General features: G+C 36.9%; 1 protein-coding gene and 1 non-coding gene across 15 annotated transcripts; one reads left to right on the forward strand and one right to left on the reverse strand.

Annotated features, from left to right (window-relative positions):
• The first annotated feature begins 16,693 nt into the window (after nucleotides 1–16,693).
• IKZF2 (IKAROS family zinc finger 2) lies at nucleotides 16,694–209,391 on the forward strand. 14 transcript variants are annotated; one of them, XM_060193963.1, is made up of 9 exons: nucleotides 16,694–16,876; nucleotides 18,802–18,905; nucleotides 20,451–20,499; nucleotides 21,327–21,434; nucleotides 143,175–143,441; nucleotides 150,770–150,937; nucleotides 190,828–190,965; nucleotides 198,776–198,919; nucleotides 208,479–209,391. In XM_060193963.1, exons 3-9 carry the CDS (start codon nucleotides 20,466–20,468, stop codon nucleotides 209,201–209,203), a joined length of 1,584 nt encoding a protein of 527 aa, XP_060049946.1. In that variant the 5' UTR covers nucleotides 16,694–16,876; nucleotides 18,802–18,905; nucleotides 20,451–20,465; the 3' UTR covers nucleotides 209,204–209,391. The 14 variants fall into 14 exon arrangements, with proteins under 14 accessions (XP_060049946.1, XP_060049941.1, XP_060049948.1 ...); XM_060193958.1 differs by having other exon boundaries at nucleotides 18,802–18,868; XM_060193959.1 differs by lacking the exon at nucleotides 16,694–16,876 and adding an exon at nucleotides 17,373–17,621 and having other exon boundaries at nucleotides 18,802–18,868.
• Nucleotides 83,805–83,912, reverse strand: LOC132539624 (U6 spliceosomal RNA). The gene has a single exon (XR_009550962.1). It is a non-coding gene; the product is annotated as a U6 spliceosomal RNA (small nuclear RNA).
• Nucleotides 209,392–288,358: the final 78,967 nt, after the last annotated feature.

Consider the following 288,358-nt stretch of genomic DNA (forward strand, 5'->3'; position numbering starts at 1 on the left):
TTTAGAAAAGCATTTATATTGAAAATATAAAAAGAGGACTGGGGAGCTAGCATAATGATTATATAAAAGATTTTCATGCCTGAGGCTCTAAAGTCCCAGGTTCAATCCCCAGCACTACCACAAACCAAAGCTGAGCAGTGCTCTGGTCCTTCTCTTTCCCTATCTGTCTCTCATTAAATTAAATAAGCAGGTGTTGGGTGGTAGGGCAGCAGGTTAAGTGCACATGGCAGGAAGGGCAAGGACCAGCATAAGGATCCTGGTTCAAGCTAAGGGCTCCCTACCTGCGGGGGGTCGCTTCACAGGCAGTGAAGCAGGTCTGCAGGTGTCTATCTTTCCCCCTTCAGTCTCTCCTCCTCTTTTGATTTCCTTCTGTCTTATCCAACAACAACAAAAGCAAAGACAACAATGATAATAACGACAACAACAAGGGTAACAACAAGGGCACTAAAATGGGAAAAATGGCCTCAAGGAGCGGTGCAGGCACCGAGCCCCAGTGATAATCCTGGAGGCAATAAATAAATAAATAAATAAATAAATAAATAAATAAATAAATAAATATGTTTTTTAAAAGAAGAAACACACTAGATGTGTTTTAATTGATGACTAGGTACAGAAAAATATTTAATAATTTATTGGCAGAGGATTACAGCTTCATCACAATTTTTATTACAATGATAGGACTAAATCTGTGTAAATCATTGGATTAAGCAACAAGTAAAATTGATAAAAGTGATGACCCACTCTTTCCTTTTTAAAATAATATTTTAAAAGAAATTACAAATTAAAAAAAGAAATTAAAAATTTACTTATTAATGACAGAAAGAGAAGGTGAAGAAGGGAAAGAAAGGGAGGGAGAGAGAAAGAGAGAAGACACGTATGCAAAACTGGAGATTAAATTCAGGGCTTTATCCACTCACTGTATAACCTCCCTGGCTGCTGGCTGCTAACTGATCTTATTATTTGTTTTAATTGCTACAACTTACTGAGGGAGATGTGATATATATAAATGAGAAATACATATTATTGGGAGTTAAATTATAACTAACATTGTTGATGTAGATTGTAGATGCTTAATAGAGCAATATAAATGACATTACAGTGTATCTATTCATATTTTTATAATATATAGTTGCAACATAGGTTAAGGGGAGAAAGGCAAAATGTGATTCATTGACTCTACAGAATGAAAGCTGCTTTTAAATGAAATGTAAAGGACATTTTTTTTTTTTTTGCTCCTTAGTTTCTTTTATGCTATATACAAGTCTTCACTTCACATTTCTCTGAATTTATTGCACATTTATGTTGTTTTAGGTAGAAAAGAGTTATTAATCAATAACCAACCTCTAATAGTATAGACACAAATCAGTCTTGATCAGAACCCTTGTTTTCCAATTTACAAGGCCAAGAAACAAGAGTATAGAAATAGCTATTAACAATAAGTTAAGGCAACCTTAAACTAAATTGAAAATTACCTGAAACCAAAGATACTACTTGTTTTAATAAAGACAAATTGTTGTATAGCAGCCTTTTCAAAACAATCAATCTTTCCTTTGATAACAGTAGAAAAACTATTGGTTAGTATAGTGGCCCACCTCATATGGTGAAGTTGAGGATAATGGTAATTTTTTTTTTTTTTTGCTGGGGGGGTTGTAATGGTTTTCAGTTGACAGTAAAATACAATAGTTTGTACATGCATAAACTTTTCCAGCTTTCAACATAACAATTCAACCCCCACTAGGTCCTCTGCCATCATGATCTAGGACCCGACCCTCCCTCCAACCCATTCCAAAGTCTTTTTTTTTACATTTTTATTTATAAAAAGGAAACACGGATAAAAACCATAGGATATGAGGGGTACAACTCCACATAATTCCCCCACACACACCAGAACTCCGTATCCCATCCCCTCTCCCATAGCTTTCCTATTCTTTATCCCTCTAGGAGTATGGTTCCAGGGTCATTATGGGGTGCAGAAGGTGGAAGGTCTGGCTTCTGTAATTGCTTCCCAGCTAAACGTGGGTCTTGATAGGAGGATCCATACTCCCAGCCTGTTTCTCTCTTTCCCTAGTGGGGTGGGGCTCTGTGTAAGCGGGGCTTGAATAGTTCAGTTGAAGAGTTGGGGGGGGTCTCCATTTTGTAGATAGTTTACTTTTGTACAATACCCAACTCCTGTCCAACTTCTGCTTAGTGTTTTCCCTTCTGATCTGTCTGTGAGTGAGATCATCCCATATTCATCCTTTTGTTTCTGACGGCACCTGGTTGAGCGCACATGTTACAAATGCTTAAGGACCCAGGTTCGATCCCCTGCTTCTCACCTGCAGGTAGAAAGCTTCACAAGTGGTGAAACAGGGCTGCAGGTTTGTCTCTGTCTCCCTCCCTCTCTATTACCCCCTTCCCTCTCGATTTCTATCTGTTTCTATCCAATAAATAAATAGATAATTTTTTAAAATACAACATGTGCACTCTATCAAATGCTAGATGCCTGTCCCAAATAAAATATATCCTGCCTATACAATTATGCCTTTCCTTCCAGCTGAACATTTTGATCACTTCTGGTACCATATATATATATATATATATGAAAACAACAAAGATCAGACTCAATTATAGCAAAACAATTTCAAGGTCTTATTACTTTTAGGATTTTTATTATTAAATATTTCCACTATATCCTGTCTGTCTCTCTCTCAACTCAGAAGTTACTGCTCTGTTGAATGCAGTATCTTTCTTTGTAATTTTACTATAAACTTAAGACATATGTATTCAGTATGTTAGTTAAGTAATACATAATACTGTCTTCAATGGCTTTTTGAATGATTATAAAAAATTTTATTATAATTAACTTATTTCATCTAAAATTTTTGGGTTTTATTCATGCTGATACATAGACATATATAACAGCCACATAGTATTTCAATATACAACTCAACGATCTGCAGGAGTTGGACCTTAATGTTTTATTTGATTTCTTGAACAGTTGCCTCAACTATTTTTGAACATGCAATTCATAGTTTATATCTTATAATACAATCACTGCTGTAATATCTTGATATAAATATTTGCATAATGATATGAATATTTAACTTCTGGAGGCAGGTATCCATCTGATTTCATATTTAAGGAATATGAGAGTTGATAGGGAGATTGAAACAGATGATGGGAATTGTAGATAAGGATAAATATTCTCTTTCATACTCTTAGATCAAACCCTACTTACTATCTCTTGTCCTATGATTTAATACTCCACTATTTCAGTCTTTTTCAAACCCTACTTTCTGATTCCTAGATCTCTTTTTTATTTTAATAGGGGGTTATTTACAGTAAGTCTTTAATACATAGGTACAATGTCTCATCTCCCCTAGACAGGTGTCTAGGAGACACAGCAGGATCCTAATGTCTCTTCATTCCTAGAGTATCCCAAGCAAATCTATATAGTCTCCTCATATTTAATATTAATAAATAAATAAGTAAGTAAGTAAATTGAGATCTCTTCCTGGAAGACACAAATCCTTGTAAATCTAGGATGAACTGAAATTTTTACATAGAGACTAAGAAAATCTTAAAAGGGAACACTATTAATAACTGTGTCAGGACAACAGGTATGGACTGGGATTGTTATAGGCAAACCAGATGATAAATTCACACTACTCAGAGTCCTTTAAAATGAAGGTTACTTATTTTTCTGATTCATCCAGCTCAAAGTTAGGAAGTAGAGTGTGCAAACTCTGTACAGTCCAGTCACCACCACACCCACCACCGAATATTTGCATTTCTTTGTGAAACTCCAGTTCCTCCAACACACTTCTTTACAACTTCTTCATTACTCTTCTTCATTTACCAGCTTCTCCTGTATGTATTCCTCAAGGAATCCAGCACTGAAGTTTTTAAAATTTATTTTATTAGCGATTTCATAATGGTATAAGAGGGGTACAAGTCCATAAAATTCCCATCACCAGTGTTCTGTATCCCACCCCCTCTATTAGAAACTTCCCTATTCTTTATCCCTCTGGGAGTATGGATCAAGGATCTTTATGGGGAGCAGAAAGTGGAAGGTCTGGTTTCTATGATTGCTTCTCTGCTGAATATGGGCATTGACTGATGGATCCATACCCCCAGCCTGTTTTATCTTTCCCTAGTGGTGCAGGGCTTTGGAGAGGTGGGGTTCCAGGACACATTGGTGAGGTTGTTTGCCTAGGGAAGTCAGGTTGGCGTCATGGTAACTTTTAAAAATGTTCTCTTCATTATCTTTATTTATTAGAGACTGTCAGAAATTGAGAGGAAAGGGGAGATAGAGAGGGATAGAGACAAAGAGACACCTGCTTCACCATTTGAGAAACTTTCCTCCTGCAGGTGGGGACTGGGGGCTTGAACCTGGGTCTTTGCACATTGTAACATGTGCTCTCAATCAGGTGTGTCACCACCTGGCCCTAAAGTCAGGTTGGCATCATGGTAGCATCTGCAACTTGCTGACTCAAAAACATTAAGATATAGAGCAGAACAAATTGTTTAATAATCAGGAACCTAAAGTTTAGAGTTTAACAGGTGAGACTTGGGGTCTTCGTGTTGGAAGAAGTTAGGAAGTCTATTTTAGATATATTCTGATACTAATTTTTGCCTGGGCTGGATATCTAACGTGCAGGTGGTATAAAAGTATTGTCTGGGAATATTGTGTCAGAATTGGGAATAGGACCAGAAAGCTGGATCAGGGCAGAGAGTAGCTCCTAAATATGGGGAAAGTATATACATACCATTAACTATAAACCCCATCGATCTGACCCAGGGCCCATATCTTCGTATTTAGCACAGAAACCTGTGTAACCACTGCATCCATTTTGGTCTAAGCTCACATTCCATGGTCATAGGTAGGAACATTCTAAGCTGAACTCATTTCCTGACCAGTCTTCCTCGAGTGGCAGAATATGTTGACCTACCCTCCCTTCAGAGAGAGGGGTATTACTTAGTTCTTTATCTTCCTTTATCCTCTAAGACTAAAGAAACTTTTTCCCCCCTGATTATCATCACTTTTTTCTTTACCTCAGAGGCATGACTTCTGATCCTCCAGTCTGGATCTTAGTATCTTGGTGCATATGAGAAAAATCAAACTCCAACTCCTATCTATTTTTTAGTATTCCCTCTTGTACAAATTCTTTGATCTCACTAGAAGCCAAAGTCTTGTATACCTGTGCTTTTTTTTTTTCTTTCTGTCAGTGACCTGTTGGTATCTTCTATTTAACTTATTAAATCATCATTATGTCATTTTTAGTTATTTCAATTAAATTCATATTCTTTGATCTGGCATCTTCCAGCTCTCCACTTGGTGAACTTTATACACAGGATTACTTGTGGAGATCTTTTTTTTTTTTTTTTTTTTTTTACTTGAGCAATGAGCTTAGCTTAGTTACATCATTTAGCATGTGGTTTATTTGTGGTCAGTAGCCTCAACTAGTATTTTGTGCCCATAATATTTCTCCCTTATTTCTCTCTCATTCTTTTATTTTTTCACTTTTATGCAATAGGACAGAGAAAAATTGAGAAGGGAGTGGGAGACAGAGAAGGAGAAAGACAGACACCTGCAGATCTGCTTTACCACTTGTGAAGCATCCCCTGCAGGTGGGGAGCCAGGGGCTTGAACCAGGTCTTTGTGTATAGTATTATGTACACTTCACCAGGGGTGCCACCACCCGGCCCCCTCTCATAATCTTTCTGATAACTATTTCAAAATGACTTCTTAGGCTTTCAGTCTGGTTTCTTTGTTACTTTGCTGCCACTCAGTATCACTGAAACTATAACCAAACTATCTTGTCAACTAACACATTTACCTGCTTCTGTATCCTTTCTATTTATTTATTTATTTATTTATTTATTATTATTTTTTACCAAAGCACTGCTCTGCTCTGGCTTATGGTGGGTGGGGGATTGAACTTGGGACCTGGGACCTAGAACCTGGGAGCCTCAGGCATGAGAGTCTATTTGCACAAACATTATGCTATCAGCCCCCACCGTGCCCTTCCATTCTCTTTATTCTTAAAGATGAAGTCAGAGAGGTAGAAAGAGATTGAAAGAGACCATAGCCCCAAAGTTTGCTACAGTGTACTTGAGACAAGGCATGAACCTGGGTTGATCACATGGCCTTGTTTTCTTTTCAGGTTAGAAGCTAATAATACACTAAGACTGCAGTTAAATTTTGCTTTTCCCATTCATGGATTTTATTTAACTGTTTTTCTCCCATCTTCAACCTCTTAACTATGACTGACACCTCATCAGCATTGAGGCATGCTGAAGCCTTTTCAACTATCATCATTATCAGCAACATTTGCTGCTGGTAATCTTTTTCTTGCCTATATCTCATTTTCCACTGGGGTCTCAGAATTGTTCCATTTAAACTGCCTTTCTCAAAACAACTGTAGTCCTACACAAATCTCTTCAAGGAGGCTAATCTACTTGAGGTTGACGATTCATTGATATTCTAAAGCAAACAAAAAGATGAATTCATGATATTCTTGAAGGTTAGGTGAGAAGCCTGATTAGATGATGATTTAATGAACTTCACCATCTAAGTTCTGGCCTTTAGCCACCTCTCTTATCAAACAATACTTGGATTGTTTTTAGAAAAAAAAATCTGCGACAAGAGAACAAAGGACTAATTAAAATAGTATGATTTAAAAAAGTATAATATTCACTCTATTTGCAAATTAAAAATGAGAGAAAAATCCTACTCTATTTTCAGTTAATGAATCCTAACAAGCTGTTCAAATTGCTCTTGAGTATAAACTGGGAGTTCCTCTTTACAATAAAAATATTTCTTGAAATCCAAAAATATCATTTAAGAATAATAAACCATTAAAAATGACAAAGTTCATGGCACAAAGTCATTTATTATTTCGGTATGTAGTGAAGTAACTACAAAAGGAAGGAACATGGTGAATATGTTTCTGGGAGCAATGAGTCAGAACTGATACCCATTAAAACAAAATGTGCAAATACGCTTGGTAATTCAGAAATCAAAGTTAGTTCTGGTTTATATCTCCTTGCTATCATTGTTAAATTCTCTAATGAGTGGCTCTTTTCTGATTCATTCTTTGTGGTTCTTTTATTCCATCTGTTAGTTCAGAAGAACTCAAGGTAGAAACTGATGGATATCTGATGCTAATATCTGTTGTATTAGATGTCAAATAAGTCACCTAGTTCATACACAGATAGGCACCGGATATGATACATGTTGATACCAAAATTCAATTACAGTTTGAGAACACAATGGGCATCCATTTTACTTTATTTATTAATTAATTTATTAATTTTTTTTGCCATCACTGGGTATTCATTACTTCAGGTCAACTTTTCAAGGTGTGGGGAAGGAGAGAGATATGGAAAGACACCATAGCAATGAAGTTTCTCCCAGTGCTGTGGGGGCAGGGTTCAAACCCAGGTTACATGTAAGGTGCAGTAGGTACACTGAGGGAGAGCTATTTTGCCAGCTCCATTTCATCTTTCAAGTAGTTCAATATAAGACAGCGTGCATGGTAGTTATTACTAAGTGTGTTCTAAAACTTTAAACATTACCTACAAGCTTCAATCTCCTTCATGGAAACATGGGGCTAATATTACTTCTTTTTAAAAATCTCTTTTATATTATTTTATTTTACTTATTTATAGGATAGAGGCATAGAGACATTAAGGGAGAGGGGGAAAGAGAGGGAGAGATATATTCAATATTCAATATTCAAATATTCAAATATTTTTATTTATTTATTTATTTTTTTCATGAAAAAGATACACAGAGTGATCTGGGAGGTGGCGCCGCAGTGGTAAAGCTTTGGATTCTCAAGTGTGAGGTCCTGCATTTGATCCCCAGCAGCACATGTGCCAGAGTGATGTCTGGTTCTTTCTCTCTCCTCCTATATTTATCATAAATAAATAAAATCTTTAAAAAAATATGTACACAGAGAGCACTGTTGAGCTCTGGTTTATGGTGGTGTTGGGGTTTGAATCTGGGACCTCAGAGTCTCAGGCATGAAAGTTTTGCATAACCATTATGCTGTTTCTGTCCTTATAAATCTCAATTCCTGAGCTTGTACTACTTAGCTAATAAAAGACAGAAAGTTGAACCCCTGTATCTGTTCGAAATGCATTCTTCTATTTCTTTCAGTCTACATAGCATTGTTCACATATGGTAAAACTGTTGTGCTGTGAAAGAGTTCTGGTTTACAGAGACTTGAACTTCTCACAGACATTGAACATGTAATCTCATGCAATTTTCATAGGATTCAAAAATTAGGTTATGAGGTCATAAGATAGTTTACCTAGTAGAGTACACATTACCATGAGTGAGGCCCTGAATTTGAGCTCCATCACATCATAGGAACACCATGGATGGTACGAGGCAGGCTCCACGGGTGATGGAACAGCACAGAGCTCTCTCTCTTTACTCGGCTCTCTTTCCTTTCGAAATAATATAAAACCAGAAAAATTGCACTCAGGAGGATGCTCAGAGGTATCATACATGCATTAAACCATGAGTCTCTGATAATGTAAAAGTAATTGAAAACAAGTGGCACTTTGGGCATTGGTTTAACTGCAACATGTCACCCTCCTTTAGACTATGAATAGCTCCAGCTGAATCTAGCCTTTGGTACCACAGCCCTTTAGACTAGTCTACTTTCACCTTCTAATTCCAAAGTCGTATGTTCATTTCTCAGCTTTCATTCTTTTTTAAAAATATTTATTTATTCCCTTTTGTTGCCCTTGTTGTAGTTATTGTTGTTGTTACTGATGTTGTTAGATAGGACAGAGAGAAATGCAGAGAGAAGGGGAAGACAGAGAGGGGGAGAGAAAGATAGACACCTGCAGATCTCCTTTAACGCTTGTGAAGCGACTCCCCTGCAGGCGGGGAGCCAGGGGCTTGAAACGGAATCCTTACTCTGGTCCTTGTGCTTTGCCACCTGCGCTTAACCTGCTTCACTACTGCCCAACTCCCTTCAGTTTTCATTCTTAATCCCAGAGATGTTTACTAACATATATTCAAACATCCCCACTAGACAGTGTGTTTCCTTTTTGCTGTTATCCTCTATTTGTTGAATTTTGTGTTAATTTTCTTCTTCTTTGTGCTTTTTATGAGAGTTTCCAATAACCTACCTTGCACTAGCTAGTTTTAAAGTTTCTTAGAAGAATATTCTTCTTAGTTCTTTTTAGAGCTACCTTGAACATTATCTATATCTACCTGACCCACCTCAAAGTTCCTTCAGTTTTGTTTTGATGGGACTCAATTCTTCAAATGCTTCATCTTAAAGCAACTGTTTGATATTTAATGACATTCATAAAAAAGTGTGATTTCATTTCTATTCAGAAACCTCTCCAATTCTTATCTCTCTTTGTCTAATTCCTACAATTATTTATTCACATTTGAGATTGAGATAAAGTATTATTTGCTCTCTATCAAAATGTGCTTTCTAGAAGCAGTCTGATATCATACCATCAAAGTGTGAAGTTAAGTCATAATGTTACCTTTTTTTTTTTTTTTTTTAGGGTCATGGGTATTGGCACAAGAACCTTATCTCTAATTGCAAAGTGACAACCATGAACTGTTAAAAGGAACTATTGTTCCAGGTGGTTGGAATAAGACCCTTAGGACATGGGATCCACATGCCAGTCAAATAAACAGACCCCAGACTATCATTGTAGTTATAGAGGATAAGTTGGGAGGAAGTAAACATAGATTACTTATAAACTACATTTGGAATTTTATAATATTTTCTTTAAAAAACGACTCCCATTCTCTGGCTTCCCTTTTTTTCTGAATGCCAATCTAGGTCAACACAAGAGAGAAAGAGATCGTTGTTCTATATGCAGCTTTAAAAAGAGAACACCACTTCAAAGCGGAGACTGACAACACCTGACAAAAATAAAACAAGTAATCAGTTTTAAAACACTGTGCTTATACATGCTTCTTAATCTTCCTTTTTCTAGGGATCTGAGATGTTTTAGAGCATCTGCTCTGGGTGATATTCCCTAGCACAGCACATCATTCACAAAAATTTCATCATATACCTAGGAGTAACAGCAATGTTTCATGTTGCCCCTCTTATTCTCTGCTGATCAACAAAACCCAAAGCTGAAAAATACGAGTTAATTTCATGAACAAACAAAAGGGGACTTTTATCCATCCAAATTCCTTAAAAAAATTTTTTTTTATTTATAAAAAGGAAACATTGACAAAAACCATAGGATAAGAGGGGTAAAACTTCACACAATTCCCACCACCTGAACTCTGTATCCCACCCCCTCCCCTGATAGCTTTCTTATTCTTTAACCCTCTGGGACCCAAGGTCATTATGGAATGCAGAAGGTGGAAGGTCTGGCTTCTGTAATTGCTTCCTGGCTGAACATGGGCTTGACTGGTTGATCCATACTCCCAGCCTGTTTCTCTCTTTCCCTACTGGGGAAGCACTCTGGGGAAGCAGAGCTCCAGGACACATTGGTGGGGTTGTCTGTCCAGGGAAGTCTGGTTGGCATCCTGCTAGCATCTGGAACCTGGTGGATGAAAAGACAGTTAACATACAAAACCCAATAAATTGTTGACCAGTCATGGACCTAAAGGCTGGAACAGTGCAGATAAAGAGTTGGGGGGGGGGTCCTCCATTTTGTAGATAGCTAGTAAGCATATTTTAGTTAAATTCCAAAGGGCCTGCGGCTATCCTATTTTTTTTTTTCTTTTTTCCCCTGAGCCTGAAATCTGATATGCAGGTGGATCCAACTTATTGTCTGGAGAGATCATGTCATGATTGACCAAATTCTTTTAAAGGGGACCTAAGGATTTAAAATCTAAAATAAACCAGTCATAGAAAATAAATTCAAGAAGGATAACCACCAGAGTTCTCACAAGTCTTAGAAACAGTTTGCTTGCCTCTGTTTTTTTTAAAATTTTTTTTCATTGTCTATTTATTTGATAGAGACAGCTAGAAATAGAGAGGGAAGGGGGAAATACAAAGAGAGAGAGAGAGAGAGAGAGACAGAAAGACAGACAGACAAGAGAGACACCTGCAACACTGCTTCACCACTCCCAAAGCTTTATCCATGCAGGTGGGGCCCAGGGGCTTGAACCTGGGTCCTTGCACATTGTAATATGTGTGCTCAACCAGGTGAGCCACCACCTGGCCCTGTTTTTTTTTTTAAGTTCATGTGTATCTTAAATCTAGATTTCACCTGATACATTTTTAAAAGTTTTTTTTAAGTATTTATTTATTTCCTTTTGTTGCCCTTGTTGTATTGTTATATTTATTATTGATGTCGTCATTGTTGGATAGGATAGAGAGAAATGGAGAGAGAAGGGGGAGAAAGATAGACACCTGAAGACCTGCTTCATTGCTTGTGAGGCAACTCCTCTGCAGGCGGGGAGCCAATGGCTCCAACCGGAATCCTTACTCTGGTCCTTGTGCTTTGTGCCACGTGCACTTAACACACTGCACTACCGCCTGACTCCCACATGATACGTTTTTTAAAAGATGATTTTTTTAATTTGATAGAACATAAAGAAATTGACAGGGAAAGGTGATAGAGAGGGAGAAAGACAGCTGGAAATCTGCTTCACCATTTGTGAAGCTTTCCCCTGGGGTTGGGGAGCAGGGTCTCCCAGGTCTGTAGGCAAGGTGATATGTGCACTTCAGGTGTGTCATCACCTGGTCCCTCACATGACATATCTTTAAAAATTGGCAAAGTTTAGAAAAGAGAGCATTTCCAGAATTGTCAGTTAGGGACACTTTATATTTGTCTTTCTATGCGAGAAAAATAAGAGTGGGGAAGGGAGAGAGCATAACGGTTATGCAAAAAGACTTTTATGCCTGAGGCTCCAGAGTCCCAGGTTCAGTTCTCTGTATAATCATAAACCAGAGCTGAGCAGTGCTCTGGGGGAATTAAAAAAAAAAAAAAAGGGAGGGAGGGAGGGAGGGAGGGGTGGTGGTGGCAAGAATAAAGAGTATATTGAAAATGTCTTAATTTTTCCTTTAAAAATGTATGTTTACTGGGGTCTCTGCATGTTAAGCCAGAAAATCCTCTGGTCAACCTCTAAACTATCCTCTTGGTTCAATAAAGTTTTTGTTTTACAAAATAAAGCCATCAAGCAAAATTCAAATAACACAGTCACCAGCTGCAAGCATATTATTTTAAAAGTAAAAAAAGGACTACAAGTAAACTCAATCACATGAACAATTTTTTATAAAGTATGTTTTAAAAATAGTCCAGGGTGGGGGTAGATAGCATAATGGTTATGCAAAGAGACATTTGTGCCTGAGGCTCTGAATTCCCAGGTTCAATCTCCGCATCACCATAGGCCAGAGTAGAGCAGTGCTCTGGTAAAAATAATAATAATAAAATAAATTCAGTATTTGAAATTATAGCATCAGAACTCTTTCCTTCCTTTTTTTTAAAGAGTTTTTTGTTGTTGCTGTTTTTGTTTTTGTCTCGGGTTATTATTGGAGCTTGGTGCCTGCACTATGAATCTACTGCTCCTAGAGGCCATTTTCTCCCATTTTGTTGTCCTTGTTGCTGTTATTGTTGCTATTGATGCTGTTGTTGGATAGGACAGAGAGAACTGAGAGAGGAGGGAAGACAGAGAGAGAGATAAGACACCTGCAGACCTACTTCACTGCCTGTGAATCAACCCCCCTTCAGGTGGGGAGCTGGGGGCTCGAACTGGGATCCTTACTCAGGTCCTTGCGCTTCATGCTATGTGTGCTTAACCCGCTGTGCTACTGCTTGACCCCCTCTTTTTTTCTTTCTTCTTTTTCTTTTTTGCTAGTTTCACTTAGTGTTCACAGAACTGTATTTGTTGCATTCCTTGACAGTCATCCTTATCCATGAATTATCAGGTAGTCAAATAACTGCATTTTACCCAAAGCTGTATTTTGATACAGAACTTAACTCATTTTTTTGTTTTATGGTTATAAAATACATTATATCTATCAAAGCATTTACATCCTTCACAAGGATTGCAAGCCAAAGCTGACCTATTAAGGATATTTATAACAGTTTATGAAGCAAGATTAGACCAAATTCTTTATGGAAATAGGATGCACCTTTTATATCCTACCCCTTTACTCCTTAGAAAACAGAATTTTAAACTTTGAAAATAGGTGAATGCATGACAAGCTCCACACAGATTAATTCAACAAATGCTCATTGAAAACTAATTGGTGCCAAACACTGCTAATTTTGAGAAAACAGTGGTTAGCAGTACAGCCATAACCCTTACCCTTAAAAAGATGATGTTCTAGTGAAGAGATTTTGTTTTTTAACTCAACAGACAAAATTCAAATTGTGTAGTGAAGGTAATGTAAGGTGCTAAGATGGGATCGTCCTGGGAGGTAGGAATTTTGGTATGGTGAGATAGAATGAGTATAAACAAGCTATGTGAGAATGTATCTCCTAAAAAATGACAATTTAAGTAGGCAACTGAATAGCCATTTTCATGTAATAGTATAAGTATGTATGTACAGTTAAACTGTATATATTGGAGTTGCAGAAAATGATGGAAATGCATCCTCTAACCATTTGAAAACTCTAGCTGAGAAAATTTTGTGAATGAATTAAATAACTAGTTTACACAAGTGGAATTCCTTCAGTCATTTTGTTGTGTCACCAAGGGCTTCACAGTTCTGAGATAACTTTTTCAGATAGAGATAGAAACAGACAGAAGAGAGAAGAGGATACAACACTGGAATTTGCTCTAATGCAACAGGGGAAGGGTTTATACCTGGTTTTTTTTTTTTTTTTTACACAGCAAAGCAAACACATTTTTTTAAAAAAACTTTTTATATTTATTTAGTTCCCCTTTTGTTGCCCTTGTTTTTTTATTGTTGTTATAGTTATTATTGTTGTTGTTATTGTTAGGACAGAGAGAAATGCAGAGAGGAGGGGGAGACATAGGGGGGGAGAGAAAGATAGACACCTGCAGACCTGCTTCACCGCTTGTGAAGCTTGTGAAGCGACTCCCCTGCAGGGGGGAAGCCAGGGGCTCCAACTGGGAACCTTATGCTGGTCCTTGAGCTTTGCGTGCGCTTAACCCGCTGCGCTACCACCTGACTCCCAGCAAACGCACTTTTAAGGTGAGCTACCTTGCAAGCCCTTGAACATTTTTTTTTTTTTTTTGCCTCCAGGGTTATCACTGGGGCTCAGTGCCTGTGCTATCAATCTATTGCTCATGGCGGCCATTTTATGACTTTTTTTTTTTTTTTTGATAGGACAGAGAGAAATTGAGAGTAGGAGAAGGCGGAGAAGGGGAGAGAAAGACACCTGCAGACCTGCTTCAGAGCTAGTGAAGCGACCCCTGCAGGTGAGTTGTGGGCTCTAACCAGGATCATTGTGCGGGTCCTTGTGCTTTGTGCTGTGTCCTATCTGCTGTGCATTCATTCTTAACCTGAGCTAAGTTTGTTCTATTCTGAAGCATGAGATAGTGTCCCTAGTCTCAGTATGTAAACATAACCCTTTCTTGGATGTGAATATACAATGATCTACAAATAATAAACATAGGTACCAGGGCCAGGCAGTGGCACACTGGGTTAAACGCACATAGTAGGAAGCGCAGGCACCTGTGCAAGGATCATGGTTCAAGCCCTGGCATCCCACCTGCGGGGTTTTACTTCACAAGCAGTGGAGCAGGTCTGCAGGTGTCAATTTTCTCTCTCCCTCCCTATCTCTCCCTCCTTTCTCTATTTCTCTTTGTCCTATCCAGCAACAACAACAAAATGGTAAAAATGGCCTCCAGGAGCAGTGGATTCATAGTGCAGACACCCAGCCCCAGTGATAACTCTAGAGGTAAAAATAAATAAAATAAACATAGGTACATAGAATGTTAAAAAAAAAAAAGATAAAAAGTGAGTTGGAAGACTGCTCACTGATAGGTATGGTGAGTGCCTTGCAGTGTACACAGTCCAGTTTCTAGATCTGGGCAAGTTCCAGTGCTGTGATGTAGCTTTATCTGGATACACAACCAAAAAGTTGGTCCTAGGAGCCTTTAAGTCCTGGCTGGATTTGTGCCCAAAAGGGTATGTGCTTGTTTTGGGGGGGGGGGGGTGGGAAGGTGGAGGTGGGGGGCTGTGGGTTAGCAGAGTTCCCCAAAGTGTTTTAACTCTCATAACTCACAAGTCTTACTAAGACGTTTTGCCATTCGAGAATTTAGGGTGGTATCCTGTCCATATTTTCCATATTGGGAGAGACTGGGCCATAGAAATATAAAGTGTCTGAACACTAGAGGGAGAGAGTGTGCCTCTGGTGATTAAGGAGCCAATGAAAGTAACTCCAGAAAAGTATAAGCTTTCAGAGGGGCTAAACTAAGGGCTAATCATCCACAGGCAAGGGCTGTATCCACTGAGGTATAGCATTAGGGAACTTGAAGATGAAGCTTAAAATCTCACATTTAATATTGCGGTATTAAATTAACTATCCATCTCAATTTTGAATAGTTTTAATATATCTTTTTCTCGGGAAGGACCATCATAAATCTGCAGAAAAGTAAACACTTAGGCTTAGTTTTCAGGTGGGATCGGTAGAAAATGAGAGAAGCAAATTTAACTGTTATTTAATATAATTTACATCTGACGATCAAAATCTCTATTTCTGAGAATTTAAAATATTTTCTTGTTATATTTTTGGGTAATTTGAACGATTTTAGAGTTCTGTGCTTTAGTATCTCTCAAATAAGACTTCTGGAAGGTGACTGACTCTAACTCACAGGTACTGCAAGTACTTTTAAAATCACCATAATATAGCTGTTACTCTGAGTCCAAATGATTTATTCTGTAATTAAATTTGGTTAATCTTGTTTGGACGATGTCACCAATGATCATTTCCCATGACTCAAAAGCAGCTTAGTATAACGCATACAATAAACTGTAAAAATTCATTATGAAATTTTAGAGTTATATAGATTCAGTGTAAAGTATCAATGTGAATGAATCACTCCTCATCAATCTATATAAAAGATATTATCCAAAATTTCTGACACAGAGTAGTGCTTAAGATAAAGTTACTTAAAAAAAAAAACTTTCCTGGAGGTGGGGATGGGGGACACACAATTTCAGGGATTCTTGAAGGAAGCAGGAGTATGAGCCTGCTTCTACTCTTAGGACATTGATTTGTTTTCCACAAACTCTGATACAGTTCCTCAGAAATGCTATCTGGCAGTTCTGATATTTATGTACTTTCAAATTTAAGCCACCCAGACTACACAGTTCAGTTATCTCCAGCTCCTTTCATTTTCCTTTTCCCTTTAATTAGAGAAATCTTTATTCAGTCTTGTTGCAAATGCTATCTGTAGGTAGAACGTGCATTTTATTCTTTTCAGGTAGTAGCTCCCATGTAAGTGCTTCCCCAATGGAAGACAACTTGACTGTCAGGATGGACAATACTGTCCTTGCAACAACTTTTCTGGACCCTCACACATTGCTTTTGACTTGGCTGAATGGATGTGCCACACGGACCCGGGAGGAAAAAAAAAAAAAAAGCAAGCAAACACTCAGATTTTAAACTTGCATTGGAAAGCAGTTTCAAAATAGCAGTTAACAGCTGAGCTTCCCCCCCAGAGCTGGATTTTCTTCGCGAGCCCTTCCCGAGGACCCTCGTGTCTCCGGCTGGCAGTGCTGGTCCCCGGTGCCGCTTTGGGCTCTCGCTCCGCCAGGTCGATTGCGAAGCCCAAGTGGGTGGGTCCACGCGCTCGGCCCCACTCCAGCCGGGACGTCAAGCCCGGAGCTCCGCGTCGGCAGCCCGGATCGCCGGCTCCCCCGACCCGGTCTCCCTCCCCCGAATCCCAATCGGAAAGAAAACTTCCAGCGGCCGAAATGAACGTCCCCTCACCGTTCCAATCCTTTCTTCCCAGCCTGCCGCAAACGTGAGCTTTATTATGAGTCGGTGTAGAGAGTGCATGGAGGTCTCGGAAGCAATCGAGGAGGCGGGTTACCTGCGCCCCCCTCTGGAAGGGTGGGGGGGGCGAGGGAGGGGGGCGGCGCCTGCAGTTCGGGGGCTGCCAGGCTGGGGGCGGCGCTGCCTGGCGCGCGGGTGGGCGCGAGGGAATGCGCGCGGCTGCCCGCCGGGGCAGCACTTGTCCTGTAATCGATTGCCGAGCGCGCCGAGCGGCCCTGAGCGCTGACACGCGCAGAAGCGTGCCCGCGCGCGCGCGCACACACACACATGCACACATACATATGCACGCACGCCCACTCACACACTCACGGGCGTCTAAGTCCCGCACACACGCGCGCGCGCGCGCGCACGCACGCACGGCCTCCCGCCAGCGCCCGGGGCCCTGCCGCCCGCCGCCGCTGCAGCCAGCCCGCCCTCCGCCCGCGGGCGTCTGCGCGAGCCCGGCCGGCGGGGGAGATGTGCTCGGGCTCCGGCGGATCGGTTTCTCGGGGTTTGACCAGCTGTCCCGGGCTAACCCTGCTCCTCGTTGAAGATGGAGGAAGTAAAAACAGGATTACCCTTAGCTACAGATCCACTGCCTTAGTTTCCACCACCAACTGCAGTGCACAAACACACGTTAGGCACAGGAAAGAAAGAAAGAAAGAGAGAGGACACACTAACAGTAAACACAAACAAAAGGGTGATGGGATTATTTTACTGCATGCACTGCTGAGGTAAATCTCCGCTTGGCTTTTGCGTGGTGAAGAACAGCTCTTGTTTTGTCTTCTGATTCATAGATGATATATATATATATATATATATATAGAAATATAAATACGTGTATCTTATTTGCAACGGGGGGAGTGTTTTCAAAGTTAAGTAATTATAGCATCTCGTTTTGCACTGTGATGTGATCAAATGACTTGTTGCTGTTAACCCGTAATAATAATGATGTAGATATTCTTCTCTGGGAGGACTGGATTGTGGTTATAATTAGGGTAATGCTTTCTGTAAAGGACGCCCAGGGAATCGGGGTTGAAGATGCTGTCTTCTGTCTTAATTTATCGTCCCTTCCTTGTAATCTGTTTCTGGGATGTTAATCGATTAATCAGTTCTCATCTCTATAGCTGTCATGAATTTGGACTTATTTTGCTTTGTTTTAACTTGAATTCCAAGAAAGATTGGACAGTCTGGAATAAATTGCAGCTGTCCATATAGAAGAGATCCTGTTGGAATTTAAAAAAGAAAAAAACCTGGTATGACACATGTGAAAAGGAAGCAGTTAAATCACTTTGACAGCTTCTAGTAAGGGCGTACAAGATGGAATTAAGATGTATTTTTCCTTTAATTTAATTAATTAATTTATTTATTTTGCCAAGGGGCAGAAACTGTTCTGTGAAGTTGGCCTAGGTTCCTTGCAGGGTTCTGCTTGACTGTCCCTCCCCCTCAAACCCCCCCCCCCCCCTTCTTTCAGTTTTCTTGTCTTAGCTTTTGGTCGATTCTTAAGAAACCGGTGGATCAAGTTTTTTCTCTTCTTGTTAATCACATTGCTGCAGCACTGACTGACCTCTCTCTCTCTCTTTCCCCCCCTCTTTCCTGAAAGTACGTGGTGCCATTCCTGAGTGACTTTTCCTACTAGACCATCCCAAAGGGACGAGGGGGAGGGGTGGAAGGAGGAGGAGAGAGGAGGAGGAGGTGGAGAAGGGGGGTGTTCCTTCTTTCTCATTTCTTGGTTTTGTTTATCTGCCGATTTGTTTGCTGGATTTGGGCTCGGAATGACCCACCTGTAAAGTGCTTTTCCTTCCTCCTCGCCTTGAACTCTGCAGGGGGCTTGGCTTGGAGGGGATAAGGGAGGGAAAGAGAGAAGGGGGAAACACAAAAAACTTCTTTCTTTCTCTCTGCGTTTATCTTCAGCCCGACATTGTCACCTCCTCTTTGAGGGGTTAGAAGAAGCTGAGATCTCCCGGCAGAGCTGGAAATGGTGATGAATCTTTTTTAATCAAAGGACAATTTCTTTTGTATGTACATTTCGTTTCTCATTTTCCTTTTTCTTTCTCTCCTTCTTAGAGGGTTAATAATCATTTCACTGATGGGGCATACTTCTTTCGCTTCTCCCTGACGTTTCTTTCTTTTTAATGTGTGTGTGTTAAATGTGTACATTTTAAAAGAGATAAAACTCATTTGCAAAATATCCGAAGAAACTGTTCCCCTTTGAAACTTTGCAGATGCCTTTCTTTAAAGCCTTATGTAATCAAAATTCGAAAGAATTTGATAACAGTTCAGCAGGTTGAAATTTAAGTGCTATGTAGTGACTGGGAATTTGATCTGATTATTCCATAAAGAAAGAAAGTTTTTTTTTTTTTTTTTTTGGGGAGGGGGGTGTTGAGAGGGTGGTGGTGAAGAAGGGGAGGGGAGAGAGAAGGGAAGTGGTTTTGGAGACAAGAAGTGAAGCTGCCTGTTTTCCAGTAAGTAATGGAGAAATTCCAGGAGCTAGGGCTAAATATACTTGGCGATCAATACAGAAATGGCTCATTGTGAATAATTTAGCTGCTGGTGCAGTGAGAGTTTTGAAACTAAAGGCAAAAAGGACCAGGGCCAGAGGAAAAAAAAAAAAAGTAAAAAAAAAAAAAAAAAACTCCTCGGGATATGTCAGTTCTCTAAACTTTTCCCTTCAAAGAACACAGTTAGCTTATTGATCTTTTCATTATGTGAAATCAAAGCTAGGGGGTGTCATCTCATAGTTTACTTTTGTTTCTGAGAATTAAGTTTCTTATTTTGTTTCGTTGGTGCAAGAAAATAATTTCCCAAAACTTTAATTAAGTTATTCTTCTCCTAGTAGCAAAAAAAGTTTATGGGTATTTCAAAATCAAAATGTTTTAGTAGGCTTGGCATTTGTATTCAATTATGATCGGGCAGGAAATTAAGGCTACATTGAACAGGTGCTTACAAAGTACTTGGGGTAGGATAAAATGTCAATACCAGTTCAGGAGTTGGGAAACTGCTGCACCAACCTTTGTGACACACTTGGGCACCAAGTTTTTTTGTTTTGTTTTGTCATCTTTATGTTTGTTTGTCCTCCCCCCTCCCTGTTAGAACATGATGAACCAACTTGCAACAATTGTGAATAGAGCTATCTGTACACTAGGGAAGTCCTCAAACTGCAGTGTGATTGTGGGAAGTAGTGAATGGTAAAATACTTAAATCCCAGTTAAAGCTGGCACATTGGAGACACAGCCCCCCACCCCCCACACACACACTCTATTTTGCTTTAAACCAAGTAAATTCTGATTAAAGGAGTCCTTCCTTTCTTGCTACAGTCCATCTCACAGCACACTTATCTTCCCTATCCTATCTCCAGCTGGAATCAGATCATTTGCAGAAAGAGTTCAGTGACTTGTAAATGAGCACATACAGTACACAGTACACAGTAGTATGTTTCTTGGGCACAGGTTGTAGCAGCAGCAACATGGACTAACTCCTTGGAGCTTCAAATAAGTTAAGCATTTAATGGTAGATGTTGAAAGGAATCATTGTGTTAAGGATATAATCTTTTGTATTTGCAGCATTGCACTTTGACTATGGAAACAGAGGCTATTGATGGCTATATGACGTGTAAGTATTCTTTTTCATTAATTTGTATTTGGCAGTAAGGTTACTTTTATGTTATGTATTTTAGTGCCTGAAGTATTAATTTTTATTTAAGAATCAGATACTTTTATTTTCTACTTTTTGACCATTTATCATTAAATGAGTTTAGAAACGTAATGACACAGAAGTGAAATAAGGACACAGGGAAATATATTTACCATGTTGAAATAAAATTAAAATCAGTAGTAAGTTGGCAGATCAACACTTTCCTATTTTTTATGTTTAAGTTTAAACATAAAAACATAGGTTAAGTATAGATGTCTACAAACATGGCACTAAATACTAATTTGTAACCCTTTTTTTTTCTGAGTACATATCAAAAAAGAATTACTTTCTTACTTGAGTTGACATTTTTAACCAACTTTTGTTTCAAATATCTGATAGTACATATTTTAACAAATACTTATTATAAATACTGAGTTAGATTAGATGTTAAAAGAACTTTTTCTTCATCTGAATGATTCTTTAGAAATCAACTACTCCAATTCCTCTTGTCAGTTAAGATGACTGCAATAATGAAATTTCTGTTTTTTTTTTAATTGTGGGTTTGTTTGTTGCTTTTTGTCATTTCATTCATTTACTACATATTTCTAAAATATATTTGCATATTGCTTTTCTTAAGGGAGTATAGGTATGTCTATGGTACATATACATTACATTGTGTATAGTATACACATACATATTACATTGAAATTTCAACTCCATGCATGCTGCTATGTGCAAGAAACAAAGTTGGTAATTAGATTTTATGTGACAAAGAACAGAGACCAAAAGTTTTTATTTTGTGGAAGCAGGTGACAATGAGCTTTCACCTGAAAGGGAGCACTCCAATATGGCAATTGACCTCACCTCAAGCACACCCAATGGACAGCATGCCTCACCAAGTCACATGACAAGCAGTAAGTCTTCATTTTATGGGTTTTTTTTTTTTTAATTCTATTTCTCTAGTGATAGACTTGAATTTGTTACGTCTATAGGATCCTCTCACATTGTGGTCTAGCTACTGCTATAAATTTTGCTAAAGAAAGAGCAATACAGATTTATTTTTGTTTGTTCTAGTACTGTAAAAATGAGCCTGCTTACTAGTCTGAACTATCCCAAGGTGGCATTTGAGAGCTGGTGCTTACCTGTATCAGGTAAGAAATGTTAGGCTTTGCTAGCTACTGTTATGACTTGCCAGGTTTATGACTAGCTTTGTTGTTGCTGGATAATATATATATATATATATATATATATATATGTCACTTCCAGAGGAGTCTTTGTAGTTAAAAAAAAAAGAAAGAAATGAATTTATATCATGTTGGTACAAAGTAAATTAAGTAAATTCAAAATTCGTCAGTGGTAGAATTGCATTCTTGTTGTTAGCTTTTTTTTTTTTCCCCTCCTTCAAATCATTGGAAGTGAAGTGTGGCTTTTTTTTTTTTTTTAAATATGTGGAACTCATTTACATACATCCATTTCTCTCACAAAATGAAAATGTTTTGTTTTTAATGGCCCAAAAAAGAAGTGGGAAAATTTGGAAGGATGTTTTGAACTTGTAGGAATAGGCAGTTTTGGATCTTGTATTTGATAGTCATTCATTAAATAGTAGACACTGCGTTTTATTAAATAAGAGTAATTTACATGCAGTCAGTAACAGAAAATAAAATACTTTATTAAGGATATAGTGTGTTTTTTCTTAGTCATAATGCCTTACCAGTTTTAGATTGATGTCGAAATTTAATTCTCTTTATAATTTGAAGGCTTGTGCTTCTGGTATAGTTTTTGTGTGTGATATATTTTTATTTAGAAAGATCATCTGACCTTTGTGTAAATATAATTTTAAAACTTGCCATTTGAGTGACATGTGAAGAAAAAGTATTTTTTTTAAGCAAAAATTTAGTATCTAGACAAAACTGAATCATCTACTGAATTATATAGGCTGTTCTTTAGTCAGTGGTGATTATCCAGAAAGAACAAATTTCTCTTCCAGTTCCACCCTGTAGTTCTCAAAATTTCAGATTGTTGAAAAGTTATTTTACAACTTCTGAATTATCATTAAAAATATATAGAATACTATTGAGGGTACATTTTCCATTTTATTAACTTTTAGTGATTCTGTCGACTTGAAAATTTTATTGAACTGTGTGCTTTTACTCACTTAAAATTTTCTATGGAAGATTTCATACTAGAAGAAGTCATTGAAATTTCTTTATTATGTAGAAAGGAAAATTAATAGTGAGTGAGTGTATATTAAATTGCTGTACTAACCTCCTATAATGGATCTTGTAGCTTTAATTTATATTTTGCTACTTGACTATTGATTTGGTAAGTGTTATACTGCTATTGTAATGTAGGCAGTAGATTTTTACATTTGAACATTTAATGTTGATAGCTCCTTGGTAAAAGAGATTGTTATTTCTTGAATAATTTCCTAAGAGCTACTTCTTGATAGCAATTTCTGCTAGCTAAATATTTAGGTTTTGGCTTTGGAAACATTGAAAATATGCAGTAAATAATAGCAGTTAATAATAGACTTTTGAGTGTTGTTTCCTAGCCACCCCTAAATAGCAGGCAAATACATGTTAATTGAATCCTTTATTTGTATGTTTGATTCTGGTTTTGCAAGTATTTGCTTTTTCAAAAAACAGCTTACCTACTTATTTTAAATATATAATGTAGGTAGAATACAGACATGATGAATTTGAACAAATAAAAATTGTAGTTTTGACATTTGAGCATTTCATACCCAATAACAGTGAAATTATGTATATGAAGTTACTAGCCAGTGGCAATGCCATGTTAGTAAAGTTTTTGGCTAATCTATATGTGTTTTTGTGCTCTTTTCCAAGGAGCTGCAGGATAAATATTTTGGCTCTCACTTCAGAGCTGTTGCATCCTTTATGTAGCCTCTATTTACGGTACGTAGGTTACCCAATTATGTGTTAGGTGGAGAAGATACCCATTTTCCCTCTCTGTTAGATCTAGTATAATATCAGCATTTTAGATCGCCAAAGTAAATAGTGGTAGAGAGGAACTCTTGTCTGTTAGTTAGAAGAGGAGACCTAGAATTGGTTACTCAGATGTTTGGGTTTTTTTGTAACATGGAATGATTTTTTGTGTGTGTATGTTTGAACTGTTAAATAATTTCTATCAATGATCCAAGATTTTCCTAAATTCATTTATTGGATGAAAATAACTTGTTATCTACATTATTTCATATCTTCAAATATAGTTCCTGAAACAGAGTTTCTAATGATTAAACACCTTAGAGACAAAAGTTAATGTGAATATCTTTGTGCTTCCAGTACCAAGAAGGATAGGACAGAAGTAGTATGAGTAAGAGGGGAAAACTTATTTTAAAGTAGTTTAGAAAGAAAAAATGAAAACTTCTGATTACTACAAAATAAGTAACATTCTAGCAGTAAAGTACCAATAAAATATAACACATTTATTTTGCCTATTAGAAAGTGGTCAGCTTTCCTATAATGCCCTTGTCATTTGCTTAAACTGCTTGATACTATTCTAAAATGAGGGTGTCTGTACAACTTGTTGCCAGCTACTGTATAAAATAGTGACAGCAGCTATCATTACTTGACAGTGCTAGAAGAGAGCATTGATGATTTGGGAGAGAACTAAAAATGTTGTAATACCTGACAGTTTTTGGTTTTAAGATTCAGCATGTGAGATAATCTTAAAAAGAAGTAAGCAATATTATTGATCTTAACATTTTATAATGACTACTTCCTACGTCTTAGAGTGAATTTTCCTAGAGAATTTTAGATATTTTCTTCTGGAATAAGAACTTCTTTGATAAATATATGGGCATTTGTTGTCTGAGATCATTAGTGTACATAACTGACAGTCTTCAGTGTCAGAGATGACAGTATATTCCTTGATGGCTCCTGGAAATACACAGTGTTAAGTGATTTTAAAAATAGAATTTGGAAGTTAAGAATCTGAGACAGACAACTCAGACAGAACAATATAAAAATAATCCATATTGTATTTTGGCTCATCAGATGAGACTTACTTTGTGATTCCTTCTGTTTCTGGGTTAGCTCATATTTAATTCTTGTGTAGTTGCTTCAGTATCTGTTTCAAACTATTCTTTACCTGCTGCTATGTTGAAAATTTCTTAAGGTTCAGAGAATTGTGATATTTCTTATATCATCTACTTTATGTCACTGAGTAAATATTCTTTGATGATAATTAGATGTTAGGACTATTCATGGTGAAGCAAAAAAAAATTTTTTTTTGTTTAAAATCTTTATATGGATAAAATTCACAATCAATACTATTTATCAGTCATTTTGATAGCCAGGTGACTTGTATGGAATTGGACAAAGTCGTAATTCTAGTTTTACTAGACTCTGACCAGTAATCAGGTCAGGAAACCTACTTTATTCTTTTCAGTGTGCTACACATTCCTTTTTTTTTTTTCCTTTCTTAGCTAATCTCCATTTTTAGAACCCAGGGAGGCCCAAATATATAATGATTTCTATTTTTTATATGTAGAAATGGAAACTTGAGGAAGTCATTTGACCTCTTGCTTAGGTCCCTAAGCAGAAAGAAGTTGTCACTTTGGGTAATGAATTATGATATTACATTGTGGGTCAGTTAGATTACTTAACTGATATCTTTGTATAATATCATTATTTATGGATCTTTACTGTGCCCAACACTGGCCCATATTATAGTCAAAACAAAAATACAAACAGTATTTCAGAGGTTGAGAGGATTATTATAGGTTTGGAGTGATAACAGATTATCTTGTTAAACAAATGCCATAAAACATTTTTCAAAATAAGCTTTTATTGTAGGTCTCACTGAGTTGTCTTCAGTAACTTTGTTTGGCAGCCACCCTTGGTTGGATTTTCATAGGACACACCCTAATATAACACCAGATGGACCTGATATAAAAATCTCACTCTGTTTTGATTTATAGTACTTAGGTTTGTATGTATATCTGACTTCCCTTACATTTAGTTTTAACTTATTAGGAAAAATTTAAGAATATTGATCTGAAATCTTTATATCTATCAGTTTTAAGTACCATGACTGTGTACAGAAAATTATTAGCAAAAATGCTGTTGTTTTTTTTCCTGTGCAGCTCTTTTATTCTTTCATTTTAAGGAAGAAATAAATTCTGTCTTAAAGAAACAAAATCATGTACTGTATAAATGTTTCCTTATAGTTTCTATGTTTGTCCAAACCTTTCCCCCTACTGGAAGTGCATTTTAAAGAATGTAACTTTTATTTTCTATTCAAAGTCTTCCATCTTTCCATTTTGAATTGATATCTGAGTCTAATCTCTTTCCTATCTTTGAATGTGGACACACAAGGACATTCTGATGTTCTAAATGATCAGTAGCAGGGTCATTTAGCCACAGCTAAAAATCAAGTAGAACGTTTTCATTTGTTTTTCAATTTATACCATATATATATATATATATATATATATATATATATATATATATGTTGGTAACTTTCATTTGCATATTAATCAAAACTGGAATTCCTCTGCTTTGAAATAGGTGAGAGGTATTTAGAAACTGTATCCCTTTTAAAAATGTTCAGCCACCACTGTTCCAAGAGAAGGGAGATCTAATTGAGTATTTGTAGAATGCCCAGCACTATACTAGATGCATCCTATTACTTCATTTCGACTCCACAGCAACATGTAACATACTTAGTTACTCAGCTTTATAACAGAAAACTAATGGCCAGAAAAGTTAAAGCAGCCTTTGGAGTTTTTCAGGCCTGTGTTAGAATTCCTGTTTTGCCTCTAATTTGATGTGTAACCTTCAGCTTGTTACTTCAAGTATCTGAACTCTCATTTTCTTATCTGTAGAATGGTGTTAGCAATGCCTATCTTAGTGGACTGTTGTGAGGTTTAAATGAGGCAACTCATGTAAAATGCTTAGCACAGTTCCTGACAAATACTAGTATCCAGTACACATGCTGCTATCACTCAGAATAGTCAAATTTACTTTTTTTTTCATCAACCCCAGTGATTCATAAGAGAAAGTCTTTCTATTCAAATCCAGCTCTGTTTGAAATTCAGGTATTTACACTGTAGGCCCATAGAATAGCAACAGGGATAGCTAATAATTTACAGTAAAATTTGAAGAAAAGCACCACTGTTATTTAAACATCTATTGGTGCATGATGATAGAAAAGGGCCTCATCTTTCATGGGGAAATGAGAAAGTATAGCCTTATGTCAACAACTGTACTGTCAACAATTAAAGGCCCCCCCCCCCATAAAATGATAACAAAATGAAAGAAGTTCTTGAGCAGAGTATTATGTTTTTGGCTATGTGTAAAGGAAAGAAATGCTTATTATTGGTACTTCAAAGAATTGGTCATTAAGAAGGAAAAAAAGAGGAGCTAGACCATGGTTGGTGGGCAAGGTGCATTTTTCCATTAGTAGGAGCCTGGGTTCAATCTTTTTTTTTTTTTTTTAATTATCTTTACTTTATTTATTGAATAGAAACAGCCAGAAATCAAGAGGAAAGGGGGTGATAGAGAGGGAGAGAGACACCTTCACCACTCGCAAAGCTTTCCCCCTGCAGGTGGGGACTGGGGGCTCAAACCGGGGTCCTTGCACATGGCGACATGTGCGCTCAACCTGATGTGCCACCACTCGGCCCCACCTGGGTTCAATCTTCAACTGTACACCAGAGTGCCAGAAACAGACAGCTGGAATCTCATGGATGGTGGAATGGTGCTTTTGTCTCTCTCTCTCTCTCAAATATACATTTTTAAATTGAACTGTAGATAGCTCAGCAGCGGAATGTATGTGTGAAGCTTTAATTTGATCCCTAGCACCAGAAAAAAATTAAGGAAGAAAAAGAATGGAAAAAGACCTCTTTAATTAGAGTAATCTATCCACATTTAGAATCAATTCTTTATTAGAAAGTCTAAAATTATCTAAGTATCTAAAATTTCACTTCATTTGACACTTCTAATAGTACCATTAAGGTCTCATTTGCTACTTAATTAATTTGTAGGCCTAATTGTTAATTGTGCATTTGGGGGGTAATGCTTTAGGTATGTTAAATTTGACATAAGTTTATAATTACTGGAAGGTATTTTTATCTATGTAAGATATAACATTTATTGCGTTTGACATGTTCTATCTTTATAGTTGATTAATTCAATAGAAATGTCTAGTTTGTCTTTTGTGTGCCAGGAACTGTTGGGTAAATCCTGTGATGACTAATTAGTGCACGGTCCTTGTCCTCCAGGAGTTCACATTCTAGTTTGAAAGAGAAATCTAAACAAGGATTATACTTCAGTTATATCACTGTTTTTACCATTTTACAGAGTGAGGGTGGTATTAATTTGAGAGATTTCCTAGAGAGAGAGAGAGGCTGCTTGAGTTAAAACTTAGTGAATGAATAGGACTTAGGAGAGAAGTGGAGGCTTTTTCAGTAAACGCACCCACAATGGGATCTGAGAAATAACATGATATGTTCTGGGAAATATAAGCCGATTGGTATTTCTAGAGTGTAAAGTTGGAATCTAGGAATGCAGGGCTAGAGATGACTCTGGAGAATTAATCAGGGCAAGTTGATGGAGTGTATTTCATAAGAGGAAGCTTGCATTTCATTTTCAAAGCAGTCAAGGAAGGATTTAACAAAGCAGCTAACTGCCATCTTTTTATTGGCATGAATTACTCTGGAAACAAACAAACACACACGTAGATGGGGAACGGTCAGAGGTAGGTTCTTTTTAAATTTTTTAATAAGTTGCTATAATGATTGAGAAGTTATGAAAGCTAGTGGTAGTGAAAGTAAAAAGGAAGAGAAAGGTTAGCGAAATATTTACTAGCTTCAAGTAGACAGGATAGAAAGTTTAAGAAGAGGAGGAAGTCTGTGGTGATGATCTCCAGATCACTGAAAGGTGGTGGTAAATTCCAGAAGGGAAGATAGGAAACACTGAAATGGGTTTTTCAGGAACATATTTGGTTTACTTTGATTTAGATATAGACTTTGAATTACTCGTATAATTTGGTGAAGATAGCAGTCAGGGGAGGCTGGCCTTAGGCAGCGGGTTAAGCGCATATGGCAAAGCTCAAGGGCTGGTGTAAGGATCCGGGTTTGAGCCCCCGGCTCCCCACCTGCAGGGGAGTCGCTTCACAGGCGGTGAAGCAGGTCTGCAGGTGTCTATCTTTCTCTCCCTCTCTCTGTCTTCCCCTCCTCTCTCCATTTCTCTCTGTCCTATCCAACAATGACATCAATAACAACAATAATAATAACTACAACAATAAGACAACAAGGGCAACAAAAGGGAAAAAAATAACTACAACAATAAAACAACAAGGGCAACAAAAGGGAATAAATAAATAAATATTTAAAAAAGATAACAGTCAGAAAGGTGAAAATCGAAATGTAAATTTTCATAATGAATGGAATTTAAACATGAGCTTGTGGTTTGGTTATTTCGCTCCTGTTTTGCTCTAACAATACTTTAGTATTATTCAGAATTTCTCTCCAATGCAATTCTCACCATTTGATAATGACCCTATTTCCCCAGTTGTCTATTAGATCGGATTTCTATACAGCAGTGTATGAGCGTGTGTTTTTTTTTAATATTTATTTTCCCTTTTGTTACCGTAGTTGTTTTTTTATTGTTGTAGTTATTATTGTTGTTGTTATTGATGTCGTCTTTGTTAGATAGAGAGAAATGGAGAGAGGAGGGGAAGACAGAGAGAGGGAGAGAAAGACACCTGCAGACCTACTTCACTGCTTGGGAATTGACTTCCCTGTAGGTGGGGAGCCCTGGCTCCAACCAGGATCCTTATGTGGGTCCTTGTGCTTAGTGCCATGTGCGCATAGCTTGCTTTGCTACCTCGGGACTCCCAAGCATGCGTTTTAATGAAGTCACTTTGCTTAATAGAGTACTTTTATGCTGCTAGTCTCAGAAGATGGATTGGTGGATGTGATTGATTCACTGATTTTTAAGCAAAGCATACCAGCTGTTAAAAGTTTTTAGTATATTTTATTAGTTAAATATTAAAAATTCATGGTTAATGTGTTCCATGTACTAGTATTGCTCCTATTGTAGTGATTTCTTTGTATTCTAAAAACTGCCTCTTTATAAATTTAAAATTTGTATTAATGTATAAATATATAAGGAATGATTTGTTGTTAGCTTAGTATTGCTCAGTCCTGCCACAGTAATAGCTAAGGAATTTAATTTCCTTTGAAAACCTTGAGATAAATATATTACACACTATTTTGAAATGATTTGATACATAATGAAATTTGTTTTGAAAGTTTATAATATTGTGGACCTTGAGATAAAATTACTTAAAGGAAAAAATATTGCACAGAAAACACATTAATTAACATATTTATTACCTCCAAATATTTACTATAAAAATTTATCTTTAAAATGTGAGCTCCAGTTACCCAAGGCACTGTGGCATTCCATGTAAAGGTTAATGGTGGAAATATTCCATCTGAGATTTCCTGTGTGTTGAGATTTGGGACTCTCTAGAGAGATATTTTTCATCTTTCAGTCATTGATCCAGCAAACATTTATTAAGCACTTACTCTGTTTGATACACTGCTGAAGCCTCATATGTTAATATGTTTTCTATTGAGAAGAATGTTACCTATTAGGGTCCAAGCAGAACCGTGTTTTTGTTTGTTTGTTTTGTTTTGTTTTAACACATTATAATTTCTGTGTGTTATGGGTCACTGAATGGCATATCTTTTATCATTGAGTTTTCATTACACTAGGAATTTGAAAATACATAATAAAATAGAGACAACATTACAACCGGTTTATAAGATAGGTTCCTTCAGGATAACATTTCCTCAAGAAAATGCTTTTGAAAGGCTTATTTATGGAGAGGAAGGGGGGGCTGACTGATTGATTAGAGCTTAACTCCAGCATGTGCAGTGCAGAGCATTGAACCTGGTGCCTCATGCATACAAATCCTGCACTTAACTCTTTAGACTTCTTCCTCAGTAGCCTAAGAAGTTTTTTTATGGTGCAAGATTTGGCATTCAGCCTTGAAGTTCTACAATATGACAGGCAGTACATTTAGAGTGGATCTGTATTTCAGGGTTAATTTACATTTCAAAAAGTTTACAAAATTGATATTTAAAATCACACACACATTCCATCAAAACAAACAAACAAACAACTAATGCAGTATCTGGGATCACTCTTGTTGGCTTGACCAGATCATTTTGTTCTTGTGAATTGACCTATATGGGTAATCAGGGAAGGTCATTTGGTGAGTACTGAATGTGAACAAAGGGAATTAGTTATATAATTCAAATGTTTAATGGCTTCACACTAACTGAGCTTAGTATATTCAGTGTTACAATAGAGATACCATTGTGATTTGGGTCATCATGCTTGAAATTCTTTGTCTAAATTTTTTTTTCTTCATTGACTTAGATTCTCTTGATATAGGTTTAGCCAAAATTCTTCTGAAAGCTATTTCTTTCTTTGTTTCCTTGACTAAATTTACCATATTTCATCTCTCATCTACATTTATACATATAATCAGTTGATAATCAAATGTTGTTGGTATAGGATCCAGGAATTTATTTTAATACAAATTTACATATCTGCTTTAGATTCCTTAAAAATTGATTTTCTTAAAGCTTACTCTATTAAAGTTATCTATTAATACCTCATATGCTATACCAAATATTACTATCATAAATTGAAACTTCTATTCATAGAAATGTTGACAGATGATATGGTTAGCAATTTAAGAGTCATTTTATTTTTTAACAAAAATGCTGTTTGAGGCATTTTAATTTTAAAATAGTTTCATTTATGTGGAAATTGTATGCTAGGGTTTCAGAGGTAACCCAGATTCAAGAGGTCTTACTACCTACTTTTGATAAGGATGAAAAATAATACTGCCACTTGAGAAAAGACCTGATGTGAGCTTAGATTCTATAAAAACCTTTAGTTTACAGGCCCACCCCGCAAAAAAATCACCACAGTTTTATGAAACCTTTGAAGAAGTTTCAGAAAAAAAAAGAGATTCTATAGAAAGTGACAAACTCTTAGGTTAGTTAATAATAAAGTCTGTCTTTATCACTAAGCACTAAATGTGAATTTAAGAATATTTTTGAGGGGTGCACAGGGTGGTGGTGCACCTGGTTGAGCGCACATGCTTCAATGCACAAGGACCCGAGTTCGAGCCCCCAGTCCCCACCTGTATGGGGAAAGCTTTGCAAGTGGTAAAGCAGGGCTGCAGGTGTCTCTCTGTCTCTCTCCCTCTCTATATTCCACTTTCTCTTGATTTCTTGTTGTCCCAATAAATAAATATAATAATAATAGTAAAAAAGAAAATAAAGAATATTTTTGAAACATGCAGATATACTTTGGGACTACTTTGATCAAAAAGAGATTAGAAAGTTTTTCACATGTGAACCTTTGCTGAAAATGACTATGCCTTATGTCTACATCCTCAGCATTACATGTCATGTTGGGGGGCATAGTAGGAGCCCAGGAATTATTTGTTGAAATAAGAACTTAGTTGTTGAGCTGGCAAACCAGCTCACTTGTATACTGTGCTGTGTTGCCATGTGACTGGCTCAGGTTCAAGCCTGGCCCCCATCTCACTGAAAGAAGCTTTGGTGCTGTGATCTCTTTCAAATTCTCTCTCTCCCTCTCTCTCTCCCTCCCTCTTTCATTACTTTTCTCCTTCCCTCCCTACCCTATTAACTCTATTCAATACAAACCTACTTATTAGCATTATGCACATATACATTTAAACAGAATGCTTTAGACTTATTAAGGAAATTTGCCGATGTCATTTTCTAGATGTTAAAGTAATACTTCACATAAAATGAAAATATAGTTTAACTTTTTAGTTTAAAGACTTGTATTTGAGAGAGTACAGCAGTTCTGGCTGTATGATGGTGCTGGGGAACCTGGAAACTTTGGAGCTTCAGGTATAGTAGTTGAGCTTTAACAAGTTAAGCAGTCTCGTCCATTTCTGACAGAAATGCTAATTTACTTGTGACTTCCTCTGGTCGGTTTTATATATTTGTTTTAACCACATCTCATGCTAAAAAGCGATTTTGTAAACTTGAAATTAGCCTCTGTAAGATTCTAAGCAGCTTTTTATGTTTTTCTGATTCTATACAGTCATGTCAGGTGGAATGTTCCCATGAATATTTTATAGTCGTCATCATCTTCATTACTAATATCTTTATATAGCACATTTAGAGTTTACAGATTGAATTCCACATACTTACAGTTTAAAAACCTGTTCTCTATTACTTATTTAAAACTGCTTTTAGTAGCATGTACAAAATGGAATGCTTCAATTAACTTTTCTTAGGCACTCCAGATATTTTGAGGAGCATATAATTAATCAGTGTAAAGTCACGTTCTAATAAATTAAAATTCTAAATGTCTACACCTTTGACATTTTTGTCATTGCTCTCTTATTATTATGGAAGCTGTGGTTTCTCGGTACACCTGATTATATCAACTCTGCCTTACTTCTTACTAAGATATCAGTATGCAGGGCTTGGCCACATTTTGAAATGCAAGAGTGCTATATTGCTCTGCTTCCACTGAATTAACTTTAGGGCTTTCTGGTTGAGTTCTAAAGATGCATCATTACTCATACAACTATATAAAACACTTTCTGTTATGTTCATTTAAAAAAATGCTTTTTGTTGTTCTTTGAAATATACATTTTAAAATTAGTGATTTAATACTGATTAACAAGGTTGGGGGATAAGAGGGTTATAAAATTCCCACCACCAGAGTTCTGTATCCTGTCCCCTCCATTGGAAGGTTCCCTATTTTTTTTTTTTTTTTTGTCTCCAGGGTTATTACTGGGGCTCGGTGCCTGCACCATGAATCCACTGCTTCTGGAGGCTAATTTTTTCCCATTTTGTTGCCCTTGTTGTTGTCGTTATTGTTGTCATTGATGTTGTTGTATAGGACAGAGAGAAGTTGAGAGAGGAGGGAAACACAGAGAGGGGGAGAGAAAGATAGACATTTGCAGACCTGCTTCACCACTGAAGCGACCCCCCTGCATGTGGGGAGCCCAGGGCTTGAACCGGGATCGTTTTGCAGGTCCTTGCACTTTGCTCCATGTGCGCTTAACCCACTGCACACCACCCTTACCCCATCCCGGATTCCCTATTTTTTATACCTCTGGGAGTATGGACCAAAGATCTTTATGGGATGCAGAAGGTGGGAGGTCTGGCTTCTGGAGTTTCTCTCAGCTGAACATGGATGTTCACAGCTCAATCTGTACCTGAGCCTGTCTCTATCTTTCCCTAGTGAGGTAGGGCTCTGGGACTCAGGGGAGGGGTGCCAGGACACATTGGTAAGGGTTTCTGCCCAGGGAAGTCAGGTTGGCGTAACATTTGTAACTTGGTGGCGCAAAAACATTAAGCTATAAAGCAGAACAATGTGTTTGATAATCAGAAAACTAAAGGTAAGGATATAGCAGCTGAGATTTGAGGTCTTCATGTTAAAAGAAGCTAGGAAGTCTATTTTAGATATATTCCAAGGGGCCTATGACTTCACTAATTTTTGCCTGAGCCTGACAGCTAACATGCAGGTGGGCTAGGAATATTGTCTGGGAATATGGTGTCAGAGTTGAGGACAGGATTAGAAAGCTGGATCAGGGTGGAGAGAAGCTCCCAACTCTGGTGACTAAATACTATTAACTGCAAACCTCATTGATCTGACTAGGGCCCATATCTATTCAGACTTAGCACAGGAACCTGTGTCATCTCTGCATCCTAAAACATAAACATTTTAACAAGAAATATTTATGGATGGAAATATAATTCTCCTATTAGGCGTGTCTTCCAAGTCTTTTAATCAAACTTTCAGTGATACTTTTTTTTCTCCACATGGACTGTGATGGATTGCCTTCTTTTTAATACGTTGCCATTTTTGACTGAAGAAAACATTTTATACTCTGAGGACTACAGCTATATGTTTTATTTCTGATTTAAATAGATGCACTTTACATCTATTAGAAGTGATTGCGGGGGGCAGGTGGTGGCACACCTGGTTGAGCACACTTGTTATAATGTGCAAGGACCCAGGTTGGACCCCCCCATGTCCCCACCTACAGGGGCAAAGCTTTGCCAGTGGTGAAGCAGAACTGCAATTGTCTTCCTGTTACTCTCCCTCTCTATCACCCCCTTCCCACTTGATTTCTGGCTGTCTGTATCCAGTAAATAAATAAAGATAATAAAAAGTAAAATAGTCATTGCTTATATCATGCTTAAATTGCTTAGAATTTGAAAATTGGGTGGCTTCAGAATTTTTAAGTATTAAAAGCAGGTAAGCTATGCCAAATCATTTTCAGGTACAGCTTTAAAATGACAAACAACTTTGAAACACTTATTCTAATGTAGTTTTTTGAAATATAAAATAAATTATTTGTGGTCAATGCAGTTAGGGATGTTTTCCTTGACATGTGAGCAGCCCAGGTTCAAGTCTTTCTCTCTCTCTGCTTCTTTCTTTTCTTCCTTTTTTTCTTTTTCTTTTTCCCTTTTGTTGCCCTTGTTTATTGCTCTTATTGTTGTTATTATTGTTGTAATTATTGTTGGATAGGACAGAGAGAAATGGAGAGAGGAGGGGAAGACAGAGAGGGGAAGATAAAGATAGACACCTGCAGACCTGCTTCACCGCCTGTGAAGCGACTTCCCTGCAGGTGGGGAGCCGGAGGCTCGAACTGGGATCCTTACTCATGTCGTTGTGCTTTGCACCGAGTGTGCTTAACCTGCTGCACATTTTTTGAATGAAAAAGTGACCTGGGAATGGCATGAGGCTTTGGTTCTAGAACAAACAAATAAAACCATTAAAAATGTTTAAAATCTATCTAAAAGCCATAACAGACTTTGTTTCAGCCTAAGAACTAGAGAAAGATACATGAGTTTTTTTTTTCTGTAAAATTGATATTTTTAAACTCTTAAAGTGTGAATTACAAACAACCAGTTGCCTGAACTATGACAAATTAATGGCAGTTTTTGAATTCAAGTTTTTAGAAACAAAAATTGCTCTCTGACCCCCAATAAGAAAGAATTTAAACAGTAATAACCATGTTTCACAGTAAAGCTGTTGTATGATTCTCTTGATGAAGTTGAGCAGTTTTACTTGGTCCTGTAGTTTCAGAATAATATCTGGTAGCAAACTTGAGATATTTTAGCAAATCAGACAAGCTATAGTTAACCATTGATCTTTATTTTATTTTATTTTTTATTTAAGAAAGGATAAATTATCAAAACCATAGGGTAGAAGGGGTACAACTCCACACAATTCCCACCACCCAATCTCCATATCCCATCCCCTCCCCTGATAGCTTTCCCATTCTCTATCCCTCTGGGAGCAGAAGGTGGAAGGTCTGGCTTCTGTAATTGCTTCCCCGCTGAACATGGGCATTGACTGGTCGGTCCATACTCCCAGTCTGCCTCTCTCTTTCCCTAGTAGGGTGGGTCTCTGGGGAAGTGGAGCTCCAGGACACATTGGTGGGGTCTTCAGTCCAGGGAAGCCTGGCCAGCATCCTGATGGCATCTGGAACCTGGTGGCTGAACAGAGAGTTAACATACAAAGCGAAACAAATTGTTGAAGAATCATGGACCCAAAGGTTGGAATAGTGGAGAGGAAGTGTTAGGGGGGTACTTACTGCAAACTCTAGTGTACTTCTGCTTTCAGGTATGTATTTTGCAGTAGTTTATGGATACGTGTGAACATATGCTCTCTCTCACAGAACCTGGTGTATATCTAGGTTTTTGGGACTTTGTTAGAAAGTGATCCACCTGGGATGGAATTAGAGAATGCTGTGAAAGGAAAGGTCTCACCTGAGTAATGAAGCTGAAGGGTTATCCTTCCACACCTGAAGTCTCTGGTCACAGTCTGAGCTGAAGCATGTTGAGGTGGCAATCGTTGTGTTGATTAGGTTGTGATCGGCTGATGCAATATTATTTGATATGGATTGGGAGAGGCATGTGGGAAAGTGGGCCCTATCCTAAGATTCCAGGACTGGGGGAAATATAGGCTCTTTAGTGGAGATGTGAGGTTCCTGTTGTCTTAGGGTTCAAAAAGGTGCCCAACAACAGATGAGTGGCTGAGAAAGCTGTGGTTATATATATATATATACACAATGAAATACTATACAGCTATCAAGAACAATGAACCCACCTTCTCTGACCCATCTTGGACAGAGCTAGAAGGAATTATGTTAAGTGAGCTAAGTCAGAAAAATAAAGATGAGTATGGAATGATCCCACTCATCAACAGAAGTTGAGAAAGAAGATCTGAAAGGGAAACTAAAAGTAGGATCTGACTAAATTGAAAGTAGGGCACCAAAGTAAAAACCCTTTGGTGAGAGGTAGACATGCAGCTTCCTAGGCCGGTGGAGGTTGGGGAGGGTGGGTGGGTGGGTGGGATGGGACACAGTCTTTTGGTGGTGGGAATGGTGTTTATGTACACTCCTAGTAAAGTGTAGTAATATAAATCACTAGTTAATTAATATGAGAGGGGGAAAATTAATCAAAGTTTTTAAAACACAGACTGAGTCTTCTTAATATATAGGCTGTGTATTTGATATGCGGACTCTCTCAAAAGCCTAGACCAAGTAGATCAGAGGCAACCAGTGGCACAGCTATTTACAAGATACTGGGTACTATACAGCCAACCCTAACAAAAGGACTTTTCAAAGTTAACCCAATTACCAAATAATGTGATGATAACATTAACTATCCATTGTCTTTTTGAACTATTGATCTTATACAGCAGTTTGTACAAACTATCACTCGTGCTTTTAAGGTATGTGTGTAAATGTGCCTGTGAGTTTGTGAGAATGAAGAATTAAGGGTAAGATGGAAACATCAAACTGTTTGACAGCATTCACTTTGGGGTATTTGAAGAAGGGTAAACAGGGCATTTTATTGTTCACTTTAAATTGTTCTGGATTATCTGACTCATTTACAAGCAACTTTTACATATGTAGTATAGCAAATCATCAATAAAAACTAATTCATGTAACCATCCTGACAAACAAATTAAGTATGGACCATAATCAGAAATTGTTCTGTTTATGTTGGTTTAACCTTGAATTTTCAGTGACATTGTAGATTTGTGAATATGTGTTACTATCATTGAGGATAAATACCAAAGTGAAGGGTATTCTCATATACAAATGCTGTCGATAGACTTACTGAATGCTGCTTATGTTTAATCTGAATATAAGGCAGTTTCTTAGTTGTTATAATAGCGTGGATTTCCAAATACACTTATATACTTTACATTTTTAGTGCATGGTATTCATTCATAGCATGAGATACTGTAAAGTAAATAATGTGCATATGTCTTCTGGCTCTGGTGAGGGCACATCATACCATTATTATGCCAAAAGACATTTGAATAGTTTGCAAGAATTATGATTGTTATCAGAGGGGAGTTGTTTTGGGGAGAAATGTGTGTGTGGGTATGAGAAGGCAACTATTAATTCTGTTGTCTTCAAATCAATTACTAAAGAAATGAAACTAAAATTACCTAATTAAAGCAAATCACAAGTAAACTCACTCTGTGAGACATATAATTGAAATGATAATTATGTGTTAGTAATTAATTTCATTTGAGGATGACAGTTCAGAAGACATGTTTGGGGTCAGTGTTTAACTGCTCAGTGTACCCCTCTCCCTGGCCTTACCCATGGGAATTAATTCACCAGCACTCTAGTAAACCATTTATTTCTATTATAGTGAGTGTTACTAGTATGATTTTGAAATTTCATGAATTTTCATACACATGGTACTATTCTTGACATTATGACACATCTCTCTGTGTATATCTGAAATTCTCAGAACTTTGTATCAGTACTGTCCATATTTGCCCTCTTGTGAGCAATCAAGGGGGAAATATGGATATTCTTTTAAAAGATCTTATAAAAAGACTACTTATAAAAAAAGTACTAAAAAAGACTACTAAATGATCTTATAAAAAGATCATTTGCTTAAAAGTTACAGAAATCTTTGTGCATCTCTTTATTTTATTTTTTTATTATCTTTGTTTATTATTGGATAGAGATAGCCAGACATTGAGAGGAAGTGGGGAGATAGGGAGGGAGAGAGGCAGAGAGATACCTGCAGCACTGCTTCACCACTTGAGAAGCTTAACCCCTGCGGAGAAAAGACTGGGGGCTTGAACCTGGGTCTTTGTGCATTGTAACATGTATGTTTAACCAGGTGCGCCACCACCCAGCCCCTCTTTGTACATCTCAGTAAGATAATTTGAAGGTTCAGAGTTTTCTTTTGATATCTGAAGTTTAGCTTTCCATGGATCAGGAGTACTTTCAAGAAATCTTTCATTCAGGGTTCATCTCCAAAAATTTGCAAACTTTTTTTTTTTTTATCATTTCCTATCTTGTTTTTACTTATGTACCTTATATTTCCCTTGGATTGGAATCTCCTCTAGAGCAGGGAATACAACTTTAGAATCTTTCAAATTTGAAGAAGATAGCAGACAGAGCATGACTTTAGAGTTGAATAGACTTCGATTTGTATTGTGACTATGCTGTGTATAGTCTTCATCTTCTCTTTTGTGAAATAGGGAAAATTAGTACTTGTCTCTTGGCCTTGTTTGTTATAAAATAATGTTTTTGTAAAGCTTTTATCAGTGTCTACTATGCCTTACGAAATAGTTGAGGAAATAGTAGGTTTTTCTTTTCCACAGAAACTAGCGAGCACAATCTTTTTTGTTTTTGTTTATATTTATTATTGGACAGAGACAGAGAGGAAATGAGGGGGAGTGGGTGACAGAGGAAGAGAGACAGAGAGACACCTGAAGCCTTGTACCACCGCTCATGAAGCTTTCCTTCTGTAGATGGGGACCAGGGGCTTGAACCTGCAACCTTGTACACTGCAATGTGTGTGCTTAACCAGATGTGACAGTTTAACTCTGTGAAAATTCACTCTGTGAATCTTTTCTTAGATTATTAAGTATTTCCAATCACTTACTACCGTAATCTAGTTTTACAGACTTTTCTATAACTATAAGAAATAAGGCAGTTTTTCCTTCCTCCCTCCCTTCCTTCTTCCCTTCCTTTCTTCCCTTCTTTCCCTTCCTTCCTCCCTTCATCCTTCTTCCTCCCTCCCTCCCTCTCTCCATCCCTCTCTCCCTCCCTTTCTTCCTTCCTCCCTCCCTTTCTTCCTTCCTCCCTCCCTTCCTGCCTGTCATTCTTTCCTGTGTTCTATCTCTATCATTCTCTCCCCCCCCCCCCTTTCTTGCCACAGGCTTCTGGCTGGACATTCCCATTGCCCCAGAGAGTCCTTCTTTTCTTCTTCTTCCTCCTCTTCTTCTTCTTCTTCCTCTCCTCCTCCTCCTCCTCCTCCTTCTTCTTTTTGCCTCTAGGTTGTTGCTGGGACTCTGTGCCTGCACTATGAATCCACTGTCCCTGGAGGCCATTTTCTCATTTTTTGTTGCCCTTATTGTTATTGTTGTTGTTGGATAGGACAAAGAGAAATGGAGAGAGGAGGGGAAGACAGATAAGGAGAGAGAAAGGTAGACACCTGCAGACTTGCTTCACTGCTTGGAAGATGTTCCCCATCCCTAACCCCCTCCCCCCTGCAGTGGGCTCAAACCTAGATCCTTAAGCAGGTACTTGTGCACTTAACCTGCTGTGTTAACACCTGGCCTCCCAAGAGTCCTTATTTTAACTTTTATTTGAAAAGAAAGAGAGAAATTGAGAGAGAACAGGGAGATAGAAAAGGGGAAAGAAAAAAAAAAAAAGACACCTGCAGACCTGCTTCACCACCAGTGAAGTTTCTGCCCTGTAGATGGTTGTTTGGGTTTTGAACCCATGTCTTTGATGTGGTAATATGTTCACTTAACCTTGTGCTCCACTGTTTGGCCCCCAAGGCAGTTTATTTAATATTTTGGAGAATACCTAGTCTTCTCATTCATTATATTCTAACAACTCATGTTTATAAGAATTTTTTTCCTTCTCTACCAAAGTTTTTCACTATATAATGTAACAACAAATTTGAACTATACTTGGAACTCTTGAAATGTAAGTTGAACCTGTAATATATTTCTGGTATATATAGGAAAGTAATGTATTTCATCCTTGATGAACCGACAATGATTCTAGCTCTGTAGTAGCAGTTTAATGGTAATAATAAGGCACCTTCAGTTTAGCAAAATAGCTTACTTGGATAGTGTGCTCCTTTACCATATGCTCAACCAGGTTGAGCCTGTTCCCACTACTACACTGGAGAAAGTTTCAGTGCTATAGTGTGCCTCTCCCTCTAACCACCCCCCCCCCCACACAAAAAATACCTTGAGTTGTGTAGCACTGGTGAAGACCAAAAATAAATAAAAATTAAGAAACAAAACAAATAAAAGATGCAGGTGTGTTTGCATATACTTGTATTACAGATGTAGTATTTTATACTGCAATATCCATTTCAAAATATATTTTAGAAATCTGTTTATTGAAGCCCCAGTTCACAGGGAGGGAAAGTAGTAATAGAACAATGATGTAAAGCTGTGTGTCCTGGGTCTTGGGCTGGTGTTACTCCTATTAAATAATATGCACATTCTTTCTTTTCATTCATTTTTGTTCCATTTACAAGAAATATATACTCTAGATCATAGTGGATCCTATGGGTGCAGCTCATTTGATATTTTGAGTTGAGACCCAGTGGAAGTGCTTCAGAGTACTGACTTGCTAGTGGTTCTGGTCTTGACTTTTACTTTTTTCTTTTAAGTTTAAATGTCAGGAAATTGTTGATGATCTATTTTTTTTCAACCTACTAATGACCCTGTGACCTTGGGAATGCTCTTTGAATTTTCTAAATCTAGTTCCCTCAGCTATAAATAACACTTGTCATGGCATTTTAAGAAATAAATGTTCTAAGTACATACAGCACATAGCTGAATTTTCTGGCTCAATTAACCATTATTATTTGTAGCTATAGCTCCTAAGTATTATTTGAGTTTTAAGTAATATAAACTCAGTTGGACATTATTCATTGCCTTCCAGAGAATATATTTGCTTTCTGACTTGATCACTACATTTAGAATATTCTTTTCTGTTAAAAAAAAAAAGTCTACACAAAAAAGCGGGTTTGCCATCCACGGATTTCTCTGTTTCACAAGTCTATTTTTACTGTTTATTTAACTTTATATATTTATTTAACTTTTCTACTTGATTTTTAGCTTATACTTAAGAGTATCTTAATTGTTATGTTGGCTTATCATGGTAACTTAGTAGTCGATGATACTTAGGAAAAAAAAAACCTACATAGGAAATCTCCTTTATTTAGTTCCTAGGATGTTTTTAGAGTACATTTTAAAAAAATTATCTTTATTTATTGGATAGTGAAAGCCAAAAATCAAGAAAGAAGGGGGCTGTGGAGAAGGAGAGAGACTGAGACACCTGCAGCCCTGCTTCACCACTCGCAAAGCTTTCCCCCTGCAGGTGCAGGTGAGGACCAGGTGCTGGAACCCAGGCCCTTACGCACTGTAACATGTACACTTAACCAGGTGTGTCACCACCTCATTTTTTTAAAATTTAATTTTTTTTTGCCTCCAGAGTTATCACTGGGGCTTGATGCCTGTACTATATCCACTTGTCCTGGAGGCCATTTTTCCCATTTTTATTGCCCTTGTTGTTATTGTTATTGTTGGATAGGACAGAGAAATGGAGAGAAGAGGGGAAGACAGAAAGAGGGAAAGAAAGAGAGACACTTGCAGACCTGCTTCACCGCTTGCAAAGTGACTCTCCTGCAGGTGGGGAGCTGGGGGCTTGAACCCTGATCCTTAAACTGGCCTCCCTCATTTACTTACTTACTTATCTATCTGTCTGTCTGTCTGTTTGTTTATTCATTCATTCATTCTTTTATTTCTTGAGAGCTTGTTTGGAAGTTCTAGCAGGGGAGCACAGCTACTCATATACCCTCCACCACAGTCCAGTCTGTCTCTATTCGGGAAAAGCTGTCCTCTTCGATGGAGCATGGAGCTTCAGGAGGGACATGGAGCAGTGAGGGAGGAAGGGGACACCGCCTAGCCAGTCAGATCAGCCTAATCAACCCTGGCGATCAATGGGGTGACAGATGTCGCAGACAGATCTCCCTCACATCCAATTTCTTTTTTCTTCCTTCTTTCCTTCCTTCCTTCCTTCCTTCCTTCCTTCCTTCCTCCTTTCTTTCTTTCTTTCTTTCTTTCTTTCTTTCTTTCTTTCTTTCTTTCTTTCTTTTTTCAATAATAGGTAACATTTTTAATAGGTAAACTTTAGATATTAGTAATTTATTTATTTTTTTATTTATAAAAAGGAAACATTGACAAAACCATAGGATAAGAGGTGTACAACTCCACACAATTCCCACCATCATATCTTCGTATCCCATTCCCTCCCCCTGATAGCTTTCCTATTCTTTTATAGGAAATACTCTGGGAGTATGAGCCCAAGGTCATTGTGGGGTGCAAAAGGCGGAAGGTCTGGCTTCTGTAATTGCCTCCCTGCTGAACATGGGCATTAAGGCTGATCCATACTCCCAGCCTGTCTCTCTCTTTCCCTAGTAGGGTGGGGGTCTGCGGAAGCAGAGCTCCAGGACACATTGGTGGGATTGTCTGTCCAGGGAAGTCTGGTCAGCATCATGCTAGCATCTGGAACCTGGTGGCTGAAAAGAGAGTTAACATACAAAGCCAAACAAATTGTTGAGCAAGCAAGAACTTAAAGGCTGGAATACTGCAGATGAAGAGCTTGGGGGGGGGGTGACCTCCATTTTGTAGATAGCTAGTAGACATATTTTAGTTATATTCCAAAGGGCCTATGGCTATACTAGGTTTTTTTTTTTTTCCTCTGAGCCTGAAATCTGATATGCAGGTGGATCCAAGTTATTGTTTGGGGAGATGATGTCATGGCTGAAAAAGGAACGGAAAGCTCGATCAGGGAAGAGAGTAGCTCCCCAGTATGAAAAAGCGTTATAAATATTGTTGACTGTAAACCCCATAGATTTAATTTGGTCTGGGGCCCATATTCAGCTTAGGAGGCTCTGTGACCTCTGCATCCTTGTAGGTCTGAAAGCAAAAATACACAGTAGTCTGCAGTAGTCAGTATATAGCTCCTAATGAGATAGTATCTAGACTTAGATACCCTCCTCACGCACTTTTTATTACAGTTCCCCCAGTCACACCAAAGCTAACCTTATCAAATCAAGGACTGCAAAAACTGAATAAGGGCAAGAGACTGATATACTTTAATGATGAATCTTTAGTCACTATCAGGCCACCCCAACAGCTGGGGCCCTATTCAGGGAGTCCTGAGATTCCCAAACAGACATGATGGGCCTAGACCTCAGATAAATCCCTCTTTCCATTGTTACAGGCCATCTCTATCAGAAACAACAAAATAGACCTCTTTGTGGGCCCCCCATAGGACTTTTCCCTCAACTTGGACCAACAAAGGTAGAAAATGTTCCATCCTCCCTTTGGAGGATGGACAACATACTCTATGCTACACCTGAGGAAGATGGGTCCTGATATTGGGGCAGCTTGGAATGTTCCTACTCATGACCACAGAATGTGAGCTCAGATTTATTTATTTCTTAAACCAGTTCATTTCAGCTCCGATTTTTGGTAGTGCGGGTGGATTGAACCTTGGATATCTAGTGCCGTAGTCATGAAAGTCAGTTGCCCTGCCAACGGCTATCTTCCTTAAGTAGATAAATTATAAATTAGCTTACTGGGTGAAAAAAATTGGGGGGGAGGGTAAATGAAGTGCTTTATCTAACTGAAAATTCTACCAGAGATTAGAACCTAAGTAGAAAATGAAAAATATGTGTACTGGGTGACAGAAGGTAGCCAAGCACAGGGACTGGACTAAGGATCCTGGTTTGAGTCCCTGACTCCCCACCTGCAGGGGAGTCACTTCACAAGCAGTGAAGCAGGTGTCTCCCCCCGCCCCCTGTCTTCCCCCTCTCTCTCGATTTCTCTCTGTCCTATCCAATAACAACCACAACTATAATAGGGCAACAAAATTGGGGGGAAGGGCCTCCAGGAGCAGTGGATTTATAGTGCAGGCACCGAGCCCCAGTGATAACCATGGAGGCAATGAAAAGAAAAAAATATAAATAAAAGAAAAAGAAAAAAAATGTGCACCATTGATTCCAGATTCCCTTTATGGATTGGGATAATTTTTCATTAAATTACCATTTATGTTTAGGTATTTTGAATGGGATTAACTGTCTGGAAGGAAGTGGTGCTATCTAGATTTTACAGAGAGAAATTGTAAGGATTACAAATCTAAGTGATTAATACTGGATCACACCATCATCCAATGATGCAAGAATTGTAAATTCAAATGACTTAACAGGGATTTTGCTTTGGAAAATATCTTAATTGTAATGATGTGTCACTTGGCATTTGTAGTAAAAATGCTATTCACTGAGGACATTCTTCAGAATTAGAAAGAAACCTAACCTCTGTAGTGATTTTGGCAGTTCTGATGCATATTTGGAGAGAGGTTGAAATTAGGATGTAAAGTCAGAAAAGCATGACTTCAGCTAATGCACTGCTTGCCCTTGACCCTTTTCCACCACCTGCCAGTAATGATAGGTCTTTGACAGGTAGAACTGCCTTGTGTCCTGGTTATTTACAGTCTTCATAGGTAATGAATAATAATCAGAAACTCCACCAGGACCTGGTTGTTTACCTCTGATAGCAATTTACAGATGGTGCGTGCTGTGGCTGTTACAAACTGTCCTATAATAGCATTTGATGTAAGTAGCAGCTCTCCATTCTATGTTGTGATTGGAGCTGGAGCAATAGAAAATTGGTCATTTCCCGGCAGATAGGAGTAAGTTTCAATTCAGCCAGAATCCTGTATGTGCTGTGATAGGTTTATAATTATTACCCAAAGATTGATGGTTTTTTGGGGAGTGTAAATTTGTGCAGCAGCAATCCATTAAGAAATCAATAATCATTCCATTCTGATGTGTAGTTCCTATTCACTGTTAAAAATGTGTACCTGGTGCTGAAAACCAATTCTTTAAAAATTTTATTTATTTATTTATTTACTTTTATTTAATTGTAGTGGACACTATTGGAATTAAAGGAATTATAACATTTTTTTCCTTTCTTTTCTTTTTTTTTCTGTTTTTTTTTTATCCTGTTTTCTTTTGCCCCTTATCACATACCTGACAAAAGGCTGCATGATTTTTAACAAACAAATATCTAAATATGTGGAATAGATTTAATCTTTGTCTTCTTTCTTCCCCCTTTTACTTAGTTGCCTAATGACAAGATATCTATAAGTTTAAAGTACTTCAGTGTTTGTTTCTGGAGTATAGATACAGTTTATTGTTAAATCTATATGAACAAGAAAGTGGCAGATTCTTTTAAAATAAAATCTTAACCTTAAAACTGTAATCTCATAGAGCAGATCTAAATCTGGCCTATGTTCCTCACTGCTACCTAGTTGCTGTTGAAGAAAGGAACAATTAAGACAGCAATAACTACTCACGGAAGATTTTATAATTTAGAGAAGGAGACAGAGGTCATTACACAGAACCTAAGGATGTTAAGAAACAAAAGTGGTAGGGGAAATGTAGACTCTGAAACCATTCATTACGTAAGTTCCGAACTGGAACTTTGGTGTTCTGGCATGATAGGGTTGGGGCTGATGGGGTGTGGGTATGAGCTTCATCCCACAGGAGATGTGGCCAGTGTTACAACATTCTGCCGTGGTTTGGGCCTGAATAATAGTCTAAATAAAGGTTTGCTATAATAGTGATATAAGAAGAAAGCACAAAGTTAAAACAGGGAAGATAGAAATAAAATGAAAAGTGAAAGCCAGCTTGCCCACATAATACCAGACTTCAGTTTCTCATCTTATGTTATTTTTGTAGTTATTTTTTATCTTATTTTATCTTTTATAATATTTATTTATTATTTCATAGAGACAGAGAGAAATTGAGAAGGGAGGGCTAGGTAGAGAGGGAAAGAGACAGAGAGACACCTGTAGCCTTGCCTCGCCACTCGTGAAGCTTTCCCCCTGCAGGTGGGCACCAGAGGCTTGAACCTGGGTCCTTGCACACTATAATGTGTGCACTTAACCAGGTGCTCCACCACCTGGTCCCTATCTTTTTTTACGTTTTCATTAGGATTAAGATTTCACTGCTGTTGACTGATTTTTTTTGTTTAATTTATCTCTTTATTTTTTGCCACCATGGTTAATGGTGGAGCTCTGTGCCAGCACTATGAATCTACTATACCTGATGACCTTTTTTTTTTGGGGGGGGTCCATTTTATTGGATAGGACAGAGAGAAATTGAGAGGGGAGGTGGGACTAAAGAGGAAGAGAGAGAGATAGACACCTGCATCCTGCTTCACTGCTTGTGAAGCGACCCCCCTGCATGTGGGGAGCAGGGGCTAGAACCCAGGTCCTTGTGCAGATCCTTAGGTAAACCATTGCCAGACCCCCCTCTTGGCTAAGTTTTTTTTTCCCCATATAGTGTTTAGAAACAGAGAGTGGAGAGACATCATAGCATTGAAATATCCTCCAATGCAGTGGGAATCAGGTTTGAACCTTTCTGTAATTTTTGTAATAATCAGAATGTTGTCCTTTGAGCTAGAATGTAGAATATATATATACTTTTTTTGGCCTCCAGGTTTATTACTGGGGCTTGTTCCCTGTACCATGAATCTACTGCTCCTAGAAGCTATTTTTCCACTTTTGTTGCCCTTGTTTTTTATTGTTGTTGTGATTATTATTGTTGTTATTGATGTCATTATTGTTAGATAGGACAGAGAGAAATGGAGAGAGGAGGGGAAGACAGAGGGGGAGAGGGAGATAGACACCTATTTCACCACTCGTGAAGCAACCTTCCTACAGGTGGGGAGCTGGGGGCTCAAACTGGGATCCTTAGGATGGTTCTTGAGCATCGTGCCATGTGCACTTAACCTGCTGTGCTACCGCCTGACCCCCCCCCTTTTTTTCATTTATTGCCCAGTAAGCATGGTCCAGGGGCAAGGGATTTTTTTTTAACAAATAAGACTCTTAAAAAATATATTTTATTTGTTTATTTGACAGAAACTGAAATAAATCAATAGGGAATGGGAGGTAGAGAAGGAGAGAAAAAGAGAGACACCTGCAGCACTACTGCTCCATCGCTTGCAAAGTTACCTCCACTCTGAAGGTGGAGGACTGAGGACTTGAACCCTGGTCCTTGTATATTGTAACATGTGTGCTCAACTGGGTATACCACTGCACATCTTTGTACATCATTTGGTAAAATAAGATTATGTTGTTCACACTGGCATATGGTTTGATTTTTCACTTAGGAGTTTATATTTGTTTATTTTTTTGTATTTTTCTTCTTTTTTTTTTTAACCAGAGCATTGCTCAGCTCTGGTTTATGGTGGTGTGGGGGGGATTGAACATGGGACTTTGGAGCCTTAGGTGGGCATGAGAGTCTCTTTGCATAACCATTATGCTACTACCCCCACAAGGAGTTTATTTTTTCATATCAATACTTTGTTCGTAGGTGTTTGTATTCCATTTTTGATTTTTTTTCTTTTTGGCTAGGCCTTTGATGAACATTTAGCTTACTTTTAGTCATTGACCATACCTATATGACTACAGAGTCTTTGTCCCCCCATGTATTTAACTTACACCATTATAACTTTGGGTATAGACTTGCTATATCAAGAAATATCTGCAGTGACCATTTGATGGATAAAGTGTAGTTAAACTGACCGTTGAAAACGTTATTAATCTATATTCACAGGTAGTTTGTGAGTCTTGTTTTGCCACCTCAGATATCACTCCATTTTTTCATCTTTTATTTTTGATTAACAGTAGGTTAAGAGATTGTAAGATGTACAGGTCCTGGAAAAGGATGACAGAGGACCAAGTGGGGGTTGTATTGTTATGTGGAAAAGTGATAAATGTTATGCATGTACAAACTATTGTATTTACTGTCGACTGTAAAATATTAATCCCCAATAAAGAAATTAAAAAAAAAGATTGTAAGATTATAGTTCCATCCTGCACACACACCAGAGTTCTGTGTACCCACTCTTCCACCTCCCAAAGATAATCACCATACTTCTTAGAAAGTCTTAGAGACAGTTTGTTTGCATCTGTTTTTTACTTTTTCTTCAAGTTCATGTGTATTGTCTAGATTCTGCATATGAATGAAACCATTATGTAGTTGTGTTTCATCTCTACTTATTTCACTAAGCATATTTGCCCCCAGTTCCATAGGATACAGGATCTTTTTTTTTTTTTTTTTATTGCAGAGTAGTAGTCTATGAAGTATATGACCCATAACTTCTTTAGCTAGATGCCTGTCAGTGGACATTTTGGTTGCTTCCACTCTTTGGAGACTGTGAATAATGGAGCTGTGAACATGTCTCTTTGAATTAGTATTTGCATGTCATTTGGATAAATGTCAGAATACATCAGTGAGACATTTTGGGATCTTAACACTAAAGATGTATTTGGAAACTCCACCCCATGGGCAAAGGGAACAAAACCAAGGATAAAACAAATTAAAAAGCCTTTACACATCAAAAAAAAATTCCATAAGGATAAACAGGAAACCCAGCTAAAGGGAAAAGATATTTGCACTTCAGACAAGCAGTTGATATCAAACATCTATAAAGAACTCATACAGCTCAACAAAAAGAAATGAAAAGCACAATTAAAGAAAAAGTGGGGGAGGGAGTCGGGTGGTAGTACAGGGGGTTAAGCACACATGGCATGAAGCCCAAGGACCAGTGTAAGGATCCCCGTTCTAGCCTCTGGCTCCCCACCTGCAGGGGAGTCGCTTCACAAGCAGTGAAGCAGGTCTGCAGGTGTCTGTCTTTCTCTCCCCCTCTCTGTCTTCCCCTCCTCTCTCCATTTCTCTCTGTCCTATCTGACAATGACAACATCAATAATAACTACAACAACAATAAAAAAAAGGGCAACAAAAGGGAAAATAAATAAGTATAAATTAAAAAAAAAAGTGGGCAGAAGATATGAATAGATGGTTCTCTAAAAAAGAGATACACATGACTCACAGACATATGCGGAAATGCTCCAATTCATTCATCATTAGAGGAATGTCAATTAAAATCACATTGAGATTCCACCTCAGGCCTGAGAGAATGGGCTCCATGAAAAAAAAAAATTAGAGAGAGAGAGAGAGAGAGAGAGAAGATAAGTATTGGAGAGGATGTGGAGAGAGAGAGAGGAAGCCTACTACGCTGCTGGTGGGAGTGCAAATTGGAGAACAGTATGGAGAATCCTTAATCAAATATAAATATCTTATGATCCAGCAATTCCACTCCTAGAGCTATCTCCAGAAGTTATAATAACACTGATTTGAAGGTATATTTGCACACCCATGTTAATAGCAGCTTTCTTCACAGTAGAAAAAAATGTGGCAACAACTAAAATGCCCTTAGACAGATGACTAGATAAAAATGTTATGGGACATATATTCAATAAAGTACTATTCAGTAATAAAAAGATGATATTGTGTCCTTTGGGATAAAATGGATGGGATTGTAGAGAATTATTCTTAGTGAAGTAAGGAGGTGAAGGACAAGTACAGAATGGTTTCACTCATACACATGCAGAATATAGAGAATTGAACATATGAATGTAAAAAGAAAATGTCCACCTATATCTAAGACTGGGAGAACTAACTACATTGGTTACCTATGGGGTTGGGGAAGGAGATAAGACCTTTGGTGATGTGAGTGATGAGAAGAGAAAAAGAAAAGCCCAACTATATTATAAACCATTAGTCAATAAAGCTCTAAAGTTAAAGAAAAAATGTTTAAGAGTGGTATTGTTAGATATAAGGTAATTCCCTTTTTATTTATTTAGGGAACCTCTGGACTGCTGGGCTGGCTAGCTTCATGGGTGGCTGAGAGACAACCAGGGACTCATGGCTGAGCTGGGAACGCAGTTCAGTCTTTATTGACGAGCGAGCAGGGAGGCAGTTCAACAATCTAATGTCTTCTAAATCTCTCTTCATTAGAAAGCCCTGTCTTTTTATGTCTCCAGATGTGGAAGTGTCAGGAAGAGGAAGTACGTAGGATGGAGGGAGAAGAAAAATAGCGCACAAACCAGTGCGGATTATACCAATGAAAACAATGATTATATAAATAGACCACAGCCTCAAGCAATGTAACAGAAGGGGTCCTAGAAGCAGAATTTAGAAGCAGACCAACACTGGACAGTCTTCCAAAGGGGGTGAACCAGTCTGCATTCCCACCAGCAGTGTAGCAGAGTCCCTCTGTCTCCACAATCTTGCCAACACCTGTCATTTCCTGGTCTGTTGATGTAGGCCATTTTCACAGGTGTGAGATAGAATCTCAGTGTAGTTTTAATTTAAATCTCTCTAATGATAAGTGAAGTGGAGCATTTCTTCATATGTGTACCTCTCCTTTAGAAAACCATCTGCTTAGTTCTTTAGCCCACTTGACATCATTCCATTTTATCAATTTTTGATTAATCTAATAGTGGAAAATAGTATTTAAGAATATTTGTCATTTCATAATAATGGCTACTAAAACAGCTCATGTTACTTGGTGAGAATGACTGTGTTTATTCTCTGTTCTTAAGAGATACTTCTGTCTCAGCATCCAGGAGACATAAAAATCAAATCTCTTTTAAAAGACCAAGATGAAAGAAAGTTTTTCAAGGTCCATATTTTGAGGCAGATTTTATGGGGAATTCTCATCTGATATTATCTGAAGACTTCCAAGTTTTAAGTATTTTACAGGACACGTATCTTTTTCATTCCTGTATCTGCTTTTATTTTACTCGTTCATCTTGATAAATCATATAAGAATCCCTTCCAAGATATTTAGCACAGCACTTTAATCAAGTTTAGAAGTTAACAGAATCTTCTTATATTATAAAACATGTCTATTCATGTAACAGCAATTCTTTTATGAGGAAAAAGGTATCATTTAAAGAGTAGATGGGAGGTCAGGCAATGGCGCACGTGGTTAGCTCACACATTATAGTGTGCAAGTTCTTGGGTTCAAGTCCCTGGTCCCCATTTGCAGGGGGAAAGCTTCACAAGTGATGAAGTAGGGCTGCAGGTGTCTCTCTGTCTCTTTCCCTCCCTGTCGCCCCCTCCCTTCTCAGTTTCTGCCTCTATCCAATTAATTAATTAAAAAATAAAAGAAAATAGTATATATAGGAAGGAACATTGAAAAAAAGTAAGATTTTATTTTTTTTGACTAATTATATTTAAGATGTTAAGTGAGGCATTGGTAATATCTTATATTAGGTGTAAGAGGATAAGGAAACTGCTGAGACAGGACCCGATTTCTCCTTTCTACTTTAAGACTGATGGAGACCTCTGATAAGTGGTTTGAATCATCTGGAAACTCTGAGACTACAGCTTCTCATAAGAAAAGCTAAAGCCTAGTATTCTTTTTGTTTGTTTTCTTCTATTCTTTTTCAGGAAACTACTAGGCTTGAACTCACCCTGTATTTTCCTCACATGGGAAGCTTAAATGTGTTTAAGAGCAGAGAACTTTTGCTGCATGACATACATGCTTTACATTCAAAGTTATACACCAAAATGCTTTGTCTAGTTTTATAACTCTGTGTCTGTCTCAAGAATTAGCTTGTTGAGATCAGGGATTTAGCTGATTGGTAGAACACATACTATGCTAGTATGAGGTCCTGGGTTTGATCACCCTGCATATATGCAGATGTGCACACATGCATATGTGTACCAGTCCTCACCTACCCATCCACCATCAATCCCTCACTCCCATTCACTGTCAGTCTGTTAAGATATATGCTAAAGCCACCACACATCTAGGTGTGTTCTTTGATGCAAAGAGAATTCCATGGTAGAATAACTTTCCCTTTCTCTGTTCCATAGAATGGTGGTTTGAAGGTATGGCTAATTCATCCTCTTTTTCTTGCCTATAAAGTCACACTTAAGAACATAATAAGCTATCTTCAGGGCTAAAAGTGTGTGTGTGTGTGTGTGTGTGTGTGTGTGTGTGTGTGTGTGTGTGTACCAGTGATCTCACTGCTGAAAATAACCCTCTGAATCAAACACTAAGAAGTGACCCCAAGGGTCATTTAGAACGACTTCCTAAATAGAGCAAGTATCGTCTTGACAGCATGCAGGCCTGGTGGTCTCTGGCATTTTGCTTGACAGTGAGAGGAAGTAACTTACTGTTGCATTGTTGATCAGCTGTAATTCTTAGAAAGTTCTTCATTACATAAAGTTATCATCTGTCCCTCTGGAATAGAACTCCCCCCAACTCTTAAATGAATTTATTTATTTATTTATGAGAAAGTTAGGAGGAGAGAAAGAACCAGACATCACTCTGGTACATATGCTGCCAGGAATCGAACTCGGGACTTCATGGTTGAGAATCCAGTGCTTTATCCACTATGCCACATCCCAGACCACTCTTTTTTTTTTTTTTCTAAGACACTAAACAGTTAAGGAGTTTCAGATGCTTTGCTCTGGAGTAGTGCTTTTTAGACTAGGTTTTCACTGAACCTAGCCTTTAAAAGATGATCATAGTTTATGTTGAGAGATAATGTTGCTGGTGCTATGCTTAGCATATATTTCCTGTACACTTCCAACTTTGCCCAAACTGCTACAATAAAAACACCTACATATGGGTACATGCTAGCAAAAAAAGAAACTTCTGACTTTATTTTCAGTCATTTATATCCTATTAGTTATTAATTGATTTTAAATAACTTTAAATCTCTTATCTGACTATTCAGATTTTAAGTAAAATTGTTATTAAAATATGTATATTTTAAAGACAAACCCATTGATTAGATTTCTATTACAAATGGAGTGCAAAATTCTTACTCTGCTCTTAGATGTTTTAGCTCTACTATCTTACTCTATAACTTGAGATTTGAAAGTGAAGAAAGATACAGAGACATGTTGCAAGACTTATTTAAAGGAAATGAGATCATCTTCCATGGATTCATTTCGCTTAGGATACGGCAAGTTACCAAAAATTTCAACTGAAATTCCTTATGAAAGACTCTGAGGTGAACACGAAAATACGAAGTTCCCTGACAGGAGTTCTAGACACCTACATTTGTTCCTCTGAGGGCATTAGCAATATTTGAATTGGCTTATGACTTCATTTTTCTCCTTTGCCTGAGTGGCAGTTTTACTGTGCCTTTATTGGATTTACTATTGTAATTGGATAGGGAATTGTGCCGGGAAGCATATATTTCAATATGTGCACCTTCGCAATCTAAATCGTTAGGATGGTGACTCACTCACATTTAACAGGGAAATTAGCCGGCTTTTCCTTTGTGTGAACATTTGGGGAGGAGCTGACTGCAGCTGCTAAAATATACCAGTATTCTAGGTTACCTGAGGCAAAACCTAGCTCTAAGAAGGGAGTGTGGGAATATCTCTTGATTAGCTAAACTAGATTTTGGCAGATCTATCATTGCTCTAGTTTGGAGAACTGTGTAATTATGTATTAACTGGCTAAAAAATGATTGGGCCTAAAGTTTAAAGGATGTGCTAGCCCATTTAATTATGTCATTGCAAATTAGATTGTGGTCCTTCATCAAGTTCACTTAGTGCCATTTGTCTCTCATCATTATATGTTGTGTTTTGAGATTCTCAGGTTATAATAACTGTCACAACCAAATTATTATTTTAAATAGTTACAAAAAGCTATTGGCCAAACTTGGTTCTTCATAAGAGTCATCTGGGATACTTGAAAAAAAAAATAAAAAGACATAGACCTCACTCCAGGTGTACTGAGTCAGAATAGTTCTGACTCAAGTCTAGGTGATGTTATCATATTGTATATATGCGGAGAATGAGAAAGGATTGCATTAGGGAGCAAGAGAGTGAGTGATCCAAGGAGCTAAGGAATTACACCATGCTAACATCAAACATTAAAATGTCACTCACTTTCCAACGATGGTATAAAGATATGACTATAATGTACCACTAGGGCTTGCAGAAGGTCGCAGGGAGGTGGGAGTCATTTTCAGGGAAAACTATACATGTAATATATAGTATTGTTGTAAGTTATTTTTTTAACCTGCTTTTGATCATTTTACTTTTTTGACTTAAATTTCATTTTATACCAGACATACTAACAACCACGTGTAAATTTTCACAGTCTTTTATAAAACTGAATATTTTGTCTTACTTATATTCCTTTAACATGTTTACAAAAAATGGACCCATGTTCCTGTTGCAGCCAGGGGCCTTGTGCATCTGTTGACACTTCAGAAATAATCAGTTTAGATTTCAGCAGCTGATTAGTGCTCTATTCTAACCAAACTGAGAAGGAACTCTTACGAATGGTAGCAGATATTACTCAGTTTCTGCATAAAAAAATTAATAATGATCGTTTCAAAAGTAATGTGGTTATGAAAGGTGCTTGCTTTCATTACTGATTATTGTACCTCAGAGAAGGTGTCAAAGCACTTTGTGATCAGTCTTCTTAATGTTATCCCAAGAGTAATCACAAATATTTCATTAAGTTTCTTTCATTTCTGTGACAGGGAAAATACGGTGGTGCTCCAGGAATAATCCTAATGTGGTCTACTAAACAGTTTCACAGGGACTCCAACTTCCACATTGAATTACTACTGAATGTAAGAATATAGCTAATGGTATCAGCATGGCACCCAAGTACTGATTTGCCCAAGATAGAGAGCCGTATCCCCATGAGCTGGAGCCAAAAGGAAAGGGGAGATGCACATTTTGAATGCACTTGTGTTAACACTTACCTGGTTGACCTTATACTTATCCAGTAGTCTGGAGAAATAGACCAGAAATAGAATCTCGAGTCTAGGTAAAAATATTATAGAATGAGAAAACTCCAAAGGACTTGTAGCATAGACCCTGTAGGGTAATACTGCACATATTAATCAATTAGCATTTGTTGAATATTTTCTGAAAAATATTGTGTGTAGGGCACAAGAGAATGCACTATTATAAAGAAAATGAAATTTAGCATAAATCATACACAAATAAAAGTAGATTTCAGTTGAATATTTTAATGTTTTAAATATTTGTTTCAAAAGAGAGATAGGTTAGCACTGTTCTGCACTGGCACATGTGGTGCTGGGGGTGGAACCTAGGGCCGTACATGTAGTCCTGCATTTTACTTGTTGAGTCAACTACCTAACTGCCAGCTTAGTGTTTTAGATGTGCATTTGAGACTTTCAGGCAGGGGCCAGGTGGTAGTGCATCTGATTGAGTGCACATGCTACAATGTGCAAGGACCTGGGTTCAAGACCTCGGTCTTCTGTAGGGGGAAAGCTTCACAAGTGGTACCGCAGCAGTTTTCTTGCTGTCTCTCTCCCTCTGTAGCCCCCCCTTTCCTCTCAATTTCTGGCTATCTCTTCAATAAATAAATAAAAATAATAAAAAAGAGACATTCAGGCAAACATAACAGTGTTTACCAATTATATCAATATAATTAAGGCAGAAGATACACTGGATAGGGAGAAGTGCAAGTCATCTGTCTTTTAGTTAGTTTCGTAGAGTTAATTATTTTCTTTCCATAGTCTTGTCATTGGTATTGCCTTTCCTGATAACCTGAGTGATTCCCTTCACTATTGGGGAACTACAGAGAGTTATTACAGATATAAGGTCTTTACTACTTTATACTGTACACTTAAAAAAAAAAAAAAAACCTTGATGATCTGTCTTTGCCTCTTTATTTTCTGAAGATTCCTTTCAAACATGCTGTGTATCACATCACTTAGGTACGTGCCATGTCTTGAACATAGCAATTTCTTTCATATTACTTTATTTTATTTATTTACTTTATTCTTTTCTTTTGACTTTCTTATCCTTTTTCTTCATCAGTAAGATGAGGTATTCCCATGTAGTCCCATAGCACTGAATTTTTATTTCTTTCCATCATGGTATTTATCACATATTGTTATTGTCTTATATTTGTCTCCCGTTTCAGACTTTAAGATTCTTCAGGGCAGACACTATATCTTGCTCATGTCTTTACTTCTAATCTGTATGTGCCCTTGCATCTTGCACAGAATAGGCTCAGTGTTTTATGAAGAGTGAAGGAGCTTTCATGAAGCAGGGGCTGCTCTGAGGAAAGAGAGATAGAGGTGGCTCCTTTAGTTAGGAAAAAATGTGGAGAGATGAAGCAGTAAAGGTAATGGGTGTCTAATATCACTTATTTTTCATGAGAACAGAATGCAGTGGGAATCCATATATGAACTAGTGACCTATGAGTACAGATCTGTCTTGATAGTCTTGCATTCAGCATTCAAGCCTATTATTCAAGCCTTGCTTCAAGCTTACTCTTATAATTTTGAACTGACCGTGATGGAAATGTCTATAAATGGGCCTCATAGTAGACTAGAGTATTAATAAGCAAGATTCCTATGCACTTCCTTATGTGTCATCCCTAGCAGAATAATAACACTGGTACACCCTTTCTTTGTCCTTCTCGTATTTCTTCTCTCCCACACTTTCATCTCTCCTGTTTGTGCTGGCTCATGATTTTTGACTTCTAATGAAACTTCCTCTGGCTCAACTTTGGGAAATTTGTTTCAGCTCAGCCATTTGCCCTATGTCAAGATGACCTGAATAAATTTTATTCATTAAATAAAATGAGGTTGTGGTGGGACAAGTACTTAGAAAGCAGGAAGGGGCATGCCACCAATGCCCCAGCAAAGCTTATGTAGATAAAGTTAGCTTTAGTCAACTATAGGAATAGGCTCTGGGCCTTATTTGTTACCCTTTCTTCTTTCTTAGCACTTCCCTTTAGAAACCACTTCCTTTGTAGTACTTTGCTGCTGCTTCACTGTCCTACTCTGTCCTGCCTTCTTCCCAGGATTGCAAGATGATGATATGCATCTCCACAACCCCTCTTCTTCCAGACCAGTACTTGCCTTTTTTATAGTAGAGGTGCTGTATTCAACTTTCTGTCCTACTATATAACACGTCCAGTAAGTTCTTTCAAATTCACACTTTACAGAGTGGAAAGTCTAAAAGATTACTGTTGTATTATATTAGGGTATACGCTTTAATAGAGGTTCTTCTCGCCCCTAGAAATTTGATCTAATATCTGTGATAAATTTAATTAATGGAAATATTAGGCAACTAGTCACATTGGAGGATATGAAGAAATTTTAAACTGTGGATATGAAGGTTATTTATTTATAAAAAGGAAACATTGACAAAACCATAGGATAAGAGGGGTACAACTCCACACAATTCCCACCACCATATCTCCGAATCCCATTCCCTCCCCTGATAGCTTTCCTATTCTTTAACCTTCTGGGAGTGTAGACCCAAGGTCATTGTGGGATGCAGAAGGTGGAACCTCTGGCTTCGGTAATTGTTTCCTGGCTGAACATGGACATTGACTGGTCGATCCATACTCCCAGCCTGCCTCTCTCTTTCCCTAGTAGGGTGGGGATATGGGGAAGCAGAGCTCCAGGACACATTGGTGGGGTTGTCTGTCCGGGGAAGTCTGGTTGGCATCCTGTTAGCATCTGGAACCTGGTGGCTGAAAAGAGAGTTAACATACAAAGTCTAACAAATTGTTGCTCAATCATGAACTTAAAGGCTGGAATACTGCAGATGAAGAGTTTGGGGGGGGGTGTCCTCCATTTTGTAGATAGCTAGTAGACATATTTTAGTTATATTCCAAAGGGCCTGTGGCTATACTAGTTTTGTTTTGTTTTTTCTCTGAGCCTGAAATCTGATATGCAGGTGGATCCAAGTTATTGTCTGGGGAGATGATGTCATGGCTAGAAAAGGAACAGAAAGCTCGATCAGAGAAGAGAGTAGCTCCCTAATATGGGAAAGGGGTATAAATATTGTTAACTGTAAATCTCGTCTATTTGATTTGGTCTGGTGCCCATATTCAGCTTAGGAGCCTGTGTGACCTCTGCATCCCTGTAGCTCTGAGCTCACATTCTGTGGTCATGAGTAGGAACATTCCAAGCTGCCCCAATTTCAGGACCCATCTTCCTCAGGTGGAAGGTAAAGTATGTGGTCCAGCCTCCCTTGGGAGGATGGAGCACTCTCTACTATTGTTGATCCAAGTTGAGGGCAAGGTCCTATGGGGGCCCACAAAGGGGTCTATTGTGTTGTTCCTGATAGGAATGACCAGTAACAATGGAGAGAGGGATTTATTCCAGGTCTAGACCCATCATGTCTGTTTTTTGGGAATCTCAGGACTCCCCCAATAGGGCCCCAGCTGATGGGGTGGCCTGATAGTGACTAAAGATTCATCATTAAAGTATGCCAGTCTCTTGTCCTTTTTCAGCTTTTGTAGTGCTTGCTTTGCTAAGGTTAGCTTTGGAGTGAGAGAACTGTAATAGGAAGTAGGTGAGGAGGGTATCAAAGTCTAATTAGGTACTATTTCATTAGGAACTTTATACCAACTTACTGCAGCCTATTTTGTACTTTTGCTTTCAGATATATATTTTGCCCTAATTTATGGTTACATGTGGACAATAGCTCTATCTTACTGGACCTGGTCTATATCTAGGTTTTGGGACTTTGTTAGGAAGTGAACCACCTGGAATGGAATTAGAGAATACTATGAAAAGAAAGGTCTCACCTGAGTAATGAGAGTGAAGGGTTGACATTCCATGCCTGATGTCTCTGGACACAGTCTGAATTGAAGCATGCTGAGGTGGTGCTCATTGGCGTTGATTAGGTTGGAGGAGTTTTTTTTTTTTTTTTTTTTAATCAACTTAATAACTGCAGTCATGAGGTAATTCCCAAGTTGAGACTTTTTAAAATTTTTATTTAGAAAGTCAGTATTAAAGAGAAGCTGTGTTTAAAATAGTGCAGAAAATATAAGAATTTAGAAGTGGGGGCTGGGCAGTAGTGCAGTGGGTTAAGTGCACAGGGTGCAAAGCACAAGGGCTGGAGTAAGGATCCCGGTTCGAGCCCCCAGCTCCCCATCTGCAGGGGTGTCGCTTCATAAGCAGTGAAGCAGGTCTGCAGGTGTCTTTCTCTCCTCCTCTCTGCCTTCTCTTCCTCTCTTGATTTCTCTCTGTCCTAACAACAACAGCTATGATAACAATAACAACTACAACAAGCACAACAACAAGGGCAACAAAATGGGAAAAATGGCCTCTAGGAGCAGTAGATTCATAGTGCAGGCACCGAGCCCCAGTGATAACCCTGGAGGCAAAAAAGAATTTAGAAGTGACTCCTTGGCCATTTTTTGATTTTGTGCCATATAATTTGCTGATTTGGAGAAGGAAAAGTCTTGGGTGGCACCAGTAAAGCTATACAATACTTGAGGAATTAATATGATTTGAAACTAACTTTTGCACCTTTATTTTTTTTTTTGGAGTTGGTATCATGTACTTTGTTTTATTTTAAAATAAAGAACTTCTAGTTATAATTTTATAAATGCAGAACAAATTTACAAATGTCTTTAAATGCTAAGTAAATATACACTTGATAATCTCTGACTGGGGAAATTCACCCAGCCCTTCTTTGTGGCTAAGCAGTACTCAGTCATCTGTAGTGTGGAAAAAGGTGTGCTCGTTTAATAATGTTTAAACTTGTCCAAACGGCTGTGGGAATGAATTGTAGGTGTTTAGATAACCCCCTTATAAAATAGTTTCAAAATATCCAAAAAAAGGATGAAAATGTCACAGACATAATGACTTATTATGCAAAAATATATCAAACTTCTCTGTTTGGGGTCTTCAGTGCCTATGTCCTAGGAAGGAAGGAAAAACCTGGCTAGTTGGAAGACAGAATGTGGAGCCTTAAATATAACAGGAATTGATTGCCTTTAATTCTGTTTATTACCTACTTTTCTTTCTTTTTTTAATTTTTTTTTTTTTTTTATGAAGTATCCATTTTGCAGGGCCAGGAAGTAACTTACCCAGTAAAGAGGATACCTACCCATGAGTGATGCCTTAGGTTGGAGGTTGCCTCCATGTGAGGGCATGGAGGAGAATACCAAGCGAGCTCTGTGGGTGGTAGAGTCTCTCTTTCAAGGCTCATTGGAGGATTAAATGAGATGACTCATTTACAACTGTTAGCAGAGTTTTGGGGTATCTGATAAAGGATTCTGTAAATGTAAGATGATGCTGCTAAATAATTATTGACTCTGATTTGAGGAACCAGTGCCAATGTTGGTTTGTTTATTGAGGTCACTAGCTTTTGTATAATTTATTTTATAGTATAACCAAAACAATAAGATCTCTAAAGTTTTTATTTTCTTTTGTATATACTTCTGATTTTGAGTGTGTTTCCTCTAGTGAAGTGTACTTTAATCTCATTAAATAAAATTTTCTTCATACACCAGTTAAATATAATAATAATTTATAGCAGAGTTATTTTTCCTGGTTGTGAGTATTCAATGTGAACATAATAATAATAATAATAATTTTTCTTTATTGGGAGATTAGTGATTTATAGTCAACAGTAAAATACAGTAGTTTGTATATGTGTAACTCTTCTCAGTTTTCCACATAACAATCTAACCCCTCTATATCCTCTGCCATTATGTTCTAGGACCTGTGCCTTTACCGGAGTCTTTTATATTGGTGCAATACACCAACTCCAGACCAAATTCTACTTTATTTTTTCTTATTTTTCAACTTCTTTTATTATTATTATTATTATTATTATTATTGATTTTATAATGGTTGACAAGATTGTGGGGTAAGAGGGGTACAATTCATATAATTCCCACCACCAGAGTACCATATCCCATTCCCTCCAATGGAAGATTCCCTATGCTTAATTTTTTTTTTTTTTTTTTTTTTCTCAGAGCACTGCTCAGCTCTGGCAGGGGACTGAACCTGGGACTTTGGAGCCTCAGGCATGAAAGTCTTTTTGCATAACCATTATGCTATCTACCCAAGCCAAAGCTTCCCAATTTTTTATCCCATTTGGAGTATGAACCAAAGATCTCTATGGGGCTCAGAAGTTGGGAGGTCTGGCTTCTGTAATTGCTTCTCCTCTGTACAGGGGTGTTGACAGATAGATCCATACCCCCCAGGCCCCCAGAGGCCTTTCCCTAGTGGGGTAGGACTCCAGGGAGGTGGGGTTCCAGGACACATTGGTGAGGTCCTCTGCCCAGGGAAGGCAGGTTGGTATAATGGCAGTATTTTTCAACTTCTGTCTATGACTGACATCATCCCATATTCATCCTTCTCTTTATGAATTATCTCACTTAACATGATTCCTTCAAGCTCCATCCAGGATGAGGTGAAGACAGTGAAATAATAAGTATGTTTGGCTGGGAAGATAAAACAGCAGCAGAGCATAGGATTTGCATCATAGGTACCAGGCTCAATCCTTGATACCACATACACCAGAATTGAGTCATTCTCTGGCCTCTCTAATAAAAAAATGTGTGATATATTTAAATTAAATATTAATGATAGGTACTTTACTGTGAACATTATAAACAGATTGGACATATGTTAAAGCTGAAAAGTAAATATGCATAAGTAAAAATTAGTCTAATTAGATATATTCTCACAATCAAAACAAGTTTCTCTGCAAAGTAACAAAAACAGATATTTTGTATACCATTCACTGTGCTTTGGGACTGTACTAAATACTTTGCATGTAATTTATTTGGTAACTCAAAATATATCAATCTGGGTCAGTTTTCTGTGCTCGTGTAAACAGAAGTGGCTGGTATCATAGAACAAAACTTATTTACAATATGCTTATCTTCTCTTAACAGTTTGCATTCAAACCACTTTACACTTTATACAGAGTACGTATATGCATTACAAATTTTAACTGCCACAGAGTATTTTATTTTGTGGTATTGAACATACTTCTATAGAGCAGTTTGTGAGAGTTTTTTTTTTTTAATAAAAATAGTATTATTAGACAGGTTAATAAAGTATCATCTATTATTATTTCATATTAAAGGAGATTCTGGCAATGCCTTGGTATTTGTAATTATTACCTTATTTTTGTGAACCTGTTCTACAGAGTAAGGTGATATTATATAAGATTTTCCTCATATACCCAGACAGTGAGATTCTGAAATAACTTTGTACTTTCTAAAATGTTTTAAAGTGAAATAAAATGTATTTATTACTCCATGTAAATCATTAAACTTTTATCTACTAATATTTGATCTGTGGCAAGTCTATTCTACTTTTGGTTTCAATGGAAAAAGTTGACTTAATGCCAATTTGACTACTATACTACTCTATGATAGTAAATGGGTTATATTTGTCAAGATCCAAATGGTTTGAGTCATGCAGTCCTTCCACCTGTCCCTTTAATTTATTTTAAAGTCAGGAGATGAGAGTGATGGATTGGTTTCAGGGTGTGAACACTAGTCTCTGATTATAATTTGGGAGATATGTGGATCTGAAGTTGATGGGCAGGCTGCCTGGTTAGCCAGGTGAGCTTCCATTATCTCAAGTACCGATTAGTTTGCTATCATACTGAGAGACTTCACTATGAAAAGACATTTTCCCAGGGTGTCAGAGAAATCAAAGGGGATATTCAAGTGGAGGTGTAATTCTTTCATTGTTTCAATTCCGTAGGATTTCATCTGCTAAGAGAGCATATTTATTCAGTAGTGGACTAGAAGTTTTATTTTTCTCTCCATTTGCTGTTCCCCTTCATCTTATCTCAAATTAGGATTAGCTTGTATCTCAGTTATAAAAATAATAATTTTATTTTCCTAGATCAGTGTCTTGCATAAAGAAAAACTTTACTTAAGTGACTGAATATTGAGTAAATGAAATGAAATTAGAGCCCATAAAGCAGTATGGAATATGACTTGCTATATAATGTACATAACCGTGTATTTTTATCCAGCTTTTTCAGTTACTATACTCTAGCGTTACCTAATTCACTGTGAGTTTTGCCAGCTTAAAACCCAGTTGAAATGCTGTTTTGCAGTTCTTAAGAGTTAATATACATTTGTTTAATTTCAAAGAGCTTCCCTTGAGTACACTTTGGCTTCCATTTCTTAAAAGGTTTATGCTTTGATTAAGATCACAATAAATCCATTGCTATAGTGTATTGGATCTTCACACCTTTTGGGGGAGAACTTCAGAAGCTCATCCCTTAATTTTCAAATTCTTTTTTCTTATACTTTATTTTATGAACAATAATACATTTTAGTTTATACAGTTTTGTACGTTCTATCATTGGATAACATAGTGATTAATAATTTTATTTTTCAAATCCCTCTAATAATAAATCATTGAGTGTGAAAACAAAAGGGAAAATAATCTTTTAGATTTTTTGTTAACAATTTATATTTAATATTTGTCCAAATAAAACTAAATACTGGAGTAAAAAGAGGAAAAGAAACCCAAAACGTTGTCGCTACACCATGCACACAGACATGTGCATATACAGATTATTTTATTTTATTCTTTTCTGTGTGAGAGAGACTTGCACACCTCTCTGCTATTTACAGAGTTTTTCTTTGTTTCTGTTTTTCTTGTTATATGATTTCAGGGATTAAATTAGAAATTTACATGCAAGGTACTGTGCTATATTACTGAACAAGCTCCCCAGCCCCAGGCTTTTTTTTTTTTTTTTAATTTTTGAGAAAGATTAAAATTTAAATTTCTCTGAAGGTGTTTTTCTTTCTCCCAAGGTATTCTATTGTTATCATTAGCAAATACAAGTACTGCAAATGTTAAAAAATTCAGTCAGCTGTAGAATGGGACCTGAAATTCAGAATTGGTTATGAATGCCGAGGCTATTTATGCAGACATTTCAGGGCAGAGAATAAGACACAGGTGAATGTATCAGGAGTGATTGTTATTGTTCTATTAGGAAAGATAGGTGATGTCATTTCAGAGAGAGGTGTACAGTCAGCCTGCTAGCACTTGCCATTCTTGTGATAAGTATGAAAATATTCATTTACCTCTATTTCTGTCAAACTTGTGTACACTGCCCCTCCTTGCTGAGTAGATGCCAATTTTAGAATGTAATCCCAGTCAGATTTAGGAACATGCTGAAACAAAACAAAACAAATATCTCTATCTACGGCATGTAGAAAAATTAGAGAGGAGGAAATTAGGGCAAAAAATCTTGTGAATTAACTTTCAAATGTGACTTTTTTTTCTTGAGAAATAACTTATTTATATATACTTGAAATTATTACAGCATGCTTACTAAAACTGGCCTACATATTACCATAAGGAAGGCGCTTATGCGCACACAAACTCACTCACTCACTCACTCACTCACTCACTCACTCATTCACTTACTCACTCACTCACTCACTCATTCATTCATGCACATATAGTTGATAGCTTCCAGAAAGTTGACAGAATATTGAAATGTTTAACAAATAAACATTCTATTCTCCTTTCCAGTGTTCACTTTGAAGAGTTTCTAGAATACTGAGAATTAAGAAGGAAATCTGCTATAATGCATTTAATATAGTGCACAAGGACTGGGTTCTAGCCATCAGTCCCCACATGCAGGGGGATGGGGCGTGGGGGATGGAGGATGAGGAGCACTTCAGGAACAGTCAACAATTTCTGCAGGTGTCTCTTTCTCCCTATAGTCCCCTTCCCTATTGAATTCTCTCTGTCTCTATCCAATAAACAAACAAACATATACAGTCTTTAAAAAAGAAGGAAATGAAATTACTTTTCTTCCAGGATGGGTTGTAGATGTTAATATAACTAAGTATCAGGATCCTCTTTGCTTATTTCAGGCTTAGTATAGTTTTATCATGATATATCTTCTGTATAGGATATTGCTGCAACTGTGCGAGGAACCTACATATATGTGCATTAGTCTTTTATTTTATTTATTTTTATTTTATATATACATATATAAATAATATACGTATTATTTATATAATAATATAATATTGTCAGATAGTAATCATGGTTCAAAATAAGCCATTTTCTGAAGTCTATTAGTAGTCTATTGAGGTCTATTTTATCAGTGCAAGGGTGGCTTAATAGGAAATATTTGTCACTTTTAAATGAGAAAAATCACATATTATAATAGACTCTGAAAATACATTGGGTAAAAGTTAACTATTCCCTACACTCAGGATAATAGCATTAAAAGGAGAGTTCTTTAGTGCATTAAACTAGTATAGCAGCTCCTAAGCCATTATGATGGCAGAATACATGAAGCATACTTACTAACATGGGAAACAAGGGGAAAAAGAAAAAAAACTAGTTCACTCATGTAGCCTTTATTTAATATTGTGTTGGGAGGGGATTGATAATGAAGGTAAATTAAAGATAGTGAGTGAGTGTTTGTGGGCCAGGTGATGGCGCGCCTGGTAGAGCACACATACTAGAATACACAAAGGCTTGGATTCAAGCCCCCAGCCAGCCCCCACCTGTAGGAGGAAGGCTTTGGGAGTGGTGAAGTAGGGCTGCAGGTGTCTCTCTGTCTGTCTTCTCTTATCATTCCCTTCCCTTTCAATTTCTGACTGTCTCTGTCTAATAAATAAAGAAATAAAATAAAAAATTAAATACAAAAAGGAAATAGGTGGTAAAATTTAGAAAAGATAAGGTAGAACAAACACTATTTAGAGGTAATAATTTGTTTTTAATTGCTCCCAGCATTATCATTGGGGGCTCAATGCCTACAAGGCTCCTGGTGACCATATTTTCTTATTTATTTATTTATTTATTTATTTATTTCATTTGATAGGACAGAGAAAAATTGAGGAAGAGGGAGAGGGGGAAGGGGAAGGGAAGAAGGAGAGGCAGTGGGAGAGGGGGAGAGAGAGAGAGAGAGAGAGGGATGAGAAATGCACCTTGCAGCACTGTTTTCCACATAACAATACAACCCCCTGTAGGTCCTCTGTCATCCATTATTTATTTATTTTTATTTTTACCAGAGCACTGCTCAGCTCTGGTTTATGGTGGTTTGGGGACTTGAACTTTGGAGTCTCAGGCATGAGAGGCTGTTTGCATAACCATCATGCTATCTACTCACTGCCCACCTGAAGCACTGTTACACCAATTGTGAAACTTTCCCTCTTCAAGTAGAGACCTGGGATTTGAACCTGGGTCCTCACACAAGTGTTCTTAATTAAGAACTAAGATTGTGGGTGTGCCATAATCTAGCCCAAAGGTAACAAGATTTTATAACTGAAAACTCAGAAAATAGGCTGAGAAACAAATGTAAACAAAATAATTCAAATTTGAAAGTTAGTCTCTCTCTTTCTCTCTCTCTGTATAACATATATTTATCTGCACACACATACATTTTTTTTTTTTCAGAGCTAGGACCTCACAATATCATCCCTTCTGAATTAGCTTTTACATTCAGAAAGAGAGAGTAAGGAGAGATAATGAGAAAGAGATACCACAGCAGTGATATCTATTATCACACACATGGCAAGGGAGGCACCCTTCCTAGTGAGCTATATCTTGAGTCTTACACTGTTAATTGAATCGTATTTATTTTAGTTTTTAATCTTTTAATTTTATTTAGTTATTAATTGGTTAGAGAGAAAGAAATTGAGAGAGGTGGGGGATACGGAGGGAAAGAGAACAGAAAGACACCTACAGCCTTACTTCACCACTTGTGAAGCTTTCCGCTGTAGGTGGGGACCAGGGTCTTGAACCTGAATCCTTGCACATTTTAATGTGTTCATTTAATGAGGTGCACCACCGCCTGGCCCCAAATTGTATTTATTTTAAAGAATATGCAAATTAATACTTAAAATAGGAAGAGTTTCTTTGTTCTTTGGCAGGTGAACTCAGATCAGCCATGTCATAATAAGCTTAAGAATAAGCTTCAAATTGCACCAAAGATTTAAAAAAATGTGAGAGATTGTAATAAATGTATGTTTTTTTGTTTTTGTTTTTGCCTCCAGGGTTATTGCTGGGGCTCAATGCCTGCACCATGAATCCACTGCTCCTGGAGGCCATTTTTTTCCCCTTTTGTTGCCCTTTTTGCTGTAGCCATGTTGTGGTTATTATTGTTATTGTTGATGTCGTTCGTCGTTGGATAGGATAGAGAGAAATGGAGAGAGGAGGAGAAGACAGACAGGAGAAAAGACAGACACATGCAGACCTTTTTCACAGCCTGTGAAGCGATCCCCGTGCAGGTGGTGCAGGTGGGGAGCTGGGGGCTCGAACCTGGATCCATACGCCAGCCCTTGCGCCTGGCGCCACGTGCGCTTACCCTGCTGCCCCACCGCCCGACTCCCGTTTCTTTGTACTTTGGCAGGTGAACTCAGATCAGCCATGTCATAATAAACTTCAGAATAAGCTTCAATTGGACCAACGTTTTAAAAATTATGAGAGACTAAGTCATAAATGTATGATTTTTTAATGATCTAATCATTGACAAGGCTTTTAAAAAACATTTTAAAAAATATTTCTACCAGAGTTATTGTTGGGGTTTGGTGCCTGCACGATGAATCCACCACTCCTGGTGGTCATTATTATTTCCACCTTTTCCCATTCTTTCATTCTCTTTTGTTTGACAGAACATAGAGAAATTACAAAGGGAGGGAATAGAGACATAGACAATAAGGGAATCCTGCAGCACTGCCTCACCGTTCTTAAAGCTTCCCCATGCAGATGGGGATTGGCACTTGAACCAGGTTCCTTGTGCATGGTGTTACACGGTCTTTACTAGGTATGCCACCACCAGGCCCTGGAAAAGACCTTTTTCATTAAATACAGACATCAAATTTAAGTGATCAGCATACTTGAATTTATGACAAAATATCATAAGCAAAATCAAAAGCTAAATGATAAGCTGGATGTAAGAACTTTAAGTTATTATCAATGTAGAGTTCCTATAGTACTAATGTCAACTTCTAATAATTAAAAATTAAGAACTAATGGAAATCTGGTCTAATTACCCTAATACATAATTCACTGAAAAATACCATTGACTTTAACAGATAGAAGTTTCTCAACTTCATTAAAAGAAGATGAAATCTAAAACTAAACTTGACAGCATTTGTAATCCAGTGTGTGAGCAAAAACCCAAATATGTAATATGGAAACCAAATATGTAATAGCATACTCAACTGGCAAAGCTACAAGGAAGCAAGAACTTTGCACATTGTTTATGGGATTATATGTCGGATAAATGTAAACTGAAACAAATGCACATAAGTCTTGACTTAATGTTCCTATTTCTACCAATTTATTTTATGACTTACTTGGAAAATGTTGAATGTCCGGTTTAATTCATCAGAACATTATGTTTGTTTATTTATTATTAATATAGGTTACAAGATTATAGGGCTTCAGGGCATTGTTTCACACCACACCCATCATCCAAATCATGTGCTCCCAGCCTATCAATGGTAACCACCTTGGTTCTCCAGAGTCTAAGGAGGGATGGTTTGGTTTCTTCTGCTCCACACACACACCCCAGATCCTATAGTTTAATTCTCAGGATTCCTTATAGGAGCTATCTTTCGTCTCTTAACTCCTTTCTCTCTCTCTCTTTAATTTTAGTTTTTATTTATTTATTATTGGGTAGAGACAGAAATTGAGAGAGAAGGTGGAGATAGAGAGGGAGAGAGACAGAGACACCTGCAGCCCTGCTTCACCATTTATGAAGCTCCCCCCCCTGCAGGTGGGGACCAGGAGCTTGAACCTGGGTCCTTGTGCACTATAATGTGAGCACTTAACCAGGTGTGCAACTACCTGGACCCCTTCTTTACTTCTTTCTCTAACCATAAGTACTTCTAGTCAGTTCATTTTGTCCTGAAGGACACAATATCATCTTTCTTTTATGCAAAGTAGTATTTCATGATGTACATATACTATAACTTCTTTAACTGCTCATCTATAGATGGATATTTAAGCTGCTTCCAGTCTTTTGCTGTTGTGAATAATGCAGTTATGAATGTAAGGGTGCATGTGTCCCTTTTGGATAAGTGTTTGTATGTCCTTTAGATAGATGTCTAAATGGTATTGCTAGATAATAAGGTAATTCCATTTGTACTTGTTTGTTCCATTTGTACTCCAGTCAATCTTCTACAGGAATTGTACCAATTACCATACCAACTAGTAGTGACACTGAGTCCCTTTTTCTTTTTTTTTTTAACTTAATTTATTTAATTTTACTATTATTATTATTATTTTGCCTCCAGGGTTATTGCTGGGGTGCCTGCACCATGAATCCACTGCTCCCAGAGGATAATTTTTTTCCCTTTTGTTTCCCTTGTTGTTTAACGTTGTGGTTATTATTATTGTTGTTGTTGTTGATGTTGTTGTTGGATAGGACAGAAAGAAATGCAGAGGGGCGAGGAAGACAAAAAGGAGGAGAGAAAGATAGAGACCTACAGACCTGCTTCACTACCTGTGAAGCGACTGCCCTGCAGCTGGGGAGCTGGGGGCTCGAACCAGGATTCTTATGCTGGTCTTTGCGCTTTTTGCCATGTGCACTTAACCCATTGCACTACCACCGGACCCCCTGGGTCCCTTTTTCTTCACAACCTCTCCAACATTTATCACCTTCTTTTGTGGATGTAAGTCATTCTCAGAGGTGTGAAGTGGAATATCAGTGTAGTTTTGATTTGCTTTTTTCTAATGATAAGTACATCCCTTCATATGTCTGTGGGCCTTTTGTATCTCTTCTTTAGAAAACTGTCAATTTATCTCTTTAGTCCATTTTTATTGGATTATTTTTTTTCCTTTTTGTTGCATTGTACTAGTTCTTTGTAGATTTTTGGTGTCATTTGTATGTGTAATGTATGAATAACTTCTACCAATTACTGGCTTTCCTGGCTATCCTTGTGTAGTTTGCTTTCAATGCATAGAAGAGCACATTACTTTTAATAGCAAATGATGGGAAACATTTTTCAGGATTCATCAGTAGAAGATTGGTTAGATAAGTTAGGTACATCAATAATGGAATATTAATCAGGTAAATTTCAAATTAGATATTTCAACATAGAGTGCTAAGTTAATAAAAATCAAGGACAGAATAAGATAAATTATATTTGTGCAAAAGGAAAAATTTCCTGTAGTCTTTGTTGTATAAAACAAAGTCTTTGTATTATAAAACATAGTCTTTGTATTATAAAACATCTTCATATATTTTACTTTGCTTATGTATATATCTCCATGAAGTATAACATTGTCACCTTTCTATGCTATATATACATCATGATGATATAGTGGTAGTGCTAGGAGTTGTTTCCATTAGTGTTAAGCTGTAGTTAATAAATATTAAATATAGAACACAAATATATTTTAGACCATCAAACATCTGTTCCTAGTGGGATGCAGGAACTATGTTTTAATTTTTGGAAGGGTTGTTTAATTAGCTAAAAACAAATTAGTTAACCTTTCATAAAGTTGATTTCAAAACTTCTGAAAAAGATCCCAAGACTTACCTTGCAAGACTGTGGTTAAGATTCAAGTAAATGTCTTTAAGTCACTTACCATGATAAGTGGTGAATATTAAGCTTTCATCATCCCTATGGTTATGTTAAACATGATATACAACTCAAAAATTCCAAAATAAATATTAGAAAGCTTATATACACATTTTGTCACTACCTGCAACATTTGCCTAATTTGAATGAGACAGTGAGCAGATTTTAAGCTTTTCATTGCTGTATGTTTGCGTCTATTTTCATTTATTGACAGGTTGATAGATTCAGCTGTCAAAATCACTTAAATAATTTCCTCAAGTCGTATGAATTTTGTGAAAAAGTATCCCTTAGCTATAAGACCTTGAATTTTTTTTAGTTACGGTTGATTTTAAACATGGAATGTACACAATGGATAGAATCAAATGCAGCTATTTAAAGATCATTATATAATGATAATTCCTTGCATAGAATTCTTTCAAAATAAAAGGCTGCATGGGTTTACATAGTTGGATTCAAAATTTATAAATAATGCTTACTGTGTAGAAACAGTATAACTGTATGTGCACTTCTTAGAAGAAAAAAAGGAAGAATATACACCAAGTATTAAAAATGTTCGTGTTGTTGTGATAGATTTGTGAGTTTTGCTTGTTCTCTTTTCTCAATTTTCAGATTTTCATCAGTAAACTTGCATTGTACAGACATGCACATATTTATCCTATATTTGGCAAATACATATTTTTGTCATAAAAGTCATGGTGCCTTCTTTTCATAGAAAAAAATGGGAAAATACGTCATGACTTTTCCAGCAGTTCAACATATGTATGTGTGTGTGTGCTGTGAAAAAATATCAGGATGAATATAATCTCAATGTTGTACCTCCTTTTAAAGAAAAACAGTTCAAAACTATACTGACTTTGTTAGTGGAAACTTATTCCAGAAGAGTACAAGTTGGCATCTGGAAGTACTCTTGGCATGTTTTCGTATTGAGGAGGGGTTTATTTTGGTAAAGTAACACTACCGCTATATCCTGACGGCCACTGCAGTGGGATCAGATCTCAGGTCACATCAGTTCAGTGCTAGGTATGTAGCTCAACTCTGTGAATTGTGGGCTACAATAATGGGGTGTTGTTTTTAATGACCTCTAAATCCTTTCATGCCTGTAAATATGCTTATTGAGACCAAACACAGGTCATTGGCCATTAAGGATGGTAAAAATAGCATATTAGGCTAACATAAGTTCGGTTATTTTGTGCTATGTATTTGCAGGAGGAAGTTAAAAAGAAATATTAAGTTTTTGCCTTACTTATCTTCAGTTACTCTCTCTCTCTCCCTTTCTCTCACCTACACACACACACTGCAGTGAATTCTACATCTCCTATGGATTTCATTATATTATTATTATTTTTGCCTCCAGGGTTATTGCTGGGGCTCAGTACCTGCACCATGAATTCACTGCTCCTGGAGGCCATATTTTCCCTTTTGTTACCCAGGTTGTTTTACCATTGTTGTGGTTATTACCATTGTTATTGATGTCGTTGTTGTTGGATAGGACAGAGAGAAATGGAGAGAGGACGGGAAGACAGAGAGGGGGAGAGAAAGACAGACACCTGCAGACCTGCTTCACCGCCTATGAAGCGACTCCCTCGCAGGGTGGGGAGCAGGGGCTCGAACCAGTATCCTTCCTCCTGTCCTTGAGCTTTGCACCACGTGCACTTAACCCACTGCGCGCTGCCCGACCCCCGGATTTCATTATTTTATCTGTTAGCAGCTCTTGTTATTCCTTTTGGCATCAGACATAATACTTATTTCAATAATTTGGGGGGATGTTTAGCTATCTGCTGAAAAAGATGTCTTGCTATTTTCCAATTGACACTTTTAATAATTTCCCTTGATTTGTAGTTAACTCTATCCTTCCGAAAATTCAATTAGGTGTTTCTATTATCTTACATGTTATCTTTTGCTTAGTTTAGAATCAATTATTTTCAATTCAGTTGTTGCAGTTTTTGAGATCAGTCTTTTTTTTTTTTTTTTTTTAATTTTAGAGAGCTGAAAGCAGACATAGAAAAGTTATTGTCTTGTCCTCAGCTGCATAGTTACTGAATGGATGAACTTCAGGTCTTTTCGCTGCCAGTTTAGCATGTGTTGTGCTGTAATTTAGTTCTCTCAAAGATCCTCTAAAATATTGTGGGAAAAGTTGGAGTTTTGTAGTAGCTCGTCTCCGAGGAGTATATAATTGTTCATATTGGTCCATGTTTCATGGTTTTTCTTAAAAGGCATTATTACAAAAAAATCCAGGTTAACATTGAAAACTATGAAACATGAAAATTTATAACAGTGATGGGTCTTGAGCCACAGTCCACATACCTATTAATTCCAGCCAGGGTTTCATCACAGATGACTGACTGACTCTGCTTTTTCTGTAGTGAGAGAAACATTTACAGACGGTCATATAATTAGAATTTTAAGATTCCAATAGAAATTGGAGCCGGTGGAGAATGCTTGCATGTGAGCCAGGCAGACAACTTAATGGTTTTGCAAATGTCCTTCATGCCTGAGGCTCTGAACTTCCAAATTCAATCCTTGACCCCACTGTAAACCAGAAGTAAGCAGTACTCTGGTTAAAAAGAAAGTATCTACATATACTTCAAATGAGGCATAGAATTTGTCTCACTTAAAGATTGTTCTTTCTCAAAAGTTATAAACTTAAAGCTTAAAGATATTGTAATCATTTTTTCTTGGAGCAAATGTAGTAAATGTGGTCTAAGTAAGGACTTTTCTTTATATTTTTATTAATATTTTATTTATTTTGTATAGAGACAGAGAGAACATGAGAGGAAAAGGGCAGAGACAGGTGGAGAGATGTTGGGTAGTATGCCAGCACCCCCTGGCTTCTGCTTAACCATATGCCTATATAGGGATTGATTTGATCCCATTCAAAGCTTTGGTTTATTTACATAAATCACTTTTACATTTACATAAAGCACCACACTCCCTCCAGGGCATTGGTGGTTTAGTGGTAGAATTCTCACCTGCTCTGCCCCCTCTCCTTGTCACACCCTGATCCTCTCCTTGTCACACCCTGATCTTCCACCAGTCACTTTTTGCTCCACCCTCTCTATGTCACATCCTGTTTCCACCCTACTTGGAGAGTATAAAAACAGCTGCTCTTCTGATTAAAGACACTTGGAAATTGCTTTCCAGCTCCAAGAGTTCCAGAGTGTATCTCCTGTGAAGTTAGTGCGGCAGGAGTTCCTGATCCCTCTCCCACGCAGCAGCCTAGATCGGCTCCAGTTGAGTTCTCTCCAACCCAGAGAGCACTAGCTCGGGAAGAAGCACCCTCAGGCTATCCCGGCAGAGAGAGATACCTGCAGCATTGTTTTATTGCTTGTGAAGCTTCCTCTCTGCAGGTGGTGACTGGGGGGGCTTGAAGCTGAGTCTTTGTGCACTGTTATGTGTGAGTTCAAGCAGGTGTGTCACTGGCTGGGTCCCTCTTTTTTGTTTTTTTTTCTGTATCCTTACAAAAAAGTCTTAAAGATCTCAAGGACAAGGAATTACAAAGTCCTTTTAGAGGGCCATTATTTTGATGCCTTTCTTTTTTTGTTGTTGTCCACAGGGCTTCATTGCCATGGGCCGCTTTTTCCAGATGGAATAGGGAGACAAAGGGCAAGAAGGAAAGACAGTTTAGCACTAAATCTTCCTCCAGTGCAGTGGGGGCTGGGCTTAAACCTGGATTACGTGCATGACTAATTGGCTACCCTCCCAGTTGAGCTATTTGCTGGCTCTATTTTGATTTCCTTTTGTTATCAGTCCAAGTATTCTGTGATGAAACCTTTTTAATGTTTTTTAACATTTTTTTTTCCTCCAGGGTTATTGCTGGGCTCAGTGCCTGCACCATGAATCCACCACTCCTGGAGGCCATTTCCCCCCCCTTTTTTTGTTGCCCTTGTTGTTGTAGCCTCGTTGTGGTTATTATTATTGCCATCGTTGATGTTGTTCATTGTTGGATAGGACAGAGAGAAATAGAGAGAGGAGGGGAAGACAGAGAGGGGGAGAGAAAGATAGACATCTGCAGACCTGCCTCACCGCCTGTGAAGCGACTCCCCTGTAGGTGGGGAGCTGGGGACTCGAACTGGGATCCTTATGCCAGTCCTTGTGCTTTGCGCCACATGCACCCACTGCACCACCTGCCAGACCCTCTTTAACACTTTTTTTAATGTTTATTTATTTATTCATTCCCCTTTGTTGCCCTTATTGTTTTACTGTTGTAGTTATTGATGTCATCGTTGTTGGATAAAACAGAGAGAAACGGACAGAGGAGGTGAAGACAGAGAGGGGAAGAGAAAGACACCTGCAGACCTGCTTCACCGCTTGTGAAGTGACTCCCCTGCAGGTGTGGAGCCGGGGACTTGATCTGGGATCCTTATGTCGGTCCTTGTGCTTTACACCATGTGCGCTTAACCTGCTGCGCTACTGCCCGGCTCCCGAAACCTTTCTAATGTTTATCTGAGAAAATTTTAGGGGTCATTTCTCAATCTAGGCATGTTAATTGCCTGCATGGATTCAAGAGATAGAGAGGGAGTGTGAGAAAAGGAGGGAGAGGGGAGAGGGGAGAGGGAGAGAGAGAGAGCGAGATGGAGAGGGAGAGGAAGAGAAAGGAAACACTGCAGCACCACTCTACCACCTATGAAGCTTACTCTCTGTAGATGCTCTGGTAAGCTAGGTGGGAGCTCCAACCTGGGTCCTTGTGCAAAGCTGTATGTGTGCTTTATTGAGCAATCCATCTCCTAAGCCTGGATATAATTAATTTTTAAATACATAATAGCTATCCATTAATCAACAGCATGATATATATGCATATATATATATATATATATATATTTTTTTTTTTACCAGATGACTTGATGGGTAATATTGTGGATAACCTTCCCTTGAAAATTATGCCAATTTAAAACAAACTTAGAGTTGAGAGAAGAGCTCATTGGGCAGGGCTTGTGCCTTGTCGTGTATGGCCCAAGTTTAAGCACTGTCACCATATGGAGGGTGTAAAAGTACCAGGGGAAGCTCCAGTATTTTGATCTCTTTCCCCATCCCTGTTTTTTGTTTTGTTTTACAAATGTACTTGCAGCCAGCTTTCATTTTTATTGTCCTAGCAACCACTGTAGATAGAGTTTCTGTAAATACAATTAATTTCTGACTTTTATTCCTTTTTCATATTATCAAAAATATTATTTCAGTTGTCTTCATATCCGTTAGTTCTCTCTCTCTTTCTTTTTTTTTTTTTATTTATAAAAAGGAAACACTAACAAAAACCAAAGGGTAAGAAGGATACAACTCCACACAATTCCCACCACCAGAACTCGGTATCCCACTATCCCATTCCTGTTTCTTTAACTAAATGAAAAAAAAAAAAAAAAGCTATCCAGAGAGGTGAAATCACACATGTACAAGGTTACAGCTTCTCAAAAACCAAAATAAGTAAATAAATAAATAAAATGTAGCTGTTTATGGTTATTTCAAATTTGGAAAATACACATTTGTAACTTGTCTAAGCATTACATATTAATCACATTTTAAATACATGTCTCCTCTTTCTTTCTCTCCCTCTCTCTGTCTCTTTCTTTCTCTTTCTCTCTCTTTTTCTTTCTTAAATTTATATTTCTAGGGAATGAACTCAGCACCCTGGACATGAAGAATACCGTAAAGTGGCCTTCCCAGCCCCAAATTTCTACTCTTTTTTTTTTTTTTTTAAAGAGAGAGAGAAGGAGAGGCAGCCAGGATAGAAACAGAAACAACAGGGGAGGCTTCACAAGCAGTGGAGTAGGGCTGCAGGTGTGTCTCTCTGCCTCTCTTCTTCTCTGTCACTCTCTTCCCTCTCAATTTCTGGTTGTGTCTATCCAATAAATAAAGTTAATAAAAATTAAAAAGAGATTAAAAAAGAAATTTGGTATGGCACCACACCAAATTTAGGGGGGGAAAAAGAGATAGAAACAACAGCATTGCTCCAGTTTCCATGGAGCTAGTGCCATCCATAACACTAACACAGTACCAGGGCTTGCACCAAGGAACTCACACATGGCAAGCCTTGTGCCCCAGTGGGGGAGGTATCTATTGATCCCAAATATTTTCATTTCATTTTCAACATATTTATCATAGTACTAATTTGAACAAGATGAATAATAGTGAGAATCAAGACACTTTTTTTTTTATTACCTCCAGGGTTATTGCTGGGGCTCGGTGCCTGCACCTCAAATCCACTGCTCCTGGAGGCCATTTTCCCCATTTTTTGTTGTTGCCCTTATTGTTATTATTGTTATTGTTGTTGGATAGGACAGAGAGAAATTGAGAGAGGAGGGGAAGACAGAGAGAGGGAGAGAGAGATAGACACTTGCAGACCTGCTTCACTGCTTGTGAAGCGACCCTCCTGCAAGTGGAGCCGGGGCTAGAACCAGGATCCCTATGCTGGTCCTTGCGCTTTGCGCCATGTGTGTTTAACCCTTTGTGCTGCCACCTGGCCCCCGGATACTTTCTTCACAGCATTTTGATGTGAAAATGGCAAAAGGTATACATATAGTGTCAAGAGGGAAACTTACTAAAAGATGCTTATTATTATTTTTTTGAAAGTAGTTAGATGCTTTTTTTTTTTTTTTAAATAAGCTAATAATGCCTTAAAATAAACAGGAGTATGGATTGACCTGTTAACACTGTTCAGCAGGGAAGCAATTACAGAAGCCATACTTTCTACCTTCTACACCCCATGATGACCCGGGATCCATACTCCCAGAGGGTTAAAGAATAGGGAAGCTATCAGGGGAGGGGATGTGATACTGAGCTCTGGTGGTGGGAATTGTGTGGAATTGTACCCCTCTTATCCTGTGGTCTTGTCAGTGTTTCCATTTTGTAAATAAATAAATTTTAAAATAAATAAAAAAATAAACAGGGACATAGTTTGATTCACTCTTTCCTGAAATTATAGTTTTAAAAGCCATAGTAGGGGCTTGGTGGTGGTGCACCTGGTTGAGCACACATATTACAATGAACAAGTACCCGGGTTTGAGTCCCTGGTCCCCACCCTAGGGGGAAAGCTTTGTGAGTGGTGTAGCAGTGCTGCTCAGATGTCTCTCACTCATTCTCTCTCTGTGTCTCTTCCTACCCTTTTGATTTCTGGCTGTCTCTATCCAATAAAGAGAATGAAGTTTTCTTTTTCTTTTTTTAAAGCCACATTACATGTAAAAATTTAAAAAAGTTTGGCATTAAATACATTTAAATACTAGTTAGTTATTGGAATAATTTTAGTCATTATAGTAATACCTTTTCTTGAGAATTAGCCAATTGTGAAGTTGGCTAATTAAAGTTTAGGTAAAAGTTATGTCTTAGAAAGAAAAAAGGCTATCACTGTGTTCTTCTCATTAATTTTTGTTATGAAACATAGATTGAAAAACATAAACTGTTCTCAATCAGATAACACATTTGCCTTTTTCTCTGAGATGTTTTCATAACCAAAGTAGTACCAATATTAAGTACAATATTTAAGAGGCTTCAATACTCTTAAATATTGGTGCAATTACAATGAACTGCTTTTGAGAGTTTGCTTAAATTGTAAGCATTCTCACAATAGTGGTTTTGAACTTGATGCCAATTTGTAAATAGTTTTGACAGAAGAACTTTATCTCGATTTATGATTTTTCTGTGTGATAGTAGTTAGAAATGATCTTTGTACTTCATTTATTTATTTATTTATTTGTTTTGTTTTGGTCATAACTTTGATCTGTTAAATTTTCTGTAAGTTACATTTTTCTTTAGGGAAATGTGTACATATATGCCATAGAAACTTAAAACAGTGATTCCTTCTAATTCTCATGTTTCTTGAAATAAATATAGCAAATGCCTCATTTTCTTCCTACTTTGAAATAAAATTCAATTTTTGTACTAAAGTAGAAAGGAAGCTTTAAAAGTCACAAGGACAAGATAATACAAAAGTAATGATACATAGTTTGTATTTATTTAAATGTTTTAGATGAAATTATTTTTTATCAGGTAATTTGGGAAAGTTCAAGTGTATATATTGTGTATAAACAAAACACTCAGATAAACAAAAAACCAGTTCAGGAATTATAATATCATTCCTTCATCATGCATGCATGTGTGTTTTCCTTTGATACAGTGGTATTCTCTCCCCTCCTTCCCAAACCACTTGTGTATTTTCACTAATTGTGATGTCAGGTTCTTATGGGAGCAGTTGGAATCAAAAACAGCTGGGGAAAAGAGGATTGGATCTTTGGGGAATGATTGGGAGGGATGGCAGCCTGGGGAATTGGTTTCTATGGGTAGCTCATGGGAGAGAACTTTGCAGTAGGAGAGGAATCAAATCTTTTGGGAGATTCAGGGGAATAAAGGGTCAGAAATTGGACATTTCAGAGAGCCATATGAATTGAAAGAAGTTCCTATAGGTACTCCTCAAAAGAGACCTGTGGGGGAAGCCTTGGAGTATGCTGAAAGTATGGAGATTGAAAGCAGGATGGGAGGGGCAGAATCTGCTACTTTTGTTGTTGACTCCATGTAGGTCCCTGGTGTGAGGAAGGATGGAGATAGCTATAGTTGCAGATAGAATGGCTATATACATATATTTGTGAACTGTGGATGCTCTGATTTCCTCTTTTTACTCTCCTTATCTGGGTATGGGAATGGCTAAGGGCCTTATTGCTATCTCTGTGTTACAAGCTATGTGGATCTTAAGGTGTGACCTTATCAAAGTTGGCATCTAAATGCAAAGGAAAATGCAAGGCAAGCTTGTTCTAGTTGGAGTTCTTGTCACCAGATCATAGCAATGTGGAACAATGGATACATTCCCTGAATTCATTGGGTGCAAGGAGAGTCCCTGCTTGCTCTTATCAGTGTTTAATATAGTGCCCTGTATTACGAGCACTACCTATAAAGACAACACGTTCGAGTTCTCTTCTTTTCCCTAACTCTTTATGATTATTTTAGGGGGACGGCTTTTGTTTGAGTAGTTGGAAAATGTTGAAAAACAAGATTACAAAGTCAGGGTGAAAGTGGTACAAGATTGGAAGAATGAAACTCTTTTTCTTCGCTCAGAGTAAAATGATACTGTTGGCTCAAGGCCAGAGAAACAGGAGTTGGGATGGTGCAGACAGGACTGGCAAGAAGTTTAAGGAATCCACTGAGAGCCTTGTCTTTGCCCTGTGGTTTACTGTTGTATTTGATTTCTAACTCTGTTTTTTGTTCCTTGGAAGCTTTGGTAGAGGTATTCCACTAAGCATTAAGATCAAAGCAAAACAAAATCTAAGACTCTTGTATAGTAGCCTAACAGACAGGTTAACAGATTCTGTTTGTACTTTTACTGTTTTTATCTGATGTGTTTTCAGTACTTAATGGCGTGGAATAGTTAAATCTCTTCTCTTTTCACGTTTTTTTTCTATAGTGGAAATAGAATTCATGGTGTGTAAGCATTAACATGTAAGAAACAAAACATAATTTGTATCCAAAAATGTATTTGTGATGTACTTGTTGTTATAATAACAGCTTTAGCAAACCTGTACATACCTTTTTAAAACGGTTCATTTATGAGTTACCTCCAAATATTGTATTATATCCTTAATTTCCTTTATTATCCAAAGTTTGAAAAGTAAACATTATTGGAAATCAAAGTATAATGCTATATTTAAAAGGTAATATTTTTCAGATAATAGAGCAAAGAAGAAAGACTAAATTTCCCACTCTTTCTTTAAAAAATGTACATTCATTATCATTTTATTCATTCTTTCATTCAATATACCTTTAAGCTCCCAATAAACTTAAATTAGTTTTTTTGGTCTGTTCAATTGATAAATCAAAAGGTTATCTATATTAGCATTAATAAAATATTTTTGATTAGCCTTTTATGATGCTTTTAAATTAAGTTTTCAGTCCAGATTATGTAGATATCAGCTGCAGGTTAAAATCTAGTTGTTGATAACTATGATGAACTTGTATGTATGCTTGTCTATTATCATCTATTACTATTTATCCCAAAGAATAACTAGATACTGAATGAATAAACTGTTATCTCTGAGCCTCAGTTGATATATTTATATAATAAGAAGTAACACTATTTTTATTTATTATTTATTTATTTATTGAGGGGTTAATGGTTTACAGTATTGTCTCTCTTTTTTTTTCTTTTCTCACCACTCCTGTCACCAAAGGTCTGTGTCCCCACTCCCACCCCCATAAGTAACCACTATAGTTCTCCCACAGTCTTAGACATAAGTTGACTTTTTTTTTACATTGATATGCATGTTCAGTTGTCTATATTCTGTATATGAGTGGAATCACTCTGTAGTTGTTCTTTACCTCCTTACTTGCTTCACTAAACATAATTTCTCCAATTTCATCTACTTTATCCCAGAGGACACAATAGCATCTTTTTATTGCTGAGTAATACTCCACTGCATATATGTCCAGTAACATTTTTATCCAGTCATCTGTAGAAGGGCATTTTGGTTGTTTCCAAGTTTTTGCTATTACAAGCAAAGATGCTATAAACATGAGGGTGCATATATCCCTTCAAATCAGTGATACTATATCTTTGGGGTAAATGCCATGGAGTGGATTTGCTAGATCATAAAGTATTTCCATTTGTACTTGTCCATATGGTTTTAACTATTATTGCTTTGTAAAATAAACTGAAGTTAGGAATTGTGATGACTCCATTTTTCTTTTTCCTCAGGAATGCTCTGGCTATTTGTGCTTTTTTATAATTCCACATGAATTTGGAGATAAATTGTTCAATTTCTTTGAAATTTGTCATTGGGATTTTAATAGGGGTTCACTTCACAAGCAGTGAAGCTTCAGGTGTCTGTCTTTCTCTCCCCCTCTCTGTATTCCCCTCCTCTCTCCATTTCTCTCTGTCCTATCCAACAACAACAATAATAACAATAAAAAACAAGAACAATAAAAAACAATGGCAACAAAAGGGAGTAAATAAATATTAAAAAAAAAAAAGAAATGGTGAGAGTAGACATCCTCTCCTAGTTCCTGATGTTAGGGGAAAGTTTTCAATTTTTCCCCACTAAGTATGAGGTTAACTATAAGTCTGTCATATATTGCTTTTATTATGTTGAGGAATTTTCTTTCACTCCATTTTCCTTTTTTATACATATTTTATTTATTTTAAAGATAGATAATAGATAGATAGATAGATAGATAGATAGATAGATAGATAGATAGATAGATACCAGATCTGGCTTATGGTGATGCTGGGGACTGAACCTGATACCTTTGGTGCCTCAAACATGAAAGTCTTCTGCATAACCATTATGCTATCTCTATGGGTGCTGGACCGTATCAAATGCTTTTTCTGCATTAATTTATCTTTGTTTTTATTGATATGGTAGGTTACATTGATTGACTTACAGATGTTAAACCATCCCTTTTCCCCAGGGATGAATCCCACTTGGTCTTAATGGATTATTCTTTTAGTCATTGTTGGATTTGATTAGTCAAGATGTTGCTGAGGATCTTTGCATCAGTGTTCATTAGGGATACAGATCTGTAAGTTTCTTTTTTGATGGAGGTAACCTTTTCCTACTTTGGGGATCAGAATGATGATATTATGATATTAGCCTCATAAAGTATGTTTGGGAGTGTTCCTTCTACTTTCTTGAAGAGTTTGAGGAGAATGTGTGTTAGTTCTTCTTTGAATCTTTTATAAAATTCATTAGTGTAGCCATCTGGACCTGGGCTTTTGTTCTTGTGGAAGCTTTTGATTACTTTTTCAATTTCTGTGCTAGTGACTGGCCTGTTAAGCTTATTTACTTTCTCTTGTGTCAAGCTTGGCAGTTGGTATGGCTCTAAGAATGTGTCCATTTCTTCTAAGTTGTTGAATTTATTTCCATATAAATAAATATCTATAATACTCTTGTGTGATACTTTGTATCCCTGCCTCACTGATGTAGTATCTCCTCATTTATTTCTGAGTAATTTTTTCTACAGCTTTCTCTCTTTTTCTCTTAATGAATACAGTTATTGGTTTACCTATTTTATTTATCCTTTCAAAGAACCAGCTCTTGGTTTCATTAATCTTCCTGATGACCTTATTGTTTTCTATTTTATTGATTTCTGCTCTGATTTTAACTATTCCTATCTCCTGCTGATTGTTGGATTTCTCTGTTGCTCCATTTCTAGTTGGTTCAGTTAAGTTTTTAGATGGTTTATTAGTGATTTCTCCTCTTCATTAATGTGGGCCTGTGTTTTTATGTACTTCCGTCTCAGGAGTGTTTTTGCTGTATCCTACGGGATCTGATAACTGATTTCTTCATTTTCATTGATATCCAGGAAATTCTTAATTTCTTTTTTGATTTCTTCAGTGACCCATATGTTATTCAGAAGCATGCTGTTTTAGTCTTCTGACTTTGGGGAAGTTTCTTTTCTTTTTTATGGTTGCTTTCTAACATCATAATGTTTTGGTCTGAGAAGATGTATTTTATGAGTTTAATATTCGCATATTTGTTGGAGCTGTATTTGTGAACCAGCATATGATATGTCAATCCTTGTGAAAGAACCATGTGTACTTGAGAAGGATGTATATTCATTTCCTTTGGGATGGAGAGTTCTGTATCTATTTGTTAGGTCCATTTTGTGTATGTCTTCATTTAAGACCACTACTTTCCTGTTTTTTTTTTTTTTGTCAGTTGACCATTCTGTAGTGTCCATCTCTATCTTTCTTTACCTGAAAGTGTATTTTATCTTAGAACAGGATTGATTTTCCTGCTCTTTTCTATGTTATTGTGTTGGAACATCTTTCTCCATCCTCTCACATAAAGCTTCTATTTATCTTTTCTTTGAATGTATATTTCCTGGAGACATGTGACATATGAATTGTGTTCTTTAAACTATCTTTCTGCTCTGAGTCTTTTGACAGGCGTTTTTAGGCCATCTACACTTAGGGTGATTGTTGCTGTATATGGTTGATATCTATTCCAGTTTGTTTTAAGCTTTTTTTTTTTTTTTTACTTTTATTAGTGAATTAATATTGGTTTATAAAACTTAAGGTAATTTGGATGTCATCTTTGTGCAGGGGCCATGCTAACCTTCTCTTTATAACTTCAATTTTAGTATATATGCTGCCAAAGTGAGCATGGTTCTTGATTCTTTTCTCATTTGGTTCTATCACTTTGTGTGGATGGATTTCTTTTATTTATTTATTTATTATTTAAGAAAGGATTAATTAACAAAACCATAGGGTAGGAGGGGTACAACTCCACACAATTCCCACCACCTAATCTCAATATCCCACCCCCTCCCCTGATAGCTTTCCCATTCTCTATCCCTCTGGGAGCATGGACCCAGGGTCATTGTGGGTTGCAGAAGGTAGAAGGTCTGGCTTCTGTAATCTTCCTCACTGAACATGGGCGTTGACTGGTCGGTCCATACTCCCAGTCTGCCTTTCTCTTTCCCTAGTAGGGTGGGTCTCTGGGGAAGCGGAGCTCCAGGACACATTGGTGGGGTCTTCAGTCTAGGGAAGCCTGGACGACATCCAGATGACATCTGGAACCTGGTGACTGAAAAGAGAATTAACATGTGAAGTCAAACAAATTGTTGAGCAATCATGGACCCAAAGCATGGAATAGTGGAGAGGAAGTGTTAGGGGGGTCCTCTCTGCAAACTCTAGTGCACTTCTGCTTTCAGGTATATATTTTGCAGTAGTTTATGGATACATGTGAACATATGCTCTCTCTCACAGAAACTGGTGTATATCTAGGTTTTGGGACTTTGTTAGAAAGTGAACCACCTGAGATGGAATTAGAGTATACTATGAAAGGAAAGGTCTCACGCGAGTAATGAAGCTGAAGGGTTGTCATTCCAAACGTGAAGACTTTGGACGCAGTCTGAAGTGAAGCATGTTGAGGTGGCAATCGTTGCGTTGGTTAGGTTGTGATCGGCAGATGGAATATTATTTGATATGGAATGGGAGAGCATACGGGAAAGTGGGCCCTATCCAAGGGTTCCAGGACTGGGGGAAGTAGGGGCTCTATAGTGGAGATGTGAGGTTCCTGCTGTCTTAGGGTTCAAAAAGACAATCGATAGTTAATGTTATCATCACATTATTTGGTAATTGGGTTAACTTTGAAAAACCCTTTTGTTAGGGTTTGCTGTATAGTACCCAGTATCTTGTATATAGCTGTGCTATTGGTTGCTTCTGATCTACTTGGTGTAGGCTTTTGAGAGAGACTGCATATCAAATACACAGCCAATATATTGAAAAGATTCAGTTTGTGTTTTGAAAAACTTCGAGACATACAGTTGATTTTCCCCCTCTCGTATTAATTAACTAGTGATTTATATGACTACATTTTACTAGGAGTGTACATAAACACCATTTCCACCACCGAAAGACTGTGACCCATCCCTCCCACCCACTCCCACCCCCCACTGTCCCAGGAAGCTGTATGTCTGTCTACCCCTCACCACAGGGTTTTTACTTTGATGCCCTACTTACAATTTGGTCAGGTCCTGCTTTTAGTTTCCCTTTCAGATCTTCTTCCTCAACTTCTGTTGATGAGTGGGATCATCCGATACTCATCTTTATTTTTCTGACTTAGCTCACTTAACATAATTCCTTCTAGCTCTGTCCAAGATGGGTCAGAGAAGGTGGGTTCATTGTTCTTGATAGCTGCATAGTATTCCATTGTGTATATATACCACAGCTTTCTCAGCCACTCATCTGGTGTTGGGCACCTGGGTTGCTTCCAGGTTTTTGCTATTATGAATTGTGCTGCTGTGAACATAGGAGTACACACCTCTTTTTGGTTGGGTGTTATGGAGTCCTTGGGGTATAACCCCAGGAGAGGAATTACTGGATCATATGGAAGGTCCATGTCTAGCCTTGTGAGAGTTTTCCAGACTGCTCTCCACAGAGGCTGTACCAATTTACATTCCCACCAGCAATGTAAAAGGGTTCCTCTGTCCCCACAACCTCTCCAGCCTTGCTGCTGTCCTTTTTGATGTATGCCATTCTTACAGGAGTGAGGTGGTATCTTAGTGTTGTCTTAATTTGCATTTCTCTGACAATCAGTGACCTAGAGCAGTTTTTCATATGTTTGTTAGCCTTTTGGATCTCCTCTGTAGTGAATGTTTTGTTCATATTCTCTGCCCATTTAGGGATGGGGTCATTTGCTTTTTTGGTGCTAAGTTTGCTGAGCTCTTTATATATTTTGGTGATTAGTTTCTTGTCTGATGTATGGCATGTGAAGATCTTCTTCCATTCTGTGAGGGGTCTCTCTGTTTGTTTAATAGTTTCTTTGGATGTGCAGAAGCTTTTCAATTTGATGTAGTCCTGTTGCTTTAGTCTTCCTTGCAATTGGGTTTGATTCATCAAAGATGTCCTTGAGGTGTAGATGGGAAAAGTTTTTTACCAATGTTTTCCTCTAAGTATTTGATTGTTTCTGGTCTGACATCTAGGTCTTTGATCCATTTGGAGTTGATTTTTGTTTCTGGTGAGATAAAGTGGTTCAATTTCATTCTTCTGCATGTTACAACCCAGTTTTCCCAGCACCATTTATTGAAGAGAGCCTCCTTTTTAGATTTAATCCTTTGGGCCCCCTTATCAAAGATTAGATGTCCATAGGTGTGGGGATTTATTTCTGGGCTTTCAATTCTGTTCCACTGGTCTGTGTGCCTATTTTTGTTCCAGTACCATGCTCTTTTGATGATGATGGCTTTATAATATAGTTTAAGGTCTGGAAGTGTGATGCCTCCATTTATGTTTCTTTTCCTCAAGATGGTTTTGGCAATTCTAGGTGTTTTCAGGTTCCAGATAAATGATTGTAGTGTTTGTTCTATTCTCTTAAAGAAGCTTGGTGGAACTTTGATGGGTATTGCATTAAATTTGTATATGGCTCTGGGGAGAATATTCATTTTGATGATATTTATTCTTCCAATCCATGAGCATGGGATATCTTTCCATTTCTTTGTATCAGTTTCTATTTCCTTGAGCAGCGACTCATAGTTTTCAGCATACAAGTCTTTCACTTCTTTGGTCAACTTTATTCCTAGGTATTTGATTGATTTTGCTGAAACAGTAAATGGGAGTGATTTCTGGATGTCTTCTTCTTCAGATTTTGTGTTTGCATAAAGAAATGTCACTGATTTTTGTACATTGATTTTGTAGCCTGATACCTTGCTATATTGCCTAATAACTTCCAGTAGTTTTCTGCTGGATTCTTTAGGTTTTTCTATGTATACTGTCATATCATCTGCAAATAGTGAGAGCTTGACTTCTTCCCTTCCAATCTGTATCCCTTTGATTTCTTTCTCTTGCCTGATTGCTATGGCAAGAACTTCCAATACTATGTTGAAGAGTAACGGTGACAGTGGACAGCCCTGTCTAGTCCCAGTCCAAGTTCTGCTTGATGTTTCCTTCTTTTTCAGTTTCTTCTTCTTATTATTATTATTTTTTATTCAATAATGATCAACAAGATTGTGGAATAAGAGAAGAACAATTCCATACAATTTCCACCACCAGAACACCAGACAGAGAGTCAGAATTTGAGAAGGAAGAGAAGACAGAGAGGGAAAGATACAGAAAGACACCCGCAGCCCTGCTTCACCATTCACAAAGCTTTCCCCCTGAAGGTGGGGATCAGGGGCTTCAACCCAGGTCCTTACACATTGTAACATGTGTGCTCCACCAGGTGTGCCACGACCCAGCCCCAATATGACCTGGTTTTTTAAGCCTCATTTTATTGTGTGGTATAGGATTTTCATTTTTCTTTTTTTTTAGTTATTGAAATTTCAAAAAAAAACCCGATACATTATTTCTTGTTAATAAATTAGTTAGTATTTGCCACCAGAGCTATTGCTGGGTTTTTGTGCCTGCATGTCTCCACAGCTTCTGGTAGCAACTTTTCCCCTTTTGCTTTCAATTTGATAGAGGTTGAGAGAAAGAGATTGGGAGAGACAGAGAGGGTCACTACTTGTTGATTTTTCCCTCTCTAAGTAGGGATCAGTGACTTGAACCTGGGTCCTTGCACATGGTAAAGACTGCACTCTATTAGCTACGCTCCATCAGTCATCACGTGGTCCCTACTTAATTTATTTTTATTTGGGGTGAGGGTGTGCTGCTATCTTACACATGCATGATTTCAGTGTTCCTGGGATGAGGTTTTCATGCTTGTTATTTTATATATAAATATGTAATTAGAGGATAAGGGAAAGGGGAGAGAGAGAGAGACAGACCAAGACTGAGGAGGGAGAGACCATTGTGCTTCTGCCAGTCCCCTGGCCCTCCCATGCTCTGGCCATCAAAATTTGAACTTGTAGAGGAACTGCAAGGTAAGCCATATTCCCTACTGAGTGAGTTATCTTCTGCTCCTCCCCCCTCTGATAAACAGTAATTCAAAAAAATCTTTCATGAGAAAAAGAAGGGAAAGGAGGGAGAGAGAGGGAGAAAGAGGAAGAGAGAGAGAGAGAGAGAGAGAGAGAGAGAGAGAGAGAGAGAGAGAGAGAGAAACAGAACACTAACTCATTTCTGACATATGATGATGCTGGGGACTGAACCTCAGGCATAAAAGTCTGGTGTGGTACCCAAACACTCTCTGCCTAACTTCTCTATTCTCTTAAAAATATGCAACTATTGACATATATTATGCCAGGAATAGACAAAGGAGAGGTGCAGTAACAACATCCACATTTGTCATGATAAATAGTAAACCATCCCAGCTCATTTTTTTTTATGCTTCATGTAATAGTCAGGCACTCTGCTGCACTCTACATATGAATTTAAATTTTGTCTTATTTCCACATTCTCTTTATGCTTCAAGAGCTTATTACCTTAGCTCCAGCCACATAAAAGTTGGTCAACTTGATACCTTAACAACTGCTTACATTACCACACATTGACTTTTCCTGGGTACACAAAGTGATCAGTTATTTCTGGGATTACACATCCATTCTGTTGAAAAGATGTCACTCACAAATTCTTGCTAAAATAATGAAAATAACCATAACATTAAAAATATGTACTACAATGTGCTTCCCCCACCACCTTAAAAAAAAAAAAGGTGAAAAATTTGTGTAGGAAGTTGAGATGGATGTATGGTCTGGTTCTTCCTGTTGTCTAAAAGAGTGACACTATTCTCCTAAGGGATGATTTTAGGAGAATAGTGTCACTAGTAACTGGTCATGGATCAGTTGTCTTAACTAGCACATTTATTTGTTAAGGGAGGAAAAAAATCCCAAGTATTTTCTATCCTGTAAGACAGAACTAGAAAGCGAACAAAGTGATAAGAATGTTCCTCTCTACTTTAGTTTATGCTGAATGACTTGATTGTCACTTCTACTGTGATTAGCATTCTTGGGCCATGTATGGAACATGTATACTTTATTTCACATGTGATAGGATTCGAAGGCTCCTGAAAGGTACTTTGAAAAGCACAGGATTATTCACCTGCTGCCTGGTTTTAGCCTCCGATATTGGGGTCTTAAAGTTCTTTTCACTGGTTGACATTCAGCATTTTTAATTATTGTTTTTAAAAGTAGAATATAAATTAAATTTGTATTTAGGAAAGGCCCTTTTCCACGACATTTTGGCTTTTGTAATCTCAGTATCATTTTCATAACTGACAGTTACCAGGAAACCTATGAAGAAAGCTTATAAGCTTTATAAACGTTCTTTTTCTAGTGTGCTCTTTTTAAAATATTTTATTTATACCTTTTTCTTTTGCCTCCAGGGTTATTGCCGGGGCTCCATGCCTGTGCCACGAATCCACTGCTCCTGGAGGCCATTTTTTCGCTTTTGTTACCCTGGTTATTTTACCATTGTTGTGGTCATTATTATCGTTGTTATTGATGTTGTTGTTATTGGATAGGACAGAGAGAAATGGAGAGAGGAGGGGAAGACAGAGAGGGGGAGAGAAAGGTAGACATCTGCAGACCTGCCTCACCACCTGTGAAGTGACTCCCCTGCAGGTGGGGGCCAGGGGGCTCGAACCGGGATCATTCCACAGTTTGTTGCAAGTCCTTGCGCTTTGGCCATGTGCGCTTAACCCACTGCGCTACAGACTGACTATATATATATAAATATATATATATATATTTTTTAAATGAGTGATAGATACAGAGAGGCAGAGAAACTGGAGCTCTCTCTGCTCAACTCTGATTTATGGTGTTGCTGGGGATTGAGTTTAGGACCTCAGAGCCTCAGGCACTGAAGTCTTTTGTAAAACCATTATGCTGTCTCTGCAATACTTTTAGAGTATTTTATTATTTTTTTTACTTTACCAGAGCACTGCTCAGCTTTGGCTTATGGTGGTGTGTAACACTGAACCTGGGATTTTGGAGCCTTGGGCATGGGAATCTCTTTGCATAACTATTATGTTATCTACCCCCACCTCTAGAGTATTTTTAAGGCCAGTTGGAGTGAAGGTGTCTAAGATTTGAGAAACAGTAAGAAAGGCTGGTTTACAAATTGCATTTTATCTTTCCCTCTAATGTCCATCAGAATACTGCTCTAAATCACCAATGAAAACATTTTTTTTTCCAATTTAAAATATATTTTTCTCTTTAAATCATTGTCTTATCAATCTCCAGGGCATACCCCAGGGGAACCCATGGCCAGCCCTGGCTCCTACTGCCACTCTCCCAATTAAGCTTGGCACAGATTGAGGAGAGGCTGGCCCCTCCCCCAACACTAATATCTCCTTCATACAAGGCAGTGGATGAGGACAGATCATTTTACCTTTCCCTCTAATGTCCATCAGAATACTGCTCTAAATCACCAATGAAAACATTTAATAGTTTCCAAGATTTTAAGTCATCTGGAAGGAGTGAAGTGATTTACTGATAAGTCAAAATTATTATATATATATATATATATATATATATATATATATATATATATGTAAGATTCTTTTCTCCAATTTAGTTTTATTATTTTTCTCAGAGGTAAGATTTGTGTCACCAGTAAAGGGTAAGAGAAAGTGGGAAAGAGGTGAGAAGAGAGTGAGGTAGGGGTAGAGAGAGGGAGAGAAAACAAGAGACAGAGCGAGGAGCTAGACAGAGGACTAGGAGGTTAACACTAATAAAGCTCCTAGTTCATCTCTTTAGGTAAGATCTGTGTTGTCAAGTTATTTACATTAGTGCCAAAACTTTTATGAACTTGTGTTAAAACAATACAAGACAAGAGCTATATAATAAACATCGTATAGTCTACTTCTAAAATTTTCAACACATTATTACTGAGTTTGTAGACTATTAGGGCATTTCTAACTCCATTCAAGTATATAGCACATTAAAAAAATACTACTTGAAATAGCATCAGATTTTGTTAAAGTTGCCTAGTGTTCTAAAATTTATTATAGTTACATTAGTGTGAGCAACTTCATGTAATGATTTGAATATAATCTTATAAGGTTGCTAGTTGGTTGTTTCCTGTAGTTTGCTTTGTGACTTTTCTAGTTTAAATTCACTTTACTGTTTTGTGCTAAACTAGTATAAAATCTAGTTCTTTTCATTCTCTAATCTTTCAAGGTAATGCATTAAACGTGTAGGTTTTGTGAATGGGTCAATATGTTATTCTGCCAGTCTTACTGTTTTTAGTCTATCTGTTTTAAATTGACATCATTTAAAATGTCCTCAATAAGAAAATGATCTTTTTTTTAAATTAGTATCCATCATTCATAAAATCAAGTTATGTTTAAAATGCTTCTACTTAGTATGCTGTAGACAAATACGTGTTTTCTAACAGTCCACTCGAACATAAATATAGAAATTGTCTGTTATAACTTTCGTACCAATTTGACAGAATGATAAAAAGCAGAGAATTGTAGTCTGTATTTTTCACCTCGCTATTATTGCTTTATGTACATGTATTTATGACATGTTCAGAATTTTTAAAAAATGGTTGGAAAGATCAGTTAATATTTTAAATGCTATACATGAAAAATAAACATATCTTAGACTAACATATATTCCTAGCCTATTTGTGATGGTTATATATAACTTTGCTAAAATGAAATAAAATTGAAAGCTAACTCTTTATTGCATCTAGTGCAGCAGAACGTTTGCTTATATGCCCAATAGCAATCATTTATTAAGCACTTACAATTTCTCAACTGTAGAAGAGTTGCACTATCTGTGTTGTAAAAAATATAGTAGGGTAGGTTGAATATTAATCTTGTTTTAAGATGTGGATATACTGGTTTTTGTCAGTAAAGTAACCTTTTAAGCAATTTATATAGTTACAAAGAATTATATAATTAGCCACATGTTAAATGCATAAATTGATTAAGCAATTACTAGTACAGATCCTGGTATATATTTTACATTTACAAACTTCCAAAGTTTAAATGATCATTTAATTTTTCCCAATAGGTAAATTTTCTATAATTTATAAATTATGTTTGTAGGCTTGTATGAACATATTCTGTTTGTAGGCTTGTATGAACATATTCTTTTTTTAAAAATTTTTTAAATATTTATTTTATTTATTTATTCCCTTTTGTTGCCCTTGTTGTTTTATTGTTGTAGTTATTATTGTTGTTGTCATTGTTGGATAGGACAGAGAGAAATGGAGAGAGGAGGGGAAGACAGAGAGGAGGAGAGAAAGACAGACACCTGCAGACCTGCTTCACCGCCCTTGAAGCGACCCTCCTGCAGGTGGGATGAACATATTCTTACATGGGTGGCAGAATGGTAGTTAATTTCCCTTTCAGGTTGTAGAATGTAACTAATTGAATACATAGTGTGTGCTGTCTTCTGTGAGCATATGTGATTTTAATACTTGCAGTCATTGTATGACAGTGAAATAGAGGTCACATCTTTATTTCATAGATGAGAAGCCTTGTTGAAAAAATTTCAGGGCCCTAGCAACTGGCAAAGGTTCTCAGCCTACAAAGTTCCTATAAAAAATGAAAAATTTTAAAAGAAATAATTTGTTACAGTTAGGTGGCCATCAGGAACATTTGACAGAATTCAGGATATCACATAGAATTGCATAATTCTACATTTCTTTCCTAGAAGAAAATGGGGGAAGGAATTATTAGGCAATTCTATGTGATAGGATAGGAGACCATGATGTTTTTATAATTTAGATTCCATATATATATATATTTTAAATTTTATTTATTTATTTATTTATTTATTTATTTATATATATTTCTTTAACCAGAGCACTGCTCATCTCTGGTTTATGGTGTTGCAGGGATTGAACCTGGGACTTTGGAGCCTCAGGCATGAAAGTCTATTTGCATAGCCATTATGCTCTCTAGCCTCTGCCCTAGAGAGCATAATGGCTATGCAAATAGAGATACTTAAAAATAGAAAGAGGAATCCTCAAGTATTGACACATCTTTAGGAGTAAGTTAGTAAAGGAAAGTAAGTTGAGACAATATATTTGAGTAGTTTTAAAGTCTATCAACTAGCTGATTACTATCAACTAATGATAAATAGAACATCTTAAGGACATGTATTCATGTTATAGTTGCTACTGTTTAAAAGGTAGAATCTCAAATAGAAATTTGATGATTTAAAAATGCATATATTTATTTATTTTTGCTTTAAAGTTTTTTAAAATTTGTTTTTATGAAAGAAAGAGCGACACACACACAGAAAAAGATATGCACACAGAAAGAGACCAGAACACTATTCAGCTCTGGCTTTTTGGTGGTGATAGGGATTGAATCTGGGACCTCAGAGACTCAATCATGAAAGTCTTTTGCATAATCATTTTGCTATTGAATATCTTCTCAGGCCATTATTGTCTCTTTGAAGAGATATAATTTGGGACTGCCAGAGTGCATCTTGGATTATTATATCTTAAATTGCCACTAGGATTATCACTGGGGCTCAGTGTTTCCATGATGAATTCGCTCCTGGTGACCATCCCCCCTTTGTTTTTCTTTTCTTCTCCTTTTTTCCCTTTTGATAGAAACAAAGAGACATTGAGAAAGAAGGGGGAGATAGAGAAAGGGAGGAATTTGGGTGGGGATAGATAACACAGAGGCAGGCAAGGCTAAATAGCATAATGGTTATGAAAAGAGACTCTCATGTCTCTTGCCTGAGGCTCCAAAGTCTCAGGTTCAATCCTCTTCTTCTTCTTCTTCTAGCGTTTGCCCTTCTTCCTCAGCCAGTCAACAGCGTCAGGTTGAGCCTAATGTAAAGTTTCGAGACCTCCTTTGAATCTGGAGAGGTGGCAGTCGTTGACTATGTGGGTCATAGTCTGTCTGTAGCCGCAGGGGCAGTTCGGGTCGTCTCTGGCTCCCCAGCGATGGAACATAGCGGCGCACGGGCCATGGCCTGTTCGATACCGATTGAGGAGGGCCCAATCATAACGTGCTAGGTCAAAGCCGGGTTGACGCTTGCAGGGGTCTGTGATGAGGTGTTTGTTCTTTACCTCAGCTGACTGCCAACTCTGTTTCCAAGAGTCTGGAACAGAGAAGTTCAGTGTAGGCATAGGAGACCAGATTGGGTGACGAGACGTCAAGCGTTGGACAGGGTGGGCGAAGATATCTACGTACATTGGCAGGTCCAGTCGAGCGTAGACGTGGGAAATGAACTTAGATGATGCCGCATCCCGACGAATATCTGGCGAGGTGATGTTGCTAAGAACTGGCAGCCATGGATCCGGGGTGGAACGCATGGTTCCAGAAATTATCCTCGTGGAGGAATATAATTTGGAATCGACCAAGTGGACATGGGGGCTATGGAACCATACTGGGGCACAGTATTCTGCAGTGGAATAGCATAATGCCAGAGAGGATGATCATAGTGTGGAAGCGCTCGTGCCCCATGAGGAGCTGGCCAGTCTTGCAATGATGTTATTCCTCGCGCCCACCTTTGCTGCAGTTTTTATGAGATGATCGTGAAATGACAGGGTGCGATCGAGAGTAACGCCAAGATAGACTGGCTGGGCTTCATGCCAGATTCTCGTATCGCCAAGCTGCACATTAAGCTCACGGGAGGCCAAGGCATGGTGTAGATGGAAAACAGATGATACTGTTTTAGCAGTGCTAGGGATTAGTTGCCATTTTTTACAGTAATCAGATATCAGAGACATGTCTTTCGTGAGTGTTTCCTCGAGGATGTCGAACTTGGATGCCTGAGTTGCACAGTAGATGTCATCGGCGTAGATGAACTTCTTTGAAGAAGTTTCTGGGAGGTCATTGATGTAAATATTAAATAGTGTAGGAGCCAGAACAGAGCCCTGGGGGAGGCCACTTGAGACAGGTCTCCATCTGCTAGACTTGTCACCCAGATGCACACTGAATCTTCTGTTTTGGAGAAGAAACAATATAGTGTTGGCCACTCATGGAGACAGGCATCCTGAGATCTTGACTAGGAGACCACGGTGCCAGACCGTGTCATAGGCTGCTGTGAGATCAACAGAGACAGCACCTGTCTTTAAATTCTTCTGGAATCCATTTTCAGTGTAAGTTGAGAGGGCCAGGGCTTGTTCGCAGGTAGATCTTCCTGGGCGGAAACCAGCTTGGGCGGGTGATAGGAATTTCTCTGTAAGAGGAGAAATACGTGACAGAAGCAGCCTCTCAAGGAGTTTGTAACACACGGAGAGGAGAGAAATTGGTCTATAGCTGGCGGCCAGTGTTGGGTCTTTCTTTGGTTTCAAAACCGCTATTATTTTCGCACGACGCCAAACTTTGGGCATAGACTCAGATTCCAAGATGTGGGACAGGAATGAAGCGAGCCACTTCTGTGCCGCAGGACCAAGGTTAAGAATGAGTTCTGGGGTGATGTTATCATAGCCAGCAGCTGTTCCCGGTTTAACCCTCTTCAAAGCATCTTCCAGTTCAGACAGTGTAAAGGGAGAGAGTTTTGGAGATGGACAAGATAACCGGAAGTGGGATGACCACTCGTGGGAAATTTCTCTTTTCCAGACTGGGTCGATCTTAGCACGTCCAACTTGAGTTAGGTGACTGGCCACTGAGTTTGGAGATACGGGAGGATGGGAGACGGGAGGGGGTTGGCTACCTGCACCCAGTCTGTGAAGAAGTTTCCAGGCCTTCTTACTTGAGTGGGTGAAGTTCAGACTTTCCGTGAGTTGTTGCCAGTGGGCTTGGCGTGCTGCATCCAGGGAGGCAATGAGATGGTCAGCCACACTGACCATCTGAGTCTGGGTCGCCCGACTCATCATACTGCTTTAGTAGTTGCTCGCATTCAGCATCAAGACAAGGCGTATAGTTAGCACGTCTCCCACGAGGAATGGCTTGGGAAGCTGCTTTGAAGATGCCTTGGCGGAAGCGCCTGAAGGAATCTTCAGAGGGGATAGAGTTAATTGGAATTGCAGGAATAGATTTGTTGGTAAGATCACTGAACAGACGCCAGTTTGCTTTCCGAAAGTTCCATCTTAGTTTCTCCGAGCACAGAATCAGTGGGAGCTGGAGACCAATGTGGATGATAGCTGAGCGGTGATGGCTGTGCGGGAAGATCTTGAGAACTTGTCTCGTAGCGGGAAAGGCTTGGCCATTGACTGTGCTAATCCAGCACAGGTCGGGTGATGAGTCTTTATTCCATCTAGCACTGTGAAAAGAGCCTGGCTGTTTGGGATCGTATAATAGGGAGAGGTCATTCGCTGAAGCCCAGTCGGCTAAGCTAGAGCCATCAGCATGAGTGGAGGAATATCCCCAGTCTTGGTGATGACTACTAAAGTCTCCAATGTAAAAGGCTGGGTGATTTGGGCTAGGCAGGACCTCATTATCCCATGAGGCACTGGGAGGCTTATATACTTTTACGTTTAATCCTCTGTACCACCATAAACCAGAGCTGAACAGTACTCTGGTCAAAAAAAAAAAAAGTGGGAGAGAGGGATAGAGAGAGAGTGAAAGGGTGAAAGGGAGGGGGACTAAGTGGTGGTGCACCTGGTTAAGTGCTCACATTACAGTGCACAAGGACCTGGGTTTAAGTCCATGGTCCCCACCCACAGAATGGGGGGGGGGTTGGTTGTTATTGGGGCGGGCGCTTTCGCAAGTGGTGTAGCAGTGCTGCAGGTGTTTCTCTGCTTCTCCCTTTCTTCCCCTTCCCTCTCAATTTATCTCTCTGTCTCTCTCTCTCCAATAATAACTAAATAAAAATAAAAATATTAAGAGATTTGATTAAAAAAAAGGAAAGGAAGAGAGACACCTCACCTGTAGCACTGCTTCACAATGAAAATGTATTTATTTTTAATGAAAGAGAGAACAAACCTCTAATTAGCCATCTATGGAACTTTCTTTATGTGAGGCAAGGGATCACACCCATGCAAGGTGGGCATGCAAGTCAGGCTCTCTACCTCTGAACAATCTTTCCAATCCCAATATATGACTTTTGGATAAAATCCCTGCTCTTTCTATGAATATAGTCATGGGTGATATATTTATAATATTTGCATCTAATAAAATAATACTGTATTCTGTTCCTTCTGCAATTTCTTCAGTAACCTTTTTTTTTTCTTTATCTTTTCAAATGAAAGGAATGGGGTGAGGAAGGGTAGCTTTCTTCATGTAGAGCCACCAAGTAAATGTATCTTTGGATCTTTGTCAACAGATGAGTAAAATTCAGTTGGCTTCCTGAATCCTTTTCTCAAATTCTATAATCCCACTAGTTCGTATTTAATTGGATTATGGATTAATTTTGATCAGTAGTCACATTGCCTGATAACCTTTGGACAACGTTTAAAGATTGAGGATAAAAACTGTCAAGGCAAGATGAGGTGACTGATTCCTGATTCTCTGCTGCCCTTGAAGGTATTGGATGATAGAGAACAAGTGCCTGCATGTGTTGGATTTTGTTTGTTGGATCCAGCTGCAGTAAAGAGACAACCAAGGTCACGTCAGCACCTTGGAAGGCTGGGAAGCTGGAACTAGAGCAGCTGAGCCTATCCCCAGACAAACAGGTTTTATCCAGGACAGAGTAAGAAGCATTTTGCTTGAGTCTCTTTATCCATCATCTAAGGCAGTCATTCACTTCACATTTATACCTTCTGTCTATTAGCTCTTGTGCTGGACAGATTCATTATGAAGACGTTATTCTTTATAGTAAAAAAAGCAATTACTAGTTTTAGACTTTGAAGTTTTTTTTTTCTTTTCGTTGCAGTAAGTATAGAAGATAATTAACTTTGTAATTAAGGTGACATGGTTTTAAGATCACATGGCAATACTAATGGCAACTCTTTGTTTATGGTGGCTATGGTAATGACTACCTTTTTTGGCTATCAGTATTTTGTGTAAGGTTAAATGTGGTGGCTGCTTTGGTAATGCATTTACATATTTACAGGTTATGTAATAGTAGCACTCAAACTTGATTCTAGAGTGAGAGATTCTTACAACTTATAAAAATGGACACTTGGATTCCAGAACTAACTGCTTCACTGTCTTCTGTTGTAGATTCTTCAAGTCATTTTACTACTATAACTATTTTTTTTAATGTGGTGTCAAGGAGTGAACCCAGGACTTGTGACTGCATGATACTGTGGTATCTCTGAGAGGTCTTAGTATCCCAACTTCCTATTTTATTTATTTCTTTATTTTTTCAGAGAGGATAGATAGTGAGGTAAAGAGAGACACCATGGCATGGCCTCACCATCCTTGGAGCTCCTGCTGGTGCTATTCATGTTGATGTGGTTTATGTGGTGTCAGTGCTACAACCCAAGGCTTTGCTCACAGCAGGGTTCACACTCGTGCTATCTTGATCACTTCATTTCCTCACTCCATAAATAAATCAGTTGTTACCAGCTCTGATTGTATAGATACTACCTAGGGAAAAATACTGATACTTCAATTCCACATCAGACTAATGTATTCAAGATCTTCAGAATTTAGGTTCAGGCATTGGCAATGGTTCCTTAATTTGCCTAATTTATCCTGATGTACAGTGAAATTCAAGAAACACTGGTAGAGAATGATATAGTTTGGAATTTTTCTGAGATTAATAACTGTCTATTAGCTTTTTAAAACATCTAAGCCACAAGTACTTTATACTTCACAGTATTCTTCATTTTTCCAACAGTGAGTTAGAAAAGGATCCTGTCCTACAAGGTAGTGGAGGAAAACCTAAGTTGGTGGTAGGAATGGTGCGTAGATACCTGCCACTGGATATGGAACTGTATTGTCCTATAAATCATTATTTCCTCCAATAAAGTGATCCTATACTGTGGCATAAGGTTGTTTGGTGATGGACAGAGTAAATAGGTCATTTGGTCATATTTTATCATAGTAAAGCTGCTGCTAGAGGAGAAAGGTCATGGGAAGAGGAAATAAAGTTTACAGAACATCTCTGTGTGTTATGTTCCAGGTTCTATAGTAAAATAACATTTAATTCAGGGATCACAAAGAAGTCAGAACTTGAGGAGGTTGTTAACTAAAATAATATTTCACTACTAGAATGTCATGGCTGACCCTAAAAGTTGCTTGAGTAACTCTATTATTTCACACAAAAGGTAAACATGAAAGTTTCTAGGTACTTAAAATATTAAATTGGGGGTGAAACTTGGTATTGAAAACATTGTATGACAGAAAATTTAAACATAATAAAGTAAAAATTTCCAAGAAAGAAAATTTATATTATACAAATTATACAGTGCAGCTTATATTACAACAAGGATGTAATTTATTAGAACTATTTGCTAATAAAAATATATTTAAACTATTCTGATCAGTTTACAATATGTCTGATTATTTGTAGTTTCTGCATATTTTAGAAGCACGGTAGTTAACTTGAACATCTAAACTGATTCCACAATTGTATTAATTGACACAATGAATCATCTTCTACATTGTCACTCTTGATTTTACTGCACATTCCATATATTATTTCATAGTCTTAAAATTTATAGACACTAATAGTCTAGTCTTTCAGAAATTGATATTTTATTGCATCTTTCAAAAAAATTAATCTTAGGAGGCAGGCTGGGAGTATGGATCGACCTGTCAATGCCCATGTTCAGCGGGGAAGCAATTAGAGAAGCCAGACCTTCCACCTTCTGCAACCCACAATGACCTTGGGTCCATACTCCCAGAGGGATAAAGAATAGGAAAGCTATCAGGGGAGGGGATGGGATGCTGAGTTCTGGTGGTGGGAAGTGTGTGGAGTTGTATCCCTCTTATCCTATGGTTTTGTCATGTTTCCTTTTTATGAATAAAAAAAAAAGGAAAAAAGAACAAATATTTATTTCTATTTTCAGTAATGAAATAAAAATTAAAACAATGCAATTTCATGTCTCACTCATAATGTTAAGAAAAAAGACCGAGACTACTTTGATTGTGTTGCTATGACTTATAATATGATTGGTAACATTGATGTTGTCTCATAGTATTCATACTCAGAGATACCTCATTTAGGAAAGAGATCTTGTGGAGCCTCTATGACTCTTCATTGATCATTAATTTTGTACATTTCTCAGCTTGTGATACTTGACTATGTGCCTTATATATGTATATTCTCCCAAAATATCATGTTACTCTCATACATGAAACATTTATTATTCATTTATACATTTGTTCATAGAACAGAGCATTGATATATCCTAAAGTATTTGTCGAGGTCACAGATCTTCCTGGTAACATATTTATATTAAATTATTTGGGTGGATATATTTATTTTTGTAGTTTTAGGATGTTTTAATTCAGTGGCACTCATTTCATTGGTCAGGAATCATTGTATTATTTCTCTCTGACTGACATAAGAACTTACTTAGATTTAGGGCTAAATAACGGGGAATCATTTTCTCATCGTACTGGAGCCTGGGAGTCTGTAATCAAAGAACTGTATAGTGAGTTTGGTGAAGACATTCTTCCCAGCATAGCCTCATTTTCACTGTGGGTCTCACAGGGTGGAAGGAGATAATAACTACTCTGGTTCTTCTAAGAAGAACACCAACTCTTTTATAAAGTCTGCACACTCATAACTTAATAATTTCCCTCTTAGATAGGCCTTATCTTCAAATATGACCACTATTAGGAATTAGAGCTTCAATATATGTGCCTGGATTATTGTTCAGTCCACAATAATCAACATGCTTTTTTAACTACTCAGATGATTCTAGTTTATGTCTTAGATTGAGGATCACTTTTGTAAATGAATCTTTAGTTCATTAAATGATTTATTCAATGCAATCTTACATCATTTATATGTATATAATTTGATGATTTATTTTGGCCAACTTAAATTTACTTTATCCTAAAAGCTCTCTTTATATGCCTATGAATAATTTATTATAGTGTTAATTTACTTAAAGCCCTTGTCTACCACTATCCCATTTTTACTAATTTATCCCAATTAATTTCAGGTTTGAAGTTAAGCTTCATATTTCTAGTGGCCTTTAAGATGTTTAAAATAATTAGATCAAAGAATGGAGAACTCAGAAATCTAATATCTATTTCACTTAAATTTCTTATTTCTCATTTTTTTAGTGGGTCTGGGGTCTTGTGCATGATTTTATCACCCCAGCTATCTCTTCTCTTTATTTCAATAGAAAGAGGAAAAGACAGTGGAAGAGAGAGAGAGAGAGAGAGAGAGAGAGAGAGAGAGAGAGAGAGAGAGATTGACTACACTGTCAGAACTTCCTGCAGTGAGCAGAGTCTCTGGCCCTCAATTTGATTTTTTTCCCACAATATTTTTTTTTCTGTCATTAATATAACCATCTACTCCATATGGTTCTCCTCCAGGTTTGAAATCTTAGAATCATTTATTTTTCATTTAGTCTGTCCTCCAGTCTCTTACTGTTGGGGTTGTTGCAAAGTCATGACACATAGAAATACAGAAAAGTACATCACGACTTTTCTGACAATTCAATAACTTTCTTTGATATTTATCTTGCTTTTATCCTCTCTTCTCTCATCAAGTACTCCTTGTCTTATCTAGATTTTCTTTACCTTGGGCTGACATTCATCTAGCCCTCACAAGTACAGTTATACAAGTTGCTAAAGTACTAAAATGTTTTTGTAAATGTTGAGAAATAGTTTTTCCTCAAGTCATTTGAGTGTCTATACTCTATACATCCCAACAGTTTCACAAGTGTGTTGTTGCCTAATATGCTATTAGCTAATCTGTCTCAGTAATAGTCTCCATTTAGCTTCAGAAAGTAGTATCCTTAGTGGCAGAGTGGTAGCTATTCCAAGTACCCATTTGAATCTATGATATAGTCCCTTTGCTGTTGGTTGGGAAAACTGTAGCCTCTCTAGTGCACCAATTTATGTGATAGTTACATATATAAAATATCACTCTTGTCTTGCTTCAAACTTCATAATTGTATAGTAAGTTAGTAGACTTGCTACTTTTTAGTTTCTACTTTCCCCTCTAAAATGTTCATGATAGCTAGCTAAATCTCCCTAATTTCATCACTCCTCTGACCAAGCAATGGAAATTAGAACTCACTTCAAACCCTTTATCAACTAGCCTTTCTATTTTAACCTAATGGGCTATTCCATGTTAGTTCTCTCAATGGCCTAAGATTGATTTTCTCGCACAAGATGTTCTTACTTGCCTTTGTTCATTTTCACAATTCTGATATTCACTCTTTTGCCAGTCTTAAGTCAGACATTTCCCCAAATTTCCATCTTAGGTAACAGCTCCTGGAAACTTACACTGACTTCCCAAACTGTAATGATTTTCTTATCTTAACAGAAGTATGTAGATACAAACTATATCTACAGGTAGATATATAACATCATCTTAAGTATTATAAAGCTAGGAAGTTAGAGTTTGTGCATTGATGTTTCTCTTTAATTCCTGAAAATTTCTGTTTCTTTTCTGTAAAATCTTTGAAATTTAAAAAAGACTTCCCCCAAATCAGAATGCTGGTGTTTTTGTTGTTGGGCACTTCTATTTAGTATTCAATTATTTGATAAAATATTTTCCAGTTTTTATTTTTTATTTTTTATTTTTACCACCAGAGTTATTGCTGAGGCTCATTGCCTGCACCATGAATCCGCTGTTCCTGGCAGCCACCTTTCCCCCCCTTTTTTTGTTATTGTTGGATAGTACAGAGAGAAATTGAGAGTGAAGGGGAAGAGAAAGATAGGCACCTGAAGACCTGCTTAGCTGCTTGTGAAGCGACCCCCATGCAAGTGAGGAGCCAGGGGCTGGAACCAGGATCCTTGTGCAGTCCTTGTGCTTCATTCTATGTTCATTCGACTTGGTGTGCTACCACCCGGCCCCCTTTTGCAATTTTTATAATGTGCCAGACACTAAGCTTACTCTGTAGTAATGAAACTTACAGTGTAGTGTAGGAGAAGACATTAGAATGTAAGGATATGTAGAAATGTTTAATGATGACTATAATAGGTGCAGTGGTGAAAAATAGCATTAAGACAGACAATGACAGGTTAAGAAAAGAGGTACAGAACAAACCAATACAGGAGACCAGTGTATATTCATCTGTGTAAGTAAAGATCTTAAGGTAGGAGAAAGTTGTTTTTGTTTATTGCAGAGTGGAAAAAAGGCAGGTGGGCATAGTATGTCCCAGTAAGATGAAAATAAGGATGTGTGTGGAGAAGCAAAAGGGCAGCATATAATATGTACTGCCTTGTAGAATATGGAGGGAAATTTTGGATTTTACACTTCATGCAAATGAGTAACTATTAAAATAGTTCTGTACACTGACTTTGTAGAATTTATGTTTTTGTAGGGAGAATCGAAGTAGATATTTTAATTTAGAAAAGCTTATTTTCTGTATTACGTAAATAACTCATAGTTAAACAAATATAGAACAAGTGCACAGCCATTGTCATGGAGCAGAAAGTTTTGACTTCATCAATATAAGGTTGCCACTCCTTAAGAATGTAGGTGTTTTCAGCTCTATAAAGCTAGTTCCAGGAGAGGAGAAGGACAATTTACATACGATGCTGAGAGCTTTCTGGGCAGCAAAAAACTGATACTTAAGTCTTTGGTCAGATGGGGCTTGTGACCCTGACCAAAATCCAGTCTCAGGAAAGGACAATGAGAGTCCTGAAATAAATATTACTTGAGAAGATATTTACTTGAGTATAGAAAGGGGGAACCCAGTATAGAAACTAACACTAACAAGAGTTTTTTTTTTTTTAATATATTTTTTTTTATTTTTTATTTTTTTTGCCAGGCCAGGGTGTAGTTGTATTCCGACCTCTTTGTCAGATTTTTTTTTTTAAATTTTTTTTTTTATTTAAGAAAGGATTAATTAACAAAACCATAGGGTAGGAGGGGTACAACTCCACACAATTCCCACCGCCCAATCTCCATATCCCACCCCCTCCCCCGATAGCTTTCCCATTCTCTATCCCTCTGGGAGCATGGACCCAGGGTCATTGAGGGTTGCAGAAGGTAGAAGGTCTGGTTTCTGTAATTGCTTCCCCGCTGAACATGGGCGTTGACTGGTCGGTCCATACTCCCAGTCTGCCTCTCTCTTTCCCTAGTAGGGTGGGTCTCTGGGGAAGCTGAGCTCCAGGACATATTGGTGGGGTCTTCAATCCAGGGAAGTCTGGCCAGCATCCTGATGACACCTGGAACCTGGTGACTGAAAAGAGAGTTAACATACGAAGCCAAACAAATTGTTGAGCAATCATGGACCCAAAGCTTGGAAAAGTGGAGAGGAAGTATTAGGGAGGTACTCACTGCAAACTCTAGTGTACTTCTGCTTTCTTACTTTGGTGCCATACTCCATTTTAAAATATTTTATTTATTTATTCCCTTTTGTTGCCCTTGTTCTTTTATTGTTGTAGTTATTATTGTTGTTGTCGTTGTTGGATAGGACAGAGAGAAATGGAGAGAGGAGGGGAAGATAGAGAGGAGGAGAGAAAGATAGACACCTGCAGACCTGCTTCACCGCCTGTGAAGCGACTCCCCTGCAGGTGGGGAGCCGGGTTTCGAACCGGGATCCTTATGCCGGTCCTTGTGCTTTGCGCCACCTGCGCTTAACCTGCTGTGCTATAGCCCGACTCCCCTAACAAGAGTTTTTAAGTTCATCTAGTTATGCTGGAAATTTGTGTATATGTCTCTACAATAGTTTGCATATACTTTTCTCGTATTTTAGGGTTTCTCTCTCCCCTGATCCAGCTCTCTAGTCCTATCCTCAACTTGACATCATCTTCCCAGAAAATACTCCTAGCCCACCTGCCTGTTAGCTGTTAGGCTCAGTAAAAATTTATTAAAGGCATGGACCCCTTGGAATATACCTAAAATAGACTTCCTATCTCCTTCCAACATGAAGGCCCCAGATTTCATCTCCTATACTTTTACCTTTATGCCCCTGATTATTAAACACATTGTTCTGTTTACTGTCTTTATGCTTTTGAGCCACCAAGTTGCAGATGCTACCATGACGCCAACCTGACTTCCCTGGGTTGACAAAATCACCAATTGTGTCCTGGAACCCCACCTTCCCAGACACCTACCCCAGTAGGTGAAAGATAAGAAACAGGCTGGAGGTATGGATTGACCTGTCAATGCTCATTCAGCAGAGAAGCAATTACAGAGGCCAGATCTCCCACCTTCAGCTTCCTATAAAGATCTTTGGCCCATACTTCCAGAGGGATAAAGAACAGGAAAGCTTCCAATGAAAGGAAGGGGATATGGAACTCTGGTGGTGGGTACTGTATGGAATTGTGCCCCTCTTATATCACAATCTTGTCAATAATTATTAAATCTCTGATTAAAAATATTTTGCAAGGTAGAAGAGCTGCTGATAATGATAACTGTAAAATACATAAAGTGTATGGGAGAGTGAGTCAAAAACTGTGGCAACAACATCAAACCACTGTGGCTTGAACAGAGGCAAACAGCATGGATGGGATAAGACCAGTAGCATTGCGAGTAGCAAGCTAATCTGTGCTTCTCGTTGTAGTTTGGTTTGTAGACTGCATTACTAATGTCAGAGAGCTATAGTCAATATAGTTATACAGTTAACTATGTAATAATTGTAACTTGCATAGTAAAGCAAGCCATTATGGTCTTGATATAAAAGAGAGACTTAATTTGCTTTCTAGAAAATGGATTGGAAAAATGCAATTGACAAAAATGGGAAAAGTAATAATTGTGGGAAACTAGCAATAATTAAATAAAATAGTACATTAATTATAACTAGAATGATAGTTGTAGAGAAAAGTAAATAATCTTTTGTTAAGATTTCAGATTTTTTCCTGCAAGAATTCTGGTGGTGCTATATCTTCTTTATACCTAGTTTTATGTTCATACCTGTTTTCTCCTACCTTTGATCTCTTAGTTTAACGTTTTTTTCAGTGATTTCACAGGTGATTTCTGTAGTCTGGATTTAGCCATTCAGAGGATCAGGTATCCTTGTCAGCTGTTTGTCATCACACATTTGATAAATATGTTTTGCATTTGTTGTTGTTCAGACTTGTTAAAGAAGCTCTGTAACCTACACTTTGAGACTTCTCTTCAAGATTAACAACTTTTTTTTTATTAATACTCACTGAGTGTGGTTTAACCTGTTATGAGTATACCTAACTCTCTTATAGTTTTCTGCATATTTATATATATATTGACCTCAAGAACATTATGAGGAATTTTCTTCAAATGCATAATTAAGTTTATTATCAAAAGAGTCTATATTTAACTAATTTTCAGTATAAGTATTGAATCAATAATAAAATATTATTCTTAGTAAAGCCATACTATACTTTTGAAAGATTGTTAAAAAATTGTGAACTTTCATAGGTTAATTATATACTTTGAAATTTACATAGTTCACAACCTTTTATTGAGAGAGAGAGAGAGAGAGAGAAAACACAAGATTAAGACCAGATCATCGCTCCACCATTTAGGTGATACTGAGTGTAAAACCCAAGACTCAAACATGCAGGACATTTGCTCTACCATTAAGCCATTTCTCTACCTCCCCATATCCTTTGTTTTAAAATATTATAGAGTTTGCTTATCTGTTGTGCTTTCAAATCTTTGCTTTTCTCTGTAATGTTTCAGAAGGTTTTTATAGTAGTTTCTTGGTCATTTCTATAGCTCCTGTGTAGTCATGGGCTAATTTATCATTTGAACTTGGATTTGGCTGAGTCTCTTAGTAAAGTACCACAATGAGTGACTTAAATTATTGAAATTTATGGTTTGTTTCAGTCTTAGAGGTTTCAAGTCCAAAATAAAATGCCATCTGTGTTGGTTTCTTCTGAGGTCTATAAGGGGGAGCATCTGTTCCATGCCTCTTTTCTTGCTTCTCACCATATTACCTTTCTGGCAACCTTTGGCATTCATTGACATATAGATGACTCGAAAGAATTTTTTTGTCTTTACTTTCAAATAGTATTTGTCCTGTGTGCATTTTTATACAAATATCTTTTAATAAGGATATCAGGTATTTCTCATGTTGAGTACACATGCAGCTTTTTATTTTAAATTGATTTATTTCTTTAAGTAGGTGAAGTATAATATAAAGCTATATCATTTGTATCATCCTGCATATGGCTAGAATATCAAGTAAAAGTATGAGACCGAGCTAAAACTGTCTTAAACTAGTGACACAAAAGACCATTCTTATGTAGTTTCAGTTAGAAAGCTTAAAATATAAGGGCTGGAAAGATACTCAACAGTCAAGTGTAGGACTTACACACCTGAGACCCCAAGTTCAGTCTTTGATATTGCATGCTAGTGGTGCTTTGTTTGTGTATCTCTCTCATCTTGTCTATTTCTTGCTCTGTTATAAAAATAAATAAATAAATAAATAAATAAATAAAACAAATCTTAAACTAAAATGAATTTTAAAATTAAAGAAAGCTTAAAATTAAAAAGAATTGTATTTCACAAATAGACAAGACCTAAATGTTACAGTTTTCTTCTGACTGTGACTTGCACATAAAGATACTTGTACTTTAGTGAGCAGAATTAAGGTACTTTATAGCCCCACTAGACTGATTCATGGAAATTAGCCTTCATTACAGTGTTCATAATTACCTTGGGAGCCATCTTTAGCTCACTGACACCACAGTACCATTCTCTTAAGACCGTACACTGCTGGTTACTCCTTCTTTGATTTCCAGGTATTCACAGAAGTCCATTGACACGACACTTTGATGGCACCAACTATAATGAAAAGTCAGCTTATATGGAGGCTGTTTTATATGACTCGTGATTTTTTTTTTTTTTTGGTAAGAATTATATCATTGCACATCACCATGTCATCTGGGCTTCAAACAAACTTTGCTAATACTCAGGCCATCAGAAATTGCTTGTGAATCAGTTTCCAACCATACTTTCTTTTCTATAGCACAGTTATATTGTGTTTTTTTTATTTTCTTTTTTAAAATCCTAACTCCTCTAATATTTAACCTCATGAAAGTAATCATACAGGGAACAGATACTAAGCTGTACTTTTCCCTCTATACTTACCTATTACTGGCCTTTGACATAATTTCCATGCTTTTCTTCCATTAACAATTTTCAACCACATGAATGGTTACAAACAGAATCGAGAGTAGAGTAGAAAGCACATTTTTTAAAGCCTTAGATATTTCAGTTAAAGTATTCTGTTACACAAAATATTTGCTGTACTAAATTAATATATATTGGGGTCATTTGATCCAACTAGAGTGGTAGGAGTATTGGAGGTGGTGGGAAGTGGTCAGACATATAAGTAGAACCTGTTGGACATGAGGATGAAATGAAAGTGGTACACAAGCGAAAAAGAGGTGCTAGCTTTTGCCCGAAGTATTTGAGAATTAAAGTGAATAGTTTTGTGTGGAACAGGTGAACTTTGAAATTGTGTATGTGACATTCAGTGAAGATCCTGACTCTTAATTTAAGGGTTTTAACAAAGGATTGAAGTTGTTTTTATTTTTAACAGGTGAGGCATTATTCTTAAAACAAATTTAAAATAATCTTGAAACGAATTGGGGATAAGTAATAATGGATAGTTTTTTTTCCCCTTTAACCTGTAAGTGATCATTTATCTATTTTTCTAATTATAGTGAGTTACATTTCCTATGTCAGAACTAGAGAATAAAATCAGCGTTTTGAATTTTACAAGCACGTGTGAGTTTTTTTCTGATTTGTAACATGATTAATAATATGAGTCAGTATTTGCTACCTCATAAAATCCTCCATACCTTTATGCAAATCAAAATTCCCACAGAAATAATGAGTCAGATGCAACAACAGTCAGTATTTACACATTTCTTCTCTGCTATACTAATCTCACCATACATTGTGTACATTTTATTATTACATTGATTCGACTTCCTTTACCCCCCCTTTTTTTTAACCTGAGATGCCACTTTAAATGTATTGGTATCATGATTTTTAATCTCAAAAAAGAGCAGATATATGCTGGAGGATATTATACTCAGGTTGTTCCACTGTATTAGCAGAGATCTTTAAATAGCAAAGGCTATATCACTTAATAAAATCACAGTGTCTTCTTTGGCAGTGCTGTTGAACCTGGAAGAAAGCCAGACACGGCCAATATAAAGTTAGATTCCATTCTATCAGCATAATAGTTAATAATAGTTGACTGACAAGGATGTGAAGGGTGCCCCCTTTTCCTCCTCCCTCCAAGGCCATTCCAACTTAACCTCTCTAGGGAATATGCCATTCCTTTCCCCATTCCTAAAATTCCTTGCTTGAGCACAGCCAGGGGCTGTCAGACTAGTGTCTGATTGTATAAGGGGTGGTGGTGGTGGTGGTGGTGGTGGTGGTGGTGGTGGTGGTGTGTGTGTTGGTATTTTTCTGTGAGTTGTTAGTCCTAGTACCTACTTGCCTAGTTGTATTTCTTGCTGAGGACTTCCAGAAATCTCTGGACATCTGTTGGGATATGGAAGAAAAGTGATCTGCCTCTGCTATGGCTAGTGCTTTGTTTGAAAAATACTGATGACTGCCACTCACCTGAACTAAATTATTATCATATAATTGTGATTATTTTCTGCATCTCTTTGGCCACAGGTAACAGTCTTATTGATAGAAACTCAGAGTTATTTCAGTTTTCTTTTTTGTGAATTAGAACTCATTTTATTTTGAATTGTTAAAATAATGTTTTCAGGGGACTTAGTACAAGCAAATTAGTAACATTTGTAGTTTTCTTCCAATCACTCCCTTTCAACAGCATTTGCTGAATAGTAACTATTCAAACAGTCACAACATTCCAGAAATTCTTTCCCTGGATTCTACATGCTCATGTTCAAAGTTATATTTGTATACTTAGTATTTCTGAATATTGAAGAACACAGGATTTATTAGTGCAGTGTTTAGGTGAAAATTCACAAGTTTTAAATCCAAGTAATTCCCATTCTATTCTTAGCTGGGTAATGCTTTCTAATACTAAGAAATCTCTAATTCTATGATTCAATCAAGTTAATATTTGGTGGTGTTTGCAGTTTGGGCTAGCATTTACTTTTTACTATACGTTTTACCACTACAGAGTTGCTTGCTAGCTTTTAATCACCACCTTCTCAAGTTTAAGAACTTGGCCAGAGTGATCCCGGAAAGTCTCAGCATTTTCCAGTGAGTAAAGTCCATCTCTTTTGGAGATCTTGACACCTATCATTACCAAGACTGCAACCTCCTTGAGGATAATTGAAAATAGAAACCTGTGCTTCTATATACGTAGCTAAATATAAATAGACTATACATCAGGAAAAGATAATTAGTGAATATATTGCATTGCATTGACTCGTGAGCAAACACAACATAATGTCACCTGCTTCACTGTACAGATTATGTTGTGGGTTTCAAATGTTTTTCTCAGGTCAGTTTCCCTATCATTAATGCTGCAACACCTTTGCTGAGTAGATATCCACTCTCTGATTCTTTTATTACACTACAGTGAAACCAGCAAGCTGACTCCCATGAGTTGGTGAATAAACTTCAGTTTTGCTGGCTTTTGTAAATACACTTTAAAATAGTCTCTGGAAACAGAATATCATAAAAAAAGTCCTGATCCAGATTTTAAAAGATACCAACCCCCCTTTAACACACTGAAATTTGTTAGTGTTCAATGTTAACATGTTTGTGAACATGACATTGTTCATGCTCTAAGATGTCAGTTTATCTTTAAAACTTATTTATTTATTGTGTATTGACAGGGAGAAACTGAGATGAAAGTAGAGATAGAGAAAGATATTTATATACTTTTCCCATATTTGGGAGCTTCTCTCTATCTTGACCCAGCTTTCTAGTCCTATCCTAGACTTGACACCATCTTCTCTGACAGTACTCCTAGCCCACCTGCATGTTAGCTGTCAGGCTCGGGCAAAAAAAATTAGTGAAGTCATAGGCCCCTTGGAATATATCTAAAATAGACTTCCTAGCTCCTTCCAACATGAAGGCCCCAAATTTAATCTACTATGTCCTTACATCTATGTTCCTGATTACTAAACACATTGTTCTGCTTTGTATCTTAATGCTTTTGAGCTACCAGTTTGCAGATACTACCATGTCACCAACCTGACTTCCCTGGGTTGACATCCTCATCAATGTGTCTTGGAACTTCACCTCCCCAGAGCCCTTCCACACTAGGGAAAGAGAAACAGGCTGGGGATATGGATTGACCTGTCAATGCCTGTGTCCAGCATAGAAGCAGTTACAGAGGCCAGACCTCCCACCTTCTGCTTCCCATAAAGATCTTTGGTCCATACTTCCAGAGGGATAAAGAATAAGAAAACTTTCAATGGAGGGGATATAGAAGTCTTGTGGTGGAAGTGTATAGAATTCTACCCCCTTTATACTACAATCTTGTCAATCATTATTAAATCACTACAAAAAATTCTAAAAAAAATAGTAAGAGAAAGAGAGACTACCTGCAGCACTGCTTTAACGCTTGCGAAGCATTCCCTCTTACAGGTGGGGACCAGGGGTGTAAGCCCAGATTTTTACACACTTTAATGTGTGCACTCTATAGGGTGTGTCACCACCTGGCCTGATGTCAAGTTATCTTATTGACAGATTTGACTTTTGACATAAGCATGTGTTCTTAAATCATTCAAATTTAAAACATATATGCTTTGGAAACTATTCGGTTGTAAATTAAACCACATTTTTAAATTTAAAAATGCTTATTATAAACTTCTCTTTAAAAATATTTTTATTTGTTTTACTTTAATGAGAGCGATAGAGACAGAGCAGTGCTCAGCTCTGGTTCATGGAGGCTGAGGGGATTGCACCTGTGACTCTGGAGCCTTAGGCATGAAAGTCTTTTTATGTACCTAAAAATTGTGCTTAAAACATCACCTGTTTCTTTGTAATCTTTAAATAAAAGAGAAAGATAACTTAAAGATAACTTGAGAAATAATTTAATTTGATTGAGTAAATATCTTCTGAATATAACTAAGTGCCGATCACTGTTTTAAGTGCCTGAAATGTAGAGTAATATTATTCTCAGATCATGGTGAGCCCAGCTAAACTGTTTAATTGGAACTCTCATTATAATTGGAGAATATTGTTGTTATAGTAAATATTTATTTTGCTAAAATTTTTCAGAAGGGCTCATTCTCTTAGGAAATAACATTGTGACTAAAATGATGAATACAGAAAAATGAGAAAAAACAAGAGCATCAACATCATAAGAGAATCGTTCATGAGCAAAGAATAGGAGACCAGTGTAGGGTGTAGAATAGGGAAGAACTACAAAACTTGCAAAATGTCATTTAAACAAAAGTTAATGTTAGTGCTCTTTTCTCTCAGAAGCCATGATAAAATTTTTTCATGTGTGAAAAAGCTTCAAATATTACCCATCATAATTTTCTGTCTATCTATCTATCTATCTATCTATCTATCTATCTATCTATCTATCTATCTATCTAGTTACTAGAGTTCTGCTTTGCTGTGACTTGGTGGTGCTAGAGATTGAACCTGAGACATCTGGTGCCTCAAGCATGACAGTCTGTTGTATAACCTGTTGTTCTCTTTCCCTGGCCCCAAATACAATCCTGGGTCTCCGTAGTAATTTAGAAAATAACTACAGAGAGATGTTGAAAGGGTCTGACTTTTCTTAAGTTCTATAAATTGTTGAAGTTTTCAAATGACTAGTGAAATGAATTTCCTGTGATTTAAGCTTCTTAATTTTTTATAAGGAAAGTGATTGTGTCATTTTTCACATTTGTCTGTTCATTCCTTCATACATATAATTGACCATCTAGTGTCCTTGGAGTGTTGTCCTTGGGTTTCAAACACATCAGATGACCAGATGGATATGGTATCTACCATCACATAGCTTTAAATTTAGGGCACAGTTAGGTTGTTTTCTCCAAAAGATTTTGTTTTAAACTTAATGTGTAGAAAAAGTTTTCACATGTTTTATCATTGTATGATTGTTTAAAAATATTTTATGTTGACTTTGTTACTGCTCTAAGATCTCATATATGTGTATGTGTGTATACATATATATGTATATATATACATATATATATATGTGTGTGTGTTCATTTTCTTGTTCCAAGGTAAAAGATATTAAAAATAATATCCAAGCACTTTTCTAACATTAACTAAATGAACTAAACTAATAGTGTATGAATAAAATATCATTTAGAAAACTCTTGGAGATTGAGTAAGGTGCAGAATGAACATTTATTGAGTACCACCAATGTTCTAAAGCTTATGTGAGATGATTTCAAAAACATAACATTTAACTTTAGTTATTAAAGTATAGCTTGGAAGTACCTGTTGCTATGATTTTTTAAAACCCAATAGTCACTGTAGACTAACTTCCCTATGATATATAGTAAATGACAGTTTTAGAATATGAAGTCAAGATGGTTGTAATCCACAGCATGGACTTACTTTACTACAGTTTAGTCAGTAATACTCAAATAATTGGTTAAATAACAAGGTTCAGTTTGGAATATACATACACAAAAACCTTACTTATACTAATTTTTTTTTCACTAGAACTTAGACATTACTTTAACTTCAGCACTATAAAAGAGCATTATCATTATTTAACTTTAGCACTTATTGACTGTTATGTTATAGTTTTGTGCATAAAACTAAGGCATAATAGTTTAAACTGATAGTTTAAATTTTTATTAGCTTGTATCAAAGATAAAAAAATTACTAGTATACGAGCAGGGCATTGTGCAAAATGTTTTTTCTGGAACTTAAATGGATTCTTTTTAATAACTCTGCAAAGCAAAACCGCTACACTGAATTGTTTTTTGCAAATATATGTCAGGATGAAAAAAAACTGATAACAATCAAAGGTAGTGGAAATGTTTTTATGGGTATATGTTAAATTAACAGAGAACCATATAAAATGTCACTAAAATGTTTGTATCTTTTGCTATTTGTGTAGAGTTGGTGGCAGATTGTTCTTAGTCATATATACTAGCCAATTTTAAAGACACTGTCTCTTCAAAATTGAACATTTATGGTGATCTAAATATTCTGTCACTTTTCATATACTTTGAGTAATTTGAATGATGAAGGATATTAACTGTGCTTATAAGTCCCAAATCCTACAGTCTTAGAATTGTCTTGGTTATAGAATTTGCATCATTTTTCCATCAACACTGATCCATAGCAAAATTTAGCACCGTTGATCAATTTTCTTAATATTATAAAGCACGGGGGCTGGATAGTAGCATAGTGGGTTAAGTGTACATGGCGCAAAGCGCAAGGACCAGTGTAAGGATCTTGGTTTGAGCCTCTGGTTCCCCACCTGCAGGGTGGTCACTCCACAGGCGGTGAAGCAGGTCTGCAGGTGTCTTTCTCGCCCCCTCTCTGTCTTCCCCTCCTCTCTTGATTTCTCTCTGTCCTATCTAACAACAAGTACAACAAAAATGGAAAAAATGGCCTCCAGGAGTAATGGATTCGTAGTGCAGGCACAGAGCCCCAGTGATTAGCCTGGAGGCAAAATAAATAAATAAATTATAAAGCTCATAACTTTTGGCATAAATATAATAACATAAGAGAAAGTAGTATAAAACCACATTGGTAAATATAACACCTGATACTTGTCCTACTTTTGTGTTTGTATGTCTAGGTAGGGTTTTTGTTTTTTTGTTTTTACTTCTATTTCTGTTTTTGCCATCAGGGTTATCAAAGGGACTCATTCACTACAACTCCATTCATCCCAGTGTTTGCCAATTTTTTTCTTTATATATATATTTTCTTAGAAACAAAGGGTGTGGATAGAAGGTAGGAGAGTGAGGGAAAGAGAGAAGGGGAGAGAAAGAAAGACACTTGAAGCACTGATTCATTGTAAAGCTTCTCCCCTGCAGGTGGGAACCAGGAGTTTAAGCTAGGGTGTTTGCATATTGCAGTGTGTGCATTCTACTGTTTTTTTTTTTTTAATTTTCCAGACTACATAATAAATTTATGTAACTTTTGTATTTATTGCCACTTGAATCAGTTGTAAATTGTTTCAACCTATAATATACAGCATTAATTAGAATAATGTTATGATTTCCAATTTGCCATAATTTCCAAAATCCTAAATTTTTCATAATATTGACTCATTTTTAATCAGCTTCACTTAGCTCTAACATAATGTATTTTATTAGTACTTTTTTTTTGTATGTTATTTTCTTTTCCTGGATATGTTCTCACTGTTTGATGGGGAAATTTCTCTATAAGTTTCCAGAGTATACCCCATTGTTAGAATAGTCTTCCTTAACTACCAAAGCTTCCTTTGTCACCCTCTCTGATAATCTCCAATTTTAGCTCTAGTTCTGTATCTGTATTTATATTATCTATCTATCTATCTATCTATATCTGATTTCACTGTGCCTTTGGGTTGATGAATGCTAGAATAACTAACTGGCAACTGTGTGTGTATAATTTTATTTATTCATAGTTTTATTTATATGGGCTTGGCTAATGGTTTACAGTGCAGTTATAGAAACATAGGTACAGTCATTTATCTCCTTTGCATCATTCAACAGGACCTCAAGGTCCTCTCCACCACCTCCCTTCCTCTCCTTTCCCAGTGTCCTTTGGTTTTGTGCATCTTGTCTACCTCTTGTGCTCTTCACAGACCTGTCATTTCAGCACTTACTTTCTATAGGCTGTGTTTGTGTCTTATCCATATTGCTAACTGCTGGGTTTATGGCCTTGTCAAGCTTAATATGTATATATTAGATTGATGAATAAAAACTTGAATTGCTTTAGGGCATATATGGTTGAGTGTATATGTTACAATGCACATGGACCCAGGTTTGAGCACTCAGTCCCTACCACAGGACAAAAGCTTTAAGTGGTGAAGCAGTGTTGCAAGTGTCTCTCTCTTTCCCTCCGTATCTCCCCCTTCCCTCTGGATTTATGACAGTCTTTATCCAATGAATAAAAATAATAAAATTAAAAAAACTATTAATTTGTACTAGTGTTAATAATTTATATTTTCAACACTAAATAATGTTTCTTTTTGTAAAAGGAATATTTAATTATTAGGACTAAATTTGAAATAGGTCAAGACTATGCCAAACACTCCTATCTATTAATAACTGGATTAGAAATTATTTAGTGTTTCCTCACATGTATTTCAATTACCAAGATGATTTAAATATTGAGTCAGTGATGTATTTGCTATTATGCAGTGTGTTTACCTCAATCCATTTCTTCCTATATCTGTCCCAGATACTTCATATTAAATTAAGGACTAAATTTGAAATAGTACTTAATTTTATTTTGAAGATTCAGGAAATTACTTTATTAATTTTTACTTATTAATTACTGAATAGAGACAGAAATTAAGAGGGTGGTGGATATAGAGAGGAAGACCAAGAGACTCCTGCAGCCCTGCCTCGCCACTTGTGAAGCTTTACCCCTGCAGGTGGGGAACAGGGGCCTGACCTCAAATCCTTGTGCACTGTAATATGTGTGCTTAACAGGTGTGTCACCGCCTGGCCCATGATTTAGGAAATTTCTTCGAAAATATTTTCTTTTCTTCCTCCTTTCTTTTTCTTTTTCCTTTTTGCGCAGAGACAGAAAAGTTGAGGGGGACTGGGGAGATAAAGAGAGAGGAAGTGAGATGCCTGAAGTACTGCTCCACCACTTGGACCTGCACAGTGCGAATCCACTGCGCCTGGCAGCCATTTTCTCCACATTTTGTTGGCTAGGACAGAGAGAAATGGAGAGAGGAGGGGAAGACAAGGAGGGGGGAGAAGATAGACACCTGCAGACCTGCTTCACCGCTTATGAAGCAGAGCAACCTCCTTATAGGTGGGGAGCCAGGGCCTTGAACCAGGTCCTTGAGCTTGGTACTGTGTGCGCTTAACCAGGAATGCCATGGCCTGGCCCCATAAATTTTATTATTATTAATATTATTATTATTGTTATTATTATTTTACCTATGTCAGGGCTCTGTTCTGGACTGAATTTTACCTCTGGAGAGATAGAAAGAGACAGAGACATAGGTGGTGGGAGAGTTACCATAGCAGCGAAGCTTCCTCCAATGTGCTTGGCTCTGGATTTGAACCTGGATCATGTGTGTGGCAACATTTTTATTCTCTTTGTTCCTTTGACTTATCTCACTGCAATTGGCTAATTGTGATTTTAATGTGGTAATCAAGTTTTTTTGTTATTAGAAATAGATCCAAATTAATCAAATTAAGTAATTATTTCTTATAAAGTCTTGGCAGGGTTCTAGCAAATAGAACATTTGATAGGTGAATTTTGATTGGCACAACTGATGGGCAAACATGTACAGGATAGTTTGGGATATGTTGTGGAAATGGAAAACTACATGTCAAAATGGAAAAACATGAATATTAACTAGATGCCTTAAGGGCTTGAACATTTGGATGAAAAATCTTGTAAACCAGCCCACTGATGTTATAGGTCAAAAGATGAAAAAAATTTTTTTTCAGAGACAAATAAAGATGTAATTGCATCACTCAAATGAATTGTGAACTTTTTCCTTTTGTTTTATTAGGCAAAAACGATTTATAAAACAGTTTTCATACATGTACAATCTGCCATCCTTCTATAATAGATGCCTGTTACCACCACCAACGTGGCTTGTTGTACACCATTGTGCCCTCATATCCCTTCCCACATCCCTCCACCCTCATCACTGGCTTTACTTCAACTTCTAGCACCCACCCTTGCTTTTTCATCTTTGTTCTTTAAGTCCCACCTATAAGTGAGATCATTTGCTATCCATCTTTCTCATTCTATGTGATCTCACTTAATATGATTCCTTCAAACTCCATCCAAAATGAGACAAAGATGATTTCACCACTTTTAATAGCTGAATGGCATTTTATTATGTATATATACCACAACTTTCTTAACTACTCATCTGTCATTGGGCATTTGGTTTGCTTTCGTGTATGAGTTATTATAGTAGTGCTACTATGAACATACAGGTACATATGCATATACATTTATCTCATACCCCCTTCCCGCCACCCCCTTGGGATCCCTAGAAGAGAAATTGCCTGGTTCTAGGGCAGGTCCATGTCTAGTGTCCTGAGCTATCTTCAAACTGTTTTCTATAGAGGTTGAACCAATTTACATTCCTCCTGGCAGTGTAGAAGTGTGCCCCCTTCCATACACACACCTGCATACTTACCACCACTTGTTATGTCTGTCCTTTCCAATGTGGAACATTCTCACAGGTGTGAAATGTATCTCATTGTTATGTTTATTTGCATTTCTCTGGTAATTAGTGACTTTGAGCATTTTTTATGTGCCTGTTGGCCATTTGGATATCATCTTTGGTGGAGATTCTGTTCATGTACTCTCCCTACTTTTTAATAAGGTTTTTTAAATTGCTGAGTTTATTGCATTATTTATATATTTTGGTTATTAGCTCTTTGTCTAATGTTTGGCAAGTGAAAATCTCCCACTCTGTAAGGTGTCTTTCTGACTAGGTGATGGTTCTTTCACTGAGAAGAAACTTTTCAGTCTGATACAGTTCCATTGGCTTAATTTTGGTTTTGTTCTCTTTGCCATTGGACTTGATTCTTCAAAGATGTTTTTGAAACAAACATTGTATAGTGTTCTTCCAGTGTTTTCTTCTGTGTATTTGATGATTTCTAGTTTAATGTCCAAATCTGCAATTTATTTGCATTTGACTTTAGTGTATAGTGACAAATCATGGTCCTTTTTCATTCTTCTGCACATTTCAAACAATTTCCCCAGAACTATTGAAAAGGCTACTTTCTTCATTTAATGTTTTGGACCCCATTGTCAAAAATTAATTGTCGACAGGTGTGTAGGGGTGAACATGTTTTTATAATAAATACATAAATTACTAACTAGACACCAAAGGATAAGTTTTAAAATAAGCTAAAGTTGCTAGATTGCTTTTGATTTCAGTCATTCATATCCTTTTTGCTATCTTTATTCATTTAATTGCTTGTTGACATTTACTATAGATACGAAGTAATTAATAGCAATAGTTTAATATAAATTATTACAAAAATAACACTTGTGAAGTTCTGGCAAGTGAAACTATCATAGAATAAAGGCAGTATTATTTGAGTTTAGCTATGTAACACTTCAGCTTAGCATGTAAAAGATTTACTTTTTTTTAGGAGTACATTTTAAGAATTACTGGTATATACCAAAGACACATAATATACATGTTTGTCTTCCATTAGAATTCTAGAAGCAGAGAACTCAGCTCCTAAAAGTCATTAAAAAAAACTACTATATTAGATTCAGTGACTCTCATATATGGAAGGTGCATATTTTCATAATTCTTTAGCAGGCCACAGAAAGGTGCTTATTTCACAGTACTTTTGGTAAATTTTGGCACTGTGTAATAATATTTTTATTCTAAGAGAAATATAATTTTCCTTGAAATCACTTTCATATTAGTTACATGGTCCTTATTCTCTAGATTCATATGCTTTGAGTTTTAAGTAGTGAGTTGTAGGATTTTATAAGTGGGACATTTCTTATACTTCTAATTAAGTAACCTAGAGAAATAGGCCTGCACAACTGAAAATGAATTGTCATTCCATAGTTTGAATATAGATTAATGATAGTATTCCATTTATATATTAAATATTTAATTAAAAATAATATAAAAACTGTAGCTAATATGTGCCTTTGCCATTTGAGATAAACAGCACTTTATGTCCATTATCTCATTTAATTTAATTCAAAGACAAATATAAATTCTGAATCTGTTGGTAGTCATATATTTCAGTATAATTACATTGTAAACCATCATATTTAATTTTTATGTTAGCAGTCAAACTTAATGCACATTATTTGTCTCCAAATAAATATTTTTCTTGTTCATATCTTGTACTTAATCATTTTATCATTAATATTATCTTACCAATGGCACAAGATAGTAGGACACCTTTTATATCAACATTTTGGAGAACAGAATAAGTAAGTCTTATATACGTGAAAGCTATATGGTAATTTATATGACATCTTCAGTCTTAGAAATGTGTTGTCTGTTGGGAGGGGGTAGATAGCACAATGGTTATGCAAACAGACTCTTATGCCTGATGATCTGTCAAGTCCCAGGTTCAGTCCTTTGCACCACCATAAGCCTGAGCTGAGCAATGCTCTGGTAAGGAAAAAAAAAAAGCGTTGTCTTGTAGAGCTTTTTTGCTTGTTTACAAAAAGCTAGTTGTAAAGTTAGATCTTTTTATGTGCAGAAAAGAGTGGGAAAAATGTCTTTCGGAAATACTGATTTTTAAAAAAATATCTTCATTTATTAGTCTCTGTGTTTTAAAAATATGTACATAAATAATAATGTTGACACATCCCCTCTGTTTGCTGTGAACCATTAGCTTGAATTAAAATTTGATAACATCCAGTGCCTGGTTGGTGGTATAATGTTAGTGTCTACTTGTTATTATTTTGTGCTTATAAGTACTTTTATGGTTCTCTTTTTTAAAAATTTTATTTATAAAAAGGAAACACTAACAAAAACCATAGGATAAGAGGGCTACAACTCCACACAATTCCCCCCACCAGAACTCCATATCCCATTCCATCCACTGATAGCTTTCCTATTCTTTATCTTTAACTTTTATGGATTTTATCCCAAATGAGGGAAGATCCTCCTTTTTAAATTTCTCAGGTTATATGTAAGTACTTGAGTGACACTGAATTAGAAGTCACATAAAAATTGTTTTTGGTTGTGGAAGCTGGGTGGTGGCATACTGGGTTAAGTGCACATAGTATGAAGTGCAAGGACCAGTGCAAGGATTAGGGTTTGAGCCCCTGGCTCCCCACCTGCAGCAGGATAGCTTCACAAGCACTGAAGCAGGTCTGTAGGTGTCTTTCTCTCTCCTTCAGTATCTTCCCTCCTCTCTCAATTTTTCTCAGTCCTATCCAATAAAGTGGAAAAAATGGCTGCCAGCAGCAGTGAATTTGTAGTGCAGTCATCGAGTCCCTGTGATAACCCTGGTGGCAAAAAAAATTGTTGCCACCAAGACAACATGAAAATATTTTGTCTGCATTTTTCACTTAAACATGGATAATGAAAAATATATTTAGTATGTTTTAATATAAATTAAAGACTTTCTGTTGGTATAACTTAATGAAAATTATTTCTTTTAAGGGTACTAGTTATTTTTTTACTAGTTTTATTTTTTAAAATAAATTTTATATCACCTCCATAAATCAGTATTTGCCGAGAACCTCTGAGACTTGATAAGTAATATGTATTATTAGGTTCTGTTCAAAGGAACAGTGTGTCACTTAAAAGCATCAACTACTAGGGAGTCAGGCTATAGCGCAGGGGATTAAGTTCCAGTGGCGTGAAGCACAAGGACCAGTGTAAGAATCCTGGTTCCCCACCTGCAAGGGGGGGAGGGTCACTTCACATACAGTGAAGCAGATCTGCAGGTGTATATCTTTCTCTCCCCCTCGGATGCGAGGGCGATCTGTCTGTGACATCTGTCACCCCATTGACTACTAGGGTTGATTTGGCTGATGTGGCTGGCTAGGCAGGTGTCCCCTTCCTCCCTCACCGCTCCATGTGCGTCCCTCCCGAAGCTGCCTGCTCAGAAGATGATGGCCTTCCCTGAATAGAGACAGACTGGTCTTTGGTCAAGGGTATATGAGTAGCTGCTGCAATCCCCTGCTAGAACCTCCACACAAGCTCTCATTCTCTCCCCCTCTCTGTCTTCCCCTCCTCTCTCCATTTCTCTCTGTACTATCCAACAACAGTGACATCAACAACAACAATAACTACAACGATAAAACAACAAGGGCAACAAAAGGGAAAAAAACAAACTCATATAACTATATATCATTAGTGCTATAATAGTTGGTGATATTTTGTATAACATAAAAAGGAATGTTATTTTTTTTCCTAATTTAAATAGCTTTGGAAAATTCAATATTCTATAACTCTGTCAAAACTTGAATAATGAAGTATAATGTGAAAATCTAGGATCCAACTACTTTTTTTCTTCAGAGAGAGTTGGGAGGGGGGGGTCTTAGGAGGTCAAGAAATCCAGGTCTGAAACTTCTGTCAATTTGGTGGGAGCTGGGCTTGGATCTGAGTCATGCATATGGCAAAGCAGCACACTGTCCAAGTCAGCTATTTTGCCAGTCCCCAAGTAAAATTTAAAACACCTTTGAAGTGGTAGCTATACTATATCACTCTTTAAAAACATGTAAGCATAATCAATCACTTGGGTTCAATATTTTTCTATTAAATAACTAATAGTCATTCAGTCTGTAACTTAGTCCTTGTCATATATATGTACAAAGTATGTATATAATACTTTTAAGCATCTAAATATATATATATATATAAAATTTTTATTTATAAAAAGGAAACACTGACAAAACCATAGAATAAGAAGAGTACAACTCTACACAATTCCCCCCTGCCAGAACTCTGTATCCCATCCCCTCCCCTGATAGCTTTCCTATTCTTTATCCCTCTGGGAGCATGAACCAAGGGACATTATGTAGAAGATGGAAGGTCTAGCTTCTGTAACTGCTTCCCCGCTGAACATGGGCATTGGATGGTCGATCCATCCTCCCAGCCTGTATCTTTCTTTCCCTAGTGGGGCAGGGATCTGGGGAAGCAGGGCCTTTTCCTCTCTTTATCTTTCTCATTAAAAAGTAAATAAACAGAATTAAAAAAATAATAATAATGGCTTAGTAAAATCGCAAATAAATAAATTTTTAGAAATGACAAGATAAACACATGGTGGGAGGTAAATAGCATAATGGTTATGCAAAGTGCCTTTCATGCCTGAGGCTGGCTCCAGAGTCTCAGGTTCAATCCCCTGCACACTAATGCATATGCTCTACCAGGTGAGCCACCACTTATTGCCCCCTTTATTAATATTTATTTTTTTCTCATAGAATAGAAAGAAATTTCACTTTTAATTTCCAAATCATGAAGAGTATAAACTTAAAAATTTTATTTTTAAGGTAGTTTTTAAGATGTAAGGAAAATGCACATATAAATTTTAAACATACTTTATAAAATAAGAGTGAGAACATTCTGTCACTAATTGGCCACCAAGTTTCTAAATTACTCCTTTTTTTATCTCCAGTTGATTTGATCAGGAAAAGAAAAGAGATTTTAATTTTACCCTTGTCATGCAGGGCAAGAATTCACTATTTCAAAATGGAACTGACAGGTGAATTTCATTAAGACCAATAATATGGCAGCATAGTGAAAGCTTGCAACTATTATCAGCACATAGAAGTTTTAACCAAGCTATTACTTTTTGTCCAAATATTCTATTACCTGTCAGCGATCTTGTGTTTAATGATGAATGTAATGGGTTGAAGATGTTTCTCCTAGAGTTTCATTCAGATTTTGTGTTTATGTTTTACTTTAGCTTTTGAAGGGTTTCCTTGCTATTATGGGGCTACCTTCATGATGAAAACAAAAGACAATTAAATACTTTTGTTTATGTTCCTGCTGGAGATAATCTAGGAATTATAGTGAGATCTACCAACTAATACTTACATGTATTTTTCCACAGTAAATGTTTTGCTTTGTTAGTCATTTACACGATAAAAACAACATGAATATTAGAACATAACAGTCTAGTTACTTCTGACAAAGAGAGTATGATAGAGCTTAGTTTTCAGAATGTTCTATCCTCTGAAGGGGGGCTGGACAACATACTCTATGTTCTACCTGAGGCAGAATTTTAATGAATTTCTCCAAATATTTCTTCTCCAAGGAATTTGACTGGTTTCCTCTTTCTTTCTCACAGGCTTTTCCTAGATTGTCATGTCTGCTTGTGCTCATCTGATATGAATAGACTATGAAACTAAAGTCCATGCTTGATTTGATTGCCATTAAGTCTTTAGTGCTTGGGAGCATACTTGGTAAAAAAAAAACATATATATATATATGTCCCAGACATATTTGTTGAATGAATGAATACTGAAATTTAGTCATCTTAAAACCCAACACAAGAACCCAGTTCTTAAGTGAGGTGGCTGCATTTTTGCATATTATTCAGTAATGAGGTTATGTTTCACTTAATGGTATTGTATCTTTATATATTCTGTAATATTCTGAGATCAGTTACAAATAAATATTTGTATAATTCCTAGCAACTTGTCTTACGATGGCATCATCAAGGGAGTTACCTCTTAATTTACATAGTTATTGAAGTTTGGTTTCCTCCCCCAGTCTATTTGGTTTCCTTTATACTTGTGAATATACATTATGCAAGTGTATGGCTAGTTTAGAGCTGCACCATAATTAACCATCATAATGTGGTTCTGAGCTTGAACTTCCTATTTTACAAAACGAAGCTAATACCTACTAAAAGATTTATTTGGCAATTAAATAGCTATTGTTCAACAACATTCAGCTAAGTGGGCTTTCACTAAATGCTAGCCTTTTCCTAGTCTTTCCATATAGTTCTTCCATTACCAGCTATCTCAGAATGACGTGCATAATGATTGAATTCCTGTGAATCTCTGATATTATATTTAGCCTATAAGATCCTTAAATTGTTCTCTTGTAGTGGCACTGTGTTAAGAGAGCTGTACACCATTGTTCTTTCTCCTTTCTCTTCCTTTTATAGTATATATTGTCACTGAGATATGTGTTCTCTAACACTGTAGCCTTGTCAGTGAACTATCTTCATTACTGGGGTTGTGTTTATGTGTATTAGCCATGCTAATCTTACTTATCCCTACATCTCCCACACTTAACAGTGTCTACTGGATAGCTTCTACTCTTAAGTGTGGGTTGAATGAACAAGCAAATGTATTTCTTTATCTATTTTGTTGGGTGGTGTGATAGGGGCATGTAATGACCTGAAAACCATCAGAATATCTGGCTCTGGAGTATAACCTACAGCTTTCCCTGGCAAATACTATATACTAAATATAAGCGGTAATAAGAGTTTTATCATCTTGAAGAAAAAAAAAAGAAAACAAACTGCTTTTTCTCTCTGGAAAAGTGTACATCAGCATCTAATATCTTAATTTCATTTTCCTTTATATGGCTAAAGATATGCCATTTAAATCTTATGTGATTCCTGTACACCTTAATTTTTTCTGTCTTTGCTGTATCTGAACCTGATTGATACTATAAGTCAAATCCTGTATACACAACTTGAAAACCAGAATTTTAACTATGTCCCATTAACTATGGTCTAGTGGCAGCTGGGAATTTAAAGCTTCATGAATTCAAGAAAGTTCAGATTTTGTGGAGATATTATATATATTTTTTCCACCTATAAAATTGAATCAAACATTTGAAAATAAATTGAATCCTGAAATGTATGAAAATAGTTGTGCACACTCGGTATTGATTTTTTTAAAGTATTATTGAATAATTAAAGCAAGGCTGGTTTGCTTTTAATTAGTCATGCAACAGGTTTAAACTACTTTGAAATAGTATTGTAAAAAAAGAAGATAAAATTAATTCAAGTTATATTGTTAAATTTTTTTTTTTTAAAGCGTAGTTCTCTCTTGCCAGGCAAGCATTGTTCAGGTGGCAGTTTTTGTGGTTAGTTTTAGTTTCAGCTTGTCCCAGAAGGTGTTGCTAAACTGTGAACGTGTTAGGCAGTGTAGTCATGGAACAGGAGATGAAATGGAAAGCTCCTGAAACGTCTTATCATTTGGGCCTTCCTGGAGAAGCCTCGCTTAAATTTCTGAGTGGTCAGCTTGACATTTTAGAGCAGGGAAAAGTTGTGTCATTATTTCTAGAATTCTACCATAGTTAGAGGAAAAAGATTTAAAGTTCATTGCAGTAATTGCTGACAGCTCCCACAGAATGAGATGCTTTTCGCAAGCATGTGCTGCCTTGAGGAAAAAAAAAAAAAAAGGCAGCGTACCAGGAATGTGGAATAGGATGGTGAACTTAGTGAGATGACTGTGACAAAGTATAGACTTAGGGCATTCTTGCGACCTGAAATAATGTCATTCATTGAAGGTGGGAAAGAAGTAAGATGACTTTTAATGGTTCATCTGTTCATAGTTTGCAAACAAAGATTCTAGGTTTCTTAAACTAACACTAATATATTTCCAGTAACTTAAAATATAAAACCTACTGTCCAGGTAGTTACAGACAGCAAGGTAGCTAGAATCACTGGGCTTGGCAGAATCTTCATCAAGTGCTGATACAGTCCCTACTGTAACAGCATTCCCCCTCCCTGCAAACCTGCAATTTGCCTCTTAGTCCCAGTTGCAAACAGCCACAAGCCATATATAATGGCAGGGCTAACATCTCAGCGGGCATAAAATAGAAAAAAGGAAGACATTCAAAGGTGTCTTCATAAGATTATTTGAGCCAAAGACTGTATGCTATTTATGGAGATCGTAGGACATCTATGTTTGTGGTTATGTTGCATTCACTTTACTTAACCCCCTTTTCTGAGTGCCAGCCAATATTCACCTGAAGGAAACACATGGAGATGGCATAGTAATCACACTGCACTACCTTTTGCTTAAGTAACTGACATTTACTACTTAAAAAGGACTTCTTGGACACATATCAAAATTTTCTGCTTTATTGAGGTATGATTTAAAAATTGTGTGGATTTGGAGATAGGGTGTTGGATCCTCAAAGCGTGAGGTCTTGAGTTGTACCCCCAGCACAGCAAGTGCCAGAGTGAAGTTCTGATTATCTTTCTTTCTCTCCCTGCCCCTGCCCCTCACTAAATCTTATTAGTGAGTTACAAATATATATAAATATTTTCCTAAAATTTAAATTGTAAGTTTGTTTTGCTGCTTTGATATATTTACACATTATAAAAGAGCATCTCCCCTCACCTTTTCCTTTGGAGCTTTATTACTCCAGGCTGACTTTTTTTTTTTTTTTGAGAGAGAGAAAGAAATAGCACCAAAGCATTACTCCATTATAGTGGGGAACAGGCATGAACCTGGGGTATACGGCAAAGAAGTCACACTACCCAAGTGACCTACTTTACTAGCCCTATACAAATTTTCTTGACAGATTTCATGCATGTTCTGGTTGAGTACTAGAATCAGATATAACGTAACTGAAGGGACCTCAAGATGCTTGTGATCGGGAAGGTAGACTTTTAATTATTTTATTTGCATAAATTAGCACAATCTCTTTCACAGATATTGTTAGAAAATAATCTCTCGAATTACAAATGAGAAACATAATATCAGTATTAAATCATAAGTGAATAGACACTGGACATGCTTGTTTACTGTGTTTTTTGTGATACATCAAACTATGTCATCACTTTATGTTTTATATATTTTTATTTATGAGCTTTAGAAAGTTTGCTAAGGGTGTTCTAGAAGTGCAGACATTAAGAACTAGGTGACATGCTTAAAATAACTTCTTATAATTCAGAAAAAGCAGTCTTTTTGCAATAGTAATGAATATGTCTTGAGTATTTATTCTGTACTTTTTTGTATCAAGATTCATAATAATAGGGGAAAAGCTTATGAATCATTGTATTTTTTCACATAGAGATAATAAAGATAATGAAAAATAAAAAAGAGATAGGCAGAGAGATTGAGACTGAGAGTGAGGTGTGTGTGTGTGTGTGTGTGTGTGTGTGTGTGTGTGTGTAAGAGACCAACCACAGTACTGAAGCTTCCTTCAGTGTGGTGAGGGCAGGGCTCAAAATCTGGGTCACATATATGCCAAAGCAGTGCATTATCCAAGTGAGCTATTTTGTTTGCCCAGAATCATTGCATTTTTTTAAACTTTAAAAAATAAGTATTTATTATTGGTTAGAGACAGAGAGAAATTGAGAGGGGTGGGGGAGAAGGGGAGATAAAGAGGGAGATAGACAGAGACACCTGCAACATAGTTTCACCACTCATGATGCTTTCCCACTGCAGATGGGGACCAAGGACTTGAACCTGGGTCCTTGAACTCTGTAGTGTGTATGCTTATCTAAGGCCCCAAATTATTTTATTTTTTCATCAGAATATCTCACTGTGCATAGTTGCTCATCTATAGAAGCGCAAAATAAAGCGGTATACATAAATGTTTATGTATAGGAGTGACATTTTCTAGAAGTAGGAGTTCTAGGGTTAACAACCATGTCCAGCATAGTAGCAATTACAGAAGGCAGGTCTGCACCCCATAAAGAATTTTGGTCCATACTCCCAGATGGATAAAGAATAGGGAAGTTTCCAATGGAGGGGCTGAGACAGGGAACTCTGATGGTAGGAACTGTGTGTAATTATACTCATAATCTTATAACCCTGTTAATCATTATTAAATCACTAAAAAAAAAAGGTGATACATTATATATGCACAAAATTCAAGTCCCATGACACCATATATGTCTTTGCTACATTGTGGTGCCTGGTAGAGCAAGGTTGTTTAGTGAGTAATGTTGAGTGGATGAATAAATTAATTAATTGGTTTGTCAGCCTTCTTACAGTTATTGTTGAAACACAAGCCTGTTAATAGTTAAAAGGACTCATCTTTGAAATTACTGCCCATGGACGCATTCATTCTCTTAAGTAATTTTATTTTAAACTCCCTTTGGTTTCAGAGTATTTTCTGTTATCCACTGACTATTTGCATTCCAGATAAAATGGTGTGACTTAAACCCAACATTTTTTTACTCCTTTTTTCCTCTTTGTGCTTGCCCTAATCTTAAGTGCTCTTTTCTCTCTTTATTATATGAAGCATATCCAATCTGTAAGTGTTGTCTTAAACACCACTTCATTACGGACACCTTCTGTATCATCTTTTTACTCCCTGGATTAAACATAGGCCTTAAGTTATCGTTGATCTTCTAGGCTTTATGATATGGTATTCTCTTTTTTTTAAAAAATATTTATTTATTCCTTTTTGTTGCCCTTGTTATTTTTTATTGTTGTAGCTATTATTGCTGGATAGGACAGAGAGAAATGGAGAGAGGAAGGGAAGACAGAGAGGAGAGAAAGATAGACACCTGCTCACCTGCTTCACCACTTGTGAAGTGACGCCCCTGCAGGTCGGGAGCCGGGGGCTGGAACCTGGATCCTTAGGCCGGTCCTTGCGCTTTGTGCCACCTGCGCTTAACCCGCTGCGCTACCGCCCGCCTCCCATGATATTCTCTTATATGGTAATATATCATTATGAATGAAAAGTAAAATTCTAAGGATGTTGTATCAGAATAGTCTTAAGAGGCAGGTATTGCTGTTATCCTGATTTTATAGGTGAGAAAAATCAGGGTTAAAGAGATTTTTTTTTTAAGTTGTGTGACTAACCGCTGAAATAGCCAGACCTTAAACCACAGGACACTGAATCTAGATCTGATGTTCTTAAACACAGGCTATACTGCCTTGACTAAGTTATTACATGGTTTTCCAATGCCATGATTTTTATATGGAGGATGTCATTTCCACTTTCTGTAAGAGAGAAGGTGCTATTAAGTTAAAGAACCCAAAAAAGATCTAGTTCAGTGTTTCATTATTCTCCTAGTACAATGTTTTTTTTGTAATTATTTATTTTTTTTTTTACTTCTTAACATACACATTTTGTATGTCTGTTAAGTGTTCAATAAGGGTAGGAAACAGGATAGAAACACTACAAAAGTCTTTTTGCAGTTGCTTAATTGAAGAAAACAAAAATCTGGCATTGATAATGTTAAATTCTGCTAGATTATTGTCCAGATTCATTTTTCCTAATCCTTATTATAATAAGCAAGCTTTCTAAACTCAATTACTACTTACACACCTTATTGGTTATATATTTTTTAACTGATTAGTCCTACATCTCAGGGTCAGATAATGACTATTCAAGCAGGTAGTGAGTGTTTATTAAAGGACAACAGGGGGAAAAATTCTGTAGACAGACTTCCATCTACTTAATTCAGATTTTCACAACCAGTATTTAAACCCAGGGTATAGAAAGTTGTTGGACTTCCCTATTACTTGACTTCAGAAACAAAGTAAAGCTACTAAAGTTAGTCGCATGCTTTGCTTCTTCAGTCTGTTGCTACTGCCCTGTAATAGAAACCCTGCTTCATTTCTTATCTCTTGTCTTCTTTAGTCTGCCTGCAGCACTGCCTTCTGACCTGGTTTAAGCGTCCTTAGTGACCTCTGGCAAGCTTAATCTATGGGTCTCTCTGGGAATGTGCCCACTAGGCTGTATTTTATAGTAATGGTTTTACTTCTTACGGAAGTTTGGTTAAAATTTGTATGCTCGCCTTATTAAAGAGATAATTTCACAATGTAATTTGCTGCACAAGCCTCCCACAGTTATGTTAAGCAGATGGTTGCCAAACACCAGTTCAAAGTAGATTGCTCTTATATGAAATAAAATCCATGCTCAGAAAATCTGGCACTGTAAGCTGGTGTTCTTCCAAAACAGGCTCTAAGACAAATTTCTCTTTACTCAAAGCTGGCAAGCTACTACACCTGTATTAAATATGCAGTAAAAAGAGAAGAAAAAATGTTAGATGGCCCACATTGATTCAGTTAGTCTTCTTTAACATATTGACAGCCCCATTTCTTTGTGAATAACTGATAACCACTTTACTTTTGGAGACACAGAAGAAATAGCACGGATTTTATCATCAGTTAGTTCTTGCTTTCCATCTTAGAAGTGGCTTAAATAGATGTGTGACTCAGACATGGTTCTTTACTCATTCTGCACATCAGTTTCCCCATCTGTAAAACAAGGATAATGTGATATACTCCACAGAGTGGCTGTTGTGATTGAATCAAGTAGGAGGTATAATGCAACTAGTCTTTGCCGGCATGGGGTGATCCTTTAATTAATGCTATGCTGATCCTGAGGTTTTGTGTTAATGCCTATCTTCATATAGTTAGTCACTTGTGGCCAATTTATCCATGATTTCAGTAACTTAAAAAGAAGTTTAATGGGTACATCAGTAACGAAAGCTAACAAACACTGCAGCTACCTTATGCAAGTAAAGATAAAATGGTTTTGCAGGTTTGAATTAAGATAGCATTTTCTTTCAAGATCACAATAGTATCTGTTTCCTGAGAACAAAAGGTAGAGGTCAAGTAATCCTTGTATGGAATGCTAATTTATATATAGAAATAGGAGTAAACCCCCAAATTAATAAGAGTTAGAGCATAGGATGGAAATATATGGAATTAATTTAAGGAAGAGAATAGTTGTATTGCAAAATGTTGTGGATAACTTGGGAAGTAATGGGACATAGGAGCAAAGAATATGACAGAACTGTGCTATGAAGGCCCTTAAAATTCACACTAGAAAGTTAATACTTATTTTGTAGGTAGTAGGCAGTCATTGAAGAAATTTAGAAGAGTAATATGGCACTGTTCTAGAAAGATTAATATTATCAATAGCAACTCCAACAGTAGGGTAAACTGGGGAAGTGGAGTATGGCAAAAGGCTGAAGAGACTAGCTATAAAGCTATTCTAAGTGTTGTAGGTGAGAGTTCATGGAAAATATTAAGCTCTGTTTGCCTATGAAAAAATGCAACAAAAGGATTTAGATATGTCAGACATGGAAGATATAAAGTATTTAACAAATGCTGGCAAATGAAATCATTTACTTACAGGATGGCTAAAAGGGTTTACCACTGTTTGCCTTTGGCACTTCTATTTCAACTATGTTTATTTTATCCATATTATAAATTTCTCATGAACTAGTTATCTGCCCCCCCCCAATACATAAGCTTCATCTTTGATCTACAGTGATACCACTGTGCTAAGCAATAAAATTCTGTGGTTTGGTGGTGGGCATGCTATATATGATTTAGTGCATTGTGGGTGATTATTAGGGAATCAACTGTCTTGCCCTCCTTTTTTGTTTGTTTGTTTTACTTTTCTAGGAAGTAAAAAGTATAGAGTGTGTGTGTGTTTTAAAAATAGAAAGAAATCAGGAGGAAGGGGGGGAGACAGGGAGAGAGAAAGGGGTCCAGGTGGTGGCACACCTGGTTAAGTGTGCATATCATGTGCAAGGGCCTAGGTTAGAGCACCGCTCCTCATGCAGGGGGTTGCTCTACTAGAAGTGAATCAGGTCTGCAGGTGTCTTTTTTCTCCCTATCTCTCCTCCTTTCTCAATTGGTTATGCAAAAAGACTCCCATGTTTGAGGCTCCAAGATCCCATGTTCAGTCCTGTGCACCACCATAAGCCAGAGCTGATCAGTGCTCTGGTAAAACAAAACAAAACAAAACAAAACAAAACAAAACAAAACAAAACAAAACAAAACACAGATGCCAGGCCATATTTATGGGGCCGGGTGGTGGTGCGCCAGGTTGAGTGACATGTTACAATACACAGCGACCCCAGTTTGAGTCCCTGGTCCCCACTTGCAGGGGGAAAGCTTTGCAAGTGGTGAAGCAGTGTTGCAAGTGTCTCTTTCTCTCTCCCTCTCTGTCACCCTCTCCCCTCTCAATTTCTGGCTGTCTCTATCCAATAAGTTAATAAATATAATTAAAATTTTTTATCTGTCCTGTGAAATATATATATATATATATATATATATATATATATATATATATATATGATTAAAAATGAAAAAATAGCCACCAAGAGGAGTGGATTTGTAGTGCTGGCACCAAGCCCCAGTGATAACCCTGGTGGTAATAAAAGTAATAATAAAATAGAGAAGGAGAGAGAAAGAGACAACTGTAGCACTACTTCACTTCTGAAGCTTTCCCCCTGCAGGTAGGCAGTGGGGTTTTTATACTCTGGCCCTTAAGTATTGCATCAGGTATGCTCTGCCACCCTCTCGGATGTACCACTACTCAGCCAGTGGTACTCTTTTTGTATTTGTCTTGAAGATCTCTTTCAATACACTTTACATGAGCTATTCATAGGTATGATGTATCTCATAACAATAATTGATTCAAGACTGTCAAAACTTACCAACAAAGGAAGATCTGTAATGCCATCCTCCATACACTATTGGCTTAAAGATTAAAATAAATTAATAATATTTATTTTTCAAGTGAATATAAATTAGTTTTTCAGCTAGAGCAGATATAGCAGATTTGGCACAAAATGTTAATTGGGTAGTTAAGTTTATAGGAATTTAAATTATTTTATCTGAATGCTTTGCACTTGAATTCCTGGTATCCTCTTCAACTGATGGGGCATAATATTATAGTATCTCTAAGATCTATTTACCCATGATTATTTTTGTTCCAAATGTAATACTGATATTATTTACTTATTTAATCAGAAAGCCAGTATGTTATGAAAATATTACTACACTGAGAAAATGATCTTGGACTTATAGTATATTAACTTAGGGTACTTGGAAAATCCTATGACAGCTATGCCTCCATAACTTTATCTGATTTTCCTACCTATAGCTACTGTTACTTGAGTATAAAGGAGACAAAATATGTAATTTCTAATCATGAAGAAGTATTATACTTACTATAGTAATCATGTTTTTTGTACCACTACTATTGATACTGATTCTAAATCCTTAGAGAAAAAAAACACAAAACTATCTAATCTGTTATTTTAGGGACCATAAAATGTTATTCCCATATTGCAGATGAGATTAAGTGCATTCAGGGGGTATCCCTGCAGACCTTTCTCATATTTAGATGTAGTTGACTTGTCAAAAGAAAAGCATATTCTAATATTTCACAATTAGTTAAGTGGTAGACTTATTTTTTGCCTTCAGGTACAGGACAGTTTTCTACTACATTTGTATTGGAATAGTAGTGATATTTCAGAAGTCAGCAGTCTTGATTTAGTTACTCTAGCTGGGTTAAAAAAATACACTATCTAATCATATTAGAGAGAAGAAGAGTATGGAGGAAAAGGAAATAGGTTGAAGTGATGTACAGACATAGAATGCTGTCCACAAAAGGCTCAGCCAAAGTTCAGTCCCATAAGTGTCAAGACTTGTCTAACCATCTATAAAATAAAACTGTTATGATAAAACTGTTTTGCAAAACCATACCCTTTGATTTGTTCATAGTAAAAGAAGCAAAGGTTTCATATTGTGAGAAACTTAATTAAGGAAATTATTGTACATACCTTAAATATTTTTGCTGTGATGATTTTACTTTGTTTAGACTGTCGGTAAGTGTTTAGTAAATAATTGTATTTTGCATCAAAGTTTTAAAAGCAGTTTGTTTTTCTAACACATTATTTAAACAGCTGCTGGACTGTTAAAATGAATGTAATCAGATTTGGTGTTTCTGTTTTGAAAGTTTAAATGATAGTTATATTAGCGCAGAAGCAACTACAACACATTGCTAGATAGACATATCGATTCAATTAGTGTGTATAACACCATTTCCAGTTTCTGGCATAGATGGGGAGAAATTGATGTTTGTAAGTAATAACACCCCTCAAGTGTCCTCATGCATTCTCACATAATGAAAACTAAACAATTAAAAGTCCACTTCACCATCACACCCGAAAGAATTTTTTACACCACCCCCAGACTCCACTTTACACCACACCCACACCCTTTTTTTTTTTTTTTTTTCAGCACTGGTCTTTCCTGGTGACAAATGTCTGCAGCCTCTCATGAAATTTTTTTGTGTGTCATTATCATTGGGGTGGTGATCCTATGGGAATCCACTGTTCCAGGTTGATTTTTTTCACACAGAAAAAGAGTGTTTAGGAGAGACAGGGCAGCGCTGGTGCTTCCTCCAGGGGTGTGGCACTGCTGTATCATGTCAGTGACTGGGACCTACACTCAACAGTGAGGCAGGTGCCCAACCAGGTGAATGGTCTCTCTGATTCACTCTTATGAACATGGCTGTGCCCTGTTTGCAGGCATATATTACTCTATTAACATGGAGTTCTTAGTTGTTAGTAATACTCTTCAGTTTTCAGTCTTAAATAATCATAAATACCTCTAGCTGAGTATTAGACTAGCAATATGTAAGTAATAAGTATTTGCTGTTTCCGTGTTTTTGAAACCACCTTTTTGAGTAAAACAATTATTTCTTTTCACTTTCTTTTTAAATAAATTATTTATTTGATAGAGACAGAAATAAATTGAGAGGGGAGGGAGAAAGAGATACATGCAGCACTGTGTCAGTGCTTGCAAAGCTTCCACTCTGCAGATGGGAACTGAGGGCTTGAACCTAGTTCCTCAGCACATTGTACGATGAGCACTCAAGAAAGTGCACTACAACTCGTCCTCTGGAAGTAATAATGTGCAGGACAGTTGTCATATCAGGGGTCAATGCATTACATTCCAGTCATTGTCACATGCTTATTTCTTTATGCACCCGGCCCCCCCCCACTTCTCTTCCACCCTTCCCTTCTCATCCTTTTCCCAGAGTTCCTTGCTTTGATGCAATACACTGTGCCCTGTTCATGTTTCACTTTGTTTTCTTCCTCTAGTTTCCGAATTATTACATCCCACTTATAAATAAGATCATTCAGTATTCAACATTCTCTTTTTGGCTTATGTCAACAAGTTCAAGTGGAGTCTATATCAATTACTCCCCCCTTTTGATGTTTTGATCGTGAACATGTGTTGGATCTTGTCAAAATCTTTATCTGCATCTATTGAAATATTCATATGGTTTTTGGTTTTCCTTTATTCATACGGTAAGCCATATTTATTGGTTTATATATGTTGAACCAGCCTTGCATCCCTGGGATAAAGCCTACTTGGTTATGATATACAATTTTATATTTATTTAATTATTTAGCCACCAAGGTTATTGCTGGGTCAGTGCCTACACTATGAATCAATTGCTCCAGGTAGCCATTTTTTCTTTCTACTTTTATTTGACAGAATAGAGAGAAATTGAGAGGGGAAGGGAGATAGAGAGAAGTAGAGAATGATAGACACCTGCAGGCCTGATTCAACTCTTATAAACTCTTTTTTTTTATTTAAGAAAGGAGACATTAACAAAATCATAGGATGGAGGGTACAACTCCACACAATTCTCACCACCCAATCTTCATATCCCATCCCCTCCCTAATAGCTTTCCCATTCTCTATCCCTCTGGGAGCATGGACCCAGGGTCTTTGTGAGTTGCAGAAGGTGGGAGGTCTGGCTTCTGTAATTGCTTTCCCGCTGAACATGGGTGTTACTGGTCGATCCATACTCCCAGTCTGCCTCTCTCTTTCCCTAGTAGGGTGGGTCTCTAGGGAAGCGGAGCTCCAGGACGCATTTTTGGGGTCTTCAGTCCAGGGAAGCGTGGCTGGCATCCTGATGGCATCTGGAACCTGGTGGCTGAAAAGAGTTAACATACAAAGCCAAACAAATTGTTGAAGAATCATGGACCCAAAGGTTGGAATAGTGGAGAGGAAGTGTTAGGGGGAGTACTCACTGCAAACTCTTATAAACTCTTATTCAACTTTTGCATGTGGAGCAGGCTTCAAACTCAGGTCTTTGCACATGGTTATATGTACACTTAACTGAGCATGCCACGGACCAGCCCCCAAAACTTTCTTTGATGTGCATTACTTCAGTTCCAGAAATTTAAAAATAGTATATCTTCACTTAGTAAAGGTAACTTGTCAAATATATACAAATCCAATAATATAAATGACCACATTACTGTGAAGTTTCCAGTTTTTAAAACATCACAAAATAAATGTGGAAATTTTTACTCACAGTTTGTTACATAAAATTATACTATTTAAAATCATAAAATTCAGTGACTGGGCAGTTGCCCACCTTGTAGAGTGCTCACATTACCATACACAAGGACCAGGGCTCAAGCCCCCAGGCTGCCGCCACCTGTAGGGAGAAAGCTTCATGAGTGATGAAGCAGTGCTGCAACTTGTTTCTCTCCCTCTCTCTCTCTCTCTCTCTCTCCCTCTCCTTCTACCTCTCCCTCCCCTCCCTTTCTGTTTACTCCTATTTTTTCCTCTTCTGTCTCAATTTCTCTCAGTTTCTATCAAACAAAAAAGAACAAAAAAGGCTGCTGAGAGTGGTAGATTTATAGTACAGGCACAGAGCCCCAGCTATAACCCTGTTGGCAATAAAAATAGTCATAACATTCTTTAGTCTTTTCTTTTAAACAGCAATTATGAATCAAATATGGGACTAAATAGGGTAGCAATACTGTTTTACTTTGGTTAGAAATACCTACTCCCTGCCCCCCCCCAAAAAAAAAGACACGGAAAAAATGTGCATGTAAAGTTATGATATGCTTTGTAGGTAATCCCTCTCTGGGCCCCATCCTTGAAAACTTTAAAAATGCAAAATGTAAGGTCTAGGAATATGACTCAGTAGTAGAACACCTGGTTTGCATGCATAAGCCACCATATGAGAACAAGAATCCACTCCCTTTGGGACAGGGGAAACAGCATAAAGGCTAAACAAAAAGATTTTCATACTTGAGGCTCTGAGGCCCAAGGTTCTATCCCAGCACCACCATAAGCTAATACATCTTGCCAGCATGAGGTCCTGAATTTAATCCTCTGGTGTGTTCTTTCTTCCTCTCTCTCCTTCCTCCTCCCCTTCATATTAATAAGTGAATAAATAAATAAATCCTTTCAGATATTTAAGCAGCCAGGGAAGAGTTCAAACATAATTTTGGCATATGTGCTGATTTTACATTTTGAATTTTTTTTTTCCCTCCAGGGTTATTGCTGGGCTCGGTGCCTGCACCATGAATCCACCGCTCCTGGAGGCCATTTTTTCCCCTTTTTTGTTGCCCTTGTTGTTGCAGCCTCGTTGTGGTCATTATTATTGCCATTGTTGATGCTGTTCGTTGTTGGATAGGACAGAGAGAAATGGAGAGAGGAGGGGAAGACAGAGAGGGGGAGAGAAAGATAGACACCTGCAGACCTGTTTCACCACTTATGAAGAGATTCCCCTGCAGGTGGGGAGCCCCAGGCTCCAACTGGGATCCTTATTCCAGACCTTGCACTTTGTGCCACTTGCACTTAACCTACTGTGCTACAGCCAGAGACTCCCTGATGTCAAGAGCTCATGCATATGATTTACCTGAGTCATCTCCCCTACCCAGTAGTGTTTTTAGAGTGAGATATATAAATGGAGAGACAGAAAAAGAGGAGATATGAAAGAAATAAAGAGGAGATATGAAAAGAAAAAGGGAGAGGGCTGGGTATTCAATTTTTTTCTCTTAAAGAGTACTTCCTTTTAAATAATTTTTATTCTATTTATTATATTTTAATGAAACAGAACAGAGAGACAGACCACTGTACAACATTCTGGGCCACAAAATAATTATTTTTATCTAACAGACCATGTGATAGCATACATCAGTATCTTTTAATACTTGTAAGAAGATAAAAAAAAATCTTATTTTCCCACTTACTGAAGACATATTGATTTATAGGATTGTTGTCACAGATTTATAGTTCCAAATCTCCCCAACATAGATGTTAGCACACCTCACCCTCACCAAACCATCAACTTCCTCTTACTTTTCTACTGATAGGATCTAGATGAAAACATTATAATATGTTTAAAATGGATTCTGCTCAGGTATATAACATGACAATATAGGCTTCTGTAAATAGGCAGTGTAAGGTATTTAACAAGCAATATTTAGTGAAGGAAGCAAGTTACGGCCAAGAGAATTATATTGTCCCATTTGTGTAAAAAGGAATAATACATACACTACAAATTTCTGAAATAAAAAGGGGGGAGGGTGCTGGGTGGTGGCACACCTGGTTAAGGTTAAAAAATAGGAAACACAAGGATCCTAGTCCCAGATCCAGCTCCCCACCTACTGGGGTTGGATTCACAAGCCGTGAAGCAGGTCTACAGATGTTTATCTTTCTCGTTCCCTCTTCCTCTCCATCTCCCTCCCCCCTCTCAATTTCTCTCTGACCTATCCAATAAAAAGAAAAAACAAAATGGCTGCCAGGAGCAGTGAATTTGTAGTGCTGGCAGGAGCCCCAGTGGTAACCCTGGAGGAAAAAAAGAGAGAGAGAGACAGAGACAGAGAGACAGAGACAGAGAGAGAGAGTGAGAGAGAAGAAAAGAAAAGGAAGAAAGAAAAGGTGGAGGGGAGGGCTGGTGGTAGACTCAACACGTACAAGGAGTCAAATAAAGAAAAATAAATAAATAAATAAACTTAGGATAGTTGTTGCATTTGAGACTGGAACTGAGAGATCATGAACCTCAAGTAGAAAATAACAACTACCCACATAGATTTCATGTACCTTTCTGTTAAGGACAGCATGATTTGTAATTGACCTGACCTAGAAACAACCCCGTTGTCAAATAATGGATGAATGGTTAAGAAGGTTGTGGTATATATTCACAATGGGATAATACTCATTTATAAGAAGCGATGAAATGATCTTTTTGGTCTTTCCTGAGATGGAACTTGAATGACTCATGTAAAGTGAGACAAATAGAAATAGAAAAACATGGGAGCAGGACAGTAGCACAGCAGGTTAAGCGCACATGGCACGGCGCTCAAGGGCTGGCATAAGGATCCAGGTTCAAGCCCCCGGCTCCCCACCTGCAGGGGAGTCCCTTCACAGGCGGTGAAGCAGGTCTGCAGGTGTCTATCTTTCTCTCCCCCTCTCTGTCTTCCCCTCCTCTCTCCATTTCTCTCTGTCCTATCCAACAACAATATCATCAGTAACAACAACAATTTAAAAAAAAGGGTAACAAAAGAGAAAATAAAGATTTTTTAAAAAAGAAATAGAAAGACACATATTGGATGATCTCACTTATTGATGGAAGTTAAGAAACAAGGAAATAACAGAAAAAATAAGCAGGGTGAAACTTGCACTGGGTGTGGTGTGTTGCAGGAAAGCAAAGCACTCTGGAGGAAAGAGTACCGGGAGGGCAGAGCATGGGCGTTAGGTATCCAGCTCAGGATGATAGAGAAGGACTTCAGTTGGTAGTTGGAGTGGTAGTGGGACACCAGTCAAGGATAGGTAAGAAATTGTACCCATGTGTTAACAAATGTCCTAGGAGCCAATATTTCCCCACTAAAATGACTGGAAAGAAAAGAAGGAAAGAGAAAGAACAAGGAAAATAATGGTGATAACAGTGATAATAATAGTGTTGGCTGGGGAAATAGTATAATGTTTATGCAAAAAGATTTTCATGCCCGAGGCTTCAAGGTCCCAGGTTTGGTCCTCAGCACCACTGTCAGCCAGAGCATTGCTCTGGTTAAAAAAAAAAAAATGGTGGGGTGGGGTGGTTCAGTCAAGTGGCTCACACTGCATATTACCCAGGTATGAGCCTGCCCACCACTTCATTGAAGGAAGCTTTCCCCTCTCCCCTCACTCCATCTCTCTCTCTCTCTCTCTCTCTCTCTCTCTCTCAAAACATCAACAAAAATGCCACAGGGAGTGGTGCAGTCATCCTGCAGGCGATTATGGAAAAATGCAATGCAGAAAGGAGAATAAGGATGGGGAAGAAGAAAAAAGAGGGGGGGTAATAACCTCATTTTCATTTTTTATTAAATGCTTAATTTTCCAGTATTTGTAAAAAAAAATTTGATAAGACAGAAAGACATTGAGAGGGAATGGGGGTAGAGAGGGAGATACCTGCAGACTTGCTTCATTACTTGTAAAGCTTTTCTTCTACAGATGGGGCTTGGGGGTTTGAACCCAGTTCCTTGCACATAGTAACAGGTGCATTTAATCAGGTGTGCCAGCACCAGGCCTCTTCTTCATGAATTCCTTAAACATATCAAGTGAGTTTAAAGAAGAAAAAATAATTCAGGAAAATATTTCAATAAATATTGCCTGAATACTATGTTCCAAAATTTTCTAGAGCATTTTAGGATTATTAAGATAAATAAAGTACTGTTAGTACTCTTGATCAAAAACCAGAGCAGGGAGTCGGGCTGTAGCACAGCGGGTTAAGCGCAGGTGGCGCAAAGCACAAGGACCGGCGTAAGGATCCCGGTTCGAACCCCGGCTCCCCACCTGCAGGGGAGTCGCTTCACAGGCGGTGAAGCAGGTCTGCAGGTGTCTATCTTTCTCTCCTCCTCTCTGTCTTCTCCTCCTCTCTCCATTTCTCTCTGTCCTAACCAACAACGACAACAACAATAATAACTACAACAATAAAACAACAAGGGCAACAAAAGGGAATAAATAAATTAAATAAATATTAAAAAAAAACACTGCTTAAAAAAAAAAAGAAAACCAGAGTAACTGATTTATCAGTATTATGAAGTTTAATCCTGTTAGAGTCAAGACCACAAGGGTTATTGCTGGGTCTCAGTGTCTACACAATGAATCCACCACTCCTGGAAACCACTTTATTTTTTTTTCTTCTTTTTCTATTTTTCCCTTTCTTTTTTATTAGATAGGACAGAGAGAAACTGAGAGGGGGGCAGGTAGATAGAAAGAGGAGAAAGGGAGTTACCTGCAGACCTGTTTCACCATTCAGATTCCCCACTGCAAGTGGAGAGAGGGAGTTAAGTGTGCATTCAACTGGGTGTGTCACCACTTGGCCCCAAGTTAGTTGATTTTCATAAAAAAAAACTTTGTGAAATATAATACTGTATATACAGACAAAAATTATAACTGTACGCATTATCTGTATTTATTCATTAGTGCTCACATCAACCCTAGGGAGTGGGTACCATTATCATCTATAGAACTAAAGTAATTTGAAGGTGATGCTGCTTATAGTGAGTGACAGAGCTAATATTCAGATTCAGGCAATTGCTTTACAGGAATTCCCCCTCCTAATAGTTAAACTTTTCTGATGAACTTTATTCTGTAATTTGAATTCTACTTTGCAGTTATAAATAAGATTCAGAAATGAAGCAATTAGTACAGATTATACTGCCAGCAATGTCAAAGCCTGTAGTGGAACCATAGTCTTCCTACTACATTCTGTCTTCTCTATTCCTTTCTCCAACACCCCCCCCCTCGTGTGTGTGTGTGTGTGTGTGTGTGTGTGTGTGTGTCTGTCTGTCTGTCTTCTGCCAGGGTGCCAGGGTTATTGCCAGTGCTTAGTGCCTGGACTAAAAGTTCAAAAGCGGCCATTTTCCCTCCCCCCCCCACCTTTTATTTTATTTTTTTCTAAATTACAAAGGACAGAAATTGAGATGAGGAGGAAGTAGGGAAAAACAAAGACAGACACCTGCAGACCTACTCTACTGCTCTTGGAGCTTCTCCCCTGTAGGGACCTTAAACCCAGGTCCTTCTGCTTGATATCTTGTTAACTCAACCAGGTGCACCACTGTCACCTCTCTCCCCAATCTCTTAGTAATTAGTGTCTTTTCGTTAGTTCATAGGAAGTTTTAAGGAAGGGATCAGGGTAAGAGCCCCTTTGATGGCACTGTCTTTCAAAAATTCTAATGACAAACCACTAAATATGTGGTTTCTCTAAGAAAACAATTGTAGTAAAAAAGAACTCACTTCCTTTTATGCAAATAGTTCTCTATTCAGTTAGTACCAAGTTGTTTTGCTCAATAGCTTAGATATGATTTCTTAAGAAATTTTCAAGATCACTGAATAAAAAAGTGCTACTGACTTAAAACTTGCTTCTGCTTTGTGAGAAGACTCTGTCGGCAATCCAGGAGAGCTGTGCTAACAAAATTCCAAGTTTTCTGTGGGATGATCCAAAAACAGCAAACAGAAGACATTAAATTTCTTAAGAGGCTCAAGTGTGTGCATGCCATGCTGTGTCATTCCTGTAATTCACTGCCTTTTTTGTGCTTAAAGTCAGAATATTTGATTTTCAGATTAATATGTTCCATAGAGTACTTATTTCATGTAGGGAAAAATAAAACAGAGTAACTTGAAAGTATAGGTGTTGTGCACATTTTGCTACCTTTATGCAACTCATAACTCACTATGTGTCCAGTCTGATTTTAGAGTCTTTGCTTTGACAGTGTGCATTTGTATTCTGCTCACAAGTTGTTTCCCTCACTTAGATCAGAAAAAGGTTTACACTGGGACTCTGATGTCAGAGAATATGACATACGTATGTGAGTGTGTCTGTTTAAAGGAGGCATGGCTCAATGAACATCTAATTTTTTTCTTCAACTACTTCAGTCTTTCTGGACTTAGTATAAAACTCAAAAAACCAGTCCTGTAATTATTTTAATAATGCTTACAATGTGTATAACTAAATTGAAGAAATTAATGTGTGTGCATGGATACCTAGAGCTTCCCTGAACCATCTTAATTTTCATGGCAAAGCTCACACAAGACATATGAACATCACACTTGGTGATGGACTGTATTTTACTTTATTTGTCATTTTTCAACCATGTTATGACAATGGTTGGAAATGAGAAAAGTAGGTGATAACATATAACATACAATTAAATTCTCTTCTTTTCTTTTCAATTACAGCAAATTCAGTAAAGCTAGAAATGCAGAGTGATGAAGAGTGTGACAGGAAACCCCTGAGTCGTGAAGATGAGATCAGGGGCCATGATGAGGGTAGCAGCCTAGAAGAACCCCTAATTGAGTGCAGCGAGGTGGCCGACAACAGGAAAGTCCAGGAGCTTCAAGGCGAGGGAGGAATCCGGCTTCCGAATGGTAAACTGAAATGTGACGTCTGTGGCATGGTTTGCATTGGGCCCAATGTGCTTATGGTACATAAAAGGAGTCATACTGGTAAGCAGCTGAACGAATAACCTGATGACTGCCTGTGACAGCTGATGTTGATATTACCTGACATCTATTCTCTTTCCTTTTTATTCAGGGGTGGCAATGGTGAAACTACCTTTTCAGAATTCTGCTAGTATTGGATTGCTGAAAAGCAGAGAGTAGCCTGGGTCTTGACTTCCAGCCTTCAAATCTGAATAGCATATCAGAAAAGAAGTTTGGGATTCAGTTTCCACAGTTCTTAATATAGCAATAATATGATAAGGGTTCAAAAGGTATAGGAGAATTTCATTGTGTAACTTAATCTTTTTGTATTTCTATACATATTTTACCATACCCATGGACAGGTAATATAATTTTCTAGCTAAGAGTTTATACTATAAAATGGTTCTCATGCATTTATATAGGGTGGATCATTTCCACCTTATCTAGTTAACTTCTTGGAATGCAATTTCCAATCAATGGTAGCCTACTATGGGTCCCTGTAGTAGACAGATACTTTACTTGGTTTGAGGATGTTGTCATCCTCTGATTTTTTTTTATCATAACTCTTTTTGCAAGGAGGGTTTTTAAAGTAGACAGAGGCTGTTGAGTGCATAGATTAGAATGTGCTAGCATGTAATAGGGTGAAGAAAGAGAATTCTGATAGACCAGTAAATAATTTTAGACATTCAAATAGTGTGAAAATTAACCAACCAAACATGGAGAAAGCCTTATTCAAATCTCATCAAAACCTTTCACAAAATTAAAAATTTTAAAGTCACAAATAAGACTGTGGTAAGATAGGGAGATCACTGACTCTTAGATTCAAGTTCATATAAGAATGATTTAAAGTTGATAATTTGAGATATAATACAAAGTAGTAGTACATAGCAAAATAATAACTTATATGTCTAAATTTTAAATATGATATCTTAAAAGAGATTAATCACAATAAAACTGATTTAAATGATTGATTCTAAATAACCAATAAGCTTACATCATGAGAGTTATAAGGTTCGGCGAAATTCTTTTAATCCAAACTTCTCACTTACACATGATGACAGCTAAGCTTAAAACTAAGTCAAATGACTGTTATCTTTTGTAATACTAAGAGTTGTGAAGCCGATACTAAAGTTTCCTGGTGCCCAGATTGGTTTTATTCAAATTTACTATGCTTAGTATATAAGCATACTAACATTTTATGATATGACTAACAAGACTGATATTTTAAAGATTATGGTGAGAAGTTATACATTAAAATCAGTGTTCCTAGTCAAAATTGCCAGATTTAGAGCTGATATTCTTATTCCCATCACACAGTTGAGTTATAACTTTTTAGTTTCTCTTTTAAACAAATATGCAATTTCTTTCATTTAGCAATCTACAAATTAAACAAAATTAGTTCAAGGGTTTTCCACTGAATTGATAGTGTCTAAGGCAAAAAAGAATGCTAAAGATATATTTTGTAAGATTTTCAATGAACCTTTTTTAAGAAGCATTTTAAGCTTCATTTAATTATTTTTCATTTGATAGTATAGAGAGAAATAGAGAGGGAAAGGGGATGGAGAGGGAGAGAGATACCTGTAGCACTGCTTCCCCCCTTGAAGTTTTCCCCTTACAGGTGGGAACTGGAGGCTTGAGCCTAGGCCCTTACACAGAATAACATGCACTTAACCAGGTGCACCATTGCCCAGCTTCCTTCAATAAACCTTCATGAATTAAGAGTGTTTAAAGAGCCTAAGCATGCTCTTGAAAATTTAGATTAATCATTGTTTCTGTGTCTTGCAGTGATTTTCATAGGATTATGGGGCTTTGTACAAAATAATACTTCTATAACTACATTAATGTAATTCCTACTAGTGTAGAGTTATCTTCATTCTGAAAATTATAAAATGAAAATATGGGAAAATTCCACTAATACAGAAGATATTTTTAACTTACACAGATTACACAAATCCTGTGAATATGGGAGTCCCTCAGCTAATAAAAGCAAGAATAAATACTCATTAGAAACATTTTTTGATTCTACAAAGTTTTAAGCTAGAATTTTTATTGAAGCACTGTTAAAATTATTAAACTTTATTCAATTATGGTTTCTGTTAGTTATTCATAGAGGAGCATGAGATACCTGCTGTACCGAGGATTGTGACATATCTTTAAATGTATTTCCTCATGACCCAGCTTATATGTTTGAGTGGGTCATAACATGTTCACCTCCCATCATTCTTTGAGGATATAAGTCCATTTGTATTTTTTTTAAAACTAAATTGAAAAAAGTAATTAGGACCTAGTCATTAACCAACTATTTTCTCCATAACACCATGAACTACTGAATTACTTTCCTCATTTTAGAACCTCTCTCTCTTGCCAGTTATTTTTAGTTACTATATATAAGGCATTATCTTACATTCTTACCAGGCTTCTGGGAAAATCTCTATTTGTATTTTTCTAGATCATAGAATAGCTAAGAAAAGATTAATAGTGGAAAAAGACACACAAGCAATCACTTCATGAAAATGACATGGAGTATCAGACTACATTCATTTCTTCTACTTTCATAATTTAATGAAATTGCAATTTCAGTGTCTTAGTGGTGACTTAGTATTATTTCTTTGATATTGCTGCTTTAGTAGATAATCAGGTAATATTGCCATCAGATACTCCAGGCACTCTTCACAGGGACTATAAAGAGAGGAAAAGGAGCATTGTTGAAAAATCAGTGCATGTATAAACATTAATTGATGCCAAAATTATAAATACAAAATATTCTTTATTTTTCCTCTCTCTGAGGCAGTAGAATATTCATCTGCAAATTTTAGCATCACGTTTTATACATTGCACCTTTGTGGAGTCATTTTCTCACTCCAAGACCTTCTTCCTAGGTGCCTGGGAGTTTTCATATTCCTACTTTTTATTCCATTTCACATATGAACACCTTCTATGTAAGTCAACAAAGAAAACTGATTAATATGTACTTAATGCTTCAATTTAATATTTAAAGAGACAGATACAGGAATTTATTTATGAATATAAATTATTATATCAACAATAAATTAATTCATCCAGTGAATAACTCAGAATTATCCTTGAGAACATAGATGGATTAGTCTGAGGAAAAATAAAAATGGAAGGTGTAGTTTTCATAGACAGAGAAACTTGCTTGATTTTTTAAATTAGATTACTCTGTAATGTCACTAATGTATTTAGTAAATTTTGATACTTCCCTGCAACTTGCTTTAGTTTATATCTGAAGAATAAATATGTTTTTTGTAAAGTCTAAACTGATTCTAGAAGGGCCAGTTGTATAGTTATTAAAGAAAAAAGTCTGATTATTGAAATATTTGAGATGTATTTGTTGCTAGTTGCATAGAAAATATGTGTAGTTAGGACTGGGTAGGAGTACACCATATTGAGTATACATATTACCATACACAAGTACCTTTGTTCAAGCCCCTGGTCACTACTTGCAGGATGGAAGCTTCATGAGTGGTGAAGCAGGGCTTCAGATGTCTCTCTTCCTCTCCCTCTCACTCTCCTCCCCTCAGTTTCTCTCTGTTTATCAGATAAAAAGAATTCGACTCTGACCAGGAGGCACTGAGCCCCAGTGATAACCCTCTTGGCAATGCATAAATAAGTAAATAAATAAACAAAATGGAAAAATTCAAGAAAAAGTATGTAGTTAATCTCACCTTTTAGTTCATTATAGACAATTTTATACATACCTGTAATTCCTTGGCCATAAAAGTTTTAAAATATTAGATAAAACATTGACAGGCATTTCACAAACTTTTTAGAAAAGACTAATCCATCCACTAATTCCTGATTCTTACATATTTGCTTATGACTCCTATATTTGGATTATTCTTTTTTAAAAATATTTATTTATTCATTTTCCCTTTGTTTTTGCCCTTGTTGTTTTTTTATTGTTGTAGTTATTATTGTTGTTGTTATTGATGTCTTTGTTGTAGGATAGGACAGAGAGAAATGGAGAGAGGAGGGGGAGATAGAGAGGGAAGAGAAAGATAGACACCTGCAGACCTGCTTCACCGCTTGTGAAACGACTTCCCTGCAGGTGGGGAGCCGGGGGCATGAACCAGGATCCTCTCGCTGGTCATTGTGCTTTGCGCTGTGCTACCGCCCGACTCCCTGGATTATTCTTAAATATGATGAGGTCTACTAAAAGAAAGAAAAATCTCATATGCTAAACTGTTTTTACCCTTGTGTCCACAGCATTACTATTGTCTATTCCAACTAGACCTAGTGTGAAATACATACCAAGAAACATGGCAACTGAAATAATTACTGTTTTATTCTAATCAAACCTAAAGTATAGTTGAGTGTATTTCAGCACAAATAATAACACAAGTTTATTATCCAGAAGCAAAATACAAAGCAAGATTTAATTCTTGTAAAGCAGATCATTAATTCTCAGAGTCATCACTGAAATTAAAGTGTGTTATTATCATTGCCCCTTTCTTCTTATCAAACAGAGCATGACTATTCAACTTCATTTTTACTCTGCCTTTACTTCTCAGCCATGGAATATATATGGCAAATTCACCTACGCTCAGCAACACAGTATTTCCCTGTATATCTAAATAGTTGTTCACATTTTCTACTCCTTTAAGTATGAACACATAAACCAGAAAGTAGCTCTTATCTAAAAGTATTTGAAAATATCTAGACTATTTCAAAAATGTAAAAACAAAATGACACTCTTTCATCAAATTATGAGTTAAAATTAGTGTTATTTTTAACTTACCAAAGTTTTAAATTATGAATTCAGTAGTTTAAAGTAATTTGAAATATTTTTAAAGATCTAAACTCAAAGATTGTTAGAGGCTCAAAAAATTCTAAGTTAACGTGATACTGGTATGTTTTCTAATAGCAAATATGATTTTAAATGATTTTATTTAGCACACTAATGTAATTCATTTTAAAGTTGTTGAATTCTATTTTTTTCCTTGCCTGGGAAACTATACAAAGAATTAATCCAAAATCAAAACCAAATATTTGAAAAGAAAAATGCAATTTAATTTCCCATTTTTCTACTATCTAAGAAGTTGACTTCTTGCAGAAAATTTCTCCTTCCTTTTCATTATTAATTCCATTGTATTGATGAGGAGTAAAGAAAGAAAGAAAGAAAGAAAGAAAGAAAGAAAGAAAGAAAGAAATCTGATTTTAAAATGTGTACTGCTACTCTGTTGAGAAAAAGTCAAAGATTTAAGCATGTGTGTGTGTGTGTGTGTGTGTGTGTGTGTGTGTGTAAACTGTGCGATTTGTCAAATTAAATTTATCTTAAAACTTTACTTTTTGGGTGGGAGGCTTTTGGTTTTTTTTTTTTCTTTCTTTTTTTGCTTAAGTATTTCTCTTTCAAATTGTGTGTAATGTTGGACAATTTATCCATTTTACCCAATGAAAGAAAGAAGTTTAATCAAATACTACTTAAAGTAACTTTTTTCAACTAGCGTATCAGAACAGAACTCTATTTAAACTTAGCTTATAAAATTTTCAGGTTCAGGTGGGGGAGATAGCATCATGGCAATGCACAAACACTTTGATCCCTGAGGATCCAAAAGTCCCACATCAGTCTCTCCTGCTACCATTAACCATGTTGAGTGTTACTGTTAATAAATAAAATAAAATAATAGTTCCAGATTTCTTAAAAATAAATATAATATTCACTACAAAAACATACACTGGTTGTATATTTTGCATGTATCCACTAATTTTCAGAATTTGATTTATTTGAAATGTACCTGATTTACCAATTATTTACTTTCTTTAGGTTTTTTTTAGTAAAAATGTTGATTGAATTTGTAGTTTTAGCTGTTAGAAGTGACTATGATTTCTTATCTTTTGGTCTTTAGTAAAAAAAGTTCTTTGAATTATTTTAAAGGACAAAAATATTAAGGAGTTATTATTATTACTTATTTTTTTTATTTTACCAGAGCACTGCTCAGCTCTGACTTACGGTGGTGCTGGGGATTGAACCCTGGACCTTTGGTGCCTCAGGCATGAAAGGCTTTGTGCATAACCATTATGCTATCTCCCCGGCCCTTAAGAGGTTATTATTCACTACTATTATGAATATATTAGATAAACATATAAGACAAGAAACTACAGTATACATTTCAAATCAATTAAATTTATAATGCTCATATAACATAACTTCAAATACAGAATGATACAGAATAATAAAAATATTTCTGTTTTTAAAGATGATTACAGTTAATGTTATACTTTTCAACTGATAATCACTTTTAAGAACTGTATTTATTTAGTGAGGGAGATACAGACAGAAAGATACAGAGAGAGACTGGAGTACCACTCAGTTCTAATTTAAGGTTGTGCTGGGGATTGAACCTGGGGCCTCAGAGACTCAGCAGAAAGGACTTTTAATTAACCATTATGCTATCTTCCTAGCCCCAGATTTTTCAATTTCAAACACCAAATTTTAAGATTATACGTTTATTTTTGTCTGTTTTTAGAGATAATCAAAATAATAATATTTTTCTTAGGCTTAGTATCAGTTTGATAACATGTGCCAAATTTACTGTTCCTTAACCATAGCATTCCTGAGACTCAATGAATGGTAAGACAGAATATATACTTCTGGATTAAACACTGTACACCAATATCAGTAATAGAAGAAAAAATTCTTATAGAAAACAAGTATTTTCTGAAAAATGGATGAATAATTTTCTTTTAATTTTTTCACTATAATAAAATTTTATTATCTCCTGTTAGTGAGCAAGAGACTTGAAAAATATGAAATGTTCATGGAGGTCTTGTAACCTGGTTCATTATTTTAATCTATTTGATCCCTTGATAAAACTCAGAGTTAAGTTTCCTTCTAATTCAAAGTTTCTGTGATTTTTAAAAATCACAAGCCATTGAGAGTTTCAAGATAAAAATAATCTATAGTAAAATGATCATCCCAAGTACCTGTGTCTATAATTGAACTCTAGTACTTTAACTTCATTTTATTAATTTGTACGTTGAAATTATTGAATCAAATTAGTCTACTAGTGTGAAAAAATGAAACCATATTAAGGAAAGTTGTAAAGTCAAAATGTGATTAGTTGTTCAACCAATGGATAATGGAATGACCTCTATTCTTTTGAGTCAGTGGCAGAAATCCTGTAAATTTTATGTAAAAAAAAAAAAAAGCAATTGACCTTTTGCTTAAAACTGTAATGTTAGCAAAGTTAATCTAGGAAAATAAGGGTTTAGAAGACTTATGATAAAAGTGAACACCCCTTGTTGAGAGAACTGACTATGTAACAGTTTATGCTCATTGGACACTTGCAAATTACTTACTTGATATTTCCCACTTATTTTCTTTTCTACAGGTGAGCGTCCTTTCCACTGTAACCAGTGTGGCGCTTCTTTTACTCAGAAGGGCAACCTTCTGAGACACATAAAGTTACACTCCGGTGAGAAGCCGTTCAAATGTCCTTTCTGTAGCTATGCCTGTAGAAGAAGGGACGCCCTCACAGGACACCTCAGGACCCACTCAGGTAAGTATCACCAACTCTTTGAGAAGATAAAACAGAGAATTCAGAAGAGTTCTGTAAAATAATATAAAGTAGACTACAGTTTTGGCACACTGCAAAGAGTAAAGTAGATGAAATTTTATGTATATTTGAATACCTGATAAATTTTACAAAATGCATATGGTTCTTTAAACTTATCAACTTCTCTCATAGGAGCATTATTGACTGAAGAGTCTCTTGCCTTAAGCCATTGAAGTAATGAAGTGGCTCATAATTTTTTTAAAATTTCATAATTATAGATGCAGTACTTATGGTTAGCCCATGATAATTGAAAAATCTAGCCATACTATGATAATTATGTTGATCTTACCCTGAGAGAGATAAAGTTTTAAAGTTTGTGGCTGATAGCATAACTAGACTTGGACCTCAGTGTCAATTCAAAGACCCATATTTTTTTTTTTTATAAATTTCTTTTTAAAAAAAATTTATTTATTTATTCCCTTTTGTTGCCCTTGTTGTTTTTTTATTGTTGTAGTTATTATTGTTGTTGTCATTGTTGGATAGGACAGAGAGAAATGGAGAGAGGAGGGGAAGACAGAGAGGAGGAGAGAAAGATAGACACCTGCAGACCTGCTTCACCGCCTGTGAAGCGACTCCCCTGCAGGTGGGGATCCGGGGTTCGAACCGGGATCCTTATGCCGGTCCTTGTGCTTTGCGCCACCTGCGCTTAACCCGCTGCGCTACAGCCCGACTCCCCAAAGACCCATATTTTTAACTGGAAAATATTTTGCTCATTAGAAACTTGGTTTTCAGAGTATTTTTATTCCCTTTTAACTTTCTTCCTAATCTCTCAAGCTATGGCCATTGGAAGCTCATTGACAGTTTTTCCTGCTGCATATAGGACCTGTAATTAGTTGTATTTTTTAAAAACAGACTAGGCTATAATAGTAGAAGGGAAAGAATTATTAGGTATCCCAATGGGTCTCATTCAACTTTGAGCATGAGTTGCCATAACTAAGATGTTAAAGGTGAGAAATTAATGTAGAATACTCTCAAGCCAATTTTATATGTTCCTGTGCAAATGACATATTAAAATTTAATTTTAATATGAAGATGTGATGGAAGTAATATTTTCATCTTCACTGACAGATTGCATTGGATAGTGCTAGAGGTTGTGCAGTAATGCTCATATTATCTTTCTTTACATTTATCCTGTTAACACTAAGACTGTAATAGGAATGTGAAACATAAGAACTGTCAGACATTAACTCTTAAATTTGTGGCACTTACAGAAAAAGAGAAATTTCTGGAAATATTAAATCAAATTATTTTAAATATGTATATATATATTTTTTACTTTCCACTGTGACTCATTTATTTCTAGCAATGGTATTTCATATTTTATTTTGAAACATTTGCTATAAAAATCATGTCTCAGCATGGCATTGTTTCATGATAAGAAGAATTTCTTATTGAAAGTTATTTTCAAGATATGACATGTTTTCCTAAGCTGACCATATACTCCGTTTTTTTAAGATACTGAGTTAAAGAAAGATCATAGGTCATCATCATGTGTGTATATGTATTTACTTATGCATATATATCATCATCTTGATGCAGATTTTAGCTTTAAACAGCTATTTCATTATTTACAATGGTTATGTTCCATTTAATACCATGATGGAGTGCACACTTTTTCTTCACCTAGTGATTGGTATAGTGATCTTAATGGAGTTGATGTCTGGTGATACCTATGGAAGACATTTGGTATTTCAATTTTTGCTTCCTTGATTTTCCTTTTTTCTTCTTTAAACATATCTATTATTGTTGGTATCGTCTCAATAAGTCAAGATGCCTGGTTTTTCCGTTAGGTTGAGTTGGGTAGCTGCAATCACCTTCTATGTGCAAATCAGACATGGGCCATGAAGAGGCTACTAGTTGAAGATCAGTTAAGGGGAAGGACAGATGTCATCCCCAAAGTATGCCTCTCTATCCAGTTTGGCCAGGTCAGGCACTTAATATCATTTATGTGATTCTTTTTAGTTACAAGTTATTGTGTATAAAACAAAGCTGTTTCCATGAAACAATGTGTTTACAAATAAAAACATTACTACTTTGAGCTGTAAATAAAAAAGATCCTTGTGGTTACATGTGTGGGGGGGGAATGTTTATTGATTTGGTTGGTTGGTTGGTGTTTTTTCCTTGTTTGATTTCTTGTCTTCTGTATACTGCATAACCAAAGAAAGTTGAAAGAAGTAATGGGAGAGAGTCAGTGCAGTTGGAGAGGTATAAGGAGAAGAAGAAAGTGGTGTCCTTCAGCTACGGATGCTCTTAAAATAGATGGAAAATTTTAAGTCTGTGACTTTGTAATTGATCAGAAAACTCAAGTTTACCATTATAATTTCCTTCTTCAACTTGCTATTCTATCTTTTCCTTCCTCCTCCGTCTCCTCCTATTCTGCTTGTTCTTCCTACTCATCCTCTTCTTCTTCTACATTTTTTTTTGCCTCTAGAGTTATTGTTGGGGCTCAGTGCCTGCACTATGAATCCACTGCTCCTGGAGGTCATATTTCCTGTTTTGTTGCCTTTGTTGTTGTAATTGTTATTGTTGTTATTGCTGCCATTGTATTCCACCACCACCACCACCCCCCTTTGGATAGGACAGAGAGAAATCCAGAGAGGAGGGGAAGACAAGAGAAGAGGCGAGAAAAATAGGCACCTGCAGACCTACTTCACCACTTGTGAAGTGACTGCAGGGGGCTCAAAAAGGGATCCTTATTTCAGTCCTTGCACTTAGCTCCATGTGCACTTAACCCACTGCGCTACCACCCAGCCCCCCATATGTTTCTTACACCTGGATTAGACAAGGCTCATTGTCAAATGAATGACCTAAACTTCTATTCATATACATTCTGAGAACATGGTTGTTTGATATGTTGGTACAAAATCAAGTCGGTGGTGGTTATTTTTCCTTGAAATATTTAATAGCTAAGATTTGAGGAGTAGTTTTTTTTTTCAGATACCCCACTGATTCTGAAACTTAGTTGCCCATTTCCTTATTATATGAAAGTAATATCAAGCCATTTTCTGGAATAAAGAAAAATTAACAAACAATTACCTATCTCCCTGTTAGTTCACAAACTGGAGACATTTCAAATACCTAGAGAGTAGTGTCAGCCCTCAATATATTAGTACCAGGGCTCTTATTCCTGGTGGAAACAACTGTCTTTTGAGCATTGAGAATTCTAAAACCACCAGTCTCAAATTTTCAGAACAAATAATTACAATTTTTTCCTTTGAAAAACAATTTTGATCAACATTTATAAGAAACAGAAATTCATTAACTTCTTCCTCTTCTTTCTTTATCTCTTGTCTAATTTCTTTCCTGGATTTATAATCACTTTTGTAATTTTTTTCTTTTCTTTTTTTATTGATTTAATAATGATTGCCAAGACTATAAGATAAGAGGGGTATAATTCTACACAATTCCCACCACCAGAGTTCTGTATCCAATTCCCCTCCATTGGAAGCCTTCCTATTCTTTATCTCTCTGAGAGCATGGACCCAGAATCATTATGGGGTGTAGAAAGTGGAAGGTCTGGCTTCTGTAATTGCTTCCCTGCTGAACATGAACATTGGCATTTTGATCCATACACCCAGCCTGTTTCTTTTTCCCTAGTGGGTTAGGTCTGTGGGGAGTTGGGGCTCTAGGACCCACTGGTGAGGTCATCTGTCCAGGGAAGTCAGTTTGGCATCATGGTAGCATTTGCAACTTGATGACTGAAAAGAATTAAGATATAAAGCAGAACACATAGTTTATTAATCAGGAACCTAAAGATAAGAATGTAGCAGATGAGATTTGGAGTCTCCATTTTGGAAAAAAGCTTAGGAAGTCTATTTTAGGTATATTTTTAGGGGTCCATGACTTTACTAATTTTTGCCTGAGCCTGACAGCTAACATGCAGGTGGGCTAAAGGTGTCGCCTGGGTGTCAGAGTTGGAAAAAGTTGAATCAGGGCAGAGAGTAGCTCTCAAACATGGAAAAAGTATATAAATACCATCAACTGTAAACCCCATCGATCTGATCCAGGGCCCATATTAAGTACAGGAGCCTGTGTAACTGCTGCATCCCTATAGGTCTGAGCTCACTTTCCATGGTCACAGCTAGGAGCAGTCTAGGCTGCACTCATTTCAGGACTCTTCTTCCTGGAGTGGCAGGGTATGTTGACCCAGCCTCCCTTCACAAAGTGGGGCAGTCCCTACCATTGTTGTACATTGAAGGCAAGGTCCTGTAGAGGCCTACAAGAGGATCAACTATGTTGTTCCTGATGGAGTTGACCAGTGATGTTGGAGAGTGGGATCATGTCTGTATGGGAATCCCAGGACTCCCTGACCAGGATCCCAGATGATGGGGTGGCCTGGTAGTGACCAAAAGAGATCCTGGAGCTCAGCTTCCCCAGAGACACACCATACTAGGAAAAGAGAGAGGCAGACTGGGAGTATGGACCGACAAGTCAACGCCCATGTTCAGCGGGGAAGCAATTACAGAAGCCAGACCTTCCACCTTCTGCAACCCACAATGACCCTGGGTCCATGCTCCCAGAGGGATAGAGAATGGGAAAGCTATCAGGGGAGGGGGTGGGATATGGAGATTGGGTGGTGGGAATTGTGTGGAGTTGTACCCCTCCTACCCTATGGTTTGGTTAACTAATCCTTTCTTAAATAAAAAAAAAAATAAAAAAAAAAGAGATACCATTGAAGTACACAGTTCTCGTGCCCTTATCCAGCTTTTGTAGTCCTTACTTTGTCTGACAAGGTTAGCCTTAGAGTGACTGAGGAAAGTGAAATGGGAAGTAGGTGAGGAAGGTATCTAGGTCTAAATAGAAACTATTTGATTAAGTTTTTTTTTTTTTTTTTGCCACCAGGATTATTGTTAGGACTTGGTGCCTACACTGCAAATCCACTGCTCCTGGAGGCTATTTTTTCCCTTTTGTTGCATTTGTTGTTTATCGTTGTTATTGTTGTTGCTGTCGTTGTTGGATAGGACAGAGAGAAATGGAGAGAGGAGGGGAAGACAGAGAGGGGGAGAGAAAGATAGACACCTGCAGACCTGCTTTACCACCTGTGAAGCAGTCCCCTTGCAGGTGGGGAGCTGGGTGCTCGAACCCAGATCCTTATGCCAGTCCTTGGGCTTTGCGCCACGTGCGCTTAACCTGCTGCGCTACAGCCCAGGCCCCTTGATTAAGTTTTTTTTTAATTTTTATTTATTTATTTAATTTTTATTTATTTATTTATTTATTTTCCCTTTTGTTGCCCTTGTTGTTTTTCATTGTTGTTGTAGTTATTGTTGTTAGATAGGACAGAGAGAAATGGAGGGGGAGGGAGACAGAGGGGGGAGAGAAAAAAAAGACACCTGCAGACCTGTTTCACTGCCTGTGAAGCGACTCCCCTGTCAGGTGGGGAGCCGGGGGCTTGAACTGGGATCCTTACGCAGGTCTTTATGCTTTGCGCCATGTGTGCTTAACCTGCTGTGCTACCGCCCAATTCCCCTGATTAAGTATTTTATGGTGTATTTTTTAGGTCTTTCTACTTGCTTGCTGTACTTATTGAGTCACTGCAAACAATTGTGCACTTTTACTTTAAAATACATATTTTCCCCTAACTTGTGGATACATGTGCACATGTGCTGTATCTCATAGGCCCTGGTCTATATCTAGGTTTTGTGGCTTTGTTTGGAAGTGTACCGCCCAAGATGGAATTAAGGAACCCTGTTAGCTAGGAAAAGTCTCACCAGAGTACTGGAACTGAAGGGTTGACATTCCATGGCTGGTGTGTCTGGACACAATCCAAAGTGAAACACATCGAAGTAGTACTGGTTGCAGTGATTTGGTTGAGATCAGCAGATGCAGTATGAATTGGTATGGATCAAGAGAAGCATGAAGGAAAACGAGCCACACCCCAGAGGTTCCAGGACTGGGAGAAATAAGGGATTTATAGAGAATGGGGAAGATTCCTCCTCTTTAAGAGTTTAAAAAGACACTAGAAGGGGGTCAGGAGGTGGCACAGCAGGTTAAATGCACATAGTGCAAAGCATTAAGGACCAGTATAAGGATCCTGGTTCCAGCCCCAGATCCCCATCTGCAGGGGGGTTATTTCACAAGTGGGCAAGCAGGTCTACAGGTGTCTATCTTTCTCTCTGCCCCTCTCTGTCCTCCCTTCCTCTCTCGATTTCTCTCTGTCCTATCCAACAACAATGACAGCAATCACAACAATAATAATAACAACAACAACGATAAACAACAAGGGCAACAAAAGGGAAAAATAACCTCCAGGAGCAGTGGCACCGCACCCCAGCAATAACCCTGAAGGCAAAAAATAAAAAAAGGCACTAAATAGTTATTATAACCAAGTTATTTGGGAATTTGGCTTACTTTGAGAATCCCACTGTTAGGAATTGCTATGTCATACAAGACCTCACCATGGTTTATATAGTTCTGAATAAATATATATTCCTTCAATCTAAGCATTTAAGGTTTCAAATTGGTAGCCTGATTGAATTTTAACCGTGGGATTAAAATGTTAATGCATTTTTAATAATGACTTTTTCTTTGATAGCTTAAATCACCTATAATCTTAGACCAGGAAGACCAGAAGCAACAGGTCTTATCAGTATTTAAGATACAGCTATTTGGAAATAGCAGTAGTTACAATTTTAAAGGGTGTTTGATGTATTTGTGGCCACTCTTACCAGCTTCTTTACTCTCAGACTCATGCATTCTGACTATGGAGCAGGTGGCTTTAGACATGTATCATATATTGCAGAGCATTCCCAGACTTTCTCAGCTGGTAACTGTACATGACTTCTTCACTGGTAAGCATTTTACCACTTCATTTAGCTAGCTAGTCCATATGATGGGGCATGGACTATGAATAGTGAAATGTGTGGGTTTGAGCCCACTTGTTTACTTGCTGTAAAATGAATTTCTTGGTAAAATGACTATGTAAGTAATGTAATGGAAATTAGAAAATGTCTTTAAATCTTTGCATATAGGAGGTTGCAAAAGTGTTGACGAAGGGGGGTTAAATCTAGGTGTTGAATGCTTATTGATTCCTTTAAGGATAAACTTTTGCCCCTTTCATTTTGGAAGATGAATGATGCAATCCATTTATCACTTCCTAGCTGGCTAATCTCCCTGGTCACTATATCAAATTCTCAGCACTGGAAGTTGTGAATAACGCAGTGGTGGTAGGTAATTCAGCCGTAGATTGGGGAAGTTTATATTGTTGAATCTGTAGTTTCATGCCCCACTTTCAGTTTGTACAAGGGCCCCTTGAGCAAGCATCAGGATAATAAGGTAAAAGAATCCAGGGGAGTCGGGCTGTAGCGCAGTGGGTTAAGCGCAGGTGGCGCAAAGCACAAGGACCGGCATAAGGATCCCGGTTCAAACCCCGGCTCCCCACCTGCAGGGGAGTGGCTTCACAAGCGGTGAAGTAGGTCTGCAGGTGTCTAGCTTTCTCTCCTCCTCTCTGTCTTCCCCTCCTCTCTCCATTTCTCTCTGTCCTATCCAACAACGACAACAACAATAATAACTACAACAATAAAACAACAAGGGCAACAAAAGGGAATAAATAAATAAAATAAATATAAAAAAAAGAAAAAAAAAGAATCCAGCATTAGGGGGGTGAGAGGGGGAGTAGGCAATGGCACACCGAGTTAAATGTACATAGTACTATGCATAAGTTCAAGCTCCAGACTCCCCACCTTCAGGGAGCTCACTCCACAAGTGGTGATGCAGGACTGTAGGTATCTATCTCTCTTTCTTCCCCCCTCTTTATCTTCCCCTCCCTTGTCAATTTCTTTCTGTTTTATCCAACAAAACTGAAAACAAAATGGCCGCTAGAAGCAGTGGATTCTTAGTCCAGTCACCGAACCCCAGCAATAACCCTGGTGGCAAAAACAAAACAAAACAAAAAAAAATAAAACCAGCATTCATAAAAATATATGACTATTTTGGGTCACCCCTCAGATAAACTTGTGTAGTATCCGAAGAACCTTTCTCACAGTTAGTGTCATTTAGAAGGTGTTCACAGAGGATATCATATTGCTGTACTACATCCACTTCCCTCCAAGAACAACATCCACTTTACATTCCCCCAGACCTTCTGGCACAGATATTCCAGTCGTGATCGTCCAAATGCTTGACTGGAAGGTCACATAATATGTCATTGCATCAGCTGTTTTTCCTTCCATACAAAGTGTACAACCTGAAACTCTGTCTGCAGGAGTATATTATTTTACTACTGTATCTCAGGGCGTGTGGCCCTTCTTGGACTTGTACACAGTAGTACCAAATGCCAGGGCATTCATTTAAGAGCTAAATGCGTACAGCTGTACCTCCATTAATTAATCATTGAAAAGTCATAAATGTACCAATAGGTTGAAGGAAAGATTGTGGAGTAGTAGCAGCAGGTAACAGGAACACCTGAGCTGTTTACCCATGAAGTCTTTCAAGTCTGCATTATTCCATTTTCATTTAACAGTGAGATATTCCTGTGAAAAAAATCTTAATTTTCTAATATTTATTTATTTATTTATTTTTGTTGAATTGTTTTTATTGTTGTAGTTACTGTTACTGATGTTGTTGTTGATTAGGACAGAGAGAAGTGGAGAGAGGAAGGGAAGACAGAGAGGGGGAGAGAAAGACAGACACCTGCAGACCTGCTTCACCGCTTATGAAGCGACTTCCCTGCAGGTGGGGAGTCAGGGGCTCAAACTCAGATCCTTACGCTGTTCCTTGCACTTTGCGCCATGTGCACTTAACCTGCTGCGCTGCCGCCGGCTCCCGAAAATCTTAATTTTATGATATGTTGAATAAAATAACACCTAGCCTAGTCTGTGTTACTTAAGTACGTAATCATTTGAGTTACTCATTCTTGCCTAGAGTTTTATAGCAAGCTATGCACTGTTTTTCAAAAGAAGATAGTTACTGGTAGATTACACCTGTATTTCAGAACCAGCACAGGAGTCTGTGTTCTACAACTTCCCCGGACAGAGAGATGTCCCATAGAATTTCTGTCTAGTACAAAAATTTCTGAAGGACTGGGATGGTGGCAAACCTGTAATAACATACATATTACTATGTGCAAGGACTCAGGTTTAATACCCTTCCCCACATGCCAGTCCTTGCCTATGGCGGGGGCCAGGGGGTGGAGTTCCACAGATGGTAAAGCAATTTGCACGTGTCTCTTTCCATCTCTATACCCCCCCACCCTCTAAATTTGTCTCAATTAAAAAAAAAAAAAAGGCGGGGGAGACAGCATAATGGTTATGCAAACAGACTCTCATGCCTGAGGCTCCTAAAATCCCAGGTTCATTCCCTCGCACCACCATAAACCTGAGCTGAGCAGTGCTCTGGTGTTTCTCTTTCTGTGGGTCTCTCTCTCTGCATCTCTCTCAAAATAAATAAATACATAAAATTTTAAAAAAAGGAAAAGGAAAAAAAATGACCACCAGAAGCAGCAAATTCCTCATGCAGTCACTGAGCTCCAGTGATAATCCAGGAGAAAATTTTGAAAAGAAACACTTGGAACATAACGTTCAGTCAGTGCTGATAATCTCTGACCTCTACATGGAGAATCTCATTTACTTTCTAGTTTGTATCTAACTGAGACATTGGATGTTCACTAATTCTTATTTAACAAGTCTAGTCAGTAATGCCATGAATGTAATATTGCAGGCTGATATTTTGTGAAATGTCAAGATGAACAAGATTTCTTTTGACTACATTATAACAAAGGAGGAGAGATGACCTACCCTTAAGGGAAGATTGTGCAAGTATACTGTCCTTATAACAAGAAAGCAAATTGCTTTAGATTATCTTTGTTGATAAAATATTATAAAAACAAATCATGTCAGTGGTTCAGTAGAGCACATAGCTTGCATACATGAGACCCTGAATTTGTTTCCTGACACCTTGGGTGAAGGAGATGTGCTCTGGTCTTCTTTTTCCCTCTCTTGGATCTAATGCAAGCTGTGTGTACACACACACACACACACACACAAACACACACACACACACACACACACACACATCTTCTTTTTCCCTCTCGGATACAGTGCTCTTCTAATGCAAGCTGTGTACACACACACACACACACACACACACACACACTTACTTATTCTTAGTTCTTTATTATTATCTTCTCTCTGTGGTTCAGTTAGCCAGTGTAAAGATTATTCCTATTAGTAATAGTGTGTATATTCCCACTCAATACCGTAAGGAGGACTTAGGTGAGTCTCCTTATATATTGACCTCTGTAAGTCCTAGTTTTAATGGACTATGGTGGCTCTTTTGTGTTCTGGGAATTGATGTCAATTTAGAGCTAATCTAGTAGATCTAGTAACCTCAAGAGAGACTTGATGTGTTTGTTCCTTTTGCGAACACATAGTTAAACAGCCACAGGAGATTCTGGAACAGTTTTGAGGAAGATTCATACTACATACCCATGACACTTCTGAAAGAGATTCATTCTCCATCTAAAATTACATGAATCTGGGTTTGTGAATCAGCTTAAATATAGATGATGAATAAAATGCCCAAATCCTCATCATAAGAAGCTGGGGCTTTTTAGCTCACAAGACTTAGACGTTTTAAAATTTATTTTGTCCCACTACTCTGGGACAACTTTTTTTGTTTTTTTTAACCAGATAGAGACAGAGAAAGGGAAGGAAAGATACCATCAAACGGAAACTTCCCCCAGAGTGATGTGGGCTGGGCTCAAACCTGCCATGATGAATCTTATGCATGTCAAGGCAGGGTAGTACCCTCTTAGCTGAGCTATCATGTCTATTTTATTTAGATATTTTTTTTCTTTCTACATAAGTCAGTTAGCATCTTGGCTATCTTAGCATTTGTTTCATTCTTGGAAAACTCATAATTGATTATTAGCTGCCATACAGACTTGTGGCTGAAAATAATCCATTACTCTGTCCCTATGATTATTACCTAAGATAATTGCACCTTCTTGACATTACTTTCTGCAATACCCTCTTTCATTCTAAGATCACATATGCACTGAAATCAGGAGCTCGAATCAGTCTGAAACATTTACCACTGTTCTCTCCAACCTAAAGTGAATATTTGCCATTGAACTTTTCAAACATGTTCTTTCCTCACCAGTGTATGTGTCTGGTGAAGATATGACCCCACAGTTCCTCCAAGGGGTAGAGGCATGGGATGATTGAATAGGATCTTCATAATAGTACATTTCCAAAGTTTTTCCTTACTTGAGCTTTTGGACACATACTTTGTTATCACAAGAAAATTCTGGTATTTCGGGGCTGTTCCCCCCCCCCCCCTCCAAGGTTATTGCTGGGCCTCAGTGCTTGCACTACAAATCCACTGCTCCTTGTGACAATGTTTTTGCATTTTATTGGATAGGACAGAGAGATATTGAGAGGGGAAAGGGAGATAGGGAGGGATAGAGAAAGATAGACACCTGTGGACCAGTGGCAGGAACCTGGGTATTTGCATAGGTTCTTGCACTTAGTACTCTCTATGCTCGACTGGGTGCACCACCACCTGGTTCACTCAGGCTTTTATTATATAAGTCATTATTGAATCAAAGATTTAAGAAACTTGTCACTTCCCATCTATTTGAGGCAATAAGTTAAATCTTGTATCCCATGTGCATCGATTGACATACATTGATAAAATTGACAGAATCTAGTCTTTTAGTTCATATTCTTGCTGTAAAGCACCTAGAATAAATCTGTTGCCTTACAGAAGAATGGTCAGAAGTACTAACAGTAATGGAAACACTCTGGAACAAAAAATGTCAATGAGTAAATATTCAATGAGTAAATGAGTGTAATGGTCACTAGAATTCGCAAAAACAGAAGAGGGCCTTGAACACTGATATTCAGCAGAGGAATGTGAGCCCTCTATCATTTGGCTCACAGATTAAACACCTTGACTTCACTTTTCCTCCCTTAGGACCATGCTGGTGCCTTACATTAATTGAAGCTAACCAGAAGGCAAGGGGTAATTACTCCCATGAAGTGTTTGCAAGAATGAATAGAGCAAAGGAAGGTGAGAATAGTTTTATAGGTCAAGTTGAGAAAATGCCAGTTAGGATAAAATGTCAGAACTTGTAGCCAAGGTAGTGGTATAGCGGGTAGAGCATGTGCTTAGCATTCATGGGGCTTGACTTCAGCTCCTCCTCTGACTGAACAATACAATCGTTTTCTCTCTCATGCTCTCACATATAGTAAATAAATGCATTTCACATATAAGTCAATCAATAAAATTTCAAAACTAGTGCTTAAAATCACTACTATGGCATATTAAGTGTAATGTAATTATTTTTATTTTTATTCATTTGTTTATGCTTATTTATTATTGGGTAGAGATACAAAGAAATTGAGAGGGGACGGGGAGCTAGAGAGCGAGAGGAGCAGAGAGACACCTTCTACAGGTGGGGACCAGGGGCTTGAATGTGGTTCTTTGTGCACTGTATTGTGTGCACTTAACCAGATGTGCTACCACCTGGCCCCTGTAATATAATTTAAATTGTTTTAAAAATACATTTATTTTTTTAAAAATTTTGATGCCAGGGAATGAACCCAGGGAGGGGATGGGATATGGAGGACTGGTGTGGGAATTGTGCGAAGTTGTACCCCTCTTATCCTATGGTTTTGTCAATGTTTCCTTTTTAAAAATTAAAAATTAAAAAAACATATTTAAAAAAAAATTTGATGCCTGGTAATGAACCCAGGGCCTCCCATGTGCATGGTACTTTCCCTAAATAAGTAAGTCTTCCAGACTCTAGTTTTATTCTGTGCATTTAGAAATGGGAGGGGAAGGCAACAAGGGCAACAAGGAGACATCAGAACTCCAATCCACTATTCTTGGAGTGCCTTTGGTGCTATTCACAATGTTCTCATGTGATCAGATCAAACCCGGATGATCTTCACACTCAGTATTACTTCTCTGTTGCTTACTGCTAATATAAATTTAGATATGCCCTTGATGTAAGCAGTTTCTGATTTTGCCTATCTTATCCCTCTGATCACTTAAAATATATTTTGTTTTGAAGTAGATACCTTTAGGAAAAAACTCCCTTGGTTTTCTTTTATTTCCTTTTAAAAAAAATATTTACTGGATAGAGATAGCCAGAAATTAAGAGGAAAGGGGAGATAGAGAGGGAGAGAGACAGAGACACCTGCAGCCCTGCTTTACCACTCCTGAAGTTTTTCCCCTGTAGGTGGGTACTCGGGGTTTGAACCCGAATTCTTGTACATTGTAACATGTGCGCTCAGTCAGTTGTGCCACCATTAAGCTCTCAAAATCCCTTAGTTTTATTGAACTACCAGTAGAAATATAAAGACATTTATAAATTTTTCCTCTGTCATCTTTTATTAATTAGTACCTGGGTAATGTTTTCATGTTGAAATAGAAAATGGCTGAAGTGTATTAAATCCTGGCTTTAACTGCATATTTTAAATTATAATTACTCTGATCACAGTTACACATTTTGAAAGGATGCCTAACTTTGCAAATAATAAATGCCCCTTCAAATAGCTTAGTAATGCTTACAAGTATTTTTCCATGAAAAAGTTTGTATTCTAATAATAATTTTTGAACAGTATATATTTTGGCTAAGGGGGATTATGTCTGTATGGAGCGAGGACCTTGCACATATAGTTTTACTGTACCAGTGCTGTGTTCCCTCTCTTTCTCTCCCTCTCCCCATCCACCTCATCAACAAACCTGCCTCCTACATGTGTCATTTCAGTTCCCAACTGGCTTTTTCATCCATCCATCCATCCATCCATCCATCCATCCATCCATCCATCCATCCATCCATTCGTACATACATAGGGAGATACACCACAGTAAAAAAGCTGCTTCTAGTGTCAGTCTTTCCATGTGATGCTGGGACTTGAACCTGGGCCATAAGCAGGGCAAGGCTCATACCTTACCCAGTGAGCTATCTTTTCAGCACAGTAAATAATTATTTAAATATCAGTCACACTTTTAAATTTGGTTTAAACATTGTACTAAAAATATTTTGTCAATATTAGGAACTAATAAGCACACATTATTTCTGAGTTACTTTTATAGATAAAATAATGCTCTTGGAATTATAAGGTTTCAAAATTAAAGACAGCCCTTTTATAAATGTCTAAAATTATACAATGAGGAGGTGTTGTTAATTGTCTTAACAAATGGATATTTATATGGTACATCTGGTCCAATGCCTTTTTTAGGACAAAATAGTTTTAAATACAAAATTCAAATAATTCAAAATTCTTATGTTGAAACCTGTCAAATAATGAATAAACTGCAAATATTGTTGTAAAATTTTTTCCTAAGATATTTAGAAAGGAAATAGATATTCTTTCAGAGTGATTCAGTCTTACTCTCTTAAGAGAATATTTTGACACTGGAAGGTCAATTCTTTGACTCTTAGGGTACAAAATAAATATAAATCACATAAGTTAATATTATACAGATTTTGTTTGTATAAAGTATTATGTACATTCTGTTTTCATTGAAAGCTCAGATATTGCTTAGAAATTTTTAGTGAGAGTCGGGCAGTAGCACAGCAGGTTAAGTACACGTGGCGCAAAGCACAAGGACCGGCCTAAGGATGCTGGTTCGAGCCCCTGGCTCCCTACCCGTAGGAGTCACTTCACAGGTGGTGAAGCAGGTCTGCAAGTGTCTGTCTTTCTCTCTCCCTCTCTGTCTTCCCCTCTTCTCTCTATTTCTCTCTGTCCTATCCAACAATGACGACATCAATAACAATAATAACTACAACAATAAAAAAACAACAAAGGCAACAAAAGGGAATAAATAAATGTTTAAAAAATAAAAATAAATTAAAAAAAGAAATTTTTAGCATGTCTTATAGAAAGCACTAATTATTTTCTAGGCAGGTACTTTTTCTAATAGCAGTGAGAAAGTCCACTCAAGTTTATATATATATCGACTCCAACATAGATACTGTTTAAATAGACTTTATCTATGGTAAACATTAAAATATATCTTATAAACTGTTCCAAAATTATCAAGAAACATGTTTCATAATCAATGGGAGTGTTTTACATAGTGTATTCCTCTACAGAGTGTTGAGAAGTCTTTGAGATTTATTTATTACTAATACCAGTATTTTAATGTATAAATTGGGTAAAAACAAACCAACCCTATCATTCTTAAATCTCAATTTGCTCCAATTCTAATTGTGGTTATATATTAAACACTTTTGATAATTATTTTTCTACTTTCTCATTCATCAAATACACCAATAACTGTTATTACCCAGTTGGTCTGTGATATTTCCATGTCTTTGAAATAGCATTTATAAATTAGACAGTTTAGAAAATTATTGATTTACTGAAACATTATTTTAACTGAGATTTAGAATTTTTTTTCATTATAATTCATCAAGAGGAAGAGAAACTACAAAATTTATTTATCATTGCTTACTGTGAAATTCAGTACCACCATGACACCATCTCTTTAGATTACTGACTGATCAGAAATTAAAAACTAAGATGTGTTTTTTAAAATATTTATTTATTCCCTTTTGTTGCCCTTGTTGTTTTATTATTGTAGTTATTATTGTTGTCATCGTTGTTGGATAGGACAGAGAGAAATGGAGAGAGGAGGAGAAGACAGAGAGGGAGAGAGAAAGACAGACACCTGCAGACCTGCTTCACCGTCTGTGAAGCTACTCCTATGCAGGTGGGGAGTGGGGGACTCGAACCGGGATCCTTACGCAGGTCCTTGCGCTTTGCACCATGTGCGCTTAACCTGCTGAGCTACTGCCCAACTCCCAGATGTGTTCTAAAGTATATGTATGTGTCTGGTATTAGTTGCTTTTCTAATAAATCCTATTTCCATGTAACTTTATTCAGATTTTCACTCTCTCTTCAGCTCTTTTCAACTTTTACATAAATTTCTCTCCCAATTCTCAACATTTACTTCAGTAGTATACTTTATTTTGTTGTGACTTTCCAAAAAAGGTACATAAGAAGTTCCTTTATTTTCTACAACATACAAAATGATTCTTATAAAAAAGGATAACTGTGGATTATAGACCTTTTGATATTAATAGCACTACTTTGTGCAATTAGTCAGAGTTTCTGCTCCCCATCTGCAGGAGAGAAGCTTCATGAATGGTAAAGCAGGTGTGTGTGTGTCTTTCTCCCTCCTATCTGCCTGCCCCTCTTCTTTCAAGTATAATGGAAAGGAAAGGGAAAAATCTCTGGAAGTGATGTGAACAGCACTGAACCCCAGTAATAATCCAGGTGGCAATAAAAAATAAAAATAAATTGATTAATTAAAATTAGATCATAGACTTATATAATGACAGACAGCTATAAAGACAGAAACAGAATCTATCAATTGTATAGTTCATTCATAATAGTATCAATGCATTAAGTGTAGTAAAATTTGTCCTGAAGGCTTCCCATGAGAAGGAAGTGTTTTCACCTGACTGCAGACCTGGCATCTAGCCCACTTTCTGGGTGATCTTCCAGGTGTGAGCTTTCCCCACCCACCACCCCTCCTTTCTTTCCTGGAGGTGGTAGATAGATGTGGATTACACTGATAATTACATATGCACTGTCAGTTGCACACATGATTTGCATAACTGTGCTGTGCTGATTTCACCCATAAAGTCCCAATTCTGATGCCCCTGGTGCCTCTTTGTTAATCTTTCAATGAACGCTGGCTTTTTGCCCATAAGTTTAATATCCCACCCACTGAAATTTGACCAGGAGACAAAAAGCCTCTATAGTGGGTCTGTCATATGATTGCCAACTTGTTGAGCACATCTTTCCTCCTCACTCCATTCTAGAAAAAAAAACAACAACATTACATTCTCTTTATGTTCTGTATAAAATAAATGGAAATTTGTTTATAACATGTACAGTCTCATATTTCATAAATAGCAGTGGTCATGCTTATTTACATTTCAGGCAGTTATTTTTAGAGGGAATTTTTAATGAGAAGTCTTTCTTTTATAGCACATAACTCATCTGATGTAGCTCTTCACTTTGGTGCTGACATATTTCAGATCAGTTTACTGTTTGAACTTTCCTTCATGCCTTTCCCTTTTCTCAGGAGTTCTAAGGAAATGGGTAAGATTCATGGCACTCTTTGTCATTCTTTTCAGTTCTCTATAAGCCCTATTCTCATTCCCAGGTTTACTGGGTTTACTGGCACAGTTTTTCACTCTACGTGGATGTTGGCGAGAACTGCCTGAACTTTAGGCCATTTCACCTTTTCCTTCTGTGTCTCAGAGTCTGCAGAGTTGGCATGTTTAAACTTCATGGCAGAAGCTGAAGGACGGCAAGCCAACTTCATTACTCACTCCGTGTCCAAAAGGGCACATCACACTGTTTTGTTTTGTTTTTTCGAGTGTTTTTTAAGATGACCTCCACCCTTTCCTTTTATTTTTCATATTTGATCCGTGTATGTAAGTCAAAGAAACCTGTTCATCCACAACTTGTACTATCTTGCCAAATCTTAAAAAGAAAACTCCCAAATCATTGGAAATCATAGAAATAAGGTAACTAAGAGCCAATATATTTCATTATAAACATATAAAATATATTTATAATTAATACAGTTTTATTAACATCATAATCATCCATCACAGGGGTATCCCCTGCATTGTATAGAAATATAATGACAAGCACATATGTAAATGAAATATACTAAAATGAGACACTCAAAAGAAATCTTACTATATTCTTTTTTTTAAGTTTAAAAAAAATTTTTTTTAATGAAAAACTGCACAAGAATGAAATTTATAACTGCCCCCAAAGGATTCTCCTATTCTACCCCTAGCTATGGCCTAGATTTCATTTCATCTGCTTCTCTGGGAACCCAGTCAAGCCTTAGGCCACACCAAACCATACCAAGCTCAGCAGTGATCACAGGCCTTTAATCTCTAAATGCCTGTCATACTCCACCACTGCCTTTTTTAAGTTTTTTTTTTTTTTTAATTTTTCACCTTTTTGTTACCCTTGTTGTTTTATTGTTGTTGTAGTGATTATTGTTGTTGTTATTGTTGTTGTCATTGTTGGATAAGACAGAGAGAAATGGAGAGAGGAGGGGAAGATAGAGAGGGGGAGAGAAAGATAGACACCTGCTTTAGAAGTGACCCCCTGCAGGTGGTGAGCTGGGGACTGGAGCCGGGATCCTTACTCTGGTCCTTGGGCTTTGGGCCACGTGTGCTTAAACCGCTGTGCTACTACCCAACCCCAGAAATCTTACTATATTCTATTTTCACCTATATCCTTTCCATTGCATTGATTAAATTGAGCACTCTTAAAAACAACTGGAGAGTCAGATTTTAAGATTAGTATAGATCACAGGCTTTATTTTTTTAATTTCTACATTGGGGGATTAATGGTTTACAGTCAACAGTAAAATATAATATGCAGAAATGCATAATGTATAATGCAAAATGCAGAACATTTCCCAGTTTTCCACATAACAATACAACCCCTGCTAAGTCTCAGAACCTGATCCCCCTCCCCACCAACCCCAGAGTCTTTTCGTTTAGTGCAGTGCACCAAGATCACACACTTTATGATTGCTTATAATTGGTTTTGTTTCCAAGTAAATGTTAAGAGTTCTTGATAAAAATTGAAGTTAATGACTAGTACTTAATGGGCTCTTTATTTTTGTTACAAGCACTATTTTAAGACCCTTATTTTTCAAATAAGAGAAGTCAAATTTAAATAGAAGGATGCTACCTAACAGCCCCACAATCTGAATTTTTAGATATTATATATGGGCCCTTATGTCGTCTTTATTTCACTAAAGTTAGTATCCCCCCCTTCCCAACAATCCAACAATTGGGATTGGATTTAAAACATACATAAGTATTCACCACGGTAAAACGAAAAAAATGCTCTGTTCAGACTAACAGAAGTGTTTCCCAGTGTGCAAAGGGGCACACATATTCAAGAACTAGACAATAGGACTACATGTAAATTTACAGAAAAATTGAGTATTTTTGTGAGGGTACTTTCTAAAAATCATTTTCTGGCACAGTGAGAACCTTGCCCTTTTAAAATCATGTGCACATTTTAGGCAACTCCCAACATCATTAGGAAAACTAGAATATGAACTTTGCATTGCCTAATGCCTGAGTCTGTGCCTGCTTTCCTATCTGTTCTCCATATATTGACCAGTATCTAATTTTAAAAACAATGTATGTAAATCATGCCATTCCTCAAATTAAATTCTTTCTGTGGTTTCCTCTTGCTCTCATAAGATCAGCTTCCCATGACCAGTGAACACACTACAGATTAGTTTGTGATCTTTTGCCACTTGAGGCCCCTTTATTTTTTCTTACCCTAGTACTTCTACACTGATGATAGTATCTGTCTCTACCTTTATTTTTTCTTACCATAGTACTTCTACACTGATGATAGCATCTGTCTCTACCTTTATTTCTTTTCCATATTCTTGGTATAGTTGTCTCACTATCTTTCAGACATTTGCTCAGATATCACCTCCTTGGATATAGTGTCTTTCCATAAGTAACCTACCTCAAGCACTCTGGTAATTATTCTCAATCTTGCTGTCTGTATCTTAATATCTTGGAGAACTTGACTAAGAATCTTGATTCTCTTGTTGCCTGTTCATGTTGCCTGTCTCTTTCCACTTGCGTGTCAGTTCTGTGAGATCAGTACTGTACTTCCTCTGTTTTATAATTATATCCCCAGCTCGTTGAGTGGTGCCTGGTACTTGGGTATAGTAAAACTTATTTTGTTTAATTGAATAAGTAGGACATTACAATCTATCAATATTATCCTTGTTCTAAATAATACTGACTTGTTACAATTTCTAGAATCAACTAATACATATTTATCAAATTAATAAATCACAAATCTACATCTACTTAGGTATTTTTCTTGTGAAATTATATGTAGCTCAAGAGGGCTCTTTCAGTCCTCAATGGACATAAAACACATGGATGGTAGACTCTATGAACTGGAAACCATCAGCACCATTGACAAGTTTTTAAAAGTTTTAATGATGAACTTACATTTATTCATTCAGAATTCTTTTTTGGGTATCTATATGTCCCAGGCAATTTTCTAGGATCTGAAATGCAGCAGCAAAGATAAATAGATTGCAGTGTGGACCTTAGCATTTTGGTGAGGGGAGATGACAATATATAGCAAATTTTATAAATAAATTGTAAATTATTTTAGAATATCATAAATGCTATGGGTTGGTGATATCTATTGAGCATTTATAGTATGACAATTTCTATGTTAAGTTTTATGGGCAGGAGTAAATAGTATAATGATTACACAAAGAGACTCTCATGCCTGAAGTTCCAAAGTCCCAGGCTTATAGGGATCCCTGCACAACCATAAGCCAGAGCTGAGCAGTGCTCTGATGTAAAAAACTGAAATAAATAAAAACTTTCATTTAAGCTTTTCATTTAAAAGTTTTCATTAAAACTTTTCATTTAAGCTTTTAAAAACTTCTTACAAAATTCTAATTTTGGTTCAATGTTTCCTCATTTAACTTAGGGTTCACAAACAGTTGGATGACTTAGGCGTATAATCTGAAAGTCATGTACAAAACCATATTATGGTTGTATGTTTGTATGTACATGTGTATACATGTTTTGTACATATATGATGTGTATATACACATACTTTACATTTGAATACTCCAATAGTTGGAACAATTTACCTTCTTCTGAATTGAATGGGTATCTTTGAAATCCAGATTTTTGTTTATTTGGGAACTCATAGCAATCAGAGTTTCTTACCTATTATCTTACTTACTTGTCATTATTAGAAATATAGTTTGGAGGAATAAGTCATATCAAAAGTAAAGTTTATGTAACTGGGTTATTAATATAGTCAGTATGCCTCGAAACTTCTTACATGATTTTCTGTTTTTTACCTTTATTTGCTATTTAATTATTTATTGGATAGAGACAAAAATAAAAAGAAAGAGGGAGATAGAAAAAGGGAGACCTGGGCCAGGTGGTGGTGCACCCAGTTAAGCAAACATATTACCTAGCTCCAGGATGCAGGTTCTAGCCACTGCTCCCCACCTGCAGGGGGATGGTTCATGAGCAGTGAAGTAGGTCTGCAGGTGTCTGTCTTTTTCTTTGCTTCTCTATCTCCCCTCCCCTCTCAATTTCTCTCTGTCCTATCAAGTAAAATTTAAAAATAAAAGGAAAAATGGCCACTAGGAGCAGTAGATTTGTCGTGCTGGCACTGTGCTCAGTGATACCCTGGTTGCAGTAAACAATAACATAAGGAAAGAGAAGGGGAGAGCCAGAGAGACAGCTGCAGCATTGCTTCACTCCTTGTAAAGCTTCCTCCCTGTAGGTAGAGACCAGTGGCTTGGACCTGGATACTTGCACATTATAGTATGTGCCACTAATCAAATGTGTATCTGCTGAACCGTCTATTTACCTTTTATTCCTCATGATGAATGTTTGGAGTATTTATAATAATCAAGTAGTACAATAATGTATTTGCCATATGTCTTAGGCTAGTATCATCTTCATGCCGTATAATAGCTTTTATACATAATTTCTAATGATAATCAATAAATTAGTTTAAAAACCTGTATTATTTACTTTGAGACAAGTGAGTATCCCTTTGAATTCAGTGCTATATGAATATCATGTTTATTATTTTCAGTATACTTACCACACTTTAGGCAACTAGTAAATATCTATGGTGTAAATAAATAACTACTTTGTCTATATTTTTACTGATAGCAAAAACTCTGAGGAGATTTGGTTACCTATCTCCATTTATTTTTCTTTCATAAACAAATATAAAATAAATATAACATGAAATGTTATGCAGTAGAGTCTTGGAAGCATAACACTCACACTGCCAAAATATTTCACAATGTATATATTGTTTAATTCCATTTAGCTTCCTTATATTTGTTGTTCACTTAAAAAAAAAATCTGGTGAAACTTGTTATTTAAACAAAGTAATAGAAAGGCTGATGCCAAAGTTTTTCACTCTTATGAAAATAGCCTTACATGAGACTTTTTTCAATTGTCCTTAATTATTTCCCACAAGGAGCTAAGAAAATAGTAGATTCTTTTACTCTCAAGTATTTGTGGTAGTTCTTATTTGAAAAAGCTTTCCTTGGCATATTGCACCAAAGTAAAAGAGTCTGGGGTGGGTGGGTGGGTGTGTGTGGGGGGAGAATACAGATCCAAAAAGGATGACAGAGGACCTAGTGGGGGTTGTATTGTTGTATGGAAAACTGGGAAATGTTATGCATGTACAAACTATTGTATTTACTGTCGAATATAAAACATTAAAATGAAAGGGATTATTTGACCAACTAAGTAATGCTGACTCTGAAACACATGTATTATTCTTGGTTGAGTTAATAGTACCTGGACTTGTCCATTAAATATAAGGCAAATAAATCTAAAAAGAATTATATGTACTTTCTCAGTCTTAGCACAAGACTATAAAAGTACAGCAAAGTGCATTAATGCCAGCAAAGTATCTCTATTTGATTACCATAAAGTAGTGTTTTTTTAATATGTCTATAGAAAAATATTTACTTGGGATATTGATAGTTGTTAATATACTTGTAAAATTATTTTTAAGTGTGAGTAAATGCTTGGTTAAACAGATTTGTTTGCTTGTTTTGTTTTTGCATCTTATCATCATAAAGACTCTTTATTGTGAATCATAATTTAAATTCAAATTTCTATGACTGTCCTGACTCACAGACTTTTTGAACATTTAATATCCCTCTTTCCCCCAGCTGTCATTGGTAAACTCAGCCTAGAGAGAAAGTTATTTTACAGTAATAATTTTTGGCAGGCATCTAATTATATTGCAATGATATAGAGTAACAGAAAGTCTCTTTGAAAAACAGCTCACTGTTCAGTGAGGGATTTGATTCCTTTCTAAAATATTCACTTCCTACTTAAACATTTTATGAAAAAAAAAATCTTGTCATTAGCACTTCTAAAGATTTAGAAAAAACAGATGTGGGTATTTCTTTAAAAATTCAGTGTCAGGCAAAATTAAACCAACAACTTGGAACTTTTAGTAAAATAGACGACAAAGGAGAAAATTACAGTATAAGCCACATTTATATGAGAACAACTAAAACATCAAAAATCATAAATTATATATTTAGAAAACTCAAAAGAGTATTGGCGATAATAGATACAGTGATGGAACATATTGATGAGAAAGAAAATAGTAAAATACAGTTGATAAATATTTATAGGCATTGTGAGTAATGTGGAAGGGCAGGCAGTTATTTTTATTTAATATTCACTAAGGTAAATTTAAAAAGTACAGATTACAAAGTATTGCCTAGCATATAGGTTCATATGTACCTTAGATCTCAGTAATATTTTCCACATTATCTTTAGATTTAAAAAGAAATACTTAACAGTTAACTTACTAATGGTCATATTCAGTCAATGTAGCTATTTCTTTCCTTGCAACTGTATAGCCATTTGAACAAAACAATACACATAATTTGAAAGGCAAAATAAACAAATTCAATTACTTAATAATGGGATTGTACACATTGCTGGTTATAGTACAGCTTTCCAAATTTTAGGATCGTATTTACACAGTCCTTTTTTTATTTCTTGTTCTACAGTGATGGTGATTTTCACCTACTTCTTATTTTATGTTGCAGCAAAGGCTAAAACTTAGCTACACAAAGATATGAAATTATTTAAAGGAATGTAATCTGATATACTGAAACTTTGAGCAAGTGGTTTGCATGGTGTCTGAGTGGTGTTAAATTTTATTTCCATCAAATTTTTCAAAAATCCTCTGCTTAAAATAACCTAAGAGTCTGTATCACTGATCCTAATGTGTCTTGCCACAGCTAAAAATCACAGGCATAGCACATTAGTAAAGAATTTATTATTTTAATGGCAGTACTGACTGTTGAGAATGTGGTGAAATGAATGGCTCTCTATATGTGTGACTGAACCTACAGAACTTTTTTTCTGAAGCAGGAGAATAGCAATAGGATTCAAGATTATTGAAAGTGTTTCTATAGAAGACTTTACAATAAAAAGGGGGCACTAATTCAGGTAAAGTGTAATTAATGGACACTAAAACCAAAATTAATATATCAGTTGAGTCACATTCAGTCTGCATGTTCAAATTATTTGATAATACTATTAACAGCAGCCAAGTAAATTACATATTACATTTATAGAATTTGCATTTTATATACAGGAAAGTGTATACATTTAATTTTACTTCAAGGAAAGTGAATATGATGTCTACAGAATACCCTGTTCATTTTATGTGTTGTGACAAATCATAAATATATTTTTATGTATATGTGTTTCTTTGCATGACTATGTGTATAAACATACATATATCTATATAATGATTAAAACCCCACATGTATTAGTGCAATTGTAATTTGTTTTATAGGTTTCACTAGGATAACACTTGAAGTGACATATTTCAAGGAAATATAAGTGAACAAGACTTGGTTGTGCTATATACCTTCATAACACCCTATGAATTTATGGTAAACACTCCTATTTCAAAATTCTTTATGGCTATTTACGTTGCTCTTCCTTTAGAATAGGTATTTGGAGTTTTTAAGTGTATAGGGACAGGTATTTCTCTTTTTTTAAAGTTATATATATTTTTAATTTCCAGTACCTTTCAGTGACAGAGAAAATAGTAGTGCATGCCAGCAATTTTTCAAAGAATGGCCAGTTTTCTTTTTATTACAATCTAAAATTTTATTTTTTATTCATTTGTCTTCTCTGTCTGCCACATATGAAATGAAATTGTATTCTGTATGTTATATCTCATTTATTTCACTAGCCATAAAACTATATCCATCCATGTTTTTGAAAACTAGAATCTTTTTTTTTTGGCATATTATTACTTCATTGTTTGTGCATATTACATCTTCTTTATCTTTTATGTACCTCAATAAGTAATTCATTGTTAGAGTCACTAATCTTTATCTGTATATATCTCCAAGGGATTATATTGACAGTTCTCACTATTTTAGTGTGGGATTTATGTGAGCCACCTTATGTCAAAGAAAAGACTACATTTTAACATGGAAAAACTTGGAAACATTGGACACGCTTTTCATGTCTTAGAATTCTTATTCTTTTAATATTTCTTAGAACTATAATTATAAGAAGTTATTTCAACTACCTGATATGAATCACTAATGAAATTTACAAAGCTACTGTTACTTCTTTTTTAGCATTTAATGCAATTTAAAATAAAACTTTTGGGTTATGGAGATAGCATAATGGTTATACAAAATGACTTCCATGACCTAGGCTCTGATGTCCCAGATTCAATTCCCATGCCACCATAAGCCAGAACTGAGCAATGCTTTGGTCAAAAAAAAAATTACATAAATAAGATATAACTTTTGCTGCCAACCATAATGAAACAATAGTAACTAGAGCCAGCCTCTTGCCTTAAACATCTGAAATACTTGATAAACTATATTAAGTTATTTTAAACATTGAACATTAGGTATTGAAATACTGTTACCACTGAGATAAGAAAAGCAAAAGTGGTGTGACCTATTGTTACTCATCCTTATTTCCTAGAGGTACTTTCTAGGCAATAGCTCAGGGACTGTAAATCCAAACAGCAGGGAACCAATCTATCAATTAAGGAGATATAGATAATAGTCCAGAAAGACCTTTACACTTAGTGTGTACAAGAAGATCAGAAATGAAGAAGTACACAGATAGTGTTCTACAGTTTTGCCAAGTGTCCCCTTGATATTTTGGGTTAAATAATAATCCACTTACATGTGTGAGAAAACTGCCTGAAGCTGTAAATAGAAGCACCAGAAAACAGAATTCCAAACAATATGTGGAGTTCATGCAGAACCTGGAATAGTTAATTTTCACCAGCTGTTGTGGAAAGATTTTGTAGTGTTCAAGGCACCAAGTAAAGTTCTCAAAATGTTGGTTTAGTACTAGGGCTAAATTAACCTCTAGATTAAAACATGCTCTGTATCTGCCTTAAAGCATAAAAGCACACATCAAAAGAGCTCAATTGAATTTAGTAATGTAATAGCATATCTGAGTAAGTCAGTCATCTAGACTTTAAAGAAATGCAGCAAAACGGGAATCTGGCAGCAGCGCAGCGGATTAAACACACTTGGGGCAAAGCACAAGGACCAGAGTAAGGACCGCAGTTCAAGCCCCAGGCTCCCCACCTGTAGGGGCGTCGCTTCACAGGCCGTGAAGCAGGTCTCCAAGTGTCTTTCTCTCCCCCTCTCTGTCTTCCTCTCCTCTCTCCATTTCTCTCTGTCCTAACAACGACGACATCAACAATAACAGCAATAATAACTACAACACCAATAAAAAGCAGTAAGGTCAACAAAAGGGAAAATAAATAAATATAAAAAATTTTTAAAATACTTAAAAAATAAAAAAGAAATGCACGAAAACTTAGAACTCATTACTATAAAACTCACACTATCAGTATTCCATTAAAATCAACATATATACAAATAAATGGAAAATATTCACAGTCTGTAGAGATAAACACACCCAGAAATTAGTAAATAGAATTTGTAGACAATGTTGACAAAACTACTACTCTTTATGTTCAGAAATGTAAAGATTAACATGGTATGAACAGAAAGGATAGTTGGAAGAAATGTATACCATTAAGTGCCTACATTATAAAAGAAGAAAGGTCTCAAACTAATTAAGTGAGCTTTCTTAACAAATCACAAAGGAAAACGTGGGAAATAAGAGAATAGTGATAAAGGCACATATTCATGAAAGAGAAACAAAGAGAAAAATCAATGAAGTAGAAAATTGGATCGACCTTCCCGTGGTGCATCCCGTGAGTACCCATTCATTGGGGAAACTGACGATCCTTCCTAGCCGACTAAATCCACATGGATCCCAGTCACTTTCAAAGCCAGCAACAAGCAGCTCCTGACAGCTTTCAACCTGACGCTCTTGACTGGCTACGGAAGAAGGGCAAACGCTAGAAGAAGAAGTAGAAAACATGAAATGATCAAGAAAATAGATTAACCTCTATTCAAGATACATGTAAATAAAGAGAAACACTCAGTTGCCACCATCAGAAATGGTAATGCAACAAGGCTAAAACTTTTATAATTATTGGCAGCATGACATGGGAATATTATGAACAAGTTTGTGTGAACAAATTCTAATAAGTAAAATGAGCACAAGAACTGTTGAAGCTTATTCAAGAGGAAATACATATTCTTTTCATAAAAATAATGTAAATAGCTTTACATATAAATTCAAACAAACTTTTAAATGAAGAAATAACCTAAAAACATAATCCTTGAAGAATGTAATGTAGAACAATTTCCAAATGAGTTGCATGAATATAACATTACCAAAAGTATTATAATAAAAATATATAGCTATACCCCTCATAAAAATAAGCAAAATTGTAGTTTTAATAGATTTCTTAAAATTTTTAACATTCTTTGCCACTCATCTGTTATTGGACAACTGGATTACTTTGACATTTGAGTTACTACAAATTGTGCTGTATGAACATAGATGTACATACATCTCTTCAGATAGATGATTTTGTTTTCTTTGGATAAACTCCAAGGAGAGAAATTGCTGCGTATTAGTCTATGCCCATTTCTAGTGTTCTGAGAAACCTCTAAAGTTTTTTGTTTTTTTTCCCCACACCAGCAGTGTATAAGGATTCCTTTTCCCTACATCCTCTCCAATATTTGCTGTTTCTGTCTTTTCTAATGTATGACATTTTCATAGGTATAAAGTGCTCTCTCACTTTTTTCTGTATTTGTACTTCTCAGGTTTTGAATAATTTTTCATATGTTGGACCTCTGAATCTCATCTTTGATTAAGAGTCTGCACAAGATCTTTCCCCATTTTTAATGGGTTGTTTCCTTTTTTGTTGCTGAATTTAGTATTTAAGGAGTATTAACAAATGAATAAATAATAAATTTAATAAACATTTAAGTATTTATTTATTTTGAATAAAGACAGAGACATAGAAAAGGAAAGAGGAGACAGGGAGTGAAACAAAGAGATAACTGCAACATTGCTTCACCACTGGGGAAGCTTTGCCCCTGGGGACTGGAGGCTTGAACTGAGTTCCTTTCACACTGTAATGAGTGCATTCAACAGGTGTGCCATCACCCAGCCCCTCGAGTTCTTTATATTTTTTGTTTATTAGTTCTTTATCTGATATAGGGTGTAGAAAGATCAATTCTGTAGGGCATCTTTAGATTTTGTTAGTTTCCTTTACTGTGCATCTTTTCAGTTTGATGTAATGCCACTTATTTATTTTTGGTTTTCTTGCAACTGGATTGGAGGTTTTGAACATTTCGAAAGCATAGATTGTGAAGCGTCCTGCCTATGATTTCCTCTATGTATTTAGTGGTTTCTTTGAATTGGACCAGCCACATGTCACCATACACAAAAGCCAACTCCAAGTGGATCAAAGACATTAAAAATAATAAAAATACATTGAGATAAGGATGGAAAACACTTCGCCTGGTATAGCATGCTTCACCATGCACAAGGCCCCGAAATGGAGCCCTGGTATCACTTTGGAGCATCATGACACTAAAGGCGACACCAAAGATGGTGGAGCTATACTGTGGTACTTTTCTGTCTCCTCCCTCCCCCTCCATCCCTCCTATCCCCGAAATAAAGAGGAATAAGCTAGAGAGATAATTCACAGGGCCAAGTGGTGGCACACCTAGTTGAGCACACATATTACAATGCGCAAGGATCTGGGTTCAAGCTCCCAGTCACCCCCCCTGCAAGGGGAAAGCTTTGTTAGTGGTAAAGCAGTGTTGCAGGTGTCTCTCTGCCTCTCCCTTTGTATCACCTTGTTCCCTCTCGATTTCTGGATGTCTATACAATAAGTAAATATTTAAAAAATAAATAAGAAATATTAAATTAATTAAAAAGAGAAAGCTAATTCACTGGATAGTGAATTAGCCGTCTTGACAGTCATGTGGCCTAGGCTCAAAGGCCAGCACCATGTGGAATGTGATAAGGTAACAGAGGAAGTTCCAGAACTTTGTGTCTCTATATCTTAATGAAAAAAATGGAAGGGGACAGTGAAGTCATGCATGCATGAAAAGAGAGAAGGGAGGGAATGGATGGATGGATGGATGGATGGATGGATGGATGGATGGATGGATGATGGATGGATGGATGGGTGGATGGATGGATGGATGGATGGATCGATCAATCGATGGCTAGGTGGATGGGTGGATGGTGGGATGGTATGTATATTATAGGCAGGCAAGCAACAACCAAAGACCTTCATGGGAGTAGTGGCATCATGACTGTGTGAGTCTCATGTGCTGGATAAAATATAGAGATAATTTTATGAAATGTTTAAAGAAAAATTAAAGTGATGATGTTCAAAATTGACTGAGATAATTTAAAGATGACTTAATTTATGAAGTGATAGAGCATAGCCATGGCTTAAAAGCCACATTGCTCCTCAGGTGTTAGTTCTCCTATATAATTAGTTGAGCCTATCTGTTCTTGGAAATTCCAGCAAAAATCTGAGCACTGATTTCAAATTTGCTTGGAAATACAAAATAAATCAGTCAAAATAATGTGGAAAAATAAGTTAGAAAACTTCTACTACCAGGGCCAGGTAGTGGAGCACCTGGTTGAGCACATGTTTCAATGTACAAGAACCCAGGTTCAAGTCCCCTGGCCCTCACCTGCAGGAAAAAAGCTTTCACCAGTGATGAAACAGGGCTTCAGGTGTTTCTCTATCTACCTTTCTATCTCCCCCTCCCTTTCAATTTCTGGCTGTCTCTATTAAATAACTTAAGATAATCTTTTTTAAAAAAGTCAAGGAAAACTCCAAAGTAAAAAGAAAGAAAAAAAACTTACCTATGTGATTTGAAGACTACTAACAAAGGGGCTACTGTTTAGGTTTAAGTTTATATACAATGATTAATGGATTGGAGAGTTTAGAAATAATCCCAAAGAAAGCTAATTTTAATATTCCTGATTTGATTTAAGGAAAGAATAATATTTTCTACAATTGGACTTGAACAGTTACATGATAAAGGCTTTACCTTGTATTACATAAAACAGTTAAGTTGAATGAGGCACAAATTTCAATATAAAAGTAAAAAAAGGCTTCTTAATGAAAACAAAGGATACAGTTAGTGAGACATTTGGTTAGTAAGCATTATTATAAGTATAATTGAAATAGAAAACCTAGAAGAAAATATTGAGATATTAGATCATCAAAACTCAACAATCTGGTCTTCAAAAGAAACTTAAAAACAACAACCAGCACATGGCGCAAAACACGAGGACCTTTGTAAGGATCCTGGTTGGATCTCCTGGCTCCCCACCTGCATCGGGGTCACTTCATGGCAGGTGAAGCAGGTCTGCAGGTGTCTTTCTCTCCCCCCTCTCTAGCTTCCCCTCCTCTCTGGATTTCTCTCTGTCCTGTTCAACAACAACAACAATGCAACAATAACAACAACAAAGGCAACAAAATGGGAAAAAAGGCTCCCAGGAGCAGTGGATTTGTAGTGCCGGCACTGAGAACCCTGGTGGCAAAAACAAACAAACAAATAAACAAATAAAAAAAGGGAAATCAACACACTCAGACAAAGCATTTTCAAAATATACCCACGAAAAGACTTGTACTAGCCAGAGAAGAACACTTTGGTCTTGAACTTCCAACCTCCAGCCCTATAAGAAAATTAATTTCTGCCTATAAAGCCACCCAGTCTGCAGTATTTTGTTTAGGCATCTTGAGCAAGCTAAGAGGGAAATGGAAAGATAGAAATAGGAGAGGGAGAAGAAAGGAAAGAACAGAAAAGACATCAGAATATGTAAAAAAAAAAATCTTTGTAATAGACATTTGATTGAATATGACATAGGTTGGTGGCAAATTAAAACATAAACATCTTGAGGTATTAACTACCTACTTGATAGATTTTTAAAAATTAGCAGTAAAGTGTTCACACACACACACACGTATATAGAACAATTGTATCTCTATTGGTAGTATAAAGGTGGTGATTTTGCCATTTGAAAAACATTTAAGTAGTTCTTACAGAGTTAATCAGATATTTACCCATATGTCCCAGTAGTTGCACGTCAAGGTATTTATTCAAGACAAATGAAAATATTTGCCTATGCAAGCGTTTACCTGCACATGTTCATGAGAGTTTTATTCCTTGTAGACATAAATTAGAAACAAACCCAATTAGTGAATGGACAAGCAGCTATAGTATACTCACACAATAAAATACTGTTCAGCAACAAAAAAATAATAAGCTACAAATATAAGCAATAATATAAATAAATATCAAAATCAATATTCTAAGTAAAAGAAACCAAACTTACTGCATAACTCAATTTATATCAAATTCTATAGAAGATAAATGGTAGTTACAGGAACAGATGCATAGTTGCCATGGTCTGAGTATGGGGATGTGAACAGAGAGAGAGGAGCAAGAAAGAAATTTGTACATTGATAGAAGCTATCTAAATGGTGTGCTGGTCATTCAAGTGTACTTATTTCTAAAACCTTTGAATTGCAGCTCTAAAGTGGGTGTATTTTATTTTAATTATATCCAATAAAGATGATGTTAAAAGCAAAATGAAAATCTGCATGTATTCAAGGGCAGCAAATGCTGATTGGATGTGTCAATATTAAACTATTATCATGTCACCAAGCCATACTTTATCCAGTCAGAAAAATGGCAACTATAAACAGCTTTACTTCTCAACCTCTTTGCCTTTTCTTTAAGATTTCTCAGTGAAAGTTGTATAATAACTCTAGCTGTCTTTGACAACATGCTACAAGTATGTGTAATTGTAACTTAGGGTGTTCTTGGGGGGAAATGGCAAAGATAATCTCCCACAATCAACAACATGGGAAATCATTTAACTTTTTACTGTTTAAATAATTCATCTTCATACTCTTTTTTTAATGTGAAATAACACTAACTAGCCCTCCAGAAAGATTACAAGTAGCACAACTTGAAATCTACAAAAACTTGCTCAGTATAATTTTTTCTACTTGAATTTTAGAATTTAGACACACAGAACTGTTGATACAAAGTTTATTGAAAATTTTCTTAGTGTCCTCAAAATACACAACATACGATAACATATGATAGGAAACTTCCACACCAGAGTAGATACTTCTTTTTTATGTCGTTACCAATAACACATGTTGCTTTATCCAGAGTTTTTCAGATTTTATCCAAAAATTTCTTAGAAAGTCAAGTTCAATTCTTGATAATGAATATAGGATGATTATAGTAAAGTAAGACAAGCATTCTTCATCTTAAAAAGGCAACTTTTTACTCACTATAAGAGTTGACTATTTATAGTCATTATAAGAGTGATTTAGAGTTTTGTATATAGCCATTTTTCCTTTATTGAGGATTAATGGTTTACAGTCAACAGTAAAAAATAGAGTGGTTTGTACATGTGTAGCCATTGTTTTTTCACCTTCACAGTACTAACAATTACTTAAGGTTTGTTAAATCCATGACACTTTTGAGAACTATTTCTAAGATTAACATAGTATGCAAAGATCTGCATTTTTAACAGAAATTCCAATTTCAATATAAGTGGCCTACACTTCACATTTTAAAAACTGTTGAAATAGTTCTCATGTTGAAAATGGTTAAGCTCAAACATGCTAGGCTATAGGTAGGGGGTGTTGTATTATTATAGACAAAACCATCAGGTAGAATAGAAAAGAAAATGGGACATATGCAAGTTTTCATTTTCACAAATTCCAATGTCTTACAAATCCTTAATTACTTTTTTTTTTTTGTGACTAAGTGTTCCTAATCTCTCACACTTCTAACTTGCTAAAATAGAAAATTATGGTACGACCTTTTAAAAAACATATCATACCAGCATTAAAACATGATGAAATAAAAACTTATTGTCTCTACTTCTTAATCTGCTGAAATCACATCAGACATCTATAGAAGTGTAAGATCAAAGGCAGTGGAAAAGGATAAAAATGGTAATCAAGAAGATGGAAAGCAGAAAGAGAAATAGCAACAAAAAACTATAGAACCTTTAATGAACATAATGGGAAATAAAGTGCAAGTAGTAAACTAGTTAATGCCAGAGAACTCTGAAAAGTCCCTGGGCTTGGAATGGGACTGTTAAAGGCAGAAATGAAGCTGTAGACTAAATATAGAGGGATTTCAAAATCTGTATACAAAACAGACCACAGAACCACTCCCCAATCCACAGTCAACCAACTAATCCCCATCTCTACCATACTAGAAAATAAATGTTTATTTCTTGGAGATGTTGAATTGGGAAGGTTCTGGTTTAGGAACTGCAGGAAAATTAAAGGGTAAATGGGGAAAACAAAGAATTGAAAGCAGGAAGATTATGTAAAAGTCTGCAGTTGAAGATTTAGATTCTAACCCTTTCCTTGTCTTACAAAATACTAACTAACATCCAGTTCCATATGCCTCTTGGGTCTGGAAATTAAAGGCATCTTCTCTATGAGAAATGAAATATCCAAGAGAAAAGGCATATGAGGGTGGAGGGCAACATGGGGGGGGGGTGGAGACATTCTTACTTGATCTTTAGACAATAGCTAGTTTGACATGATAACTCTACCACAGTCCAGCATTAGTTTGTAAGTCTCACCTGTTTTCTCAGAACCACTGGTAGGTGTTTTAGTTTAATAGCTTAACTTCACTGTTAATTATTAATGAAAAATATTTAGGCATATTCCATATATATATATATACATATATATATATGTATATATATATATATACATATATATATATGTATATATATATATATATATATATACCAATACACTGTTCAGCTTTAGTTTATGGTAGTGCAGGGGACTAAACCTGGGACTTTTGAGCCTCAGGTGTGGGAGTCTTTCTGAATAACCATTGTCCTACTTCTATGACTTTTCAAGATCCTCAGCCTCCTCAGACATTTGCTTTTAAGGAAAAGTTCTAGTATATAAGGACCTATATAAAAATGTTAAAAAGTAAAAGAAAAAAATATGAGTAAAAAATTATAGGCAAAAATGGCTCAGAAAGATAAGTTCTTTTTAAATTTTTTATTATTATATTTATTTATTTATTGGATAGAGACAGTCAGAAGTTGAGAGGGAAGGGGGAGATAGAGAGGAAGAGAGACAGAGAGACACCTGCAGCCCTGCTTCACCACTTGCAAAGCTTTCCTCTTGCAGGTGGGGACTGAGGGCTCAAACCTGGGTCCTTGTGCACTATAATAATGTGTGTTCAACCAGGTGCTCCACCACCTGGCTTCCAGAAATATAAGTTCTTAAGACTGATTAAAACCCCAGAATCCTATAACTACAGCATATATATGTAGTAAAGTAAGAAAAGAGACTAAGACACAAAGAAAAAGGACTAAGAAGCAAACTGAATAGTACCTAGTTCTAAAATCTTACCCTAGTTCTAAAATCTGGGGGAAAACATTATGAAACAGCAGAAATAATAATTTTTTGTAGTTGTGGAACATTTGAATATATATTGTCCAGTAAGAGAAGCAAATTGTGAGAGTAGATAAAGTGAACAAGCTGTGATGGATATAGAGATTGGAATTATACTTAACCCTAAAGGTAAGAAGAAATCTTGTCTTTGACAACGATTTCTTCCAATGGCTGGAACTAGAGGGGATCATGCTAAGTAAAACAAGTCAAAAGGGGAAAGACAAGTAAAAAGTAATGTCACTCTATGTTGGATCCAAGAAGTAAGGCAAAAAATAATGATAATAAATAGAATGAAACCTATATAAACCTTCAGATCTTCTCTTCAGTCTGAGGTTACTAATGGATAGTGGGAATAGGACTATGAGCAAAAGAGCCTGATTCCCTTCGGTAGAGTGACGGGACAATCTGGATGTGTGGTGAGTATGGTGTGCTTGTGGATACTTTTATGAGATGTGAAATTGTACCCATGAATCAGTAGACTTGTAAAACTTTTCCTCAGTGCATATCAATTAAAAAGAGAGGGGGAAAGAAGAAAAATGAAAAGTATATAAAATGACTCAATTTCATAACAAAAATGTATCTTTGCATACATAAAAAGTACAAGAAAATGAAATAGAAGTGTTAAAGATAGTTATCATTGGATGAACCATGAGTAATTTGTGGGGAATTTTAATTTCAGATTTTTCTATTTGGATGTACTGATAAATGATTAGAAATAAGTTAAGGAAAATCAGTTGGAGAAAAATATGTAAAGAGTTATGAAATGACCTCATTTATGAAAGCTCCACTTACTAATTTTTTCTTTGAACAGGTCACCATACTATTTGTAAGTTTCAAATTTATCTAAAATACTACGATGATTTCTTAGGAAGACCAGTTGAACATGGGATCTCAAAATTAATGTATAAATAGCCTCATCTAGTACGAGTTAAAATGTATGTTTCCTAAGTATAAAGGTCAACAGCTTTATGGTTCTTTAGTGGAGAATAATCGAGTCACTTGTAAATGGAATATAATTTAGTAGGTTGGAAATGGATGACTAGCATTTCAAGTGGTAGAATTTTTATGAAGTTATTCCAGAATAAACCAAGACTCTGAAGTATAAAGACACTGGTAGTTTTAGTGTGATCATGGAATAAATGATAAGATATACACTTTGCAGTTATATAGTACAGAGTGTTGAATTTGAGATAAAAGATATTTGAATTTCGTTCAATAGAATAGTCGCTGGACGTTGAAGAAAGCAGTAAAAAAGAATGATGCATGATAAGAAAACAGTTGGTTTGTTGCACCAAAGTAAAAGACTCTGGGTTGGATGGGTGGGGAGAATACAGATCCAAGAAGGATAACAGAGGACCTAGTGGGGGTTGTATTGAAAACTGGGAAATGTTATGCATGTACAAACTATTGTATTTACTGTTGAATGTAAAGCGTTATTACCCAGTAAAGAAATTAAAAAAAAGAAAGAAAACAGTTGGTGATGTTTGTGCACTAAAGCTATAACAAAAGACTTTAACTAGGATTCTAAAAGTAGGAATGAAAAGAAAAAAATAGACTGTAGAATTTAACAAAAATTTTTTAATATGGGGAAAAGGTAGGAAATGATGAAATAAGTGAATACTTTGTTGTGAGTCTGATTTAAAACAATGGTAACAATAGCACAAAAGTACAGCCAACAGAATGAAGTCATTGTGAGGATGATGATTTGGGATATGTTGAAAAAACAAGTGTGATGCTGTGTACAAATGGCATTTGGAAGAATGAATTTGCAATGTAGTCATTTAATGAATACATAGTATCGCCTGTGTGTAATGATTGCTATAAGTACTATCAATTAACAACTGAGTGAAACATAGCCTATGTCCTTATGACAGAGCTTATCATTTGAACTAGTAAAATGTGTAACTATCAAATAAGTACAATGCAGTTGTCATAAATAATGGTTCAACGGAGGGTTCACAGAGTGCTGGGAAGAATTGAGAAGATGATGGGGGGGTCACAGAATCTGATCCTAGGAGATTTAAGATACATGAATGTTTGATAGTGACCAAGAAGTCATGAAGATAATAGAATTCGTTAGAGTCCACTGTATTTTCTGCTTCAGAGTTGGTTGGTGTCTTTTTAAAGGTCCTTCAGTAGTATCAGAGTGAAAGTGTTTAAGGTAGTGATCAGGTGCAATAATGATGCTTATAAAATTGAAAACGTAAAAATACTAGTCTGCTTCTGTGAATTTATAGTGGACATACAAACTCATATACTTGTAATTATCATAATTATAGACTCATCCAGGGAGTAAATGCTAACATTTTTTCACTATCTTGGTTTAACAAATATCAAATTAATCTTGGGGCTATGGCACCATTGGATTTGACAGGGATTGTTCATGACATTTAAAAATAATTTCTCAGGAGACTCATAAAGGCATGATCTACCCTTTGAAGACCAAAGTGCATGAAAATATTATAAAAAAATGTCTGTAAGTTCCTGGAAATACTAAAACACTGAATCTCCTCCACTCCACCCCCTCCCCTTTCATCTGACTACTACTTTTTCCTTCAGTTATCAACCTATATGTTCCTATTTCAGGCACACCTGAGGTAAATCAGACTTTCCAACCTTCTTAAAGTTAGGTTCTCCATATGATACTAACACCAGTTGTTTGCTCTGTAAAATCTACTATAGTTTGTAATATATTACTTCTATATTTGTTAAAATCAGCTTTCCTGACTAAACTGCTAATTACATGAAGATAGCACCATGAGAATTTGTTTTGCACTTTATATGCCAATTTCATCATAACATTGGTAATTATTAGGCTTTTAATAAATATGTATAAAATGAGACGGATACAATGGAACACTTTCAGAGAAAAAATTTAATATAGAATGTCCATCATGTTATTTAATATGTGGATAGTTGGAATGGAATCCAGATGAAGATTTGGGGGAAATGGAGATTATACTTTTATAGTATTTTATGAGATCCATATTGAGTTTGTTGAAAGTAAGGATGAAATAAAGAAGAGTGATGCTTTAAAATAACAACATCTGAGAAGTTAAGGTTATACAAATTTTCTACACTTTTTTTTAATAGGAGAGTAGTAAAATACTGTGAACACTGTCATTTGCTCCTTAAAATTTCAATTGGTAGTGGGGAAAAATATAGAAGGTTATGTTTTCTATAAATATAGGTATCACAGGGCACAAAGTGACAAGGCTAATAAAGGGGAAATGGAGATGACAGCTATTATTTTAGTAGACTATTAACTGAAAGCATGTATCTAGCAGCTATAAATTGGTTAAAGATTTTGTCCATTGCTAATTCATTACTTAACCCAAAGACAACTCAAACTTGAGTAATGGTGTTAGCACAGATATGTTTTTGTAATATGCAGCCTATTATCTTAGAATGAAATTACATGGAAATTTATATTACTTAAACTAAATATTTTAATGAAAGTATTTTACTACCTTATTTAATGCTCAAAAATGTTCACAATATACAGCACTACCCGGCTGCTTTTACTTTCCAGAATCCTTGGTTCTGAAAAATAAGTGGTTTCTGGGGCTGGGTGGCAGTGCACCTGGTTAAACGTACCTATTATTAAGTGCAAGGACCTGGGTTTGAACCCCTGCTCCCCACCTGTTGGGGTATACTTCATGAGCAGTGAAACAGGTCTGCATGTATCTATCTTTCTCTCCCTCTCTCTCTATTTCCCTGTCCTCTCTCAAGTTCTCTCTGTCCTATCTAATTAGAAAGGGGAAAAAAGGGGAAAAAAATGGTCACCAGAAGCAGTGCTGGCACTGAGCGATATAATCCTGGTGGCAATAAATAAATAAATAAATAAATAAATAAATAAATAGTATTTTCCATTCAGTTCCCTTTATCTCCAGTTACTTGACCTATTATTTTTTAGTAATGACTAATCCTCCACTAGGTAGCTTTTATTTTTCTCTCAAAAATCATTTATAAGAAATTATGGTTAGAAAATAACTAATTTTACTTTATATGTACCTTTAATACAATCTAAAGGTGTTGTTTAGTTTTTCCTTTTTAAAAAAAATGTTATTTATAAAAAGGAAACACTGACTAAACCATAGGATAAGAGGGGTGCAACTCCACACAATTCCCACCACCAGAACTCTGTATCCCATCCCCTCCAAAGCAACATTGTGAAACTTGTGAATCTGTGAGTAGTTAGCATAGTTACAGTATTTCAGTTCAGCTTGTAACCAATGTTATTGTAAGGTAAAAGGAACTAGGGATACCTTCTTTGGACATGAGAGTGAGTTGCCAGTCCTTCAGGTAAAATGAAATGATTCCTGTGGGAGTCAGATGAAAGTCACTGCCATTATTCACACTACACTTTACTCAGTGTTTTGGCATAGGCCACCTGGTGTTTTATGTGTTTTCCATGTTCAAAACCAAGACTCAAAGTTCTCTGTGATACCCTTGTGAACAGGCATAGATTAAAACCTAGTTATGTCCATAAAGGGGTATTTTTTTCTTTATAATCAGTTTTTTAAAGTTAAAAAAATTATGTGAGTGTCACAATAAGATGATAAGGAAACAATCTGGCTATAAGGAAACAATCAATTTTCCGAGATTAATATGTGTTAGTGTTAGAAAATACTACTGTCATTGTATAAGGAAATATGTTTGTGCTTCAGTGGTTATTGTTACTTGTCCTAACTCAAAGCACCCTGTAGGTTAATTCTTAGTAACATCAGAACAGTGCTGATGTAAGAGAATATATTTATCTACTGCAGAGTTTCATGTGTGCGAATAGTTGTTACCAAGGTGGAAATAAAAAAGAAACTCTGCTTTTATCTGTTCCTTTTCTCATCTTTTGAATTCTTTTTAGTCTTCTTGGTGCCCATGAATGATCTCTTTGCATTAAACAGTGAGGATTCACATTGCTGCCTTTTAGTATTCTTTAGTAAAACTGTCTTTACAGCCCTCATCAAAATAATTCTAAAACAAACATTTTTTATCTAGGACACTTCTGATTTGCCTTTTGCGGGAGTCAGAGCTGAGAGAACTGTGTAAGAGTGAATTTTAGTGTTACAGATTTGATATTTTAAAGATTGATCACAGGCCCCAAATAGTCTAGGATCTAATCAGAGCATGAATTTAATTCAGTATTTCCCCTGTTACCAAAGGTTTGACCTCCCTTTCTTCTTGCTACTTATTTTTATTTTTATTTTTTATGGTTTTTTTTGTTTGTTTTTGGTCTGGTAGAAATATGCTATCTTTTCACCTAAATCTGAATGTGGAGAAAGAAGAGATTTTAAGTTTGAAAAGCATACTAGTACTTCCCCAGGTTGTCAAAAGATAGCTGCTGATTTTGCTTTGGATGAGACTGACTATACTAATCTTAAGTTCTCTTCACAGTGGGTAAACCTCACAAGTGCAACTACTGTGGACGAAGCTACAAGCAGCGCAGTTCACTGGAGGAGCACAAGGAACGCTGCCACAACTATCTCCAGAATGTCAGCATGGAGGCTGCTGGGCAGGTCATGAGTCACCATGGTGGGTAAAATGGCATTCACAATTTTCAGTACCCCTTCTATTGCTTGTATTTATTTTTTTTTAATGACTTAGTTTTCTCCACCCTTCAGCTTGAAGATAAAATCTTATTCTGTTAAAAACAGTTTTAGCTCACATTAACTCTGTGTGAGAGGATCTTCTTAAACACTTAAAATGAGTAGAGCTCATTTGGTATGGTTTGCAAATGGGCCCTGACAAGCTTTCTGAGATAATTTCTTATAGTTATACAAAATTATTTCTTATACCTATATTCAAGTTAATGTAATAATGGCAAATGACCTTGAATATGCCAGAAGGAATTATAGTTAGTAGTCTCATTCATTGACTTCACTAAAAGTTAAAGATAATCCCATATGAATCTTTAGATTCCCTATAAGAATTATTTGTATATTTTCATCGCTTTAGGTGAGTGATCAGCGATATATAATAGATATGTCTCGAGTTCTCTTGTGATTTATATTGGAAACTATTCAGTATGTTTGCTATAACTGCGGGGAACAGTCTAGACCAAAATTAGATACCACTTCTTTCCACAAAAAATAAAATCCATCAAAGCCTAGTGATTTCCACAATAGACAATGGCAAGCAGGAAGGCTGCCCTAATATTTATAAGTTAATAGTTACCTGTTGGTGAGACGAGGATTGTAAATCAGTCTTACAAAAGAAAGTTGTGAATATCATTTTTTTTAGATTTGGAGCACCTGTCTTGTCTCCGATGACATACACTTTTGTAATGATTAATCTTCACACATACATTAAAAGAATGTTATTGGGTGCATTTACATTTTTACTTAAAAATGGGTTAACTATTTTTTAATGATTTTATTGGGGAAATTCTGTCCTGTCAACAACAGGACAGTTGTTGACACATGGGCTCAATTTCATTAAAAAGATTGAGTTTTGAATTTACTTTATGATTTTAATTTAAATCTTTGTTTTTATCCAAAGAATACCTATTAACATGGCAAAAAATATTTGAAATTATGTTATTCTTTAAAATCATTGTATAATCAGCTATAATTTGTAAATTAAGAAACAGTAACTTAAAATTTTATTTTTTTAAAGATTTTATTTATTTATTAATGAGGAAGATAGAAGGAAAGAGAAAGAACCAGATATCACTCTGGCACATGTGCTGCCAGGGATCGAACTCAGGACCTCCTGCATGAGAGTCCAAAGCTTTATCACTGTGCCACCTCTTGGACCACAGTAATTTAAAAATTTTAAGAAATAAAATTACATAAAGACTATAGTATATACTCTAAAAAACAGATAAGTACTAATTCTGTTATGAACTGTTTAAAAATTTTTTGTTCCTTTCAGAATTAAGACTGAAAAATATTGAGTGAAAAAAATGATTGATTTATAGGACAACACATACCTCAGTAGCACAGTTTCTGCTAATTAGTCAACTTATGTTTATTTTCCAAACTGTATAATTTATGAGCTAGGTCAAAACACTATAAAGGTTATGGATAAAAAGTAGTTAACTGGGAGTCGGGCTGTAGCGCAGCGGGTTAAGCGCAGGTGGCGCTAAGCACAAGGACCCACATAAGGATCCTGGTTCAAGCCCTGGCTCCCCACCTGCAGGGGTGTCGCTTCACAAGCGGTGAAACAGGTCTGCAGGTGTCTATCTTTCTCTCCCTCTCTCTGTCTTCCCTCTCTCCTCTCCATTTCTCTCTGTCCTATCCAACAACAATGACAACAATAATAACTATAACAATAAAACAACAAGGGCAACAAAAGGGAATAAATAAATAAATAAATATTAGAAAAAAAAGTAGTTAACTAAGAATTAGCATAGTTTTGAAATTATATGTTCACTTTTAAAACATGAGTATCCATTTGATGACATAAAGACTATTCAAAGAGTATTTGTGGTGGTTTTGTCTGTTTTATCTAATACATATAATGAAATGGTTTATTAGAAGGCTAGTAGTTATTTGTTGTCAACTTAAGATTTTTTTTAATTTAAAATTAAGTAACTCTTTTTATTGAGGGTAGTTTATATACTCTAAAGAACTAGACTTAACATATGCATCATTGTGCATGAACCCATTTATTTTTACATCATTGTTAATGAGGATTTAAAAATCTTATTTATCTATTAAATCTAAATAAATTTGATATGTCACAATTTTATTATAAGGGCTTATAAAGGTAGTACATATTATCTAGAATACTGATATTAAAACTAAATAGGTTTTAGAATGTGACTGCTTTGACTGAATGTGCCAATCAAAGACTGGGTGTGAGAATTCTAAGTGATTGGAAGTGTAATAAATACTCAACAAATAGCTCTCTTCTCTCTCTCTCTCTCTTTTATTACTACACGTTAGGGAGTCAAATATATTTCTCCCCTAATAAGTTATGTTGCCAGTATTAACTTCTTTAGTTTTCTTTTTTTGAGCTTTTTCCTAGTATGGTCTCTTTTTAAATTGTGGTTTTAGAGGTGAATTGATAAAGGGGGAGCTGATGTAGACTTAAGGATGTGCCAAAACTCTAGAGATATTTTATGGTATCACTACTAGCTTTTCCAAATTATGCCCTCTTGTTGTAGTTTTCATGTCTGGTTGAACTATTTTATTAATTCATTTTTACACTTAGTTATTTGTGAAATCCTTTTGCTTCTCTAAATAAGAAGTAGTCTCTCCTAAAATGTTCTCTATTATTATATGGAAGTAAAATGTACATATATAGCTATAGTGTCCCTATCATTATCTTTTGGCAGATTAGCTAGTTCTAGAATATGTTCTAAGAAAAGCTTTTGAAGTAGGTGAAGTTTTTGGAACACAAACTTCTAAATAACTGGAGCTTTGGCATCAGTGTCATTTTCCAGGCCGCACAGACCTTGATAAAGGCCTTTTACATGTGACACTGCAACTGTAATAGAATAGGAAAAGTAGGAAAGATATTATATATTGGGCAGAACAACAGCAAAGCTGAATAGCATTTGTCCTCACTTGGAGACCTAAATATTTGTTATTAAGTATTGGTTATTGTTTTAGCTTTTTATGTTTATATTAGTGTCATTGTATCCCGTACCTGTCCTAGATGTCAAATAACAATGATTAGAGGTTAGTCTTGGTCTCCCTTAGTCTCCTTTTCCTTTACTAGATTTATAGTGCAAGCTCTGGTGGCCGAACAAAAGGAAGGGGGCAGAGGGAGAAAGGGAAGGAGATTAGCATCAAGCACTTTAATTCATAATGTGATTAGCATTATGAGGACATAGGGGGGCAGATATAGAAATCATATTGTGTATCCAAGAGGAATTTCTAGGACAGTTAAGTTTGATTGACTTTTTTGAAAGAGGAAATAACCAGCTAAATAAGTGAATAATGGCATGGATTTCATGCAGTGAAACAGCATGTATGAAGACATCTAAAAGAGCATAGTGGGTTTAAGAACCACAAACAACTATGTATATAATTAGATTCCAGTTTGTAAGTTTCAGCCAGAAAAATTCAAAAGAGATAAACTATAAAGAAAGCATCAAATAAACATTGTACTAAGCTATACATATACATATGTATGTTTGCTTTATCCTAAAAAAGAGCATTACATTAACATTGCATTGCTAAAATCTGCAACATAAAGCAGAAGAGTCAAGATACAGGCAAGTTGACAATTGCAACAACCTCTGGATTGGTTGAATTAGGTTTCGTAGCCTAGAATATGCAGAAAAGTTAGTTAGTTGAATACTATAGAAGTAGAATTTAAAACACTTGTTGTTTCCATGTGTGTGACTATTAGGAAAAGTGGTGAGAATGAAGAAAAGAAGAGCAATGAATAAAAGAAAATAAGTGGGGGGGGGGCTGGAATTTGCCATAGATATCTTAGTATGAATGACCAGGTAGATAGTAGTGCCATTGCTGATATGGGAATTAGAAAAATAGAAGAAAATTGTTGAAGAAAAAGAAAATATGGTTTTTAACACTTTATCCTTATATACTTAATGATACAAGCAGCCAAGTGAAACTATCCAATTTAGGAAATAAAACTATGGCAGCCATCATTACATATTAGCCTGGACTAATAATAGATTTTATGAGATTATATAGGTAAGTAGTCTAGAGTGAAGAAACTAGAAGGCCAAGAATATACAAAGGAAAAGGGGAAAAAAAACAACAATTAATAAGAACAGAAGGTGGGAATATATGAAAAGAGTGATTTCACAGAAGCCAAAGCAGATAGAAGCATTATACAATATTGTCATAAAAATAACTTGAAAGATCATTTTCTTAGATTTAGCAACATGGAGAAAATTTGTGATAATATAGGAGACATTTGCTGTTTTCTCTTATCCTGTATTCACACTTTAATAAGTCCTACTAAGGACTAGTAGGTGACTTGTCTTTTCCTGACCAGTAGGGTGGAGCTGTGACTTAATCTAATTCTCTCAGAATATCTTAAGGTTTGAATTTTTTGTAGATGGTTAGAAATAACTGTGCTGGTAACTCATAGTTCTATCTACTGTTTCATCAATGTAATGATGTAGTATCATAATGTAAGTGTAAATATATTTTTATCGTGGCTGTTTCTCCAGTAGGTAAAGATAGCATATTGGCATTTTCTCCTAGTCAAGATAAATATCACACTATGTGTTAAGTGCATTTGAAGTTAACTAAAGAGCCTTTTTGTATATTTCAAGTTAAATCTAAAAACATTTTGATAAACTGCTCCAAGATCTGTGAAAGCAAAAAAAATTTAGAGTAGGTACATAATTAAGAAAAGATTTTAGGTCGTATTTCCATATAACAGGCCTTAAAATATTTAAAACTCACTTATAGGAAGTCAACACTTACTATGTCTGTAAGAACCAGGCTCTGGAGTTAAGCCATCTAGATTCAACTCAGATATTCAGCGCTAACCAGATGTAAACTCTGAAGAAATTACCCAATATCTCTGGGTTGTTGTTTCCCTATGTGTTAAAATAGAGATAATGATACCTTTCTCCTGGAATTGTTAGGAAGATTAAATGAATTATTGACTGCAAAACCCTAAAATAGTATGTAGCACATAACATCTGTCAGTTGTTATCAAAATGGTAGAAACAAGATCAATATTTAATATGTAAGGAGTGGTTGTAAAGAGAAGTTAAGCTAGAAGTTTACCAGTCATTGTTTTCAGTTCACATGAGCTTCATTGAACTTGGGGCAGATCATCTGAATTGAGGTGGATGTGGTATGGGACAGTTCCCACACCCAAGTTTCATTTTGAGTGTTAAATGTGTGTAGATATGAAAATTCAAGGTGAGACTTCAGAGCAAAACTGCCAACTTTTAGACTATTCATTTCAAAAACAATTAGTATATTCAGTTCTGGGGGCAAGCCCTGTTGACCCGTTTTTCTGGCTTTTAGCAAAATTTACAACAACAAACCTTGTTTTTTTTTTTTCTTCCATTCTTTTCATTTTGCATCTCAGTCTGTAAAATATTTTAACCGTTGGTGCATCAGTGGCCATTTTTAGTCACAGAGAAATTTTTAATAATGTATCTGTGAAACTATCACTCAAAAGAAATTTTAGGATTTTGACAATAATCTATATATCATTACATGGCTCCCTGCCATTCTCCTATTCCCCTTATTTTGAATTATGTGGTCATTCTTTATTTGTAAGGTTTTTGTTGTTGTTGTTGCTAAAGGAAGGCATAATGTTTTATGAAACACCCCACAACATACATTTTGCACTTGATAATATGAACTGTGTCAGTATAGTTTCTGAATTTCATTTTGAATTTTCCAAAATAACAGCCATTTATCACAGAATCTCTTGAAAATTTGTATCTAAAGATACTCTTAGAATCAGAGATCAATTTCTTCTAGTTTGTCCACTATATACTTAATTACAAAATGTAAACGTAGTTATCCAGTGTGACCACACTAGGTTTACCACAAAACTTAATACTGAATGTCAATTTTTAGGCATTTCCAAATTAGGAAAACATTGCTATGATGGCATTCTTCATCATCAGTGGCCTGTATTGCTAAGGAGGTCACCTGAATTGTGCACAGGATTTTAACTTTCATCTCTTGCTTTCTCGCTTTATTTTTATGTCTACCCTTATAAATGTGAGTGCATTGCATTTCACGGTGCGACTATCCTTTACAAATGAAAAGAGCAGAATGAACTATTTTATATGGCATTCTGACAAAACAAGTGACTATATCCTAAGATGTGAAAGCTTTATGTTGCCAAGCTACTGGCTCAGGTATAATTAGAGTAACTGACAGTAATGAAGCAGTAATATACCGTGATTTCCTGTAAAAGTTGACTTCAGTCAACTGATCTGACCTACCTCAGATGTTATTCTATCTTTGATACTCATCCTTTTACAGTAATTTTATTCAAAAACAGCTTTTATATTTTTTTCTCTACAATGTGTCCATCAATACCTAGTGTCAGTTTCTGTGAGTTAATATAATTAGTTTATAGCAACGTAGACAAATTGGGTAAAGGGTGAACAACATAGTTGTGTCTATGTCCAGTGAACCAGTAACTATGTCACTTAGGATATAGACCGGTAAAATAGCTCACACCCATGGTGTGCTTCTTTTCTTTAGTATCACTTGCTTTCTTTTAAATATTTTTTATTATCTTTATTTATTTATTGGATAGAAACAGAAATCGAGAGGGAAAGGGAGGTAGAAAGGAAGAGAGACAGAGAAACACCTGCACCTCTGCTTCACCACTCACAAAGCTTTTGCCCTGCAGGTGGGGACCAGGGACTCAAACTCAGGTCCTTGTGCCTTGTAACATGTGCGCTCAACCAGGTGCGCCACCACCCGGCCCATGGTGTGTTTCTTTTCCATGTGCATGACCCAGGTTCAAGCCTGGTCCACTCCACATTAAGGAAATCTTCATTATTATAATTGATTAGTCTCTCTCTCTCTGTATCTCTCTCCTCTCTGTCTCTCTCCTCTCTGCCTTTATCTAAAAAATAAATTAAAATAAAAAATAAAATTAATTATAAAGTTACCATAGTTTAAACGTTCCAAATTAGATTTTCTTCTTGAAGGTTACGTTGTAGAGATTTTTAACTACTGCCAAATGGGCTGACCTCAGAAAAACATGTTGGTAAAAAGAAAAACGGGGGAGTCGGTGGTAGCATAGTGGGTTAAGCACAGGTGGTACAAAGTGCAAGGACCGGCGTAAAGATCCTGGTTCGAGCCCCTGGCTCCCCATCTGCAGGGGAGTTGCTTCACAAGTGGTGAGGCAGGTCTGCAGGTATCTTTCTCTTTCCCTCTCTGTCTTCCCCTCCTCTCTCCATTTCTCTCTGTCCTACCCAACAATGATGACATCCGTAACAACTACAATAAAACAACAAGGGCAACAAAAGGGAATAAATAAATAAATATTTTTTAAAAAAAAAAGGTAAATGGGACAAATACTATGCTAGTACTTGTGTCTGTTTAAGCTTGCCTAAAAAATGAGGTAACTTATTTTTTTTAGAAAAAGAAAGTTCAAAAATCTTCACTCTTAAAGTAGAATAGATTTTAATCAATGTTAAAAGCAGAGACGATTAAGATGAGACACAAATGAACAAATTTGCTACCAATAGTGGCAGCTATTTATGCTGTTGTCCTGAAAGAAGCCTGGATAAAAACAAGGTGTGTGTGTGTGTGTGTGTGTGTGTGTGTGTGTGTGTGTGTGTGTGTGTATGTACTTTTTCACATTAGAGGTTATTCTTGGAACTTGTCTGCAACACATACTATGATGGCTAATCGTTTTTGACTTTGTAACTTGGAAAATGAAGAAATTATCAAATTGCATTTTATATGGTTTTATATAGTACCTCCTATGGAAGATTGTAAGGAACAAGAGCCTATTATGGACAACAATATTTCCCTGGTGCCTTTTGAGAGACCTGCTGTCATAGAGAAGCTCACAGGAAATATGGGAAAACGGAAAAGCTCCACTCCACAAAAGTTTGTGGGTAAGCACTATGAATGCCATTGGTTTCTTAAGACACAGTCCCATGTATTAAATATATATGACAACTTTCAATTCATGAAGTAAATATTCTTATCTTTACTACTCTATGCTACTCCATGTATACCACACAGAGGCCCTTACACAAATGTAGACCTAAGGACAAAAGAAATACTGAGTGTCACAATCTTAAAATGAACTGATATCTAAAGTGAAATTTATACCAAAATAGACTGCTCATTTACTTACAAAATCACAGTACCTAAGGGAAATGATGTAGCCTATCAGCTTCACCATCTGTTTTCAGACTTGCATTAGTACCAGGTTTTTGAACTGTTTTCTTGCCTTGATATTAATGTTCTTACTCTTTGATCTAGATTGAAGGGAAATGTTTCCACCAACTTGCATTAGAAAAATAATGGTGCAACCTGCATTCAATTTTTTTAACTTGGATCTGTAGTTCATATTTTGAGCTTTGTTTTATCTGTGTTATGATTTCAAACTCTGAAGAGTAAATATAATGTATTTCGACTTTCCTTTTTCATATCTCTGCCCTTAGATAGTCTTTGATATATTCAAATTTGACACCATTCAGCATATAAAATACCTCTGAGTATACAAAAAGCATTCAGTTTTTTTTAAGAATGTATGAAAAATAGAATCCTATGTAAAGACTTGCCATTAATTATATGTCTAATATATCTATTCCTACAGACTTTGTATAGGGTAAATTCGGGCCAGGTGTGACACACTGAGTTAAGTGCACACAATAGAAGCACAAGGACCTGCACAAGGATCGTGGTTCAAGCTCCCTGTTCTCCACCTACAAGAGGATTGCTTCACAAGCAGTGAAGCAGATCTGTGGGTGTTTCTCTGTCTCTCTCTCTTTCTCTCTCTCTCTCTCTCTCATCTTCCCCTCCCTTCTCATTTTCTCTCTTTCCTATACAATAATAATAATAATAATAAAACGGAAAAGCTGTCTGCCAGGAGCAATGAATTCGTAGTGCAGGCACCAAGCCACAGCAATAACCCTGGAGGCAAAGAGAGAGGAGAGAGAAAGAGGAGAGAGAGGGAGAGAGGAGAGAGAGGGAGAGAGGAGAGAGAGGGAGAGAGGAGAGAGGAAAGAGAGAGAGAGAGAAGGATAACATTCTAGTGTCAAAGAGACTATTATGGGTTGAAAGGTTTTTTTAGGGAAATGTTTATTTTAGGGGGTAAAGGTAATATGGTTACATTATTCTGGTAAATGAAAAGATTTCCTTTTTGTCTAAAACTGAAGAATTAACAAGTCACCAAAACATTTTTTAAGAGAAGTCAGTGGATTTATTGGCATAGCCGAGTGAAAGAGTGAAAGAACAATAAAAGGTGGGTGGGTGGGGGCTGGTCCGATGGTAGCGCAGTGGATTAAGCACACTTGGCACAAAGCGCAAGGACCAGCATAAAAGTCGTGGTTTGGGGAGTCCTGCGGTAGCACAGCAGATTAAGCACACCTGGCGCAAAGCGCAAAGACTGGCGTAAGGATTCCGGTTCAAGCCCCAGGCTCTCCACCTGAGGGGACTCGCTTCACAGGCAGTGAAGCAGGCCTGCGGGTATCTTTCTCTCCCCTTCTCTGTCTTCCCCTCCTCTCTCCATTTCTCTCTGTCCTATCTAATAACATCAATAACAACAACAGTAATAACTACGATAAAGCAACAAGGGCAACAAAAGGGAATAAATAAATATTTTTTAAAAATCGCGGTTCGAGCCCCTGGCTCCCCACCTGCAGGGTGTCGCTTCAAAAGCGGTGAAGCAGGTCTACAGGTGTCTGTCTTTCTCTCCTCCTCTCTGTCTTCCCCTCCTTTCTCCATTTCTCTCTGTCCTATCCAATAATGGCATCAATAGCAACAATAATAATAATAACCACAACAATGACAAAACAACAAGGGCAACAGAAGGGAAAAATATAGCCTCCAAGAGTAGTGGATTCATGGTTCAGGCTCAAGCCCCAGCAATAACCCTGGAGGCAAAAAAAAAAAAAAAAAGGTAGCCTACCCTAAGAATTACATACTAGGATATCCTAGGCTATTTTAAAGACCCTGAGAGTATGGTCAAAGGCTTGCCTTGAGCCCTGTGTAACAGTTTTATTTCTACTTCTGTTTTATATTATAATATAATGATTGTGAGTAAATGAAAATATTTTGATTTTTATTAAGAAGTTAATGATATTTTTTTCATTTGAATTCTGTCATAGTAGTGTAACATGTAACAATCAGGACAGTAACTGTTCTTTTTTTTATTGAAAGGTCAGTCTTTTAAAATTTTCTTATTACCTTTATTTATTTATTGGATAGAGACAGCCAGAAATTGAGATGGAATTGAGTGATAGAGGGAGGGAGACAGAGAGAGACCTGCAACACTGCTTCAACACTCATGAAGCTTTCCCCCTGCAGATGGAGATCAGGGGCTCGAACCCAGATTCTTATGCATAGTAACATGTGCACTCAACCAGATGCACCCCCACCCAGTCCCAGGACAGTAGGTATTCTTACGATGTCTTTTGGAAATAAAACATGACATTATTCTACAGTTACCATACATTACTTTTCACTTTGTTCATCAGTTAAATATTTTTTGACTTTGCCAAGTCCTCCAAGCCAGTAGGCCTTGAACTTTCTACTATCTGTCACTTCCTATCAATTCATCATTTTTACTGTCCTCATGCCAGAATTCTGACTTTTTGCTTTGTTATCCTTCCATCACCTGTTTCCACCCAAAACCCCACTTACTGGTGAAGTCACCAAGTGTCTGCAAGTCCTTCGGGAGAAACGGCACACATACTGGTATCATTAGATGTAAATGAATATTTCATCTCAAATATCAGTTTTTATATATTTTACATATTATTTATTTTATATATTTATACACACACGTATACACACACTTCTGGCTTTCAGGATTTAATATACTAAATCATCATTGGAAAAATCTTCCCCCCAACCTGTTCCTTGCCAACATCTCTCTACTTCTCCTCTTCTGAGATGAAGTTGTTGAAAGGGTACTCTGTGCCTACTTTCCATACTTTCTTTCTGTTCATTGCACATCCTGTGAAACGTAGCTTTCTTCTTCCAGGTCCACTGGAATTGTTCTTGTTAAAGCCATCACCTCTGTCCTGACAAACATAGAAGAGCCATTCTTAGACTCTCTCATTCAACTCTCAAAAATCATTTACTAATATTGAACAGCCCATTCCTTTTGAAATACTTTTTCCTTCATTTCATTATATTGGTTCTGCATTTCCTTCAAAATCTCTGCGAGAAATTGAGAGGGTACAGGGAATTAGGGAGAATGACAAATGGCTGCAGACCTGATGAGTTGTGAAGGTCTCCCTCTGCAGATAGGGAGCCAGGGCTCGAACCCAATTCCTTTTGCGGGTCCTTGCACATAGTACTATGTGCGCTTAAACGAGTGTGCCACCACTTTGACCCCCTTGAATCTTTTTTTTATATATATATTTTATATTTATTTTTATTTATTTACTCCCTTTTGTTGCCCTTGTTTTATTGTTGTAGTTATTATTGTTATCATTGTTGTTGGATAGGACAGAGAGAAATGGAGAGGGGAGGGGGAAGACAGAGAGAGGGAGAGAAAGATAGACACCTGCAGACCTGTTTCACCGCTTGTGAAGCGACACCCCTGCAGGTGGGGAGCCAGGGCTCTTGAATCTTTTTTTAAGGATTTACCCCACACACGTGCAAATGTAGCAAAAATACTAATGGAGACTTCTACTTACATAGCTAATTTAATATTGAAATCAAACTTGAATTAAAAAAAAATAAATCTGTTCTGTTCTACACTCCTGATTAGGAAAGCTAAGTTCAAATAAATGTAGAATTTTAAAAATTCATTAGCATTCCACACTGAACATTGGTTGTATACCTACATATTCAAGCTATTTGCTTATTGCACTCCACTCACCACAGATACAATGATGTGTTGGCCTTCCCTGGCCAAAGTTTGTTTATATCTGCAGAACAATTGGTATGCAGAAAGCTAGATACTATGAAGAGATTTGCTTAGAGGAGCATATGCACTGAGCCATGTATGCAAAGAATTCTATGTTCCTGGATGCCCAAAGTTATTTCTCTCTCCCCCCCCTTCTCTCTCTGATTTAATGATTGACAAAATCGTAAGGTAACAGGGGTACAACTTCCATAGTTCCTACCACCAGAGTTCTGTGCCAATACCCTCCATTGGAAGCTTACCTATTTTTTTATCCCTCTGGGATTATGGACCAAAAGTCTTTATGAGGTGCAAAAGGTCTAGCTTTTGTAATTGCTTCTCTGCTGGGCATGGACACTGGAAGGTCAATCCCTACCCCCAGCCTGTTTCTCTTTTCCTAATGGAATGGGGCTCTGGAAAGGTGAATTTCCAGGACAAACTATTGAGGTCATCTACCCAGGGAATTCAGGATGGCATCATGGTAGCATCTGCAACTTGGTGTCTGAAAGTAAGATATAAAGCAAGACAAATTGTTTAATAAACAGGAAACTAAAAGTAGGAATAGAGCAGCTAAAACCTGGGGTCTTCATATCGGAAGAAAAGTGGGTCAGTCCCTACTATTTCTGCTGTACATTGAAGCAGTGTCTTGGAGAAGCCCACAAAAGGGAATATGATGATGATACTAGTGAAAGCAAACAGTGATGGTAGAGAGAGGGATCTATGGGGATTCTGGGTTCATCATATCTATGTGGGCATCTAAGCATTCCCTGACTAGACCAAAAAGGCCATCATTAAAGTACGTCAGTCTCTTGCCCTTATCCAGCTTTTGTAGTCCTTACTTTACCTGATGAGGTTAGACTGAAAGTGATTGAGAGAATTGAAGTAAGGGGTAGGAGAGAAGGGTGTCTAAGTTTAAGTTGTAAATATTTGATTAGGTATTTTATGGTGTTTGGGTGTCTTTCTTTTTGCCTCCAGGGTTATCACTGGGGCTGGGTGCCTGCACTGAGAATCCACTGCTGCTGAAGGCCATTTTCTCCATTTTGTTGCCCTTGCTGTTGCCCTTCTTATTGTTATTGTTGCCATTGCTGCTGCTGTTGTTGGCAAAAAGAGAAATTGAGAGTGGAGAGGAAGACAGAGAGGGGAAGAGAATGAGAGACACCTGCAGACCTGCTTCACCACTAGTGAAGCGGCACCCCAGCAGGCGGGGAGCTGGGGCTCGAACTGGGAGCCTTACACCAGTCAGTGCGCTTCACACCCTGTGCGGTTAACCCGCTGCGCTACTGCCTAGACCCCCCACCCACCCAACGTAAGTTCTAAGGGATAAGGTCCAAACTACAATAATCCTTTGTCTCTTCCTCATCCATGAAGTGCAAGACGCAGGTCACTGTAAACCTAAAGCCCAGTCAAGAATCCCACTTGCCTATCCCACTTGATCTATTGACAACATTAAGATCTTAATGCTATTACAGCTATGTGGTTGATCTCTTCTTCACTTTTTTAACTACTGCCTGGGTGATATCATTTACTCCCATGGACTCGTAATTTGCTTTCTATCAGCTGAAGATTCTGATATCTACATCTCAAATCCAATTCTGTTTCCTGAGTTTGAGATGTATCTCAGGACTTACTGGACCTACTAGTAAAACTCATAGTTTTCCCCTGAACTGGACTCGTCATCTTTTACATCTCATTGTTATAGGCTCTGTTTCACAAGCCACAACCTTGGGCTTCATGCTTAACTTCTTTGTCTTTCTCATACTCTCTGTCTAGAAAGTCACCCAAACCTAAAAACTGTATTTTCTAAGTGTCTCTCCATTCCATCAACTCTTTCATTTCCACTGCTAGCTCAGGACGCCATGATCTCTACAGAACCAACTTCCTGAATTGTCTTGCTAAATAAGTATATAGTCTTGTCACTTTCTTATTTAATGCCTTCAGTTCATATTGTTCTCAGAATAAAATCCAAACTCCTTAAACATTTAATGAATCTTATATTATTTGATGATATCTTTCTCGTCTATGTCCACCTTCAGCGGTGTTGAAGGATAAGTAACCCTGTGAACAAGCCATGCTGACTGACCTCTCAGATTTTCTACTTGCTACTTTAGTTAATTCTAATTGCTTTGTATTTGCCATTGCATTATTTTCGGTGATGCCACTTCCTTCAAAAAGTATTTCTTAGGGCCTAGGCAGGACACACCTGTCTGAGTGCAAGGACCCAGGCTCAAGCCCCCAGTTCCCACCCACAGTGGGGAAGCTTCACAAGCGATCAGGCAGTACTGCAAGTACCTCTCCTCTTCCTCTCTATATTCCCCTCCCCTCTCAAATTCTGTCCGACTCTATCCAAAATGAATAAATAAAATATATTTTAAGAAAGTGTTCCTTTATCCCCTTAGAATGAATCACATATTCTCCCTACTAGCCTAGCACATATCATACTATGTCATAGATGATCTCTAAATCTCCGTTTCTCCCCCTAAACAGTACATTCTTTGGAAGCAGACTAGATTTATTTAGCTTAACCTTGTAAGGCCTGTTTTTAGTCAGTCAATTAACCATTTTGGCCACCAGGGTTATCAGGGGCTTGGTACCTGTAAGGTGAGATTCCACATTCCCAGTAGCCATTTTTTTTTCTCTTTTTCTCATCTCTCTAGACAGATTTTTTGAGATAAAATTGTTTATGCAGACCCAATAGCATTTGATGAAAAAAAAACACCAAAATTACCTGTTTTACACACCAAAACACTTTTACAGGTAACATTTAGCTTTGATACCGAAGTAAAATTAAATTTATAAAATTAAATATTAAAGGGGAAACTATAAGCATTCATCTGTCAACAAAATGTACATACCAGCACAGTTGCTAACTTCTCTAAATAAGAAATACAAATGCCTAACATACATGTCAAGAAGCAAAAACAATGAAATATAACGTTTCCCAAGAGTATCTTCAAGAACTTTGTGGAGTAACTCCTAGTTACTAAATAGTCATAAACTTGTTTTTTTATGTTTATTTATTACTGGATAGAGACAGAGAAGTTGAGTGGGGTGGGAGAGATAGGGAGAGAGACAGAGAAATGCCTGCAGCACTGTTTTACCACTCATGAAGCTTTCCCCCTGCAGGTGGAGACCAGAGACTTGAACCTTTGTCCTTGTGCATAGTGGTGTGTGCGCTTAATCAGGTGCACCACTGCCTGGCCATTAATAGTCCAAAACTTGTTAGACAATATAGTTATTAGCAATACTTTAATAGTACCTTATAATAGTGACTTTATTTAATTTTTATTTATAAAATGGAAATATTGACAAGACCATAGATTAAGAGGGATAGAATTCCACACAGTTCCCACACCAGAACTCCTTATCCAATCCTCTCCTGTATAGCTTTCCTATTCTTTATCCTTCTGCGAGTATGGACACAGTATCATTTTGGGGTGAAGAAGGTGGAAGGTCTGGCTTCTATAATTGTTTTCCTACTGAACATGGATGTTGGCAGGTTGATCCATACTCCCAGCCTGTCTCTCTCTTTCCCTAGTCGGGCAGGGGTCTGGGGAGGGGGGGCTCTAGGACACATTGGCGGAGTCATCTGCCCAGGGAAGTCCAGTTGGCATCATGGTAGCATCTAGACCTGGTAGCTGAAAAAGAGTTAAGATATAAAGCAGAACAAATTGTTGACTAATCATGAACCTAAGGGCAAGAATATTGCAGATGAAGATTTGGGGTCTCCATTTTGGAAAAAGCTAGTAGGTCTGTTTTAGGTATATTCCAAGGGGGCCATGACTTTACTAGTTTTTGCCTGAACCTGACATCTACTGTGCAGGTGGACTCAGGATATTGTCTGGGAAGATGATGTCATAGCTGGAAAAATGACTAGAAAGCTGGGTCAGGGAAGAGAGTAACTCCCAAATATGGGGAATATATATAAATATTGTTAACTGTAAATCCCATTAATTTGATCTGGTGCCCTGTGTATCCTTCATAACAATGTGCATTGGCTGTGTTTTTTTTCTAACATAACAGCTTAATTGACAAAACTAGCCCTACAGGATAACAAAGTGGCAGATATTATAATAAGATCACATTTGCTTTTATGAATTTTTTAGCTTCTTCATTGAGATTTAAAATTTGAAAAAAAAATGAACTTTCACTTATTTTCACCAGATATTTCTTTTTTACCCTACAGTCACAAAGTTCTAGACAAATGGAAGTTGTAATAGAGAATAAAAAAACATGTATAGCAATCATGCCTTTTATGTGAGATACATTTTTGTGATGGCAGTAGAACAAGTAGTAAATACTCACTACTAATTCTCTTTGCAATTTAAGAATATTTAACCAGTCTGTATCTTTGTCACTACATATGCTGGAGCAATGCGTTGTGAGTTCCCTCTCTCTTTCTTTCTCTCTCTCTTTCTCTCCCTCACCCTTTCCCTTCTTTCCCTTCTCTCAGTCCTTCTCCTCTCCCTCTCCTATCTCTCTCTCTTCCCCATACCCCATCATTTTCACTAAGTAAATAAATAAGCAAATATTTTTTTAAGGAGTATTTGTGAATCTCAGCAAAATGTGAAAGCCCAAATATCTGACACATGAAATAAGTTATACTCTAGAACGAGAAAGGCTTGTGATTCATTAACTCATCTGTGTTTTTTTAATTTTTTTTTGTGATTGATAGTAGGCTACAAGATTATAAGATTACAGTATATAGTTTCACATGACATGCACCACCAAGCTTCTCTTATCCCCGTCCTCCCACCTGTCAAGGATAAACACTATAGTTCTCACAAATCTTAGAAACAGTTTGCTTGCTTCTGTTTTTTGTTTGTTTGTTGTTTGTTTTATTTTGTAGTTCATTTGTATGAGATATCTAGACTCCACATCTGAATGAAACTATCTGGTAGTTGTCGTTCACTCACATTACATAATCACCTTCAGTTTCATCCATTCTGTCCCAAAGGACACAATATCATATTTTTTTTATTGCAGAGTAGTACTCCATAGAATATATATTCCACAACTTCCTTAGCTAGTTATGTGCTGATAGGCATTTAGGCTGCTTCTACTCTTCGGCCATTGTGAATAATGCAGCTATGAACAAAGGAGTGTCCCTTCAGATTAGTGTTTGAGTGTCATCTGGATAAACGCCTAATAGTGGTATTGCTGGATCATAAGGTAATTATATTTTTATTTGTTTAAGGACTGTCTATACAGTCTTCCAAAGGGGTTGCACCAGTCTGTATTCCCACCAGCAATGTAGCAGAGTTTCTTTTTCTCCACAGCCTAACACCTGTCATTTCCTGGTTTGTTGATGTCAGCCATTCTCACAGGTGTGAGGTGGTATCTCAGCATAGTTTTAATTTGTATTTTTCTAATGATAAGTGAAGTGGAGCATTTCTTCATGTGTCTGTGAACCATGTGTATCTCTCCTTTAGAAAACTGTCTGCTTAATTCTTAGGCCCACTTTTTTATTGGGTTAATTTTACTTTTTTTGTAGATCTGTACCAATCCTGTATAGGTATTTGATAACTCATCTGTATTTTTAATTCAATCACTGATTTTGTTATTTTCTTTTTTACTTCTTCCTGTTTCAGGGGAGAAGCTCATGCGATTCAGCTACCCAGACATTCACTTTGATATGAACTTAGCATATGAGAAGGAGGCTGAGCTGATGCAGTCTCATATGATGGACCAAGCCATCAATAATGCAATCACCTACCTTGGAGCTGAGGCCCTTCACCCTCTGATGCAGCACCCGCCAAGCACAATCGCTGAAGTGGCCCCAGTTATAAGCTCAGCTTATTCTCAGGTCTATCATCCAAATAGGATAGAAAGACCCATTAGCAGAGAAACCTCTGATAGTCATGAAAACAACATGGATGGCCCTATCTCTCTCATCAGACCAAAGAGTCGACCCCAGGAAAGAGAGGCCTCTCCCAGCAATAGCTGCCTGGATTCTACTGACTCAGAAAGCAGCCACGATGACCACCAGTCCTACCAAGGAAACTCTGCCTTAAATCCCAAAAGGAAACCAAGCCCAGCTTACATGAAGGAGGATGTCAAGGCTTTGGATACCACCAAGGCTCCTAAGGGCTCGCTAAAGGATATCTACAAGGTCTTCAATGGAGAAGGAGAACAAATTAGGGCTTTCAAGTGTGAGCATTGTCGAGTCCTTTTCCTAGACCATGTCATGTACACCATTCACATGGGTTGCCATGGCTACCGGGACCCACTGGAATGCAACATCTGTGGCTACAGAAGCCAGGACCGCTATGAGTTTTCATCACACATCGTTCGAGGGGAGCACACATTCCACTAGGCCTTTCCATTCCAAAGGGGATCCCTATGAAGTAAAGTACTGCACATGAAGAAATACTGCACTTACAATCCCACCTTCCCTCAGATGTTGACATACCTTTTATTTTTTTTAATATTATTACTGTCATTAATTTTTATTTTGTGGACGCAGTGTCATTTGCTCTGCCTAATTACAATAAGGAAGAAACAGATGAGAAAAGGGACAGGGGGTAATTTCTTGGTAACTTAACTTGTTTATCTTGTGGGAATTAAAGAGCATTTGTTCTGTCATGCATATAGATATAAGGCATACCATGCTTTGAAGAAAAAAAAAATCACTTGATTCATAGAGACTCACCTAAGAGATTCTGTTTTGCCAGTGATGTTCAGGATGTTTTGAAGGCAGGAAAGTTTAGAAACTTTTGGGTAAGAGTTTCATAGTTTTGAATTGTATACATGATTTTGCTTACTCTTCAAAGAAGAATTTGTCTCAAAGTGTAAAGTGGGTTTATTTTTCCAGAGACCATGGAATACAAACACATTGTTATTTTCAGTGATAACTCCGTAGATGAGTTGTTGTGGGTTCTATGTTTACTTCCCCTATGGAATTTATAATATGGTATGTTATACACTATACCATATAAAGACCTTTTAAACTACAGGTAGTTAAGGGCACCTACAATACATCTGAGGTCCTCTGATCTTATTTTTCTAAGCACCGTTTTTCCATAGTTTTGATGACTGGCATTTTATAGACACCCTGGCAGCCTTACTTTTAACACCTTTAATGTATAGTATTTTATCTACTTTTCTGAATAACATATGGTCTAAAAGTGACTGAGAGGCAGTTAGCAGTTTCCAGAAGGGACCTATACTTTTCCTAAATTTCTTTGGGAAGTTTTCATTTAGAGCTTAATGTGCTGATAGCATAGTACACATATGTGTTTCTTCTAAGAGTATGCTTACAATTGTCACTTTATCAGCATTAATCAGTGTTAACCAGTCAGCAGAAAAATATAATTAGGTTAACAGTAGGGGGAAAACCCCACTCAGAAATCTCTTTTTTGGTATTTCTCTTTTCACTGGTTCTCTCAAACTGTGACCACCCAGTGTTCTGTCCATAGTCTATTCATCTTTTACTCTTCCAGTGGGAAGTCTTAAAAAATCTTACTCTAGGATATTTCTTTCAAGATCTCCTCGAGGAAATTGCTTACTTGACCTGAGTATGTGGTAATATGAACCCCATAAGACTATGGAAGTAGGGCTATTTATTCTAGTATGTCTTCAATAATAATATTTACCACTTTTGGTGCAAGGGAAAGCAAGTGTCTTTATAGCTCTCACGTTGGGACATAGATCAATTAATAAGGAGAAGAAAACTCACAAAGTTGATTTTGACACTTGAAGTCTAAAATGTGACCAAACCTGGAAGTCAAAATGACCTTTCTTTCTCGGAAGCATTTAACTATTTTTAAGACCTTTATAGAAATGAAGCTCAGTCCCTTAGTTCAGAAAATTCTCTTTTAATTCATATCTGTGACATACATTGCTAAATATTATGTATAGACTTTTGTTTCATTTATTGGGCACTCTTTTTTTTTTTTTTTCAGCACAGTAGCATTAGTGATCATGAGATGATCCAATCATTTGTGGAGAACACCTGATGGCAAAACTTGCATCCTGTATCTAGAGAGGACAGGTCTCACCATTTTCAAACACCAAGATTTGGTGAAGCAGCAACTGACAGTTGCTCTAAAAAAATCACTAAATAGGATGCTGAAACTATATTTCTTAGTACAGAGTGATAGGAAGATTAAGAAAACCAGAGCACTGTAATCAGAGAAGATAATTTGACCCCAATACTGCTCTTCACTCCTTTTCTACTTATATATTTATTTAAACAACTTAAGGCAGGCAAAAAAAAAAAAAAACAGTTAAAGCTCAATTCTTTTTTTTTTTTTTTTTTTTTTTACTAATTCCTGATATAGCTATTGTTGGAAAAATGTCCAAACTGTTCCTTTAAATCTAAGAGAATACACCAGGTGTGAAATATTTTAAATAGAATGTCAGCTGCCACTCTTTTTCTGCATGTTTTGGTAATTACGAACAATTTATCCAGAGGTAAAGCATGTCTTTGTGACCCCACTCCTACCCACCTACTTTAATTACTCATAAATAATTGGAATTTAATTTTTTTTTCTTTTTGGAGGAAAGCAGAGAATTTAAGGTTAGTGATTCTGTACTTTATCACAATTGAAGGAAAGACTTGGATAGTAGTCAGTGGATTCATAACTTTGGCTGTGTGGAATTTTTCTGATATCATCTATGAGTTTTTCTGCATTTTATTTTTTCTTACCTTTTCTTCAGTGTCTGAACAATTGTATACCTACCTGCCCTGGGATAGAATTGAAATTAAATAACCTAGAGACTTCGGTTTTATCTCTATAAAGACAGTACTAAGCTACTCTCCATTTCTGATTTCATATTTGAGGGAATCTACTGAAGGGACTTTGTATTTGTGAGAGCATTTGCTATAAGAGTATACTTAGAACTTTTTTTTTTCTAGCTTCCTGATTTGAATAGCATAAAGAGGTAAAGATGGCTCAGGGTATGACAGGGACAAGTAAGGACAAGGTCAATTCAAATTTTAGAGTAGAGAGAAACATTATATGATCCAATGTTTTCTGAATAATTCTGAATGGCTATATTTGCATGACTCCTCTTTACAAAAGGAAATAAACAAGGTAGTAGAGCCTAAAAATAAATATAAGGGCCAGACACCAAATAAATCAAGTTTTACGTAACAACTGTATTTCCAGTTTCTTCAGGTGAGAATTTTACATTACAGGCAGTATTTGAGGGGCATGAAAGTGGGTTAGCTGCTGTGTTTGTTTTTTTTTTAATTTGGCTAAAAGTCAAAAATTCATCTCATTGCTCTGCCCTAATTTTCTCTGTAAAATCTTATCTCCAGTTTCTGTTGGGAGATTGTACTGCCTCCATATTGGGGGACTGTACTGCCTCCGTACTAGGGCAAATCACTTTTAAGATGTGATTTCAATGATAGTGAATGCATAAGCAGGTCAGAAGTAGAGTTGAAACATTCCCATTGAGAATTTTTTGAGGAAAAATAAAAAGGACAGAATGAAAGATTTAGTTTTGACAATAATATAAGGAGTGTCTCTTAGATACATGCAAGTAGTTGCATGTGTACATCAGATTATGTGTGTGTGTGCATACACTTTTAAAGAAAATTTGTGAAAAGAAGCAGTTAGAGTGGTAACATATTCTAAGAGCATAGAGACACTTAAATTATAACACATGAACAATGTAATAAGGCTATTTTACCAGATTGTATTGGAAAATATTAAAGAAGTCACTAGTTTTTGTTTGTTTGTTTGTTTTGTTTTATTTTTGTTATTTGCCTCCAAGATTATCACTAGAACCTGAAGTCAATACTATGAATCCATGGCTCCCAGCAGCCTTTTTTTTCCCTATTTTATTTTTATATTCTGTTTTTCTATTTTATTCAACAGAACAGAGAGAAATTGAGAATGGTGGGGGGGGGGAAATAGGAAGATAAGACACCTGCAGACCTGCTTCACTGCTCATGAAGCTTCCCCTGGCAGGTGGGTAGCAGAGGCTCAAAGCTGGGCCCTTGCACATGTATGTATGCTTAACCAGGTAGGGCAGTGCCTGACTCTCCTAGTATATCTGAAATCTTCATCCTTTGGTCTTTACTAATCTACCTTCCAGAATATCAAAAGATTTTAAACTGATTTGATATAGTCTACAAAGTGAGAAAATACTTTTTAAAGATGAAAATAGAGAAAGTGCTGTCTCTTTTTATTATTGGCAAGTGGAGAAAGATAAGAGTATTTTAGTGAGCTTTGACTGTTTTACGTACAGTTTTGTTCTTTAGTTGTACACTTCAAAAAGACATGTCTTCTGTATGTTGTTTTCCAAATGATGAGATCTGCATCAGTGAAAACATCTAGGTTAAAATTGTTTTACTTCTTTTCCAAGTCTTATTAAATTTTTACCTCCAAAATGATTTCACAAAGAAGAACAGACTACAAAAATACAGAACTATCTGCATGCCTCTGCTTTCAGGACAGAACTTAGATTATTGGAGGTACTGGCTACTTTTTTTTTTTAACTTGCTATTCATTTTGCAAAAAAGGGATGAGTTACATCTTTGGTTTCCATAGCTGTATTTTAGTAAGTTCTGTCTGTGTGAAGATTGATTTAAAGCAGAAAATTCTCCAGATCCAAAAGACAGAAGAAGTGGGGCTGAAATTGAAGTTTGTACAAATGAAAATGTGTCTAAACCTCCAGTTTCTGCAAAATAATTAAAATATACAGTAACTGGCCTCTTAAAATTCTGAATTTAATGTATTAAATACTTACAAACCTTATATTGGTGCCTTTTTAAAATGCATTGAGGGAGTGTTGATTAGTTAGTAGTTCAACACTTTTATTATGTACTTTTAAAAATCCCTTAAAATTGAGTACTATATAATTCATCCTCATGTTCTTGGGACAAAACTGTTAGAGGAATTTCTAATGCAGTGACTTTCAGCTCAGCTGTTTAAGTAAAAGGAAACTTTGGAAACAGTTTTTAATATCCTTCTCATTTAATAGTATTTCTGAATGCCATTATAAGATAATGCAGGTAAAAGAAAAATTTATTTGTGGATTGCATTATGGTTTGTGATTTTTTTGTTTTGTGTTTAAGGATGATATAATAAGTTTTAATATCCCACATTGCTTAATAGTGTAATTGTGGATCAATAAAATACAGTATTGCTTTGTAATCTCATCTACAGATTAGTATTATGCTAGTCTTAGAAGATCTGTCTTCTGTTAAGGTATAGAATTATAATATACAGAAGCAGGTAATTAATTCTCCTTGAACAAAACAAAATCAAACAGTCGTATCACTTTGCTATTCTCCAAAGCATAATATCAAATGCTTTTCTATCATGGTTACGTATCACTTGCTATGAATATGCTAGTATATGACAGCTTTTAAAAAGAATGAGCTACTTGTTATACAAAGCAAATGTCATGTGACCAAGAAGCTGTGATATGCTAGTGTTTCTTTTTTTTAATCATAGTGTATTGCTAGGCCAAATAATTAAACTTTGAATATTTTTACATTTATTGCAGAAACCTAAAATTTTGGAATTTCCATAAGGATTTTGTGTAAAATTCTATTTCTAGCTTTTGATTTATCTTGCTGTACTGTGAGTTTGTGGATGTTTTTCACATGCACTCTTAAAAATTAGTTCTTAAGTCTGTTTATGGGTTTTTTTTCTCCCATAACATTGCATTTGTATATTTTCTCTATAAATTTGTTGTGAATTAATCTTAATCCATACAGAGAATGGTACGTGAATGACTACTTTTCTAACATGTCCTTTTTATTGTGAATACGATATAAAATCTAGAGGCCCTCTGCTAAGCCGCATAGCATATGACTTCATATAGATACAGATATGCCAGTTTGCAGTTAATTGGGCCCTTCAAATTACCTCAAGTGACATACAGAAAATCTTCTTGAACAGGTGGAGGTCACTGAATCCCTTACTATGCACTTAATTAGGATTCTAGTTAATGCACTAGAAATGGATTTTTTTTTTCTAAACTGAATACACTGTAACAAGGGAAGAACTCTGGGTTTTATTTGTTGTTGTTTTATTGTGTTTTTTACGTAGTTGAATTTCTGAAACTGTGATAAAATTTTGACTGTCAGGCACTCTCAGATTTTGAACTTTCATTACTTCTCATTTTGTGTAAGAAAGTTCTCTTTTTGATGGCTTCTCAAAGTTTGTCAACTCTCTTCCTTCATCTCCCTTCCATAATTGTCTCTGGTCATCTTTGCCACTCTTCTTGATGGTTTCGACGATTAGGTTAACACTTACTTCCAATTTATTGGGCTCTTAAGTCTTAATTTTGTTTGTATGCTTTCTGTTGGTTGTATAATCTGCTGACTTATTTTTATACTTAAGTGTAGTTTTATATTAAAAAGAAAAGTAGTTAGATTAAAGTTAGTAAGGTATGTAACTGTATTGCTTTCACTTTTAAATACTGAGTACCTAAAATACTACTTTAAAGGTAATGTGATATGTTTGCCTTCCCCTTTTGTTGGATTTTGTGTTCTGATTTGGTTTTCCTCCTAAAATGTATAAAAGACTAAAACAGATTTTTTTAAGTATAAGAATGACGTTAAAAAAAATCTAAAGCAGAAAGTCTTAACTATCTCCAACTTTGGAGAAAATGCTTTAACATTACTATAATAATAATCCAGGTTTATAGGGGCTCTCCAGGCTCTGAACTTGCTCTTACTAGTTAGACCTTTTAGACCATGTGTTATTTGAAATCCCAGAATGATTGCTTCTATTTAACATAAAAGATACTTTCTTTCCATCCTGTACAAGTGCAATACTTTCCCTAAAGTCTTAAAACTATGATTCTCCCCCCACCCCTTTTCTGATCTTTTCTTTCAGTAGTTGATAATAAACAGAAAATTATGGTATTTTATTAAAAAGAGACAATAAGGAAAGACAAAAACATTCCACAGTCAAAAGATTAGAGTGTGGAAACTGTTGATCTCAATTCCTAGCATCTTGACTGATGCTAAATTTCCAGTGAAATAAGCAACCTGTTGGCTAAGAAATTTGTCCTAAAGTTTAAATATATAAATACTAAACTTTCTCCTTAGACCCTTGCCTAATGTTTTAAACTAAGAAAGTAGTATTTTTATTTCTCCTTTTGGAAATAAACTTTAAAATAAAAGTAAAGCACTTAGCTCAATTTTGAACACTTAAACCTGTATCACCTATTGGAGAAAATTTTTAAGAAATATTTGAAGCACTCCTGTTTTCATACAAATTTAAATGATGAGTATTTTACTTATCATACATATTTATATGTAGTATTCTGGTTTTCTTTTTTTATACATATGTCCTGTAGTAAGATTGCTATAATGTAAATATATATTTTGTTAAAAGTAACATTTCTTTGGCATTTCTTTTAAAGGCAGTTACTGCTTTTGTATAGTATGTGTCTTTGTTTTGAGATTTTTTTTTTCTTTAACAATACCAAAGGTAATTAGACTACTTTAAAAACTAATTGCTTGACAGTGTCTAGGATGTTATGAGTTTTAGATGCAAAAGAAAAAAATAGGTCAAACCAGTAAACCTCATTTTTTTTTTCAAACTAATAATTTGGGAAAGTAAAAACTATTGTTTAAAAAAGAAATATATATAAATATTTGTAAAATTAAAATACCAGACCTTGTATGTCAGGTTTGCTCAGTGTAATATAGTTTTTTAAAAAAAAAAAATAATAAAAGCTCAAATACCATACCTCAGAAAATGAGGTTTACTGTGGAAATACGGAAACAGTCTTTGCAGCTGTGTGGAAAGTCACTCTGCTATATACCAATTTGGAGGCCTCCACTAAACAGTTTTTATCACTGCAGATCAAAACGTGGAACTTGTATTTTCTTTGTTTTTGATGCACACACATACATGTTCTTTGCATGTATGTGGGTACTGTGTATATGTGTATGAGTGTTGTATATGCATGTGAGAATGTGTGTATGTGTGTACAACTAAAGAAGCTGCAGAAACTTTGTAATACTTTGTGAAAAGGATTATATTATAAAGGTTTGTACTGTCTGAGTGCACAGCTACTGGAATAAATTTAGGGAATCTCAGGAACAAGCATATAATTTGTCCAAGATTTATTTCTTCTCAGAAGTGTAAGTGCAGTTTTTAATTCTGTATATTATTTAATATTTTACCAATAAAATAAACTTCTGACATAAAAAGTTTGCTATAAAAATTTTCTGGTGAAAAGTCTGTACACAAACACACTTTCCAAATACTTTTAAATATGAATGGGCTTATTTAAGTTACTGCCACTGCGAGATGTGTCACACCTTCTGAACCAGAGGTTTGAATACCTGTGGATCAGAATCCCCTTCAACTATGTAGTTCAACTAGAACAGAGTACAAAGAATTCCATGGTTTTTTAAGGATGACATCTCTTTTCTCCTCAGTCAGTATAAAAATCTTATTTTAACCTTAGTACAAGTCTAGGAGTTATGAACATCAGAACCTTTCTTCCTTAAAAGATAAACAGAAGTCCTGATTGAAGAAAGTTAAGACTTGTTCCAATATACTCCATCAGTTACAAGCAGTCCATATAATAATGATCAACAGCCATATTAGAAGCCATCATTCCTTAGGATTCCAGTCAAGATGAATTTAATGATTCAGTCAAAGATATTTTTCAATCATATTGTCATAAAAATATAGTTGTATGATCTACTCCCATTTGTGCTATCACTGTGAATACTAGACTTCTCAAAATTTGGAATGCCGTTTGTATTTTACCAGGGGATTGCTTGCTTACAAATACCTCATTACTAGATGTGTAAAAGGGCAAACTTGGTTACCTTTAACTACTCACTTACCCACCATGCCAGTTTAAAGGCCATCATCACATTTGAAATAGCTACTCAAATGTTTCTTCATCAGTTGTTATTTACAGAATTTTAGGAATGCTAATCACTTTACCCAAGCAATTTTACTTCTAAATGCCATATACAGTGAAAAACATATCTCATAAAGCTTACTCCACTGACCATCTTTCAATTAAAAATAAATTTACATATGATAATTATAAACATTGAATGAAGTAAACAGCAACCTAGCAGGCTAACAAAGTACCCTCTGGTATTTCTAACTTTATGAATGATACCAAGAAATACTTAACAAACTCTCCTGGTTTATAACTTTGGCACTGGCATTATGACATATGTTATATAATGTTACATATAATGTTGGAAAAAGCAAAACAGAGAAAGTATTTCAACAATATACTTTATGTTCATTTTTTCCTTTTGCCACAGGGTCAGAAATGATTACTAAAAATCATGTTATGGTGGCCTGGAAGGTCAATCGGTACAGTATTTGACATGAAAGTATGAGATCACAAGTTTATATATCATCACATATGGAAGAGATGCTCTGGTTCATTCTTTCTCTTTATCTCTCCACTGTCTCTCTCTCTCCCTCTCTGTCTCTATCTCTCATACATTAATTAGTAAGGACAATTTTCAAACTCATGTTGTGATTATAAGAATGCTGATACAGGTAAGCCAAAGGGTTGCCTTAAGTGTGAGCCACCAAAGAAAGTTTATTTAACATTTTTGGAACTCTACCTCCTGCTATGGGTTGTAAAATGGACCAATTAAATTTCCAACATGTTTTGTCAAAAGCACTACTAAATGTTCCCTATGTTTTTTTATTTGTTTGTTTACTGTTTTAAACTTCTCATTAATATTTCCAGTGTGGAAAACAGCAAGTGAACTTTAACAAATTTAAATTTGCCACTTTTTCTGGTTAAAACAAAGTTTGAGGTGTTTCCATAAACTAGTTGACATCTGGGAGGAATCCCATATCCACAATCCCATATAAAATGGGTTAGGTGTAGATTTAAGTCTGGAAAATAAAAATATACTAGAACTGAGAAAAATAAATGTTAGCTTTTCCTCTTTCTTTCTTTCTTTCTTTCTCTCTTTCTTTCCTTCTTTTTTGCCCTTATAACTTGTATCCAACCGACTGCTTTTAATTGGAAATCTTGTCTGCACAGGGTAAATCCTTGAAAACAATAAAAACAAATGTTGTCCATATTGGTTGAGCTGTTAGTCCTAGATTTCTTGTCAGTGTTTCCATTTTATGAATAAAAATTTTTAAAAAAGATTTAAAAATTTAGAAAGAGTTGTATTAACTGATCTAATTGGGTTTTTAGCAAAGAAAAGAAGATTTTCAAGTTCTCCAGGAAGAAAGAAAACAAAATGGAAGTAAGGTAAAGTGTGTGTGTGTGTGTGTGTGTGTGTGTGTGTGTGTGTGTGTGTGTGTCTGTCTGTCTGTCTCTCCCCTGTGATCCTTAGGTAATCCTGCACCAAAAGAGGCAAACTTCAGACAAGTATTGCCAAGTAGTGGATAGCAAAACATATCACATTTAAGCAGAGAAGCCTTCATATAATATTTTTCTTATTATTTTTCTTTCTCTTATTCTAATTTGTTAAACATCAAATTATGGCTTATACAGGAAAGCTGAGAAACAGCAGTAAGAAGTAGAACAAAAGGAGACAGGCTGTAGCGCAGCGGGTTAAGCGCAGGTGGCGCAAAGCATAAGGACCAGCATAAGGATCCCGGGTGAAGCCCCGGCTCCCTACCTGCAGGCTTCACAGGCTGTGAAGCAGATCTACAGGTGTCTATCTTTCGCTCCCCCCTCTATCTTCCCCTCCTCTCTCCATTTCTCTCTGTCCTATCCAACAATGATGACAACAATAATAATAACTACAACAATAAAACAACAAAGGCAACCAAAGGGAATAAATAAATATAAACAATTAAAAGTAGAACAAAAATAATCTGGAATTGATGTTTCTCTAAAGGAATTTTTAAAAAATGGGTAGGTTATTCTAGTTAAATTTCCTAAAGACTCTATTTTTAATTCAAATAAATATGGCTGTTGATTATTTGTCAGATCTCCATCGTTAATGGACTTCCCAGTCTATTGCTCATTCTATCCTTAGCCTCATGCTCATATCTTCCCTACAGAAACAAAGTTATCAGTGCTGAATACTGCCATATAAATTATAGGTCACATCTTCCAAATTCTGTGTGAAACCTGAGCATCCTACTTATTCTCCATAGATAGTAAAACCTAACTAAAACATTCCTTTTTGCTGTTAATTCTATTGCACAAGGGACTTGCCAAGATTGACCTTCGCTCCAATTCAGTTCATGGTGATGTAAGATATGCATTTACAATAAAACCTGACTTCTTATCTCTCCTCAGGAATGAGACAAGTACAACTATTTGGAATTTCTTGGCTTATACCTGATGTGTTCCCAGTCTTAGGAATGGCTGTTGTAGTAACACCTCCCACCAGATTCTCTTGCTCTTACTTCCACAATGTAAGTACCTAACCTAGTATTTTGGCCTTCAAACAGTCCTCATTGTCTCCATGTCCTACCCCACCTCCCTTTACTGTTTCATTTATTTGCATTAGATTGTAGCATGCATATATATATTTCTATCATTTTGCAGAAAGCATATAACTCATACTTTTCCATATTATTAGCCAAGATACTTTTTAGTCATCCTACCAAATGGTAGCTTGACTATACTGTGATAATGATGTATTTTCAAAATAACAAAATAATCTTGTTATATATAAAGTTTTTGACAAGTCCAAATTATAAGTAAAGTTATTACTTGATCAGATAAGAAGCTTAGAAAAACTACTTCATACATGACTTAGGGTACAACATTTTATTCACCAATAATTCAAGTAGTTTTCTTGGGTCTTTGAGATTTGAATTGGGTCGCTGCCTCCTTCTTTTCAAACAGAACTAATTTCTATGAACATAAACTCCTTTAGAGTTTTTTTTTAATAAGTTAAAATTCTAAAGTGAAGTTATGTCATACTGAGAAACATCATCTGACTTGATCATAAAAAATGTGTCCTGACTTTTAAAAAAGTATTACTTAGCATCATCTTGAAAAACCAGCCACCAGACTCAATATTATCTCTCAACTCTAATAATGCTTATGTGTGCTGACTAGTGTAACTCATCCGAATTCACTATAGGAAATTAAACACTAAAAATCTCTGATGACTTTATACCTACATATAGATTTGCAAACATTTCTTTCCAAGAATATATATTATGTTGATAACATAGTTATCTTTTTAAGAAATATGTAGCAATAAGTATATTGTAAAATGAATGGGCTAGTTATGTTTTATTCCTATACTTGACTCGGAAAACATGGTTTTAGCCCACTTTGAAGAAGAGGCATTGTACAATTCTCAGAAATCATCAAGATCATGAAGGGCATGTGGATTCCTTTCTGTGATGGCATGTCTCATGTTAATATCTACCAGCCAAATAACTGTGTATAATTCAAGTGTAATTATTATTCACCACAAAGAAGTTTATGACACTTGAGCAATGAGAATATTCCATTTGGTAGGGACAAACGATGGTGCACCTTGTTGAGCACACGTTACAATGCACAAGGACCCGTATTCAAACCCCCAGCCCGCACCTGGTGGGGGGAAGCTTTATCAAGTGGTAAAGCAGGGCTGCAGGTGTCTCTTTCTGTCTCTTTCCTTCTCATCTCCCCCTTTCATCTCAATTTATGTCTGTCTCTACCCAATAAATAAATAGATAAATAAAATTTTTAAAAAGAATATTTCTGGGGAATGTTATGCATGTACAAACTATTGTATTTACTGTTGAATGTAAAGCATTAATTCCCCAATAAAGAAATAAATTATTTAAAAAAAAACAACATAAATAAATATTAAAAAAATAAAATAAAATAAAATAAAATAAAAAGAATATTCCACTTGGTATCTGAGTATGTTAAAGCATCACATGCCAGTATGGTAGCCTGTTGTTGGACAGTAAGAGTCACTTAATAATACATCAGCATCAATTTCAAGTTCACATAGTATCATTTAATTATTGGTATTATATTTTGTTTTGTTTTTTTAAGATGTATTTATTTATTTACTTATATATTTATGAAAGAGGTAAGAGAAAGAATCAGTGCACTACTTAGATGTGTGTGATGGCTGAGTTTCCAGCTACTTATCCACTGTACCACCTCCCAGGCTATTATTTTCTTTTAAATCTATATACTCTGTTTTCTCTTTACCTACTGCTTATTCATTACTTCCTCAGAAACTAAGTTATTAATAAACCTTATACTTCACAGAAGCCCTTTTTCTTATTTTCATTTTTAAGTAAAATTTATTTTCATTAGATTGAGACAATGTAAATTGTAAAGGTAACAGTTTTGGGGGGAAGTCTTACCTTCAAATTTTGTTTGATCGATGAGATCTGAATTCATCCCATTTGTCCAGACTATTATGTCAGAACTCCACAAATAATACTAATTTGGAGAAACAAGGACAGCTACATCATTGACCATCTGAATGACAGTAAGAGAGAATTACTTATTCTACCTCATTTATCACTGTGCAATTGTAGGCCTGATTGTTATAAAGTAGTACCTAATTCAGACACAGGAAGGCCTTTTTGACATTGTGTTAGTTAAGGAGCCTATATGTGAGTCTATGAATGAAATATCTCCTAGATCATTTAATTGAGTGATAGTAAGCATAGAGGATTATGAAACTATAACTATGAAAATGTGCATATATTTTTTAAGTCTAAACTTATTTATTCTATCAAGATAAAGGGAATAAGCTATTATTGAGTGAAGATATGGTTTTCTGGATTTTTTTCTTTTGAGAACCCTGAAAAAACTACTTGGAAAATAGTACTAAAAGAACAGAAAAAAACATGAAGTACTTTTAGAATTTTGGCCCCATGAATATTATTTATTCTGGGGTTCTCGGCAAATTTTCTTTGCAACAGTGGAGATATTTAAGCAAATGTCTACAGAATTAGCCTGCTGGATAAGATATTAAGAGGATAGAATATTCAGATAATTTGGTTTCCAGAATTAACTTTGAGGCAATTGGAAATTTTAAGCCCATAAACTCTGCCCCTTTCTTTTCTATATTCTCTCTTCCTCTCTGCATCACTGGTGCTTGTTGCAATATTGACTAGTAAAATCATTTAAAGTTTAAGGGATTCTAGTAGCTTTTACATACAAGCCTAAAGTGCTATAGAGAATCCATTCATTTATTAAGGGTGCTTCCCATGTACCAGATTGGGTACTTAAGAAATAATGTTAAATAAGATATAGTCCATGTACTGTGAAGTAACTTGTCTTACATTGATGAAGCAAGCTACTGTGATTAAAGCATGATGATTATCACTGACAATATAAGAGTAAAACTCAATGTAAATAAATATGAAGAGAACCTGATTTACTTAGCCTTGGAATGAGGGAATGTGTCGGCACAGGATTGACTTTTAAACTCAGTTCAAAAGCATAAATGAAGAAAGTAAAGTTGAAGACAAGTGATAAAGTAATATGGAAAATATGGTCTAGGCAAAGGGAAAATATCTGGGAAGCCTTGTAGAGGGAATAGGAAAAGAACTAGGGGAGGAAGGAAAGAGGAAATATAGGTAAAGTGGAGAGCAAGTGAGGAAAGTCAAATTGAGGAAATTCCATAATTTCCTGTCCTACATAGCTAGAGAGGAAAGAGGAATTCTCCATGAAATGGAGAGCAAATGAGGAAAGTCAAATTGAGGAAATTCCATAATTTCTTGTCCCATATGGCTGGAGTACACAGTTCTTCTTCTAGCGTTTGCCCTTCTTCCGCAGCCAGTCAACAGCGTCAGGTTGAGCCTGATGTAAAGTTTCGAGACCTCCTTTGAATCTGGAGAGGCGGCAGTCGTTGACTATGTGGGTCATAGTCTGTCTGGAGCCGCAGGGGCAGTTCGGGTCGTCTCTGGCTCCCCAGCGATGGAACATAGTGGCGCACCGGCCATGGCCTGTTCGATAGCGATTGAGGAGGGCCCAATCATAACGTGCTAGGTCAAAGCCGGGTTGACGCTTGCAGGGGTCTGTGATGAGGTGTTTGTTCTTTACCTCAGCTGACTGCCAACTCTGTTTCCAAGAGACTGGAACAGAGAAGTTCAGTGTAGGCGTAGGGGACCAGATTGGGTGACGAGACGTCAAGCGTTGGACAGGGTGGGCGAAGATATCCGCGTATATTGGCAGGTCCGGTCGAGCGTAGACGTGGGAAATGAACTTAGATGATGCCGCATCCCGACGAATATCTGGCGGGGTGATGTTGCTAAGAACTGGCAGCCATGGAACCGGAGTGGAACGGATGGTTCCAGAAATTATCCTCATGGAGGAATATAATTTGGAATCGACCAAGTGGACATGGGGGCTACGGAACCATCCTGGGGCACAGTATTCTGCAGTGGAATAGCATAATGCCAGAGATGATGATCGTAGTGTGGAAGCGCTCGCGCCCCATGAGGAGCTGGCCAGTCTTGCAATGATGTTATTCCTCGCGCCCACCTTTGCTGCAGTTTTTATGAGATGTTCGTGAAATGACAGAGTGCGATCGAGAGTAACGCCAAGATAGACTGGCTGTAAGAATAGGATATAACAAGTAACTGTAAGAATAGGATATAACAAGAGATGAAAAAGGAGAGATAACAAGAGATGAAACAAGAGATGAAAAAGGAAAGATAAGTAGAATAAGTAATGGTTTTCTTTCTTGCTTTCTTTCTTTTGACAGAGAGATGGGGAGAAGAGGGAAGAGGGAAGAAGGGAGGGAAGAAGAGAGAGAGAGAGAACCCCACAGTGCTGTGGTTTCCTTCAGTGTGGTAGGAGCCAGGCTCAAACCTGGGTTGCACGCATGGCAAAGTAGCACACTACCAAATGAGCCATTTCCGCACCCCAGGGTTTCATTTTCCTAACTCAAGGAAATTTAATTTATACAAAGAGAACAAGGGTCTGTGGGGGGGGGGGGGGCTGGGTTGGTGATTTGATTAGATTTGCAACTTTGCATGGGCTTCAATATGAAATTAAGAAAATGCCAAACTGGAAGTAGAAGCTACTACAGCAAATGCTGGTGGGGAAAAAAATAAACGATGGCTTGTGGTACAGGAGTGATCTGAAAGTAGAGCAATGTGGTTAAATCCCAAAGATATCTAAAAGGTAGAATGTACTATCCTGTTGATTAGTTGTATGTAAAGGAGAAGAGTGAATGGAGACTACACTAGTTTTCTAGTTGGAAAGATGGGCATATGGTGATGGCATTCATGACATCTAAATCACAGAGAAACAGACTTGAGGAACAGAGAGATGAGGAGCATATTGAGGATGTTGAGTGTGAAATGCTAGTCTGATATTCAAGCAGAGATGACTAGAAGATAATTGGGATGTAAGGATCCCTGATCGAGCCCCCGGATCCCCACCTGCAGGGGAGACGCTTCACAAGTGGTGAAGCAGGTCTGTAGATGTCTATCTTTCTCTCCCCATCTCTGTCTTCTCCTCCTCTCTCCATTTCTCTCTGCCCTATCCAACAACAACTACAACAATAAAACAATAAGGGCAACAAAAGGGAATAAATAAATTAATATTTTAAGAAATCTAAAAAAAATAATTGGTTATATCATGCTAATAACAGGAGAGAATATGTGCCTGTGTTTGTACATGCCATTTACTTGTGTATATATGCAAACATGCACTACTATGTATCATATATATCATGCACATACTGTATGTGTGTGTGTGTGTGTGTGTCAGAGTTAATGTCTTGTAGGGCATATGTACAATTGTAAACATTAATGTCAAACTTAAGGGGGGTTAATGTGTAAAATCTAAGGGGTCCTAGCAAGAAATGCACAAAATATTAGAAGAAATAAGACTTGTATGAAAGTGACTATAAAAAAAAGCTGTCAACAGGATTAAGTCTGGAGGCCAAACGACCCAGGGACTAGAGTGAGAGATTGGGGTGATGGGAAGAACTTCACAGAAAAGTCAATATTAAAGGGAGTTGGGTGGTAGCACAGCTAGTTAAGCACAGGTGGTGCAAAGCACAAGGACCGGCGTAAGGCTCCCGGTTCAAGCCTCCGGCTCCCCACCTGCAGGTGGGTCACTTCACAAGCTGTGAAGCAGGTCTGCAGGTATCTATCTTTCTCTCCCCGTCTCTGCCTTTCCCTCCTCTCTCCATTTCTATCTGTCTTCTCCACCAACAACAACACCGAACAACACTAATAACTACAACAATAAAAAAGTCAATATTAAAGAGACATTTTATGATGCACATGAGTGAAACCAACTGGTAGTCATCTTTCGCCTCATGTACTTCACTGAGCATAATCACCTTCGGTTCCATCCATTCTATCCCTGAGGACACAATATCAACTGTTTTAATCCGATACTGTATTAGTGTATCACTACATAATTTCTTTATCATTGATAGACATTTAGGTTGCTTTTACTCTTTTGCTATTGTGAATCATTTATTCTTTCTTTTTTTGAGGTATATGACTGACCAATATATTTAATTAGTTATTCATTTTGTAGGTGTGGCATATATGATTGTAAATTAGGTAGGTGTATGTTTCACCTATCTAAATATTCTCTGTGTCATCTTATGATTTCAGCTAAAGGTTATAGGAAATCATCTCAATTTACAGAGGCAGAATCAGAGACTCTCCTTATGAGACTTTTGGTGAATTTATTTATATAACCCTTTTTTCTTCACTAGTTACCAACAAGACTGCCCAGTGATGTTCAAAGTCACACTAAGAGACAGGATGTACAGTTATAGAAAAATTCCCAGATCTCAGCATAGTTTTAGATCATAACTTTTACTTGCATAGACTTCTTTGATACCACTTTTCCCCCCAAACAGCATCACAGCTTCCTCCAGTGTGGTAGAGGGCCAGCTTCAACCAGAGTGCATGGCTAACCAAGTAAGCACTCTATGCAGGTGAGCTTTTGTGCCTGCTCTCTGGGACCACTTTTTAAACACACTGGATTGTCTGGTAACCTGAAGCCCTCCAATAAAAGTATATATTCCCATTTATTATCATACCAGTCTTTAAATACCAGCAGCTATAAATAAGTAATGTCCAATTAATCTTTCTTATTATGTGCATAGGCCACAGAAGGAGGGAATTTTAAAAATACAGGGTAAAAATAATTTCAAATTATAATATATTGCTAGATTATTTAAATTCTATAATCCTGTATCAGTAGGACAGATGACCTGGGAAGGTGCCTATTTTTTCCATATATAGAAAGGAAGTTTGAGCCTGACCCCCGTGGCACTGGGGGAAGCTGTGGTGCTCTGGTGTCATTATCTTCCTCCCTTTCTCTTTCTTTCTTGTAAAAAATATTTTATTAATTTTTATTTTAATGAAATAGAAAAGAGAGAGACCTAGGAAGGCTAGAGCAATGCTCAGCTCTGGTTTACAGAGATGCTGGGGATTGAACCTGGGCTATCAAAGCCTCAGGCATGAAGGTCTTTTGCATAAACCATTATGCTTTCTTCCCAGCCCTTTCCTTTACTCTTTCTTTCTTCCTTCCTTCCTTCCTTCCTTCCTTCCTTACTTACTTACTTCCTTACTTCCTTTCTTTCTTTTTTCCTTTCTTTCTTTTGCCTCCAGGGTTATCACTGGGGCTCAGTGCCTGCGCTACGAATCCACTGCTCCTAGAAGCCGTTATTCCCATTTTGTTCCCTTGTTGTAGTTGTTATTGTTGTCATAGCTGTTGTTGGATAGGACAAAGAGAAATTGAGAGAGTAGGGGACGACAGGGCAGGGGAGAGAAAGATAGACACCTGCTTCACTGCCTGTGAAGTGACCCCCTCTTCCCTGCAAGGTGGGGAGCCAGTTGCTCAAACTGGGATCCTTATGTGCTTAACTCCCTGCACTACCTCCTAGCTCCCTCCCTTACACTTTCTATCTGAAAAGTTCTGCAGCAGTGAATGCCTATGCCTGCCTCAGGCAAAAATATATAGTTTTAGTAGAGAGAAACTTCTATATATTCTATAATATAATAAAAGTCTTTGAAATATTTTAAAGACCATATAGCAGTTACTCAAAGATTCCTATGGATGACAGCATTTCACCTGAGAAACTTTATAAGATTCTAAGTAAAACAAAATAAACTAAGGAATTTGTGGTCACCCTTATCTGTGGCAGTGCTGTAACAGTAGAAACATATGTGAGGGGGGCCCGGCAGTGGCATATCCAGTTAAGCGCACATATGTGCAGGGACCCAGCTTAGAGCCCCTGCTCCCCATCTGCAGAGGGGCACTTCATGAGTGGTGAAGCAGGTCTGCAGGTGTCTATCATTCTCACTCCCTTTCCTTTTTTTTTAAAATTTCTTTATTGGGGATTAATGTTTTACATTCGACAGTAAATACAGTAGTTTGTACATGCATAACATTTCCCAGTTTTCAACACAACAATACAACCCCCACTAGGTCATCTGTCATCCTTTTTGGACCTGTACTCTCCCCCACCCACCCCAGAGTCTTTTACTTTGGTGCAATACACCAACTCCAGTTCAAGTTCTGCCTGTGTTTTCTCTTCTGATCTTGTTTTACAACTTCTCCCTGAGAGTGAGATCATTCCATATTCATCTCTCTATTTCTGACTTATTTCACATAATATTATTTCTTCAAGCTCCATCCAAGATGGGTTGAAAACGGTGAAGTCACCATTTTTGATAGCTGAGTAGTATTCCACTATGTGTATATATACCACAACTTCTCACTCCCTTTTTATCTCCCTTTCCTTCTCAATTCCTCTCTTTCCTATCAAGCATAAAATAAAAGGGAGAAAAATGGCAGCAGGGAGCTATGGATTCATAGTGCTGCCACTGAGCCCTAGCAATAACCCTGGTGGTGACAGAATAAAAAATTAAAATTAAGAAAACAAAAAAGTACATGTGACACAAATACAAGCTATTTATTTAACAAAGTTTTCTAGAAGCTATTTTAAAAATGAAACAAATAGAATTTTAATTATTTTATTTAATTCAAATGTAAAAATACATAAAATAGTATGATTTTACCGTCAAGTATATACAAATCTAATGGTATGTTTTGCTCTTTGTTCCCACAAGGATTTTGAAATACAGTTTGTATTTTACATTTATAGTGAGTCCCAGGAAAATCATTAATAAAGCATACATTGTGTCTCCCCATGATTCTGTGGCAATTATCCAGTAATCAGTATAGCATTACAGTAATTCTTCTTGTTTCACTCTACCCATCAAGAGTTGCCCATTTTCTATTTTCTTCAGTTCCATCTATGCCATTGATTTTTTTTCTTTTTCTTTTCTTTCTTTTTTTTTTTTTTTTGCCTCCAGGTTATCAATGGGGTTAGGTGCTCACACTACGAATCCACTGCTCCTGTGGCCATTTTTTTGAGAGAGGTTGAGAGGAGGGGGAGATAGAGAGGGATAAAGACACCTGAAGATCTGCTTCACCTCTTGTGAAGCGACCCCCCCTGCAGCTGGGGAGTGGGATGCTAGAACTGGCATCCTTATACGGGTCCTTGAACTTCGGGCTATGTACGTTTAACCCGGTGCTCTACACCCGACCCCCTCAGTGACTTTTCATCTTAAATATCATATCTCTTTTACCATATATTTATATTTTTCATGGTGTTTTCACTTATATACTTATAGTTACCATGAAAACCTCACTTGAAATCAATTCATTCTAGGAAGTTTTCCCAAACCACATGTGGGAAATACAATAGTTCCTCTATGGAGAGGAACAATAGCAATGGGTAAGTTAGCAAGTGCTCATTCTATAAGTTAAGTAATGCTATAGAGTAAATCTATTTTCTTGTGTCTGGTACTGCTTTATATAATCCTTTCCTCACCTCAGTCACCACAGTCCTCTGAGTCAGACCACACACTCTTCCTTATTGCTTAGGTTTAAACCCTTTATCATAAGCATTCTTCATCTTCCTTTCCTACTTGCTGTTCACCTGAATCTACAAAGAGAGTATTAATATTCACAAGTAGCAGGCAAGTAAGAAGAATTGATTTGGGCCAGAAAATACTTTACTTCTAACCCTAGAAGTTTTATCTTCTATTTTACTTGGTAATTGAAGGAGACATATAGAACTGGTGAACGCATGAGCTTTGGGGTCCACAGACCAAGGAGAACCCAAGATTTTTTTGTTGTTGTTTTGTAGTATACTCTGAATTGGTGACAAGAGCACCTATGTGGCAAAACTAGGATGCTGTACATTTTATTTTGGAGAATGGAGCAATCAGTCAGCGAAGTCAGGCAGTATTGAGTTGACATGTCACTAAATTGGAGGAAGGAAATAGTATGAGAGATAGTTATTCTGAATACTTAGTAATATATCAAGTCTTTTTAGAGTATATTCATTGCATGTCCAGAGCATGGTAGTAAACAGTGGTAAGTAAGAAGAGATGCTCCCTTTTCTAAGACATGCATGCTTCTCTTGTCCTCACAGTGCCTACAGTCAGTAAAGAATAGATTACTATGTTAACAGAACACTCTTAACAGACCTCCACTTAACTGACTTGACAGATTAACCAATATTATCAATTGCCTTTGCAAAATAAACTAATTAATATGCAGAGCTTACTGAAAGCTTTCAACCAGAAGGCTATGCTCCAGTAAGCCTACACGCTTCTCCTCTCATTGGATGAGTTGTGTGCTTGCCAAGAATTAGTTGTATTGATGCTGAACTATGTATGAGAGTTGACTTGTTATTATAGTTATGTATTATAATTAAATATTACTTATATAAGTCAGTGAAATGCAGTGTAAAATTAAATTTTTAATTAATTGAATATTTTGGAAAGACTGAATAAAGAAGATTCACTAAAAAAATTGCTATAAAAATTAGGTACAATTTTTATTTTATTTAAATATACAAAGAGAAAGTTTTAATAATCCAAAAATTTCTATATTCAAGTTGATTTAAAAATGTCTTTAATATTTTACTCTATGAAAAGTCATTTTATTTTGATAAAGTAAAACACTAACACATGATACACTATGATAAAGATGTAATCTTCCGTGAATGTATCTATCTCCAAATTAAAATCCATAGCACACTTAAAGGTGTTAGTGAATTATTTTGTATTTAAATGCACTGCATGAAAATAAACATTTAAGGAATGTCGATAATATTTTTTAAAGTTCTTAGATTCAGTTCTACTTTAATTATCAACTATTATTTGGGATGAGTCCTAGTAAAGAGATGTTATGTAACCATACAGAAGGTACTGAAACCTAAGGAATCTATAGTGGGGAGACAGTCAATCCTAGAAAATGAGAGTTCTGAAGTAGACAAAGACAGAACAAAGAAAGGAAAGCTTCCAGTATAAATAGGACAGACTAAAAGAAACATGAGTCTTTGAAAACACATGTAGCTGGGCTATTCAGTGTGAGTAGACATGGGAAGCAGGATGGGTTAGTAATGAGACCAGACCAAGGTCTTGGAAAGTCTTTTGTATCACGTTAATTATATGAGCTTTATCTTGAAGGGTTTTTAATTAAGTGATTATATTATAAATTTTATGTTGAGGTAAAATAACTGAATGTGATGGAGCAGGGCTTGGTGAGGAACAAAACTGAAGGAAGTAAAAGTAATCTAAGCAAGAGATGATAGCAGCCTGGATTAAGATATATTTGTGATATATTTGTGACATACAATCAACAAGACCTCTGGTTAACATTTAGGGGGCCAAAAAGAGTGGGAAGGTCAAATAGAAGTTGTATAGTTCTTGTTGAAGAATTTGGGTAGGTAGAACCATTTGTAGAAGTTTGCAACTTTATTAAAAAAAAAAATTAATGGAGGATGATGAAGACTTCTGGAAACACTGTGTAAGATCAACAAGTGAAAGGGTTTGGACATAGTTCAGTGGCAGAGCACGGGAATTGCCTGCCAAGAGTCCCCAGATCTCAGAAATTGGATATGAGAGATGAGGCATTATCCTCCCCCCAAAATGATATTCTATCACTGTTATTATTTTACCAAGCTAAGATCTTGTCCATGCAAATTTTCACTGTTCTTAAACCAATTTATTTCTTTTTTTTAAAAAAAAAATACATATTTACTTTTTTTAATGAGAGAGAGAGAGGTGGGGGAGCAGGTGTAGCAGGTATATAATAGTGCTAAGGATTGAATCTCGGCATTCTATGCCTCAGGCATGAAAAGGCTGGTACAATACCATACCGCTATATCCCCGACCCCAAGTCAACTTTTTTTCATTTAGTTAGACAGAGGAGCGATAACATAGTAACAGAGCTTCCCTCAGTGTGACACTCACATGTGGCCCAGGGTTCACACGAAAGCACTCACTCTATGAGATGAGCTATCTCCCCAGCACTCCCCAAATACCCTTTCAAAATAGATATTTTTATCTTCATTTTACAAATAACATGACTAAAGTTAAGCAAGTTTAAGCAGCTTTCCTAGGAATCATCCAGATTTATTTAATAGTGAAGGTTCAAATCCAGATTTGCCTGATTCAAGACCAGTGCCATTCACCATCCCCCTAAACTGTATTGCAAATGTAGAATGAGTCTCACATTAGTGGTTTGTTTTATGGTGGTGACACAATTTCAGCTGAAGAGCAGATTAGGGGATGAGGTGTAATGGAGAGTTCCCTTTTAAATGCATTCCATTTTCAAAAGTCTGGAGAATATCCCTAGTGAAGATGTCTAATAGATAGTTACATATCTAAGAGTAGAATTTAGGGGAGATGCCAGGGAGGGGATGAACATTTGTGAGGCATTAGCATTTAAAGTGTTGCTAAAAGTCACAGGAATGGATAATATTTCCCAGGGAAACTGCGCCAGAAGACGAGTCAAGCTGAGACACCAAATTCTGAAAGAAGGTCAGAGAAAAGTATCTGCAAAGGAGATAGAGAAAGAATGTTAGTACAAGTTAGAGAGGTGTAACAGGATGGTATCACACAGAAGCAGGAGAGGGTTGCATGCGAATGGAATGGTCAGATATTATCAAATACTGTGGAATGCTCTAGCAAAGTAACTAGAAAAAGTCTGCTAGATGAAGAGGATAATGAATGAGACATACAAGTTAAAACAGCTTGAGATTTGTTTCTAAATTATATCGTCCAATAATGTGGAGGGAAAGTTATCAACCTTCTGAAGGTCAGTTGCTAATGTATTTGAAAAGCTAGGATTCTTATTCTATGGATTTTCCTAGAGAAAAATAAGAAATGAGGACATTCAGTGAAGTACTTATGATGGCAACCGTATCATAGGAGCTGAAAGTTCTCACTCTGGAGTCAGACAACCTGAGTTGAAACCTGCCACTTACTAGTTCTTTGCCTTGACAAGTACTTACTTAGCCTTAACCTCATTTCATATATATATACACACAAACAGGACCTCATGTGATTGCACCACTCCTGGGTCATTTTTAACTTATTTATATTGTTTTTATTGCCACCAGGGTTATTGCTGATGCCTGCCTGAGTGGCCAATCCACCCCCCCCCCTTTTTTTTGATAGATTTAGAGAGAAATTCTGAGGAATGGGTGTGATAGCTAAGGAGAAAGAGAGACATTTGTAGCTCTTCTTCTAGCATTTGCCCTTCTTCCGAAGCCAGTCAACAGCGTCAGGTTGAGCCTGATGTAAAGTTTTGAGACCTCCTTTGTTGCTTATGAAGCTTACCCCCTGCAGGGCTTGAACCCAATCCTTTAGCATCATGATGTGTGCACTCTACCAGCCTCAGGCCACTGCTGGTGCCCTGGCTATTTTTTAAATTCAGATAGTAACACAGAGAAGACACACCACAGTTCCAGACCTTCTGAACCCCTCCACCCAGCCCTCGCCTATTACCATGACACTCCCCTGAGGTGCCAGGACTCAAACCTGGGATGGGTGCATGGCAAGGCAGGTATCCTACCCACTGAGGTATTTCTCTGGCCTCTGATTCCTTTATTCACCTTTAAAAGAACAAAAGGATTAGCTCTGCTAATAAGGTTATTAGCAGCATAATTAAGTTTTATAGGAGTTAACTGAACAAATTCTGTAAATTATTTTTTATAGAATGTTTGCTTTCAATATAGACAAAGACATTCATTTGTTAAAGTGATTAAAAGATCATTCATTACTTTGTGAAAACACATTTTATTAAAATTATATCCTTAATTCTTTAATATTTTGGAAAGATGTGGAAGATTAGTTATTCAAAAAAATCATAAGCCAAATTAATATGATGATTCCATTTGTGAGTAATACTGCCTATATTGTGTGTTTGTATATACATAATTTTTAGAAAATTGTATATCAAAATATTTATGACTAGGTAATTAGGCTGAATAGTAGGTTTGCACATTTTATTTCACATTTAACTTTATACATTCCTAAATTATTTATTACTCTTATGATAAAAAGTTAAAAACACCATGTAGATCAGGATATAGGATAGCAAGTGATAATTACTTTTTGGCAAAATTGTCTTTGAAACGAAGTAGAACATGGACCTAATAAGCTAGACTAGACGTAATTCTAATCAATGGAGAAGTAGCATGTATAAAGTACTTTACAGAAACCATTAAGCTGGGAGACTTCCTATAAATAAGGGTTGTTATTATTAGTACTTATTATTATTTATTAAAATTTCTTTGGGCCCCAGGCCTCTCTGTATCAGCATATGGTAAGTAACCAAGTTTCAAGAGATGATGAAAAAAGGAAACTTAATACTAGGGATCATTCTAGAAAGAGACTTTCTTGGTAAAGTGTTCTGAACACTATTCCTGGTGGTCAGGGCAGATTTGAAAGAGAATTATCTATAGGAACTGCCTAGGGACCACAGAGAGTATAAGATGCAAGGTGCCAATTTAGAAAGCAATCAAGGTAAGTAAAGCATAATTGCTTTAAGATATTCTCACCTGTTTTAGTATCTAATCACTTTGGGCTACAACTTATTCTTTATCTCTTGGATGGTGTAGATTATAAACCTCAACAGGTTTATGGAGCATACCCTTCCCATAATGCTTCCTCCGTGTTAATCATCTTACATCTTCATAAACTACTTGAGTGCTAATGGCATGAGTGATATAGATCCTCAACAATTTAAATCATTCCAATTAGCTACTAAAATTGTTTTAAAGGCCTATTTGAAAAAATATAAAAAGTGTTTTCATTTTCAAATTCTGATTTCCTGGTTTCTGTGATCAACTTAGATACTAAAAGTAATGCAAATAAAATCCCAGGAAAACCTGCTGATTTTACAACCATGGCTTTTATCCAGACAAAAATGTGGTGAAAACCATTCCTGTGACTGGTGAGGTAGCTCATTTGTAAGAGTGTCTGCTTTGACATGCACGTGACCCAGGTTGCTGCCCCTAGGGGACACTGGGGGAAGCTTTAGTGCTGAGGTTCCCTTCACTCTTCTCTTCCTTCCCTCTCTCTCCCTCCCTTGCTTCTTTTCTCCCACCACATTCTTTCTATCTGTAAAAGTTGACCTGGAGCTATAAATCCCCAGAAATAGCAAACAAACAAACAAATAACAACTTTTCAACAAGTTATGCCAAATTAGAGCTGTAAGACAGTGGAAATTCTTATAATGTGCTTTAAAAAATTTTTTTGAAGGACTTGAAGTGAAATGAAAGTATAACTTTAAAAAGAGACTCAGAGTAAATAATGTTTATGCTTTAGAATAGAGACAAACATACCATTTAAAGTGGAGTTAAATTCAGATGTGAGGTATTGAGTTAATGAACAAGTTAGCTATTGTTTTAGAATTTTAGAGTAGGATAATAACCTTGTTTGGGTTATCTAAATTAGCTAGATATTTTAAGTCTTCACATTTGAAACAAACACAGTCATGTTATCTAAATAGACGAGTCCAACAATTTCAAAGTCCAGGTAGACATATATACAAAAGAGGGACTTATCACTACATTAGTGGTTTGCCACAGCTCTAAAGCTTAGCCCCCAACTTCCCTGTCCTCTCTCCTCAGCCCCATCCACCCCATCCTGGTCTCTATAGACAAACAAGCTCTCCAATCTAATTCTTATCAAGATGGAAACAAGGCCAGACCTGCTCTTCTAGATAAAATGCTTTGGCTTCTAACTGCCTGGCTGCTTATCTTTCATCTTGCAGTGCAGTGTTAACCATAACCCCTTTCCTGACCTGCTCTACTTCTTGTTTTCAGATGAGCAGTAAGGACTGTGGGGGGGGGGGGGCGTGCTTAAATGGACAAGTTTATTCTTTCATGTTCCCTTCATTCCTTTTAAAGTCTACCTAATCTGCTTTGTATTAACAGTCTCTATAATTATCAGAAATCGCATTCCATTCCATAGACAACATGCAATTTGATTTATTTCTGTCTATTTTCCAACTTTCTGCTCTTCTTTTTCTACAATCACCACATACACCTTTAAAAAAAAAGTAAAATTCCTTGCTGATTTCTGGGGGTCTTAGGAGGGGGATATTGGGTTTCCTGAGGTATAGAAGACTTTTTTTTTTTTTTTTTTGTCTTCCTCCTCTTCTCTCCCAGTTTGCTTGCCTGAGTTCTAACAAGCTGAATCATCTTCTTGGCTAAGCTATTTGGTTTGGCTTACCTGATTTCTTGTGCTTTCATCCAAACAAAGCATTGCAATTTCCTGCTCTTTCCTGAGCAGGTGAAAGTTAATGCAATCTAGAACTAAAGTTGTCAGACACTGGTTAGTTTAGTGTGCTATATAAGGTTAGCCATGGCATTACCCTTGCTTGACCCTCACTTTTTATATATGAAATAAGAAGACAAAGAACAACTGATTTTTAAGATTCATGAAAATTCTAGGAAGCCCAGTTCTCCCATTCTTTGAAATAACTGTCAAGTTGCATTGTGGGAGTTAGCACATGGTCCTGGTATTACAAATACTCTTGTTTTGGTTGTGGTACCTTTATCCCACACAAACTCATGTACTTGAAACTCCATGTCCTTTAAAAGATGGGAATCTTTCCAAAAGCATATGAACTTTTGGAACAAATTCATGCTACTATTAGACTATGCTAGGGTTTTTCTTAATTTTTATTTTTTTGAGATTTACAAAAAAAAAACCTATGTTATACTATTAAACATCAGAAAATTATATCATGGTTCTCTGCTCTTATTTAGTTTTTCCATTTTATTTTTTTTTAGCACAGAACAGATAGGATCTCAAATCATGCTGCTTTTAATTTTTCATTTTTCTTACTGCAAACTAGGAATCTAATTTAACATTTGAAGTCAGTTGTTTAACTTAGTGGAGAAACAGTATCACTGAATTTAGCATTTAGATAATGTTGTATATTTACTATATATAGTGTGTCTTATTGAGTGCTAATGAGAAAAAGATTTTTTAAAATTTTTCTCTAGAATACAGTTTCATTCCACTAACTGTAGCCATTTCACAACATTAGCAAATTCATGTTCAGGATGCCACATTCTTGAAAAACAGGAGGGTGCATTTCAAGTTCATGTAACTCTGTATACAAATTAAGGTCTTATATGAATTTTATGTCTCAAAATAACCTTCAAATACTATTTTTCTTAAAGGAGAATCTCACTTAAAATTGATGTTTTGTTTTTATCTTGTCTATAAAATAATATGATAAGGATGTAGTCTCTTAAGGCTTGAATTAAAATACTTTTCAATTAGGATAGGGAAGTTTAGAAGTAATTGTGCAATTACCTAAATTAAATTTGACTATGTCTGTTGATTTTTTTAATTGAGAAAAGAGAATCTTTGTACACTTCTGAAAATTCTGATTGTCTGCCATCGTGGAAATTTGTCTTCCTTACTGTAGAAAACTAGTTTAACCTTGTGTTCTTTGCCTTAAAACTTAAGGAATCTTCAAAAGTCCTATTTTCTAATATGTAGTAAGTTCATCTATTGCTATAGGTCAAGAGACATGTTTAAATAGAGTAGGACTGGGAATCAAGTTCTGTGATATGTCCTGGATTTCATAGCCTTTCTAAAATCATTAACTAATGTTACTTCAAATCCTCATCTACCAAAAAAAAAAAACTTTTAAAATAGCCAACTTCATGTGTAAAAGAGAATGAAAAAAAAAATCAGATTAGAAGGAAAGAGCTGGAAACAAAACTAGAAATGAAATTTTCTGGGTGGGAGTTTGACTTGAGACTATATTGGCTTCAGAAAGATAAATCTGAGAAAATGACTAGGTACAGGCAGAATCTGGAAGTTGGATAATCAGTTTAGATAGCAGTTAGTCATTCAGGCATGAGAACATGAGAATATAAAAAAACAGTGAGAATGGAATAGATTACAAAAATATATGTGAAATATATTTTGAATGAGAAAAAAAAAAGCCAGGATATGGTGGGGCAAGTTAATTTGAGGAAGAAGGGCAGAGCTAAGTCAAATATGAAGTTTCAAGTCTGAGTGAAAGAAGATGGTAGTAAAAAAAGAATGAATCTGGGAGAGAAAGTTAATGGACGGTGGAGAGTACCAGAAGAGAAGTTCAGGAAAGTTCAGAGCTTGATGAAATGTGATTTCCAAGTAGAGTTGTCTGTGTGTTGGCAGAGTTACAGGCCAGGAACTCAAAGGAGAAGCTGGGGTTCATGGTTCTCCTTTTTTTTTTTTTTTTAATAACTTTTAGCAAAAAAGTTTATGGGATTGTAAGAAACTTTCCAGAATTCTCTGTGGAAAGTCATGTTTTATGTTTAGAGAGAAAAACTCAAATCAACAAGAGTACCAACAGGAATAGCCATAGTTGGGGAATTTCAAAAGGAAGAGGAAGAATGAAGTTGGAGGGCTAACACTCTCTAATCTTGACATTATTAAAGCGCATTAATGAAGATGTTGTAATCTTGATGGAGTAGATAATCCAGTGGTATTAAATAGAAAGAAATAAATATATAAATATATATATATAATTTTTTTCATATAGTGTGAAGGATAGCTCAATGGAGAGAAACAGTCTTTTCAATAAACGAGGGACCAGGTGCCACCTGGTAAAGCACACATGTTATAATGTGCAAGGACTCAGATTTGAGCCCCCAGTCTCCATGTGTAGGGAGGAAAGCTTCACGATTGGTGTAGCAGTGCTGCAGGTATCTCTCTCTTTCTGTCTCTGTCTTTCTTGCCCTTCCCTCTTGATTTCGGGCTGGGGGTATGTCTATCCAATAAATAAATAAAGATAATAAAAAAATTTAAATGATGAAAATGATGATTAAAACATGCCATAAATGTTGATTCATATCTCTCACCTTATATAAATAACTAGTTTTAAAAGTGTACCACACATTCAAAACTGTAAAACTAAAATTCCTAATTGAAAAACATTTTTTTCTATAAATAGGCTAGGCAAGAAATTTAGATACAGTACTCAAACCATGTCCTATCAAAGGAAAAGAAAAACTATTGATAAATTAGATCTCATCAAAAGTTAGAACTTTTTTTTTGAAAGTCACTTTTTAAAAATGTCACAAGATATGTTGAAAACTACATATCAAATAAAGGACGTATGTCCAGGACAAATAAAGAAAGAATTACTGGACTAGGGAAATAGCTCATTCTGTTAGGGCGACAGCTTGCATACTCAAGACCCCAAGATACTGTAAGAACAGTTTCCTGCACCATCATAAGATGAAACTGAATGCCTGACACTCTGTCCCTCCTTCTCCTTTCTCTGCTGTAATAAAAATATGTAAACATCTAATAAAAAGAAAAACCTCAGTTTTTAAAAAATTGCTAACAGATTGGAAAAATCATTTCAAGAAGACAGATGACAAACATGAAGAGAGGTTCGGTATTATTAATCATTAAAGAAAGGCATTTCAAAACTATAGAAGAAGGAAAACAGTGTGTCTGCTATCCTATTAGAATAGCTAAAATTTCAACAAGGGCAACAAAAGGGAATAAATAAATGAAAAAAATAGCTAAAAATTTAAATATTAACTATATAAAGTGTTATTTGAAATTATCAAAACTCTCATGGAAATGTAAAATATGCATCATTATGGAGGTAAATACACTATCATAGGACTTATATATACCATTCTTAGGTAGTTATCTAATAGAAATGAAAGTATGGGAGTCGGGCGGGAGTGCAGGGGGTTAATCGCACATGGTGCAAAGCGCAAGTATTGGCGTAAGGATCCCAGTTCGAGCCCCCACTCCCCACCTGCAGGGGTGTTGCTTCACAAGCAGTGAAGCAGGTCTGCAGGTGTCTTTCTCTCCCCGTCTCTGTCTTTCCCTCCTCTCTCCATTTCTCTCTGTCCTATCCAACAATGACGACATCAATAACAACAACAATAATAACTTCAACAATAAAATCAAGGGTAACAAAAAGGGAATAAATAATAAATATTAAAAATAATTTTTAAAAAAGAAATGAAAGTATATGTTTAGAGGAAATCTTAACACAAGTTTTTTTTTTTTTTTTTTCTCCTCCAGGGTTATTGCTGGGCTTGGTGCCTGCACCATGAATCCACCGCTCCTGGAGGCCATTTTTCCCCCCTTTTTGTTGCCCTAGTTGTTATTGCCATTGTTGACGTTGCTTTGTTGTTGGATAGAACAGAGAGAAATGGAGAGAGGAGGGGAAGACAGAGAGAGGGGGAGAGAAAGATAGACACCTGCAGACCTGCTTCACCGCCTGTGAAGTGACTCCCCTGCAGGTGGGGAGCCGGGGGCTCCAACCGGGATCCTCACGCCGGTCCCTGCGCTTTGCTCCACGTGCGCTTAACCCACTGCGCCACCGCCCGACCCCTTAACACAAGTTTTAATGGAAGCTTTTTACATAATAAAAATTGGAAATAATTCAAATAATAATCAAAGACTGATTAAAAGATGTAATATGATTGAAAAAATGGAGAGATTCTAGTATATTTGTATAATTAATTCAAACAACAACAAATAGGAATAAACTATAAATATGTACCATTCAGATAATTCAGAATCATGATGAATGAAAAAAGTCAAAGTTAAAATAAATGCTTTATCATTACATTTATAAAAATTCTAGAAAATGAAAACTGATATATAACAGTATAAAATAGATTTAATGGTGACTTAGGGATAAAGACAGACAATTAGAAGAGACAAAGGAATCTGTAATTTCAAGCAATCCTAAAAAAACAACAACAACTATTTGGGGTTATAAATAGATCCACTGTCTTGATTGTGGTGCAGTTGCATGTAAGTTTAAATACAATAGAACATCATACTGTACACTTTAAAGATTTTCAGTTTATTTTACAACACCTACATATCAATAGTTACTAAAAAGATTAATGAACTCAGTTACTTCTGTATGCAGGCGCTAAAATATAGGAAAGTAAATAAAATACAAAAAGAAATGGGGGCATGCAGAGATGCACTTGATTGATTATACATGTTAGAGTGTGCAGAGATCCAGGTTCAAGTTCCTGGTCCCCACCTGCAGAGGAGAAGCTTCACAAGTGGTGAACCAGTGCTGCAGATGTCTCTCTGTCTCCCTCCCTCTCTACCTCCCCCTTACTCTCAATTGTTTCCTGCCCCTATCCAGTAAGTAATAAAGTATTTTTTTTAAAAAATGAAGAAAGAGAGAGAGAAAGAAAGAAAGAAAGGAAAAGAAAGAAGAAAATCAGGAAAGAAAGCCACTCAAAGTGGTTAGAAAGACAAAAGGAAAGGAAGAATGAAGATGATGTTTCATGGAAGACTGAGTAGTTCAAATAGCGGTCCATAGACATACTAGAAATGAAGATTGTCCAGTGTTTGGCAAAGAGAAAAACCACTGAACATATGTGAAGACGTAGTGGGGTGGAATACAGAATGAAGCAAAGACAACAGAAGTACATAGAAACCAGTTGAAAAACAAAAAAACAACTCAGCAGTGAAAATGAGAAATGTCAGACAGTAGCTGGAGGGGACAGCGGAGTTTGTTGATGAGGTTTGAAAGAGAAAATGGAAATGAAAAATAAAGTAATGGTAAAGCATGTGGTAACAAGTTTCTTGAAGAATTTGGAAGTAATGGTAAGAATATATGGTACAAGTGCCAGAGTGAGCCTTGGAAAAGAGAATTCTGTATTTGTTAAGTCCTGACAGTCTTTCCAAAATGATAGGTGTTAATAATGCCATAAAAAAAAAAGTAAAACAACTAAATAAAACTAATGAAACGTATAGAGTATAAGACAAAATTTCACAAAAGAAAGGGAAAGTTAGGTGGGTCAACTGGAAAAAGGGGTTCAACTGCATGATGGGAGGTGGAATTGAACTAGTGAATTTTTAGTAGTGAATTTTTTTTTCTTTGAATCATTTTATTGGGAAGATAGTGTTTTACAATACAGTTTCGGACTCATGGTTAAAACTCCTCAGCTCCCTGTTGGGTGGTAGCTCAGCGGGTTGAGCGCATGTGGCGCAAAGTGCAAGGACCGGCAGGATCCCGGTTCGAGCCCCCGGATCCCCACCTGTAGGGGAGTCACTTCACAAGCGGTGAAGCAGGTCTAGAGGTGTCTATCTTTCTCACCCCCTCTCTATCTTCCCTTCCTCTCTCCATTTCTTTCTGTCCTATCCAACAACGACAACATCAATAACAACAACTACGACAATAAAAAAAAAAGGCAATAAAAGGGAATAAATATTAAAAAAAAAAAATCAGCTCCCCATAAGAAGTGTCTCTGAGATACTACCACCCTCAACACATTGTGTACCAGGATGCCAGCATTCTGTCCACTCCCTTCTCCCCACTCCTCCCCCAGAGTTATTTACTTTGATGCAATAAGTCATACCCAGCTAGTTTCACCTTGTATTTTCCCTTTCTTTTAGTGGTGAACTTATGTCATATGTGCAGATGCTGCTTTGTAATGATGTACACTTGAAGTGTACATCATTTATGCAATGTAGCTTCAATGTTTTTTCTAAGTTAGAGAAAAATAACAATTGTTTCTGCCAGCAAATTCTTAGAAAACCCAAATGACATTACATTTTAACACTAAACTGATCTCATAAAATGAAGATATATTAATCATCACTTCTGACCCTCCCAAAATCTGACTTTTACAGGCTCTAATCTACTGCCCACAGCCCGTAGGTCAGTGTTCAAGTGACATAATAGGACTTCTGCTTTGTTAATCTCCTGTCTTACTGCTTCAGGATGATGACTGAGTCATATTTTTCAAGGAACAGAGAGCAGGAGAAGAATCAGAGATAAGCTGTGGATTTATGCATAAAGGATAATAAGGAAATCTCCATGGAGAAAAAAAGACAGCCATAACCACGAATGAAACAAATTGTAAGTCTTAGGGGCTAATGAAAAGGATAGGAGATTTAGAACTAGACAGACTTGGTCTCAAAGCCAGGCACCTCCTCCTATATAGGGTATATGATGATGGGTAGATTAATCACTGCCTCATTTATGTGCTGAATAAACTTGTGTACTTTGCATGCTTCTTCAAATAAATAATCTGATGAGCGTAAGTCTGTGGTAGAAAATAAGTTATATATGGTACTCTATAAATTACATTGCTATTAGGTGCTCTTTATTTATTTACTTGCTAGTTGGACAGAGATAAATTGAGAATGGAAGGGACTGAGAGCATGCGAGAGAGAGTGAGGGAGGGAAGGAGATTAGGCTGCAGCACTGCTTCACTACTCTTGAAGCTTTGAAGGTAGAAACTGGAGGCTTGAATTTGAGTCCTTGAGCAGGGTAAGGACTAAGCCCACTGCTCAACCAAGTGCACCATCACCTGGCCCCTCTGTTAGGTTCTCCCAAACTCTCTTAATTGCATCATTTGTTCACCATGTGTAGCCAATTAATGGCTATTGGCATCTAAGTGATTAGTTCAGCAATTCTTTCTGTATAACAGTGGCAAACTGTCCAAAGAGCAGATAACATGTCAGCATGAAAGAGTGAAAGGAAAACACGTACAACTGATTTTTCTTCACGTTGCCAAACCACCTTTTTCTTGAAGTATACTGGAACTTACGACCATTTTCCCCACTTATCACTAATGAAGTCCTGCAATGAGGAAAAAATAACTATGAGAAATTCTCTGACCCTTGAAGAGGAATCTTCAAGGAGGAATACAATTTAACATCTATTGATTATTATTTTTTATTTTTTCCCTTTTCTTGTCCTTGTTGTTCATCGTCGTCATTTTTATTGTTGTTGTTATTACTGTCATTGTTGGATAGGACAGAGAGAAATGGAGAGAGAAGGGGAAAAGAGAGGGGAGAGAAAGATAGAAACCCACAGACCTGCTTCACCGCTTGTGAAGCGGCTCCACTGCATGTGGGGAGCCGGGGGCTCAACCGGGATCCTTACACCGGTCCTTGCGCTTCGCACCATGTGCGCTTAACCCTCTGCGCCACCGCCCGGCACCCTATTGATTATTTTTGTTATGCCATAAAATATAATCCATATTCCCATATAACCCAGAGTTAAAATTTTTGGGGGGGAGTTGGGCGGTAGAGCAGCGAGTTAAGTGCACGTGATGCAAAGCACAAGGACAGGTTAGGATCCCGGTTCGAGCCCCCAGCTCCTCACCTGCAAAGGAGTCACTTCACAGGCGGTGAAGCAGGTCTGCAGGCATCTCTCTGTCTCTCTTCCTCTCTATCTTCCCCTCCTCTCAATTTCTCTGTCTCTATCTAATAACAAATAAATAAATAAATAATTTAATTTTTTTTTAGTAGAAATTCTTATCCAGAAGTGAGACAAAGTAGCGCAATTATTTGTTGGGATCAAAGAAAACATCTTTTAAAAATTAATTAATCCTTTAAATGCATGCCATATAGTACCTTGAATCTACTTTAATTATAGTATCAAGCCCACTGCCAAGTTATTATTATTATTGTTTAGTGATTTCATAATGATGAACAAGATTGTGGGATAAGAGGTGCACAATTCCATATAGTTCCCACCACCAGAGTTCTGCATCCTGTCTCCTCTACTGGAAGGTTCTCTATTCTTTATCCCTCTGGGAGTATGGACCAAAGATCTTTATGGGGTGCGGAAGGTGGGAGGTCTGGCTTCTGTAATTGCTTCTCCACTGGACATGGACATTGGCAGGTCAATCCATACTCCCAGCCTGTTTCTTTCTTTTTCTTTTTTTTCTTTTTTAACTTTATTTATTTTTTCCCTTTTGTTGCCCTTGTTTACCATCATTGTAGTTATTCTCGTTGTCTGTCTTCGTTGTTGGATAGGACAGAGAGAAATGGAGAGAGGAGGGGAAGACAGAGAAGGGGAGAGAAAGATAGACACCTGCAGACCTGCTTTACCGCCTGTGAAGGGACTCCCCTGCAGGAGGGGAGCCGGGGCTTGAACCAGGATCCTTATGCCGGCCAGCCACGTGCTTTTTGCCATGTGTGCCACCGCACAGCTCCCCCCAGCCTGTTTCTGTCTTTCTAGTGGGGTAGTACTCTGGGGAGGTGGGATTCCAGGACACATTGGTGGGGTCAAAATTATGACATTTTTATATAAACTGTGCCTCCTAGAACAACTGAATTTTTCCCAGACATTCTCTGATTGGCAATTTAGAGGATCTATGCTATCTGTTCTCCATTCACATATTAAAGCAATAGAAAATATTTATGACAAATCTTTAGAATAAATGAGTAAGCTCAGTAATTAATATTTCTGAGTCATTACTAAAAATGCAAAAAATATACTACTCACACACCATAATAACTTTAATTATTCGTGTTTAAGAATACATCATAAAATATTGTCTCCAAATTTATGCTACTATCAAGAATTAGTTCAAGTGCAAAAATGGAACATGGTCTTAGTAAGCAAGATACACTTGCTAAAGATAGCACACCCCTTTGCCTATCTGATCCTCATGGTAGCAGCTCCATGCATACTAAGTACTGTGACTTAAGAGCTATATTAGAGTCTGGCATGAAGTTTTTTCCTGCTTTGTATTCTTCTTCTTCTTCTAGCATTTGCCATTCTTCTGTAGCCAGTCAACAGCGTCAGGTTGAGCCTGATGTAAAGTTTCGAGACCTCCTTTGAATCTGGAGAGGTGGCAGTCGTTGACTAAGTGGGTCATAGTCTGTCTGTAGCCGCAGGGGCAGTTCGGGTCGTCTCTGGCTCCCCAGCGATGGAACATAGCGACGCACCGGCCATGGCCTGTTCGATAGCGATTGAGGAGGGCCCAATCATAACGTGCTAGGTCAAAGCCGGGTTGACGCTTGCAGGGGTCTGTGATGAGGTGTTTGTTCTTTACCTCAGCTGACTGCCAACTCTGTTTCCAAGAGTCTGGAACAGAGAAGTTCAGTGTAGGCGTAGGGGACCAGATTGGGTGACGAGACGTCAAGCGTTGGACAGGGTGGGCGAAGATATCCGCGTATATTGGCAGGTCCGGTCGAGCGTAGACGTGGGAAATGAACTTAGATGATGCCGCATCCCGACGAATATCTGGCGAGGCGATGTTGCTAAGAACTGGCAGCCATGGAACCGGGGTGGAACGGATGGTTCCAGAAATTATCCTCATGGAGGAATATAATTTGGAATCGACCAAGTGGACATGGGGGCTACGGAACCATACTGGGGCACAGTATTCTGCAGTGGAATAGCATAATGCCAGAGAGGATGATCGTAGTGTGGAAGCGCTCGCGCCCCATGAGGAGCTGGCCAGTCTTGCAATGATGTTATTCCTCACGCCCACCTTTGCTGCAGTTTTTATGAGATGTTCGTGAAATGGCAGAGTGCGATCGAGAGTAACACCAAGATAGACTGGCTGGGCTTCATGCCGGATTCTCGTATCGTCAAGCTGCACATTAAGCTCACGCAAGGCCGAGGCATGGTGTAGATGGAAAACAGATGATACCGTTTTTGCAGTGCTAGGGATTAGTCAACATTTTTTACAGTAATCAGATATCAGAGACATGTCTTTCGTGAGTGTTTCCTCAAGGATGTCAAACTTGGATGCCTGAGTTGCACAGCAGATGTCATCGGTGTAGATGAACTTCCTTGAAGAAGTTTCTGGGAGGTCATTGATGTAAATATTAAATAGTGTAGGAGCCAGAACAGAGCCCTGGGGGAGGCCACTTGAGACAAGTCTCCATCTGCTAGACTTGTCACCCAGATGCACCCGGAATCTTCTGTTTTGGAGAAGAAACGATATAGTGTTGGCCACCCATGGAGGCAGGCATCTTGAGATCTTGACTAGGAGACCACGGTGCCAGACCGTGTCATAGGCTGCTGTGAGATCAACAAAGACAGCACCTGTCTTTAAATTCTTCTGGAATCCATTTTCAATATAAGTTGAGAGGGCTAGGGCTTGTTCACAGGTAGATCTTCCTGGGCAGAAACCAGCTTGGGCGGGTGATAGGAATTTCTCTCTAAGAGGAGAAATACGTGACAGAAGCAGCCTCTCAAGGAGTTTGTAACACATGGAGAGGAGAGAAATTGGTCTATAGCTGGCGGCCAGTGTTGGGTCTTTCTTTGGTTTCAAAACTGCTATTATCTTTGCACGACGCCAAATTTTGGGCATAGATTCAGATTCCAAGATGTGGGACAGGAATGAAGTGAGCCGCTTCTTTGCCACGGGGCCCAAGTTAAGAATGAGTTCTGGGGTGATGTTAACATAGCCAGCAGCTGTTCCCAGTTTAACCCTCTTCAAAGCATCTTCCAGTTTAGACAGTGTAAAGGGAGAGAGTTTTGGAGATGGACAAGATAAATGGAAGTGGGATGACCACTCATGGGAAATTTCTCTTTTCCAGACTGGGTCGATCTTAGCACATCCAACTTGAGTTAGGTGACTGGCCACTGAGTTTGGAGATACGGGAGGATGGGAGATGGGAGGGGGTTGGCTACCGGCACCCAGACTATGAAGAAGCTTCCAGGCCTTCCTACTTGAGTGGGTGAAGTTCAAACTTACCGTGAGTTGTTGCCAGTGGGCTTGGCGTGCTGCATCCAGGGAGGCAATGAGATGGTCAGCCACATCTGGGTCGCCCGACTCATCATACTGCTTTAGTAGTTGCTCGCATTCAGCATCAAGACAAGGCGTTTAGTTAGTACGTCTCCCACGAGGAATGGCTTGGGAAGCTGCTTTGAAGATGGCTTGGCGGAAGCGCCTGTAGGAATCTTCAGAGGGGATAGAGTTAATTGGAATTGCAGGAATAGATTTTTGGTAAGATCACTGAACAGAAACCAGTTTGCTTTCCGAAAGTTCCATCTTAGTTTCTCCGAGCACAGAATCAGTGGGAGCTGGAGACCAATGTGGATGATAGCTGGGCGGTGATGACTGTGTGGGAAGATCTTGAGAACTTGTCTCGTAGCGGGAAAGGCTTGGCCGTTGACTGTGCTAATCCAGCACAGGTTGGGTGACGAGTCTTTATTCCATCTAGCACTGTGAAAAGAGCCTGGCTGTTTGGGATCGTATAATAGGGAGAGGTCATTCACTGAAGCCCAGTCGGCTAAGATAGAGCTGTCAGCACGAGTGGAGGAATATCCCCAGTCTTGGTGATGACTATTAAAGTCTCCAACGTAAACGGCTGGGTGATTCGGGCTAGGCAGGACCTCATTATCCCATGAGGCACTGGGAGGCTTATATACGTTGACGAGCTGAATAGTTCCAATAGTAATGGAGTCGTAGAAGGTCGAAGAGGCCGTATGGTAAACGTCCGCAAGACACAATTTGGCGTAGATGGCTCGGCCGTGTTTAGGATGGAGATTATAGCATATTAAATTGAATCCACTGATGGTGAATCGAGCAGCTTCATCGACTGCTATATGTATTACTTGTAGGCAAATAACATCTGCCTGATGCTGTATCGCCAATTGACCAATAAGAATGCGTTTGGCAAAGGACAGCCCCTCAACATTAAGTTGGAGGACTGGAAGAGCAGGACCAACAGCTTGAAAGCTGTCAGGAGCTGCTTGTTGCTGGCTTTGAAAGTGACTGGGATCCATGTGGATTCAGTCGGCTAGGAAGGATCGTCAGTTTCCCCAATGAATGGGTATTCACGGGATGCACCACGGGAAGGTCGATCCAATGCATCCCTGCTTTGTATCATGGATGGAATTAGTTCATAATGCAATCCAGGGCTTTGTCTTGGTTCTAGGCACTATTAAATTAAGTTTTATTACTGTTAGATCTGCCTCACCCCTACCCCAGGTCTTTGGAGATCATGTGGTTGAGCAGTATATCACTGGAGCAAATTTTTCCTTTGAGTTAAAAGATAGAACATCTTAGCATAATGGTTATGCAAACAGACTCTCATGCCTGAGGCTCCAAAGTCCTAGGTTCAATCCCCATGAGCCAGAGCTGAGCAGTATTCTGGTTAAATAAAAGAAAAAAAAAGAAAAAGAAAGATAAAGAAAACAAGGGCAACAAAAGGGAGGGGAAGAACTGATTTAAAAAAATGAAATTAAAACAAAAAAAAGAACATCTTACATGAATCAAAACCTATAAAAATTGTCCAATCTTGAACTGAGATAACATTGCAACATTAGTATTGTAAAGTACACTTGACACCTGATTAATGATATACATTATTGTGTTGCATGGTAATCAGGCATAAATTGTAAGCAGCTAATACATATGTCTGAAAATAGAAGGTGCTGTACATTAGTCAAGTTAGCACTGAACTTTTCACTTTTTTAACTTTGCTTTCTAAAAACAGCTTCAACATTGACAAATTCTAACACATTGCTTTAGGGATATCAGCAGAATCTTAATACTTTAATATTTTAATTAAATTTATAAAATTAAGTGCTGTTTTTATACTGTACTCTAAATCACTCATTCATCCAGAATTTGCACTGATTGATCAGTAAGTACTTAGTGGCTTATAAAGTTTTATTTTATTTATCTATCTTTTTTGATAATTTATTTACTTATTTATTTTTATCTTCACTGGGGTTTCTCCATTCCAGACTAACATTTTTGTTTGTATGGTTTGTTCTGTCATCAGACAGAAAGAGACAGAGATAGACAGAGGGTACAACAGCACCAAAACTTCCTTCACTACTGGGGGCCAGGCTAGAGCATGGGCTGTGCACATTACAAAACAAACACAACATCCAAGGGATCTGTTTTCCAAGCCCTACTTATAAAGGTTTTTTTTTCTGTCTGTTTGTTTTGATATATTTTTTTATCCACGAGGAGGATTATAGCTGTGGCTTGATGCCAGCACTACAATCCACTGCTACCAGTAGCTATTTCTCTCTTTCTCTCCCTATCTCTCTCTCTCTCTCTCTCTCTCTCTCTCGATAGGACAGAGAGAAATAGAGAAAGGAGCAGGAGGTAGAGAGGGAGAAAGACAGACACCTGCAAACTGTTTCACTGCTCTTGAAGAACCCTCCAAACCCCTCTCCCATACACACAGGTATGAAGAGTGGGGAATGCATTCAACTGGGTGTGCCACTGCACATTCCCCACTTATAAAGCTTTAGAAGTATAAAATAATTATCATCTCTGCATCTATGCTCCATTATCCACTCTGCCTCTGGCTGACCAAACTGTGTGCAATACCTTACTGAGCCCCTACCTACTCTGACTTCTTTAACAGGAATAGCAGAGAATACTGAAATTGGGTGGAGTATGCACGCTGTTGGCACTAACATCATGGAGTTTCAGTGATTTTGTCTGTCTCTCTTTTTAAAATTATTTATTGTATTTATTTTTTGGATAGAGATGCAGAGAAATCCAGACGAAGAGGAGATAGGGAGAGAGAGATGAAGAGGGACACCTGCAGCCCTGCTTCACCACTTGTGCAGCTTTCCTCCTGCAGGTGGGGGTCAGGGGCTTGAACCTGGGTCCTTGTGCACTGTAACATATGCACTCAACCAGATGTGCCACCACCTGGCCCCTAAGCTGTCTCTTCAACACTCATTTTTCTGTCTTTGGCTTCCACATTGTTAGCCTATTTCCCCATAGTCCTATAGGCAAAGAGTTATGTAAAGCCCTGCTCTCACAAGGGTGTATCATATAGACCCTACAGTTTTTTTCTATCCAACTCATTGGAGAACTTTAAACTCCTCTCAGATTTTCTTGATTTGAATATGACTTCAGTTTTCCTGCTTATACTGACTAGTTCAAAAGGTTATGATTTTACCCATAAGCATTTATTGTGTCATGGTTAACAAAAAACAAGGTTCTCACGGCATCACAGTGTTTTATCTCTGTTGAGTTTTATCAGATCTGATGTGTGGAATGTTGTAGGCACTGAATGTTTACTTGTTGACTGAATGACTAAATCTATACAATAGGCAGTATTTCCAAAATTAGTCTTAACAGTATTGTTCCGATAAGACAATTAAGAATCAAATTGTGTATTGTCTATGGAGAAGTGTAGATAAAGAAAATTACTATTTTGCCATGGTTTCTGAGAGTGCAAAAAACAAAATCAGATTCTAAATTGCAGTTATCCTTAGGAGTTTAGAAAAGCCTGCTAACAATGTTCCAAATCTTGTTTTCTGAATTTCTTACACTACAAATTTCGTTTGCAGTATAGTATTAATATAATGTCTCAAATCATCAAGGCAATTGTTTTTCTCGAACAAAATATGTTCTTAATAAAGTCAGTTGAACAACTGATCACTGAATATCTAATATAGGTATTCAATAAGATCATTATAGCAATATTGTGCAGGATTGGACAGGACATAATTCATGGTAATATTGGGTGAAAGGTATTAATACTTGGGAAATGTGGAAATGTACACTTATGACAATGAAAATCTCATAAATCAAGATCTCTTCCATAAAGTGATATTGGCGGATGTGGCGGGGGGAGGTAATAGACATGACAGGATAGATAGGAGGGAAGAATTAGAAGTCCATTATAGAAACCCAAGAACCCAAGGCAATCTAAATATTTGCTTATTTATCTTTGATACGACTTTTTAAAGGCCATTTCCATGCTGCTTAGTTTGGGAGTGAGACTTCTGGATCAAAGTCAGTGTTAAGTTATTTTTCTTCATTATTTTTCTCTCCCCCACCCCCTTCCCTCCCTATCTCTCTTTGTGAACAATTAGTATCTTCTGTGGTTGGGCAGTAGCACACCTAGTTAATCACCTTATTACCATGCGCAAGTACCTGGGTTCAAGCCCCTGGTTCCCACCTGCATGGGGAGCACTTCACAGCTGTGAAGCAGGTCTGCAGGTATTTATCTTTCTCTCTCCCTCTCTGCTCTCTGTTTCCCTCTCTCTGCTCAATTTCTCTCTGTCCTATCTAATAAAAATACAAAGAAAAAAATTTTTAAAGGAAAATATGGCCACCTAGAAAGGTGAAGTCATCATTGCTGACACTAATCCGTAACCCTGGTGGCTAACAACAATAAATAATAATTAATAATGATATCTTCCAAGAATATCAGTAGTTATAGTCTAGTTGGGAAACAAAATATTAACATAGAAAAATTAATAGCAAAACCATAAACCAGTAGAGAAGTTGTCAGAGGGCACTTTCAGTTTATTGTCCAAACATATAGCCTCCAAACTAGTAAGCTCCTTTTTTAAAAAATTAGTGATTTAATAATGATTGAGAAGATTGTGGGATAACAGGGGTACAATACCATACAATTCCCACCACTAGAGTTCTATATCCCATTCCTTCCATTGGAAGGCTCCCTATACTTTTTTCCCCTCTGGGAGTATGGACCAAAGATCTTTATGGGGTGCAGAAGCTCCTTTTTTTTTTTTTAATGAGACTAAGACTTTTATGAGAAAAGCTCCTTTTTTTTTTTTTTAGGGAACTAAGAGTAGACTAAGTTGTGAATACAAATCAGCCTGTACTTTGGGAAATTTCCATAAAGAACTTGATAGTTTTGCATTAAAGAATAGTAGGCAGAGAACTAGAAAGAGAAAGAAGGACATTCAGGGTAAAAGAAATTCTGAGAAAGGCAGAGTTTCAAGAAAGTCATATTTTTCATATCTTTTTTTCTTTCATCCCTCTTGAAAGTACAGAGCAGTCTGAGTTATGAGTAGGGTGGGGAGGTGGGAGGTGTTATCTCTGAACCAAGGAGGCTATTCACTTCCTTTTTCTCATTCTTCAAGGCTTACCAGACCTGAAATGCTTGTCCAGCATGTTGAGTTACTACATGTTTTCAAATCTGACCTAAGTTCATGCTAAAGACACATAAATTTTAAGTAAGAACTAAAACTACTTTTTAATTCTAAAAGCTATAGGTATGTCATTTTCTCCAGAAATGTTATATAAATGGAAGATTTCTCTATATACTTACAATTATTTTAAAAAGTTATGAAAAATATTTAAATTCATGTTATTAAGGGAATTTTCCAGGAAGAAGTTTATCACCTATTAAATTGGCATCAGTTTTAGTCTGGTTAAAGTAGTTTGTTATATACATAAAAAAATTCATTTATTCTTTGCAATAAACTTACTGTGGCACTTGTACAAATAGAGAGCTATGGCAAAGAGAGGTAAAGTAACATTCTTAATGCATCAACACTGAAAAATGCTGGAGCCAGTACTCCAATTGAAGCCGTCTGACTCCCGCTAAATGACTTGAGAAGTTATGTAACTGATCTGGTTTCTTGTCTGTAAAATCTGGGCAGTTGAATTAGTTAGACCTGACATTTGTCCTCAGACTAGAGAATTCAGTGTTGGATTCACATCCTCAATTCCTGCTTTTCTCACATGACTCAGTTTCGATTTCTCACTTCCAAAGGAATTCTTCCTTTATAGAAATTCTGAAAGTAATTGTTTTGGGTTTTCGAATGACTTAAGAAGGATCAGATTGCAGGTCAGCAGTGAACAACTCCTGACTCAGATTTGCAATCTTCTCAACTTTTCCATGTGATGGAAGACCTAATTTCAGAATACAGTTAGAAAATTGCCCTGTACTGTGACAAACTTTAACATGTTAATAACTAAGGTAGATCTATTTTCTTCCCAGTGAAATTGATAATGCCGTGATGTAGACTGAGTGACTAAACCTATTGAGGCCAAAGACCAAATGGCATTATTCTCATGTTAAAATTTTAAGTGTCCTGTACACAAATCACACCCCTGAATCAGGATAAGAGAAAAGGAAATTGCTCTTCCTTGTCCTAATAATGACCCTCCACATCACCAGTAAGAAACATGTTTATTCCATATCATTCCTGGCTGTTTCTGAGGGAGGCACAGTGGACATTGTTAGAAGTGAAAGGAGAGATGCCTCTACTTGAGAAGCAGAGTAAGATACTGTTTGCTCACAAAGAGTTCCGTAAACCCGAAATTAGCACCAAACATTCCTTTTTTTTTTTTTTAATCTGTACATCCTGGAAGTGGGAGTGCAATTGGTACTGTGGAGCTGAGTTCAGTGCAAAAAACAAAACTCAGTATGGGAATGAGAACAAAGGTCACACCATTGCTTCTTCCATCTAAAACTAAATGAAGTTTACTTACAGAGCCCCCCTCCTGTAGGTGGAGAAACTTCACAATATTTTATATGTTTTGAGATATATATGTATATATATACATATATATCTCAAATGAAATCCAGGTAATTAAAGTGACTACTTCAATGGTAACTTGGAATCAGATGATCACTGGAGGGTCTGTCCTGTCTCCCTGTCTCCTCTGCTAAGATTTGGAAGACTTCAGATCTTGATACCACTTTTGTAGCAAGGAGAAACATGTTCTCAGTAGTACCATAAACCACAAAGGGATTCAGTCCTGTTAGCTAAATTGTCAGACATATTAGACATGGTGTCTAATAAAGACAATACTGGGTTCTTTCATAAAGAGGTCAGGCATCCCCTAATCTTAATGTTAATGTAGTCAGTCTGTGTGGTGTGGTACTGATAAGAACTTACTTTTTTCTAAATCTTGAGTGATGAGGGAAATTAAATAGTTGGGTAAGGCACAGAAAATACATGGCATGCACAGACTTAATTTAGAATGTTATCAGTTAACACAGATTTTGAGGGAGGTGGGGGCTTACTTGTAAATGGTTTACAAACTCTACTGCAAACAGTTCTTAACAAAGCATACTGAAAGGTGTATTATAAGTACATAAGTAGTTACATAGAATTAACATTTCTGTGTTAAGAGAAAAAGGAAGTAGAATTTCTTGATTTCCCATGACTTTGCAGTTCTCTCTTCTCTAGAGTAATTCAAGTTCTCTATCCACCCCAGAGTTCTAAGGTTGTGTGTGAACATGGTGCTTTACAAACCCTCTTCTGGGCTTTCTTCTTGATGTGATATTTTGACTCACTATGTGAATTTTGACTAATTTCTCAGTACCTCAAGGCCACTGGTTTTTCCCCAGCAGCATAGTAAATACTTACTGAAAAAACGTTTCATGTATGAAAATTGGTGTGAAAGATTCACTTCAGGCGCTAACGAGACAGCTTATCTGGGTAGTGTGCCTGCGCTGTCAGGAGCACAGCTCAGGATTGAATCCAGTTCCTTCTGCAGTGGAACAAGTTTCAGTGCTGTGGTATCTTTCCCTGTCTGCCTTTCTCTCTTTATGGAAAAAGCTCAGAGCAGTGAATCCCTGGCAATGACCAGAACAAAACAACACCCTCAAGCACAATAAGGTTTTGTTAGTATTAAGAAATGCACGTAAAACTTTGGATTTTTATGTAACTAGTAAAGTGACTTTGTGCCTGCCACCCCCCCCCCCCAGCTTTTGTCATCCTGTTAAACCTTAGGGTTAAATTTGATGATAATTACATATAAAGTTACATTCAGAATTTGAATATATTTCTGCAAACTCTCTACTGGTTTCTCCAGGTGAGAATAAATATGCTTTCACACTTACAGCGCTAGGATGTTTTCACTGATCTGTTGGTTATTCTAGATTTATTACCCTAATTATGAGCTAATGAGCACAGAGCTCTGCAAAGAAATTTGCATTATATGCCTAAGTAGTACAAATTGCTGGTTTTACCAAGATAACCATCTCTTGTTTGAGATTCTTTAACTCATAAAAAAGATACTTATCATCTGGTGAAGTACAAATTAGCTTTTAGAGAAAGGTAGCAACTGTTACCTTGAAAATTAAAACTTTATTACAAATTTAGGGAGTTTCTTTGGTAGGATCCTAAAGTCTTCAGAATCCCTTTCACTAGTGTTCTCTTATTAGTCATCTCAGTACCCATTTTCTATCTTAAAGACAAGAATGTGAAGGAAATTATTGATGAGTCTCCTTACAACCAAAATTGGAGTTTTAGGGACCAGGTGGTAGAGCACCTGGTTGAGCACACATGTTGCAATGCTCAAGGACCCGGGTTCATGCCCCCAGTCCCCCCCACCTGCAGAGGAAAAGCATTGCAAGTGGTGAAGCAGTGTTACAGGTCTCTCTCTCTCTCTCTCTCTCTCTCGCTCTTGCTCTCTCTCTCTCTCTCCCCCTCCCCTCTTGATTTCTGGCTGTGTCTATCGAATAAATTAAAAATAATTTAAAAAATTGAGTGTTAGAATTAATTTACTATAGAGAAAACATTATACAAATTCACATTTTTACTTAAAAAATACTTTTGGGAGTCAGGCAGTAGCACAGCGGGTTAAGCGCACATGGCGCAAAGTGCAAGGACCAGCATAAGGATCCCAGTTCAAGTCCCTGGCTCCCCACCTGTGGGGCGGGAGGGAGGGTTCACTTCACAGACAATGAAGCAGGTCTGCAGGTGTCTATCTTTCTCTTCTCTCTCCATTTCTCTCTGTCCTGTCCAACGACGACGACATCAACAACAATAGCTACAACAAGGGCAACAAAAAGGAAATAAATAAATAAATAAATTTTTTAATTACTTTTTTTCCCTTTTGAAGTCAGAAAAACTAAAGGTGCACATTTTACTTTATAGATTCCTATATAAAGAAGCAACTTTGGCATTTTAGAGTTAGATGATCATCACTTTAGCAAATAAATTCCAAGTTAAAGGTCTCGCTTTTAACATTTACCTCCACGTTTTAAGTATATCTATCTAATTTCAAGTATTATATTGAGGATTCTCTGAGAAATAAAGTGTGATATAAAGGGACCGGCAGAGCATCACTCAGAGAGTAGGTAGAAAAGTAAGCAAATTAGTCAGCTAAATTAACAAGTTGTTTTAGAAGACATGAGATCTTTAGTGCCATCATGTTGTGCCTCACTAGCTCCATTAATGGCTTGACACTGTCATTATTCTACCCACTTCTTTCTATGCAGTTTCACTGTGTCAGCTTTGATTTCCCCTGTACTATTTTTTTCCAGCTTGAAGCTATTATATCACCTTCCAGTAGCATTGATTTCTTTAGTCAGGTGTCATAAATTCCCCACTCATCATTTCTTTGCAAGCATAATACTGAGTGTTATTGCTACTGCTGCACCATTTTATTATTTCATAATTAATCACTTACTCCTATTGCCAGCTCTAGCATGCTCTGCCCTTATTAAAGTCAATGTTTGGCTATTACATTTTTTAATTGATAAACACTGAGATAACATCCATAATATTTTAGAAAAAAAAAAAAAGAAGAAATCTTTAAGAAGACGGGAAAAGGAAAATGATCCAAACAGTGGTTTTTACCAGTCAGACATTTGTAGAGCCATCCATTATTTGCTTGAGTTGTAATAGATGGTGTTTCAGTGGTATACCTTATATTTCTGTATATAATATAAGATATATATATATATATATATATATATATAGTATCACCACTTCTACTTAAAATACTTAGAAACTAAAATCTCGCTACAAGAAAGAGATTTAGAATCTGAACTTTGAAGTTCACTACTGTTTGTTTAGTTTTAACTTGCCTTGATTACTTTAAAATTTTGGAAAATTAGGAAGTCAGTAACTCCTAAAGAAAGTGTACTTTTGTAACAATGTAAGCAGAAATGATTTTTGGACAAACAATAAATCCATACCTTAGAAACTGAAATAGCAACTTTTGCCCACTGAAACTGTATTATAGGACTGGGGAGATACCTTAACAGAGCAGTGCCTAGTTAAAAATATATATATATGTATATATATAATTTACATATCCATACAAAAATAATTTACTTTTTTAAAACTATAAAGCCATAGTATTGAGTCATAATAGTTTTATATTAAAATGTTTATATGTAGACTATCCCTTTAGAGCAGATAAATAAAATAATCTTTGGCAAAAGTATCTAGAAAAGAACTATTTTAGAATAAAATGGTATTTGTCTTAACTGGAATAGAGACCATTACTTCTGAAGAAAGATTATATGAATTCACAGACATGGCTACATAGATGCCCTTAGCATGTGGACAATATTTCTAAGATGGACATGGAGATATAAACATAGTCAGTGTATTTTGTCAAATATACAAATCCAGTTGGAAGTGACAAAATGATGATGGGCTGGGGAGAAAGACGATAGTAGTCAATAGGAATTTGTATCACAACCCATTGCAATTCAGATGGTTTTAAACTTCTTTTTGAGATTTGCAGTAAAGGATGTCTTTTAAAAAAAAACCTGTAGTATGCATTAAAATAGCATTAGAGAAAAATTTGTCTCTTCAAAGAATGTCGGATTACTAATGCTACAAAACAAATCTGAAGTACTATGAACTGCATGATCTTCAACTTTCATACCTCTTGTTTTTCCCATGCTCTTAAAAATAATTTCTTAAATGTCACTTTCAACTTTTTGTTGAAGTCAATCCATTCTAATTCTACTTCCAAAAGCAGCAAGCTTTACTGGAAAGAGCATCAAGGTGATAAAGTTGTGATCTGCCTACAAATTCCAGTTGCTCACTTTGGGAGGAAAGCAAGTTCATTTTCTCCAGTAAAATGTGAATATTTCTAAAGGTCAAATTTACTCATATTGTAGGAGTGTTGTTAAAATAAAATACGGTAATGGATTTGAAAGTACATGGAAGGAAAACACTTTATCCAAATCCCAAGTGATATTCTATTCTCTCCACAATTTTTGAACTTCTGCTTTTCTTTATTTCCAAATCATGAGTTAGGTACTTACATATGGGATATTTAAATTCAATTAAGTTTGAAAGCAATATAGGAAATACATGGAAAAATGTAGTAGACTGCATTCTAGTAAAGACAAATGTAAAGGACTTGTCATTCAACTGCTAAACATTAATAATGTCTGATCATGTGTGTGTGTGTGTGTGTGTGTGTGTGTGTGTGTGTGTTTTAATTGCCACCAGGGTTATCACTGGGGCTCCCTGTAGGATTAATCCCACCTTTCCCAGCAGACATAATTTTCTTCTTTATCTTCCTTTCTTTTCTTTCCCTTTTCTTCCCCCCCCCCCCCCGTACATTTTTGTTAGGACATAGAAACTGAGAGGAGAGGAGGAGGTAGAGAGGAAGAGAAAAAAAGAGACACCTGCAACATGACTTCACCACTCATGAAGCTTCTCCCTTGCAGGCGGGGACTGTGCATGGCAATATGTAGGTTCAAACTGGTGTACCACTACCCATCCCCTTGATCATATTTTTTAAGACTATTTCCAGCACTTATAGTGCTAAGTACACTGAGTAAAAGGAATACTGACTGAATTATATTGTGACTATGTCCTGTAATGCTCAACATATCAGTTCTAAAGTCTTCTTGCGTTCTTGTTCAATCAATTCTAGTACATAATGTAGAATGCTTTAGGAAACATCTTCAGCCTTCCTTTAGGATTTTTCTGTTGTCATGCCCATTACCATATTATTTTTCCTGTTATACAAAGTGAAGAGTGGACAGAAAATCCTCATAGTGTCATAATGTTTCATTAGAATAAGAGAATGTGAGGCCGGGTGGTGGAGCACCTGGTTCAGCACACACATTACCGTGCGCAAGGACCAGGGTCTGAGCCCCAGTCCCCACCTGCAGGGGGAAAGCTTTCCAAGTGGTGAAGCAGGACTGCAGATGTCTGTCTCTCTCCCTCTCTATAGCCCCCTTCCCTCTTGATTTCTGGCTTCTCTATCCAATAAATAAAAATAAAAATTTTTTCTAATAAAAGAGTATTCCTTTTATAATTATACTTAATAATTGTAGAAATTCCAGTTTTGTGTTCTGTATTACTTAGGGCAGAATAAAATGTAATATTGACTAGAAGTTGATATATTCAGTATTTTTTAGTTATAATACCTGACAAATACCTTGGCAAAAGTGGCTGTTTAATGGCAGTAAGCATTTTTCCCCCTTTTGTTGCCTTTGTTGTTGTAGCCTTGTTGTGGTTATTGTTGTCGTTGATGTTATTCGTTGTTGGTTAGGACAGAGAGAAATAGAGAGGGGAGGGGAAGACAGAGAGGGGGGAGAGAAAGAGACACCTGCAGACCTGCTTCACTACCTGTGAAGTGACTCCTCTGCAGGTGGGGAACCGTGGGCTCGAACCAATATGCTTACACCAGCCCTTGCACTTCACTCCACATGCACTTAACCTACTGCACTACCGCCCAATTCCTCCTAGTTCCATTTTGTAGATAGCTAGTAGGCATATTTTAGTTATATTCCAAAGGGCCTGTGGCTATACTAGTTTTTTTTTTCCCTGAGCCTGAAATCTGATATGCAGATGGATCCTAGTTATTGTCTGGAGAGACTATGTCATGGCTGGAAAAAGGACCAGAAATTCTAGTTTCTTGGGGTGAATGACTCTGAAAATGTCCAATAGTTCTAGTTTATCTATCTCATTTAATTTCTTTGTTTCTTTATTAATTCTCTGTTTCAGTGATCTGTCAAGTTGAGAGAGTAGGGTGTTAAAGTCTCCTACTATAACTGTGTTGCTATTGATGTATTCTGTGGCTCTTCAGTAGATGTTTGATGTATTTTGATGGCCTCTCACTGGGTGCATAGATTTTAATATCATTAAGTCCTCTTGATTGACTGATCCTCTGAGCATTAAGTAGTGTCCATCTCTATATTTCACTGCTTTATTTATTTTGAAGTCTGTTGTGCCAGATATAAGAATAGCTGTTCCTGCCCCCTTTTTTTTGTAATTTTATTTATTTTTCCTTTTGTTGCCCTTGTATTTTTATTGTTGTTGTAGTTATTATTGTTGTTGTTACTGATGTCATCATTGTTAGATAGGACAGAGAGAAATGGAGAGAGGAGGGGAAGACAGAGAGAGGGGGAGAGAAAGAACAGACATCTGCAGACCTGCTTTACCACCTGTGAAGCGATTCCCCTGCTGGTGGAGAGCCAGAGGCTCAAATGAGGATCCTTAGTTTTCAAATTCATCCTTGATCTTGCTAATTCTGTTTTCTGCCTAAGTGATTCTGCTCTCTCTCCCCTCTGCTGTTGTCTGTAGCTCATCTATTTTGTTACCCAGTTCAGATACTGTATTAGTTTGTTCAACTAGTTGTGCTGTTAACTCAGCTATCTCTGCTTCAGCTCTCTAATTACCTTGAGATAATTAGTGTTTTCTTTTAGAATCTCATTTGTTGTTTCCCCAATTCTGATAATATTACTTTCAAAAGCTCTCCTCATTCCTGTAATTATTGAGTCAATTAGTGTTTGGATATTGTCCTTATTCTTATGTGTTTCTGCCTTATAGAGACTTATATCTGGGCTTTTGACCTTGTTCATTTCTCCAGTGTTTCATCTCAGTTTAACCATTATATCTGGTGTGTTATTGGATCCCTCCATCACTACTTTTCAATCCACTGATCTTACTTGCCTGGATTGACTTGTGTCTAAATTATGTATTTAAGTGTTCACAGTTTCAGATTTTAACATTTGTTTCAATGTTATCTCAATCCCTGAGGTAAAGCACAGTGGCTGAATCTCCTTATGTTATGTTTATCTTCGCTGTAGGCTATGGAAGCCTGAGGGCTTTTTAACTATAAGTAGATTTTTTAGCTTAATCACTCACTCATGACCAAAAGATAAAACTGGGTGGGGGGTAGATAGCACAGTGGTTATGTAAAGAAACTCCATGCTCTGAGTGTCCAAAGCCCCAGGCTCAACTCATTGCTCTGCCAGCAGTCAGAGCTGAGCTGGGCAGCACTCCTTGGTCATGTAAGTTTCTAAACAAATCCTGTAAGTTTCTAACCAAATCCCATTTGTACTCTGTGGGTTCTGAGGCAGTTATTCACCTTGTCTCCCAATTCATCAGAAGCACAATGTGGAAAGGTTTCCACTATATAGCCCCGTCTTCAGACCAGTTCTCCTTCCAACCCACCCACCATAAGCACAGGGCCTCCCCCTCTGCTGCTCCAGCTTCTGAGGGGCAGTAACAATGGAGACTCACAGTTGCTACTGGTGAACTCTAGGGGACCCTCTCATCCCTTCAACAGTCTTTTGTTGATGAAACTCAGACTGGAGGTGGCATATCAACTGGCAAACTGCTGGACTGATTATCAGCCGCTCCCAAGTAGTACAGACTTTTAGTCCCAGGAATCTCTCTGTAAGCCTCTTTCTGTCCACGAGCCACATGTATTTGCACTCACCCTTGATTTGGTGGGTTCCCAAAGTAATCCTAGTCTTATCTTGTTGCGTTCTCAGGTGATCTTCTTTGCTATTCTTAGTGCATGGGAAGAGAAAAACATAGCTGCTCCTCCCTGTTTTTCTTACTTGTATCTCTATGAACTGATCTTTAACCACACTTATGTCTAAATTCATTTCTAGTCTTTCCACATTTAGATTAAACTCAGCTGTATTCTTAAAGTTTTTCTCACTTGTGTGAAGTCAAATAAAGATCTTGGACCACTTTTTAATTATTTTATTTATTTATTTAGGTCCTCACTGAGGCTTCATTGCTCTGGGCCAGTTTTTTCAGACAGGAAGAAAGTCACAAAGATGGATGGATGGAGAGAAAGGGGCTGGGAGATAGAGAATAAAGACACCACAGTACCAAAACTTCTTCTAATGTAGAGGCATCTGAGCTCAAACCTGAGCCACATGCGTAGCTAAGCAGATGCACTAGCCAGGTGAACTATTTTACTGACCTGACTTTGGACCTTTTCAAAGGCTAGTTATTATGTACTTGACTCCAATTTGTACAAAAGGGATTCAGTACACCTTTTCCCCTACATGAAACAGAACATACAAAGATAATCACATGTATTTAGTTTGACTTTTCCTAGCAGATCATGTGAAGGGTAGAGACACTTCTATAACACATACCTTGGGCTTTTCCTTCCATCTCAAGTGCATGTATAAACACTAAACTTCCAGCATGAATATACTGCTCTCCAGCCAGCCACACTCACATCCATTTTACTTTCTAAGGGTTGGTCTGACTTGCCAAATGTGTAGGAATATGACTTGGCAAATGGGGCCGTGAAAATGCAATCTTTAAGGAAACTGTTTTTCAATGTTCTTTTGTCTCCTTTTGGTTGTTATTTTTGTAGTAGGTGGCAGTGTTATAGCTTGTAGTTCTTAGTTTACTCATTCTATAGTCTTCCTAATCTCTGGGAACAAAGTCACATCTGCTTGAGCACAGTTTATTAGCTTAGCCAAAGGCATCTTGGCACTGGAACCCAACTAAGGATAACACTATGAGTCTAACATCTTCTTAGAAGATATTATTGATTCACAGAGTCATACAAATTACAAACTGCTAATAGAGACAATATTTTGCTACTTCTTTGTCTTTATTCATGAGGCATTTTCATATATTTTACACAAAGATGAGTGCTTTGAGTTCCTGGTTAATTTTTATAGGGAGTATAAATAATTTCAGGTAACATTTCTATAAGTGTTCAAATAAACAACCGAGCAAAATGACTGTAGAATTGGGAAATACAATGTCAAAGTGGAGTAACTTTAAATGACATGAGTCCCAGGATAAGATAAAATAAAGTTCCTTTATCTGTGAATATCACAGCTAGAGTGAGAAATAGCACCTTACTGTGGTCACCATTCATTGTCTGTGCAAGGCCAAGACAGTTCTTATCTCTGGCTCCACAGTGTGAAAGCCTTTGAAACGGACTTGGGTTACCCAAGAAAGTATTAGAAGACAGTGGAAACCTTGTCAGTTGAGTAGCTCCAGTTAGAGGTTTTTCAGGATTATATTTAGATAACATTAATCTAGAGTAGGAACATTGGTACTGTCTCATACTTTTGACTTAATGAAAAAATTACCAAAAAACGTTTAGAACTTCATATATAAAAGCATTCCTTTATTCAGACAGAGTTCTAAAAACTGCAATTCTTTATATCCAGGAAGGTTGCTCAATTGGTACAATGCTGGAACTGAATGCAGTTCTGTCCTCAGCACCACATATGCCATAATGATGATTGGTCGGTCTCTCTCTCTCTCTCTCTCTCTCTCTGTGTATGTGTATATGTATGTGTGTCCTTTACACACATAAGAAATAAATTATATATGTGAAATATATATAATATATGTTATGTTTTTATAATTTGGGAATTTCATAGCAATGTCAGAATTGCTCTCTGTCTTTCCTTCCTATCTTAATTTCTTTCTGTCCTGACCAGCAACAACAGCAATGACAAGGGCAACAAAATAGGGGGGGGGGGGATGGCCTCCAGGAGCAGTGGATTTGTAGTGCAGGCACTGAGCCCCAGCAATAACCCTGGAGTCAAAAAATAAAATAAAATCATATATATGAATTATACATATATATTCAATCACCTGGTGCCCTAGTTAGGGAATCCTTGGGTTTTCCCATAGATTCAATTGGCCTAGACCACTAATAGATTCCTATCTTCACCATCACTGGTCACTTCCATCAGGAATGTCATTATAAGCCCTCTTGTAGGATTCTTCATGACCATACCCTCACTATTATCTACCAATAGTAGGGACTGTCCCACATGAGGAAAACTGGTCCTGAAATGAGTGCAGCCTAGAATGTTCACAGCTGTGACTACAGACTGCAAACACAGACTGACAGGGACTCAGACGTTATAGAGGTTACTGTGCTAAATATGAATTGATACGGGTCCTATGTCAGATCAACATGGTAAATAGTTAATTGTATTTATATATTTCCTTCAAGTTTGGGAGTTACTCTCTGCCGTGGTATAGTTCCTAGTACTATTCTCTATTCTGACACCGTATTCCCAGACAATATTTTTAGTCTACCCACAGGTTAGCTAGCAAGCTCAGGCAAAAATTACCATAGTCATGAGTCCCTAGGAATATACCAAAAATAGATTTCCTGGCTTTTTTTCTGCTCTAAAATCCCTATTCCCATCTGCTCTATTCCTACTTCATGGTCCCTGTTCATTAAATATTTTGTCTTCCTTTATATCTTAATGCATTTCAGTCACCAAGTTGCAAATCCTACTACAATTTCATCCTGAACTTCCTGGACAGATGTCCTCATCAATGTGTCCAGGAACTTCACCTCTCCAGATCCCTACCCGACTAAGGAAAGATAGAAACAGGCTGGAGGTATGGATTGACCTGCCAATGCCTGTGTCCAGTAGAGTAGCAATTACAGAAGCCAGACCTTCTATCTTCTGTACCCCCATGAAGAATTTTGGTACATAATCTCAGTGGAGTAAATGTTAAGGGAATATGACAAGAGGGCTCTGAACTCCAGTTCTACTGGGAGAGAGAAGAGAAGGGAGAGGGAAAGGGAGAGGGGAGAGAGAAAGGGAGAGAGAGAGAGAGGGAGGGAGGGAGGGAGAGAGAGAGAGAGAGAGAGAGAGAGAGAGAACACAATAAGGAGGGGAAAGAGGAAGAAGACGAAAGAGAAGGAGAATTTGCCTGTGAAGGCTGATAAATTAGAAAACTATTACGATGGTATTAATGAAGATAGATGTATCTACAAATAAAAAATTAGCTTCTTAACCTTTTTAAGGTCTACTATCTTTGAAAGTGGATTAAAATTCATCCTTTAGATAGTAATAGGGGTTGGGCGATAGTGCAGTGGGTTAAGCACACATGGCACGAAGTGCAAGGACCGACTCAAGGATTCATGTTCCAGCCCCCAGCTCCCCACCTGCGAAGGTGTGTGTGTGTGGGGGGGGGGGTAGTTTCACAGGCAGTGAAGCAGGTCTGCAGGTGTCTATCTTTCTCTCCCCCTCTGTATTCCCCCTCCTCTCTTGATTTCTCTCTGTCCTATACAACAACAATAATAACAAGGGCAACAACAACAGCAATAAAATTATACCCATGTGCCAGCAACTTTGCTCTAAACAGTTACCCCAATAAACTGTTTAAAAAGATAGTAATAGAGATCTTTGGTTGCCAAAAGTTAAAAAAAAATACATTCAATGAGGATTTAAAAAAAATAAACTTACACTGAAAGCACCAGATATGGGTGATATCTCTGTCCTACATTTATATTTCATAAATACTTAATGTCTCCTAGATTTCAGAACTAGAAAGGGGTTTTTCAATCAAGGTAAAATAATAAATAAAATTAATGTAGTTTTTCTAAGACTGTGTATGCCTTATGGGTGCAGTTACACATCTATTGAAATGTATGTAGCCATTCCATATGCAGCACCAAAATTCCCATATCCCTGTACCACACAAAATATTGGATCCTCTCTGCCCTTTGGCACTTCTATTCATCCTCTGGTAACCTAAGTCCTGTAGTCAGAAAGCTAGAGTTTATTTTCCTTTGGCTTTGTCTGTCACCTTACTCTGATTCCCATATATGAGTGAAATCATCTGGGATTTCTTTTTCTCCTTCTGGCTTATTTTACTTATCATGAGTCAGCTCACTTCCATGTATGTTCTCACGAATGACAACATTTATCTTTTCTTTCTTCTTTTTTTATTTAAGAAAGGAGACATTAACAAAACCATAGAATAGGAGGGGTACAACTCCACAGAATTCCCATCACCCGATCTCCATATCCCATCCCCTCCCCTGACAGCTTTCTCATTCAACATTTATCTTTTCTAATAGCATTCCATTGGGCATATCTATGATAGTCTCTGTATCATTGGTCATTGGGCAGCTGGGTTATTTCCATATCTAGGTTATTGTGAATAGTGCTGCAATAAACATAGTAGTACTTGTATCTTTTAGCATTTTATGTGCTTTGGATATACATCTAGACATGAGACTACTGGATAGTATGGTATATCTATTTTCCATATCTTAAGAAATCTCCATAAAAGTTGGACCTGACTACATTCCCTTCAGTAGTCAATTAGGGTGTTTTTTTTGTTTGTTTGTTTGTTTTTTACCACACCCTTGATAGTACTAGTTGTTTCTGATAACTTTTTGATATAGGCTGTTCTTATAGGTGTGAGGTAATATCTCCTTGTAGATTTGGTTTGCATTTTGCTGATAATAGTAGAAAATTAGCTTTTTCTTTTTTTTTTATGTGCTTGTTGACCAACTGTCTGACTTCTTTGATGGAATGTCTATACACCTATTTTCAGTGGAATTGTTTATTTCCTTCATTTAATTTATTTATTTGTTTGTTTTTTTATTGCCTCTGGGGTTATAGCTAAGGCTGGGTGCCTGCACTTGAATCTACTGATCCTGGCAGCCATTTTTTTCCCATTTTATTGGACAGGACAAAGAGAAATTAAGAGGGGAGGGAAAGAGAGGGAAAGAGAAAGATAGATACCTGAGACCTGCTTTACCATTTGTGAAATGACCCCCCCTGCAAGTGGGGAGTTGGAGAATTGAACCTGGATCTTTGCATGGGTCTGTGCACTTCGTACTATGTGCACTTAGCCCAGTGGCCACTACCCAACCCCCTATTTTCTCGGTTTTATAAGTGAGAAAATTAAGGTTCAAAGATCAAAGAAAATTAAATGTCAAAGGTCATCCTTAGGCTACAAGTTTAGGGAGATGTACTTTATTTTCCTGTTTTCCCATCAGTTCTTTTTCTAAGTGATCATAGTATTTCCCATAGAATGATAAAAGAATATTAAAAAAATAGCTACAAAGGTATGTGTATATATGTTTGTATATATAAAAGTTGACCATTGAAAATGAAAGACAAAAACGAATTGTAAAAAAAAAAAAAATTTAGATGACACTTACTTAATCATCTGCCCTAGATTCTAGTTATACAAAATATGACTTTAGGGGCCAGGTGCTAGTGCACCTGGTTGAGTGCACAGGTTACAGTGCACAAGGACCCAGGTTCAAGCCCCCACCTGCAGGGGGGAAAGCTTTGCAAGTGGTGAAGCGGTGTTGCAGGTCTATCTTTCTCTCTCTCTCTCCCTCTCTCTCTCTCTCCATCTCTATCACCCCCTTTCCTCTAGATTTCTGGATATCTCTATCCAATAAAGATAGTTTAAAACAATTTTTAAAAATTCAAAATATGACTTTATACTACAGAACACTGTAGAATAAGTGAGGCTTTTATATAAAACATTCTTTTTATGTAATAAATAGTATCACACAAATTATACTAGAAAATATGACAACTGTTTTTATATAAATAAAGCAGGATCATTATTCTGATTTACCATACTTATATGCAACCAGATAAAACACCTAAGGCGGCTTTAGAGATTAGAAAGTTCTTAGTGTTCTAATATATATGTTTCTCATGTAGTATTGTGTTAAAAATGATTTTTATCAATGCTGATGATTATCTTTGTTTTTAGACCACTTGAAATATAGAGTTTCCTTCCCTTCTTTAAGAAGATAAATCTAATGTAATCTGCTTTGTGAATCTAGATAGCATACTTAATAAACTGATGTTCTCTACTGAAAACTTTTTGCATAACATCTCATAAGGAGGCCATCAGTGGTCAGCTACAGATGTGAAGTCACCTGGGAACCTCCTAGTGTTACTTAAATAATATATAATCATAGCAAGGATTACGACTGCATTTCTCATTAACCATTCAGGACTGTTTGGTAATCAGGTTATCATCTGAAAGGGACAGATCTCCAGAATATCTGAAGTGTAAAGTATATTCAGAGTTGCTGGCCTGGAGAAATCCTGAGTTGAAAAAACATATAGTGCAGCTACTTGGATACTATGTAAGGAGTTACTAGCCAGCTGAGCAGAGTGAGTGACATTTGGTTGAGATGGCGTGTGGGCACAGTCCTCCAGGCAATCTGGCTTTTAACTTTTGTAGTACTTATTTGGCAAACTCAGTCATCACTCTTCACTACTCCCCCTCATAGCTAAAGCAGTCATCTTGGGGTGAAACGTGTATGAATTCCATACAGTGTACTTAAAGAACAGCTCTTCCTGGGAAACATGACCAGGTCAAAAAGAAATGGGAGATGACAGGACCTACTTTCAGCTCACAGGTCAGCCAACCACTTCTGTCTTCCTGACTTTCCTGAGGTGTCCTTTTCTGCTTAGATGAGCCCTAAGTAAGTTGCATCTTTTTTAAACATGAGATAGAAAGCACACCATGTGACAGAAACTCTACTTCAAGGAGCTGAGGTGCTATGAAGTGTAGAACAAAAAATGCCATTCAGTCATCTTCACTTTCTGATTCTATTTAGGAAATTCCCAGTGCTGGGAAAGTGAGGAATGTGCTCACTGCAGATAATTTCTTGGTCCTTAACTTTCCTTGTCTGACTATATTATAAAAGTCAAAATTAAATATTGTTGTAAACCCCATCGATTTGATCTGATCTGGGGCCTATATTCACCTTAGGAGCCTATGTGACCTCTGCATCCCTGTAGATCCAACCTCACATTCTGTGGTCATAAGTAGGAACATTCCAAGCTGCGCCAATATCGACCCATCTTCCTCAGGTGTATCATAGAGTATGTTGTCCAGCCTCCCTTTGGAGGATGGAACATTTTCTACTATTGTTGATCCAAGTTGAGGGCAAGGTCCTATGGGGGAGCCACAAAGGGGTCTATTATGTTGTTCCTGATATAGATGACTGGTAACAATGGAGATAGGGGTGTATTCAAGATGTAGGCCCATTATGTCTGTATGGAAATTTCAGGACTCCCTGAGTAGGGCCCCAGCTGATGGGGTGGCCTGATAGTGACTAAAGAGTCATCATTAAAGTATGCAGTTTCTTGCCCTTTATTCAGCTTTTGCAGTCCTTGCTTTGATAAGGATAGCTTGAGAGTGAGTGAGGGAAGTCTAAGAGGAAATATGTAAGAAGGGTATCTAAGTGGACACTATTTCATTATGAACTTCATACTGACTCACTGTAGACTATTGTATACTTTTGCTTTCAGGTATATATTTGCCCTGATTTTTATAGAAAACAATATTTATATACCTTTCCCATAATTGGGAGCTACTCTCTTCCCAGACCCAGCTTTCTGGTCCTTTTTCCAGCCATGACATCATCTCCCTAGACAATAACTAGGGTCCACCTGCATATCAGATTTCAGGCTCAGGGAAAAAAAAAACAAACTAGTATAGCCACAGGCCCTTTGCAATATAACTAAAATATGCCTACTAGCTATCTACAGAACAGAGACCTCCCCCCAACTCTTTATCTGCACTACTCCAGCCTTTAGGTTCATGATTAGTTAACAATTTGTTTGGCTTTGCATGTTAACTCTCTTTTCAGTCACGAGGTTCCAGATGCTAGCATGATGCCAACCAGACTTCCCTGAACAGACAGCCCCACCAGTGTGTCCTGGAGTTCCACGTCCCCAGAATCCCGCCCCATTATGGAAAGATAGAGGCAGGCTGGGAGTATGGATCGACTTGTCAACACCCATGTTCAGCAGGGAAGCAATTACAGAAGCCAGACCTTCCACCTTCTGCATCCCACAATGACCCTGGGTCCATACTCCCAGAGGGATAAAGAATAGGGAAGCTATCAGGGGAGGGGATGGGATACAGAGTTCTAGTGGTGGGAATTGTGTGGAGTTGTACCCCTCTTAACATATGGTTTTGTCAGTGTTAACTTTATATATAGTCAGAATTAGAGGAACTACCTGTAAAGAAATGCTCTACTGCAACAGAATACAACAGAAGCATGTACACACAAATAAGCAGAGGCTATTTTGCCCCCGCTCCCATGTCAGAATGAGCCTTTCAATTTCCTTTGTGCTTTAGTCAGGACTCTAAGTAGGGCATGTGACTCGGACAAGGAGGTTACTGTTTGAAGGTGGTAATGGAATGGGTTACATTTGTTCCATTTCCTATGCTCTTTACATTCATGAGATCATTATCATGAAAACGGATTTGTGCTATGCCATTTCCTGTTCTTGCTGCTATCTTTATCGTGACAAGAAGGTACCAGTTTCTACCGCTTGGTATTATATTGAACTATTTTCATTAACTGTTACATAGTGTGACTCTTTTCCCCCTGCACAATAAGTAAAGAGAGAGCTCTTGTGGTATTTGAGTTAGAGTATATACTGAGTGGTCTTGAGGCTCTAAAATGTCAGGGTAAGGACACATAAATTCTCCCGTCTGTATCTCATCCAAAGCAATAGGAGAACTTTCACAAAGGACTGTGACTAGTTATTGTACCCTCCACGTAGATCTCACATGCTCACTTTTCAGAATCCCTGGCTCTTTGTAACCCAAATGACACTCCCAGTGACAGTCAGATTGTATAACTTAAGGGGCATGGTAGTGCAGTTTCCAATTATCATCAAAGAATTTCCCCAGCATTATCATGCTGAGACTTCAGGCTGTTGATATGGATTAGATCAAAAATAGTACATGGTATAATAAGAAGTTTTGCTTCCTGGCACAGACTAGAATCAGAATAGCTAATGGTACAACACTTTTGAGCTCTCCTTAAAAAAAAAAAAAAAAAAAAGGTAGGTTTAGTTCTTGTGAAAGCTACTGAATTGACAGCTGAGGACACTATGGATAGAAAAAAATGATAAGCTTTTCCTCTTGACTTCCCCTGGTACCTTCGGCCTGCCCTGGAGGGAATGTCTCAAGAAGAGAGAAGTTAGTTCTTTCTCCGGATACTTTTAATCTTTAAATTCAGGAGTAGGAGTATTATCCAAGCTGCTTATTATGAAGAATGTATCAAGATGTGCCTATGTTTCCCTAAGATCAAAGTTAAAATTGACAGGTTATTTCATACAGGCAACTGCAAAGCCAGCGAACTAGAGCCAGCTTTGAAATTTTGTATATCTTCTCATAAGTGAACTGAGTGCTTCATGGGAGTTTTGCAATATATTTTTGTGGTCAAAGTTTTAAGAACTCAGAGGGAATTAGAGTACAGAATTTGCTTCCAAACTAGTACTTAGGAAGAATTCAGTGACAGCTAATAATGACCTGCTTTTATTTCTTAGAAGTGGAGCTCAGAACATGACTGATAGGGAAGCTGTAAGGTTAAGTGATGATGGATGGATTAACTGCAATCTGCCCAAATTTAGTAGAATAGAAGCATGAATTTCTACCCATTTATTATATAGGACTTATTTTATATCCATCAACATTGGAATAAATGTCAGTTGCTGCATGTTGAGGGTTTTTATTTTAATTTCTGAGACTTTATATAAGTGTTGTTGTGAGTAAATTAATTTGTTTTTCTCCCAAGAGTGTATATGCTTCACTTTTATCCACTTTTTCAAGATGTGCATCATTTGTATTTTCGGAGCTACCGCTTTAAAAAGTCAGGCATCTTTCCTCTAGTTCTGCTGTCAGTTGTTACCAGTCTCAGTGAGAAAACACTTAAAAGTAGATTATTAATAACATCTAAATTGATTTATCAATATCCGAAAACTTTGACTGCTTTTTTATTTGGTCTTTCTGGTTTCACAGTGTATTATGATCTTTAAGTTAATTTTTAAATGACATTGTGTACAATATACTTGATGTCTAGAATTATATCTCCAAAAAATCACTGGATTACATGTACAAGAATGCACATAGTCATCATTCAGCACCACTACCCACTCTTACTAAAGAATGAATTTCCGTAAGGCACACATTATTTTAAGAAAGGAAACTAAGAAAAATACCACCCTAACTTATATATGATATTGACCTTTCACCCTATATACAAATTCCCTTCAAGAAGTAAACTGAGTGCCAATACAAATGCAACCATGTCTCTGGCTCTTATTTTTGAAAGAGAGAAAGTGTTAAAGAGCACATCTCCTCCTTTCCCACCTAATATTGCTCTGGGGAGTTCATGAGGTCAGGAACTTGACACTGGTTTCGAGTACAAGCCAGTCAAGCAGGATTTCTCTGCCCTCTGGACAAATGGTTGGCCTACTTCAGGAATTTTGAATAATTATTGTTGCTCTCTTCAGTCAGGAGAAATGTACTTTCACAAAGAGAAGTGCTTGTGGTATGAGCTTAATCCCACTGCCTGAGTGCACAAAATCAGTTTTGCTCTGCAAAGTTATTGTCCCTAATTTGGGAGTCTGAGGTCTATTTTCTTTTTTTCATCGTTGGGTCCTTATGAAAATGAAGCAACTGGCACTGATTAGTAGCTAACATAATGGCTAGTACCCTAAAACTCCCAGAAGGAAATTCCTTCATAAACAAAGATAGTAATGAGATCAATTGTTTTTCCTATTTTGCTCAATGCAATTTTTTTTTCTGGCTAATAAGCATAGTAGGAACACTTTTAAAACTCAAAAGTATGTCAGAATTTTTCTCATCTTTGCCCCTTTCTTAATAGAAATATTGAGAATTCCTATACAAATAATCCTATACTAACAGTCTGGAACACTACACAAAATAAAAGCCTGTCATTTGAACATCATTTTGTTGTTATGAAGCAAATACTTGAATAAACTAGAGTCTTTCACAGTCAGTTGCTTATACAAAATTAGCACCTATGTTGATTTGGAGAAGACTTGGTAATGACAACCACTGGTCAAAATTACCAGCAAGTTTATTTTCATTAGAAAAGCAAGTTTCCCTTAATATGTAACTCTCTTTTAATGTCCCTTGGCGATTTCTATTGTTTTGGAATCATTCTCATACATGCATAACAAGTACTATTAACCACATGAGATTACCCATCTAAAGTCCCAGGGAATACAGTAGCTGTGAATATTTTTGTATGCCTACTATATTATTGCCTTAATGCTGCCACAGATTTCTAGAGAAATTTTCATGAAGAATTGATAGTTCAAGACGATGTCAAAGTATTGTTTCACAAGACCTCTACTGACTTAAATGTGCACAAATTTTGATCTACCATAGAAAAATCTTGTCTGTTTTCTTTAATCTCGGAAAGTTTCTAAAGTTTTTGGTGTGTGTATTTTTGTTATATTATAGATTGTTATAAGGAATTTAGTGTTTTAATTCAGTGAACGCATACTGCATAAATCTTTAATTATTTTGCAACCTGTGTTTTTGACCTTGCATTTAATTAATCAAGCAGCAAGACTAGTGTTTTACACAAAGGTACTTTCTCAACGCTTTTTGACTCATGCTTATTGATTTCTTTATCATCATTCCAGTACAAAAAAAAAGATTTCTGGATTTTTAAAAATATTTTTTAAAATATAGTTTAGTACATTGATCTCATACATTTTTGCCTTCATGTCTTATATTAAGTTTCTTAGTTGCATCTTTATTTAACCATTTTATGGTCATAGCAAGAAAAATGTTTAATGACATTTACTTACCAAGTATTTTGAGTTCCTCAGATAAAATTAAAAGGAACATCAGTTTAGCTTGAGCATGTAATTTGACCAAACTTCTGAGACTTGATTAAATTATAAGTTTGTGAGTATGCTCTACTTCAGAAAATTCTTTCTTAGAGTTTATCTATAAGGGCATATGAGTTCAGACAGCACCAAACTGAGGAAATCCCAATTGATAAGCCTGGATTTTGTTTGTTCAAGTGTGTCCAGAGTTTGTTTGCTAAAGTGCCAAGTACATCTAAAAAGTATCCCCTTGAGATAAAATAATATATGTAAAATTGCTCTCATGAGAAATTTTTAAATGTAAAGGACACTTTTGCTAACTATAGGTACTGTGTAGAACTATAGATCTCTAGAAGGTAGTCTAATTGTATCATTGAAACTTTATGCAATCCACCACTTTCCACTCCCTTGGCTCTTCACAACCACAATTCTGAGTATGACAATTTTAGATGCCTCAAACTTATGAAAATCTTGCAGTATTCATTTGTCCTATCACTAACTCATTTAACTTAGAACATTGTCTTCAATGTACATCAGGAGTTTATATGGCAGGATTTCCTTCATTAAAACTGAACAATAGTCCATTATGTACTATATTTGGGTATTATATATTATATTTCACTATTTGCTAATGGAAATTTAAGTTATTTTTCCATCTTTTGTTTATATCATCACTGGGAATCACCCCCCTTTTTTTTTTTTTTTAGAAAAATATAGACAGAGACAGAGGGAGAAAGTGAAAGACACCACAGCCAGGGCCAAGTCCTTGAGAAAACAGGTGAGCTATCTTGCCAGGCGAGCCCTTGTTTCACATCTTAACTCTTGAATATTGCTGAATTGAAAAACAGGAACATAAATATCCTGTTGGACACCTGGGTTGCTTCCAGGTTTAGGTTATTACAAATTGTGCTGCCAAGAACATATATGTACACAGATCTTTTTGGATGGATGTGTTGGGTTCCTTAGGTTATATCCCCAAGAGAGGAATTGCAGGATCATAGGGTAGGTCCATTTCTAGCCTTGTGAGAGTTCTCCAGACTGTTCTCCACAGAGGTTGGACCAATTGACATTCCCACCAGCAGTTCCTTTGACCTCACAACCTCTCCAGCATTTGCTGCTGTTACCTCTCCTGATGTATGACATTCTCACAGGAGTGAAGTGGTATCTCATTGTTATCTTTATTTGCATTTCTCTGACAATCAGAGACTTGGAGCATTTTTTCATGTGTTCCTCAGCCTTTTGGATCTCTTCTGTGGTGAATATTCTGTCCATGTCCTCTTCCCATTTTTGGATGGGGTTATTTGTTGTCTTGTTGTTGAGATTAGCAAGTTCTTTATATATTCTTTTTTTTTTTTTATTTAAGAAAGGATAAATTAACAAAACCATAGGGTAGGAGGGGTACAACTCCACACAATTCCCACCACCCAATCTCCATATCCCAACCCTGCCCCTGATAGCTTTCCCACTCTCTATCCCTCTGGGAGCATGGACCCAGGGTCATTGAGGGTTGTAGAAGGTGGAAGGTCTGGCTTCTGCAATTGCTTCCCCGCTGAACATGGGCCTTGACTGGTCGGTCCATACTCCCAGTCTGCCTCTCTCTTTCCCTAGTAGGGTGGGTTTCTGGGGAAGTGGAGCTCCAGGACATATTGGTGGGGTCTTCAGTCCAGGGAAGCCTGGCCGGCATCCTGATGACATCTGGAACCTGGTGGCTGAGAAGAGAGTTAACATACAAAGCCAAACAAATTGTTGAGCAATCATGGACCCAAAGCTTGGAATAGTGGAGAGGAAGTGTTAGGGGGTACTCGCTGCAAACTCCAGTGTACTTCTGCTTTCAGGTATATATTTTGCAGTAGTTTATAGATACGTGTGAACATATGCTCTCTCTCACAGAAATTGGTGTATATCTAGGTTTTGGGACTTTGTTAGAAAGTGAACCACCTGAGATGGAATTAGAGTATGCTATGAAAGGAAAGGTCTCACCCGAGTAATAAAGCTGAAGGGTTGTCATTCCACACGTGAAGTCTCTGGACGCAGTCTGAAGTGAAGCATGTTGAGGTGGCCATCGTTGCGTTGATTAGGTTGTGATCGGCAGATGCAATATTATTTGATATGAATTGGGAGAGGCATACGGGAAAGTGGGCCCTATCCAAGGGTTCCAGGACTGGGGGAAGTAGAGGCTCTATAGTGGAGATGTGAGGTTCCTGCTGTCTTAGGGTTCAAAAAGACAATCGATAGTTAATGTATTATTAGCCTCTTGTCTGATGTATGGCATGTAAAGATCTTCTCCCATTCTGTGAGGGGTCTCTGGGTTTGAGTCGTGGTTTCTTTTGCTGTGAAGAAGCTTTTTAATTTGATGTAGTCCCATAGGTTTATACTTGCCTTAGTCTTCTTTGTAATTGGATTTGTCTCATTGAAGATGTCTTTAAAATTTATGTGGAAAAGAGTTGTGCCAATATTTTCCTCTAAGTATCTGATAGGTTATGGTCTAACATCCACGTCCTTGATCCACTTGGAATTTACTTTTGTATTTGGTGAAATATAGTGGTTCAGTTTCTTTCTTCTTCATCTTTCAACCCATTTTTTCCAATACCATTTGTTGAAGAGACTCTGCTTTCCTCACTTAATAGTCTGGTCACCTTCGTCAAAGATTAGATGTCCATAGGTGTGGGGGCTAACTTCTGGGCTCTTAATTCTATTCCACTGGTCAGTATGTCTATTCATGTTCCAGTACCAAGCAGTTTTGATGACAGTGGCCCTATAATACAATTTGATATCTGGGAGTGTGTTGCCTCTAGGTCTGTTCTTCTCAAGATTGTTTTGGCAATTCTAGGTCTTTTCTGGTTCCAGATAAACATTTGTAGCATTTGTTCTATTCTCCTAAAAAATGTGGTTGGGATCTTGACAGGGATAGCATTAAATTTGTAGATGGCTCTGGGTAGTATATTCATTTTGATGATGTTATTTCTTCCAACCCATGAACATGGAATATCTTTCCACTTCTTTGTGTCCTTTTCAATTTCCTGAGTAGTGACTCATAATTTTCAGTGTACAAGTCTTTCACTTCTTTGGCTAGGTTTATTCCTAGATATTTTATTATTTTTGTTGCTATAGTAAAAGGAATTGATTTATGGATTTATTCTTCTAACTTAGTGTTTGCATAGAGGAATGCCACTGACTTTTGAATGTTAATTTTGTAGCCTGACACCTTACTGCATTGCCTGATGAAATCCAAAAGCTTCTTGCTGGATTCCTTAGGTTTTTCCATGTATACTATCATGTCATCTGCAAATAGGGAGCGTTTGACTTCTTCTCTTCCAATCTGTATCCCTTTAATTCCTTGCTCCTGCCTAATTGCTATGGCAAGAACTTCCAACACTATGCTGAATAGTAATGGTGATAGTGGGCAGCACTGTCTAGTACCTGATCTGAGGGGAAATGCTTCCAGTTTTTCACCATTGATTATGATGTTGGCTATAGGTTTGCTCTATATAGACTTCACTATCTTGAGGAATTTTTCATCTATTCCCATTTTTTTGTAGTGTTTTGATCATAAAGGATGTTATATTTTGTCACAGGATTTCTCTGCATCTATTGATATGACCATGTCTTTTTGGTCTTGCTTTTGTTGATGTGTTGAATCACGTTGATTGATTTACATATATTAAACCAACCTTGCATTACTGGGCTAAACCCCACTTGGTCATGATGAACAATCTCTTTAATATACTGCTGTATCCGGTTGGCTAAAATTTTGTTCAATATATTTGCATCTATGTTCATCAGAGATATTGCTCTGTAGTTTTCTTTTTTTGGATGTGTCCCTGCCTGCTTTTGGTATCAAAGTGATGTTGGCTTCATAGAAGCTAGGAGTATTCGAGTGTCTTCAGTCTTCTGGAAGACTTTTAAAAGTAGAGGTATTAGTTCTTCTTTGAAAGTTTTGTAGAATTCATTTGTAAAACCATCTGGTCCAGGACTTTTATTTTATGGAAGATTTTTGATAACTGTTTCAATTTCATTAGCTGTGATGGGCCTGTTCATGTTATCTACTTCCTCTTTACTTAGTTTTGGAAGTTGGTAGGTATCTAGGAAATCATCCATTTATTCCAGGTTCTCTAGCTTGGTGGCATATAATTGTTCATAGAAGCCTCACATGATATGTTGAATTTCTGCAGTGTCTGTTGTGATATCTCCTCATTCATTTACTATCCGATTTATTTGGGTCTTCTCCTTTTGTTTTGTGAGTCTGGCTAAAGGTTTGTCGACTTTGTTCACTCTTTCGAAGAACCCACATTTACTTTTGTTGATCTTTTGTATGGTTTTCTTGTTTTCAGTGTTATTGATTGCTGCCCTAACTTTAGTGATTTCTGTCCCTTTGTTTGCTTTAGGGTCCCTTTGTTTTTCTTCTTCTAGGTCTTTAAGATGTGCAATCAGGCTGTTTATTTGTACTTTTTCTTGTTTCCTAGTGTGTCCTTGATGGCTATGAACTTCCCTCTCAGTACTGCCTTAGCTGTGTCCCAAATATTTTGATAGCTTGTGTCTTCATTTTCATTGAACTCTAGAAACATTTTGATTTCTTCCTTTATTTCCTCTTTGACCCAGAAGTTGTTAAGAAGTGTGCTTTTGAGCTTCCACATTTTGGGACTATTACTAATCTTTTGTTGATTGTTAAGTGTTAGTTTACTTCCACTGTGGTCTGAGAAGATGCTTGGGATGATTTTAATGCTCTTGAATTTGCTGATGCTGTCTTTGTGGCCTAACATATGGTCTGTCCTTGAGAATGACCCATGTGGATTTGAGTAAACTGTGTATTCCAGTTTCTTGGGATGAATGACTCTGAAAATGTCCAATAGTTCTAGTTTATCTATCTCTTCATTTAGCTCCCTTATGTCTTTATTGGTTTTTCTGCCTGGATGATCTGTCAAGTTGAGAGAGTGGGGTGTTGAAGTCCCCTACTATGACCGTGTTACTGTTAAAATATTGCTGTAGCTCTTTCAGTAGATGTTTGATGTATTTAGATGGCTTCTCATTGGGTTCATAGATGTTAATAATTGTTAAGTCCTCTTGATTGACTGACCCTCTGAGCATTAAGTAGTATCCATTCCTATCTTTTTTCATCTTATCTATTTTAAAGTCTATCGTGTCAACTATGAGAATAGCTGTCCATGCCCTTTTTTGTGGGCCATTGGCTTGTATGATAGTTTTCCATCCTTTCACGTTAAGTCTGTGTTTGTCTTGTTGAGTTAGGTGGGTTTCCTCTAGACAGCATATTGTTGGTTTACGTTTTCTGATATATCTTCCTACTCTGTGCCTGCCTTTTAATAGGTGAATTCAGGCCATTGACATTTATTGATATCAAAGATTGAAGATATTTTAATATTTTAAAGATATTGTATTCTCTTGTAGAGAATATTTTAAAATATTAATATTATTTTAGAGTTTTCTGTTATATGGCCTATTTATGGTGGGCTGACTGTTTATAGGAGACCTTGCTTCACAGCGGGTAACAGAGACGCGGAGACAACGGCTGGGCAGGGAAGCTGTATTTCTTGATTCAGGAACAACGATTCATAAACTAAGACAAACTAATCACCAAACAGAACTTTGCTGTCTCTTTGCGGCGGCACAAGCACTCCCTCTTACTCTGTAACTCAGGACCCTCTCTTACTCTCGAACTCAGGAACTCAGGAACTCTCGGACTCAGTAACCCTCTCTCGGGGTTCCTTGGGGCGGGGCCAAGCAGGCCCGCGAAATTAACAGGACTGATCCAATTCTCTTGGCGGGGGAGGGCTAGAACAAACCAATGTAAAGCATACGACACTAATCTTATTGGTTTTCCTCTGTAGGTGACTCTTTATTTTTCTCTTGTAGCCTTCAGGATCCTTTCTTTATCCTTAGTCCTTTCCATTCTAAATATGAGGTGTCTTGGTGTCTTTAAGTATGGGTTCATTCTGTTTGGGACCCTCTGAGCTTCTTCAATCTTTATGTCTTTGATGTTGTCTAGACTAGAGAAGTTTTCAGCTATTATGGCCTGAAGAATGCTTTCTTCCTCTCCCTCTTTTTCTTCCTGTGGTAAGCCAATAATGCGTATATTGTTTCTTTGGATGTCATCCCATAGGTCTCTGTTGTTGTTTTCAGTATCTTTTCATCTCTTTTTGAGATCTCTTACTTCTTTTTTAGTTGTCTCTAATTTGTCCTCAGTCTTGCTAATTCTGTCTTCAGCCTCATTGGTTCTATTCTCTCTCCCCTCTACTGTTTTCTGGAGTTCATCTATTTTGTTACCCTGTTCTGATACTGTTTTATCTTGTTCAGCTAGTTGTGTTCTTAGCTCAGCTATTTCAGCTTTCAGCTCTCTAACAACATTGAGATAATTAGTGTTTTCTTCAAGACTCTCATTTGTTGTTCCTGTATTTCTGATTACAATTCTTTCAAACTCTTTACTCACTTCTGTGATTATTTCCTTAGCTAGTGTTTGTATGTTGACCTTATTATTTTGTGCTTCACCCTTTGGGGAGCTTTTAGCTGGACTCTTGTCCTGGTTCACTTCTCCAATATTTCTTTTTGGTTTAACCATTTTATATATTATGTTATGTCTTCCCTCTCTCAGTACTTTTCAAATTACTGATCACTATTGCCTGGATTGACTTGTGTCTAAGTAAGATAATTAAAGAGTTCACAGTGGTGGAAGTTAACAGTTGTTTCAATAGTATTTTAATCACTATTTGGAGCTCAGTGGCTTAAAAGCCTCTTTTGTACTTTTTCTTCCCTGTAGGTTATGGGAGCCTGAGGGCTTTTGAACTATAAGTAGGCTTCTTAGCTCAATCACTGACTCCTGACCAAGAGATAAAGCAGGGTGTGGCAGAGATAATCCAGTGGTTATGCAAAGAGACTTTCACAGCCCCACCACTATGCCACTGAGGTATAGGTCTTCTCCTGAGTTTCCTGGCTAGATCTCTGTCCACTGGTGTTCCTCCCTCCGCTGCTCCAGATTCTGAGGGCAGTAGTAATGAAGACTCAGAGTTGCACTTGGTAGTCTCCAGGGAGTCCTCTCCTCCCTTCAGCTGTCTCCTTGTTGGTGGAACAGACTGGTGGTGGTGTCTCTGATAAACTACTGGACTGTTACAAGCCACTTAATCTTTCCCTAGGCTCCTCTCTGTCCACCAGCCACACATGTTTGCACTAACCAGTGATTTGGTGGGTTTCTGAAGTCATTCTAGTCCTGTCTTGTTTCGGTCCCAGGTGGTCTCCTTTGGTATTCCTAGTTGATCCTGGAGAGGAGAGGAGAGGAGAGAAGAGGAGAGGAGAGGAGAGGAGAGGAGAGGAGAGGAGAGGAGAGGAGAGGAGAGGAGAGAAAAGATCTGCTGCTGCTCATAGCCCCACCTCCAGAAGTCTAGTATTTCTACTTCTTAATGGAACTTCCATACCATTTTCTATAGTGTATTTCATTTTTGTATTTCATTTAGCAGCACATAAAGGTTCCAAATGTCTCTACACCCTTACCAATACTTGTTTGTTTGTTTGTTTTAAATAAAAGTCACCCTAACTAGTTTGAGGAATATTTAATTGTAGTTTTTATTTCCATGTCTCTGCCAATTAGAAATATTTAATATATTCTTAAATATCAGTTTGGTTATGTCTTTCTTTGAAGAAATGTCATTCAAGCTCTTTGACTACTTTTTACACATATTAAATGATTTTCTACTTTTGATATTGATTGATGGAATTATATGAAAAGAATTGATATCCTGTGAGGTAGCTCTTGGGATAATACTTTTGTATTACCACTCATGTCCACTTTTTTTTTTTATCATTTTTTGAGAGCATTCATGCTTTACAGTGGATTCATTGTCATGTGCATACAATTTTGTTATGTACCAGGCCCCCAAAGTTTTCTTCTTCTCTTCCCTCTCCCTTCTTCCCCAGAGTCCTTTGCTTTGGTGCAACACATCATGTCCAGTTCATGTTTCATTTTGTGCTTTCCCTCTCCATTTTTTAAGTTTCACTGTTTAAAGTCTCTCTAATAAGTAAGATCATTTGATATTTGTCTTTATTTTTATTTTTTTGGCTTATCTCAACATGTTGTCCTCAATTTACATCCAAGAGGATGCAAAAGAGATAATTTCATCATTTTTAACACTGAGTAGTATTCCATCATATATATATATATATATACCACAATTTTTTAGCCACTTATCTGAAGTTGGACATCTGGCTTGCTTCGATGTTCTTATGATTACAAATTGTGCTGCAATGAACATAAGTATACATAGATCTCTTCTACATCTGCCTTGTTAAAACCTTACTGTTGGTTGCAAGGACTGCAATTAACTGAGAACCTTCAACTGCAACACCATTAGCATGCACCACAACACTTAAGCCAAGACAAATTCCTGTCTAAGATTACCCTAGGCTCCTTCTTCTTCTTCTAGCGTTTGCCCTTCTTCCATAGCCAGTCAACAGCATCAGGTTGAGCCTGATGTAAAGTTTCGAGACCTCCTTTGAATCTGGAGAGGTGGCAGTCGTTGACTATGTGGGTCATAGTCTGTCTGTAGCCGCAGGGGCAGTTCGGGTCGTCTCTGGCTCCTAAATCCTGATAACTCTACTTCATGAAGAACTCTTCTAAGGCAATATAACAGAATTCCTTGAACTGAAATAGCTGAGATTTTACCAGTGCTGTGTCACATTCTCTTTCCATCTAACCCTGTTTCCTTTCCCTTCTCTTTTGATAGATGTCAGACCTGTGTTACTATCTAAAGTTCTTGCCTTCTTATTCCTAATCCCTTTCTCCATTTGTCTTTCATAGACATTATCCCAACAAGTCTCTTGTATTTGACTCTTCAGTTTGTGATCTTCTTTCCAGATAACATAACCAGGACAACTCCTTGAGTCCCAAATCACTCTCCAATTACAGCCCCATTTCTCTCTTCTGTTATTCAGTAGAACTTTGCATAAGAACTGTCTAATGCTGTAATTTATATTTTGACCATACCTGTTTCCTGTTTGCCCCATCTGTCATTTTTTTTACTAACAACATTTCTCTGAAAAAGCTATCTCCACTAATGTGGCATGTCACCATTTTACAAACCAAGGGATACATTCTTTTTTTTTTTTACTTTCTTTTTTTTAAAATTAATTTATTTATTTAAAAAAAGAGACATTAACAAAACTGTAGGATAGGAGGGGTACAACTCCACACAGTTCCCACTACCAGATCTCCATATCCCATCCCCTCCCCTGATAGCTTTCCCATTCCTTACCCTCTGGGAGTATGGACCCAAGGTCATTGTGGGTTGCAAAAGGTGGAAAGTCTGGCTTCTGTAATTGCTTTCCCGCTGAACATGAGGGGATACATTCCTGTAATTCTACTTTGTTTCTTCATGATGTTTAATGTAGTTTTTTTTTCCATTTCCTCCCCACTTTAAAAAAATTAATGACCTTGGAATAAAATAAGACAGTTTCTCTTCCTCCTCCTCCTCTTCCTCCTTCTCCTTTGTCATTTCTGATACTTCACCAATCCAGACACATTTTCAGATAGAAAAAATGAGGTAGCTGGTGGAGATAAACAGCATAATGGTTATGCAAAGGGACTGTTATGCCTGAAGCTCCAAAAGTCCCAGGTTCAATCCCCTATACCACCATAAACCAGAGCTGAATAGTGCTCTGGTTAGGAAAAAAAAAAACAAAACAAAACCAGAAATAAAGAAAAGGAGAGGTAACTAGATAGAGGGCAAGAGAAAAAAAAAAGACCCCACAGTGTTATATCTTCTTTTAATGTAAAGGGGCCTGGAATCAAACCTGGATTGTGCACATGACTGAGTAGGTGAAGGGTTCAGGTGAGCTATCTTGTTGTCTCTGTAGTAAAATAACTTTGATTTGGGTCTGTCACTAGTGAGCTATGTGAACTTCAGCAAATTTCTTAATTCATTTTGCCTAAGTTTCCCTGCCTATGAAATAAAATAATAATAGCACTAACCTCTTGAAATTGTCATGACTAAATTAGCTTATGACTATTCAAAACAGAATCTAGCATGTGAAATGCTAGCAATCATTTGTTCTTCAAGTGCACATAATCATCTGGGTGTTTGTTCCCCTCTAGATGCTCTTTTTCCATTCCTTCTCATAAATGAGCCCTCTATGTATTGGCAAGTTCTAGAGTCTGATCAAATGCCTACTTCTCTGATTACACTTTCTCTTAGGCAAATGAATTTACATACCACTTAAACAATTAATTCTTAGCAATATGTCTGTAGTCATACCCAGTATAATCCATGTCCAAAACTTGTTTAAATTTGCCACTGTTGTCGTCACTGAGCCTCACCTTTGCAGGCCAACTTTTTTCAGATAGAAAAAGAGAGAGAGGAGTCACATAGGGAAAGACAACATAGCACTAAATTTTCCTTCAGTTCCATGGGATCTGGGCTTGAATCTGACTGCAAGCATAATAAAGAAATAACATTAGACAAATTATACCTTGCTGATGCACCAACAATTGATTTTTGACATTTCTACTACCATTTTTACTCTGTAAAGATGATTTACTAAGTTCTTGACCAACAGAACTTCAGTGAAGGCACTAACTTCCCCATTACAGGTTTTTAAAACCAAGGATCTGAGAAGTTGAGTAAATTGCCTGAACACACTCTGCTAATAATGATCTCAACCAAGGTGCAAATTCAGATGATGTTGACTTCAAAGATTTTAATCAATGTTCTGGGGTGAATGTTTATGCCTCCTTCCCCTGCCCTCATTCATATATGGAATCCCTAACCTCCAAAGTGAGGGAATCCAGAAGTGGGAACTTATGGAGATAATAGTGTTTAGATAAGCTCATGAGTCTCTCTGTCTCTGTCTCTCTCTCTCTCATTCTGATGCCCAAACTATAAGAATATATTTTTATTGTTTAAAACATGTGGTTTGGCTATAGGACTATAGTAGCCCAAGTTAACTAAGATCATAAAATTTCTTGGCAATCAAAATATTGGTTCTGCAGCATGAAAAGAAAAAAAAATCACCTTAATCAGAAAAAAAATTGAATTATCCCTCCCCCCCCACCTCCAGGGTTAGTATTGGGGCTCAGTGCTACACTACAAATCTACTGCTCCTGGCAGCCGTATTTTCCATTTTATTTGATAGGACAGAGAGAAATTGAGAGAGGAGAGGGACATAGAAAGGGAAAGGAAAAGATAGACACCTGCAGACCTGCTTCATCACTTATGAAGCAGGACTGCAGGTGGGGGGGGGGCAGGGGCTCGAACCTGGATCCTTGCGCCAAGTCCTTGCACTTAGTACTATGTGTACTTAACCAGGTGTGCCACCATCCAGCCTCCCCCCCCAAAACTGAATTTTTTACAGCTTCAATTCTAACACTAAGACCACATGGGATTTTCCATTGGATCAAATACTAGTTTATGCAAAATTAAGTTATAAAAGTGTGTGATGGGCTTTGGCACCAGAGATACCTAGATTTCTCTTCAAAAATTTGTGGTGGAAGCTCTGTGGGGATACTTCAGTGTATTAGACTGTAGCAGTCTTCTAGGTGTTTTGCTTTCATAAGCACTAAAAATCATCAGGAGTATTGAAAGGATGACTTGAAAGGACCTCTGAACCTGCCCAGAGCCTGAATATTCCTTTCCTATGCTCCTTGGTAGGAGTTTTTGGCTTGATCAATCACAAATTTTCACTCATAGCCAGCAGCGACTGTACAAGCTGCACAGGCAGTACTTTAAGCTCCCAGAGGGATGAAATGCCTCATCACTCAGCAGCCACTTTGGCAGACTAAAGGGAGACATTGATTGGCTCTGAACAAGTAAGAAAAACAGTGTCCAAATCTCAGGAGGAAAATATGATTTTTTTTCCTTTAAAAAGGCACTTTTAACCCAATCCTTAAATTTTTCACAGATCCATAAAATAAATGCAAATCTACTTGCAGTGGGAATTCAGACACTCAAATGAGAGTCCCAACAAAGTCATCCTTAGAAAGTGGCATATTAGTTATTTTATTCATTATTCAGTATTTACCAACCCCATTACTATGTGTCAAATACTATTTCAGACCCTGGGGATACAGCCTGAAAAGAAGTCTCTGATCACATAGAGAAAGGCAAATAAATAGATAATATGTCAGGTCTTGATTAGTGCATGTAGGAAAAAAGAACCAGGATGTACTGTGAGGAGGGAAATGGCGGCTCTTTCCCCACAGTCGGGGACAGAAGACCCATTTGATAAGAGGCCTTAAGCAAATAAAGGGCCAAAACCATCCTGCTATTTGTGTAAAATGAGAAAAGATATCATGTAGTCGCATGTAAGCCATTTAAAGAAATAAAATTTGCTGAAGCAAAGAGGACAAAGACGAAATGCAAGGGGGCACTACATAAGCATACAAAATACCACCCGGTAGCATTGTTGAGAATTGAGATTTCTCCTTAGCAAGATGAGAAATAATTAGAGGGTGTTGAACAAAGGCAAACTATGACAATGGGTCACAATTTAAGGAGCTGCTCTGGCTAAAAGAATATAGGAAACAAGGTAGAAGAAAGCTGAGAAAGCACTACATAGCTACTCTGGCTTTTAACAAGAGCTGATGGTTTAAAAGGATAAGTCTTGTAGAGGTCATGAGAGATGGTTAAATGTGGACATATTGGAAGATACAGTTGGCCGACTTTTCCAACATCTTGGATAGACCAAGAGAGTACTTAAAGGATGATTGAGGAACTTTGATGGAGATGAAGAATATTAAATTTAAAAAAAAAAACATGGTAAAGGTAAAAAAATTGACATGTCTTCTGTTGACTTATGAATTTTGAGATACCTATAAATGTCTAATTGAGTAAAAAGTTGGGAATGGACATCTGGAGCTCCAGGGAATGGCCCATGATGAAGATATAAATTATGATGTTGTCCCAAAGAAAGACATAGTTAAATACATGACCGAGAAAGAGAACCAAAGAACTGAAGCCCAATACTAACAGTTAACAGTCGAGGGCATTTATTCAGTGGTAGGCATGATTTTAAATGATTTGCTTATATGAAACTCACTATTTTCCTAACTATATTGTGAGATAGAGATCATTTTTCACCACTGCAGTAAACCAAGACACAAAAAGGTTTAAGTAGCTTGTCCCACATCCACATCTGGATAAGTAGAAGAAGCAAGATGCAATGGAAGATATGTTTGGTTATACATTGGCATTTTTAGATCTTATTTCTTTTTTTTTTTTTAATCTTATTTTTATTTCTGTGTTCTTCTTCTCCAATGATGATTGGAAGACTGAATAAAATAAAGGTCAGAATTTTATACCATGTAAATTCCAGGCACATGCAGTTAATTAACATACAGTTAATTAACACCAGAAAATTGAAATCTCACAGACATTTTATTAAGATTTTATTTATTTATTTATTTATTAGTGAGAAAGATAGGAAGAGACAGAAAGAACCAGACATCACTCTGGTACATCATGCTGCTGAGAATTGAACTCAAGACCTCATGCTTGAGAGTCCAGTGCTTTACCCACTGTGCCACCTCCCGGACCATGACAATTTTTTTAAATTTACTTATTCAACCAGGGCTATTTCTGGGGCACCATGTCTCCACAACAACTTCAATGCTTTTGCCCCTCCCCCATATTTCTCTTTGAAAGAGTGTGTGGAAAGAGACAGAGAGTAGGAGAGACACTGGAAGCACTGCTTACCCCTTATAGGTGGTGACCAGGGACTTGAACCAAGGAATTGCTCAAGGTAATGTATGTGCTCTTCTGGGTGGACCACTGTCTGGCCCCTTATAGACAGGGTTTTTAAAACAATATATAAAACTAAAACTGAAACTGAGGGGAATCAGATTAAAAAAATAAATAAATAAAACTAATTTCCTCTTGAAAGGCAAATAACTTCAGAAAGAAAATAACTTTCATCTCATTTTATTTACCCAATTTCCTCTATAGAGTGTAAGATGTTTTTCAACTTTAAAGATCTAAAGGAAGGAAAAATGTGACTCAGAATTGATGAAATATGATATTTTAACATCTTACAAAAGTTGAGCTTATTTTGTTGACTGGTTTTTCATTTCATTTTACCAGAAATTACTTTTGTATCAAAAATATAATAGAATTATACAAAGAACAAAATATAAATTTCTTCTCCAGGAGTAATATTTGTTGGGAAAATCAGTAAGATTTTTATTTTTTTAACCCTCCAATTATATTATTGGATATTATATGTGATGATGTTGTACATAATGATTTACTGCATAAGAAATCACAATATTCATACAGGTTTTGTCTAGAATAGGGGTGTGAAACATACATATATTCGGGAAAATGAAGAGAAAATTCTGTTTTTTGCTTTAAGAGTGTCAACCCATAATTTTCAAGAAATAGCCCAGAGACAAAAAAAAAAAAAAAACACCAAAAAACCAACCAACCAACAAACAAAAAACATAAACCACTTTCATCTCTCCACCTCTG

This window comes from Erinaceus europaeus, chromosome 7 (genome assembly GCF_950295315.1).
Source record: "Erinaceus europaeus chromosome 7, mEriEur2.1, whole genome shotgun sequence".
Classification (NCBI taxonomy): domain Eukaryota; kingdom Metazoa; phylum Chordata; class Mammalia; order Eulipotyphla; family Erinaceidae; genus Erinaceus; species Erinaceus europaeus.

Coding starts and splice junctions, on each gene's coding strand:
- IKZF2 (XM_060193958.1), top strand. Junction 20,500..21,326: donor TATTGATGGCTATATGACGT/GTAAGTATTCTT, acceptor ATTTTGTGGAAG/CAGGTGACAATGAGCTTTCA. Junction 143,442..150,769: donor ACATAAAAGGAGTCATACTG/GTAAGCAGCTGA, acceptor TCTTTTCTACAG/GTGAGCGTCCTTTCCACTGT.